General features: G+C 41.5%; 1 protein-coding gene, 1 non-coding gene and 2 pseudogenes across 3 annotated transcripts; all 4 read left to right on the forward strand.

Moving 5' to 3' along the window:
• The first annotated feature begins 2313 nt into the window (after nucleotides 1–2313).
• On the forward strand, nucleotides 2314–139017 carry LOC124119956 (tyrosine-protein kinase RYK-like). 2 transcript variants are annotated; one of them, XM_048391773.1, is made up of 14 exons: nucleotides 2314–2505; nucleotides 68291–68421; nucleotides 70695–70794; nucleotides 74308–74442; nucleotides 113194–113259; nucleotides 113510–113666; nucleotides 117451–117533; nucleotides 122387–122512; nucleotides 126775–126867; nucleotides 127124–127326; nucleotides 128408–128517; nucleotides 129131–129290; nucleotides 129913–130049; nucleotides 133041–139017. In XM_048391773.1, the coding sequence occupies exons 1-14, from the start codon at nucleotides 2394–2396 to the stop codon at nucleotides 133150–133152; spliced, it is 1725 nt and encodes a 574-aa protein (XP_048247730.1). In that variant the 5' UTR covers nucleotides 2314–2393; the 3' UTR covers nucleotides 133153–139017. The 2 variants fall into 2 exon arrangements, with proteins under 2 accessions (XP_048247730.1, XP_048247731.1); XM_048391774.1 differs by having other exon boundaries at nucleotides 113510–113642.
• Nucleotides 139018–153533: 14516 nt separating this feature from the next.
• On the forward strand, nucleotides 153534–153678 carry LOC124128286 (annotated as a pseudogene).
• Nucleotides 153679–260269: 106591 nt separating this feature from the next.
• On the forward strand, nucleotides 260270–260458 carry LOC124120773. Its single transcript, XR_006858892.1, has one exon. It is a non-coding gene; the product is annotated as a U2 spliceosomal RNA (small nuclear RNA).
• A 23941-nt stretch (nucleotides 260459–284399) lies between these two features.
• Nucleotides 284400–284605, forward strand: LOC125377738 (annotated as a pseudogene).
• Nucleotides 284606–288358: the final 3753 nt, after the last annotated feature.

The raw sequence follows: 288358 nt of genomic DNA on the forward strand, positions 1-288358 counted from the left end.
ATGACGTCACTAGCCCTGAACACTACATTTAAACAACGCTTTTTTGTTTTGTTTTTTTGCTTTGTGTGTACATATATAGGTATATTTGATAATGGGTGAGTGATATACGAGTTTGGTTATAACGCCGCATTGGGCAGTTGGTCTGGTATTAAAAAGATACATGCGTGAAGATTCCGGGTTAGAATAAGTCTTCAGCATCCCATGATTAACGTAAGTGGCGACTAACGGTAGGTCAGGCTCTCTGACTTGGTTGATCCATGTCATCGTATCCTAACTGCGTAGATCGAACCTCATGATGTCAATCACTGGCTTGTCTGGTCCAGATTCGATTATTTACAGACATCCGTCATATAGCTGGAATATTGCTGAGTGCGGCGTTAACAAACAAACATGCGTGCGTGTACTTCCAGACCCGCAGCTACCCCCCCCCCCCCCCCCCCGCGTCCGTGGAGAGACGTGTTGGACACACTGCCCACATCTAATGAAGCTGATCTGTCAGTCTAAGATTTTTTAACAACCACAATCATCCTTCATTAATCCAAGAAAACTCACCCTCGGTTATCATAAAAGAAAAGAGATGCAGTACACTGGATAATCGAGAGTGATGAAAACTGGGTCCACAATAATGATATGTGTATATACAAGATGCAATTTTATTAATTTGCAAAGCGGAAAGTGAAATTAGTGTGAATGTTGGTTTGCCTGAGCGAATATATTGTCATTACATTGTCATTACACATGTCGGTAGACAGAGTTGTCTGCCCTGGCTGTAAAAGGATGTCCTGGTTGTTGGGGCGAGACCTCGTCAGCACAATATACTCCCGATCAGAGCCTTCTCAACTTGATAACCTTTCCCACAAACTAATCATATATATGCGTCCCTCCCATAATACCACATCGCCGTGATGAATTAAGCTGACATTAAGAGCAATTAAAAAATATTTTGATCATGTTGATTCTGGTCAGCAGAGTTCTTATTATAGCAACAAGGATGTTCAGTATCCAACAATCAGTTCGTTCGTCTCTATCTTCTTCAGTCGCTTGTCGACCCAACAACGTGCGAAATAAGCGCCTGTCTAGTAGCTATGGCTACTTTCTTTTATTTTCAAAATCCAGGTAGCCGACTGGCTATTATTTTTTGGGGGGCCGCCTCCGTGGTCTAGTGGTAGAGCGTCCGCCCGGAGAGCGGAAGGTCCGGGGTTCGATCCCCGACCGCGTCATACCAAAAGACGTTAAAAGATGGTACTTGTTGTTACCCTGTCTGGCGCTCGGCAATAAGGGGCTAAAACAAGGACTGGTCGGCTCGGAATCAGTATACTGTGTCTGAGTGGGGTATTCATGTTAAACTGCGGCATGGTATCTCAGTGGGCTAGCACTATAAATCGGCATCAGTCTGGACTAGTACAAGCAGCCACACAAACACACACACGTACATGCACGTCGCTATATAAGTGCAATAATCTTGGACGCGACGTTAAACCCCATTTCACCTCACCTCACCTATTATTTTTTTCCTATCAAGAGAACTTTAATAAATAAACCTTCCTCTCTCACCCCAAATAGAAAATGTTCACTTGAAAAATAATACCAGTTTCTGAAATCAATAGTACCTCTAGTTGCTAAAGTGTCACAAGCCTGAGTGTTACTTGAAATAATTTGTCCATCTATATGCTAGAGAAGAGTTGTCCCGGTAGGGTTAAACAACTGCACACATACATCTGAATCTTTCTAGTAAAACAATGATATGGCTAGCCCGAGCGGCAAGTCCTGATAACAAATATTTAAATAGAAAAAAGTTGCACAATATGTTGTGAAGAATACTGATATGGTTAGTCATAGTCATAGTCAGTTTTTAATTTCTTTCATTTAGTTATACCATCTTGGTACACCAGCATGGTATGTTACTCGTATATCTTGCTTGAAATGAATATTTGTTGATTTATTAATACATTATAATTTATGTATACTCACGAGCGTTATATTCTGAAATTGTGAAATAAAACACTGCAACAAAGAAAACTACGCGTAGTTGCCTCATTTTTGCATCGTCATGGAAGACTACCAACCATATGTAGCTAGTCACGAGGGAAGTAGTATTTGAAGTGATTCGGCGAATTTCGCTTTACTTTGTGCAAGATAGTAATTATTTGTTTAGATAAGATAAATGCAGCTAGTAAATGAGATTACAATACCCTGGGTGTTGGTGGCTGCAGTACGCACATGTTTTTTAGCACAAACAAGGCAGATGTCGGCTATTTCCGGGTCGGTGCGCGACCTCACGGAAACTACCGAGGTTTGCCGAGAATAGCAAAAACAGTTCGGGGGTGCAATATGTCAATAGTGCCGGAATCGATGTGAGTGAGAGAGGTTGTTTTAGCGAATATTCATGGAAAATGCCGCCCTCCTTGGTGATCCTAGGGGGTTTGGTGTTCCTGGGATGTTTCAGTGTTTCCCTGTCCTATCTCAATCTGTACATGGACGCGGCGGAGACTTTACGATTGTTGGGTAAGTCAAAGCATGGATTTGTGTTACAGACTGGACCATGTTTTTCGACAGAGGCATTCTCCAAGAGAATCGAGCCGTCACGTCGGATGTGCTGTGTTTGCATTCGCCAAGTTTGTGATTATTTACATTGTTTCTGACAGTACAGCAGCCCCATAGCTCGCGATAGACGGTCGAATATTGTTCTATGAGCAAAGGGAAATGCCCAAACTTGAAATCAACCAGACCCCCTTCCTCGCTGACTTGACTTGACCCCCATAGGAACTCCGGTCCCCCCTCGCGCTGTAAATGGCTCCGATTGTGGCCCGATTTTTGTTTCAACTCAAATCACATCACAAACATGGTCATTTGAGCGTTGTCTACACAAGTTCAACACAAAAACACACGCACGTGAGCAACTGTCAACTTCATTCAGAAACTACTGATAATTTCCAGGCTTTAAAATCGATGGAGATGTTTCTCAAAATTAAATTGACGTTTAATTTTATTGCATATGTGACTCATCTTGAATTGACAGGGGGTGATAAGAAATATTCCCGACAATGCCTGCATCTAAATTACCTCATTCCATTAAACTGGGCTGGAATTACCTTAACGTGCATAGTTAAGTACCAGGGGTTACTGCGGAATTAAAGTGTCAGATAATAAACGCATGACTATAAATGTTAGATTAAGAGTCAAACCTGTAACAAAATCAAGGTTGCAATCTGCTGCCAAAATTGAAAAAGATCCTAAAGTATGAATATTAAAGATATTGAAATGAAATGAATAATTTCATGATTTGGGCTGTACAAAACAATCATTGACTGAGGTGGTTTCATTACACATGACCATATTATCTTACTATACAATATTTTAAACAAATCATGCACTGTTATCGCTATCTTGAAACTAACAGTAAATTTTCAAAGTTGTGATGAGGACACGGAGGTTGAAATAGTGTCAGTTGTTTACAGGTAACTTATCCCCTTATCAACACCGGACCAGTAGCGGAACTATTAAGATAGTACTGCAAAGTGGCAACCTATAACAGTAGTTGACAGGGGACTGTGATATACCTGATGAGTCAATCAACCTAACGAGCACTAAATTGCATGGCAAATAAACCTGCCTGAACTCCATTGATCACTCGAGGGTCTTTATTGTTCTTTTATCAGTGAGATTATAATTGCCCCATTTACTGAAGTAGTTGCCCTAGGTTTTAATCTGGCTGTACCTGAAGTTGTGTATGTCAACCGGGAATGAATATGTTGCTGGTGGACTCTCCAGCAATGATGATGAATGACGTAAATGTTATTTTGTATAGAGGTGAAATAGCTATGGAAGATTTTTAAAACCATTTCCACTGAATTAAACTTGTGTTAATAATCTATTTTGAAAATTGTGAATTTTTTTGTATCACAGCATCGGGTCAGCAGGGAAAGAAGTTTAAATCCTATTGTTGTAATGTACATGCAATTGTATCATGTGTATTGCAGTCTTGGTCTGGTGGTGAGACAGTATGATGGAGTGGACAATTGAATTATAATTTCAATATTGGCGTAAGGTGAATGTTTGAACATGAAAATAAATCACTTTGGCAAATGACAACCTGTCATATTGGAAACTGTCAGTTGTAGCAAGAGAAATGTGTTGAGGTCACGACTCAGTATGTAGATGGATAGTAGGTATTGCTGTCTGTTGTATGGTTTCATGGGTGTAATTGATTGAACTAAAGTGTTGTATGGAAGATGTTTGAACTATTCCTATTGTAAATTGGAATGTTGTAAAGGTTTGGTAAAAGATACCTGCTCTGTTAAAAAGCTGTAAGTCTCCGCCGCGTATTTGTATTGTGTTTTGAGCGAGAGGATGGATATCGACTCTTCATATCAGTTTGTTGATGTTCTTATTGTTTGAAATGGTAGATATTTATCACAACAAGTTGAAGAGAATAATGTAGTGTAATCTGTACACTGAAACAAGTTCTGGACAATGGACAGGTATTTAAATTTGTCTATTTTGATAACATTTCCATTTATGCATTCACAATAGTGGAAATGCTCTTTTAGAATGATGAGCTTCACCCAATTTGAACTGTGTGTTAGTGTTTGTGAAAGTTGTTAGTTTCAATGAAACTGCATCTAACTGCCAATAATAATGTACTCGTTTGAGATGCCCCTGTGTTCTGTGGAAATATACTGCAATTATTATTATTATTATTATAAAACTATATGATTTTAAACTTACAATGCTTAGTCTGTTAACCTGTGACGGAAACATAAGCCCACACATTTTTTATTTTTCATTTCACAGGCCCGCCATCCCTTCTTAATAACAGCCGATCTAAGAAAAAAATTAAACTTAAAAATATTTATTTTTTCCTGCTAGTCATATAGACCTTATACAATATAAAATGTTATATGTAAATTCCATGTCTACATCACTATCCGTGATTCAAGTAGCCAGCTGCAACTCCACAGCAGAATGACTTTCTTATAAATAAATAAATAAATTAATAATTGACATTTATATTTATTTTTATTTCGACCAACCTTGTGTTGCAAACTGGAATAAATCTATGAAACATAAAATTTAAAAAGTATGGCCTAAGCTCTGTGGTTCGGTATCTCTATCTCAAGGATACAAGGAAAGTATTCAAACTCGGCAGTGTCCCCGGGTTAGAGTATCATTTGATCGGGGAGGAATCGGGGAGAAATATTCCACATCCATTAACTGTTTGCCCTCATGTTTGCAGCTATATATTATATATTTTTATGAAATGTAAGAAATAAATATGCTTTAAAACATTGTCTACTTTGTGGATCATGTGATGTTATAAATTAGGATCATAATGTTTATTGTTTAGTTGTGATTTCACAGACTGTGGGGTTGTAATTGCAATGCCAGCGATGGGTGTGGAAGAATGGACGTGACTATTTGGGTAACAGTACTACTTCATGGGCCTAGACAGACTCAGGTTTATGCTTCGCTTTAACACCTTTTTCTGAGGGAAAGAAATTTTATTGTTATTGACTCGATCAACTTGGCTGTGAAAAGAAAATAGGGCATGCTATTGGATTAAATGTTGCATGGCTTTTCTCATAAGTATCATTAACTTACTTAGCATTTCGGAGTTTTTTCGCTTGTGAAGTAGAGCTACGGCGAACCAGAAAGTACTGACAGTGCTAAATGTAGATTGTGATTTTGTAACCCACCCAGCGATATAAGATAGGTGAGGGCTGTGGAGGCCTGATCCCTTTGTACTGATGAAGTAGATGCTTGGTTGGCCTCATATCGGACTCGGTGGGGAGTCGCCACTGAATCAATGGAGAAAAGTTTTTATAAAATTACTGGGATCTGCCAAGTTTGTATGTTCGGTTAAAATCCACTTACAGGAATTTTATTATTTTTTAATTTCCATTTGACCCAGTGATGAACAGGGTCCTGAGGCTTGGGACCAGTGTATTTTAATGGAATGCATAACAGGCAACTATGAGAATGATCCGACTGGTTTAAGACCTTCAGCTGTGATTTCTAACACCGAGGCCACGCGGTGAGATTGTGTCCTTGTCAATACAGGCCGACAATTTGAATATGTTATTGTTACATGGTCACAATTGTCTGAAGATATTTTGAAACAATTTATGGTTGAAAACATAAGCACTTATTTGTTTTGATTATGAAAAACTGAACAGAACAATACTTTCTTGTTTTCTAATTTGAACTTAACGTAGATCACAGATTATTTGGTCCAGTACAGGTAATAGTGATGACTTGACTTTCTAACTCACACAGATTACTCAGATATTACAAGATTGAGTGAGTATGGTTTTACACCACTTTTAGCAATATTTCAAAATATCAGGACCGGCTTCACACATTGTACCCATATGAGGAATAGAACTCGGGCCTTAGGGTGACGAGCTAACGCTTCAACCACTTGGCTACCGAACCACCCCTGATATTACAAGAGACAGTGTTGCTCCTGCCCTGTGTGTTGGCTGTCAGTACTGTATGGTTAGTGCCATGCAACCACTAATATAGAAATGTAGCAGGGATTGGATGGTGTGAATGGCTGATGGGTGTGACCTCATTGGTTGTGCAGGATGATGCAAAAATAGTGCGTCCTATACGTAAAACAGTTACGAATGGACACAAAAAATATCCACTGCAAGTCCCATTGGATGCAAAAGATTATGGCTTTTGGAGTGATTAAATTGAAATTTGATTTATCTGATATTTCTATTCTGATAAGAAATACAATCATGTGACAGGTTTTCTTAGCTCTTTCATTACGTTTCAATTCCTACAAGAAAATTCCTTTCTAAAAGAGGTATAGCGTCCACCTGGGACCCCCATTTTAATACCAGGGGCCCCAAAAAGTTATTCCCGAGTTTCCAGGACTCGCAAGTATAGACGCCTAGTTGGTCCCTTGTTGTAGTAGACCTGTGAAGATCCGGGTTAGAATGCTTGCCGTAAACACAAACTATGCTTGGAATTAGACGCAACTAACGAGATCGGGGGGGGGGTCAGGCTCCTGACCTGGTTGATGCATGTCATCGTATCCCAATTGTGTGGATTGATGCTCTAAATGTCAATCACTGGATTGTCTGGTCCAGACTGGATAATATACAGACTGCTGTCACATAGCTGTACTATTGCTGATTGCGGTGTTAAACTACAAACAAACAAACTGTGTGGTCCCCTTCGTGTGAGCACCCCATCAGCTGCAGCTGCCTCTGGTGCGTGTTCCCTATATGCAGCTAATGCTGTCATATTAGGCCACAAGTCAATTAATTATTAGAATTTCACTTACATTTTTAAAAAATGAGACTGAAAGCAATATATTTTTTTATATTTATCTGTTTTAACAAAATGTTCAAGGCATCAGTGTACACTATTGTTCGTTTTTTGTTTTACGACACACTCGGCAATATTCCAGCAATATGAAAACAGTCTGCAAATAATGGAGTCTGGACCAGGCAATCCAGTGATTAACATCATGAGTATCAAACAATGCAATAGGCACACGATGAGAGGCAGTGAGTCAACCACGACATCAAGCCTAACCACCCGAGCCATTTCGTCACATCTTATGACACGCATGGGTTGCTGGGAACCTATAGTCTGACCACCCGAGCCATTACGTCACATCTTATGACACGCATGGGTTGCTGGGGACCTATAGTCTGACCACCCGAGCCATTACGTCACATCTTATGACACGCATGGGTTGCTAGGGACCTATAGTCTGACCACCCGAGTCATTACGTCACATCTTATGACACGCATGGGTTGCTAGGGACCTATAGTCTGACCACCCGAGTCATTACGTCACATCTTATGACACGCATGGGTTGCTAGGGACCTATAGTCTGAGCTTCCCGAAGCCCAAGGGTGTCTGTGTACACTAGCTGTCAATGGTTGTGATTCACATGAAGCAAGGGGGTAGGACGGCAGACATGGGGTGTTTCATCAGGGGAAAGGAAAGAGGGAATCCACATAGCGATATTCTTCATCTCGGAATACGTGGGAACTAAACGTTGTGAGGCTGTGGTGTTCTGTAGTGAGGTGGGCAAGGATGAAGATGTAATTATTAATTCATGATCATTTATGGCCTCCCACTTACAGCTTTATGTTGTCTCCCACCAGTTCAGGTGTCTGGGACATTGATTCTAATCCAGCATGTCCTCAAGAACTGATTTCAAATGTGTTGATGATAAAAGAAGAATGTACTGTCCGAAGTTGATGGATCGTGATTTCCTCATGTACTGTCCCTCCTCCCAAAGCCATACTCTTTTTTATCTTGTCTCACAGATTAATCCCAGCTTGGCCACACAAGATCGGTGGAAATAAATGTCAATTCTTCTTTAGTTATAAGAAAATAATTCTTCTGTGGATTTGCAGGTGGCCACTTGAATCACTGATAGTGATCTACACATGGAATTCATGTAGAACATTTTATTTTAAGTACATAATAAAAATAAATATTTTAATGATTAGTTTATTTCTTAGACCGGCTGTTATTAAGTAGGGAAGGCAGACCCGAGAAACGAAAAATACAAAATGTGTGGCCTAAATGGCTGCGAGGTCCACTCCTTCCTTCAGGGTATGTATGAGTTCTGGTTCTGGATGCAAACACCGAGGCTGTGAAGCCGAATCTCTGCCACACGTCGGTTCTCACTTTGCACACAAAAACATTTAACCTTTTATTGTTTATTAGTTTGTGTACAAACATTTTGGCCTAAAATTCAATGTAGGTGTCCGAAAAAATAAAAATAAATTAATTTAAACTTTTATGAGTACTGTTACTAAGGAATAAAAACCAAATTTGTAGGAGGCACCAGCTTGGAAGTATGACTGCAAAACAATACAGAGAGATCCTTCATTGTTTTCCTGAAACTGAGACGGACAAATTTTTTTTGTCAAAAGTTATTATATTTGTTTGTAGGTCGGTCCCGTAAACCAACTTAAAAACTAATAAGGCCTTTAGGGAACAAGTAATTGATTTGTTGTGGCCTGCCGTGAATATTTGATGGTGAGTATTCAGTGACAGTTTAACCTGCCACACTATCTAACATTAATAAGTGATATATAGCTCCACGGGGACAGAGCTTGGCACTATCCTCATAGCCTGCATAATCCCGTGAAGATTCCGAGGTAGAATTGGTCTTCAGCAGCCCAAGTCAGCGAGCCTGACCACCCGATTCTGTTGGTCGCCCCTTACGACAAGCATAGGCGCCTTTTATGACAAGTATGGGTTGCTGAAGACTTATTCTGACCTGGATCTTCATTGGTTGTGAGTGAGTGAGTGAGTGGGTGGGTGGGTGGGTGGGTGGGTTGGTTGGTTGGTTGGTTGTTTTACGCCGCACTCAGCAATATTCCAGCTATATGACGGCGGTCTGTAAATAATTAAGTCTGGACCAGACAATCCAGTGATTAATGTCATGAGCATCGATCCACGCCATTGGGATCGATGACATGCATCAACCAAGTCAGCGAGCCTGACCGCCCAATCCCCAAAAGTGAGTGAGTGAATGGGTGAGTGGGTGAGTTTTCTAGTGGCACTCCTAGCCAAGTTGTCTAAAGTGCTGCAATTCACAGTGCAGAGTTGCTCCCCTTGAACATGATCATGGATTCGAATCCTAGATTTTCCCCTGATGATGTTTCTTGGTTTGTCTGTACCTGATTTACTGAGATATTTTCTGTCATGAAGTGCTGTTGAAAGTTGTGTTGAGCCCAACTCACTCACTCACTCCCTTATCACCCCCAAACTAGTGTTAGGTCCATTCATCCATTAACAGAACAAATGTAAGTCATATATTGTAATGGGACTTTCAAATCATGGGCTGGGCCCTCACTGAGAATGAGACGTTTCACACTATAGTTCTAATGTAGGGCTGGGACGAGTAACTCGGGTACCCGGGTCAGGTGGGTACTGAGTAGGACCCGAGTACCCACAGGACTACCCGGACCCGTGGTTGGTCATGTGATATATTGTTTGATGACACAAATGATCTTGAACTATATGGTTACACTACAAGTCACTAATGTTCGCATTTCTTTCTGGACCTGTGCACCCAGACTTTTATATGTTTGTATAAAGACAAAACTTCAGACAATGTCAGTGTATGCTTGACCAGATGGATTTATACGTGTATCTAAATACATCTTGTCCAGCGCTACAGTCAGACTATTCCCAATCGGACATTTTGTACCTATCTCTTGAGACCAACAGTGGGTACCCGGGTAGGGTCGGGTGATAGGTGGGTGGGTACCCAGGTAGTAAATTTGGACTCGTCCCAGCACAGCCCTATTCCATGGCAGAGATAATCCAGAGATGCTGTGCCTAAAATATGCAAGATAAGTCACCACTACCTGATTAATCATGAGTTGCTTTTGTATGAAAACATGAAAACCCCAGCAGTATAAGGCTAAAAAAATAATAGTCTTGGTTCTCAGGCACCACCAAAATCATAAAGTCTGCCGCACATTTTGTTTTTATTTCCATTTTCCAAAAAAATATAAAAATCCTAATACTTAAACACAATGCAGAAAAAAAATTGAAAATGGAAACAAAAACAAAACGTGCAATGAACTTTATGATGATGTTGGCAGTGCCTGAGAACCAAGACTATTATTTTTTTAGCCTAAGAACACTGTGTAATTTACCCAATGTATCCTTTTCAACTAGGCCTGTATTTCTTTACAGGTCTCTATGTACTGATCGATTGCACCCGGCAAGAGACCTAAATACACTCACCTGCAGTGATTAAGGCCACTCCTTTTAAATTTTATGTTTCACAGATTTACTCCAGCTTGTCCACATGAGGTCGGTCAAAATAAAAATAAAAAGCTATGTCAATCATATGTTTATTTATTTATATGAAAATAATTTTGCCTTGGAGTGAAAACTGCAGCTGGCTTCTTGAATCACTGATGTGGAATGTTGTTATTTCAGGGTAACATTTTTCATGGAGGATCAATATATCAATACTAGCGGGAAACATAATAAAAATAAACATTTTGATGTTTATTTTTCTTTTTCGGCTGAATTTTAGTAGGGTTGGTGGGCCCGTGAAATGAAAAAATATAATATGGCCTAATGAATACAAAAGGTGATCTTACTTACTTTTATTTAGACATGTATATCATTGTTGTCAGTTCATGCGACGTGTTACGTACTTGGGGCAACACACGAACAGACACAAATTAGAAGTCATCTGAAACAGAATTATGAAATGCACAATAGACCGAACCCATTGAATTTCATTGAATCAGGGCGTCCAGTGGAGCGTGTTAATACCTCACAAAAGTGTCAGTAGCATTTTATTATGCAGTTGCTGCTGTGCGGTGTTATGAATCGCGTATTTCTTTCAGTTTGCCTCCCGAAACTTAATTTAGTAATTTCATTTTAAGTTTTTTATTAGAATGTGTGTCCTGTGAAATCAGTTCAAAGGATCACATTTATTTATGGTGTGATATTGATAAACAGACAGCACACAATGAAGCTAGGGTTTCATTTTCTTCATTACGATATCATTGTACATAAGTGACTTGAGTGTGAAAGGAATTAGAAGTGGTGAAACTTGGTTGACTTTATTTGTGCTCCGGCATTCTATTCCATGCAGGATTCCGTGTGGACGCTGATCGTGTTTGTTGTGCATGGTGGAGAGAGGAGTCTATAGGAACAAGTTGCCGGAATTGCTTCAGGAGAATAATTATACATTTTAGCAGTCTTTGAATTTTAATCCTTTTATTCAAATTCCCAAGATGAGTTATCCTGGCTTCATCAAATCTCTACACAGCAAGGGAGCCTTCATTGGATAATTATTGTCTGAGAAAGTTGAGTAATTTCCGGGCCGTCTTTTCACAGCCTTTCTTTCCTGGCAAAGCTTCTTTTATGTCCAAGTCGAGATCTGTTTACAAAATAAATTAGTGAAATCTTGGAAGAAATATGAGCTGAGTTTCTGGACATTGCAAGCTTTACTTAGTGTTGATTACTCCGTGAGCAAACCGACTGGGTGCTAGTCAGCCGGAGAAATGCGCAGATTGGGTTGGAGGAGCTGGGACGAGTGGTTGGGAAACCCTGGCTTGGACAAAACTGATCACACTAGACTGGAGGCAGGAAAAGCACACCCTTCATTCATGGCCATGATTCAATGATCATTCCCCCAAACTTATTTTAATACGAGGTAATGTTGTTGGGATGACCTTGGGGAAAAAACGAACCTGTAATTTTGATGGTGTTTTAAGTTGTGTTGTAGGGGTGGAGCTGTGTCCTGAAGGACTTGTGTTCTTGATGTGGAGTCAGACACCATTATGGCTTATTGTGTCATGTTGTAGACTATGAAATAAGTTGCCGAGTTATTTTTTTATATTAATTTCAACTTGCCAGTCTTAGACATTTCTAGTCCATCTTGAACAAGACAGAAGTTTACTATGTTTGCAGGTTCTGACAGTTTTATTCATTTCTAGTTTGTAGTAAAACTGAAGTATTGAATTTGAAGTTCCGAATTATAGCCCCAAATGCTAATAGTCAATGAAGACTATCATTGATGGAGTTTTACTTGTCTTCAAATTTGAGAAGTCTGGGGCTAACAGACTAGTGTGAATTTAGAAGGCTGCTTGTTGGTTGAAGGTTGGAGTAGAGATAAAGCTAGACTGTGCGATCGTGAGATTCTTACAATATCACCCACATCCCCTCAATTTCCACCCACTCCCCCATGCTGCAGAGTTACACGCACCTGACAATGGCATTATAGTCTTCAAGTTTAAAAAAATACATAACCAAAAATGAACAAAAATTGGAGGGAATGTGAGTTATATTGTAAGAATCCCACGATCACACAGTCTAGCTTCATCTCCGCAGATTCAGCCACTACTATTATAACATGAAGACGAGTCTGGTTCAGCTTGTTTCGGTCTTGTAAGTTTAACTTAGACAGCCCTTATGATCAGTAAAAACTATATCACAACTTTATGGAAAGGTGAGGGAGAATTCATTTGGTCTAGTCGATGCAAAGTTTTTAACACGGGCTGCACAATGTGTTAATTCTGCCGTTATCATGATTATCCTAATATTTCGTGGCAGATATCAGCACAAACACATCTCATCAACCGGACGAAGTTGGACAAACATATTGTCCCTGAAATAAAGTTAGGTGTAAAATTAGCTGTAAAGAATCCTCTAATCAACCCATGAGTTCTAAGGATCCTGAAGTCGCTTAATTTCAGAACAGAAAATGGGATGAGTGTGGGTTGCTGAAACAGAGAAGGGGTGTGACACGACAGAGGGGGTGTTCAGATCTTTTAGGTTTGTGATATTTTCATGATCACCTGGCCATGGAATGCATGCTGAACATAATTAATTCAAGCACAGAGAATATTAAGAATATTTGAAGGAAGTAAATATTCCTAAGCTTGTGGATATGCTATTCAGGTTCCAGGTTTTACCTGATTATGTTCAGCAGAACACTGATATTAGCATTACATGGGATCATGGAGACTTTTCTTCACGTTTGCTTAATAAAATTTTAAAGGCTGAGCACAAAGATGTGATGTTTACTTGAAAATATTGATCTTCAAGCTAATTTGGCTTCAGAATAACCTAGGAGAGAAATGGCACAAAAGATCCTACTTATTGGTACTTTGTAGGCATTGGCTGGGAGGTATTTGAAAAAGATGAAAAAATATAATAGCCAAGAGTGGTTGGGTCTTGCTTTGTAACTCGCAGCTTTTGATTTGAATATTTGAGGAAATGAATCTATGTTTCTTGAGGCTCATAACTTTTAAAATCAAATCCTTATCACAGTCTTTTTTGTAAGCTTTGGGGGTTGAGAATATTGTGTTTGCTTTTGAGAAGATGTGGCTAGGTGATTGAAAGCCACTTTGGAAATTGCTTGTAGAAAACGTACAGCTGAAATCCTCTATGGGCATTTGGAGTGAAACAGGCAATTACTAGGGTGCTAGCCCACAGTTGATGGGGTCCTCTCTTCCTCTCTCTCTGGTACTCTGGCACCGTACACCAGAAGTTAGCGCGTGGTTACACTAGCTGTCTCCCCATCAGTCCCAAACATCCCTAGATACAGCAGTTTTAGAGTGGTAATACAATGTTACACAAGTGGTATGTCCTATTGTAACATGGTTGGTTAATCACTAGTGGCAGTGGTTGTAACAGACAGTATAGCTCACACAGGGCGGCAATATGTCATCCATTGATCTGTGTGTTGACAATGTATCACTATCATCTCAGTGTTGGTGAGAGTGTTACAGTGTTCTCAGTGAAAGAAGTTCTGATATTGACACACTTTTGTCTATTGATCAACACAGTTACACAAGGTGGAAAGACTGATGGCATGGTCTACATACTTCACTGAGTCAGTTTCGGACCATTCATTTACTCTCTCTTAGTGTCCAGTCCAGCCGCTGTGGGTACACACATATTAACTTTCTCCCTGACACTCAAGAGTAGGCCCCTGTTTAGAGGCTGTTTTTAGAGATGAAAAGGCGTGAGTGGTCAGGCTCTGTCTGACTACGTATCATTGCACCCTCAGGCCAGACTATTTAAAAAAATATTTTATGGATTTTTGCCCCAAATTCAGGTAGGTTGGTAAAAAAGTTGTTATTTTTAATCCAATTTCAAATATTTTTGTTGATTTTCTTCCAAATGTTAATAAGGTAGAATTTGTTTTATGAAAGAGTGAGTACGAGATTTTTTACGAGTTTTAATTTTATTATTTCAATTCATTTATTTATATTTATAAAGACAGTTTTTTTAACATTTTACTTATTTCTGGTCGAAGGAATAAAAAACCCACTGATTTGTCCTTCCTTTCTTTGGTACATATAAGTTTTTTAGAGTGGGCAAGTTAGCTCATTCACCCATCTGCTGTGACATTGCATCCATATGCTCACTGTGCCATTGAATAACACTCACTCACTCACTCATTCACCCATCTGCTGTGACATTGCATCCATATGCTCACTGTGGCATTGAATAACACTCACTCACTCACTCACTCACTCACTCAACTGATGGTTTAATATGAACAATAATATTATTTAGGGTAGTTTTCATATACATTCTGACAGAGATAAGCATAACTAACTCATCTGGAAATGAATATTGTTCATATTAGAAATAATACGGTGAATAAGTTCTAGTTTGAGAACCTCATTGTTTGGTGCAGAGGAGACCAGCAGCCCCCTTATCCGATGGAGGTTGAATGTTAAACAATATTTTTTTAACAAAATGAACACTGTTTGAACCACACATCCACTGACTGTTTCAAGCAGTTAAGTATAACAAGAACATAACTATATGATTTGAAAATATTGAATTATTAAGTGCATTAAGTTTGTTTTGATAATGAAATAATTTATGTAAGAGCAAGACAGGTTGAATATGATACCTTTCCTCAAGTTGAGTGAGGACTGGAAGACTTGCCTCCATTACACCACGGACATACTGACTTGAATTACTGATTTCTTGGCCATTTATGATCATTTAATCCACTGGTCTCAGTCGGTCCATTTTCTTTATTTGAATTAGATTTAGTCTTAAAATATTGTCTTATCTTATATGATTCAAAGAAATGTCAGCTGAATCACTTTAGGTGCATCTTCCTGAGGCAAGGGCGTTAACTGACTATAAAAGTCCAGTTTCCACCCTTGCCGAACTAGGCTGGATTTCAACGTGCAGATTTCAGTCGACTGCAGGGTTTGCAAAGCATGTGTACCACCAACTGGGCATAAGCAGATATTTTCCAAATCTTTTCATGTTTTTAATCAAGGTGCTAAAGTGATTTGATGCACTTCCCAGGGTAAGACCCGTTTTTTTACATTATAGATATTGATTATCGATCAGATCATCTTCTCTGGGTGCCACCATTTTGTTTGAAACAAATACAAGTGATATGAGAGGTGGAATCTGATTGGTCAATAGGGGGTACATATAAGGGGCATAACTCATAATAGCCACTGGTGGAGCTACGATCAAGCCTGGAAATTCCAGCCAAGTTCGGCAAGGGTGGAAATTGGACTTTTATAGTCAGTTAAGTCCCTTGTCTCAGGACGATGCTTAAAGTACTGTGGAATCACTTGAAGTAGATTTGACGGACCAAGCCTGTCAGCTGTTACTAGACTAAAGGAAATGTTTCTTGGTATGGGCCTTGAACTGTTGCTAAAGTCACAGACAGGATGAATGAGTGAGGTGAGGTGAAATTGGGTTTAATGTCGCGTCCAAGATTATTCCACTTATATAGCGACGTGCATGTATGTGTGTGTGTTTGTGTGGCTGCTTGTACTAGTCCGGACTGATGCCGATTTATAGTGCTAGCCCACTGAGATACCATGCCGCAGTTTAACATGAATATCCCACTCAGACACAGTATACTGACCCCGAGCCAACCAGTCCTTGTTTTAGCCCCTTAATGCCGAGTTAGACAGGGTAACAACAAGTACCATCTTTTAACGTCTTTTGGTATGACGCGGCCAGGGATCGAACCCCAGACCTTCCGCTCTCCGGGCGGACGCTCTACCACTAGACCACGGAGGCGGTCCACTGGATGAATGAACTGCACTGGTCTCAGCTCTGTATGCTGTATCGCTGTGGCAGTCCTATCAGTGCTTGGAAACCAGAGAGGATTTATGTCTGTATTTTTTTTTGCACTCAGAAACCAACACTACAACACTATGACACTAAAACATTTTATTTTATGGTAAACATTCTTTTTAGTGGCAAACATAGTTTAGTATTGATTTTGGAGCAGTTTATGCCATCAAGCAGGATTGTCATATTATTCTAGTTTAATGTGTCGTCAATTCAGCCATTATGAAATTCACACTAGCCGCAAAATGTTTTTGCATCACCTAATTGTTTTACTATTGATTCCGTATCGTGCAGGAATCCAGCTTGATAGATCATGTCATCTTGCCATGCTGAACCGGAGCACTCATAATTTTCTCATGAAAAATCGACAAAGTCAGAAAATTGATAAATTTTACCAGCAGTTAATTTTTTGAGGCAGTTATTTGAGGGTTATGTATCTGTGATGTTTTCCAGTGTTTGCTGTACCAATAAATAGCATTTTTGTGGCATTCTAATAATTTGTTCCATTATTGACAAGTTGAGTTTTGATAAAGTAATATTCCATTACAGTTTCTTTAAGATTTATGGCATTATGGTTAAAATTGAAATTTCCAAGTTTGAAACAGTCATTTATTTTCTTCATGCAGGAGTTAGCATTTAATTATTCTGTGTTCAGCTTAAAGTCTTTGTCATGGTTTGATGAAGGGAGGAAAACCTCAGATGTCCTGTGAACATGAAAAAGCACTTCCCCTGCAGGTTTTTTGAATTAGGTCAGTTTGGTTACTTGTTTGGTAAAGTGGGGAGGATTGCATTGTGAAGTGTGCTGATTAGTGTACCCACTCACCACGCTGCCCAACCTGCTGCAGTGTTCGATGTTAGGCATGAAAGTCAAGAGACTTGTCATTCACCGAAATGTAGAAAACATTTAGGGGATCCCCAAACTCAATCACTCTGGGAACAAACCTCAAGGATCCCAGGATCCCCTTTTCTAACACTGTACAATGACACATTGAGCCCTGCGGGGATTCCGGTTAAGTATAGGTTCTGAGACTTTATATTTTTCATGCCCTGTGTTAACTGGAATATTGCCGAGTGTGGTGTTCCACAAAAGGACAATGATCTGGAAAGTGGTAAATTTGGTTAAGAATATGGATCAGCTTTAACACAAGTTATGTGGTGACTGAGGGAGATAATGAAAGTTAGGGTATTGATGTAAGAATTAAAGTTGTTGGAAGATGTGGATGTGCTGGAGAGTGGTGCTCCCTTGCACATGGACAGTGCCGAGAGTGCTTGCTTTAGTAAGTCTGCATCTCTGCTGTACCATCAGCAGCGCGGTACTAGCGTAATTGGATCTCCTTGCAGTAATTCTCCCTTACCCTGATGAGTGTTCACTCTTTTGTTCACATGATAGAACATTTTATCCCCTGCCAAAATTAACTCTGCACTTTTGAATGACAACTTTTTAATTGATTTGGATTCGTTCCGGTTTCCCTGCTCTTTGGTAACACAATCAGCAAATTTAGCGAAATTTTTCAGAAATTGTTGCTTTCAAAATCAGGCTTAGGGGAGTAGATTTTTTCTAAAGTTTGGATAAAAAGTCCAACTTTCACTTCTCTTTTCACTTGTCAGAGCTGTGTTCGATCTGATGGCTACGTTTTTATCCAGCCTCATCAGTTCGCTGATGGAATACGTAACCTCGCTGCTTGCCGATCCTGGTTGCTGTTGAAAGTGACAGCTATTTTAGATGGCCAAATAGTGAGCAGGGCTCAAGGGGTCAGTCAATTTTTCCAGTAAATTTCATCTGGGGAATTATGCAGCGATACTATGACAATTGGATGATTACATTGAGCAAGAAAGTGTACCGAGTTTTCACGCAATCCAATCCAAGTTTGTCATATCGTTTGCCGTGTTAGTGGGACTCGTCAGAAACGACAGTTGAATTTTCCTGCCATCGTTCACCCAAGTCATGCTAGAGTTTGGTGTGAGGGAGCTTCAGGGGATCTCGTGCTCGTGATTGATTAAGGAAATTACAAAGAACCGGAATGTAAATATTCGGATTTGATAAGGAAATATTACTGTGTTGCCTTCACGGTGGTCGTTACTTGCCCTCGTGTGGTGAGACGCAATACAAGGAAACAGGAACAGCTGACCAGAGTATCACCAGAGTCAACGAACATAAAGTTTCCCAGACTTGTGGGAAAATGTGTCGATGTTTGGATCAGGGAAATATGTTAATAAGGCCTGTTCCCGGGGAGTCTTGAGTAGAAAGCATGAGGTCTTGCTGCAATAAAAATGCATTGGCAATAGTGGGCAGTAGCATGGCTGACCCTAACACATAAACAGAATTATTCTTAGAACAAGAAAGTCATGTGTTCTGAAGTCATTAATTATTGAGCAAGATCGGTAAGTTGCCTAAAAAATGTTATCGACTAAAATGAGAGCCTGTTGTAAGGGCAGCCTTTAGCATGCTTGTCTTGAGGATGTTAGTGGATCGTTCCGGAACAACATTTGTGTTGTTAGATTGGTTCTTGAACAACATTTGTGTTGTTGGATCACTTGTGAACAACATTTGTGTTGTTAGATTGGTTCTTGAACAACATTTGTGTTGTTGGATCACTTGTGAACAACATTTGTGTTGTTAGATCAGTTCTTGAACAACATTTGTGTTGTTAGATTGGTTCTTGAACAACATTTGTGTTGTTAGATTGGTTCCTGAACAACATTTGTGTTGTTAGATTGGTTCCTGAACAACATTTGTGTTGTTAGATTGGTTCTTGAACAACATTTGTGTTGTTAGATCGGTTCTTGAACAACATTTGTGTTGTTAGATTGGTTCTTGAACAACATTTGTGTTGTTAGATTGGATCCTGAACAACATTTGTGTTGTTAGACTGGATCCTGAACAACATTTGTGTTGTTAGATTGGTTCCTGAACAACATTTGTGTTGTTAGATTGGTTCTTGAACAACATTTGTGTTGTTAGACTGGATCCTGAACACCATTTGTGTTGTTGGATTGGTTCTTGAACAACATTTGTGTTGTTAGACTGGATCCTGAACAACATTTGTGTTGTTAGACTGGATCCTGAACAACATTTGTGTTGTTAGATTGGTTCTTGAACAACATTTATGTTGTTAGATTGGATCCTGAAAAACATTTGTGTTGTTGGACTGGATCCTGAAAAACATTTGTGTTGTTGGATTTGTTCCTGAGCAACATTTGTGTTGTTGGGTCGATATCTGAACAGCGTTCGTGTTATTGGACCAGTTCTGAACAACAATTGTGTTGTATCGGTTCCTGAAAAACATTTTTGTTGTTGGAAAGATTCCAGAACAGGAATCTTTATGTTAAAGTTATATGCATTTTTATTCAATTATGTTTCTTTCTCAAATTTATGTTCTTTAAATGAATGTTTTTGCTAAGAGTGAGTGAGTTTATGCTCTACGTCACATCGGCAATATTTCAACCATATCTTGAAGAGAAATAACACATTATTTATACATATATTTAAGCTAAATAAAAACCTGTCATCGATGGACAATAAATAACTAGAATTTCACAGATTAATATTTAAAACTAGCATACAAGCATAAAAAGATATCACTATATGTAACAGTACAATGTAAAAAAGGGCTATAGATCGCTAGCATCTGGTTTTTATTAAGAAAGGTATTGATGTAAGCATAAGTATTGTGTGTGGTATTTGTGTAAGGTAATCTTTGTAATCAAGGTGAATTAATATGGAGTTCAGAAGATTTTTTTTGTTTTGTTGATTTCCAGCAGATAAACTTGAGTCTTTATCCTGACAAATTTGCTTTTGCTTTGTTCCATGTTAAAAGAAGAACATGCACTATTAGTATTTTGAATGGTATCAATGATGTTGTATGTAAATTTGGGAATACAAGTGCTGTTTTTCTGAAAAGAAAATATAACATTACTTAAATTGGAATATGAATAAATGAAGTTAGTTAACTTAGGTTACAAGATATATTCATTTGTGTTAGGAGGCAGAACATCAGCTTTAAACAGGATATTATAAATACAGTAATGGCCTCAGTAGCACAGTATCACTTTCAGTTTTCCAAGCAACCCCATATTGTCGTCCACAATGTCCTAAGGACATCTTTCAATGTTAGTAATGGTGTAGAATAATGTCAAAATTTGCAAAAATCCTAAAATGGTCTAATGATATCCCTGCTCTGTGGCTGAGAAGTTGCCGGTGTGATGTCCGATTCTCACTCACTCACTCACTCACTCACTCACTCACTCACTCACTCACTCACTCACTCACTCACTCACTCACTCACTCACTCACTCACTCACTCACTCACTCACTCACTCACTCACTCACTCACTCACTTCACAAAAGTCTATATCAGAGGACAGATTATAACTTTTTATAACCTGTGTTGCCATTATAAACTCATACACATGCAAGTCCTGGATCAGGGATGTGATCAGTTTACTCTGTAAGGAACAGGAACTAGCTCACGGAGGAGTTTCAGCTGGATGCATTGACATTTATTGCAAGATTGAGCAGATGGAAGACAAGGAATCGAATCAGTGAATTCTGCAGTTGAACTTTTGTATCAATTGGTGTGTTTTGGGAGATATTGATGCATTCTATAAACATGTATTCATGTAGAAACCCTTTGATGTTTGTAAAATTGTTTCAGTGTGATTGGCACCTAAATAGTTGTGTGACAGTGTTTGAAGCTTTGAGGAACGAGTTAATAAGTTGCGCTACAGATGTGACTCGGTGCACACTTTAGTCACATGACTTTCAATAGCAGGAGAAAAACTATTTTCCTAACAGCATGACGAATTATTTAGTTTAATTTCCTAATGCAGGCTGAACTTTGAGATTTCATTCTGTTTGACAGGCCATTTTCATATCTGTTACACAATTATTGGCAATTTCCAAAATTCATATCCGCAATGAGTTTCCCATGGTAGCTGCTGTAGCAGGTATGAATAGCTGTTAATTGAACGATAGCCATCAGAGAACCTAGAAACACAAGAATTTCTGTGATTATTTCAATCTTTTGTTCCTTGCTCGAGCGCGTTTTGGGTTTAATGAAAAACGAATTGTGTACGTTTGACAGCAAGTTGATAAAGCTTGTCAAAATTTTCCATTTTGCGAAAGAAATTGATCACAAGTTACCGCCCCAGACTTCCAAACAAAACAAGCATGTCGGGTTGGTGCAAGGAGAGGCTTTTCCTCTCCGACGACGGTATTGTGTTCTGCTATTTGATTGGATGAATGGATCTACGAGACAATAGACATACCTTGTGCATGGTGAACACAACTTGTATGATTAAGCCTACATCCAAATAAATTACTTGTCACGTTACTAAATGAACTCCAGAGTTTTTTCTTTTCAATGAATGAAAAACAAAAATGCTGTATCTCAAAAGAAGTTTTAATCAAAATTCTCAAAGGTGGCAAATGTGCTGCTCGAGATACTTTTCATTCTAATATTTTCTGTGATAAAAGCTTAAATTGGTCTCATTTATTTTCCAGACGTGAGCGTCTCGCGTTTGATAATGTCATTTGAGTAGAATGGCTGAGTTGAGATAATATTGGCCATACAACAGATTATATTAAAAGTTTACAAACTTTCACCGAGTTTATTGGCTGATTTGTCTTCTAAAGCCGAAACACATGACAGGTATGAGCAAAAGGTTTACAGATAATTGTAGTATTTTTTTAGTGGAAATTATGTATGTTTTCGTTTTTAATCAAGTTTGTATCCTTCTGGAGTTGAAATCAGAAATTTAAGATTCAGTGCAATGCAGAGTTCAAAATTAGGATTTGAAGACAGGGGGTCCTTGTCATGACTGCAATGTTAAAATTTAGGTGATGAGTTAGACTAACACTAACTGAAAATATATATCTTTGATAGAAACAAGCAACAAGTTTTAGGTGAAAAGGTGCCCCAGTGAAATTGGCCCTGAAACTGTGGAGATCTAGACTCGCTTCATATAGGACAATAGCATCACAGTAAGGGCTTGGTGGAAGGGAACATAGTATAGTTCAGATATAGTGAGACATTTGAGGGAACGCTCAGGGTCCATAGATTCACAGAACATAGCAGCAAGACTTTAGGACCCCAGGACCCCCTTAATTCTGACCACCGCAATGAGCTATAACAAATCTTGACCAGATATCGCTGGAGAAATAAACACTTGAGTCTATGCCGGTGTTGTCGGTGCAGCGTTGTTTGAGTAAATCCTTGACTATGTCAGCCACAACTGTACATTAATGTGAAAACTGTGTACACAACATCATGACAATCAGATTAACTTTGTAGTCCGGGGCATTGCAGAGTTGTCAAGATTGGCTCCTCAGAAACCCACTGTAGCTCTGCTTTTATCAAAAGAGCTTTTTGTATAGACCTGGTAGAGCATTAACTGCCTGTACAGTGGTAGAACTAGAAGACTGAGAGGAGCTCAGGAGGTTACCTGTGTGTTCGGAGTCTTCACACAAACACCACTGCAGCAGTCAGCAGGGTCCCTAGATTCCTAGATATGGCCACACAGGAAATACACAAACCAAATCTCATGGCATATTTGAAGGCTGTGATTCTGTCACTGACAAAAAAACGTAGGTTGTCATAATTTCGTGAACTATTGATACAACATTCTGTCATTATCAAATTTGTGAAACAAATCTCTAGGATATTTTGTAGCCAACCTGTCACTGTCCTAGGTAATGTTCGGATCAGAAACCCTGTCATTAAAGTATGTTTTATGATATTAGCCACGTGTTATTAATTTAGTTATTGTCACGAGGGAGTAAATTTCTCTTCAGTTAGTAATTAATAACTACGCAAATTGGCACAGATTGCTCACCGGTTTTTACCTCCATAAAATTAAAAAATATTTGATTCAATTCCTAAATATGCTGAAGGAAAGGCTCTTCTCAGAAATTCGTAAAACAAAATTGAAACAATTGTCCGATGTGGTGCATATCTATTTAACACATGTGACTTGGGGATTACTTTCTGTCATCACGCTTGGGTTACAGTTGTGGAAGGTTGAGAGGGTCTTGTGGCCTTGTGAGCTGACAGTCACCAGATCGGGGAGCACATTAACCGTCACAGTGGTATTTATGGCATAGATTTACTCCAAAGAAGGCGGTGTATATTTCAATGACATCAATTTAGTTAAAAGTTTCAACTTTCATGGCATTTAGGTCTTTAGCACATTCTAAATTTTTGTATGTAAACATACAAGTTAAAATTGATATAACTTTGCATTTACAAATTACAATGTCTGGCATCTATTCAAACTTCTGTTCATCTCTGAAGCCCCAACAAAGGAAGAACTCCCTAACAAAACACAGTGTCCGTTTCAGGGGTGCACGACACTATTTAAGTTTGTCCTTAAAATATCCCCCACTCCCCCCTCCCGAGGAGGATAACATGAAACCAAAAGCCCCCAATTTGAATCTAATCTCAGTCTTCATCTCTCTGGTCCTAGGGTTCCACCTGACTGGGTGTTCAAGGGGCTTCAGTCCCCTCAGTGCTAGCCAGGAGACCCTCTGTGTGAGGGAGTGAGTGCCCTCAGCCTCTAGCTCAGCCGTGACATTCCTCTCCCACCTAGGAGGCCCTTGTCATTAGTGTACGTATTAGCATTCTTGTATTGATCATTTGTTGGGGAACATTTGTGAATTGTATTTGTCTTACAAAAACCGGGAAGGTTTCTGCTTCAATGGGTGGTGCTATTTGCTTAAACATTGGCACTTTTTGTATACAATGTGATGATGGTCATGTATTGATTTCTGAGGACGACTATCAGGGGTTGATGTGCAATAGGTTAAGTTACTTTTCCTGCGCAATACCGGTATGTAATGCAACTATTTTTTCCATTAACTTTTCAGGCAATTGCTTGTAAGCAATGTCAGTTGATTTTAAGACATGACTTGATATTGCTAGCAAAACTGAATATTCACTATGATTCATTCAGTACCATCTATGAAAGTATAAATGGCACTATTTGTGTTAAGAAAATTGAAAGACCTTTATAGCCCAACTGCTCTTTCAACAATTTTGGTCACAAATTGACTCTTTGTGAACCCCAATTTCTGTTCCCTTTTATATTTTTTTACTTCTATGAATTTGGAATTTGTCATTTTTGATGATGATACTCATGACCATATTTAGGTGGGAAAACAACCTTCCGCAGAAAACTGGCGGAAATATGACACTTAAATGTGTGTTTACTAATGTCCACGGGATTTGAGTTGTTACACTGACGGGGACGTTAACATACAGAAGCACCGCACCAGGTGGTCTTCATGTTTTAAAACTCTTTATTTGTAAATGTGTCGATTCAAAACAAAAAAATTAACACTGCAGCTCCACTATCATGTCACCTACTTTCAGTTTGCCAAACTTTAGGCAGCGACTATATATCACCTATCTATAGAGTGTGATCTGGTGGCAGCGACTATATATCACCTGTCTATAGAGTGGGATCTGGTGGCAGCGACTATATATCACCTATCTATAGAGTGTGATCTGGTGGCAGCGACTATATATCACCTATCTATAGAGTGTGATCTGGTGGCAGTGACTATATATCACCTATCTAAAGAGTGTGATCTGGTGGCAGTGACTATGTATCACCTGTCTATAGAGTGTGATCTGGTGGCAGCGACTATATATCACCTATCTATAGAGTGTGATCTGGTGGCAGCGACTATATATCACCTATCTATAGAGTGGGATCTGGTGCCAGCAACTATATATCACCTATCTATAGAGTGTGATCTGGTGGCAGTGACTATATATCACCTATCTAAAGAGTGTGATCTGGTGGCAGTGACTATGTATCACCTGTCTATAGAGTGTGATCTGGTGGCAGCGACTATATATCACCTATCTATAGAGTGTGATCTGGTGGCAGCGACTATATATCACCTATCTATAGAGTGGGATCTGGTGGCAGTGACTATATATCACCTGTCTATAGAGTGTGATCTGGTGGCAGTGGGAGGTTTTTGATGTTTTAGTCAGTTTTAGGGGTGACTATTGGTCTAGAAATCACTATTGCAATAACTATTGATATTGAAAGAAATTATTTTGCGATAACTATTGATATATTGCAAGCAACTATTGCGATAAATATCAATAGTTTTCAGTGTATCATTTTAGATGGATTTTAGAGTTGAATTAAAACTTGGAACTGAAGTTTCCTTTGAATGTGATAACCATAACAACAAATAGCATTGCATGTATTTTATTGATATGGTAAATACAATCGAAACGATCGATATTCCTGCCTGAAATTGATACTATTGATCGGAAACTGATTTAACAATCGATTTATGGACTTTCAGTGCTTACCAATAGCAATATGTCGATATTTCAGTATTTGTCTAAAAATCTATGACCCACTGCTACGTTGGATTATTATGTTGAAAAATATTTGAAAACTGTCCATGACTTATAAATGACATTTTTCAGGGCGTCTGTATTGTTAATGTTTTGAAGGATGTTGACAATAGACCCAGGCGTTGATCGTTCAAACTTAAGTTTTCATGACTGTCCACATCGGATAGTGATGATACCCACGGACAAACGTAACATAATAGGCTCCAGGCGATGTTTCGGAATCATTTACAGAAACTGTGATATTTGGTCTGGTGCCTGCAGGAAGTCATGTGATCTGGCCCAGAACGTAAATCTGTCGACGTCGTTAATGTTCACACCTGATCCTCTATCTTGTCTGGATCTGTCTGACATAGGCCATTGTGGCACAGATACTTTTGTTCCCCTGCAGGGGTTGCTGATGAGATTAACGGAATCGGTTCTTAACACTCCTGTTGCCGCTGTGTCAAAATTGTGGTCATCACCCAACACTAACAAGGAAACCATTTTCCAATGTCTTTAGCCAGTTCTTGTTTTCTCGACATTTGTTGGACAAGACAAACCTTTGTGCTTTATGGCCCTGATGAAGTATACCTTATTTATGTCTTTAGCCAGGAACTATATCTGCTTCCAATGGAGTGTTCCACATTGTGGCACAGTCTGTAATAACAACATGAACCGCTTGTTTTATTTTTGGAGCTTGAAAAAGTGGAAGAAAATTGTTCGTGAGGAGTTGATGAAGCAGGAACCAAATAAAGCAATATTGACTTAGATGTCTGACGTTGCCGATGTCAGGCTAAAACTTGATGTTCAGAATTGGTTTTTGATGACCAGTGTTTGAAATTCAAGTTAAGAGAGAAGGGTCCTTAAAAGTTCCAATTTAGTGGATACCTACAGGAAAATATACACAAAAAACTCACAGACACCAGACCCCCTTAAGTTTTAATACTGGAGTGAAATACAGCTTTGTTGTACCCAAGGACAAAGTGCTTGCTTGATAGTATGTGTCCATAATAGTGGAGGCCGATGTAAAGCGAAAGGTTTATGACAGTTTTATCTTTTCTCCGTCATCAGCTTCAGTTGTTATTATGAAGTAATTGTCCCCATGTAAGCTGACAACTTGTTCCATTGTCTTCATCTAATGTGGGGCGGTCGGGTAGCCTAGTGGTTAAAGCGTTAGCTCGTCACGCCGAAGACCCGGGTTCAATTCCCGACATGGGTACAATGTGTGAAGCCCATTTCTGGTGTCCCCCGCCGTGATATTGCTGGGATATTGCTAAAAGCAGCGTAAAACCATACTCAGTCAGTCAGTCAGTCAGTCAGTCTTCATCTAGTGTAAGAGCATAAGGAAATGGTGATGGTTGCATTTAAACATTTTCACAAGTTTTCATTTTAAGAGACTTCATGGACATGATCTCCCACTTATGTTTATTTCGGGAGCAAACCATTCCTTTGTTCACCTCTCTAGCTTCCATTCTGAAGCCTGTGCCAAGGAAAATGTCTTTCTGTCCAGGACACCTTGCTGATAATATCCCCAGTCTAGTAATAGTGATGTCAGAGGACAGGTTCAGGCTGATGGCCTCAAAGTGTGGGGGACAGAGTGCTGAATCGGCACTCATAATATGTTAGTCTCAGGGTGAAGTGGTGCCATTTGTTTAATATTCATTTTTCTTGATTTCAAGTTTGGCTGTTTTCATTGAATGTGAGTTACGGTATACCTGGTACTAGTTCCCTGCTCGCCATGTTGTATTTCTTCTTCCCATCCTTCACAGTGCCAAACTCCTGCCTCAAATTAATTCAATTCCTCATCACGAATAAAATCAATTCTGACGAGGATGTGCATTAATGAGCAAATGATGAAAACTTGAAATGTCGCTGAAGTTCAGTCAAATGGGAATAAAAAACGGATGATGAATTTATTGAGACTTTATTTCGTCACATTGTCCACCACATAGGGAATGTTTCAAACAAGACAGGAACCAGGCAACTCTTTTGTCGTGAAGTCTTTGCTTTTTGTGTCAGTGCTCCTGAAATAAAAATTGATAAATAAAAAAATATTTTTTCTTGTGAGATACGGGACATTGTTATTCAGTAATGTTCAAAGTATAGATAAGATATCATATTGAATATCGGGGACACAGATACAACTTTCCTTGTGTTACATGGACATTATACTGGCACTGGGTGTAAGAGCTGCTCTGAATGAAAGATGGACTGTTGGTTAGGGGAAGCTGGGGATGAATGGTCTTCACAAATGTAGGCTGGACAAACACATGAAAATTTAAATATGATTACTGGACAGTAACTTGTTTGATAGGCATTTAAAAGTTGGAGTACTAAGTAAGGATAAGAAATTTATGGATGAACAACTTCTTTATTACAATTAAGAGCGACGTTTCGGTGTAGGTTCTAACACCGTTGATAACGGACAGTAACTGGAAAGGGTATTATCAGCCTCAATGATTTTTGTTTTGTTTGTTTGTTTGTTGTTTGACGTTGCACTCAGCAATATTCCAGCTATATGACAGTGGTCTGTAAATAATCGAGTCTGGATCAGACAATCCAGTGATTGACTTCATTAGCAACAATCCACTCAATTTGGATGTGATGACATGCATTGACCAAGTCAGCGAGCCTGACCACCCGATCCCGTTAGTCGCCTCTTATGACAAACATAGTCTCCTTTTACGGCAAGCATGGGTTGCTGAAGACCTATTCTACCCCGGACCCTTCACGGGTCCTGTCTCAATGAAATCTGAGGACGGGGAGAACTAGCTCACAGTGAAAAGATGGATCTGAAGTATTGTTCTTGTTGGCACACTTATGCATCTGGAAATAAAACTACGTTTGTATTCCTGATATAGAATATAGAATCTTAATGACTAGTTTGTCAGTTATCAAATTGATACTAGTACTGCTAGCCCGGCGAGCGGAAGGTCCAGGGTCCAATCCCTGACGACGTCTTACCAAAAGAAGTTAAAAGATGGTATTTGTTGTTACCCTGCCTGGCGCTCAGCATTAAGGGGCTTAAACAAGGACTGGTCGGCTCAGAGTCAGTATACTGTGTCTGAGTGGGGTATTCTTGTTTTATACGCTGCGGCATGGTATCTCAGTTAGCTAGCACTATAAAATCGGCATTATTCTGGGAATACTACAAGCAGTCACACACAAACACCCACACACAAACACCCACACACCAACACCCACACACAAACACCCACACACAAACACCCACACACAAACACCCACACGCAAACACCCACACACAAACACCCACACACAAACACCCACACACAAACACCCACATACAAACAAACACCCACACACAAACACCCACACACAAACACCCACACACAAACACCCACACACAAACACCCACACACAAACAAACACCCACACACAAACACCCACACACAAACACCCACACACATATGTGCATGCACGTCACTATAAGTGCAATAACCCTGGACGCGTTGTTACCCCCCATTTCACCTCACCTAGTTATCCAGTTGCTCATCAGTCTGTCAAATAGTCTCTCTGTGAATCCCAGGTTGTTTTCTGCATGCTATAAAGTCCCTATGTAACACTGTTTTATTATCCTGCACTGTCACAGTCTAATCCTGTACGCCATCTCTGCATTGTCACATTATCCATTTTACAAAGAAAGAAGTTCTGGAAAAATTGAATCTCAAAGATCAAGAAAATTGAGAAAATCACTTTTCTATGTGTTTGAATTTGAGTTGTGTTATGACAAGAAATCCTCCATCCATGGCTACAGCATTAGCACTCCTCTGTGGTTATTTTCCTGTGGAAGGACCCGTGAAGATTCCGGGGTAGAATAGGTCTTCAGCAACCCATGCTTGCTGTAAAAGGCAACTATGCTTGTGGTAAAAGGCGACTAACAGGATCGGGTGGTCAGGCTCGCTGACTTGGTTGATGCATGTCATCGATCCCAATTGCGTGGATCGATGCTCATGATATTAATCACTGGATTGTCTGGTCCAGACTCGATTATTTACAGACCGCCATCATATAGCTGGAATATTGCTGAGTGCGGCGTTAAACAACAAACCAACCAACCTGTGGAAGGGTATATAACCCCAAGTGCAAGACTACTTGCTGGGAGAAAACCCACATGTTTTAATGGCTGAATGACATATCAATCTCAGTCCTAGCTGCATGTGTCTATCGGCCTTTAACATTCTCATCACAATAATTCCCATTGCTTTTTTTTGTTAACTATATTTTTCATCCTCTAAGGTTGGTAAGGGCATAGTTATCGCTTCCTCAAACGAGACAGAAAAATTGCAGGTAGATTATACATGAAGTTTACAACAAAAGATATGACACTGAATCCTGCCTGATCAGCCCTTGTCTCAACACTGGAGTGGGACGGAGGAGTGTGTACAGTGGGGTTGATTCAGTGTTAGATATGTGGACAGGCAAGAGGTGTTCCCATTCACTGCAGACTGACAGGATCTGCTATCTAAATGATCACAAAAATCCAGTTTAGGGTTGAAAAAATGGCCAGTTTTTGTTGTTCCTAGATACAGCATAGCGGTGTAAGGGGATATGGGGGCATAGCTCACGATTTCCTGTTTTCATAAGTGATGCAAATACTTTATGTAAATTTTCCACAGACGGTAATTTTTGTTTGCAGATTTTAGGGAAAGCGAGACAATTATCCCTGAATTTTGTGTTATATTATATTCAGTCTGCTGGGTTTGGGCGGAAACATCAGAACTTGTGGAAACAACTGGTAAACTCATTTATCATACGTTAATCACCCTTAATTATATACGCCACCACAGCATGCTGGGGGTCAGATCGGTGGCTTAACGAGGCCGAAAGCACCCAAACGTCACTGAAGGCTTGTATGCTGAAGTTTATGCAGGCAGTTTTTATATACAACATGGGGAAAAGTCACATTTGCCGAAGTTTAGTTTACAAGTTTGATATGTTCGGTCATGGGTAGCAACATCAGGGATGTTTTCATCTTCACCCACTCACATTGATAACAGGGTAAGCCCCTCACTGAGTTAAGTGCTGTGAATGTGCTTAATCCAATGACTGAGGCTGATCTATTGATTGTGGCTGATCTATTGACTCTGGCTGTTCTATTGATTGTGGCTGATCCAATGACTGAGGCTGATCTATTGACTGAGGCTGTTCTATTGATTGTGGCTGATCTATTGACTGTGGCTGATATATTGACTGTGGCTGATCTATTGATTGTGGCTTATCTATTGATTGTGGCTGATCTATTGACTGTGGCTGATCTATTGACTGTGGCTGATCTATTGACTGTGGCTGATCTATTGATTGTGGCTGATCTATTGATTGTGGCTGATCTATTGACTGTGACTGATCTATTGACTGTGGCTGATCTATTGATTGTGGCTGATCTATTGATTGTGGCTGATCTATTGACTGAGGCTGTTCTATTGATTGTGGCTGATCTATTGATTGTGGCTGATCTATTGATTGTGGCTGATCTATTGATTGTGGCTGATCTATTGATTGTGGCTGATCCATTGACTGAGGCTGATCTATTGACTGTGGCTGATCTATTGATTGTGGCTGATCTATTGATTGTGGCTGATCTATTGATTGTGGCTGATCCATTGACTGAGGCTGATCTATTGACTGTGGCTGATCTATTGATTGTGGCTGATCTATTGATTGTGGCTGATCTATTGACTGTGGCTGATCTATTGACTGTGGCTGATCTATTGATTGTGGTTGATCCCTGGAATGTGGTTGATCCATTGACTGTGGCTGATCTATTGATTGTTGCTGATCTATTGATTGTGGTTGATCCCTGGAATGTGGTTGATCCATTGACTGTGGCTGATCTATTGATTGTGGCTGATCCCTGGAATGTGGTTGATCCATTGATTGTGGCTGATCTATTGATTATGGCTGATCTATTGATTGTGGCTGATCTATTGACAGAGGCTGATCTATTGACTGAGGCTGATCTATTGACTGAGGCTGATCTATTGACTGAGGCTGATCTATTGACTGAGGCTGATCTATTGATTGTGGTTGATCCCTGGAATGTGGTTGATCCATTGACTAAGGCTGATCTATTGATTAGGACTGATGCCTATATTCTGTGTCTGGCTTGAGGACTGATGCCTAGATTCTGTGTCAGGTTTGAGGACTGATGCCTAGATTCTGTGTCAGGTTTGAGGACTGATGCCTAGATTCTGTATCAGGTTTGAGGACTGATGCCTAGATTCTGTGTCAGGTTTGAGGACTGATGCCTAGATTCTGTGTCTGGCTTGAGGACTGATGCCTAGATTCTGTGTCAGGTTTGAGGACTGATGCCTAGATTCTGTGTCTGGCTTGATGACTGATGCCTAGATTCTGTGTCAGGTTTGAGGACTGATGCCTAGATTCTGTATCAGGTTTGAGGACTGATGCCTAGATTCTGTATCAGGTTTGAGGACTGATGCCTAGATTCTGTGTCTGGCTTGAGGACTGATGCCTAGATTCTGTGTCAGGTCTGAGGACTGATGCCTAGATTCTGTGTCAGGTTTGAGGACTGATGCCTAGATTCTGTATCAGGTTTGAGGACTGATGCCTAGATTCTGTATCAGGTTTGAGGACTGATGCCTAGATTCTGTGTCTGGCTTGAGGACTGATGCCTAGATTCTGTGTCAGGTTTGAGGACTGATGCCTAGATTCTGTATCTGGCTTGAGGACTGATGCCTAGATTCTGTATCAGGTTTGAGGACTGATGCCTAGATTCTGTTCTGGAAGGAGACATTGCTGTTTCATGTTGGTCGATGCAGTTTTGTCTTGAAAACCTCAAAATGTTTCAAAAAGGAATAAATTGTGCACTATTCTGGGTACTAATTATGATCAACTGATAACATGCATGTGTTGTTTTGTTACTGATAGCCAATACTGTAGTACACATGATATCCTCCACAGAAATAAGTCCTTGCATCAAATGGACTGGATTGATGAGACTTGTGGCCTTGACCCTGACAGATGAACTTTACTGAACTTGTCCGGCAGACAAGTTTGAGAATACCTTATGATCACATGAATCTTGATTATATTACAGCTACAATCTGCAATGAATGACTCATATGTTAACCCAAGTGCCAGTAAAAATGTTGATATCAGAGACCATCCTTTGAATGTCATAGTAGATGTCCTCTCGGAAAGCCGCCATGTTGATATCCTGGCACTACATGCACGGAGCTACACAGTTCCTTGATGGGTTGACACACGTTACATCCCGCAGCAGGCGCCGCCCGTAATCATAACGTGATAAATGCCATTATAAGACACAAGCTATTTATCTTCTTAAAATTTCATAAAAGTGTGCATGTGGCCTCTTCAATGCCAGATATGTTGTATCATCCAACATAATCAGATGTGGGTGGCATTCATTAATCTGTCATTTGTTTTGATAAAGGATCTATAAGAACATTTGGAGATGAAACAGGTGTAGCTTGGCTGCAGGCTTCTGGTGAGGTGAATGGTTTTATGGGTGGAAGCGTAGGGGGATATGTAACTTTACACACTTCCAGTCTGGAGGGAAATACACTGCTGCGATCGGAGGAGGGGGGGGGGGGGGGGGGGAGGCTGCTTCCAAGTGATATATGGAGACAAGGTCTTTATTCCCATCCATTGTTACACGGTCTATATTCCCATCCACGTTACAAGGTCTATATTCCCATCCATTGTTTAACACAAGGTCTATATTCCCATCCAAGATACACGGTCTATATTCCCGTCCAGGTTATAAGGTCTATATTCCCATCCAGGTTACAAGGTCTATCAGCGATAAAAACTAACATTTTTAGTCCACTAGTCCTTAGAATGATAACATATAGCAAAACACTTAAAAATGGCAAATTTCTACTCGTCCTTATGATACCTTAGCTATCGGGCAATTTGGCAAGAGCTACAGGACTAGTGCCAATTTCTACCGCTGTCTATATTCCCCTCCAAGTTACTAGGTTTAAGTACCCATTCAATATACAAGGTCTATATTCCCGTCCAGGTTACAAGGTCTATATTCCCTTCATTGTTACAAGGTCTATAATTCCCATCCAAATTACAAGGTCTATATTCCCGTCCCAAGTTACAAGGTCTATATTACCATCCATTGTTACAAAGTCTATCTTCCCATCCAGGTAACAAGGTCTATAATCCCATCCTGGTTACATTCCGTTAGGTCAAAGCTTGGTGTGTATGTGAACTTATTACATTCCGTTAGGTCAAAGCTTGGTGTTATGAATAGTAACTTATTACATTCCATCAGGTCAAAGCTTGGTGTTATGTATAGTAACTTATTACATTCCATCAGGTCAAAGCTTGGTGTTATGTATAGTAACTTATTGCATTCCGTTAGGTCAAAGCTTGGTGTTATAATGTATAGTAACTTATTGCATTCCATCAGGTCAAAGCTTGGTGTTATGTATAGTAACTTATTACATTCCATCAGGTCAAAGCATGGTGTGTATGGGAACTTATTACATTCCATCAGGTCAAAGCATGGTGTGTATGGGAACTTATTACATTCCATCAGGTCAAAGCATGGTGTTATGTATAGTAACTTATTACATTCCATCAGGTCAAAGCATGGTGTGTATAGTAACTTATTACATTCCATCAGGTCAAAGCATGGTGTTATGTATAGTAACTTATTACATTCCATCAGGTCAAAGCATGGTGTGTATGGGAACTTATTACATTCTGTGAGGTCAAAGTTTCAAGGACATAAGTGTAAGAAAAGTTTTGTTCATCCATTAATATGTCTTAAAAAACAAGATATTTTCTCAAGACCTCATTTAGTTGTAACCCCAAAAGATTTGGCAGAAATAAACAAGTCTTGGCAAAAATTTGGGGTAAAATATCACCTTTTTTTGTTTTTGGTGTATCAGATGTCTTATTTTCTGAAAGAATTAGAAATTGGAGATGTTTTCAAAAGCAGAAAATATTTGACACTAAAGGTGTTGCCTATTGGAAAGTTTTTTTAGGGATTTGAGGATAAAAACAATCACTTACAGAAGAAAGATTAGGGACATTCTCAATAGAAAAAGTGAAGTGAAGGTTTTGTGAGAACCTGAGAGGCCATCTTTCTCTTAACAAGAAGTGGTTGAACATGAATATATATATTGTGCATTGATGAATGTTTGTTTAAGATCATTAGATCAGCATCATAACAAGGTTGATTTGGTTGAATAAGGATGAGATAGATCGATATCCCTTCTTTTTGAAACCACTACCTTCTCCACTACATACTGTAGTTGATGGCTACCCCACTCCCTTCTCCACTACATACTGTAGTTGATGGCTACCCCATCCCTGTCTCCACTACATACTGTAGTTGATGGCTACCCCACTCCCTTCTCCACTACATACTGTAGTTGATGGCTACCCCACTCCCTTCTCCACTACATACTGTAGTTGATCACTACCCCACCCCCTTTTCCACTACATACTGTAGTTGATCACTACCCCACTCCCTTCTCCACTACATACTGTAGTTGATCACTACCCCACCCCCTTTTCCACTACATACTGTAGTTGATGGCTACCCCACCCCCTTCTCCACTACATTCTGTTGTTGACGGCTACCCCCAATCCACCCCACCCCCTTCTCCACTACATTCTGTTGTTGACGGCAACACCACCCCCTTCTCCACTACATTCTGTTGTTGACGGCTACCCCCAATCCACCCCACCCCCTTCTCCACTACATTCTGTTGTTGACGGCTACCCCCAATCCACCCCACCCCCTTCTCCACTACATACTGTTGTTGACGGCTACCCCCAATCCACCCCATCCCCTTCTCCACTACATTCTGTTGTTGACGGCTACCCCCAATCCACCCCATCCCCTTCTCCACTACATTCTGTTGTTGACGGCAACACCCAATCCACCCCATCCCCTTCTCCACTACATTCTGTTGTTGACGGCTACCCCCAATCCACCCCACCCCCTTCTCCACTACATTCTGTTGTTGACGGCAACACCACCCCCTTTTCCACTACATACTGTTGTTGACGGCTACCCCGAATCCACCCCACCCCCTTCTCCACTACATACTGTTATTGACGGCTACCCAGAATCCACCCCACCCCCTTCTCCACTACATTCTGTTGTTGACTGCTACCCCCAATCCACCCCACCCCCTTCTCCAGTACTTATGTCATTCTGGGTGTTTGTCAACATGTGTGGAATAAATAATCATGACATTTATTGTACTTGTTGGTTTGACTGCGGGGCTATAACAGTTAAATCTGATATGGTGCGGCAATAAAATACCGAAGCCCCATCAATGTTCAGGAAGCATTCCGTGCACACTCACAGGCACCATAAAGCGAACAATATATCTGTACAAGGCAGGTCTGTCAGGAGTCTGTGTTTGTGTGCGATAGGCAACATTGTTTAATGCCAATACACAGCTGTTTGTGCTGAGACACAGTTAAAACTAACCGTGTTAGAAACATGCAATTTCAAAATGAAATGAACTACGCACTTTGGTAATGTCAGTTTGTAATCATTGATTGAAGTTGGTTGTTAAAGTAGTAAGGTGAGGTGAGGTGAGGTGAGGCGAGGTGAAATGGGGTTTAATGTCGCGTCCAAGATTATTGCACTTATATAGCGACGTGCATGCGCATGTATGTGTGTGTGGCTGCTTGTATTAGTCCGGACTGTTGCCGATTTATAGAGCTAACTCACTGAGATACCATGCCGCAGTTTAACATGAATACCCCGCTCAGACACAGTAAACTGACTCCGAGCCGACCAGTCCTTGTTTTAGCCCCTTAATGCCGGGCTAGACAGGGTAACAACAAGTACCATCTTTTAACGTCTTTTGGTATGACGCGGCTGGGGATCGAACCCCGGATCTTCCGCTCTCCGGGAAGACGCTAAACTAGTAAGGAGTTCCATTGCAAACCCTACAACAATGATATGTATCATTGGTATATAGGCTATATTGTCATGACTGGGACATGTATCATTGGTATATAGGCTATATTGTCATGATTGGGATGTGTATCATTGGTATATAGGCTATATTGTCATGACTGGGCCATGTATCATTGGTATATAGGCTATATTGTCATGATTGGGACATGTATCATTGGTATTTAGGCTATATTGTCATGGCCTGGACATGTATCATTGGTATATAGGCTATATTGTCATGACTGGGACATGTATCATTGGTATATAGGCTATATTGTCATGACTGGGACATGTATCATTGGTATATAGACTATATTGTCATGACTGGGACATGTATCATTGGTATATAGGCTATATTGTCATGATTGGGACATGTATCATTGGTATATAGGCTATATTGTCATGACTGGGACATGTATCATTAAAATATAGGCTATATTGTCATGATTGGGCCATGTATCATTGGTATATAGGCTATATTGTCATGACTGGGCCATGTATCATTGGTATATAGGCTATATTGTCATGATTGGGACATTGTTTTGAAAGACTACAAGCACAACAGTGGAGACAAATTGGAGATCTATGTCATGATGAAGGTGTGTGTCTTCACACAACATGTATTGGTCCATGTGTGGAGGTTCTGTTGTCTGTGAGATGAAGGTGTGTGTCTTCACACAGCATGTTTGGGTCCTTGCGTGGAGGTTCTGTTGTCTGTGAGATGAAGGTGTGTGTCTTCACACAGCATGTCTGGGTCCTTGTGTGGAGGTTCTGTTGTCTGTGAGATGAAGGTGTGTGTCTTCACACAACATGTCTGAGATGAAGGTGTGTGTCTTCACACAACATGTCTGGGTCCTTGTGTGGAGGTTCTGTTGTCTGTGAGATGAAGGTGTGTGTCTTCACACAGCATGTCTGGGTCCTTGTGTGTAGGTTCTGTTGTCTGTGAGATGAAGGTGTGTGTCTTCACACAACATGTCTTGGTCCTTGTGTGGAGGTTCTGTTATCTGTGAGATGAAGGTGTGTGTCTTCACACATCATGTCTGGGTCCTTGTGTGGAGGTTCTGTTGTCTGTGAGATGAAGGTGTGTGTCTTCACACAACGTCTGGGTCCTTGTGTGGAGGTTCTGTTATCTGTGAGATGAAGGTGTGTGTCTTCACACAGCATGTCTTGGTCCTTGTGTGGAGGTTCTGTTATCTGTGAGATGAAGGTGTGTGTCTTCACACAACATGTCTGGGTCCATGTGTGGAGGTTCTGTTATCTGTGGGATGAAGGTGTGTGTCTTCACACAACATGTCTTGGTCCTTGTGTGGAGGTTCTGTTGTCTGTGAGATGAAGGTGTGTGTCTTCACACAGCATGTCTGGGTCCTTGTTCGGAGTTTCTGTTGTCTGTGAGATGAAGGTGTGTGTCTTCACACAACATGTCTGGGTCTATGTGTGGAGGTTCTGTTGTCTGTGAGATGAAGGTGTGTGTCTTCACACAGCATGTCTTGGTCCTTGTGTGGAGGGTCTGTTGTCTGTGAGATGAAGGTGTGTGTCTTCACACAACATGTCTTGGTCCTTGTGTGGAGGTTCTGTTGTCTGTGAGATGAAGGTGTGTGTCTTCACACAGCATGTCTGGGTCCTTGTGTGGAGGTTCTGTTGTCTGTGAGATGAAGGTGTGTGTCTTCACACAACATGTCTGGGTCCATGTGTGGAGGTTCTGTTGTCTGTGAGATGAAGGTGTGTGTCTTCACACAGCATGTCTTGGTCCTTGTGTGGAGGTTCTGTTGTCTGTGAGATGAAGGTGTGTGTCTTCACACAACATGTCTGGGTCCTTGTGTGGAGGTTCTGTTATCTGTGAGATGAAGGTGTGTGTCTTCACACAACATGTCTGGGTCCTTACGTGGAGGTTCTGTTGTCTGTGAGATGAAGGTGTGTGTCTTCACACAACATGACTGGGTCCTTGTGTGGAGGTTCTGTTGTTTGTGAGATGAAGGTGTGTGTCTTCACACAGCATGTCTTGGTCCTTGTGTGGAGGTTCTGTTGTCTGTGAGATGAAGGTGTGTGTCTTCACACAACATGTCTGGGTCCTTGTGTGGAGGTTCTGTTATCTGTGAGATGAAGGTGTGTGTCTTCACACAACATGTCTGGGTCCTTGTGTGGAGGTTCTGTTATCTGTGAGATGAAGGTGTGTGTCTTCACACAACATGTCTTGGTCCTTGTGTGGAGGTTCTGTTGTCTGTGAGATGAAGCTGTGTGTCTTCACACAACATGTCTGGGTCCTTGTGTGGAGGTTCTGTTATCTGTGAGATGAAGGTGTGTGTCTTCACACAACGTCTGGGTCCATGTGTGGAGGTTCTGTTGTCTGTGAGATGAAGCTGTGTGTCTTCACACAACGTCTGGGTCCATGTGTGGAGGTTCTGTTGTCTGTGAGATGAAGCTGTGTGTCTTCACACAACGTCTGGGTCCATGTGTGGAGGTTCTGTTATCTGTGAGATGAAGGTGTGTGTCTTCACACAACATGTCTGGGTCCTTGTGTGGAGGTTCTGTTGTCTGTGAGATGAAGGTGTGTGTCTTCACACAGCATGTCTTGGTCCTTGTGTGGAGGTTCTGTTGTCTGTGAGATGAAGGTGTGTGTCTTCACACAACATGTCTGGGTCCTTGTGTGGAGGTTCTGTTGTCTGTTAGATGAAGGTGTGTGTCTTCACACAGCATGTCTTGGTCCTTGTGTGGAGGTTCTGTTGTCTGTGAGATGAAGGTGTGTGTCTTCACACAACATGTCTGGGTCCTTGTGTGGAGGTTCTGTTGTCTGTGAGATGAAGGTGTGTGTCTTCACACAACATGTCTGGGTCCTTGCATGGAGGTTCTGTTGTCTGTGAGATGAAGGTGTGTGTCTTCACACAGCATGTCTGGGTCCTTGTGTGGAGGTTCTGTTGTCTGTGAGATGAAGGTGTGTGTCTTCACACAACATGTCTGGGTCCTTGTGTGGAGGTTCTGTTGTCTGTGAGATGAAGGTGTGTGTCTTCACACAGCATATCTGGGTCCTTGTATGAGGTTCTGTTATCTGTGAGATGAAGGTGTGTGTCTTCACACAACATGTCTGGGTCCATGTGTGGAGGTTCTGTTGTCTGTGAGATGAAGGTGTGTGTCTTCACACAGCATGTCTGGGTCCTTGTGTGGAGGTTCTGTTGTCTGTGAGATGAAGGTGTGTGTCTTCACACAGCATGTCTGGGTCCTTGTGTGGAGGTTCTGTTGTCGGTGAGATGAAGGTGTGTGTCTTCACACAACATGTCTGGGTCCATGTGTGGAGGTTCTGTTGTCTGTGAGATGAAGGTGTGTGTCTTCACACAGCATGTCTGGGTCCTTGTGTGGAGGTTCTGTTGTCTGTGAGATGAAGGTGTGTGTCTTCACACAACATGTCTGGGTCCTTGTGTGGAGGTTCTGTTGTCTGTGAGATGAAGGTGTGTGTCTTCACACAACATGTCTGGGTCCTTGTGTGGAGGTTCTGTTGTCTGTGAGATGAAGGTGTGTGTCTTCACACAGCATGTTTGGGTCCATGTGTGGAGGTTCTGTTGTCTGTGAGATGAAGGTGTGTGTCTTCACACAACATGTCTGGATCCTTGTGTGGAGGTTCTGTTATCTGTGAGATGAAGGTGTGTGTCTTCACACAACATGACTGGGTCCTTGTGTGTAGGTTCTGTTGTCTGTGAGATGAAGGTGTGTGTCTTCACACAGCATGTCTGGGTCCTTGCGTGGAGGTTCTGTTGTCTGTGAGATGAAGGTGTGTGTCTTCACGCAGCATGTCTGGTTCCTTGTGTGGAGGTTCTGTTGTCTGTGAGATGAAGGTGTGTGTCTTCACACAGCATGTCTGGGTCCATGTGTGGAGGGTCTGTTGTCTGTGAGATGAAGGTGTGTGTCTTCACACAGCATGTCTGGGTCCATGTGTGGAGGTTCTGTTATCTGTGAGATGAAGGTGTGTGTCTTCACACAGCATGTCTGGGTCCATGTGTGGAGGGTCTGTTGTCTGTGAGATGAAGGTGTGTGTCTTCACACAACATGTCTGGGTCCTTATGTGGAGGTTCTGTTGTCTGTGAGATGATGGCAGTGTGGGAGAAGTCCCTAGACATCTATCAAGATGCACAGTGGTTGATGCTAGCTTGTCACAATGGGAAACTTGGTTTACCGTGTAATCTTTTCATAAACGATATCCCCATTTTTGCCCCCGCAATCCCTGGGTGATTTAAAATTGTAACTGGATGAGTAAACTTGCGACTGTTATTCTGTTCTGCCAGTAACTACATTCAAACTAAGTGATATTGGATCTCTTGACAAGAAAGGCTTTCAACCATGAGGGAGTTGGGATGTGATGAAGCCATCACAGTCTCCCTCTCCATGTCTCCCTCTCCGTGTCTCACTCTCCATGTCTCACGCTCCATGTCTCTCTCTCTGTGTCCCTCTCTCCATGTCTCACTCTCCATGTCTCACTCTCCATGTCTCTCTCTCCGTGTCTCACTCTCCATGTCTCACTTTCCATGTCTCCCTCTCCATGTCTCCCTCTCCATGTCTCCCTCTCCATGTCTCATGCACCGTGTCTCACTCTCCATGTCTCACTCTCCATGTCTCACTTTCCATGTCTCACTCTCCATGTCTCACTCTCTGTGTCTCACACTCCATGTCTCACTCTCCATGTCTCCCTCTCCTTGTCTCACGCTCCATGTCTCACTCTCCTTGTCTCCCTCTCCATGTCTCCCTCTCCATGTCTCCCTCTCCATGTCTCACTCTCCATGTCTCACTCTCCTTGTCTCACGCTCCATGTCTCCCTCTCCATGTCTCACTCTCCATGTCTCACTTTCCATGTCTCACTCTCCATGTCTCACTTTCCATGTCTCACTTTCCATGTCTCCCTCTCCTTGTCTCACGCTCCATGTCTCCCTCTCCATGTCTCACTCTCCGTGTCTCCCTCTCCGTGTGTCCCTCTCCATGTCTCACTCTCCATGTCTCACTCTCCATGTCTCCCTCTCCGTGTCTCCCTCTCCGTGTCTCCCTCTCCGTGTCTCCCTCTCCGTGTCTCACTCTCCGTGTCTCCCTCTCCGTGTCTCACTCTCCATGTCTCACTCTCCATGTCTCACTCTCCATGTCTCACTGCCCCTGTCTCACTCTCGTGTCTCACTCTCCATTTCTCTCTCTCTGTGTCTCCCTCTCCATGTCTCATGCTCCATGTCTCACGCTCCATGTCTTAATCTCCATGTCTCACGCTCCATGTCTCACGCTCCATGTCACTCTCTCCATGTCTCACTCTCCATGTCTCACTCTCCATGTCTCTCTCTCCATGTCTCACTCTCCATGTTGTCACTTTCTGTGTCTCACTCTCCATGTCTCATGCTACATGTCTCACGCTCCATGTCTCACGATCCATGTCTCACTCTCCATGTCTCACTATCCGTGTCTCACTGCCCCTGTCTCACTCTCCATGTCTCACTCTCCGTGTCTCACTGCCCCTGTCTCACTCTCCATGTCTCACTCTCCATGTCTCACTCTCCGTGTCTCACTCTCAATGTCTCACTCTCCGTGTCTCACTCTCCATGTCTCACTCTCCGTGTCTCACTCTCTGTGTCTTCCTCTCCATGTCTCACTTTCCATGTCTCACTCTCCGTGTCTCACTCTCTGTGTCTTCCTCTCCATGTCTCACTCTCCATGTCTCACTCTCCGTGTCTCACTCTCAATGTCTCACTCTCTGTGTCTCACTCTCCATGTCTCACTCTCCATGTCTCACTCTCAATGTCTCACTCTCCGTGTCTCACTCTCTGTGTCTTCTTCTCCATGTCTCACTCTCAATGTCTCACTCTCCGTGTCTCACTCTCTGTGTCTTCTTCTCCATGTCTCACTCTCCATGTCTCCCTCTTTATGTCTCCCTCTCCATGTCTCACGCTCCATGTCTCCCTCTCCATGTCTCACGCTCCATGTCTCCCTCTCCATGTCTCACGCTCCATGTCTCACTCTCCATGTCTCACTCTCTGTGTCTCACACTCCATGTCTCCCTATACATGTCTCACTCTCCATGTCTCCCTCTCTGTGTCTTCCTCTCCATGTCTCACTCTCCATGTCTCCCTCTCCATGTCTCCCTCTCCATGTCTCACTCTCCATGTCTCACTCTCCATGTCTCACACTCCATGTCTCCCTATACATGTCTCAATCTCCATGTCTCACTCTCTGTGTCTTCCTCTCCATGTCTCACTCTCCATGTCTCATGCTACATGTCTCACGCTCCATGTCTCACGATCCATGTCTCACTCTCCATGTCTCACTATCCGTGTCTCACTGCCCCTGTCTCACTCTCCATGTCTCACTCTCCATGTCTCACTCTCTGTGTCTCACACTCCATGTCTCCCTATACATGTCTCACTCTCCATGTCTCACTCTCGTGTCTCACTCTTCATGTCTCACTCTCAATGTCTCACTCTCCATGTCTCCCTCTCCATGTCTCACGCTCCATGTCTCACTCTCCGATCCAGGTCTTGTGGCTCAGTCGGGGCTTGAGATTGACGGAATTTAAAGGGGAAATGGTGTACTGTGATGTAGTCTGTATGTAGCCACCCATGATCACTGTCCAGTGCAGGCCCAGTCAGTCCGGTCAGTGGCTCAGGAAGAAGGTTGGAGTCAACTTTACATTATTGTTATTGTAATGTATTAACTGCTTAGGCACATACTTTTCATGATCACCTAGACTGATGTTTAGTCCCAGAAATAAAATTAACGTATTTAGAAATATATATCTTCAAAATATAAGATAAAATCGAAATGGAGACCAGAACAATACTTAATTTCATTTTGACTTGCGTCAGACTCAATTATTTCTCTAGTGTCTGGGAGACAGACACATAATAACCATTCATAAGTTAATGCATGTACTGTACGGTATGGTACGGTACGGTACGGTACGGTCGGTACGGTACGGTACGGTCAGGTATGGTATGGTTGATTGGTGTCTTGTGACACCAGTCATGTAGCAATTCAGAGCAATCATTCATTTGTTCTTGAGTTAAAAAAAAGCGTTATTGATTAATGTGTTGTAAGTTTGGAATAATACAAAATTAAGGATATCTACAGTATTTCTCTTGACAATGTGAGAAAGTAGAGACACCTGGTTTACAGCTATCATGATTGCATGTATGGGAGCCTTCCTTGTGTCAAGGTATTTGTGACAGCTGTGCACCTTTAACACTGAAGCCTCTCTTGCTGGAGGGAGTACACTGGTAGTAAGCTTTGACAGGTCACCAGACCGTGGTGCTCCAAGCTGTAATTATTGACACCCTGTGTTGCTGCCTCAGCTTTTCTCCAATAGTACCGACAGCACCACTCCCTGCTTCTAGACAGGGAGGAGAGGGGAGCAAAGTGAGGACAAAGATGACACCCTGTGTTGCTGCCTCAGCTTTTCTCCAATAGGACCGACAGCACCACTCCCTGCTCCTAGACAGGGAGGAGAGGGGAGCAAAGTGAGGACAAAGATGACACCCTGTGCTGCTGCCTCAGCTTTTCTCCAATAGGACCGACAGCACCCACTCCCTGCTTCTAGACAGGGAGGAGAGGGGAACAAAGTGAGGACAAAGATGACACCCTGTGTTGCTGCCCCTGTTACAGCTCTCAGTTGTGTCTCGTTCAGGAGTGTATTTGTGAGGTGCAGAGTTCCTGTTTTCATATCCCTGACCTGACCACTGTACTTCGACTGACGTTATTATTTTGCCATTACGTTCCATGTCTTTTGCCTATAGGGTCCGCAGGCTGCCGCATTCTTTGTGATTAATGCCTGATTTAGGAGCGACTACCACAAAGGGTCTTCTCAAAGGGAAATATTTCACTATTGAGCAACTGGAAATGTAGCTGAGTAGACATAATGGTTCCCAACAACGATTGACCTCGGGTGGACATAATTCAGTGTCTCCGATACTTAACTCACTGAATGCAGGAGTTCATGGTATTACTATACACCTACTGCGCGGTGTGGTCGCTGCCTGCAGTCTCGATGGTACACCTACTGCGTGGTGTGGTGGCTGCCTGCAGGCTCGATGGTACACCTACTGCGTGGTGTGGTGGCTGCCTGCAGTCTCGATGGTACACCTACTGCGTGGTGTGGTGGCTGCCTGCAGTCTTGATGGTACACCTACTGCGTGGTGTGGTGGCTGCCTGCAGTCTCGATGGTACACCTACTGCGTGGTGTGGTGGCTGCCTGCAGTCTCGATGGGTGTCAGTGCAACCAGCTGACAGTGTTTACTCTGTTTACTGTGGGGGCCTGGGTAATCACGTTTATGGATGAAGTGTGGATGTTGTAAATCTAGGTGTTATTACTGACATTTACTGTCACAGATGGGAAAAATATATTGACTGAAAATTTATGAGAATTTTATGATATTTGCATATTGGTTTGTAGAATATTTTATGTGGACACGTTAACCTAATCAACTGTTCACATTTTGCGTACCTTTTTTTTCAATAAATGTTGAAGGCCATAAAGTGCACCAAAACAAATAGATTTGCAGATTTCATTGAAAAGATGACATTGAAATGAACAGAATGAACAAACCATGGCACAGCCATATATTTAAAAATAAGTCTTCTTATTTCGTTTCCATAGGGTCCCTGGAGTTTAAAACCATTACATTAAATATTGCTAATGTGATGTTTGAGAAATGTTTTTTCTGAAGTTGAGAACTTTTCTCTTTCATGAAAACATGAGATCTGATCGCCCGGCTATAACTTCCATATTTCCAAGGCACATGTAGATTTGCTCATTTATTTTGAACATATAATATGACTAATATGTGGTTTGGAAGATTTGAGAGAGGCAGACGTGGGAAGAGTTCATCGACACCAGGGGCAGCAAATGGCCCGTGTTTGATCTATGGCCAACATCTTGTCAGAGGGATGCACATGATTATTATGATCTCGTTGAAGGAAGTTTCAAAATTTATCAACGTATATAAATCCTCCGTTGACATACAGACTTTGCTGGTGTGAATTAGAAGCAGGTTTTCTGTATCTAGGAAACATCAAGTTGTGTATAATTTTCATGATTATTTTGTCTCTGAAGGAACGGAATTGCTTTGAGAGTGTGTTTTTGCTCCATAAGAAAGTCAATTGCCGAGAAAGGTTTATTGCGGAATGAGTGAGGAGCCTAGGAGGGCAATCCATGTAGATATGCCCACATCGCGTTTACTTGTGTTTAATCAATAAACTGGATAAAAAAATGGTTTCGTGCAAGAAACATCTGTGTGAAATCTGCCTGTCTCATTGTCTTTCAGTGACTCGATTTTGATTAATAAGATCCAGCTTGTCCATCAGCTTAGGGTTTCCTGACAAATTCCGCCAGACTTTGATGAGTTGAGGGATGCCTGCAACATGAAACGTCTATGGCAGGTATATAAAGCTGTCAGTCGTAGACAGTGCTGGTTTACACAGAAAACATCGTAAATCCACATTCATATTCCTGTAGACTTTTTCCCCTGCTAAATGAGTTTTAGCGTCAGATGAATATGTAAGGGTTGACTGGGTTTTAGGGTATGGAGAACATGGCTTGTGAGCAATTGCAATTAATATTGCATTTGGGCGAAAGTGATGAATATGTTTTTGATATGGTGAGATGAAAAAGTTAAAAGGAAGTAATTGATTTTGATAACCATGGTTATTTAAGTGAAAAATGAATATTAAAGTGTAGTTTGTTGGGAGAATATCGAAGAAAGAAAGCTTCAACATGCCGCAAATGATGATGAAGGATTTCCTTGTCTCAGTATTTGCTTTTTTCGAAAAAAAGAAAGAGTTTGGAGGTTTGAAGAAAATAAATTTAAATTTAAATATTGTTGTTTTTGATTTGGCGGATTGATATGGAAATTTTGAACAATTGAAGCATTATTTCAATAATATGTACATACACATATACATACAAGTGGAGCGAGGGTCCTGTGAGAACCTACGGTTTGTTCTGGGAAGTGCTTCATTATACAGGGGTTTGGTCTCCAGAGGAAGTCAGTACTAAGTGGTACTATAGGGATGCGCACTACTCATTAAAACTAACAGAAAGACTTGAATATTTAACCCCTATCATGAAATAATTACCAAGGTTTAATGAAGCTATAATTGAGCTATTGATCTGCAAATTACAGGTATTTGTTTGGGATGGAGCTTCGGATGGTCGGAGAGAATACAGGCACCTGTGTCGACATTAGCCTCCGGACCTGCAGTTCCTTTGACAACACACGACCTGTTTCCTCTCCAATTTTTAAAATAATACACTGTTTTTTGACAAGCCTCTGATCAAAGGCTGTCTTTCCATGGCTATTGCCTAGGGGGAATTTGGATCAGTCTGCAGGTTTTCAAGAGGAGGAATACTTTGCACTGATTTTCAGCATGAGTGGCTGACAAGGTCACGGGTAGGTTGTGATGACAATGATATTTGTCCCTGTGTCAGTCTGGCATGACCAGGTCTCCAACTAATTTGTCCACAAGGGTGGTGAGGAGGGGAAACTATTTTCTGTGAGAGCCATTCATCACAATAGAAATAATTTGCTGAAGCAATTTGTTGTCATTTGGATTCTTGTGGTATTTCCGTAGGTGATGTGTTTCCAATGTTCAAGGTTTTATGAAATATTAGGTTACTTCATTCTCAGCAGGAACATCAGATTCCTTTTATGTCATGGCCTCTCACTGTCTTCAACTATGTGTTTAATGTCATCCAGCTCATGTGTACTGGTTGGTCCAGTTGTCCTAGCTGCGGCAATTCACTTTTCAGAGTTCCCTCCCTTGGGTGTACCAGAAAAAATGATCTTGGGTTTTATTCCAGTTTTTCATCCTCATAAAATCCTTGGTTTGTCAGCACCCTACCTGTTCTCGTGGGTTTCACCAAAGTGGTGTATGTCTTGGGTTACCTCCCACATAAAGCTGACACACTGTGATTAGACTGAATGTGACAAAGCCCAATAATCCATGCCAAACATAGACTTGCATGGGTTGTATATGATATAATTGTTTCAGGGTCTGTATGACAGACTAACAGAATACATTCGCTCCTGATAAACAGTGCCTGTTCATATGTTCCTGGCTCTGTCTGAACTGTTTGTTTGTTTGTTTGTTTGTCTGTCTGTCTGTCTGTCTGTCTGTCTGTCTGTCTGTCTGTCTGTCTGTCTGTCTGTCTGTATTTCAGGCAGTGATGTGTATAGAATAATGATGATTATGGCTTTGAACAACATTCACTCTCACTCACTTAGTCCATAGTTGGAACTTTACAGAATATTGTGAGTGCTCACTCACTCACTCACTCACTCACTCACTCACTCACTCAGTCCATAGTTGGAACTTTACAGAAAATTGTGAGTGATCACTCACTCACTCACTCACTCACCTACCCACCCAACCACTCACTCACTCACTCACTCGCTCACCTAAATCACACCAACCACCTCATTCAACCACCCACCCACCCACCAATTTACTCACCTCTACAATATGGTTTAAACATCCTCCCCCCCACAAAAAAACCCCTGTTCCTCCAACTCCTCCGTGGCTGCCCCTCCCCCGACTCCCACGTCTTCCAGCCAGTCTGTACAACAACACGGCCAGTTTGTTTTCATTGTGATAAAGGAAATTAAAGACTCCGACCCTCCATTAGTGAGAATAATTAGAAAAACAAACCAGGAGTGGAATATCTTTGAAGAAACACATTTCTGGGTGATTTGTAATGGTTGGGTTAAAGGGCTTCGTGCCGGAGACCTGAACACACACGCTTTAAACAACGCAGTAAGGAAGTCCCCAGGTGTCTGTGTATTTACTTTAAAACAAGCATGTTGAGGGCTTTGTTTAGATCTTTGAACTCATTTTAATTTTGGTGCCCTCTTTGTGTGGATGAAGTGTTTTTTCTTGAATCAGGAGATTGAAATCTGATGTAAAATGTGCTGTATTGACTTCGACCCATTTCCCATGTCACAGACCGCCTCCGTGGTCTAGTGATAGAGCGTCCGCCCGGAGAGCGGAAGGTCCGGGGTTCGATCCCCGATCGCGTCATACCAAAAGACGTTAAAATATGGTACTTATTGTTACCCTGTCTGGAGCTCGGCATTAAGGGGCTTAAACAAGGACTCGTCAGCTCGGAGTCAGTATACTGTTTCTGAGTGGGGTATTCATGTTAAACTGCGGCATTGTATCTCAGTGAGCTAGCACTATAAATCGGCATCAGTCCGGACTAGTACAAGCAAGCCACACACACACACATACACGTGCATGCACGTCGCTATATAAGTGCAATAATCTTGGACGCGACGTTAAACCCTATTTCACCTCATCTCACCTCCCAGCTCACATGACAAATTGTCAAGTAGACTTTCTGCCTCTAGTTGATCATGCTGTAGTCGGTGGCATGGATGGCCCATTCATCTAAGGTGCCACAATTAGTTGTGCAGAGTTTTGTCCCGGGGTCAGAAACCTATGATCGTGGGTTCAAATCCCGGTTTTCCTGCTCTAGGTTTGACAGCACCATACCCGTGCTCATGGGTTTCACATAAGTTGTAAACGTCTACAGCACTTTGGCCTCACCTTTCACATGAGGATGACACGCTCTGATGTACCTGGAATACTGTTCACAGCAGCATCAAACCAAACTCCCTCACTAATGCTGTAGCTATTGTTACACTGGTTCCTCCCAAGATGGGGGGCTGTTCATAGCAGCATTAAACCCAACTCCCTCACTCATGCTGTAGCTATTGTTACACTGGTTCCTCCCAAGATGGGGGGCTGTTCATAGCAGCATCAAACCCAACTCCCTCACTCATGCTGTAGATATTGTTACACTGATTCCTCCCAAGATGGGGGGCTGTTCATAGCAGCATCAAACCCAACTCCCTCACTCATGCTGTAGCTATTGTTACACTGATTCCTCCCAAGATGGGGGCAGTTCATAGCAGCATTAATCCCAACTCCCTCACTCATGCTGTAGCTATTGTTACACTGATTCCTCCCAAGATGGGGGCTGTTCATAGCCGCATCAAACCCAACTCCCTCACTCATGCTGTAGGTGAGGTGAGGTGAAATTGGGTTTAACGTCGTGTCCAAGATTATTGCACTTATATAGCACTCAGCTACATGACGGTGGCTTGTAAATAATCAAGTCTGGACCAGACAATCGAGTGATTGACATCACGAGCATTGGTCGACTCATTTGGGATATGATGGCATGCATGAACCAAGTCAGCGAACCTGACCACCCGATCCTGTTGGTCGCCTCTCATGACAAGCATGGGTTGCTGAAGACCTATTCTACTCCAGACCTTCATGAAGTGACCTAAAGATGAAAGATATATCCAATCAACTGATTCAGTGACCAACCTGGTTTTCACTTGTGCCGGCAGCCATGGTGATTGAACCACTGATGTACTTTCTAATGTACCGTTATATTGCACACAGTACTTTCTTATGTACCGTTATATTGCACACAGTACTTTCTAATGTACCGTTATATTGCACACAGTACTTTTAATGATGGCTGCTTGTGCCAGGTGTGCTTAGTTTGAAGATGCTCTGTGTTTGAGAGTTCTAAGGTAAAAGTCTCTAGGCCAACAGAAGATACTCTAGGACTGGGTGGAGTGAACTTTTGGTTGGTCTTGAGGTCAGATGTGCCCCACGTCAGGACACGTCATCAAGCAGACTAGCACCAACATCCTTCCACTGATACATGACGTGGGGACTAAGTGTCGTGGTGGTCTCAAGGTCAGATGTGCCCCACGTCAGGACACTACAAGCAGACTAGCACCAACATCCTTCCACTGATACGTGACGTGGGGACTAAGTGTCGTGGTGGTCTCAAGGTCAGATGTGCCCCACGTCAGGACACTACAAGCAGACTAGCACCAACATCCTTCCACTGATATATGACGTGTGGATTAAGTGTCATGATGGTCTTCAGGTCAGATGTGCCCACGTCAGGACACGTCATCAAGCAGACTAGCACCAACATCCTTCCACTGATACATGACGTGGGGACTAAGTGTCGTGGTGGTCTCAAGGTCAGATGTGCCCCACGTCAGGACACGTCATCAAGCAGACTAGCACCAACATCCTTCCACTGATACATGAAGACAAATAATCAAACATAACCCAATAATTAAGAGAAAGGGAAAGTTGCCTCAAATTAGCCAAATCATGGACCCAGAGTAGGCAAACAGGCACATGAAGACTTCATTAGTGTGTAGACTTCAAGGGTGTCTATACCCATGCGACCAAATTGATCCGGGTGTCCATTTATCATCCTTTAAGTAGGAGCGAAGGGAAAGCTGGGCTGGTGACTAGGACATAGTTACTGTAAAAAACTGTAGTGAGGATTATAGCAAGTTTGATATATAGAATGCATTGTTTAGGAATTCATTGTTAATTATTGTTTATTAAATACATTGTTTAAACTCTTACATTTTTAAAATGAAGTTGTTTTTTGCAACAACGGATCAGTGGCCATGAGCTAAAAGAGATTTTAAAGAATTTTATCCTTTTAGACTTACATTTGTATTTCACTTAAAATTCTTTGTAAAATCTTGGCATTTTGAAGATTGTACATTCTGTTTGAAACAAAGTTACAATTATTATTTTTTCACCCTTTTACAATATTCCTTTATCCATTTGTAGAGATAAATATTGATTTTTTTAACATTTAAACATTTATGCATCAAAAGTACAGCTGAAAAAATTCTTCGACAAAATAAACATTTACATCTTTTTTAGTTATTTTATCTACAAATGAGCAAATGTTGAATACAGAAAAATATTTCCGTGCTGGATCTTTTCGTAGGGAACTCTAAAAGCAATTTTTTTGTGCACAAAACCAAATTACATTCCAGAGTTTTTCATGGACTTCCTTTGCGTGTTGGAAATCGGAAAGTGACAGGAAGACGCCAGTCTATGAAAGATGGCGAAAGAATGACAACTTGTTTGATCTATTCTTGGATATCACTGATTGATGGAAGCTAATTAACAAGGACGCCCTCTGACTACAAGTTAATGACTTTGCTGGGCTTCACAAAAAACCTAACTTTCTTGAAGACTTATGATTTGATCTGAGCTGAACAGGCTTTTGTTCCAGTTGACTCTGACCTTGTAATACGACTACAGTGAATGAACTGATTTGACACGAGCTGTTTGGATATTTATTTCAGTTGCTTCAATCTGTTAATTGGCAGGGATTTCAGTGCAAACCTTTCAAGTGTAAAATTAAGAGGAATCTGGAATTGGTCATGTCACACAGATTAGTTGTTGAAAACCTGTCTTTGATCATAGCACCAGTTTTTTGGTAAATCCGGCCTCATTGTGATTGAAGGAATCTTGTAAAACACTCCTGTAAGTTTCTACCCTTTTGTGATCCACCTCAGGGGGGTGGGGTAGCCTAGTGGATAAAGCGTTTGCTCATCACGCGTAAGACCTGGGTTTGATTCCTGACATGGGTACAATGCATGACGCCCATTTCTGGTGTCCCCAGCCGTGATGTTACTGGAATTTTGCTAAAAGCGCATAAAACCATACTCACTCACTCACTCACTCACGGATCCATCTCAAACTGACCATACCCCTTGGGCCATGATTGTCATATAATGCTAGGCTTGTCATGTACTTTTCAGGTGGCCGTAGTGGTTCGACTCCTGCTTGAGTAGGAGACCGGGCTGGGTGAAGAACTGGTTGTAGCCACTGGTTCATCTGATCCAGGCCTGACTACTGTTTCAGAAGAGGGTGGCCCAGTAGGAGACCGGGCTGGGTGATGTACTGGTTGTAGCCACTGGTTCATCTGAACCAGGCCTGACTACTGTTTCAGAAGAGGGTGGCCCAGTAGGAGACCGGGCTGGGTGATGTACTGGTTGTAGCAAATGGTTTGTCTGATCCAGGCCTGACTACTGTTTCAGAAGAGGGTGGCCCAGTAGGAGACCGGGCTGGGTGATGTACTGGTTGTAGCCACTGGTTCATCTGAACCAGGCCTGACTACTGTTTCAGAAGAGGGTGGCCCAGTAGGAGACCGGGCTGGGTGATGTACTGGTTGTAGCAAATGGTTTGTCTGATCCAGGCCTGACTACTGTTTCAGAAGAGGGTGGCCCAGTAGGAGACTGGGCTGGGTGATGTACTGGTTGTAGCCACTGGTTCATCTGAACCAGGCCTGACTACTGTTTCAGAAGAGGGTGGCCCAGTAGGAGACCGGGCTGGGTGATGTACTGGTTGTAGCAAATGGTTTGTCTGATCCAGGCCTGACCACTGTTTCAGAAGAGGGTGGCCCAGTAGGAGATCGGGCTGGGTGATGTACTGGTTGTAGCCCCTGGTTTGTCTGATCCAGGCCTGACCACAGTTTCAGAAGAGGGTGGCCCAGTAGGAGATCGGGCTGGGTGATGTACTGGTTGTAGCCACTGGTTTGTCTGATCCAGGCCTGACCACAGTTTCAGTAGAGGGTGGCCCAGTAGGAGACTGGGCTGGGTGATGTACTGGTTGTAGCCACTGGTTTGTCTGAACCAGGCCTGACCACTGTTTCAGTAGAGGGCAGCCTCTGTACCCGAGCTCGTGGGTATTTCCAAAGTGGTAAGCGTCTTAAGACCTGCATCACTTCAGGCTTTCCTCCCACACCAAGCTGCCCCGCCGTGATGTATCAGAAATGTTGAAGTGTCATTAAACCCAAGTCACTCACTCACTCACTCACTCACTCACTCACTCACTCATGTGAGACAGGGTGGGAATACTACCCTGTCGAGTTGAAGACAAACCAGGGTTGTTTCAACTGATACTGGTGTTGTTTAATACTTTACGTTTTCGGTTTTGGTTTGTTTGTTGTTTAAGGCCGCACTCAGCAATATTCCAGCTATATGATGGCGGTCTGTAAATAATCGAGTTTGGACCAGTCAATCCAGTGATTAATATCATGAGCATCGATCCACGCAAATGGGATCGATGACAGGGTTAGAAACTAACAGTTTTTGTCCACTAGTCCTTACAATGATAACATAGAGCAAAACCTTTAAAATGGGCCAATTTCTACTAGTCCTTAGGATACCTTTACTATTGGGCAGTTTGGTAGGGGCTATAGGACTAGTGCCAGTTTCTAACACTGGATGACATGCATCAACCAAGTCAGCGAGCCTGACCACCCGATCCCGTTAGTAGCCTCTTACGACAAGCATAGTCACCTTTTACGGCAAGCATGGGTTGCTGAAGACCTATTCTACCCCGGAATCTTCACGGGTCAATATTTTATGTGTGGCTTGTATAAAACGTCAACGCTAGAGAACAACCAGCCTTGATCATACGCCCAAACCGATTCCACTGGGCGCAGTGTGAAATAGCAGTGAAAATTATATATTAGTAGTAACATATAATCCATCATTATTAGCTTTGTGTTGGAAATTGATGAATACAACTACAAAGTCAAGGCTAACATATCATGTCCCAGTTCATCACATGAAATGACCCAGATCTATTCAGTGTTGACAGGCTTTGCATGGAGGTGGTGTATGGCAACAGGCCTCCTCTCCATGAATACTTCATGTCTCCTGACTTAGTAGGCTCTGTGGCAAGAATGGTGACATTCTAACTGTCGGGTCACTGAGTGCTTCTGTAAGGAAGCCACAATACAGACTGTACTTTCCATGCTTTGATCCGACATAGAGAAATAAACTGCAGTGCGGATCCCTTGCTGCCCTCCGCCTCCAGGTGGTTTCCGTGCATCGTCTATTGAAAGCCCAGTCCCAGTATTAGCTTTAAATCACATTTAAGTATAATGGGAATATCAGAAAATAGTTTTTGCTCGCCTCTGCATAATTTCCTTTCTCTCCCAGATGTATAAATGTAGGCAAGCCGTATTGGTTTACTGGCATATACTGGCATGTACTGGCATGGTTGCTGTTCCTAGGTTCAAGACAAAGAAAGGCAGATGTATGGCTGTATGTTGGGGGAGGATGTCATATTAATGATGTGTGTTTCAAAGTGCCTGCTTCGTAATTTATCATTGTTAGTTGTGTAGCTTTACCAATAGCCAAATGTCAGAAGCTGTGAATGAAGCTAGATTTGTATTTTTGTTTGTGCGGATATTTTATGGTTATTATTATAAGATCTGTAATTGAAATTGGGCCATTTTACTATTTACCTCAAATTTGTGGGTTTTCTGTTGTGATGTTAACATGGCGAAGGTCTACGTGAAGCGTATAAGGGAAGCTATTTCAGCAAAACATTAACAACCCATGTTTCTGGCAACACATGTTCCTGCCGGGTACCCATTTATTGATGGAAACAGTTGTTGAGATGTGAAGTATGAGACTCCATTGCGCTGATTGTAACACTACAACTGCTGCAAGTCTGTGTTTAAAGTATGGGAGTTGTGCTACTCCCACTTTGTGCAAGTGGGCCCTGGACACTCGTCCTACCGGGTACCCATTTATTGATGGTAATCAACAGGTTAAATTTTTCCACTGTGGTACAGTGCTTGTTATTTCCCCGCTAGAGAGGAGATTAGACTACTAATGAGCCTGTCGTCTAGGACAGCTTCAAGGAAAGTAATATGATGACTGTTACTGTCTGACTGCATAATCTTTTCTTTGATTTTCATGAAGCCATTCTGCACACTCTACTGGGTTTAGCAACAAAATCGTAGGGTGAATACCCTGTCTCTATTACATCATTGCCATAAATCTTATATTTTGACTGTCATCACACTATAAATATCTTTAGATTTTCAACAGAAGTCATCTTCAGTGTGAACTATCGATAATAAGTTGTGCAGACAATAGAATTCTGCTGCCCAGTTCAAACACTTCCTGATAGTTTTTCAGTCAATCGCTTACAGTGTATGAAAGCTAACTTAATCCATGTCACCATCGTCTTCCATCCCAAGTCAGACTTCGGCTGCATGGGTTGTATTTTTACATGGCCTACCCAATTCCCCTCAGGGGCTGTATTCACCATTTTCTATAATTGAATTTTTTTTTTTCATTTTCCATGCATTACTTGTAAACAACATTTAGAAAATTTGAATTAAAGTTTTAATGTATATTTTTCAAAATCCAAATTCAATGCCTCATTTCTTTGGAGACGAATTGCCTGGTGGCTAATATATTGCACAGGGAGCTTAAAAAGATGAACTCTAATTTTGTGTTCCTGAATAACGGGATGAGGATGATACTCTTCAGAACAACTATTGTCCAAAGTGCATTAGCAACATTACGCAAGGCATTTTTCTTCCTCACTGAATCAAGCTACATGTTAAAAACTGAATATCGTCATAATTAGGAGAAGTATTTAATGTGATTTGCGAGCCACATAGGTTGCAAGGCTACAAAAGCCAGGCAGCTGAACACCAGGCACACAAGCTAAAAGAACCGTGCACATTTGACTGGTGGAAATTCTCAGAATCAATAAGAAAAACTATATTGCACATGATTGTACCTAATGAAATGGCTACAGGCCAGGCGAGCTGTAATTTATCGAATTACAACACAGACCAAGAATTCTAGGTAAAAACAATGTGGAAAACTTTCAATAACAGCCATGTTTTAGGGCACAGAGGATAAGCCTTGGTGATAGTGTACATGTCTGTCTTCGTAATGGATGTTAGATACATTTAGTAGCTACTGTACAGAGGTGGAACGTTAAGAACAGAAAAGGGGCTTCAGTGTCTACTGTGGAAGAGAAAGATGTCTCGATGCACACTTCTATATATTCAGTCCTCATGTTGCTCTTCATGATGTGGATTAAGTCCGTGTATCCAGTAATGTTATGTCTGAGGGTTGAGTCTGATGGTTACGTAAGATGTCTGTTGACAATGCAAACCATAGTTAAGAAGTGGTAACTTACGAGACTTTCCCTGACCTTAACTAACACACAAGCTGTCACAACAAAAAACAACATTATGTAGAGGTTGCGGAGCATGGCATGCCGTATCCCCCCAACCTCCTCCCGACGTGGACACACCTGTAACGAGGATCTATAGACATTTCTACCTGATGCTTGCTTCCGAGTTGCTGGGGCTTTTTTGCTGCTTTGTCAGGTTGAAAGTTGGCATGGTGGCCCCACACTTGCTTGATTCTCCGGCCACGTCTCTAATATTGAGTTTGTGTGTGTGATTCCAGACATTCCTCCATTGTTTGAATTGCCCGTAATTTGTTGTTGTTGTTTTAAAGAGTCTATTGACAATTGCCTAAAAGTATAAATATGCCAAAATATTTGAAATTCTTTTCTGATTTGTCACAGCGTTTGATTTTGTGCATAACTTAGATATTCTATCTGTTTCATCTTCGTTATTACTGGAATGCATCTTTGATGGTTTTATTCAGTTTCCGTGGTGATAGTGATAGATTATGTTTAATTGTTTGTATACTGAGTGAGCTAAACTCACCATTATTTCAAAGAAACCTGGGAGACACTTTATTGTGTTTTCAGCCTAAACCAAAAGACTTATTTCAAATTTATGGCACAAGTTTGAAATCTACTTCATGTCTACAAAAGGGGAGTAAGCTTAGCAACTGATGACATGTATGTAAAGACAAAACCCTTGTGACAATTATAGCGGGGGGCTTAACACAAATAACAGTGGCAAACAACACAATAAGTGGGAGGTGCTACCACTTTGACTTTGCAACTGATTGTGTGCACACATGCCAATTTGTTGAAGCTATTGGAATAAACTATAGAGTGTAAAAAATTGATATAATTATTCGACGTAATAAGCGCCCCGCTCTAATAAGCGCCCATGGCGATGTTTGCTAATATTTAGGCAAGTGAACAATCCCAATTAGTATCCCTTCCGATTGATCAATGTACACAAGACTTATTTATTCGTGTATAATACGCATTCGTGTGTTATATGCCCCCTTAATTATGGGCAATTAAATTCTGGAAAAATATATCTGTCGTATATAAACAGTTCAGACCGTCAGCATAAACCACGAAATGTATCTTTCAACTGTTTTTTCCACCAAAATAATATTCTAATAAGAGTCCCCTATTTCTAATTTTGAGAGCGCCCTGGGCGCTTATTACGTTGAATACGGTAATTATTAATTAAAATTTTATTAAAAATTGGGTGAAATATATTACTACCTTGCAAACATTGATAACACCTCATGTTTGTAGCAAGGTATATTTTGTATATGTATTATAAAACCAATGAAACTGGGAAATACAAGCTAAACAGGGAGTGACAATCTGGAAGCATTGTTTTTGTGGGGTTGAGTGCAATAGCTTTGCTCGAGTTTGTTAAAGCTGGTTTATGACATTTTAAAGTGATTAAAAGTCTAGAAGTGACATAACCTTTATGCTACAAAAAGAAGGTGCCATCTGGCCTTTGCAAATAATGATTAATAGCAACATTAACTGGTTATGGTGGGGAAATGCACACTACTGAGCCATTACCTCTATTAGAAGATCAGCGTCTGACAGCTATGGGTGACGTTAATGACATAAACACTGTGCGTGTGTGTGTGAACACTACTAGGTATTTTCTCCTAACAAGTCGTACAGAAATGCCACAGTGAGTTGGTTATTAGCAAAACCTACACGGAGATATTGTTTTGTGTAAGATGCAGTCCCTCATCAATATGGGCACTGATCATCACCATCTGTGGAAAAAGTCAGTTCCGTGTGGAGTGGAGTTTCATCTATGTTTAGGGAGCATGTATTTGATTGGGGTGGGTGGGGTGGGGTGGGGTGGGGTGGGGTGGGGTGGATGTGTGTGGGTGTGTTTAGAACAGTCTATTTATCCTCCAGCACATTTATGAATAAATATTCATTTTAAAAATCTCCTCTTCCCCCCCACGCCCGGCTATCAAGTGCTCTGACCAGTTAGATCTAACGTGAATTGCTATCAAAGTTTGTTATTTGAACATATGCTGAGGTTTTGCATCCTTTATTTGAATTTGGGAACAAACCAGTTGTTACAATTTTATGAATGATGAATGAATGAAACAATCTGTTGAACAGCATTCTGAAAAAAAGTTTCGGAAAAAATGGTTGAAAAGGTCTTAGCACAGATGTAAGTTTCCAATTTTCTCAAAAGAAGGATGAAGATGAACGGGAGAAAGAGAACACAAATCTATTCAATCAAAAGAAAATGTTGTGTTTCCAGACCAGAAACTCACTTTGAGAAGTTACATCCCGTCAAGGATGAAAATTGCACTAAGAAATTGAGTACCTAGCCTAAAGCAACCATATTAGATCTCATTAAAGGGAAGTAACTCTGTAGTAACTACCATAGTGAGGCTCTATTGCTGCCATGTGGTCTTTAATTGAGGTCTGATGGTACTCCCAAAACGTTTGATCTTTGATACTTGATACCAGAAAGGTGATTGGACAGTGAAATTTACAGCGGTAATCCTAATCATGCTAATGGTTGCTATTTAGATACTTCTCCAGCAAGATGAAGTCGCCAGCTCCATTACCTACACACACAAGGATATGATTGCCACGTGTTGGCCCTAGGGAAGTGGGACAACGGGCTGGCAAATACTGCTGCTTTAGAAAGGGCTGTAGGGCTGTGTAGGCTGTAGGGCTGTGTAGGCTGGGTCTCTCAAGATGTGATGAGCAGCCAAGGCTAACTTACTTAGATCATGGTAGAGGAATTAATTAACACATTGGATTTATTTACATTAAACAGTCTGTGATGAGTTGAGTTTATAGTAATCAGTGTTCTTGAGATTAGCTTCCATAGTATACCTATCCTGGTGCTTCCTTAATGTGGAACTTTTGATGGTGATTTTCATGCTTAAGCCAGAAGACTGGTAGCATTAAATGATGTTGTGTTAATCAAGAAATCTGGGGCCGCGATTTGGTGTGCAGAGTTGCGTCCCTTGGGCAGCCAGAAAACTATGGTTGTGGGTTCGAATCCCGGTTCGCCCTGATTATGTTTCTAGGTTTGTCAGCACCATACCCGTGCTCGTGGGTTTCACCGATGTGGTAAATGTCTGAGACCTGCATCACTTAGGGCTTTCCTCCCACATTAAGCTGACATGCCATGATATGACTGGAATAATGTTAAAAGCGGTGTTAAACCCAACTCAGTAATCAAGAAATTAACAAAATGTGCCCTTGACAATGTTTGAAAAGCATAGGTAGAAATTGTTAAATTGCAAATAAGCAATATTTTGTAACCTTTCTTTATTTTTTATTTTTTATATGTTATAACAATCCAAACATGTTGAAAGATGTTATGACGATAAAACTATTCATTTTATATATATGTCTATAGTGATGGCAAAATAACAAATGTCAGCGTCAGTGCCAGGCACATGTCGGCAGCATACATATATGACATTCTGAGGTGTAATGTTTACAATTTATGGCCATGCATCCTGAGTGATGTAAGACTAACGACGGTAGTTGTATCCCTATAGACGAAGTCTAGGCTGGGAACTTATTAATATAGCAATTAAAACAGATTTGATCAGATACTTCTACCTGGATGCCTGTCCTGTGTAAATGTCATGATAAAGATTGGCAGGAAATAAGCATCATGTCTGTTTTTGTTTTCAAACTTTTGTGTTTTTGAAATCAGCTTAATAAGAATAAAGTGATCAAATTAAAATACTATTTTGTGAAAGGTGAACTTTGCACCAAATCATGCAGACATATTTTGGGGAAATGGTACACTGATAGAGGTCGCGATCTTCCCACTGCGTTTGTAAAAGCATATGTTTTCATTTGACTTATTTTTGTAAGGAACTGTTCTGTTTGTTCTGTCAATACTTGGAACGAGATGGGGCGGGATTAATGAGACTAATAATAACTGATGCTGCTAGTACAACAACTATTCCTGACAGTTTCAAACTGTTATCCAAACGGGAGATGGACCTGACCAACTGTTTAAGGAACTCCAAACAGACTGGATTGTAAAATACTTCGCAGGTGTACCCTACCTTCCCCCCCCCCCCCCGTCGTCTGTGGTGGAGGGTAAACGCACACCAGAGGGCGCTGCCACAATATCCAGCTTCATGTAATAAGTCAGGCGGGAATCGGACGTATATCATGAATTATCTCTGATAGAGCAGATTTCCTTTTTTCATGCGTTAGTTTTGTATCTAGTTGTCTGCAAGAGCAAGAGGAAGCTGGTATAGGCTGCAGCTGTGAGTCATGTGGAAGATAGTATCAATTGAAATATTAGCTTTACAGATGCAATTGTGTCCTATCATTTGGTAGCCAAGCCAAGTGATTATCACTGAAGACATGAGGTTTATGCAGCCATAATGTGCATGTCACATTTGGCAGCATTAGAGATGACAGAGGAGAAGAACTGGGAACTGTATCAGATCGGCCAGAAGCTGTTGCATTAAAATTGTATCATTTATGTTTCACTGTTGTCAGAACTTGATAATTCTCTTAAGGTATGTTTTTGGTTTTAAAACATAATGATTCTTCTGTTCCTTGAGAATGATGTGGAGAAATAGTAAACATATTTGATGGTGGGAGATTGAAAATGACAAGTATTTGGTGATGAGTATGATCCTTGTAGTTTCGGCTGCCCCTAACAGCATCCTGAGGCGTTTGAAAGGCGGGCCTTATTAGTAAACATATTTTATTGTCTAAAAAGACGAAGGGATTGGTCACAAGGGCACCACCTACTACCACCTTCGCCCTAAATAGTTGGCCTTATGTTATTGCTATTTGGGCTACTAAAGTTTTCACGTAAACATCTACTGCTGGAAAAGTATATTCCATTTCCTCTCTTGCATATTAAACAGAAATAGATCCTTTGTCTTTGTTGAAGAACAACAGCGTGTATTATTTCAATCTAATCTAGAAATATTCCTGGATAACGAGAGAATGAATTTGGTCCATTATTATGTAATATAATTGCAATTCTGTCACAGTTTCTGTCTTCGCTATCCCCTGAGAGTGTTGAAATAACGGCAATAGTTTTATTGAGAGGAATGGGCGACCATTGGCAGTGTTTTACGGATATTACCATCACCTTGTTTGAGCCTTGAAGCACCCCAGACAACTTCAGAAAATGTAACATGTTGAATTATGTAAATTATCAAGGAAAGTTAAAACTTTTATGATTTCATAATTACATTGAAGCAAATAATAGCCGATGGTATCATGTCACGAGATGGGAAAGAAATGGAATATTTTTATTTTTAGGATGCTGTTCCACAGATCAACTCACAAAATGCATTATCGTATTAGATTTTGACCACTCAGGGAATATCTGGCAGAGATAAAAGCAGTTGTAAAAAACAGTATAAATAGCTGTCAAAGCTTGATGGATGGTCTGCCAATGTTTAGTGCTGAGTACATGCTCTGCAGGGATATCAACATTGGGACAAAAGTAACCTTTGTGTGTTGTTGTGGCCTCATCTTGTGGCAATGTTGCTGGGAGAGGCTGGGTGCTGATCTACTGACCTACCCTCATAGAGTCATGTTCAAGTTCCATGGTGCTCATGTTGCTGCCTGTTGGAAATATCGTGGAGAATTTTGTCTTTGAAAAACATTTTTTTTTCTCAACTCCTTGTTTTGACTGAACATCATGTCAAATACTTGTGTTAGGATAGTATTGCTTTCAAAAATAGAATAAATACTTGTAACAAATACCTTTTTATGTTTTATGTTTTATAATATTTGTTTAGAATATCCGAAATCTGATAATTTTATACTACCAAAGAGTTTTGATCGTTCATTTTCTGCATTTCTTATCATACAAGAACATCCAAGAACTATTGCCATTTAAACATAAAATCAGGGAGATATTTCATTTCTATTGGTGTGGAAACCATGAGTGAATGAGTTGTACTGGTATGTTTGAAATCTTTCTGAATCTCCTGTATGGACTCTGTCAGTGTGGGAATTCCGTCCAGGGTTGTTAGTACAGCATACCGGTGGTCATGCACAGAAATAGCTTCCAGCTTAATGTTTTCTTGTAATGGAGGTTCCACGCTCTGACACCTTTCCATTGTTTTCCGAGGCACCAACAGTTAGACTAGCCCTGGGAGTCGGTGCCACATGGGCAACATGTGTCTTACAATACCGCCTCCCCTCTAACATGACCACTTGAGTGCTAAAGAGCAGTATTGTTGGACTAATTTGTTCAAGATGGCCTAATGGTAGACACACGTTTGGCTTGCCGCTGACTGGGTGTGTCTGTATCAAATACTAATGATAGGACTGATTGTGGAGGAGATCGGCATTGTGACAGTTCGTTTGGAGGGAGTTGTCATGTGTTCTGACCTTATCATTACTTGTCACGTTCCATGGATTTTGACCATGAATTATTTGATATGCATTTTCTATGCAAGAGCTTTCCTCTGAAGTTGATGAAATGTAGAAAATATTAAACGACAGCGTCAGAGAATGATCAGTCTTGATGACTTCTGAAACAGGTTCCATTGGACGTAAGAGCAAAATAGTAGTGAAAAAAATGTGACTGGATCACTCAGGACCACTGACGACACCAGGTGCTCACGAAGGAAGTCAATAAACTGACTGCACAGGGTGGGAGATTACAGTAGCTTTATGTCGGACCTTGGATTTCTCTGGAAATTGGGGGCACGGGTGGCCGAGTCGTCTAAGGCGCCACGATTCGCTGTGCAGAGTTGCGTACCGTGGGCACGCCAGAAACCTATGATTGTGGGTTCGAATCCCGGTTCGCCCCGATTATGTTTCTAGGTTTGTCAGCACCATACCCGTGCTCGTGGGTTTCACCGAAGTGGTCAACGTCTGAGGCCTGCATCACTTCGGGCTTTCCTCCCACATTAAGCTGACACATGCCGCAATATAACTGGAATACTGTTAAAAATGGCGTTAAACCAAACTCACTCACTCACTCTCTGGAAATTGAGGCTGCCATCATTGCAGGCAAATGTTCCTGATTTTTACTTCACAAGACCAAACATCAAGTTACCCATGAAAACAAGAAGAATTACGCTTGGTAAAACAATGAATAATGCTATTGAAAAAGTTTTTGCATTGGTTCAAGTCGTACAGGAGACTTTGTTCGTAGAGTTGAGTGAGCAACAGAACATGTCAATTACAACCGGGGTTGGCGCTCAGCTGGAGGAGGGACGTCCATTTCAACTGGGGTTGGCGCTCGGCTGGAGGAGGGAAGGTTCTAGTTCAGAAAATGTATTATTGGAACTTAATTGTTGTTCTAAGTATAGCAAGTATTCTGTAACTTTCTTTAATCTGTGAACAATGGAGGGAGATTTCGTGGTGGCTGGTTTGGGCCCTGAGTGTGACTGGTGTGTGATAGGTTTTAGGTGTTTTCCTCTCTGTGTGATGAATGGGCGGCGCTGGTCCGCTGGCCCTGTCATGTTACTGGACACAGTGCTGGAAGAGCTGCTGGTAGATCGGCATTTGGCAATTAAGTTTGTCTACCAGACCCGAACCTGCACTTATTGATTAATTAGTCCTCTACATTAGGATTGAGAATAGAATGGTCACAGTATCACTCACAGAGGATGAAATAAGCTGCTGTTGAAATGGAGTGGTGATGTAGCTGTGCCGTCACCGCTGCCTCCATTTGTACAGCAGGCTTTGATCTGTTCGCGTCCACAAGGGTTTCCATGAAAAGTGAAGTCAAGTGCGAGGCCAAGTTGCAGGGACCAATGATATTCCTCCGAGAACATGCAAATAATCAAGGAACGACAGCTTTTATCTTCATTAAAACCATGGGTGTATTTTCATAAGCAGGCAAGTGTTAAATCATCACAGTTTGTGCGCTTTCAGGTTTGACCTTAGAGACCCTCCCTTCCTCTGCATCATCTGTGATTGGGAAGCATGTCGCATGGCAAAAATGCATGTACTTATTAACTTTTTCCTTGAAAAAAACACACATTTGCATCTGAATGGACCCCTGTGACTAATTGCATCAAGCAGGGCCTGATCACTTTCCATTCTGATGTGATGTGGTAGATCGATTTGTCAAGAGCGGGTCACTTGTGCCCCACATGTCGGTTGTCGATGGACTGCACTAGGTGCAACTCAGTCACAATTACGACTTCCAGCATGATGATGGTTTTTTATGTCTTCCAAACAGATGTGAAACACAAACAATAGAAACAGGGTTGCAGTGATGGTAGATGATGTAACTGTGGATGTCAACTGCTGGCTAGTTCTACGTGGCCACTGTTCAGGGTATACTCAGGGGGTAGCCCCACTCTTCTGTACCATGTCAGCTTGTGGTCAGAGAGACATCTATGTAGGTGGCAGCAGCAGTCAGAGAGACATCTATGTAGTCGGCAGCAGCAGTCAGAGAGACATCTATGTAGTCGGCAGCAGCAGTCAGAGAGACATCTATGTAGTCGGCAGCAGCAGTCAGAGAGACATCTATGTAGGTGGCAGCCGCAGTCAGAGAGACATCTATGTAGTCGGCAGCAGCAGTCAGAGAGACATCTATGTAGGTGGCAGCTGCAGTCAGAGAGACATCTATGTAGGCGGCAGCAGTCAGAGAGACATTTATGTAGGTGGCAGCAGCAGTCAGAGAGACATCTATGTAGTCGGCAGCAGCAGTCAGAGAGACATCTATGTAGGTGGCAGCTGCAGTCAGAGAGACATCTATGTAGGTGGCAGCAGCAGTCAGAGAGACATCTATGTAGGTGGCAGCAGCAGTCAGAGAGACATCTATGTAGGTGGCAGCAGCAGTCAGAGAGACATCTATGTAGTCGGCAGCAGCAGTCAGAGAGACATCTATGTAGGTGGCAGCTGCAGTCAGAGAGACATCTATGTAGTCGGCAGCAGCAGTCAGAGAGACATCTATGTAGGTGGCAGCAGCAGTCAGAGAGACATCTATGTAGGTGGCAGCTGCAGTCAGAGAGACATCTATGTAGTCGGCAGCAGCAGTCAGAGAGACATCTATGTAGGTGGCAGCTGCAGTCAGAGAGACATCTATGTAGGTGGCAGCAGCAGTCAGAGAGACATCTATGTAGTCGGCAGCAGCAGTGTCCCAAATAACTGCCTGCCGGTGACTTTTCTGTCGGGCTGCATGAAAATTTCCTCCACCTGACCTACTGTCTGACAGATAATTCTAAGACTATTTATGTTCTCAGTTTTATTATAACTCCTCATAGATTCTCAAGTAAATGTTTGCAATATTTCAACTGAATCAAGTCGCGATTTGTCCCTTATTTTTAAAGAATACCTGAATGTGGGCAGGTAACTTTGAAGATGGGCAGGCAACATTTATGGGTCACCTGCCCGACTGTCTTGTTGGGTCCTTAAATTATTTCACTGAGCAGTACTGTCACACCATGGATCAGAGAGATGCATGTGTCACACATCAAACTGAAGAAGGACTGCAGGTGTTCTACACTGTATCTTCATCAACTTCGGATCAACGATTGTTGCAACATATAAAACACCAGTTTGAAAATATTGAGTGAAAATTTTCAACCCAATTTGGAGATGATTGTGAATCTATTGAGTGAGATTTTGTAGAAAGGAGACCATGTAAGTTGCACCGACAGGGGACTTCAGGCTCCATTGTAGGCACTGTCAATAAAATAATCAATAAAGATAACAGTCTGTGGAATGAAAGGATGGCAGACAAATTTGATTTTATTGAATAAATTGATGAGAAAATGCATTGTTGGCGATAAAACTGAATCATATTTCATCCGAAGAGTGAGGAGACATGCATGGCAGTAGCAGGGAAGGTTTCCGTATTGCATCGCCATAACACTTTGTCGCTGGTGATTTATAGCAGGAAGTTATTGCCCTGCCATTATTTAATTCTTGTGCAAACCTATTTTCAATTCTGGGCCATCTGTATATACAAATATCTTATGGAAAGGGTCATAGCCTGGTGTTGACACTCCTGTTCTCTACAGCAGGGCGCTATACAGCGTAGACCTCATCAGGCAGTTAGTGGGGGTTTTGTCGTTTTATACGAGCTTCACATGGCGATCTGTGTGAGTACAAGGCATGATGGGAAAACCCAGACCTCTCGTTACTGAGTGTCTTGCATGATAACGCTGCACTCAGTCGCAGAATTATAAAAACATATAAAATTATATTGGCTCACACAGGCCCTCATTTGCAATAAATTTGAGCTTTAAACTGTACTTTGTTTAGAGAATTAATCAGAAAGCTGTTACTACGGTCTTCGTTTGACACGTTTAACATTCTGCATGCAGAGATATAATTCCTTTATTGCCACGGATTGGGCCATTTTCAGTCGAGTCGCTGCTTTGTGCTGTTCTCCATGCTACAGATTCACTATCTCAATAAACTTTGATTGGCTGCATTGGCTACAGGGAGATTCCTATTTTGACAGTTGCGCAGGGCACAGTAAATCACATGCCCTGTTAATAATCCCATGATGCAATGCACATCTTCTAAATAGGTTATTTTATAAAAATGGCCGTTACAGCAGTGTTCTGGAGAAGGAAGCCCAACCCGGGGTTCCCTGGCTCTCATATATCAACATTTTGACATCCAATTTTGTAGGGAATGGTTGCCCCCTCAAATCAATTCTCATCTCAGTTGCAGTGAAATGACTTTTCAATTGCTAAGAAAATAACAGGTGTTTTGCATATTTTTTAAAAGGCATTCTCAAGTTTCTGGCTAAACAAGACATGGTAAAAGCATCACGAGGAGTTATTTTGTCAACTGGTTTCCATCGGTGACATGCCAACATTCTGCCGCAATGATACACATGTTAAAACTGTCACAATGACTTTAGTCCTATTTCAGGGACAGCAACCAACTAGCCTCCTTGTTTATGACTCGGGGTTGGAGGAAAAAAATCCACTTTCAGGATTTGGGGACAAAAAGTGTTGACTGAATGTAATGGGTTGTCTGTGTTGACTGAATGTAATGGGTTGTCTGCCGTGATGTATAGTCCTCAGCAGGGTTGGACTGTTCTTGTGTTGGAGGAGGTTCCTGGCCAGCTGCTGCAACCAGCTGTGCCACAGACAAGATTGGGGATTCAACGGTCACAATGGCATGTATCATTTGTGTTGGATGTAAATTTGAGGCTGCCATGATACTAGATGGTCATGTGACAGTCATGTGACAGTCCTCCCCTGCCAGAAGTCTTTGATAGTTCCTGGCAGTTGTTTCAGGACTTCTGGTGGTCAGTATAGGTATATTCTGTAATCAATATAACCGGCTCTATGAGGTAGCCGTACAGGGCCCAGCAGGTTTATTCCTCAATAGTTTGCCGATGGGCTATTAATGAGGAATGACAGTAGTGGAAAATAAACGCATCTTGTCTGAAATGATTGATTCTATAATCAATCACGAGATAGCATACATTGTCTAGACTGGATGTTATTCTTTGTTTTTTATTCGGCTTTTTTGAATGTTATAACCATGAACATGCTCGTGTATTGTTTGTGTATAATATGCAGAACAATACAATGAATTGGTTTCAAATAATCTCCAAAAAAAAGTTTTTTATGTAATTTGACATCAGTGTTATTTATCATTGTTTAATTTCAGGTATAACTGCGGAATTGTATTACGTGAGAAATGGCATCATTAACAACTACGCCCTGACCTTCAACTTGCCGCTTCCGCCGGACATTGACGAAATCTACTTCACATGGCAGAGGCTGAGAGAACAACCGGCCGTAAGTAGACATTGTTGGGCTGACCTTCACCTTGCCCCACTTACCGCAGGACATGCATGGAATATGTTTCTTATGAATATAGGTGGTGTTTGCAAGGGAGGTTTGCAATCTTCTCACCCTTGACCAATGTCAACATGAGAACACAGGTACACGTTTTGAAATGTAACTCAATCATGACTGTCTTTCAAAACAATTATTTCCCACGTGGCTGGCCTTATGGGTCGGGTCGTAGTATGTGCAGGCTTAGTGGACACTCCCTCTCACGTAGCTCTTGGTTGAAGACCCTTTGGGGTTTCTAGCTCAGATTCCATGCTCATATAAAGAAAGTTGGAGCTGGGTGGTCAGGCTCGTTGTTTCGACTGATTGTCTGTCGTCGTATCAAGACAGCGTGGGGCTGTGATCATGCTGTCGACCACTGGTTTGTCTGACCAAGACCTACAGGTCGCTGTGACCTGGCTGGAATGTTGCTGATTATGGCATTCATTCACTTGGTTACAACTTTCCTTAGTAAAATTATGGATTTACAAGTTTCCTCAGTAAATTATGGATTTACAACTTTCCTCAGTAAATTATGGATTTACAACTTTCCTTAGTAAATAATGGATTTGAGGTTGAGTGAGGAAGAGATAGAAAAGTTTTGTTTGGGATTCTGGAAAAGAATTTGTGGGACCCACATACCGGAGATGTCACAATGTGCCTACCTTGCGTATCAATAGGTATGACGGTACTTAATTTGTGCCACTTCTACATGACCTTGCCAACAAACCCCATTGGAAAGTTACATGTGGACAGTGACTGCCTTACACTGCCGACTCCCTCACTTACCTGTCACATGGGCCGTGTCGTGCCTGTGTCACCTGTGTTCAAAGAATGCATAAATATGATACCATAATGGACGTTTTGACAATTATGTCGAAAGGAGTGATGAGGAAAGCGGCATGTTTTCATCCTAACGGAATACTGCTCCTGAGTGAATGCCTACAGCCTTGAGTGAAAAAAATCACAAACCGTGAAATTGACAAGCAAACTTCCAAACACTGGCAGACTATTGCATTTGTGAAGTTTTCCCAGATGAGCGAGTTTCATGAGCTGTCAAGTTGATTTTATTGCAGATTCAGTGATCATCTCCTCGTAAAATATTTTCAGGTCAACTGATCAGGAAAATAGTATCTTCCAACATTTTGATTGTCATCAGATGTCAGTTGTAAGGCATTGCATGGCAGACATCGGATTGACGGAGACATTGTTGTTAATAAGACATTAGCTGCTTCACGAACACGGACTGCGAGGTCACTGACAGAATATCTGGAGTAGTCTCAGAAAAACAAATTGAAATATGGCTTTACATCATCATATTTAAAACGCAGTGAACAGAGAGTTAACTTTTGTACCATTAAAAGTTGAGATATCTTGAAAGATGAATTATTTAAAGGATTTCTTGAGATATGATGAGACAGTGGCAGTGTAATATTTGAGTGAGTGAATATGATTTTAACACCGATTTTAGAAATATTCCAGCAATATCATGGTGGGGGACACCAGAAATGGGCGTTACACATTGTACCCATGTGGGGTATCGAACCCGGGCCTTCGCTTTGCCGAGTGAACGCATTGACCACCAGTCAACTCCATCGCCGCCGTAGTGTAATATGTACAATGTCCAGTGTGTTACTCCTGACTGTGTAACAAGGAAAACTCACAGTCATTCTTATACAAGGAACTTATAACATACACTTATATAGCACATCTATAAGATAGCTAGCTACCTTTGTCTCATTGTACAAGTTGTAGGTGTGCCTTTGTCTCATTGTACAAATTGTAGGTGTGCCTTTGTCTCATTGTACAAATTGTAGGTGTACCTTTGTCTCATTGTACAAATTGTAGGTGTGCCTTTGTCTCATTGTACAAGTTGTAGGTGTGCCTTTGTCTCATTGTACAAGTTGTAGGTGTGCCTTTGTCTCATTGTACAAGTTGTAGGTGTGCCTTTGTCTCATTGTACAAATTGTAGGTGTGCCTTTGTCTCATTGTACAAATTGTAGGTGTGCCTTTGTCTCATTGTACAAATTGTAGGTGTGCCTTTGTCTCATTGTACAAATTGTAGGTAGCGCCTTTGTCTCATTGTACAAATTGTAGGTGTGCCTTTGTCTCATTGTACAAATTGTAGGTGTGCCTTTGTCTCATTGTACAAATTGTAGGTGTGCCTTTGTCTCAATGTACAAATAGTTGCACTGTTGATGATATAAGATTCACTCATTCCTCTGTTGTCGTTTCAGATGTTCTACAGAATGAAGTTCACCGTGCTTCATGACCGAGCGCTGATGCTGCCGGAGGCTAATATATCTAATGAGGGACAGGTGCCTAGCACATTGTCAGGTAAACTAATTAGATTCGATTTCATATTAATTACACTGAATTCATGCGTGTAGGGCTGCCAGGTCATCAGGTGTGACTTTCTCCCTCATCTGTAGAGTGAATCATCACTGGGAGGGAGCTGGGTCAATGGTGTGCCACCTAGACTCATCTAGAACTCCCTGGGAGGGAGCTGGGTCAATGGTGTGCCACCTGGACTCGTCTAGAACTCCCTGGGAGGGGGCTGGGTCAATGGTGTGCCGCCTAGACTCGTCTAGATCTCCCTGGGAGGGGGCTGGGTCAATGGTGTGCCACCTAGACTCGTCTAGAACTCCCTTGGAGGGGGCTGGGTCAATGGTGTGGCACCTAGACTCGTCTAGAACTCCCTGGGAGGGGGCTGGGTCAATTGTGTGCCACCTAGACTCGTCTAGAACTCCCTGGGAGGGAGCTGGGTCAATGGTGTGCCACCTAGACTCGTCTAGATCTCCCTGGGAGGGGGCTGGGTCAATGGTGTGCCACCTAGACTCGTCTAGATCTCCCTGGGAGGGAGCTGGGTCAATGGTGTGCCACCAAGACTCGTCTAGATCTCCCTGGGAGGGGGCTGGGTCAATGGTGTGCCACCTAGACTCCTCTAGAACTCCCTGGGAGGGGGCTGGGTCAATGGTGTGCCACCTAGACTCGTCTAGATCTCCCTGGGAGGGGCTGGGTCAATGGTGTGCCACCTAGACTCATCTAGATCTCCCTGGGAGGGAGCTGGGTCAATGGTGTGCCACCTAGACTCGTCTAGATCTCCCTGGGAGGGGGCTGGGTCAATGGTGTGCCACCTAGACTCGTCTAGATCTCCCTGGGAGGGGCTGGGTCAATGGTGTGCCACCTAGACTTGTCTAGATCTCCCTGGGAGGGGGCTGGGTCAATGGTGTGCCACCTAGACTCGTCTAGAACTCCCTGGGAGGGAGCTGGGTCAATGGTGTGCCACCTAGACTCGTCTAGAACTCCCTGGGAGGGAGCTGGGTCAATGGTGTGCCACCTAGACTCGTCTAGAACTCCCTGGGAGGGGCTGGGTCAATGGTGTGCCACCAAGACTCGTCTAGATCTCCCTGGGAGGGGGCTGGGTCAATGGTGTGCCACCTAGACTCCTCTAGAACTCCCTGGGAGGGGGCTGGGTCAATGGTGTGCCACCTAGACTCGTCTAGATCTCCCTGGGAGGGGGCTGGGTCAATGGTGTGCCACCTAGACTCCTCTAGAACTCCCTGGGAGGGGGCTGGGTCAATGGTGTGCTACCTAGACTCGTCTAGAACTCCCTGGGAGGGGCTGGGTCAATGGTGTGCCACCAAGACTCGTCTAGATCTCCCTGGGAGGGGGCTGGGTCAATGGTGTGCCACCTAGACTCCTCTAGAACTCCCTGGGAGGGGGCTGGGTCAATGGTGTGCCACCTAGACTCGTCTAGATCTCCCTGGGAGGGGGCTGGGTCAATGGTGTGCCACCTAGACTCCTCTAGAACTCCCTGGGAGGGGGCTGGGTCAATGGTGTGCTACCTAGACTCGTCTAGAACTCCCTGGGAGGGAGCTTGGTCAATGGTGTGCCACCTAGACTCGTCCAGAACTCCCTGGGAGGGGGCTGGGTCAATGGTGTGCCACCTAGACACGTCTAGAACTCCCTGGGAGGGGGCTGGGTCAATGGTGTGCCACCTAGACTCATCTAGATCTCCCTGGGAGGGGGCTGGGTCAATGGTGTGCCACCTAGACTCGTCTAGATCTCCCTGGGAGGGGGCTGGGTCAATGGTGTGCCACCTAGACTCGTCTAGAACTCCCTGGGAGGGAGCTGGGTCAATGGTGTGCCACCTAGACACTTCTAGATCTCCCTGGGAGGGGGCTGGGTCAATGGTGTGCCACCTAGACTCGTCTAGATCTCCCTGGGAGGGGGCTGGGTCAATGGTGTGCCACCTAGACTCGTCTAGATCTCCCTGGGAGGGGGCTGGGTCAATGGTGTGCCACCTAGACTCATCTAGATCTCCCTTGGAGGGGGCTGGGTCAATGGTGTGCCACCTAGACTCGTCTAGATCTCCCTGGGAGGGGGCTGGGTCAATGGTGTGCCACCTAGACACGTCTAGAACTCCCTGGGAGGGAGCTGGGTCAATGGTGTGCCACCTAGACACTTCTAGATCTCCCTGGGAGGGGGCTGGGTCAATGGTGTGCCACCTAGACTCGTCTAGATCTCCCTGGGAGGGGGCTGGGTCAATGGTGTGCCACCTAGACACGTCTAGAACTCCCTGGGAGGGAGCTTGGTCAATGGTGTGCCACCTAGACTCGTCTAGATCTCCCTGGGAGGGAGCTTGGTCAATGGTGTGCCACCTAGACACGTCTAGTCTAGAACTCCCTGGGATGAGAGGAGTTGTCATGTAGGTGCAGCATGAGTTTGTAAGTTGATGTAAGAGATAATCTCCAGTGTTCAATGCCTGGTGCATCAGAACCAGTGTTCAATGCCTGGTACATCAGAACCAGTGTTCAATGCCTGGTACATCAGAACCAGTGTTCAATGCCTGGTACATTAGAACCAGTGTTCAATGCCTGGTACATTAGAACCAGTGTTCAATGCCTGGTACATCAGAACTAGTGTTCAATGCCTGGTACATTAGAACCAGTGTTCAATGCCTGGTACATTAGAACCAGTGTTCAATGCCTGGTACATTAGAACCAGTGTTCAATGCCTGGTACATCAGAACTAGTGTTCAATGCCTGGTACATCAGAACCAGTGTTCAATGCCTGGTGCATAAGAACCAGTGTTCAATGCCTGGTACATCAGAACCAGTGTTCAATGCCTGGTACATCAGAACTAGTGTTCAATGCCTGGTACATCAGAACCAGTGTTCAATGCCTGGTACATTAGAACCAGTGTTCAATGCCTGGTACATCAGAACTAGTGTTCAATGCCTGGTACATCAGAACCAGTGTTCAATGCCTTGTACATTAGAACCAGTGTTCAATGCCTGGTACATTAGAACCAGTGTTCAATGCCTGGTCCGTTAGAACCAGTGTTCAATGCCTGGTGCATCAGAACCAGTGTTCAATGCCTGGTGCATTAAAACCAGTGTTCAATGCCTCGTCCATTAGAACCTGGTACATTAGAACCAGTGTTCAATGCCTGGTGCAATAGAACCAGTGTTCAATGCCTGGTCCATTAGAACCAGTGTTCAATGCCTGGTCCATTAGAACCAGTGTTCAATGCCTTGTACATCAGAACTAGCATTCAATGCCTGATCCATTAGAACCAGTGTTCAATGCTTGAGTAAAATATAGAATTATGTGAGGTATCCAGGGTCCTCTCAGTTATAATTTGGGAAGTCCAAGGCATGGACATGGGGATCCTGACGACAATTGTAGCTTATTCAATGCACTTACTTTGAAAACATGATACTAGGGTGGGGGTCGCTTGACAATTTGCACAACTATTTAAATACAGTGAATGAACACTCACTCACTCACTCACTCATACCAAGGAGAATGGCCGAAAGTGTACAGGTGGGGTGTGTGTTCCAGTGTTCCAGGTGCGTCTGCCCTGCACAGGTGAGATGAGTGCCCAGGTCGATGTCATCATCCAGATGAACATCAGCATCTTCTCAGCATCCAATCTCACAGTACTCAACTTCAAGAGGCGGAAAACATGCATCAAAGGTAGGACTACCCTCTGTGTCTGTCTGTACAAGTTTCTGTGTCAGTCTGTGTCTGTCTGTACAAGTGTCTGTACAAGTTGTAGAAGGTCCAGGGTTTGAACCCTGGCTGTATCACACCAATAGACGTCAACAGATGGTACTTGTTGTTACCCTGCCTCACACTTTGCATATAATATATTAAATTTTCAAATAACTTTCTCAAATTATTTAATATAACTCCATTAGACTGATGAACTATCAAGAATAACACCAATTGATGAATAATAATTTATAGTAAGAGTGAAGGATAGATAGATCCAAGTTAATCAGGTATACAAATTTGCAAATAAATGCCCAAATAATTTTCTAATAACCCCCCCCCCCCCCCCGTGCCTCACCCTCCACCCAGTAACAGCTGAAAGGCAGTGTAAAGCCGGAGCCTAATGGGAAACTAAGCGCAGTCTCCAAGCCTGCACATGCATATAATGTAAGCCTCAAGTATGTCTAGCTGGTGTCAGTGGCCGACACATCGGGGGGGGGGGGGGGGGGGGGGGGAGGACACAGGTCGGGGGCAGCATCTGTCTGGCAGGGGGGACCTTCTGTTGTTACGTAACGTGCACTTCATTAATCACGGCATGACAAATGTTGTGTGCCTGCTCTCGCACATCACCGACTACAACTGTGTGTTTAGACTGAAATCTGCACTTGATATTCTCCGGTAAATATGATCGGGTCTCTCCGAACCCCGTAGACAGAAAAGGAAGTGGCATATATGCTGAGACAGCGGAAATCATTCACAAAACACATGTCTTATGCGATAATCTTCCTCTACCACAGACCTCTATTAATAATTTCCACGCATGTGCATCAAATGTGTATTGTTTTACATAGACAAGTATTTGTTTACATAACTTACTGCTATTTGGCCATCCTGCCAGAACAATACCGACAAGTTTACGCTGAAATTCGCTGACGTAAACTTTGCGATATCGGGTCGAAGGTTGTGTAAAATGACGTCCCTTGAGCCAACTCCCTGGAGTCGATTTATTTGGACAAATTTAAAGAATGACTTTCGGAGAGCATTGGAGTGTTGTGCCATGTGGCAGCTATTTATGAAGAAACAATAGTAGAAGTGCCATTGTCTTTCGGAAGGCGGTACACTTCCATTGCCAAATACATAAACACTTGGCCAGGCGGCAGGTGCTTGCAGTATGCCTGCCTTCGTTCTACAGTCAAATCTTCTTGTAAGATTCTCATGGGAACAAGGGGCATTTTTTATGTGAGAATGTTAATGGAAGTTTCTATAAATATTATAATCCAGTGAGTGTTCAAAGGATCATGATTTGGTGTGTGGTATGTAATAGGTGGATCTAAGTGTGGGGGGCAGGCGATGTATGAGTGTATGTGTTGTGTTGGACACGTTGTGAGTGAGTGAGTGAGTGGGTGAGTGAGTGAGTGAGTGAGTGAGTGAGTTTGGTTTTACGCCGCTTTTAGCAATATTCCAGCAATATCATGGCGGGGGACACCAGAAATGGACCTCACATATTTTCCCCATGTGGGGAATTGAACCTTGGTCTTTGGCATGAGGAGCGAATGCTTTAGCCACTGGGCTACTCCACCACCCCTCACATGTTTTGAACATCCAGTGAGTGTCTCCCAGTGTCTCCTACTGGGGACAGGTGTACCAGTAGCTGATGAAACTCGGGATAGGTGTACCAGTAGCTGATGAAACTCGGGATAGGTGTACCAGTAGCTGATGAAACTCAGGATAGGTGCACCAGTAGCTGATGAAACTCGGGATAGGTGTACCAGACTCAAACATGGGGATAGGTGTACCAGACTCAAACACTATCCAGGCTGTTGTGACACCATTGCCCACGGATTTGTCTGGTTCAGACTCAAACACTATCCAGGCTGTTGTGACACCATTGCCCACAGGGTTTGTCTGGTTCAGACTCAAACACTATCCAGGCTGTTGTGACCCCAATGCCCACGGGTTTGTCTGGTTCAGACTCAAACACTATCCAGGCTGTTGTGACACCATTGCCCACAGGGTTTGTCTGGTCCAGACTCAAACATTATCCAGGCTGTTGTGACACCATTGCCCACTGGTTTGTCTGGTCCAGACTCAAACACTATCCAGGCTGTTGTGACACCATTGCCCACTGGTTTGTCTGGTCCAGACTCAAACACTATCCAGGCTGCTTTGAGACCATTGCCCACTGGTTTGTCTGGTCCAGACTCAAACACTATCCAGGCTGCTTTGAGACCATTGCCCACTGGTTTGTCTGGTTCAGACTCAAACACTATCCAGGCTGTTGTGACACCATTGCCCACTGGTTTGTCTGGTCCAGACTCAAACACTATCCAGGCTGCTTTGAGACCATTGCCCACGGGTTTGTCTGGTCCAGACTCAAACACTATCCAGGCTGCTTTGAGACCATTGCCCATTGGTTTGTCTGGTCCAGACTCAAACACTATCCAGGCTGCTTTGAGACCATTTCCCACTGGTTTGTCTGGTTCAGACTCAAACACTATCCAGGCTGCTTTGAGACCATTGCCCACTGGTTTGTCTGGTCCAGACTCAAACACTATCCAGGCTGTTGTGACACCATTGCCCACTGGTTTGTCTGGTTCAGACTCAAACACTATCCAGGCTGTTGTAACACCATTGCCCATGGGTTTGTCTGGTCCAGACTCAAACACTATCCAGGCTGTTGTGACACCATTACCCACTGGTTTGTCTGGTCCAGACGCAAACACTATCCAGGCTGCTGTGACACCATTGCCCACTGGTTTGTCTGGTCCAGACTCAAACACTATCCAGGCTGTTGTGACACCATTGCCCACGGGTTTGTCTGGTCCAGACTCAAACACTATCCAGGCTGTTGTGACACCATTGCCCATTGGTTTGTCTGGTCCAGACTCAAACACTATCCAGGCTGTTGTGACACCATTGCCCACTGGTTTGTCTGGTTCAGACTCAAACACTATCCAGGCTGTTGTGACACCATTGCCCACTGGTTTGTCTGGTTCAGACTCAAACACTATCCAGGCTGTTGTGACACCATTGCCCACGGGTTTGTCTGGTCCAGACTCAAACACTATCCAGGCTGTTGTGACACCATTGCCCACGGGTTTGTCTGGTCCAGACTCAAACACTATCCAGGCTGTTGTGACACCATTGCCCATGGGTTTGTCTGGTCCAGACTCAAACACTATCCAGGCTGCTGTGACACCATTGCCCACAGGTTTGTCTGCTCCAGACTCAAACACTATCCAGGCTGCTGTGACACCATTGCCCACGGGTTTGTCTGGTCCAACACTAGCCTGTAAAATCTCTAAGGTATAAAACCCCCTCCACTCACTCACTCATTCAGCCAGCTACAGGGATATTGATGGCTACAACTATAACATATAACCACTACTTTTCTACCAATGTCAACTTTGCACATTTAAATCACCAACCAGTGCCACTCAGTGCAAGCATTCCTTTAAACTTGAATGTGTTTTTGTAGAGAAAAAAGCCACAAAGTGTGTTATCATGGAAGCCAAGTTGTGGTGTGTGTGACTGCAGTAATTTACAGGTGTAGGGCATGATAAGATGATAATGCAAAGACGGAGGACCTGTCTGCTTGGTGAACACAATTTACGGGCTCTATCCTCCTGACTTCAAAGTATGTGCCTGCTGAATTTGTTTATCAATTAATTAATATATTCCTTTCTGATCTAATTACCAGTTTTCTTAAGCTTTGATCAATGATTTCTTTCTTTGTTTTTGTGCTCACATTATACAAGTTTGGGTTTTACAAAAAAAACACAAAAAAGAGAGAAGAATGTGCAATTTCATGGCAACTACAGTCGAACGTCATTGTGTCGAACTTCAGAGCCCCCAAGTATCCAAATAAAGCATAAAATTCCCCTGATGTCTCGGAACCCCACAAAACCCCAACTTTCTTCCAGGTCGACGAGTTCGACACAACGAGGTTGGACTGTAATTGTATCTGACTTGATATCAATGTGATCTAGATGCAGCTACTGCGTACATCTATGTACTGCTTGTAATGTACTGGTATTCCTTTAGGGGCCGGTCTTTCGACAAATCACTTTGCTTAGGCCATGAATCTGTGAAGAAATACTTCAGTCTATATTTCCTAGGGGCATTCAGTTATCTGGTATTTACGTACAACTGACATTTATATTTGCAGACCAAGTGATAATGTTTTTGTTGATTTTTTTCAAATGAGATATTTAGATTATTCCTTCAGTGCAAGTATAAAATAAATGAGAAATACATGTCTGTAAACAGAAGTGAGCTTATAAATCTCTGAGCAAGTGGATAGAAGCTGTTATAACAGACATGATGACAACAGTTGCATAAAATAGTTCAGTAATTCCTCGACAGGATCATCGCAGGTCCGTAGGCTGCACTATTTAACAGAGGTCAGTACTTCCCAAGTCGAACCAGTACACAATGATTAACAGATTTAGTTGAAAGATATGTAGAAGAAATTGGCAGATAAAGTGAAAAAGCTATGTGAACACCAAGGGCAATATGGTATTAAGTGTCACAGTGCACTTGCAGTGTCATTCAAACCCAGAACGGTGATCTGGACAATAAAAACATCAGGCCTTGAAATAGCAACGTTGTGTAATAGAAACTGATGGTTTTGGCGGTATCAGTCTGGTTATCCCTGCAGTTATCCACAGATAGGGGTGAGATAACATCATATATCTCCCACATCCTTGTATACCCTCTAACCCATACAGTTTCCCTAGCCTCAGTGACAGGATATACTCTCAAGGCAGACAGCCTCAGTGACAGGGATATCCAGCAGACCACGACTCTGTTGCCAGCATTCCGGGATAGGATGCTTCAGGTTTCAGGAAAATTCTAATCTGCAAATCTCTTGGTAATCTGTTTGTCTGAGTTCCTTCAGCTGATGTTATGCGGCTTTTTGTTGAGATTTCTATCTGGGCATGTGATAGTTGTGCCCCTCCCTCCCGGAGTCCATTGTTGGTGATGTGGGATTGAGGATTACTGTCACTGAAGCCTTCATATCGGATCTCAGGACCGACTTCTGACACCAATTCAGGATGATTTACTGCTACAAATCATGGCCAATGAAACTTGAGTGTCTGGCGGGAAGTGTTCGGGAAGCTCCATCAATTTCTGAAAAAGTACCTGTTAAGTGAAAAATTGCAGCTGGTTGCATGTCTGAATGATGATTGGAACTAATAGAGCTCAGTGGGAAGAGTGAGAGAGCCTGTTGTCAGTAGTGTTGTGTCGGACGCCACCAAATGTCTCATAGTTTTATAATGAGGTCCACAGAAACAATTTGTTCTTTACACCCAGAATACTTGGCGTCAAATTCTGAATCATTCTCAGTTTAAACTTATTCATTAATTCACTTTCAACATGTTGTCTATGCCACAGCTTTTCTTGTTGTTCAATGTTTGGTTTCCCTCAACTCTTCCCCTACCAAGGATTACGCCAAACACTCCTTTGTGAAGGAGTCCATGCTTATGCCAGATGTTTTTAAGGGGTGGTGGGGTAGTCTAGTGGTTAGAGCATTCACTTCATTCACATTCACACCAAAGGCCGGGTTCCATTCCCCGCATGGGTACAATGTGTGAAGCCCATTTCTGGTGTGCCCTGTTGTGTTATTGCTGGAAACCTCACTCACTCACTCACTCACTCACTCACTCACTCACTCACTCACTCACTCACTCACTCACTCACTCACTCTCCTCTCTCTCTCACTCATGCACTCACTCACTCATACTTCAATTTGAAAGTTCTTCCTTTTCCCAGTTGTCTAACTTGTCTTGCTGGAGACGTACCTGTCTGTGTTTGGCCTGAGGTCTATGATTTGTTGTCTGTTGTAATGAAATATTGATAAACTGGTATCTGGGAAGGGAATCAATGTCCGGTCGTCTCACTCCTGCCTGCTTCAGATTCAAACACTGCTGGGCCTTGGCTGGGCCCACTCTTCGTCTCGGCCTTCTCACTCACTCACTCACTCACTCACTCAAGTCCAATGTTCTCACCATCCCATGCGGACCATTCCTTTACCCACCTCCCTAGAATGAAGCATGTCCTCCAAGCCATTAGAACGCCCCATCTTATCTTGACCCATTCTCTTCCCATACCTTGAATGAAGCCACTCATTTCTTTTAGCTTTTCCCTGAATGAGCCAAGAAAACAACCTTCCCATCTCATTTTTAACCATTCCCTTCGATCTTCATAGATCTGCTTAGAAGTAGAATTAATTCTATAGACCCATCCTTCTTCCAACCCATCCCACCCCTCCTTAGAAGTAGAATTAATTCTATAGACCCATCCTTCTTCCAACCCATCCCACCCCTCCTTAGAAGTAGAATCAATTCTATAGACCCATCCTTCTTCCAACCCATCCTGCCCCTCATTAGAAGTAAAATCAATTCTATAGACCCATCCTTCTTCCAACCCATCCCACCCCTGCTTTTAAGTAAATCAATTCTATAGACCCATCCTTGTCCTGTCCCATCCCTCCGCTGGTCCGTGTGGGTGATGTGAAGTGTTTTAACAGTGGTGCTGCTGCTGCAGTCTGTCTGCCTGAATCTGCCTCCTCGTCCTGAAGCTCACAGAGGCTTGTTTGTTCTTCTGTGTTTCCACATCAGTGCTTCTGTCAGCCCCCTCCGACAAAGTTGCTCTCCAACTTTTTGGACACTCTTCTTCTGTTTCTTGGCGTTTGTTGGCTGCGTGAAACTCCAGAAGCAGTGTTTGTTGGTGTACAAGCAGGCGGGATGGCTGGGTGAGACCGGGTGTTTGTTTTGTGTGTGTTTCGTTAGCAGTAGTTTATGTGATGACAGGGCCAGACTCAGCCTTACACACAAACCGGCTCTGGTTCCACAAGACTTGCCCCCTCAACCAACAGCTGTGCTCATCAGCCTCGTATAGCGCTTTCCTAAAAACTAGTCCAACAATTTAAGTTGGGGGTAAATGTCACCACGGTTCAGCACTGCTGCCCTCGTAGGAAACATGGATGTCCCAATGTTGGTGCCTTTTGCTGTTCAATTTCATAATCCATTTAATAAAAAGACTGCAGGTTCAAATTTTAAAAAATAAATAAAATGTCCCATATCTCTATTTTGCAGATAATGTCAACATTGAGTTAACTAATTCAACACAAATTTGATATTAATTTTTCAATTTGGTATTATATTTCTGATGCTTTACATTTATGGGATAATTGTTCCTTTAGCAGTTGATGTTTCTTATAATAAGTATGTTATTTTAAGGCATAAAATAATACATGTCTGCCCTTCCCCATTCAACAGCATAAAGGTGGGAAGAGGGGATTTCACTGTCAGCCAAATGTCTCATTAAAGAAGGAATCGCAGCTTTAGTTTTTAAGTCATTGACACCGCCCAGAACGATGTTTACTGCCTTGTAATTGCTGTTTACAAATGTCAGCTTAGATTTCTCCACAAATACTGGCATGATATTACATGGTTTTACTAAAACAGATAAATTGTCACAGCATGGTTTGCAAGCAGTTAAAATGCCAGCTGCCTTTTGGGGGTTGAAGAAGGTTTTATGTTCACAACAGTATTTCCTTCAACTGTGAACTGAGCCATCTTCAGACGGCATATGGTCCTGCTGAGAGTGTCTTCTCCCCAGTGTCTTCCTCCAAGTGTCTTCTTCCTAGTGTCTTCTTCCTAGTGTCTTCTTCCTAGTGTCTTCTCCCAAGTGTCTTCTTCCTAGTGTCTTCTCCCCAGTGTCTTCTCCCCAGTGTCTTCTCCCCAGTGTCTTCCTCCAAGTGTCTTCTTCCCAGTGTCTTCTTCCTAGTGTCTTCTCCCCAGTGTCTTCTTCCTAGTGTCTTCTCCCCAGTGTCTTCTTCCAAGTGTCTTCTCCCAAGTGTCTTCTCCCAAGTGTCTTCTTCCAAGTGTCTTCTCCCCAGTGTCTTCTTCCAAGTGTCTTCTCCCAAGTGTCTTCTTCCTAGTGTCTTCTCCCCAGTGTCTTCCTCCAAGTGTCTTCTCCCAAGTGTCTTCTTTCTAGTGTCTTCTCCCCAGTGTCTTCCTCCAAGTGTCTTCTTCCTAGTGTCTTCTCCCCAGTGTCTTCCTCCAAGTGTCTTCTCCCCAGTGTCTTCTCCCAAGTGTCTTCTTCCTAGTGTCTTCTCCCCAGTGTCTTCTTCCTGGTGTCTTCTCCCCAGTGTCTTCTCCCCAGTGTCTTCTCCCAAGTGTCTTCTTCCTAGTGTCTTCTCCCCAGTGTCTTCCTCCAAGTGTCTTCTTCCTAGTGTCTTCTCCCCAGTGTCTTCTTCCAAGTGTCTTCTCCCAAGTGTCTTCTCCCAAGTGTCTTCTTCCTAGTGGGGAATCAATCGCATGTCTTTGACATTGTTTTGTCATCTTGGTGGATCGTTCACACTCTGTCCATAGTACACATACATAGCCTTCTGTAAACAGTCATCTAGACGATTATGACGATTTTTCCATGGAATAACAATAGACTTAGTTGGTCCCCAGAAAACAGTTGGTCCTTCATCTTTGACCTGCCATTTGTTTGGCATGTTGGTGTGTTCTAGATTGGGGGAGCACTCACTCACTCACTCACTCACTCACTCACTCACTCACTCACTGTTTCTCTCTCTTTCTCTCTCTCTCATACCTCCTCACTCACTCACTCATGCTCGTTCACTCTCTCTCTCTCTTCTTGGGGCGGTCGGGTAGCCCAGTGGTTAAAGCGTTCGCTCATCATGCCAAAGACCCGAGTTCGATTCCCGACATGGTACAATGTGTGAAGCCCATTTCTGGTGTCCCCTGCCGTGACTTTGCTGGAATATTGCTAAAAAAGCGAAAAACCATACTCACTCACTCACTAACTCACTCTCTCTCTCTCTCTCCCTGCTATCTCTGCTCTCTCTCCTCTCCCTCTCTCTCACACATGCACTCACTCACTCACTCATACTTCAATGTGAAAGTTCTTCCTTTTCCCAGTTGTCTAACTTGTCTTGCTGGAGACGTACCTGTCTGTGTTTGGCCTGAGGTCTATGATTTGTTGTCTGTTGTAATGAAATATTGATAAACTGGTATCTGTGAAGGGAATCAATGTCCTGCCTGCTTCAGATTCAAACACTGCTGGGCCCTGGCTGGACCCACTCTTCGTCCCGGCCTTCTCTGAGTTTGTCTGGCCATGTAAGATATCTTCTCAAACACCATGGAGACGATCCCACTCCCCTGTTTCCACTGATCAAAGTGTTAGTGCCATGCAAAGTCTACTCCATGATGAAAAAAACAAATTCAGGTTCACTGACTGTCGGAAAAAAAAGCCTTTAATTTTCAAGACATTGAATTCCCAGACTATGCAATCAATCTTTAGGCACCTAATTGGAAGTGCAACCATTTTAAAGATATTGGCAAACATACAGCAGTGTCAAACATGAAATTGCAGAGTGAAATTCAATTAACCACTCATCGTAGTCACATTCTTAACCCTTCTGCTACCCTTGTCCGGGGGAAAAAAGTCCATCTCTCCTCACTTTGAAGATTTTACTGAAATTTGAATACATCAAGTAGGAGTTCAGTTTGATAGCAGATTTCAGTAGAATCGGATACACATGTTTAGATTGGAATTCAGAGAGAAAATAGTTTTTGAAATTTCTCAAATGCCTTTTAGTGCCAACAAGGCTATAGAGTTAAAATGGTGTCCATTTCCAGAGTGTAGATAGTTGGGTGAGGAAGGCAGGGATGAACATTGATGGTAGGTGATGAAACGTCCAACATCTGTTGGAAGACCTAATAAATGAAGTGTTGACAAATATGCCATGTTGGTGTTATTGCCTGGCCAAGTTTTTAGCCAATTCACACCCCATGTTGGTCTCACCTTACTAATTGTTAACGCTTGTTGTGCACCAGCAGTAATCTTAATAGGAGCAGAAACCTATATTCTTTATCTCCCAAGACAACACAGATTCTTCTGTGGAGTTGTATGCAGATGGCTATCTCCTGTCTCCCATTAGGAGCTTGTTTAGGATGAATGTTACATCATGTCAAATTGTGAGGTGATCAATATTATCTGAAGAGTTCTCATGTTTCAAATTTCAATTCTTAACTCATTTTGTCCCACAGATGTTTCAAATTTGTATTTTGGCTAAAACTCATCAGATCATTTGCATACAGAATTAGCAGCTGCCTATGATGAATGTTGAAGTGGAAACCACATTTCAGGGTCGTATGTAGCTTTCCTGAAAGAAAAGTCCATGGATGTGTAGTAATTCTATTCTCCTTATAGGCAAGACTTGATATGTGGACAGTACATCTAAGGACTCCAGTCTGTTTAAGGGACAACTTGTTCTTCTTATTAGAAATTATGATTTAACTAATAATTATTGCCTTAGAGACTTGTGCAAGTCTATGTCATATGGTACAAAGAGCCAAACTTCACAGCTGCAACCCAGGGCGGAATTCCTCTCCCTGTTTCCTTGTCAATCAAAGGTTTGACCTTTGACCTGGTGCCAGTATGTACAGCCTCACTATGGACAAGGGATGTTCTTAAAGGGCCCATTAGGCAGAAGTGCCAGTGAAGAAGTGTAAGACTAGTTAGCAGGATAGGTGCAGTTGTCCACTGGCTAGCAAGGCTGTCGTAGGACAGGTAGTAGCCACAGACATCTGGTTGTTAGCAGCATTGGAGCAGTTGTCTACTGGCTAGCAAGGCTGTCATATGACAGGTAGTAGCCACAGACATCTGGTTGTTAGCAGCATTGGAGCAAGTGTCTACTGGCTAGCAAGGCTGTAGGAGGACAGGTAGTAGCCAAGGACATCTGGTAGTTAGCGGGATAGGAGCAGTTGTCGACTGGCTAGCAAGGCTGTCGTAGGACAGGTAGTAGCCACAGACATCTGGTAGTTAGCGGGATAGGAGCAGTTGTCGACTGGCTAGCAAGGCTGTAGGAGGACAGGTAGTAGCCACGGACATCTGGTAGTTAGCGGGATAGGAGCAGTTGTCGACTGGCTAGCAAGGCTGTAGGAGGACAGGTAGTAGCCACGGACATCTGGTAGTTAGCGGGATAGGAGCAGTTGTCGACTGGCTAGCAAGGCTGTCGTAGGACAGGTAGTAGCCACAGACATCTGGTTGTTAGCGGGATAGGAGCAGTTGTCGACTGGCTAGCAAGGCTGTAGGAGGACAGGTAGTAGCCACGGACATGTGGTTGTTAGCAGCATTGGAGCAGTTGTCTACTGGCTAGCAAGGCTGTGGTAGGACAGGTAGTAGCCACAGACATCTGGTTGTTAGCAGGATAGGAGCAGTTGTTGACTGGCTAGCAAGGCTGTAGTAGGACAGGTAGTAGTCACAGATATCTGGTTGTTAGCAGCATTGGAGCAGTTGTCTACTGGCTAGCAAGGCTGTCGTAGGACATGTAGTAGCCACAGATATCTGGTTGTTAGCAGGATTGGAGCAGTTGTCTACTGGCTAGCAAGGCTGTCGTAGGACAGGTAGTAGCCACAGATATCTGGTTGTTAGCAGCATTGGAGCAGTTGTCTACTGGCTAGCAAGGCTGTGGTAGGACATGTAGTAGCCACAGACATCTGGTAGTTAGCAGGATAGGAGCAGTTGTCTACTGGCTAGCAAGGCTGTAGGAGGACAGGTAGTAGCCACGGACATCTGGTAGTTAGCGGGATAGGAGCAGTTGTCGACTGGCTAGCAAGGCTGTCGTAGGACAGGTAGTAGCCACGGACATCTGGTTGTTAGCAGCATTGGAGCAGTTGTCTACTGGCTAGCAAGGCTGTCGTAGGACAGGTAGTAGCCACAGACATCTGGTTGTTAGCAGCATTGGAGCAATTGTGCACTTGCTAGCAAGGCTGTCGTAGGACATGTAGTAGCCACAGACATCTGGTTGTTAGCAGCATTGGAGCAGTTATCCACTGGCTAGCAAGGTTGTCGTAGGACATGTAGTAGCCAAGGACATATATAATGGTGTATGCTACTGTTTTTCTGTAATAAGCTCAACTGGCCTCATGGTCTGGTAGATGATTGACAACAAGCTCAGCTGATTGACTGACTAATAGTCAACTTACCCACCAGGGCCCTGTTCCACAAAGCGATTGTAGTGCTACGATTGTCGTAAGTCTATGTTAAGGTATGGGAGCTACGATCACCTTAGTGTTATGATCGGTTTGTAGAATGGGCCCCTGGTCTCATGATCATATCTCTGTCTGTGAAGTGTTAACTGGATCTCCCTCCCTCAATAACCAGACCACCATGAATCACAGGAGGTTGCTCCTACTGTTGTGGACCCTGTCAATCCAGCCCTGGTGAAGTCTTGTCATCTGTAGGCTCTGTAGGCTGTGGACCCTGTGAATACAGCCCTGGTGAAGTCTTGTCATCTGTGGGCCATGGACCCTGTCAATCCAGCCCTGGTGAAGTCTTGTCATCTGTGGGCCGTGGACCCTGTCAATCCAGTCCTGGTGAAGTCTTGTCATCTGTGGGCCGTGGACCCTGTCAATCCAGCCCTGGTGAAGTTTTCTCATCTGTGGGCAATGGACCCTGTTAATCCAGCCCTGGTGAAGTCTTGTCGTCTGTGGGCCGTGGACCCTGTTAACTCATTCCTGGTGAAGTCTTGTCATCTGTGGGCCGTGGACCCTGTTAATCCAGCCCTGGTGAAGTCTTGTCATCTGTGGGCCGTGGACCCTGTTAATCCAGCCCTGGTGAAATCTTGTCATCTGTGGGCCGTGGACCCTGTCAATCCAGCCCTGGTGAAGTCTTGTCATCTGTGGGCCGTGGACCCTGTCAATTCAGTCCTGGTGAAGTCTTGTCATCTGTGGGCCGTGGACCCTGTTAACTCATTCCTGGTGAAGTCTTGTCATATGTGGGCCGTGGACCCTGTCAATTCAGCCCTGGTGAAGTCTTCTCATCTGTGGGCAATGGACCCTGTTAATCCAGACCTGGTGAAGTCTTGTCATCTGTGGGCCGTGGACCCTGTTAATCCAGCCCTGGTGAAGTCTTGTCATCTGTGGGCCGTGGACCCTGTTAACTCATTCCTGGTGAAGTCTTGTCATCTGTGGGCCATGGACCCTGTCAATCCAGCCCTGGTGAAGTCTTGTCATCTGTAGGCTGTGGACCCTGTTAATCCAGCCCTGGTGAAGTCTTGTCATCTGTGGGCCGTGGACCCTGTTAATCCAGCCCTGGTGAAGTCTTGTCATCTGTGGGCCGTGGACCCCGTCAATCCAGCCCTGGTGAAGTCTTGTCATCTGTGGGCCGTGGACCATGGCAGACATTCAGATGTGCAACTGTCCCTGCATGGAGGTGGTATGTGTCTGTGTGTGTTGTATTATGCATGTAGCATGGTTCAGACTTGAATGACACTGCCGATGTTAATCAGGTACGTCCATCAGCATGGGGTTGCGATACAGACCCTGATAACAGCCAGCGGTGCAAACTCATCCCTCATCCTTGACTTGCACCAACAGTATTGATATTGTCCCAGTTGTTGGTCTCTCAGCAAATCAGTTTTTACAACTTCAAGCCTTTGCCAATATCAACTTTCATGTGTAGCATTATTGTGGAAGTCTTGTTTATTTGTCTGAGGCTGCAGGCAGACTCAAGTCAGGGATTTTACAGAGTCTTCTGTGGTATAACAGCACACCGCTTCTTTCAAGGACAGACAATGTATGGCTTTTCTTCAAAATTTTAAAAAGAATGTCTGTCCTGTTTCCGAAAAAAGCGCAGGCCATGTTTGTATCGCTTTATCTTCCATGGTTTGCCTGTGCCAAAATAGAATGCAAGTCTAAAGTAGATTATTCTGAAAGGTAATGACACAAGGAGAGACAAGGTAGCCAAGTGGTTGGTGTGTTGGCTGTTTTCAAGATGACCTGGTTCAGTCCCAAAGATTGGGCTTAGCTATAATTAGACAAAGAGAGACGAGGTAGCCAAGTGGTTGGTGTGTTGGCTTGTGTTCAAGAGGACCTGGTTCAGTCCCCAAGATTGGCCATTGTTTCACTCATTCACATAAAAACTTTATGATTCATCCACTGTGAACCAAACAATACACCGGATTACCAAATCCACATGAAATGCATTTTGGGGAGTGTTTCAGCTGCATTATACATGTAGTCCGTTTGCTGCAAAATTGTACTGATGAAATGCAATATACCGTATTCGACATAATAAGCCCCCAGGGCGCACTCAAAGTTAGTAATAGGGGGCCCTTATTAGAATATTACTTTGGTGAAAAAAACAGAGTTGATTTTATGCTGACAGCCTGAAATGTTTATATACGACAGTTATATTTTTCCAGAATTTAATTGCCCATAATAAAGGGTGCATGTAACACATGAGTGCATATTTATACACGAATAAATAAATCTTATGTACATTGATCAATCGGAAGGGGTGCTAATTGGGATTGTTCACTAGCCAATATATAAGCAAATATCACTGTGGGCACTTATTAGAGCGGAACGCTTATTACGTCGAATACAGTAGGTATAAATCAGAAAACAACAATTCGTCTTAGAAGAAGTTGTTTATTTGTCCATACCAACTCGTCACCATAGTTTCTGACAATGTCATGAAGTAGAGGAAATATTGTTCCAACAAATTATCATGTAGCTGTGGAGCGGATCATGTATCCCAGGTCTTGGGGAGACTTATAGCAAGGCTTGGATTAATGAAGCAAGTCTACATCGCATTGATGTCAGACAACCTCTGAGGCTTTTGTTATTTCAAAACGTGATTCACTTCCATCTTTCTTGTGGTTTAATCAGTTTTCCCAGTAAGAGGTGCGAGGCTGATTTGTGCCATATGCAAGGATCTAACAAACAGATCCTAAAGTAAGAACTGTGACAAGGAAATCAAATTACTAGTGTATAAAAATGATCAAAGTGGCCATTTTAATTATTTCTCTGGCTTATGACAAATCAAGGTATACAAAGTAAAGTAATTAAAGCTCATCTTTGAGGTGAGGAGCCCTGGCCAATAAGCCCACATACTGGGCAAGATTGTTTTCCTGGAGATATGAAAAACATCCAAGTTGGGAGTCACTCCACCCTATCACTGATACCGCAGATCAAACACATACCTTGGAGCCACCTCTTTGTACACGGCTCAGTCTGACAGATCATGTGACCCCGCCTCACCCCCGACAACAACAGATTGGCTTGTGGTTCAGGGGCAGATAACTGCGTGTCACCGGGGTTATTTGAGACAATTCAGCAATATTTGAAGCATAGAGGATCAATTTGCCTCATGATGTGGGGGTATTAGATTTTATTGAACAATTGCGGCTCTGTGATGAGGCTAGGGTTGTGAGGTAGGGACATCGCAGGGTGTTTGTCCGGAGGTTGTCCATAGGTAGTGGGGGCCCCTGGGCCCCACGTTGATGAACTGAGAAGAGGGGCTTGTTCGCTGTTCCGCTCAACCAGCAGGACGTCGGTGTGTTGTTAAGTTGGTTTCAAACAGCATCCTGGTACTTGTTTCTTTATGTGATCCGGGTAGAACTGTTCTATGGTCTTCAGCAACCCATGCTTGCCGTAAAAAGCGACTATGATTGTCATAAGAGGCAACTAACGGAATCGAGTGGTCAGTCTTGCTCACTTGGATGATACATGTCATCGATCACAATTGCATGGATCGATATTCATGATGTCAATCACTGGATTGTCTGGTCCAGACTCGATTATTTACAGACCGCCATCATATAGCTGGAATATTGCAAACAAACAAACAAACAAACAAACAAACTTAATGTGAATTAGGTCCTTGAAGTTAGGTGAAATGGGGCTTGATCCTGTGTTCAAGATAATTCACTTATAGAGCGATGTGCATGCACATGTGTGTGTGGCTGCTTGTACTGGTCCGGACCTAGGCACCAAGACCATAGATATTCCACTCAGACACGTTTACATAATGACCTCGGGATTTCCTCCCACATTATGCTGACACGCCATGATGTAACTGAAATATAGTTAAAATTCCCAAATTATTCACTCACACACTCACTCACTCACTCACTCACTCACTCACTCACTCACTCACTCACTCACTCACTCAGATATTAGATTGAGATAGAATATATTTGTTTATATTTTCTTGGTACATCAATAATATTTTCTTTCCTTTTCAATTGTCTCCCATACGTATTTGATGGATGTATTGAGGTTCAGTGCCATGTTAGACATGTGTTGGCCGTTGTCATGGGTGGAAAACAGAAGCACCTGATACACACCTGTCTGGTGGACAAACCTAGTCTTATATCAGTTGTCTCCCCTTAATCTGGGCGCATGCTTGACTCCATTCTTTGTCCCTTAGAAGACATATATACCATTGTATGTATCAGTGTTTGAAATACGGCATAATGGTCATGCGACACTGCAGTTAAAGATTACGGGGTGATAGATTAAGATATAGAATAGCAGAAGACCTCAAGGACCCCAGGACCTCCAAACGAGGGGAATAAAAACGATAATCCCATGTGTAACTTCTTCATGTCTTGAGTGATGTTTCCAAAATGTCCTTCTCAAAATATTGACGTAACTCCAGCCTCTTTTTCTCTTGGAGGGTATCTCCCGCATCTATCGCTCCGTAACATATTGTGTGTATGACAACAGATTAAGGGCAGTTGAAACAGTAAATACACTTTGCAATGTAATACCACCAGTTTCCAGGCAAAGCCATTAGATACGATATGTTATTCCAGTTCCACTACCAACAAGAATGTTATTGCAGGATAAAAAGTATCTTTCTTTTGACATTTTTGACAGAAGTTTAGAAAGTATGGTACATCAATAGCAAATTGTTCGTTCCTCAGCAGCAGCCATAATGGAGACGGCTGCCACAAGATATGTGGTGTTGGGCAGATTAGCCCCAGGAAGATGATGGGCTTATAATTGAAAGCTTGCAGTACCTGAACATGTGTTACTTGTGGGCACTCCACAACACTGAGCCCATTCTCTTACAGTGTAAATCAGTCTGGGGGCAAACTCAGGGGAGGGGGCACTGTGTTACATTACTTTCAGTCTGTAGGTACATTAAGGGGCACCTGGGTCAGACAGTCCAGCGCCATGGCCATCATGAAGTGCCAGTACTAGTATCACAAATAGGTTAATGACAATCCCTGAAGCGTTGACATGCTCTCGGCAAGTGGACGCAGGTTGATTTGTTCACTAGGACAACACAAGTCCTTTAAGACAGATCAAGTGGCACAAGTGTTTGAAAGGGTCTGCTCAAACTTCTGGCCAGGAATAGAGACTATTTCTTTGAATATCCCTATTTTGTCCAGAACTGATATCAGTCATTCAGTGTTAGCTGTAGTTGTACATAAGGGATTATACGAGGTCAGGGGTAGGGTAGCCTTGTGGTTAAAGCGTTTGCTTGTCAAGGCGAGGGCCTGGGTTTCATTCCCCACATGGGTACAATGTGTGAAGCCCATTTCTGGTGTTCCCTGCCTTGATATTGCTGGAATATAGCTAAAAGCGGCGTAAAACAATACACACTCGCTAGGTCTGGACATTGATGGTCTAAGAAATGGTCTGTTTGCCCACTGACTAAATGACTAATGTACCGTAAAACATTACAGTCCTGTTTATCCAACTAATCATGTCCCAGTCTGGAATTATCGCTGAACATCAGCTGATGTTGTCCTTCAAAGTCACCTATCAGGTGGAGCCCTTCTCCAGACCCTCCTTCAGATCACCGCATACAGTTTCCACCAACAGGACCGCTAGCTACCTGCACCAACGAGAAAACGTACAGGTGATAAAATACTTGTAGACACAGCGGAGATGAGAGGGTAGCTTGTTGGGCCCTGTCCTGTCCTGTATCAGGAGATGTCCTCTTCAAGGGTTTGATGTATGAGTGAGATACTGAATACCCATGTTCCTTCACATCACATTCATCCAGTGAGATACTGAATACCCATGTTCCTTCACATCACATTCATCCAGTGAGATACTGAATACCCATGTCCCTTCACATCACATTCATCAAGTGAGATACTGAATACCCCAGTTCCTTCACATCACATTTATCCAGTGAGATACTGAATACCCATGTTCCCTTCACATCACATTCATCCAGTGAGATACTGAATACCCATGTTCCTTCACATCACATTCATCCAGTGAGATACTGAATACCCATGTTCCCTTCACATCACATTCATCCAGTGAGATACTGAATACCCATGTCCCTTCACATCACATTCATCCAGTGAGATATTGAATACCCATGTCCCTTCACATCACATTCATCGAGTGAGATACTGAACACCCATGTCCCTTCACATCACATTCATCCAGTGAGATACTGAATACCCCAGTTCCTTCACATCACATTCATCCAGTGAGATACTGAATACCCATGTTCCCTTCACATCACATTCATCCAGTGAGATACTGAATACCCATGTCCCTTCACATCACATTTATCCAGTTAGATACTGAATACCCTGTTCCCTTCACATCACATTCATCCAGTGAGATACTGAATACCCATGTTCCTTCACATCACATTCATCCAGTGAGATACTGAATACCCATGTTCCCTTCACATCACATTCATCCAGTGAGATACTGAATACCCATGTTCCTTCACATCACATTCATCCAGTGAGATATTGAATACCCATGTCCCTTCACATCACATTCATCCAGTGAGATACTGAATACCCATGTTCCCTTCACATCACATTCATCCAGTGAGATACTGAATACCCATGTCCCTTCACATCACATTTATCCAGTGAGATACTGAATACCCAGTTCCTTCACATCACATTCATCCAGTGAGATACTGAATACCCATGTCCCTTCACATCACATTTATCCAGTGAGATACTGAATACCCATGTTCCTTCACATCACATTTATCCAGTGAGATACTGAATACCCAGTTCCTTCACATCACATTCATCCAGTGAGATACTGAATACCCATGTCCCTTCACATCACATTTATCCAGTGAGATACTGAATACCCATGTTCCCTTCACATCACATTCATCCAGTGAGATATTGAATACCCATGTTCCTTCACATCACATTCATCCAGTGAGATACTGAATACCCATGTCCCTTCACATCACATTCATCCAGTGAGATACTGAATACCCATGTTCCCTCCAAATCACATTCATCCAGTGAGATACTGAATACCCATGTTCCTTCACATCACATTCATCCAGTGAGATATTGAATACCCCAGTTCCTTCACATCACATTCATCCAGTGAGATACTGAATACCCATGTTCCTTCACATCACATTCATCCAGTGAGATATTGAATACCCATGTCCCTTCACATCACATTCATCCTGTGAGATACTGAATACCCATGTTCCTTCACATCACATTCATCCAGTGAGATACTGAATACCCCAGTTCCTTCACATCACATTCATCGAGTGAGATACTGAATACCCATGTTCCTTCACATCACATTCATCGAGTGAGATACTGAATACCCATGTCCCTTCACATCACATTCATTGAGTGAGATACTGAATACCCATGTCCCTTCACATCACATTCATCCAGTGAGATACTGAATACCCATGTTCCTTCACATCACATTCATCCAGTGAGATACTGAATACCCATGTTCCTTCACATCACATTCATCCAGTGAGATACTGAATACCCATGTCCCTTCACATCACATTTATCCAGATAGATACTGAATACCCTGTTCCCTTCACATCACATTCATCGAGTGAGATACTGAATACCCATGTTCCCTTCACATCACATTCATCCAGTGAGATACTGAATACCCATGTTCCTTCACATCACATTCATTGAGTGAGATACTGAATACCCATGTCCCTTCACATCACATTCATCGAGTGAGATACTGAATACCCATGTCCCTTCACATCACATTCATCCAGTGAGATACTGAATACCCATGTCCCTTCACATCACATTCATCCAGTGAGATTCTGAATACCCATGTTCCCTTCACATTCATCGCGTGAGATACTGAATACCCATGTTCCTTCACATCACATTCATCCAGTGAGATACTGAATACCCATGTCCCTTCACATCACATTCATCAAGTCATTTAGGCCACAGCCAACAATGACAGAAAGGATTAAAATCATGCAGAGATATTTACCAAATTGTTTCAGAAAACAAATCCTACACAATGAAGACAGGAGAGAAGTTCTGAGTTAACTGGTAGGCATGGATCGTGTATTCATGTTGTTGTTGGGTTGTTCTGAGTTAACTGGTAGGCATGGATCGTGTAGTCATGTTGTTGTTGGGTTGTTCTGAGTTAACTGGTAGGCATGGATCATGTATTCATGTTGTTGTTGGGTTGTTCTGAGTTAACTGGTAGGCATGGATCGTGTAGTCATGTTGTTGTTGAGTTGTTCTGAGTTAACTGGTAGGCATGGATCGTGTAGTCATGTTGTTGTTGGGTTGTTCTGAGTTAACTGGTAGGCATGGATCATGTAGTCATGTTGTTGTTGGGTTGTTCTGAGTTAACTGGTAGGCATGGATCGTGTAGTCATGTTGTTGTTGGGTTGTTCTGAGTTAACTGGTAGGCATGGATCGTGTAGTCATGTTGTTGTTGGGTGCTAATGGTTGCCGGGCAGAGATCTGTCGTACAACCAAGTCAATTAGAGGTTGGAATCTACATTTGTTGAGTTCTTTTATTGGAGTGTCGAAGATATCAACTAACTGAGTGCAGAATTATGTCATATTCATGAGCGGACATTATTACATCACATTCACCAGCTGTCAATATTACATCACATTCACCAGCGGTCAATATTACATCACATTCACCAGCGGTCATTATTACATCACATTCACCAGCGGTCATTATTACATCACATTCACCAGCGGTCATTATTACATCACATTCACCAGCGGTCATTATTACATCACATTCACCAGCGGTCAATATTACATCACATTCACCAGCGGTCATTATTACATCACATTCACCAGCGGTCATTATTACATCACATTCACCAGGGGTCATTATGACATCACATTAACCAGCGGACATTATTACATCACATTCACCAGCCGTCATTATTACATCACATTCACAAGCCGTCATTATTACATCACATTAACCAGCGGACATTATTACATCACATTCACCAGCCGTCATTATTACATCACATTCACCAGGGGTCATTATTACATCACATTCACCAGCGGTCATTGTGCCACAATATAAGTGACAGGACCCAGACCTTTTCCTGTTCACAGCATGGATCTGATCCCCTGATAGTGACTGACATACAGGGATGTAGAGGTGTAGAAATATTATTGATATGACCCACTGCTATAGGCGGCCCCCTCCCCCTCCCCGATAGTGACTGACATACAGGGATGTAGAGGTGTAGAAATATTATTGATATGACCCACTGCCATAGGCGGCCCCCTCCCCCTCCCCGATAGTGACTGACATACAGGGATGTAGAGGTGTAGAAATATTATTGATATGACCCACTGCTATAGGCGGCCCCCTACCCCTCCCCGATAGTGACTGACATACAGGGATGTAGAGGTGTAGAAATATTATTGATATGACCCACTGCTATAGGCGGCCCCCTACCCCTCCCCGATAGTGACTGACATACAGGGATGTAGAGGTGTAGAAATATTATTGATATGACCCACTGCTTTAGGCGGCTGCTGGGAACATGTGGCGGGCATCTTTCTCTCTCTTGTCCAGACTCTCATTAAAGTTGTGATGGATGTCCTCTGACTTGAGTCTCAATGCCATGTCAAAGAGGGAGCAATCTGCTACACAGGCCACAGATAAGCCAATATGATAAGGTGTGTGTTAAAGGTGCCTGGACTCTTTTCGTCGTTATGGGCTCTGTTCAAAATCTTTTTTATTTTGGGTAGTAAGGTGAGAAGAGTTTACTGAGGACCTTCCATCTTTTGAAAGAAATATACTAAAAACTGTTATCTTTTTATGACAAGATATTCATTGAAGTGTGAATTTTATGAGGTGTTGGTAATCTAACATGGAGAACGCTTTGAGAAGATATCCTGCCCCTGACTGGTCTGTAGGGACGAGTGGAGGTCTTCAGGAACATCAATGAAATTACTCTTGGAGTTCTGTACTACCTCTCACCTGCAAGACATGCTATTGGTGGGTGTTGAGAAACTGTCTTACTGGATGATACAGCCCTTTATACCCCTGATGCTGTGTAAATTCTGGAAATTTATGACATGTCATATTTATCCTATCTCTCCTGGCATGAATTATCCTGGAACTTGACAACGGCATAGATCAGTTCGGCGGAAGTAGCAGTGATGGATGTTACAGCCAGACTCCAGTTAAACGATAAGATTGCACTAATTGAGATTAGCTCTGTAAGCTCATCTTTAGCATGACATAAGTTTATCTTGTTTTGACGTAGTACATTGTAATTCATCACTTCCCTCATGGTTGGCCTGGAGTTTTTATGTGAAATTTACACATGTGTATTAATTCAGTGTGAAGCCTTTACCATGTATGTTCAGTTGCTATCTTTATGTTGAGATCAAAAATACAAAATTTAAATGGTGTTCATAGCCTATGACCCTGGAAAAGTTTTGATGTAATTTGCAAAAAGACAAGTGATTAGTATCTGTATTCAACAGCACAAAAAAACTGTTAGCACAAGAAGCGTTTATGTTTGTTTTTGTCAAGATATGCCTCAACATGATGTTCAGATTTCGTACGTTCGGTAATTCACGTTGTAGTTTTCTGGACCTTGTGTTGATACTTTTGAAGTTTTTAAACCATTGGGACGTAGTTTGTGTTGTGAGCTACCTGTGTTCAGTGACCAGATGTAATGGCTTCACAATCTCTGACACATGCACGGAGCAGCCTCTGTTTGGTCTCTGATTGTCAGGGGTATAATTGCTTGTATTCACCACCTCCACATCTCCGCCCCAGGGCCTAATTCTACCCATCTTCAAACATACCTACATGGTGGTCTACAATTCAATTTCTTGGAAAAACAATTTTTTCAGACAAATTGCCTTTCATACCCTCCAGCTATTTAGTCTGGGCGCCCCATGCAGGGCGTGCTACTATGACAAGAACTTGAAACCAACATCACTCAACCAGGAACGCACCTTACTACGAAGTCGGTGCCAGGAGCTCTTTCGGAAAAACTGACTTCTTGGAATAGAAGAGCATGTAAAATTAGTTGTGGACAAATTCCGGGTGATGTTTGAAGATGAAAGAAAGATAATGCATGTGATTACACGTGTCGAGATAAAGATCTCCAACAGGTAACAAACAATAACGGGCAGCAGCGCAATGGCATTGAAACATGGAAGTGAAAAGAGGAAGTGAAAAGAATGGATCTTCGTATGGTGTTTTGTAGTTGTAGTCGATGTGTGCAGGAAGGAAACTGCTTCAGATTATGAGCATCAATGTACCATATTCGACGTAATATGCGCCCAGGGCACTCACAAAATTAGAAATAGGGGGCTCTTATAAGAATATTATTTAAAAAAACAGAGTTGAAAGATAAATTTCATGGTTTATGCTGACAGCCTCAAACGTTTATATACGAGAGAGATATTTTTCCAGAATTTAATTGCCCATAATTAAGGGTGCATATAACATTTATGTACATTGATCAATTGAAAAGGGTGCTAATTGGGATTGTTCACGAGCCAATATATTAGCAAATATCGCCGAGAGCTGGGCGCTTATTACGTCGAATACGGTAAGTTACAACACTGAAGCAGGTTGACGAAATACTATTTTATGAAGTTGTCAAACTGTAAACGTTTAGTTGTTACCAGAGTGATAAACCATGTGTGTCTATGTCAGCTTCATGAGGTTGTAGAGATTCACAACAGTTCCAGTGAAACATGTGTTGTTGCACAGTTTGAGAATCTTGGAATTTGGATTAAAGAGACATGTTGTGCATTAATGTCAAGCAGACATGACCAAGCACCCCCAGATCGGAGCTTGCTGCACTTGGCACAACAGTTAACACAAATTAAACACGACTTTTCTCATCAGAAGGGGGTTAAGTGTTGCCTGTTTAGTACATAACAGATTGGGGGACTTATTGGTGTACACACAGATTATCCTTTCTGTGAGTTTATCGATGTTTGATACCCAGGTTTAGCACAGGTCAAGTGTAATGGCCCCTTGCTCTTCAGCGGAGATAACCCTCACTACGACCTTCCCGGGGTGAGCTCAGGCTCTGTTAGGCTAAAAAAAATAATAGTCTTGGTTTTCAGGCACCGCCCACATCATCATAAAGTCTGCCGCATGTTTCGTATATATTTCCATTTTAAAGAAAACAAATATTACTAATTCCAAGTCCAACGGTAGCTAAATACAGTATTCCCGTATTTTCCTCATCAAGGAATACATTTATGTAGGGAGGCCCTTTCCCAGGTTGATTGTTCACAACTGTTTGTTTGGTTACATTCTTGCTGAACGACCAAAAGGAAAAAAGACACCTCCATCCCACACTATATTTTAAAAAAAACATTGCCCAAGAACCGATTATTTTATGTTTTTAAGCCTTAGCAAACGTTTAGGTTGTTACAATTTCTCACCAACACCAAGGAGGAGGAAGTATCCTGTTTGGGTAGTTTGTCATGGAATGGAACATCTGGGCCAAGTTGTCCGGGTGAACCACATCACGCTGCCACTGAAGAAACACTCCATCTAGACATGTCCCAGCCTGGAAGAGGCTACTCCTGAAGATCCAGGGTAGTTTGCCATGGAATGGAACATCTGGGCCAAGTTGTCCGGGTGAACCACATCATGCTGCCACTGAAGAAATACTCGCTCTAGACATGTCCCAGTCTGGAAGAGGCTCCTCCTGAAGATCCAGGGTAGAACAGGTCTTCAGCAACCCATGCTTGCTGTAAAAAGTAACTATGGTTGTTGTAAGAGGCGACTAATGGGATCGGGTAGTCAGGCTCATTGACTTGGTTGATGCATGTCATCGTATCCCAATTGTGTAGATCGATCCTCGTGATGTCAATTACTGGATTTTCTGGTCCAGACTCGATTTTCTACAGACCGCCGTCATATAGCTGGAATATTGCTGAGTGCGGCGTAAAACAACAAACCAACCAACCAGCCTGCCCCCTGTGGGTGTCTATGTACAACAAATCTTCATCAAGACCCATGGAGACACACATTCAAGGAATGGCATGGGCAATTGTGCCCGGATCCCATGTTGATGCAATTAGGACCAGTCCATGTAGCTGTATCAAAAATCTTGTACTATTCGGCATCTTTTTACGACACTGCTTATCAGCTGGGTTTACCGGGGAGATATAAATCTCCCTCATCAACCATGGGGAGGTACAAATCTCCCTCATCAACCACATCAAGTTCATGTTTAAAGGCACAGCCTACATCATATGGCCGTCGCAGATAAAATGAATGCTGTCAAGACTTGAACAGTTTGTAGTAACCGTGGTTTCTTGAACAGTTATTTAGCCCTGATAAGGAAATAATATTTGAAATAAATGTAGTCATGGTTATTTGGTATTTAATGTTTGTTATCCTTAAAGCTGAAAAGTGCAGTTTGGAATAGTTGGAAAGTTGACGAAGCTGGCTATGCTAGGGGCTGATGGGAAATGTGTGGAAGGACCTGCAACTTAATTCCAATCAGCTGCTCTGGGCCTGACCAAGAGAATATTAATGGGCCTGAGAGAAGAAACATGTATTCTAATCCCCATATCGGAAGGGATGTAAAAGACCGTGGCTGGCTTGAGGATGGTGGTTGTGCCAAACTCGTCTAATATTTCACGTGATTTATTTCAAGCTTGCCAAAGGTAGCCTTTTAATATTGCTGCTCTTGGCAGGTAAAAAATATGGCCGACAGATTCATTTGAATTTTAAACAGGTTATTTTTTACACGGCTCTGACTTGTAACCAAACTACAATTTGTAACTGTCAATCCAGCAACTTGTATAAATGCCCAAGCTTATAGCCACAGACTCAAATTACTGATTATCAGCTGATAATGCAGGGATGAGATGTGGTGGGAGATTCTATCACTGTCCTGGGGATGGTGGTCCATAACCATAGACTTGAGTAGAGGGTGTAGATGGGGCGGAGAGTGCTGGGGATGGTGGCTCCATAACCATAGACTTGAGTAGAGGGTGTAGATGGCTCCATAACCATAGACTTGAGTAGAGCGTGTAGATGGCTCCATAACCATAGACTTGAGTAGAGGGTGTAGATGGGTCCATAACCATAGACTTGAGTAGAGGGTGTAGATGGCTCCATAACCATAGACTTGAGTAGAGGGTGTAGATGGGTCCATAACCATAGACTTGAGTAGAGCGTGTAGATGGGTCCATAACCATAGACTTGAGTAGAGCGTGTAGATGGGTCCATAACCATAGACTTGAGTAGAGGGTGTAGATGGGTCCATAACCATAGACTTGAGTAGAGCGTGTAGATGGGTCCATAACCATAGACTTGAGTAGAGGGTGTAGATGGGTCCATAACCATAGACTTGAGTAGAGCGTGTAGATGGGTCCATAACCATAGACTTGAGTAGAGCGTGTAGATGGGGCGGAGAGTGCTGGGGATGGTGGCTCCATAACCATAGACTTGAGTAGAGGGTGTAGATGGGGGGAGACTGTTGTTGTGATGGCTCCATAACCATAGACTTGAGTAGAGGGTGTAGATGGCTCCATAACCATAGACTTGAGTAGAGGGTGTAGATGGCTCCATAACCATAGACTTGAGTAGAGCGTGTAGATGGCTCCATAACCATAGACTTGAGTAGAGGGTGTAGATGGGTCCATAACCATAGACTTGAGTAGAGCGTGTAGATGGGTCCATAACCAGAGACTTGAGTAGAGGGTGTAGATGGATCCATAACCATAGACTTGAGTAGAGGGTGTAGATGGGTCCATAACCATAGACTTGAGTAGAGCGTGTAGATGGGTCCATAACCATAGACTTGAGTAGAGGGTGTAGATGGGTCCATAACCATAGACTTGAGTAGAGCGTGTAGATGGGTCCATAACCATAGACTTGAGTAGAGCGTGTAGATGGGTCCATAACCATAGACTTGAGTAGAGCGTGTAGATGGGTCCATAACCATAGATTTGAGTAGAGGGTGTAGATGGGTCCATAACCATAGACTTGAGTAGAGGGTGTAGATGGGGGGAGACTGTTGTTGTGATGGCTCCATAACCATAGACTTGAGTAGAGGGTGTAGATGGCTCCATAACCATAGACTTGAGTAGAGGGTGTAGATGGCTCCATAACCATAGACTTGAGTAGAGCACGTAGATGGGTCCATAACCATAGACTTGAGTAGAGGGTGTAGATGGCTCCATAACCATAGACTTGAGTAGAGCGTGTAGATGGGTCCATAACCATAGACTTGAGTAGAGGGTGTAGATGGGTCCATAACCATAGACTTGAGTAGAGCGTGTAGATGGGTCCATAACCATAGACTTGAGTAGAGCGTGTAGATGGGTCCATAACCATAGACTTGAGTAGAGCGTGTAGATGGGTCCATAACCATAGACTTGAGTAGAGGGTGTAGATGGATCCATAACCATAGACTTGAGTAGAGGGTGTAGATGGGTCCATAACCATAGACTTGAGTAGAGCGTGTAGATGGATCCATAACCATAGACTTGAGTAGAGCGTGTAGATGGGTCCATAACCATAGACTTGAGTAGAGGGTGTAGATGGGTCCATAACCATAGACTTGAGTAGAGCGTGTAGATGGGTCCATAACCATAGACTTGAGTAGAGCGTGTAGATGGGTCCATAACCCTAGACTTGAGTAGAGCGTGTAGATGGGTCCATAACCATAGACTTGAGTAGAGCGTGTAGATGGGGCGGAGAGTGCTGGGGATGGTGGCTCCATAACCATAGACTTGAGTAGAGGGTGTAGATGGGGGGAGACTGTTGTTGTGATGGCTCCATAACCATAGACTTGAGTAGAGGGTGTAGATGGGTCCATAACCATAGACTTGAGTAGAGCGTGTAGATGGATCCATAACCATAGACTTGAGTAGAGGGTGTAGATGGGTCCATAACCATAGACTTGAGTAGAGGGTGTAGATGGATCCATAACCATAGACTTGAGTAGAGCGTGTAGATGGGTCCATAACCATAGACTTGAGTAGAGGGTGTAGATGGATCCATAACCATAGACTTGAGTAGAGGGTGTAGATGGGTCCATAACCATAGACTTGAGTAGAGCGTGTAGATGGGTCCATAACCATAGACTTGAGTAGAGGGTGTAGATGGGGCGGGGACTGTTGTGGTGATGGCTCCATAACCATAGACTTGAGTAGAGGGTGTAGATGGGGCAGAGACTCTCTCGCCCAACTCTCACTCACCGACCTACCCACTCACCTGTTCACTCACTCACTCGTTCATTCACTCCAAGCTCATTCTGTCATCCAACTCTCACTCACCGACCCTCCCACTCATTCACGCACTCACTCACCCACTCACTCACCCAACTCTCACTCACTCAATCCCTCGCTCACTCACTCACTCACTCGCTCCGTCCCTCGCTCACTCACTCAATCCATCCCTTGCTCACTCACTCACTTCATCCCTTGCTCACTCACTCACTTCATCCCTCGCTCACTTGCTCCATCCCTTGCTCACTCACTCACTCACTCACTCACTCACTTGCTCCATCCCTTGCTCACTCACTCACTTCATCCCTTGCTCACTCACTCACTTCATCCCTCACTCACTCACTCCATCCCTTGCTCACTCACTCACTTCATCCCTCGCTCACTTGCTCCATCCCTTGCTCACTCACTCACTCCATCCCTTGCTCACTCACTCACTTCATCCCTCACTCACTCACTCCATCCCTTGCTCACTCACTCACTTCATCCCTCACTCACTCACTCCATCCCTTGCTCACTCACTCACTTCATCCCTCACTCACTCACTTCATCCCTCGCTCACTTGCTCCATCCCTTGCTCACTCACTCACTTCATCCCTCACTCACTCACTCCATCCCTTGCTCACTTGCTCCATCCCTTGCTCACTCACTCACTCCATCCCTTGCTCACTCACTCACTCCATCCCTTGCTCACTCACTCACTTCATCCCTTGCTCACTCACTCACTTCATCCCTCACTCACTCACTCCATCCCTTGCTCACTCACTCACTTCATCCCTTGCTCACTCACTCACTTCATCCCTCACTCACTCACTCCATCCCTTGCTCACTTGCTCCATCCCTTGCTCACTCACTCACTCCATCCCTTGCTCACTCACTCACTCCATCCCTTGCTCACTCACTCACTTCATCCCTCACTCACTCACTCCATCCCTTGCTCACTTGCTCCATCCCTTGCTCACTCACTCACTCCATCCCTTGCTCACTCACTCACTTCATCCCTCACTCACTCACTCCATCCCTTGCTCACTTGCTCCATCCCTTGCTCACTCACTCACTCACTCCATCCCTTGCTCACTCACTCACTTCATCCCTCACTCACTCACTCCATCCCTTGCTCACTCACTCCATCCCTTGCTCACTCACTCACTTCATCCCTCACTCACTCACTCCATCCCTTGCTCACTCACTCACTTCATCCCTCACTCACTCACTCCATCCCTTGCTCACTTGCTCCATCCCTTGCTCACTCACTCACTCCATCCCTTGCTCACTCACTCACTCCATCCCTTGCTCACTTGCTCCATCCCTTGCTCACTTGCTCCATCCCTTGCTCACTCACTCCATCCCTTGCTCACTCACTCCATCCCTTGCTCACTTGCTCCATCCCTTGCTCACTCACTCCATCCCTTGCTCACTCACTCCATCCCTTGCTCACTCACTCCATCCCTTGCTCACTCACTCACTCCATCCCTTGCTCACTCACTCCATCCCTTGCTCACTCACTCCATCCCTTGCTCACTTGCTCCATCCCTTGCTCACTCACTCACTCCATCCCTTGCTCACTCACTCCATCCCTTGCTCACTCACTCACTTCATCCCTTGCTCACTCACTCACTCCATCCCTTGCTCACTCACTCACTTCATCCCTTGCTCACTCACTCACTCCATCCCTTGCTCACTTGCTCCATCCCTTGCTCACTCACTCACTTCATCCCTCACTCACTCACTTCATCCCTCACTCACTCACTCCATCCCTTGCTCACTCACTTGCTCCATCCCTTGCTCACTTGCTCCATCCCTTGCTCACTCACTCACTCCATCCCTTGCTCACTCACTCCATCCCTTGCTCACTTGCTCCATCCCTTGCTCACTCACTCACTCCATCCCTTGCTCACTCACTCCATCCCTTGCTCACTTGCTCCATCCCTTGCTCACTCACTCACTCCATCCCTTGCTCACTTGCTCCATCCCTTGCTCACTCACTCACTCCATCCCTTGCTCACTCACTCCATCCCTTGCTCACTTGCTCCATCCCTTGCTCACTCACTCACTCCATCCCTTGCTCACTCACTCACTCCATCCCTTGCTCACTCACTCACTCCATCCCTTGCTCACTCACTCCATCCCTTGCTCACTTGCTCCATCCCTTGCTCACTCACTCACTCCATCCCTTGCTCACTTGCTCCATCCCTTGCTCACTCACTCACTCCATCCCTTGCTCACTCACTCACTTCATCCCTTGCTCACTCACTCACTCCATCCCTTGCTCACTTGCTCCATCCCTTGCTCACTCACTCCATCCCTTGCTCACTCACTCCATCCCTTGCTCACTCACTCACTTCATCCCTTGCTCACTCACTCACTCCATCCCTTGCTCACTTGCTCCATCCCTTGCTCACTCACTCCATCCCTTGCTCACTCACTCAATCCATCCCTTGCTCACTTGCTCCATCCCTTGCTCACTCACTCACTCCATCCCTTGCTCACTTGCTCCATCCCTTGCTCACTCACTCACTCCATCCCTTGCTCACTCACTCCATCCCTTGCTCACTCACTCAATCCATCCCTTGCTCACTTGCTCCATCCCTTGCTCACTCACTCACTCCATCCCTTGCTCACTTGCTCCATCCCTTGCTCACTCACTCACTCCATCCCTTGCTCACTTGCTCCATCCCTTGCTCACTCACTCCATCCCTTGCTCACTCACTCCATCCCTTGCTCACTCACTCAATCCATCCCTTGCTCACTCACTCACTCCATCCCTTGCTCACTCACTCAATCCATCCCTTGCTCACTCACTCACTCCATCCCTTGCTCACTTGCTCCATCCCTTGCTCACTCACTCACTCAATCCATCCCTTGCTCACTCACTCACTCAATCCATCCCTTGCTCACTCACTCACTCCATCCCTTGCTCACTCACTCCATCCCTTGCTCACTCACTCCATCCCTTGCTCACTCACTCACTCCATCCCTTGCTCACTCACTCCATCCCTTGCTCACTCACTCCATCCCTTGCTCACTCACTCACTTCATCCCTTGCTCACTTGCTCCATCCCTTGCTCACTCACTCACTTCATCCCTCACTCACTCACTTCATCCCTTGCTCACTCACTCCATCCCTTGCTCACTCACTCACTTCATCCCTTGCTCACTTGCTCCATCCCTTGCTCACTCACTCACTCCATCCCTTGCTCACTCACTCACTTCATCCCTTGCTCACTCACTCACTTCATCCCTCACTCACTCACTCCATCCCTTGCTCACTCACTCACTCCATCCCTTGCTCACTCACTCACTCCATCCCTTGCTCACTCACTCACTTCATCCCTCACTCACTCACTCCATCCCTTGCTCACTTGCTCACTTCATCCCTCACTCACTCAATCCATCCCTTGCTCACTCACTCACTCCATCCCTTGCTCACTCACTCACTTCATCCCTCACTCACTCACTCCATCCCTTGCTCACTCACTCACTTCATCCCTCACTCACTCACTCCATCCCTTGCTCACTCACTCACTTCATCCCTCACTCACTCACTCCATCCCTTGCTCACTCACTCACTTCATCCCTCACTCACTCACTTCATCCCTCGCTCACTTGCTCCATCCCTTGCTCACTTACTCACTCACCTATCTCTCACCCATTTCTCACTCTCTCTCTCTCACTCACTCACCAAACTCTCACTCGCTCCATCCCTCACCAACTCACTTGCTCACTCACTCACTCCATCCCTTGCTCACTTGCTCCATCCCTTGCTCACTCACTCCATCCCTTGCTCACTCACTCACTCCATCCCTCACCAACTCACTTGCTCACTCACTCACCCAACACCCACTCACCCAACTCTCACTCACTCTCGCTCGCTCACTCACGCACCCAACACTCACTCACCCAACTCTCACTCACTCTCGCTCGCTCACTCACTCACCCAACTCTCACTCACTCACCCACCCAACTCTCACTCTCTCCATCCCTCACCAACTCACTTTCTCACTCACTCACCCAACACTCACTCACCCAACTCTCACTCACTCTCGCTCGCTCACTCACTCACCCAACTCTCACTCACTCACCCACCCAACTCTCACTCTCTCCATCCCTCACCAACTCACTTTCTCACTCACTCACCCAACACTCACTCACTCACCCACCCAACTCTCACTCTCTCCATCCCTCGCTCACTCACTCACTCACCCAACTCACTCGCTCCATCCCTCACTCACTCACTCACTCACTCACTCACTCACTCTCTCCATCCCTCGCTCACTCACTCACTCACCCAACTCACTCGCTCAGTCCCTCACTCACTCTCACTCACTCACTCACTCAACTCTCACTCACTCACTCACTCAACTTTCACTCACTCCATCCCTCACCAACTCACTCACTTGCTCACTCACTCAACAATCTCTCCCTCACTCACTTGCTCACCAATCTCTCACTCACTCACTTGCTCACTCACCCAACAATCTCTCACTCACTCACTCAACAATCTCACTCACTCACTTGCTCACTTGCTCAACAATCTCTCACTCACTCACTTGCTCACTCACCCAACAATCTCTCACTCACTTGCTCACTTGCTCAACAATCTCTCACTCACTCACTTGCTCACTCACTCACTCAACAATCTCTCACTCACTCACTCAACAATCTCTTACTCACTCACTTGCTCACTTGCTCAACAATCTCTCACTCACTCACTTGCTCACTTGCTCCAATACTCACTCACCCATCTCTCACTCACTCACTGACTCACCCAACACTCACTCACTCACTCTGAAGCTATGATTGAAAGCATCTCCTAAAAATACTTGACAGGAGTATCATTTGTTTTGCAAAGGGTAACAAGTACGTCCTCGTAGGTCTGTATCATTCCAACATCCGTCAGACTTTCAAATGGCTATTTTCTTCCCATCAGAAACTGTCGACATAATATGACATGAAGGAGGGAGTAAGTTTGTATATTTTTTATTTTGTTTTCAAAGTTCAAAGTCAATTCTACACATGTACTTAATAGCCCACAGTTCTGCATCAACGCTGTTTGAATAAATGGGTCTGACAACTCATCTGATAATTCTGACAACAGCTTTCTGCTGTCAGAAATGTTCTTCTGTGGGGAAAGTTGGTAGTTTTTAGCTCACCTCTCATGCCTCAGCTTGTTTGATTTTAGGGGGGACAAAGTTTGTGCTTTTTAGCTCACCCATCAAGGCCCTTGCTTGTCTGATGTGGGGGACGAATTTTGTAGTTTTTAGCCCCCTACTTGTCTGATTTTGGGAGAAAGTTTGTAGTTTTTAGCTCAACTGTCACCCCCCCTGCTTGTCTGATGTGGGGGACGAATTTTGTAGTTTTTAGCCCCCTACTTGTCTGGTTTTGGGAGAAAGTTTGTAGTTTTTAGCTCAACTGTCACACCCCCTGCTTGTCTGATTTTGGGAGAAAGTTTGTAGTTTTTAGCTTACCCATCAAGCCCCTTGCTTGTCTGATGTGGGGGAGAAAGTTTGTAGTTTTTAGCTCACCTGTCACGCCCCCTGCTGGTCTGATTTTGGGAGAAAGTTTTTAGTTTTTAGCTTACCCATCAAGCCCCTTGCTTGTCTGATGTGTTTGACAAAGTTTCAAATTTTTAGCTCACCTGTCACGCCCCCTGGTTGTCTTGATTTGGGGGAGAAAGTTTGTAGTTTTTAGCTCCCCCATCAAGCCCACTGCTTGTCTGATTTTGGGAGAAAGTTTGTAGTTTTTTAGCTCACCCATCAAGCCCCCTGCTTGTCTGATGTGGGGGAGAAAGTTTGTAGTTTTTAGCTCACCTGTCACACCCCCTGCTTGTCTGATGTGGGGGAGAAAGTTTGTAGTTTTTAGCTCACCTGTCACACCCCCTGCTTGTCTGAGGTGGGGGAGAAAGTTTGTAGTTTTTAGCTCACCTGTCACACCCCCTGCTTGTCTGATGTGGGGGAGAAAGTTTGTAGTTTTTAGCTCACCTGTCACACCCCCTGCTTGTCTGATGTGGGGGAGAAAGTTTGTAGTTTTTAGCTCACCTGTCACACCCCCTGCTTGTCTGATGTGGGGGAGAAAGTTTGTAGTTTTTAGCTCACCTGTCACACCCCCTGCTTGTCTGATGTGGGGGAGAAAGTTTGTAGTTTTTAGCTCACCTGTCACACCCCCTGCTTGTCTGATGTGGGGGAGAAAGTTTGTAGTTTTTAGCTCACCTGTCACACCCCCTGCTTGTCTGATGTGGGGGAGAAAGTTTGTAGTTTTTAGCTCACCTGTCACACCCCCTGCTTGTCTGATGTGGGGGAGAAAGTTTGTAGTTTTTAGCTCACCTGTCACACCCCCTGCTGGTCTGATGTGGGCTGAAGATAACTGCCCGTGGGAGTCCTAATTATGTTGAAATGGTTTAAATGTTGTGTTTTATGGATACAGAGCTTTAGCGATTTAGCTTACGGATCATGTTTCGTAATATTCACAGCATTGTGCATTGCATAATGTTTGTCATTCAGATGTTTTGTAATTTATTAATTTTAGGAAAATGACATGCCAGCTTTAAAATTTTGCATAAATTTAGAAGAAAAAGTGTGAAGTCCGGTTTCTTTGTCTTGAATCAGCCGATATTGAATAAAATTGAAAGTGACGAAAGGTTTCATCTGGAGTTAAAGACTGTGGGTAATGGGTGGCCATCACGACAGCTCCAGCAGGCCTCCTGCTATCAATATTGATAATATCTTAATTATCCCATCAGATGAAGTAGAATTAAAGCTTGCCTTAAATGTCTAGACAAACATGGATCCGCCATGATTCAGTGTGGAAATATGTCTCTCCCCCCCCCTAATCAAAAATCCGCTACAGATATTTTCATATTTCATTTCACAATTTTAATTACATTTTAATCTTGGCATCTCATGAATAACGTACATCAAGATTATCTGAAAGCATCTGTAAAAGTCTTAATTACGCATTAACCCGAGCATGTGGTCTCACATTTGCATACTTCAGTAATGCACAAAGGCAGAATGTTTAAGCATATTACAAGCTGAAGCAATATTGGTTTATTGTATTAGCCAGACTGGACACAATCCAAGCTTGCTCTGGTATTTATTAGTGGAAATGGTCAACGATGATATTAGATGACAATAAAGAAAAGCATACTGTTTGAGTTAGAAGGATGTCTTGTTTCCTTTGTGATTAAATAGAATAATCTGTATTTTCTTGAGTATAGTGCACACTTTTTTTTCCATAAAATACAGCTGTGTAGAAGGGTGTGTGCATTATACACGCAATAATGAGTTTTGATGGGTTTTTTTCCCCTAACAGAAAGACATTACCATGAGCATGTAACACCGGAAATATGTCAACAAATCCATACTGATGTATGCAAAATAATCATGTAATTACACTGTCTGGCTATAAAAAGTGTTTTTTGTATATCTGGACTTATGTTTGTAACTTATTTCATTAATTTTATTCAAAATTCCTTTTAATATTGCTTTAATTAATTTCGGGAAAAACAGTATTACCTGCAGTGGCTGTGGGGAAGAACTTGTTCTCAGTGCTCCATGTCTGCTGTGACAGGAGGACTAAGAACTTGAATGGATCCTTCATCTGGATGTTGCCACAGAAACAGGGTAGAAGTGAACTGTACCTGCATAATGTAGAAAGCAGCACTCTGATCTGACCTGATTTGCAGATTTGTACAGGTCCTGTAAAGCCAGCACTAGATGGTGTGACAGTGTTCGGTCCTTGTAACAGGGTACTTATAACAGTCACACTGAAGCCCTCATTGCCAACTTGATCAATGAGATGCCAGAGTTTAAGCAAGGAAATTCTTCATGGACATCGAATGGCTTAAAAGAAATGCTGCAATAATGTAACGAAACTACCCACAGCAAGCAGCACACCCTGAGGTGGTGGTCAGATGGCAATGAAGCTGCCCACAGCAAGCAGCACACCATGAGGTGGTGGTCAGCAATATCCTGTCTGTCATGAGACATGTGAATGTAGAGTAAAACTGGGAGCTCTGTTTGGAAATAACTGAAGTCATACTCTTGTTGGGATAAGCATATGCTGTGAAGAAGGAGAAGATCTCCTCGTCTGTGCACCTGGGAGTTCCACGTGGAGTATTCCCGAAACTAGGCATCAGATAGTGGGGAAGTCACTGGGGGCTTATGGAGTATACCCGACACTAGGCATCAGATAGTGGGGAAGTCACTGGGTGTTTATGGAGTATACCCGACACTAGGCATCAGATAGTGGGGAAGTCACTGGGTGTTTATGGAGTATACCCGACACTAGGCATCAGATAGTGGAGAAGTCACTTGGTGTTTATGGAGTATACCCGACACTAGGCATCAGATAGTGGGGAAGTCACTGGGTGTTTATGGAGTATACCCGACACTAGGCATCAGATAGTGGAGAAGTCACTTGGTGTTTATGGAGTATACCCGACACTAGGCATCAGATAGTGGGGAAGTCGCTGGGTGTTTATGGAGTATACCCGACACTAGGCCTCAGATAGTGGGGAAGTCACTGGGTGTTTATGGAGTATACCCGACACTAGGCATCAGATAGTGGGGAAGTCACTTGGTGTTTATGGAGTATACCCGACACTAGGCATCAGATAGTGGGGAAGTCACTGGTTGTTTATGGAGTATACCCAACACTAGGCCTCAGATAGTGGGGAAGTCACTGGGTGTTTATGGAGTATACCCGACACTAGGCATCAGATAGTGGGGAAGTCACTGGTTGTTTATGGAGTATACCCAACACTAGGCATCAGATAGTGGAGAAGTCACTTGGTGTTTATGGAGTATACCCGACACTAGGCATCAGATAGTGGGGAAGTCGCTGGGTGTTTATGGAGTATACCCGACACTAGGCCTCAGATAGTGGGGAAGTCACTGGGTGTTTATGGAGTATACCCGACACTAGGCATCAGATAGTGGGGAAGTCACTTGGTGTTTATGGAGTATACCCGACACTAGGCATCAGATAGTGGGGAAGTCACTGGTTGTTTATGGAGTATACCCAACACTAGGCATCAGATAGTGGGGAAGTCACTGGGTGTTTATGGAGTATACCCGACACTAGGCATCAGATAGTGGGGAAGTCACTGGTTGTTTATGGAGTATACCCAACACTAGGCATCAGATAGTGGGGAAGTCACTGGGTGTTTATGGAGTATACCCGACACTAGGCATCAGATAGTGGGGAAGTCACTTGGTGTTTATGGAGTATACCCAACACTAGGCATCAGATAGTGGGGAAGTCACTGGGTGTTTATGGAGTATACCCGACACTAGGCATCAGATAGTGGGGAAGTCACTTGGTGTTTAGGATTCTGAATGCTTGGTTATGTTTGTAGATTGATTTTTTTTCTACTCGACCATAAAGCTTTTAAAAAGAACCAGTAATCAATATTTCACAATTTGAAAAATCTGTTTCAGTTCAAGCAGCAGAAACACCGATTTTCCACATGCTTAAATTCAATAGGAATTTAATTGATTGATGCTGGCTTGAGGGAATTTTATATTTGAATATGGCTCCTGGTTCATTCTGTACTGAAGGACACCACGCTTACACTATATGCATAATCAGGCTGAAAGAGTTATGGACGCAGAGACCCACACTGACGTTAAAGTGGACGAAACATCCATTTTCAATTGTCAGCTTTCTCTGATGGAATTGCTCATTATGTTTGTCATCCATCCTTTGTGATGGAAATTTTATGTTAAACATGCTGATGAGTTTGATGTTCATCCTTTACAAGTGTGTTTCCCTGCTGCATGACCTGTGCCCGAACAAAACAAATATATCTATAGATGGAGACACTGTAGGTACTAGCTGGAGTTCCGTGTTTGATGGGACTTTGTTTTTGAACAAGATGTGGCCTGGAATAAAATTTACTGGTACTCTCTGAGCTATTTTTGTTGTTAATTTGAATTTAAGTATAATAGAAAGAAGAATCTATATTTTCTTAAGTTTCAGTTTCCGAAATCAAGACTTGCCAAGGCATTGTAGACCTGTTTAGGAATTTTGCAGTATTTTTGTTTCAGGGTGTGTGTGAGAGGCTAGAAATAAGCTGATTAGTCTGGATACCATCTTCTGTGTTGGCCATGTTTGAAAGTCACGAGTCTGAAAGCACACTGTGGCTGTTGTGTTGGTGTATTGTACAGTGTGGTAGCTTGGGTAGTCCTGCACCATGGCTGTGGAATATATTTATTTTATGAAAAATAAATAAATCTAGAAACGCATACAAAAGCAAGTCTAGCCAGCTCAAGCTAGCTCTATTCCACAGCATAGGGAATTTTTTTATATTTTTAGAGTCAAGAAGGATTTTGTGTAATATAAGATTTCAGAGACTAAATGTTAGTCTTTAGCTTGGGTTGATGGTCAGGCTCACCAGTTGTTTGAGTGTGTGACATGAGTATTTCAGTTCCATCTTCTACTTCCAGTGACCGATGGCGCCTATGTCCGAGACTACCCGTTTACTCAGGGTGAAGAGGACTATGTGGAAGCAGGTGAGGAGTTGTCTCCCTTTAACACCCCTGTTTTTCAAATGAAGAGAGCGACCTGAATGCATGATGTTTAGATTCCTCTCATGTAAATTCTTCACAAGATGGAGCTGATTAACTGTTCAATCCTTCAGGACAAGCACACTTGATCAAAGCAGTGGTTGTTCAGATCCCAGCAATGAGACGCGGTTCTGCAGATTTTCATAGCCATGTTCTACTTTTCCCTTCTTGACAGACGGTTTGATTGTCTTTTCAGAGGATCGAGTTGGCAGCCTGACGACATCGACACATATTTTCTACATAGCTGTGGGATGTGCGTGTGCAATTATTCTCCTGATTGCGTTAGCGGTGGCAGTTTACTACCTTAATTCACAGAAGAGCAATGACAGGTACACTAAAAGGATGAACTATTAGTAAGTAAAATTCTGATGGGTGCGTGTTTGTGTCTGTGATGTCACGTCATGATTGCGTCATTACTAACACTCCCCGTCTGGCGGAGCATCATTTGTAAGTAGTCCTGCTGCGGGGATTTCCTCTCATTAAAACCTCCAATCGAAAATTGATAGAAACACTTTTAAGAGAAAGAAAAACAAAATTGAATTTTCTTTTCAATATTCAAGTTTCATTTCAAATATAACAAATGTTTGGCTGAAAAGAAACAACAACATTATTGTTGAATCTGTTTTCCTTTGTTTGTTTTTTTAACCCCTGGCATCGTTTCAAATTCAAATCTTGAAAAAAGGAAATTTGTAATCAACATAGTTTGAGAAAAGTAAAGAAAATCCAATCAAATTTTCGAAAAATCATGTCTAATTTGCATGTCATTTCAATTCCTTCATGAACAAAAAATGAATTACATTTTTTAAAGACGTGCTATTTGTCATGCATGCCCATTACTATGGTAATGACATGTTTAAGCCTTCCAGGTTTCAATTCCAATATTAAAGTAATTGTCACATTTCTTAATGCTTCATGACAAGCATGGCAATAATTTTTGAAGAGAATGCCAGTGTTGTAATTAAACGTCATTCAGTGTTTAGAAATTCATGGAGAAAATATTCTAAAAAGGTTTAATTACAAGAAATCCCTGCAAAGCTAACATTTCATTGATGTGTTGACTTGAGTGGCATGCTACACTAACACTCTCTCATCGGAAGCATTGGTTGTCATGGTGATACGTACACAAGACTAGCTACAATATACAGGAATCAGAACTGTTATGCTATAGGATAAACAGATATACATTGTCAGGAAGGAAAGAGATGTTTGTTATTGAACTGAATAATTGGGATGGACACAAGCATGGACAGGACGTGAGAACTTATTGCTCAAAAATTGAAATATGGCAGACAGTGAAGCCATGGTTACTACTTGTATGCTAGTCTTTAACCTTTTTTTTCCCAAACACTGTTCAGTGCTTACAAACACTGCTATTGACCAATGACACTTATATGTCAGCAACTTTCTGCTGGTGTGACACAGAATCTTCTGCTGGTGTGACACAGACATGACGAGGGGGCACAGGTGGCCCAGTCGTCTAAGGCGCCGCGAGTTTCGCTGTGCAGAGTTGCGTCCCATGGGCACGCCAGAAACCTATGATTGTGGGTTCGAATCCCGGTTCGCCCTGATTATGTTTCTAGGTTTGTCAGAACCATACCCGTGCTCGTGGGTTTCACCGAAGAGGTAAACGTCTGAGACCTGCATCACTTCGGGCTTTCCTCCCACATTAAGCTGACACGCCCTGATATGACTGGAATACTGTTAAAAGCGGCGTTAAACCCAACTCACTCACTTACTCACTCTAAGACATGATGAGGAACTATGAACAATGGAGTACGGAATAGTTTGATTTGACCAAACCTTCAGCTTCTACTTTTGACATATATTTGCAAAAAACTTAAGGTTTTATCAGCTCAGTTTGTAAACATCTCCAATTGGATTTATTTCACTCAGATCTCAGAGAGTTTAATCTGAATTGTGAAATGGTCTTAAACATCCTGAAACAAAAGGAGTTGTCTGGTAGACAGTTTGATGTAGCAGGGGTTACGCTTAACCACTGCCTCAGCCAAGATGAGTTAATTGAGTTGAATTCATTGCTAGTATTGGACCATGATTCAGTTGTCTGTGTTTTAACTACACAGATGCGGATCCAGTGTTATTAAAAGGGAGGGGTCCCAAACATTCTCTCAGATAGTTTACTCCCTCCAACTTACTCCCTGGATCTGCCTGTGGTACATACATGGATCTGCCTGTGGTACATACATGGATCTGCCTGTGGTACATACATGGATCTGCCTGTTGTACATACATGGATCTGCCTGTGGTACATACATGGATCTGCCTGTTGTACATACATGGATCTGCCTGTGGTACATACATGGATCTGCTTGTGGTACATACATGGGTCTGCTTGTGGTACATACATGGATCTGCCTGTGGTACATACATGGATCTGCCTGTGGTACATACATGGATCTGCCTGTTGTACATACATGGATCTGCCTGTGGTACATACATGGATCTGCCTGTGGTACACACATGGATCTGTCTGTGGTACATACATGGATCTGCCTGTGGTACACACATGGATCTGCCTGTGGTACACCATGGATCTGCCTGTGGTACATACATGGATCTGCCTGTGGTACATACATGGATCTGCTTGTGGTACATACATGGATCTGCCTGTGGTACACACATGGATCTGTCTGTGGTACATACATGGATCTGCCTGTGGTACACACATGGATCTGCCTGTGGTACACCATGGATCTGCCTGGGGTACATACATGGATCTGCCTGTGGTACATACATGGATCTGCTTGTGGTACATACATGGATCTGCCTGTGGTAGACACATGGATCTGCCTGTTGTACATACATGGATCTGCCTGTGGTACATACATGGATCTGCCTGTGGTACACAAATGGATCTGCCTGTGGTACAGACATGGATCTGCCTGTGGTACATACATGGATCTGCCTGTGGTACATACATGGATCTGCCTGTGGTACATACATGGATCTGCCTGTGGTACATACATGGGTCTGCTTGTGGTACATACATGGATCTGCCTGTGGTACATACATGGATCTGCCTGTGGTACATACATGGATCCGCCTATGCTACATAAATTGATCATAGACAGAATCAAGTCAAACAATCTCATGTTGCAGTAAGACGAGACAGAACCCAATCAAATTTCTGGATTGATAGTGAAACAATCTCATAGGTAGAGAGTGAATTCAAATTTGTGGCAAATTAAGATTTATTAATAATGTTATGTCTTTTAACTAGGGGTGTCACGATAAATCGAAATATTGATATATTGCTATTTGTAAGCACTTAGAGTCAATAAATCGATTGTTAAATCAGCTTCCGATCAATAGTAGCGATTTCAGTTAGGAATAGTGATAGTTTCGATTGTATTTACCATATCAATAAAATGCATGCAATGCTGTACGAATTTGTTTTTCTTTTGATCATGAGTGGTAGTAATTTACACATGGTAATGTAGAAGTTTCTTTTTCTTAAATTATTAGGATAAAGATATACTACTAAAAACAAATCAGTCATATCTCAAACTTCAGTTTTTATTTGTTGTTATGGTTATCACATTCAAAGGAAACTTCAGTTTCAAGGTTTAATTCAACTCTAAAATCCATCTAAATTTATATACTGAAAACTATCGATATTTATCGCAATAGTTGCTTGCAATATCAATAGTTCTCGCCATAGTTTCGTTCAATATCAATAGTTATTGCAATAGTGATCAATAGTCACCCCTACTTTTAACCTTTGTCTCTCCCCTCCCCCTACGGTTTGATCATCCGTACTTCAAACAATTTTATAAAATTATTTGAAAAATGGTGTGATGCTATTGAAGTTTAGTTATAGATAGGGGAATTAATAAACATAGCATTTGGTAACTGGTTTGGGGAGAGGGTCTGCTCACTACTAACAACACTAACATGTGTTTTGTGTAAACTGTGATACCTGTTCTTATTTCACATGTATACGGTATATTACTTGTTTTATGCCAAATGACATATTGATAAAATGTTGTATCATTTTCATTGTGTGTCAACTCAAACTCATAATTGTGAAATTAATTCTTGAACATTGTCTTTGTGATTCATGCATATAGATTGTGTGATGAGTTTTGGTGACTAATATCTTCTGTTTTCTTCTAACAGTGACAGCAGCAGCTCTCAAGCTCTCACTGCCCAAAGTCAGACGTTTCTCCGCCCCGACACACCAAACAATGCAAGTGGGGCAGGTAAGGTCACATGACACATCACATGATGTCAACTGACATGGGGTCACGACACTCCCCAACATTGTCGTTTGTCTGGTGTTTGAGTTACCTGCCTTGCCTCAACTCCTCACAGGGGTGACAAACGAGGAAAAAGGTGTCTCGGAGTTCTGAATCAGGATATGTCACACCAGGAATTTATTTGCACTGTGCTGGATTCAGTTGGTTTGCCGCAGAACAAACAATTGACGTTTTGATAGTTTAATAGTGGCGGTGTAGGAGAGGTGTCACAGCACAAATGTCGTTTTGAGAATGCCTTTACAAATATCATTTTCCAACAAAACTAGGGCACAAATGGATTTCGTTTACAAGAACTTATGGAGAAATGATTTTGCCATATGTTTGGTCATGCCCTGAGAGAGGTGGCTCTTCTGTTTCTGAGACGGTATGGAGTTTCTGTGGGTAGCCAGCTTCATTTAGAGATATTGTTTTTAGCGTCCCAGGGCCGATGGAGTAGCCATTGACCCTGGTTCAATTCCCCACATGGGTACGATGTGTGAAGCCCATTGCTGGTGTCCCCGCTGTGATATTGCTGGAATATTGCTAAAAGTGGTGCAAAATCATACTCACTCACTCACTCACTCACTCACTTCAGTGTGCCAAGTCAAGTAACTGCTTCAATTTAAGTCCACACAAGTTCTGACCAGAGAAAAGCATTAAGCTGGGAAAGACAGTCAGGAACCTTGCAGAAACCCTTAAGATTTCATACATGGCAGTTAGATTTTTAAGTCTTTTTTGGTTTTGGTGTTGATTTAATATGATAAGATGGATAGTAATGCTGGTGTTTATTCTAATTTGTTTAAACTAATTTGTTTATTCTAATTAATTTTTCTAATTTGTTTATTCTAATTTATTTTGTCAGCCTCTTCACAGAATACTTGCAATATCTGTTGTGACAAACACTGGACTGTCGATGAGTGAGGCTGTCCCACATTCCCTCTATATCCTTCCGGGTACCCAGTACACAGGTTGATAGGCAGGAACAGTGTAGATGAGAACATACACTTGGGGAGGAACTGTGTTTGTCCCCCTTGAGACTTGATCTGTGGGGTATCACAACTGGCTTCTTTATCCTTCCGGGTACCCAGTACACAGGTTGATAGGCAGGAACAGTGTAGATGGGAACATACACTTGGGGAGGAACTGTGTCCCCCTTGAGACTTGATCTGTAGGGTATCACAACTGGCTTCTTTATCCTTCCGGGTACCCAGTACACAGGTTGATAGGCAGGAACAGTGTAGATGAGAACATACACTTGGGGAGGAACTGTGTTTGTCCCCCTTGAGACTTGATCTGTGGGGTATCACAACTGGCTTCTTTATCCTTCCGGGTACCCAGTACACAGGTTGATAGGCAGGAACAGTGTAGATGAGGACATACACTTGGGGAGGAACTGTGTCCCCCTTGAGACTTGATCTGTGGGGTATCACAACTGCCCTCTATATCCTTCCGGGTACCCAGTACACAGGTTGATAGGCAGGAACAGTGTAGATGGGAACATACACTTGGGGAGGAACTGTGTCCCCCTTGAGACTTGATCTGCGGGGTATCACAACTGGCTTCTTTATCCTTCCGGGTACCCAGTACACAGGTTGATAGGCAGGAACAGTGTAGATGGGAACATACACTTGGGGAGGAACTGTGTCCCCCTTGAGACTTGATCTGTGGGGTATCACAACTGCCCTCTATATCCTTCCGGGTACCCAGTACACAGGTTGATAGGCAGGAACAGTGTAGATGGAAACATACACTTGGGGAGGAACTGTGTCCCCCTTGAGACTTGATCTGCGGGGTATCACAACTGGCTTCTTTATCCTTCCGGGTACCCAGTACACAGGTTGATAGGCAGGAACAGTGTAGATGGGAACATAAACTTGGGGAGGAACTGTGTTTGTCCCCCTTGAGACTTGATCTGTGGGGTATCACAACTGGCTTCTTTATCCTTCCGGGTACCCAGTACACAGGTTGATAGGCAGGAACAGTGTAGATGGGAACATACACTTGGGGAGGAACTGTGTCCCCCTTGAGACTTGATCTGTAGGGTATCACAACTGACCTCTATATCCTTCCGGGTACCCAGTACACAGGTTGATAGGCAGGAACAGTGTAGATGAGAACATACACTTGGGGAGGAACTGTGTCCCCCTTGAGACTTGATCTGTGGGGTATCACAACTGACCTCTATATCCTTCCGGGTACCCATTTATTGCTCTTCAGTGGAATGGTCCCTCAGCTCTTTTGATTTCCTCAAACTTTCTGCAAATGGTATAATATTCAGACAGAATGTTACAGAAATTTTGTTTTAATAACAAATACAAAAGTCACACCTCCTTGGCAGAATCTGTGAGCTCTGAAATAAAATCTCTCTGTTTTTAATTGTATTTCAAAACTCCGATGTTTTTCTGTGACATGCGTCTCACATGCAACAATGGTACTCGATAATTCCTGACTTAATTAATCATCAAAGATTCATTTTTGTCCCACTGCAGACCAAATCTATCACAGCCAAACAGCTTCATGGAACCATAAAAATAATAAGAAGCGTCCCCATGTAACGTACTTGGATGCCAGGGATTATTGGGTTACAGCTGTTTGAAAGCCCTATATGTTGAGGTCTTCCAAGTATCATGGGAGATTTACAATTTAATTATTCTGAAAATGTTGTGCAGCGGCCAAGAAGGAATACATGTTCAGAGATATAAATAAATAATGACGTGGGATTATTTTCAGATTCCAGTTCTAGTCCTATAGACCTTTCATCATGCTTGAGTTCCACAGGGCATGGCTCGCACCTACCTTCCCACCCAACACCTCAGCGTCTGTGGGAGAAAATCAACTTTTTAACATTTGAATATAGGTTTCAGTTTTTTTCCAATGATGATATTGTCAGTGAATTTTAGATTAGGAAATGTCGACATTCGTCATGAAAGGGTTATTTCCATCCAGAAACGATAGAAGGCATGTTGAATTTTACATGGGGAAATTACAGCGTAATCTATCATTAAATCAATTTTGCTGTTACTTGCAGAAGGGATTGGCTGAAAGTTTGTCGACTGATAGATGAGACTTCTGTGAAAGTGGAATTATACTTATTGCGCTCACTGGACTTTCATTTGTTGAGAAATGTGGAAATTTGAAATGGAAATGCGTACTCAAGGGAAATATGTTCCTTAATATTTTAATGTATTGTCAGGGTCCCTGAAGACCAAAAGTCTTTTCTCTAAATTTTGCATTTTCTCGTCAATCATTTACAAATTTTCTTTCCATGTTCTTGACAATTTCTCATATTTTAGTCCCTCTCTGAAGGAACAGCTTTACATGTCAGGAACAATATGACAACTTTACATGTCAGGAACAATGTGACAACTTCACATGTCAGGAACAATATGACAACTTTACATGTCTGTAACATGACAACTTTACATGTCAGGAACAACATGACACTTTACATGTCAGGAACAATATGACAACTTTACTTGTCTGGAACAAGATGACAACTTTACATGTCAGGAACAATATGACAACTTTACTTGTCTGGAACAATATGACAACTTTACATGCCTGGAACAATGTGACAACTTTACATGTCAGGAACAATGTGACAGCTTTACATGTCAGGAACAATATGACAACTTTACTTGTCTGGAACAATATGACAACTTTACATGCCTGGAACAATGTGACAACTTGACATGTCAGGAACAATGTGACAGCTTTACATGTCAGGAACAATATGACAACTTTACATGTCAGGAACAATATGACAACTTTACATGTCAGGAACAATATGACAACTTTACATGTCAGGAACAATGTGACAACTCTACATGTCAGGAACAATATGACAACTTTACTTGTCTGGAACAATGTGACAACTCTACATGTCAGGAACAATGTGACAACTTTACATGTCAGGAACAATATGACAACTTTACATGTCAGGAACAATATGACAACTTTACATGTCTGGAACAATGTGACAACTTTACATGTCTGGAACAATGTGACAACTTTACATGTCAGGAACAATGTGACAACTTTACATGTCAGGAACAATGTGACAACTTTACTTGTCTGGAACAATATGACAACTTTACTTGTCAGGAACAATGTGACAACTTTACATGTCAGGAACAATGTGACAACTTTACTTGTCTGGAACAATATGACAACTTTACTTGTCAGGAACAATGTGACAACTTTACATGTCAGGAACAATATGACAACTTTACATGTCTGGAACATGACAACTTTACTTGTCAGGAACAATATGACAACTCTACATGTCAGGAACAATGTGACAACTTTACATGTCAGGAACAATGTGACAACTTTACATGTCTGGAACAATATGACAACTTTACATGTCAGGAACAATGTGACAACTTTACATGTCAGGAACAATATGACAACTCTACATGTCAGGAACAATATGACAACTCTACATGTCAGGAACAATGTGACAACTTTACATGTCAGGAACAATGTGACAACTTTACATGTCAGGAACAATCTGACAACATTTTGTGCCCACAATCATAACATGCTTTCTGTTTCTTTGTGAGTTATGTATTCTGATTAGTGTGTTAGAACGTTTCAATTGAAGTTAAAGAAATGTATCCGTGTTTTCATACATAGAAAAGACAAAGACATACAAAAGACAAAGTCATATTTTGACTTTTTGACGTGTTTTGAAAAGAGATGTGTTTTGTTGGTTGTCTTGAGGAGTTCACAGACACATCAGAAGAGGTTTTCGCAGGGATCTGTATACTGCCTCAACATACCCTCCTTCTTCACAGACTGTTTGTTTGTTGCAGGTCTGCCCAACTTCAGACGAGGTATATCTCCTGTGACGGAGTTGAAGCCCACAGACATCAAGTCCATGCTCAGTGAGATTGCTGTCGAGAGGAAGAGGATAGCGTTAGGAGATCTTCTCATGGAAGGTCAGTCAGAAGCGACTATTAAGACAGAAGCTGTGATGATTTGAATAGGGTGAATCTATTGTCCATGCTACTGTATTATAGCATTAGGGGCAGTGGGGTAGTGTAGTGGTTAAAGCTCGTCATGCTGAAGGCCAGGGTTTGAATACCAACATGGGCACAACCATATTCACTCACTCACTCACTTGCATTAGATAACCTGGAAGGTCCCCGTGGACTTGAAGGCTGGAAGGTCCCTGTGGACTTGAAGGCTGGAAGGTCCCTGTGGACTTGAAGGCTGGAAGGTCCTGGTGGGCTTGAAGGCTGGAAGGTCTCCTTGGACTTGAAGGCTGGAAGGTCCCTGTGGACTTGAAGGCTGGAAGGTCCTGGTGGGCTTGAAGGCTGGAAGGTCTCCTTCGACTTGAAGGCTGGAAGGTCTCCGTGGACTTGAAGGCTGGAAGGTCTCCATGGACTTGAAGGCTGGAATGTCCCCATGGACTTGAAGGCTGGAAGGTCCCCGTGGACTTGAAGGCTGGAAGGTCCTGGTGGGCTTGAAGGCTGGAAGGTCTCCGTGGACTTGAAGGCTGGAAGGTCTCCGTGGACTTGAAGGCTGGAAGGTCTCCATGGACTTGAAGGCTGGAAGGTCCCCGTGGACTTGAAGGCTGGAAGGTCTCCGTGGACTTGAAGGCTGGAAGGTCTCCGTGGACTTGAAGGCTGGAAGGTCCCCGTGGACTTGAAGGCTTGAAGGTCCCCGTGGACTTGAAGGCTTGAAGGTCCCCGTGGACTTGAAGGCTGGAAGGTCCTGGTGGACTTGAAGGCTGGAAGGTCCCCGTGGACTTGAAGGCTTGAAGGTCCCCGTGGACTTGAAGGCTGGAAGGTCCCCGTGGACTTGAAGGCTTGAAGGTCCCCGTGGACTTGAAGACTGGAAGGTCCCCGTGGACTTGAAGGCTGGAAGGTCCCCGTGGACTTGAAGGCTGGAAGGTCCTGGTGGGCTTGAAGGCTGGAAGGTCTCCGTGGACTTGAAGGCTGAAAGGTCTCCGTGGACTTGAAGGCTTGAAGGTCCCCGTGGACTTGAAGGCTGGATAGTCTCCCAGCAACCCATTGTTGGTCGTAAGATGCGACTCAGTTTGGACAGGCTCTGTGACTTGTGGATTTCTTGTCATTGCACCCGATTGGTGTGGATCTTTTCTCCTGTTTTCAGTCACTGTTTTTCCTGGTCCAGACTCGATTATATGTAGGCTGCACATTCGTTCCCACGATCACTCTCTAGGCCATGCTGTTGAGAGGGGGTACCAGGGTACGATGTGACATCAGTCCAGGTGTATGCCTTGTGATGCAGGGTTCACCTTCAAGCATATATTGCTTGACTGTTTGGAATTTGCAATTGCAAGGGATTCACATTATCAAAGAGTAAATCTGAAAGATCTCTTTTCCCTTGTCAGTGGCCATCTCATCATAAATTACTTGAAAGAAATTGGTCTGTATAATAAATTTTGTGAATCATTAAATGCTTGTTTTTCATAATCGATGTAACTATCATCAACCAGTGTTTTTAAGCCAACTCATTGCTGAGTTTTTTTTAATATTGGCTAGCTTAGTGCACAACCACCAGTGGCTAAAGTGATGATGTAAATCCTGATGGGGTATCATGCAGGAAGCCGAGGTACTGTAAGTCCCAATGATCCCCAGCGAGGTGGCCTAGCTTTGGTTACTGGTGGCCTAAAGCCCCGTGTTTTATAACCGTATACATCATATTGTTATGCTCAAATATGGTTCTTGAATTGTTTTTAAATATAACTTTACATAAATGACTCAATTGTAAACATATTAACTTGGTCTCATCGCTATATGGCTGAAATAATGCCGATGCGATGTTAATTTTTCACTCACTCACTTAACTCACTCAGTCCTCCATGGGGTCGATAGATGTGACCTCAGTCTCCCACAGGGTGGATAGATGTGACTTCTGTCCTCCACAGGGTGGATAGATGTGACCTCAGTCTCCCACAGGGTGGATAGATGTGACCTCTGTCCTCCAGGGGGTAAATAGATGTGACCACAGTCCTACAGGAAGTGGTTAGATGTGACTTTTGTCCTCCATGGCTGGATAGATGTGACCTCTGTCCTCCATGGCTGGATAGATGTGACCTCTGTCCTCCATGGGGTGGATAGATTTGACTTAGTCCTCCATGGTGTGGATAGATGTGACCTTTGTCCCTCCTTGCTGGATAGATGTGTCCTCCATCCTCCAGGGGGTGGATAGATGTGACTTTGAAGTTATTATTGTGAAAGAGAATTTGTCAAAGCTTGTATATGATATATCTGCATATGATTTATGATATATGGCCATGAGCTCTATCAGCAATACACCAGCAATATGACATCCGTTGATTTCCGACCCGCAGTTTTCAAACTGTTGTGTATCGTTGACATTGAAAGTTTGATTCGTGTGGCAGCCCTGAAGTTGTCCCCACAGTTCATGTGTTCCTCCATGTAATGGTGCATGATCCTGCCTGGAATTAGTCTTTCTAGGCCTTCTTCTTGCGGCCCTAATCTTACCTCTGCCCTGTGTCACTATAGTTCAATGAGATGGGAAACCATACTTTTAGCTTTACTAAAATGTCTGGCAGCTTCAATCATGCCTGCTGTACGAAATTTTCCATTTTCTGTCTGTACACTTTTGGAGGCATTTTCCGTCATTGTACCTGATCAATGAACCACAAGGTTGTGACGTTTGTTGGCAGATGCCAGTAACCTGGATGTGAAACAATCAACGGATGGTTTACGTGTACAATGTGCAAAGTTTGAGAGTGTTTGCTATCTGCATTCAGTAACTGTATCTTGTGCAACAAAGCTGGTTATTTCATTCTTATGGGTTCCCTTAAATAATGTTCCTCATATATTTTCAAAGGATATGTGTTATGTTCACATATGATGTATGATATATGATGTATTTACATGTGATGTATGATATAAGATGTATTTACATGTGACGTGTGATGTATGGTGTATTTACATGTGACGTGTGATGTATGATATATTTACATGTGCTGTGTGATATATGATATATTTACATGTGATGTGTGATATATGATGTATTTACATGTGATGTGTGATATATGATATATTTACATGTGATGTGTGATATATGATGTATTTACATGTGATGTGTGATATATGATATATTTACATGTGATGTGTGATATATGATGTATTTACATGTGTTGTGTGATATATGATATATTTACATGTGATGTGTGATATATGATGTATTTACATGTGATGTGTGATATATGATATATTTACATGTGATGTGTGATATATGATGTATTTACATGTGCTGTGTGATATATGATATATTTACATGTGATGTGTGATATATGATGTATTTACATGTGATGTGTGATATATGATATATTTACATGTGATGTGTGATATATGATGTATTTACATGTGCTGTGTGATATATGATATATTTACATGTGATGTGTGATATATGATGTATTTACATGTGATGTGTGATATATGATATATTTACATGTGATGTGTGATATATGATGTATTTACATGTGCTGTGTGATATATGATATATTTACATGTGATGTGTGATATATGATGTATTTACATGTGCTGTGTGATATATGATGTATTTACATGTGATGTGTGATATATGATATATTTACATGTGATGTGTGATATATGATGTATTTACATGTGATGTGTGATATATGATATATTTACATGTGATGTGTGATATATGATGTATTTACATGTGCTGTGTGATATATGATATATTTACATGTGATGTGTGATATATGATGTATTTACATGTGATGTGTGATATATGATATATTTACATGTGATGTGTGATATATGATGTATTTACATGTGATGTGTGATATATGATATATTTACATGTCATGTGTGATATATGATGTATTTACATGTGCTGTGTGATATATGATATATTTACATGTGATGTGTGATATATGATGTATTTACATGTGATGTGTGATATATGATATATTTACATGTGATGTGTGATATATGATGTATTTACATGTGCTGTGTGATATATGATATATTTACATGTGATGTGTGATATATGATATATTTACATGTGATGTGTGATATATGATATATTTACATGTGATGTGTGATATATGATATATTTACATGTGATGTGTGATATATGATGTATTTACATATGATGTGTGATATTGATGTATTTACATATGACTTGTGATATATGATGTATTTACATGTGACGTGTGATATGGTTCTAGGTACTTTCGGACGTATCTACTTGGGGACATTAATCGGCGAAGATGAGAATGAGGTCAGCATGGAACAAGAGGTTTATATAAAAACATTAACAGGTACGTGCCCTCACTTTAAGATGCAGCGTGTTTATATAAAAACATTAACAGGTACGTGTCAACATTTTGAGATGCAGCATGTTTATATAGAAACATAAACAGGTATGTGCCAATGCTTTGAGATGCAGTGTGTTTATATAAACACATTAACAGGTACGTGTCAACATTTTGAGATGCAGCGTGTTAATATAAAAGCATTAACAGGTATGTGCCCTCACTTTGAGATGCTCACTGTTGCACATTGTATGTTGTTCAGATCAGGCGCGAGGTGACCAGTTGCAGGTGTTCCTCACTGAGAGCTGTATGCTGAAGGGCTTGATCCACCAGAACATCAACCCTGTCGTCGGGGCGTGTGTGGATGGGGAGATTCAGCCCTTTATGATTTACCCCTACTCTAACGAGGGCAATCTGAAAAAGTTCCTCCTCAAGTGTCGGATGTCGGAGTGTGGGTCACGCTATGTGAGTACAACTTGTTGGTTCTCTGTCCTATGACGTATATTATGATAAGTTGTAGCAGCATCACTCGGGTATAAGTGCTTTAATGTATTTCGTGTTAGTCAATATATAGCGAGTCAGACATGAGTGGTATACAACATAGTGAGCGACACATAAAACCACTTATCATACCTCCATGGCAGAATGATAAGATCTGATTGGTCCACATCTACTTGACAAAATACTATGTATCCCGTCTTGGAGGGAAATAAATTTCTCAGTAGGAGAATAAATCCCTTATACCCCATCATGAACAAGACAGGCTGCATGTGGATTTCTGAGAGTAAAATAAATCCCCTGTACCCTGCTTCGAAGCAAATACCTGCACGCTTTACCCCCGAGTTAATGTAAGTCACGTGACTTAGCACAAGTTACCCTCAGCTCAATCGAACAGCTGTTTTCTATCAACTTGGAATTTGTTTTAATTCTTTAACAATGTCATATTATTACATGTCGGTAAGATTAATTGGTTGTAGCAGCATCACTCGGGGTACAAGTGGTTTTATGGTTATAAAACCACATATACCCCAAGTGATACTGCCACAATGAATTCATCATATTTCAATCCGCCATTGTAAAAGAATTATGATAAATTGAAATTGATAGAAAACACCTGTTTGATTTAGCTATGGTTTATTGACTCATAAATAACATGCAGGATTTTGCTTCATAGAAGGGGGCAAGAGGTTAAATCCAAAAACAGCCTATTTTCTTTGTGGCGGGGTATAAGGGATTTATTCTCCTGCTTAGAAATTTATTTCCCTCCCAGTCGGGGTATGTTCCTTTTCGTAACATATGAACCAATCAGATCTCACCATTCTTACATGGAGGTACGATATCAATCTGTGTCAAACACTGCTGGCATGGTATTGTCTCCTGGTGTATACCAGACCAAACAATAGTTTGCTTGACTCGGGCTTCGGACTGGGGGCTGAATTGTAAAATAAATCACTGGTAGCCTCAATCATGGGCAACACAAAACAGCATTCACTTCCTGGTTTTAGGAGATAGTTTGCAGATTTCAACTCATCTTTCTCTGTTTCAGACACTTTCAACACAGCAGCTTGTATATATGGCCATACAAATCATACGCGGCATACAGTACTTACATCGGAAAAAAATAATTCACAAAGATATAGCCACAAGGAATTGTGTGTAAGTATCTGGGAGAACTCCTTACCTCCTCAGTTAGAACATCTGTGTCAGTCCCAAGATGTGTTTCTTCCCTGATAGAGAAGATGAAGGAGCATCGTCTGGGCAGATCACCATCGTATTTATGTTGTCACTTGATTGTGTGATGTTATAACACATCTTTGTTGATGTTATGATGTGGTGTATGATGTTATAGTGCCTTTGTATTGATAATGTGCCTTTTTGATGATGTTATAATGTGATTGTGTTGATGATGGTATTGACTTTTAAATGATGGTGTATATGATATATAACACTATTGACATTGTAACATGAGGGTATGAATGTTATATCATGATGGTATTGACTTTATGAATGATGGTATATATGTTATATGACAGTATTGGCATCATGAGATGATGGTTTGAATGTTATATCATGATGGTATTGACAAGATTATTGTAGTGACATTATGATATGAGGGTATGAATGTTATATCATGATGGTATAGACGGTTATGTTCATGCTTCAATCTATCAGGTTGGTTACATAGACAAACTGTTGTTGCTATAAAATATATTTGAGATATTTCTGTTAGTAAACAATCGTGACATGTGTAGAATCTGTTGTTTTCCAGTGTGGACAATGACTTTGTTGTGAAGCTGACGGACAACTCCCTGTCACGGGATGTGTTCCCCAGTGACTACACATGTCTGGGAGACAACGAGAACCGCCCCGTCAAGTGGCTGGCCGTGGAGGCGCTGTTGGAGAGGAGGTTCTCGCCAGCCAGCGATGTGGTAGGTTACCGTGGTGATGTGGTAGGTTACCGTGTTGATGTGTCATTTTACTATCGAGATGTAGGTTACCATGGAGATGTAGGTTACCATGGAGATGTAGGTTACCATGGAGATGTGACTATGTAGCAGGACCAGCCTCCAAAATAACTCACCTGTCAACAAGACCATCAGAACAAATGAAATATCTGTTGTTAATTCCAGCAATTATTGTTGGCACATTACTCGACTACTGTTGATGTATGTGTCTGAGTACAGGATATTCACAGGCCCACCAGGTGACTGACTATGCATAATTGTAAGCCCGTTGCTATTTCTGCTGGACACAGGCCAAAGGAACAGCAGCAATTTTTTTATACAAAATCTACTTTCTTGAACGATGAAAGGGAGATAACTGCGAATTCTGCTTTGTCAATACACCAATGTGCCATTCTGAGGCACTCATTTCAGACACCAACATCATGATGTGGACCTGATGTTTCACTGATATTAAGATCAGATGTTCCACACCTAATTTGTCAAATTGACATCATCAACTGTTTCAAATATTTGTGTCATTGAAATGTCCATGGATCTGTTTCAAATGTCCATGACCCTGTTTCAAATGTCCATGGCTTTGTTTCAGTGGGCATTCGGGGTGACCTTGTGGGAGATGATGACCTTGGGACAGCAGCCCTACGCAGACATTGATCCATTTGAGATGGCTGCCTATCTACAGGAAGGCTACCGGATAGCACAGCCCCACAACTGTCCTGATGAACTGTAAGTATCTCAATGTACCTCTTAGAAATGGCCACATATCTGAAGGGTGGCTACTTGACAGCCGGCCTCACAACTGTCAAGTCGGTAAGTTTGTCTGGATAGAAATCGAGAGGTCATCATGGTTTGACTTACATCAAACAGAAATAATAACTTAGATATAAGTTTGACAATTTATATATTTTTATATATTTTTTTTATTACTTTGTGTAATTTATTTATGGATTTGCTTTCCTTTAACGTCTGTATTTTGCTCTTTGACATAATCTATATGGACCTGTTGTCGAAGCATGTGTCCGAGAAGTGCTTTTTTCAATGACAAGCAGGTTAATAAAATTCTATACTATTTGGATGTGACTACGGCCTGGCCAGTGTACCGGCTTGCAGTGTCTGGGGACACATGACGTCTTGGTTGGTGTACCAGCCTGCGGTGTCTGGGGACTCATGTCTTGGCTGATGTACCGGCTTGCGGTGTCTGGGGACTCATGACGTCTTGGTTGGTGTACCGGCTTGCGGTGTCTGGGGACTCATGACGTCTTGGTTGGTGTACGGGCCTGTGGTGTCTGGGGACTCATGGCGTCTTGGTTGGTGTACCGGCCTGTGGTGTCTGGGGACTCACGGCGTCTTGGTTGGTGTACCAGCCTGTGGTGTCTGGGGACTCATGACGTCTTGGTTGGTGTACCAGCCTGTGGTGTCTGGGGACTCATGGCGTCTTGGTTGGTGTACCGGCCTGTGGTGTCTGGGGACACATGACGTCTTGGTTGGTGTACCAGCCTGTGGTGTCTGGGGACTCAGGACGTCTTGGTTGGTGTACCTGCTTGCGGTGTCTGGGGACACATGCAGCTTGGTTGGTGTACCGGCCTGGGGTGTCTGGGGACTCATGGCGTCTTGGTTGGTGTACCGGCCTGTGGTGTCTGGGGACTCACGGCGTCTTGGTTGGTGTACCTGCCTGTGGTGTCTGGGGACTCATGGCGTCTTGGTTGGTGTACCGGCCTGTGGTATCTAGGCACTCATGACGTCTTGGTTGGTGTACTGGCCTGTGGTGTCTGGGGACACATGATGTCTTGGTTGGTGTACCGGCCTGTGGTGTCTGGGGACTCACGGCGTCTTGGTTGGTGTACCAGCCTGTGGTGTCTGGGGACTCATGACGTCTTGGTTGGTGTACCAGCCTGTGGTGTCTGGGGACTCATGTCTTGGCTGATGTACCGGCTTGCGGTGTCTGGGGACTCATGACGTCTTGGTTGGTGTACCGGCTTGCGGTGTCTGGGGACTCATGACGTCTTGGTTGGTGTACGGGCCTGTGGTGTCTGGGGACTCATGGCGTCTTGGTTGGTGTACCGGCCTGTGGTGTCTGGGGACTCACGGCGTCTTGGTTGGTGTACCAGCCTGTGGTGTCTGGGGACTCATGACGTCTTGGTTGGTGTACCAGCCTGTGGTGTCTGGGGACTCATGGCGTCTTGGTTGGTGTACCGGCCTGTGGTGTCTGGGGACACATGACGTCTTGGTTGGTGTACCGGCTTGCGGTGTCTGGGGACTCATGACGTCTTGGTTGGTGTACGGGCCTGTGGTGTCTGGGGACTCATGGCGTCTTGGTTGGTGTACCGGCCTGTGGTGTCTGGGGACTCACGGCGTCTTGGTTGGTGTACCAGCCTGTGGTGTCTGGGGACTCATGACGTCTTGGTTGGTGTACCAGCCTGTGGTGTCTGGGGACTCATGGCGTCTTGGTTGGTGTACCGGCCTGTGGTGTCTGGGGACACATGACGTCTTGGTTGGTGTACCAGCCTGTGGTGTCTGGGGACTCAGGACGTCTTGGTTGGTGTACCGGCCTGTGGTGTCTTGGGACTCATGGCGTCTTGGTTGGTGTACCTGCTTGCGGTGTCTGGGGACTCAGGACGTCTTGGTTGGTGTACCTGCTTGCGGTGTCTGGGGACACATGCAGCTTGGTTGGTGTACCGGCCTGGGGTGTCTGGGGACTCATGGCGTCTTGGTTGGTGTACCGGCCTGTGGTGTCTGGGGACTCACGGCGTCTTGGTTGGTGTACCTGCCTGTGGTGTCTGGGGACTCATGGCGTCTTGGTTGGTGTACCGGCCTGTGGTGTCTGGGGACTCACGGCGTCTTGGTTGGTGTACCAGCCTGTGGTGTCTGGGGACTCATGACGTCTTGGTTGGTGTACCAGCCTGTGGTGTCTGGGGACTCATGGCGTCTTGGTTGGTGTACCGGCCTGTGGTGTCTGGGGACACATGACGTCTTGGTTGGTGTACCAGCCTGTGGTGTCTGGGGACTCATGGCGTCTTGGTTGGTGTACCGGCCTGTGGTACCTAGGCACTCATGACGTCTTGGTTGGTGTACTGGCCTGTGGTGTCTGGGGACACATGACGTCTTGGTTGGTGTACTGGCCTGTGGTGTCTGGGGACTCATGGCGTCTTGGTTGGTGTACCGGCCTGTTGTGTCTGGGGACTCATGACGTCTTGGTTGGTGTACCGGCCTGTGGTGTCTGGGGACTCATGGCGTCTTGGTTGGTGTACTGGCCTGTGGTGTCTGGGGACACATGACGTCTTGGTTGGTGTACCTGCCTGTGGTATCTAGGCACTCATGGCGTCTTGGTTGGTGTACCTGCCTGTGGTATCTAGGCACTCATGGCGTCTTGGTTGGTGTACCGGCCTGTGGTGTCTGGGGACTCATGGCGTCTTGGTTGGTGTACCGGCCTGTGGTATCTTGGGACTCATGGCGTCTGGGGGGGTGTACCAGCCTGTCGTGTCTTGGGACTCATGGCGTCTTGGTTGGTGTACCAGCCTGTCGTGTCTGGGGACTCATGGCGTCTTGGTTGGTGTACCAGCCTGTCGTGTCTGGGGACTCATGGCGTCTGGGCGGGTGTACCAGCCTGTTGTGTCTGGGGACTCATGACGTCTTGGTTGGTGTACCAGCCTGTGGTGTTGGAATAGTTAACATTACTTCTGTTCTATAATCACTCACTCACTCTCTCTCTCTCTGCAGGTTTGCTGTCATGGCTTGTTGCTGGGCGATGTCACCTGACGAGAGGCCAAAGTTCACCCAGCTCCTTGTGTGTTTACAAGATTTCTACACAGCACTCGGCAGATTCATATGATGAAGGTCAAGGTCACCACATTGATGTTACCATAGTGATAGGCAGATTTAGACTCAAGCTCTCACCAGTTTTCTTACTAACAGAGATTGGACTATGCCGAAACCTGGTAGGAATATTTTGTGGTCTGTTTCATGACAACGGAATGAAGACTTGCAGATTTAAGTGGCTATTGTGATGGGATACCACCTCGAGTGGACTACATCTGAGTACAGATTGAAATGGGATGACATGGTCAGCTTGATCTGACTTGGTGAAGGTTGAGTGCCATTAATAGGATATTGGCATATTTGTTGGAGTCACCTCACCATACAGCAGTGTGGAGCAGATGCTAGAGATGTACCAGTCAGATTGGTGGCAGCCCTCACCACGCAGAGGGACAGCACGTGCAGGACTTTACTCCCCATCCTCACAAGAGTCACTGACCGTCTTCAGAGTTCCAGAAGTCAATGAATGAGCAGAGCGATCAAGGTGTGCTAAGACTGGCCATCTACATTATGTATGTGTTAAGTGCTTTAACGGACAGATGCAAGCATAGCTATAGTAGAGTGGGCAGAGAGAGTCATCACACAGACCAAGTCTGTGGGCAAAGCACTGATTCAACTTGAAACTTAACCAGTATGGCCAGGAGTCGTAGGTGGAAATTGATGTTTCACCGAGTAGTGAGTACTTACATGTTTGTCTGCAATAGAACTTGATGTGTTGTCAGATGCACCAGCGGAGTTGGTTCTGAGTCATGGTGTGGGAGTGAGGATTGTTAAGAAAGTCAACTCGGAGATGGCACCTCCAGACGACCTGGAAGTGTTTCTTCACGGAATATAGGACGACTGACGCTTGTGCTTTCCTGGAGAAATGGAATTACTGAAAGCTTAGGTCTTTGTAAACAACGTGGGGCATTTCATGTCCAGATTGTGTGTTGGACCTGATGTGCTCATTTCAAGAGATAATAGACTCTCATGGAACCTTTGAAGACATTGAACAAGTACGTTGTTCATGAGTTTGAATGGCAATTGTTCTGCGTGCAACATTGACTCATGATCCAGGAACACTGAGAACAATTCCCAGGATGCATGTCACCCTGACCCTGAGGATTTGTGTCCAGTAAGGGACAAAGAGCACAGTGTTTTCATCCCGTAATTTCTCAACATAATACCATTTGGGGAAGACTCCATACACAGATTGTATCATTAGTTACAATGTTTTAATTTTACCGTTGAGGTAATGCAGGAAATAAACACACATGTTTTGGGTAACATGCTGTTGGACATGGTATGGTTTCAACAATGGGGAAACAAGAAAGTCCCATGTGGACATTTGCCAGGAGATATGTGTGTTATACCCCTGTATGATAGCCTCCTGTTTGGTCACAGCAATCTGTGTATTATACCATAGAGTGTACATAATAGACAAAAGTAGTTGTGAGGACCTGTTAGGGTGTTGCAACAAAACCCCTACAGGGCCCCAGCTTCTGGGTGTTGCTGTGTTTAGCTGACAATCAAATATAGCTGCTTGAACATACTCACACCCCTTACACACTGGTAGGGGTCGGGAAAGTAGGCAGGGGAGATAACTCAGTATATTGATCAACTTTCCTAATGCACTGTTAGGCCACACGTTTTTAATCTTATGTTTCTCGGATTTATTCCAGCTTTGCCACCCAAGGTTGGACAAAATAAAAATAAATAGCTATTTCAATTATTTATTTACTTTAAGAAAATCATTCTGCTGTGGATTTCCAGGTGGCCTCATGAATCACTGATAGTGATGTATACATGGGATTTATGGAGTACATTATATATTATATAAGAGGGTCTATATTACTAGTGGGAGACATAATAAAAATAAATATTTTTATGTTTAATTTATTTCTTGGACCGGCTGTTTTTTAGTTAGGATAGACGGGGCCAGTGAAACGAAAAATAAAAAAAATGTGTGGCCTTAGGTACCGTCATGTTCAGTTCTTCAGTCTCTGAACTCTAAAAACATGTTTATGAAATCTTTTTTAAATGAACAAATCATGTAGTTTCATATCTTGTTAGTTCTCTGTTATTTTTGTATGAAAAACAGAGAATTTAACTCTTTGTTAACATCTGGGCTGTATGTTTGTCCTTGGAGGCAAGATAATCCATTTTAATTATTTTGTTCGAAACCTATGTTTTGTGAAGAATTTACCATAGAATCTCGTTATAACTTTTGTTAATAAGTACTTACAAAGGTACATGTGCACATATTGCACAGATAGCAAAAGTGGTTGTGCCCAAGTTATGATTTTCGCTGAACTGTGAGAGGTGTAAATCTCGCAAGACACGCTGATCATTGAACAGAAAACTGATGCACATTTTCAAAGTGCACATTCCCTGTACAGGAACCACCATGTGAATGTCTTCTGACAGTAGACACGTTTATATACTGTGACGTCTTCTCTCATCATGGGCAACTGGACTAGTGAATGTCTTCTTACGGTAGACAGTTTTATACACCGTGACTTCTCTCATCATGGGCAACTGACTAGTGAATATCTTCTGACGGTAGACACTTTTATATACTGTGACCTCTTCTCTCATCATTGGCCACTGACTAGTGAATTATGCAACACAAGATAACCCAGGTCTGCTATGCAAATCTTTCTCACTGCTGAAAGTGCTGTGTTACTATTTCTGTTGTGAAATCTGGTAGTGATTGCTTTACCATGGATCCAACCTTCTGAGGGAAGCACAAAGGACACATGTTTGTTTTTCCATCTGTGTTCGGTGTCACACATTCTGTATTCTCCACAATCCCAGTGTTGTTATTCACTTATTGCAGTGTTACACTTTTGTTCCCCGAGTTCTTCATTTTAAAGGTGCTTGTTTATTAGGTTATTAGGTTTAACAAACCTATACTCACCGCAAAAAGAAACGCGAACCATAGAAACACATGATGAGACCCACTTTGGACTTAAACTGTAACAGGACATATTTATTCTTGAAGTCGCCTTTGGTAGACATTGTTATGGAAGTCACCAGTTGTTGTTCATTTGTTTGTTGGAGGCTGTCTTAAGATTCTGTTCGACTGATCAAATCAGGAATGAGCAGGTTATTCGGGGCTTATTGTAAGCCAATCTAATCAAATATATTTTCATGCAAGTCTGATATTGTTTAAGTCCAGAGTAAAGCAGCTCCTGTGTCTTATTCCTGCCTGTGTCACTGTCAGTCCAGTGTCCGGGGTTTTGTCAAAATATACATACACAACAAAATGGGCTTGCCCGAACCAGAAGATGAGAATCATCACACGTTTTATTTCTTTCAGGCTAAGATTGAATTTAAGAAATGGTTCTGCTGTAGAGTTGATCAGACTTGGGAACATGTGCCGATACTCATTTGATGCTAAATCTGTTATTTTGCAAGGCTTGATATTTTTAATTGTGTTCACAAAGTTCACCATGTTTCAGCTCACATACTGTGAGAATCTGCTCACTTCGTCATGTTATCTCATATCCATGCATTGAGAAAGAAAAACCTGGGCATTGTGATTTTTAAAATATGTCAAATTGTTTTTGTTGGATTTAATAATGCAAGATGACTGTACTTAAGTTTGCTACTATGATACTGAAGTGTTAACATGATGAGATACTGCAAAGAATGTACTGATATAGTTGATGTGTTGACATGAGTATACTTAATTAAGACATTATTGGGCTGCGAGATGCCCCTGCATCAGTAACATGGATGATGGTACATTGATGAAGAGAAGACCCCTTTGCCTTATAGCACAGCTGTGTGGCGGTGAAGTGACTGCAGACTCCATCAGCCACAAGAACCACCAGGAGGAACAGCGGACATGTTGTTTTGTCTGTATCTGCATCATTCTGTGTAACCATTTTAGTCCTCTCCTCATCAGTCCCTAATTAATTGTGTGTGCCAAATTAGTCACTAGCATGATGCATTATATCAACTCCATCTTGAATTTGTTTAACCCTGTGGGTCAGGTTGGTCGTAGGACACAACTGTATCAAGAAGAAATTCAAGATCAATCTGGTTAAGCCACATATTTCTTATACCTTGGTTTGCAGCTTTTCATGAGGGATGGACAGAGTGTCGGAAAGAAATAAGAAGTCTCTTTACAATCTGGTTCAAAAGAACTGTATATTCAGGTGTCTGTGTGAATTTGAATGATTATGATTTCATCAAATGTAAACCAAGAGGTGTGGCCTCATGCATCGTGCATGCATTAAACAGTGTAACTGTGGATGTGACAGGGGATAGGGCAGCAGAGATCATCCACCCTGTCTAAACTGTATTTCAGGGAGGGTTGTCCTTGTGTTAATAATATATAATGTTAACATTTCTAGGAGTTCACAGAGGTACCGGACATCATGCAGCTGTTCTGAGAGGGATCTCTGGATCAGGTGCACTCAGTGTTTTATTTTTAGGGGGTATGTCAAAAGTTCTCATGGCATTGTAGTTTGACTTTTCATCACAGCTTCATTTTCCCTTTTAGTAAGCATGCGCGACCCTGACAGTCTTCAAACCTGGCCTTTGTGTATTGCCAGTGTCTACAAAAGTAAGAGAAGGGCCTGCAAGTTGTTGAAAGGCCAGGTTTGTGCTGACTCCTGATGATAGGAGTTATTGCCAAGATGGAGTTTGTTCCTTTGTGAAAAAGAACATTTTGTCTTGAGGATTCCGAAATTGTGTGCCAACTTTGGACAAAGCCCCTATGACCAGCTATGTCCATATATGGTAGTTTAGTCTTGGGGAACACTCCTTGTTGGGTTAAAAAGATTTTGGTTCCTTTGATAACAACTTACAAGCGTAAGACAAATTTTGTTTTCTGATCATGAATCAAAATTGAAATCGTTAGGATTCTTTTCATGTTTGTCATTGATCAATGACTCTTTTTACTTTCATGATCATTCGGACAAAGGAGTTATCATAAATGTCACAGGAATCCAGTCCTAGGTTCCCCTATGGGTATTGCTTGACTTCAGGTTGTCAAACAATGAATTCATCATATCTCGACACAGGGTACTGTACATACATATACATATATAGCTATCTGTCAGTGTTCAGCCCCCTCCATCCTGCTGTACAGCATTGTGTATGATAGCCTCCCTTGCTTCTGTACAGCCAATCACATCCATGCTTTATGTTAGGGGAGGAGAGAGTTCAGTGTCCCATGAAGATTTATGTTGAGACTTTCACTGACTGAAATACGATACTGTACTTATATTTACGTTAATGGTCACAATTTTCTTGAAAATTATTTAGTTAACGATATTTCAATTGTCAGTTTTATTAATTTGATTGTGGATCTGAACTTCATGTGTTTAAAAAGGATTCCAGTCAAACTCTGGGACGACAATCAAGAGATGAGAAGGATGAAGTGTATTTTATTTGCATGAAGTGTATATGTCTACTGCCAGCTTCTCGGCTTGCTGTCAGTTTCCTGCATACAGCAGAGGTAGAGATTTACTGCACAAACTTGGCAACTCCTGCTGATATCTACTTGTCAATAACAGTTGATGTTGTCGTGACTTTGTTTCCGAAGCCAAACAACAACTTCATCATGTCAGGAAGGAATTATATACTTGCTTGTTAGAGATGTGTCTTCTATTAAGTCGAAGGCGAATTTGGAAAGTCACATCTGGGGACATTCATTATAAGGAAGGTGGGACCAAGAGTTGTGTGAGTGATTGGAGTTAACTCCCCTTACCTTCATTCAGAGTTGTTTCCCCTTGGTGTATGTAATGGCCACCCTCTGCTGTATGTAGCTACCTAGAACGCTGCCTCTAAAGAGAGACGCTTCCATCCAGTGCTAAAGTGCTCACACATCCATGTACAGTGGCAGGTTATTTATACTGTTGTGTAAATTAAAAATATACAAACATGAGTCTGTTGTTCTTGTTTTTACCTTACCAAAACCATGTGCTCTGTTGGACAGATAATGGTGATTATGTGCCTTAAGTTTTTTACTTTTCTTGAGCCTTGGTGAGACAAACCAATGGTCAAAGGTGAGCACCAATCAGTTATTTACTGTGTTGTTATCAGCGCAAAGAGCTGATCATATGTGGTGTTCCACCAAGGAGATACTGTTTGTAGTCATGGAGCAAGATGCCTGTCTCATGACGGCTTAAAACATCACGCAGAGAAGGAGCTTGTGACTTCGTCTACCAAGGAGATACTGTCTGTAGTCATGGAGCAAGATGCCTGTCTCATGACGGCTTAAAAACATCACGCAGAGAAGGAGCTTGTGACTTCGTCCACCAAGGAGATACTGTCTGTAGTCATGGAGCAAGATGCCTGTCTCATGACGGCTTAAAAACATCACGCAGAGAAGGAGCTTGTGACTTAGTCCGCCAAGGAGATACTGTTTGTAGTCATGGAGCAAGATGCCTGTCTCATGACGGCTTAATACATGGCTCAGAGAAGGAGTGAGTGAGTAAGTATGGTTTTACGCCGCTTTTAGCAATATTCCAGCAAAATCACGGCGGGGGACACCAGAATTGGGCTTCACGCATTGTACCCATGTCGGGATTCGAACCCGGGTCTTCAGCGTGACGAGAGAACGCTTTAACCACTAGGCTACCCGACCACCCCCGCAGAGAAGGAGCTTTTGACTTACTCCGCCAAGGCGATACTGTTTGTAGTCATGGAGCAAGATGCCTGTCTCATGACCCCTTAAAACATGAGTGAGTGAGTTAATATTTAAAGTCACATCGGTAATATTTCAGCCATATAGTGACTACATCAAATTATACAATACATCAATTTAGAATACAAACCTGTCGACAAAGGACAGTAAAAGAACTAGATTATCACAGATGTAGGTTTAAAACTAGTAAATCACAATAAAACTTGACTGTTCATACAATACCATGCAAGGTAAAACTGGGCTATATATCACCAGCAACCTAAAGGTAGACCACCATGCTGAGGACCATGGGGACTTATAGTACCTTTGCTACCTGCATAGACCCTGGCAGGATTAACACCATCCCTTCAGTTGCTGGTGATTATGGAGAAGTTTAGCCAAAATTAAAACAAACAGATATTCTATGTTTAAAAACCTGGTATATATTAAATACTTTGACTACGCACCCTCTCTGGGGGACAATAATTTTTACGCTGCTTCAACCCCCATCAAGGGTACAACCACTAACAGTCTCAGTTCATAATCATATACTACAAATTTATAAAATAATTCACTAAATACATCAAAATTTATGAATAAGTTCAATTTCTTTTAAAAAACATATTAAATGAGAACTATCATCATTAAAAAGGTCCTTAATTGTTTTAACACTGAAATATTTATCCCTTGTGATGGGAAAAAGCAACTGCGCCACCATCCTTGGATCCATCTGTAAATAAAGATTTATAAGTGTCGTATGTGTTTCGCAATTGATTGTATTCTTGTTTATAAATTAGTGGATTAGTATCAGATATCTTAAGTCTCATTAATGTGAGGTCTACATTTGGCCTTACCATTTGCCAAGAAGGCCATGAAAACAGTTGTATGGCAGCTTTATCATGAAACTTAATCTTAGCAGCAGAAACAGAAATGACAGATTTAATTCTTATTCCAACTGTTGGAACAAGAGATGATTTCTTATTGTAAATATCTTCATAAAGAGGATTAAACACACAATTAAAGGTGGATTTGACTGATTAGAATATAATTTAGTGATGTATTGTAAAGATAATTCCAGATGGCATTGTATAAGAGAAAGCTCATCCGCTTCAACAGAGAGACTTGGAATAGGAGAAGTACGAAAGGCTCTCAGGCCTTGGTGATGGACAGTATCCAGTTTTTGTAAGTTACTTTTACATGCTCCACCATAAACGATGGAGCAGTAATCAAGTTAAAGAACAGGTTAATGACCTGTATAAGTGTAAGAGTGTTGTCTGATCTCCTCCCCACTTTGATTTAGATACAACTTTCAACAATTCGAGTGCCTTCAGACATCTTGCTTTAAGTGCCTTAATATGTGGTAGGAACGTTAAATGGCTATCAAAGATGAGTCCCAAGAATTTGGCCTCCTTTAAACTTCAAAAATAATTCAGGGTCTTTATGCGGCTTATATTTTCTGCCGAAGTGTATACAGTTACTTTCTGATGTAGAAAATTTAAACCCGTTTTGAAGAGACCACTTGTGAATTTTTAGACAGATTTGTAACTGTCTCTCATTGCACGCATATTTTTACCACGAGATTTATTAAAATCATCCACGAAAAGTGATCCATCCACTGACTGAATCACTTATAACCTTCGAAAGACTATTTATTTTTATACTAAATAAAGTGACAGACAAAATACTGCCTTGCGGGACACCCTGATCCTGATTTTAATGATCAGACTTGAAATTGCCTGTCAGATAAAAATTGTGATATGAAATGAGGTAAACGACCTCGCAAGCCCAAATCATTTAAGTCCTTTATAATGCCATGCTTCCAGGTAGCATCATATGCTTTCTCAAGATCAAAGAAAATGGATACTACGTGTTGTTTATTAACTATGGCATTTTTAACAAAGGATTCCAATCGTACTAAATGATCAGTAGTACTTCGATTTTTGCGGAAACCACATTGAATATTGGTAAGATCATTACTTTCCAGATACCAAACTAATCTATTGTTCACCAGTCGTTCCATAGTTCTGCAAACGCAACTGGATAAAGAGATAGGGCGGTTATTTGAAGGATCCGCGTGATTCCGGCCAGGTGTTCGTATGGGGACTACAATGGCAACATACCACAAAGGTGGAAAATTCCCCGACGTCCATATTTGGTAAAGAATATCTAGAAGTGTCTCAAGACATGATTCAGGCAAATGCTTTAATAACTGATAGTGAATATTATTATCCCCTGCTGCAGTATCATGAGCTTGCTCAAGAGCAATATGCAGCTCATGCAATGAAAATACTTCATTGTAATCTTCACCATCACTGGAATCAAAATTAACCTTTTATTTTCCTGTTGTTTCTGATGTCTCTGAAACTCAGGGACATGATCTGTTGATGAAGAATGTTTGGCAAGAGTTTCGCCAAGTTTATTTGCAATGGCAGATTGATCAGTTATTAATGTGTCACCATCTTTGAGGTGGTTAACAGACGATTTGGAACCTTTGCCTTTTATTTTTTTAACCATGTTCCACATCTTTGACATGGGTGTGCGTGAGTTAATTTTTGAGACAAAATTCCTCCATGATTGACGCTTATTTTGTTTATAAGCCCGTCGTGCTTTGGCACAAGTAAATTGAACATTATTTAGGTTGTGAACTGTAGGATGTTTGCGGAATTCTGTTTCTGCTTTCTTCCTACTCTTCCTTGTTGTTTGCATTCATTGGTAAACCATGGTTTACGAACATGAGGTGAGTGAGTGAATATTGCTTAACGCCGCATCAGCAATTTTGCAGCTATTCGCGGCGAGAAATGTCTTTTTTGTAATCAGATATCAACCAATAGAATAAAAGTGATGTTGAAAATCACTAAAATCTCAGTCATATATCACATTCAGAGGTAAAAGACTGACTGTTCAGGTAAAAAATCTATATTTTATCATAGAGCTTGATTTCCTTTAAATACGCTAAAATCAAGTGATTAGAAACTGTGGTAAAAAGTTCAGATAAGGTACGAACATTATCATAAAAACGTTGCCTGACAAGTGCAAAATCAACACATTCCAGCAGAATGTGCTTCATAGTAAGAGGGCTATGGCAAGGTATACAAAAAGGTGGATCTTCACCCTTCAATAAAAATGAATGTGTACAATAACTGTGGCCAATGCGGCACCGCTGCAAAACAACTTCATCATGACGATATAAACCAGAATGGGCGTGACCACCAATCAGTGGTTTGATAGCATGAAGTTTGTTCATAGTCTTGGTATTCCAACTTTTTTGCCAATGGTCATTCACATATTGTCTGATGGAAGGTTTTAGATCAGAATATGGGAAGTTTGTGTTGGAAATTGGTTTATTAAGAGCAGCTTTTGCCGAAGAATCTGCTTTACAGTTACCACTGATGCCAACATGACTGGGCAGCCAACAAAAAATTATATCTTTTCCAGCTACGGATAAATTGAGATGACACCTTAAAATTTCAGCTAAAAATGGATGATCCACTTTTCGATTTTTGATGGCCTGTAAACAGGACAAACTATCAGATAATATGAGAAAACTGCTTTTAGAAGACTGTTCAATATATTGCAAAGCTAATAATATAGCCTGAGCTTCTGCCGTAAATATCGAACTTCCGTCAGTTATACGCATAGACACTGTATAATTGTTAGCAACAGCTGCAGCAGACACCTTTTCATCATCTTTTGAACCATCAGTGTAAATACTTGTATAAGAGGAATATCGGTTCTTCAGTTCATGAAATTCTTGTTGATAAAATAATTGATTAGTGTCAGACTTCTTCAGGTTCGCTAATTCTAAATTAACAGCAGGTTGTATCGATTGCCAAGGAGGCATTTCTGAGATTTTGTATTCAGCAATGGCAGAGAGATTTAAATGAGCATCCTTGATATGGGATTGCATGCGAATTCCAAGTGGTGGGATTGTGTTTGGATTTCTTATATATAAATGCTGGTATGGAGCATTGAAGATATTGTTAAATGCTGGATTAGAAGGATGAGAGCAGAGTTTAGTGATATATTGTAATGCCAGTTTTATTCGTCTTAAGCAAAGACTGGGTTCATTGGCTTCCACATATAGACTTTCAATTGGCGATGTCCTAAATGCTCCAAGACACAACCGAAGACCCTGATTGTGAATAGTGTCAAGGACTTGAATGTATGATTTACGAGCTGAGCCATAAATGAAGCAGCCGTAATCAAGTTTAGACCTTATCAAAGTTCTATAGAGATGTAATAGTGTTTCTCTATCACCACCCCACCTAGTATTTGACACTACCTTTAAAATGTCAAGCGCCTTCAAACATCTAGCTTTAAGATTTTTAATGTGGGGTATAAATGATAACTTTTGATCAAAGGTAATACCTAAAAACTTGGTTTCTTTGACCACTTTTATTGGAGTATTATTTAAAGTCAATTCAGGATCTTTATGCAGTTTCCGTTTATTGCAAAAATGAACACAGCAGGTTTTAGTTTTGGAAAACTTAAAACCATTTTCTAAGGCCCATTTCTGTATTTTATTGAGACAAAGCTGTAACTGTCTCTCAATGCTATTCATATTTGCACCACAGCATGAAACATTAAAATCGTCAACAAACAACGAACCATCAATATTTTCATTTAAAACTTGAGCAAGACTGTTGATTTTAATGCTAAAAAGTGTCACTGATAAAATACTGCCCTGAGGGACCCCCATTTCCTGATCATATATCTCGGACAATGTGGATCCAACTCTAACTTTAAATTTTCTATCTTCTAAAAAGCGAGTGATGAAATCAGGCATACGGCCACGTATACCCATGTCGTGGAGATCTTTTAATATACCATACTTCCACGTGGTATCGTAAGCCTTCTCAAGATCAAAAAAGATCGACACAACATGTTGCTTGTTTACAAAGCCATTCCGTACAAATGATTCCAATCGGACAAGATGATCGATGGTGCTCCTGTTGTGTCTAAAACCACACTGAATGTCTGTGATCAGATTATTTGATTCAAGAAACCAAACGAGACGCCGGTTAATCATCCGTTCCATGGTTTTACAGAGACAACTTGTCAGAGCAATAGGTCTGTAATTAGAAGAATCTGTGTGATCTTTACCAGGTTTAGGCACAGGTATTACAGTAGCCTCATGCCAGGAAGGAGGGAAGTTACCATTTTCCCATATACTATTAAATATGGATAAAAGGGTTAAAAGAGAAGTCTCAGGAAGATGTTTCAAAAATTGATAATGTACGTCATTTGGACCAGAAGCTGTATCATGAGCCTTGTTCAAAGCCTCTTGTAACTCAGTCAACGAAAAGGATTCATTATAATCCTCTGCATTATCAGACCGAAAATTCAGAGTTTTCCTTTCCTGCTGATTTTGAAATTTTTGAAATTTTGGGTCATAGTTGCTAGAGGAGGAATTTTGGCTGAACGTTTCTGCCAACTTATTAGCAATATCCTGTTTTGATGTCAATACATCATGATTAGATTGTAGATGCTGAATATTGCTCTGTGACCCCTTTCCTTTTATCTTTCTTATCATATTCCATACTTTATTAAGGGGTGTACGAGAATTTATTTTTGAAACAAACTTTTTCCAGCTTGAACGTCTATTTTGTTTAATTGTTCTACGAGCCTTTGCTCTTGACATTCTTAAGCAGTTTAAATTATTGGCAGTTGGGTGTTTATTAAACACTCTTTCAGACTTTTTCCTATTTTTCCGAGCTTTTCTACAATCGTCATTATACCATGGTGTTTTTACATGTGGATTTGTCGAGGTCTTAGGAATAGTTTCTGTGGCAATGTTGATTAATTTATCCGAAAATGATCTGATCTGATCAGGATCATCAATAAAATTTTCAAAGGTTAATTTATCACTGCACATTGTACTAAAGGTTTGCCAATCTGCCTTGTTGAGTTTCCATTTAGTAATGGGTGGGTCCTGACAAGGAACGATAGTTTTGAGTAAGGTTGGGAAATGATCACTCCCACAAAGGTCATCATGTACTGACCATGAGAACTCATCTAAAAGAGACGGATCAGCAAAGGCTAAATCAAGAGCTGAGTAAGTACCAGTCGCTGGATGTAAATACGTGTTGCTACCATCATTAAATAGACAGAGATCATGCTTCTGGAGCAACTCTTCGAGTATTTTCCCTTTATGATTTTGATCACCCGAACCCCATAATGGGTTGTGACCATTTAGATCGCCCATAAGCAAAAATGGCTTAGGAAGTTGGGTGATAAGAGTATCTAAATCTTTTATCTGAAGTGCAGTGGATGGAGGTAAATACAGAGAACATAAAGTAATAGCAATATGCAGAGTTAATCGTACTGCAACTGCCTGTAGGTTGGTATTTAGCGGTATAGCACTGTGTAATGTTCCTTGTCGAACGAGTACACTGGCACCACCCGTTCTTTTACTATTGGTAACCCTTGCATATGAATGAAACATATGATATTGACGGAAGTCAATATTATCGCAATCTCTTAAATATGTTTCTTGAAGACTAAAAGCCACAGGATTAAATTCCTTAGATAGAAGTTTAACCTCATCAAAATTCGCCCTAAGCCCTCGACAGTTCCATTGTATAATAGTGTTATTATGCATTATGGTGCACTGACAGGAGACCTTTCACGGCCTTTTTTCCTAGGGGAATGGCTTCTTGATCGTGTGTTTTGTGGAGAAGACACATCCATGTCCTCGAACACACCAAACCTATTAAACATAGTAACAGGATCTCTTTGACCCTTAGGGAGACGATCTGATTTGCCTTTGTTTTTTGAGTAATCAACATTTGGATTTGATTTCTTAGCTGGTTTTTGGGTAGGTGTTTGAGAACTGGCAGTTTCTAAGACAATTGCTGAATTAGCAGAAAGTGAAAGTATTTCAGGTGATTCCGTTGAGGTCCATGTGTAATCTGTCTGACATCCGACAGTTGTGTGTGAAACAGGCTGGGGAACAGGCCGTGTACTTGGTCGTGAAACAGCTGCAGAGTAAGAATTTCGAACACACTGTTCTTCATCTAAAACAATTTTCTTAGCATCTTGAAAAGAGATGTTCCGCTCATGTTTGACTTTGACAACCTTTGACTCGCGTTTCCATACTGGACATTCTTTTGAGGAGGAAACATGGTTACCGCCACAATTCACACATGAGGGATCTTTATCACACTCAGAACCATCTGCACAATTGCCACCACAGCGATGACAAGCAGCCTGTTTGTCGCATGCTCTGGAACCATGTCCATAGTGTTGACATTTGTAGCATCTCAATGGATTTGGTATGTACATATCAACCTTGATACTACAATATCCTGCTCGAATTGAAGTTGGAAGAGTCGGAGTACCAAAAGTAAACAGGTACGTATTGGTCTTGGTGACCTCACCATTTCTCTTTGAAGTAAACCGTTTCACAGAGAGAACATGTTGGCTTTTGAGTTCTTCAAGGATATCTTCTTCACTCATATCAGCCAGGAATCTACCTCTGTCTCGTACTATTCCCTTGCTGCTATTTAGTGACCTATGCGGAGAAACCACAACGGGAACATTTGCCAGTGACTTTATGGACAGAAGGCTAACTGCTTGTTTGTGTCTCTTACATTTTATCAGCAAACACCCACTACGTAGTCTTTTGGCATCTTCGACATCTCCAGCTATGCCTTGTATAGCCTTCTCAACGGCAAATGGGTTAAGCTTAAGAGGTGAACCATCCAAAGCAGAAATGACTAGAAATCTGGGCCAGTTTTCAAAAGTGACAGTAGCCTGCGGACGAACGTCCTCAGTACCAAACGAATCATCTGAATCATGGGAACGTTTTTTCATAGGGGGTTCCATGGTGGTAGTGATTATGTTTCACCCTCTTGGCTCCCCACCCACCATGGAGTATCAACAAGGACGATGCCATACACCTGTGGGCCTCCGACAGGTGACACCAAGGATACCAAGAGGGTATACTCAAGCAGAAGCATCAAAAAATGTTCCACCGGATTGGCCCATGAGCCACCGCCTTCTGGGCATTATGACTCTAGGCAAACATAGCAATGTTCAAGTAATTCTTGATTTTATAATTTCAAACAATAGATGTCTACACGAAAATGAGTGTAACAGGAGATGGTTCTATTAGTTAAAGAACATCTGAAGTCAAATTGATCAGTACAATAAATTGAAATATAGCTCATGACCACCGAAATTGTGCAAATGAAATTAAACGCACAGGGCATGGCATGACCAGCCGATTGATAGGACCGGGCCCATCCTACCACCCGTCTAGGCGAAGTAAGGGTCGAAGTGGTGTATTGGGCAAAGGAACGCTATTCCTGGAACCATTGCCCTCAACCACCAGACTCCCGTCCTCCGCCGACACAGGGACGCAACCCACGGCAAACAGGTTGCCCATTTTAGTCGCCTCATACGACCAGCAATGGGAGGCTGTGGAAATATTCTGCCCCGGTTCCACACGGGGGAAGAGCGATTAGCGTTACCCAGCACTCACCACGAGGAGGTTGCTCTTCACGAGTGCCTACGAACATGAGGATTTGCAGAGGACTTTGGAATTGTTTTGTCAGCAATACTATTTAGTTGACCCGAAAACAACTGTATTGGATCTGAAATGTCCGTCGGAAACAAAACTTTAACAAGGCTGATTTACTGGCTGTGTTTTGTTCACAACACCCTGATTTCAACGTCAGAAACATCAGAGATATTTTGGAAAACTGACTGACATGGTGTGTGGTTTGCCACATATAAGGACAATACCTTTGTTAAAATGTTAAAAATATGCAAATGGGCTACAAGTCCACCAGCTTTAATTCTTATGACAGACAAGTCATAACCTGAAGCATTCCTTGGTTGCATGCAACTGTGAAAAACCAGTATGTGTCCCGCTTCTTTTCCAATTATGGGAAAGTGCTAAGCGTGGAGTTTGTAATTGAAGACATGGATGGAGTTGCCATGTTCACAGGAGTAAGAAACGTGACAATGGAGAAAGACGAGAGCGCCAAGAAGATTAAGCCATACATAAAATTTGGAGGGAATTCTTATCACGCTTCTTTCCTGATTATGGGAAAGTTCTGAGTGTTGAATATGAACTGAAGACGTGGAGGGAGTTCCCATGGTCACTGGAGTGCGAAATGTAACCATGGAAATTGATGAAAACTCAAAAGAAATCATGCCCTACTTTGTCAAATTGGGAGGGAAGGCAATGAGTGAGTGAGTATGCTCCATAGGGAGTCACTTTGCCTTAAATGTTATCGGAAAGGTCACACAAGGGCACAATAGAATAGAATGAGAGAACTGCAAATGGCTGAGGAAAGGTTGATGGAATTGTGTTTGAAATGTTATAGGAAAGGTCACACAAGGGCACAATGTGCAGGGGTTTGGAATAGGAATAAAGTCAGAAATGGCTGAGGAAAGGTTAAAGGAAATGAGGGTGAGGGAGGAAAGGGAGAAAAAAGAAAGGGAACAGAAGGAGATGGAGAGCGTGGAGAGAGAAACTTTGGACGAGAGTGACGATTCATTAGATATTAATTACAGTGAAAATGCTAAGGGGGAGATGGATTATACGGGTGGTGAAAAGGAGGGGAGGGAGTGTGTGGCACCAGCAGTCCCAGGAGTTCTTTGCTGACATCAGTCAGACTGATTTTCCAAATCTAGAAAGGGGCAGGTCTCAACAAAAAAAAGGAAAGAAGGGGAGGAAAAATAGTGGGTCACCGGTGAATGGGAAAAGACCAAGGCAATCCAGTCATGTTTCCCAGAGCGTGTCTGAGGCTGCCCGAGCAGCCATCTTGCCAGCCTCCCAGTCAAGGTCAAGGGAATCCAGCACGGCACGGCTCAATGACACCTGAGTTGGGTCAATCAACAGAGCCAAACGATAACGAACTATGCTACGCCCCCGGACTATGAGACTGAATTGCAAATCAAATTTTGCTACTTATTTATAAGGAGTGCTTTTGTGTATACATTGTTTTACATTAGCTGTATTTCTTTTAAAAAAACCAAGCAACAACAACAAACATGTTTAATTTTGTAACAATTAATTGTAATGGGCTTATTGAACAGCAAACTAAAAGTAATATATTGTCTAAAAAATTTAATTCAGGCATTGATTTTCTATTTCTGCAGGAGACTGACATATATAATTTGAATTTAGCAAAATTTTATGAACTAAATTTCAGGGAAATGGGTTTTGGGCCTTTGGTACCAATGTCAGTAGAGGAGTTGGTATCATTATTAATTCAAGAATTGATTTTAAGGTAGAGTATTTAATTTCGATAAAGAAGGAAGATATGTTGTAATAGATGGAAAGATAAATGAAACAAAAATAAGATTAATAAATATTTATGCACCTAATTTCAAGACATATCTTAATATTTAGTAACTAACAAATTAATGGTTTTAGGGGCTGATTTTAACTGTATTTGTAATTTGAAATTTGATAAAATAGGAGGTAATTAAAAAAAAGCAATCAACAAGGGGCTAATATTATTGACAAGTGGGTCTCCGTTGCCTGGCGTAGTTCTACTAGTGGTGGGTCCCGGCTTGACTGGTTCTATCTCTCCTCCAACCTCCTATCTGCTGTCGACTCTATGACAATTACCCCATGCTGTTTTTCTGATCACGATTACGTAGTGGTAAGTCTTAGAGATTTTGAAGGCATAAATTTTGGGCCATCATATTGGAAGTGTAATAACTCTATTTTGGATATAGCTTTTAAAAAATTATTTGCGTCATTTTGTACCAGTAACGTCCCTGCTTTAAAAGAAATAACTCTAGACTGGTGGGACGATTTTAAAATTAAAATTCAGAATTTTATTAAACTTATACTCAAAATGCGTAATGAATCTCGGTCAGCCCACCGCAAAAAAATAGAATTCCAATATAAAAATTTATGTCATGCTGAAATCTTGCCGTCCTGGGTTGTATATTGATCAAACTGTAGAAATCAAAAAACAAATTTAAGATTTGGAATTGAACAAATGTATCCGATCTCAGGATAAGGAGTTAGAATTAGGAGAAAAACCTTCTAGTTATTTTTTCCGTAAGGAAGTAAAGAGAGGACAATTAAAATCAATTAATGCAATTTCGGACTCTTCTTGAAAAATAGTCAAAACCTCTCAAGATATCATTGTGGTTTTCGTTAAATACTATTCAGAACTTTTGGCAGCCGATCCCATTGATGAAGAAATTAGCAATTTCTTGATGATTTACCTGTTTCGGACTCACAAGAAGGTGACATTACAAAAGACGAAATTTTAGGCGCCCTTAAGGCAATGGGGACTGATAAGTGACCAGGTCCAGACGGTCTTACCAAGAAGTTTTATGTGTTTACTTTTGATGTTGTCGGTGCTGTCTTACTTCGTCTTGTCAATCTGTTTTTCGGAAGGCTCTTTGCCTAATTCGTCAAACAAATCTTATATTACTCTTCTATGTAAGGATGTCAAAAATGCCACTAATGTACGTAATTGGCACCCAATATCTTTACTAAACGTCGATGTAAAAATGATTTCCAAATTATTATGCACTCGTTTGGGCAATGTCATAGGTGAAGTGGTCCATCAAGATCAGACTTGTGCTGTTCCCGGAAGGTCTATTCATGATAATTGCCATTTACATCGTAATGTGCTTGATTACGTGGAGGAAAAAAATCTCCCGTGTGCCCTAATTAGTTTAGACCAAGAGAAAGCCTTTGATCGAGTTTCTCACCAGTTTTTGTTTAAACTTTTACACACTTTTGGCTTCGGTCCAAATTTAAAAAAATGGGTCAAAATTTTATATACGGACATATCCAGCTCAGTCATAGTTAATCAGCACATTTCTCTTCCTCTTCCAGAGGGAAACTTTTCGATTTTGGCAGTCCACTGCTGAGCTTATTAGGCGCTCCGTTTTATACAAATCTGTTTTGAAGGGTGGCCTTGGTGAGATACATATCAAGTCGAAATGACAGTCTTTTCAGTTAAAACATATACAAAAACTTGTTAATGGTTGCTCAGAAACGTGGACGTTTTTAGCAAAATATTGGTTAGGATTATCCTTTCCCCGTGGGGACCTGGGGAAGATGAACAAGAATGTGTCCTCAGCACCCAATTGCTGTCGTAAAAGGCGACCGATTTGGGCAGCCTGTTTGCTGTGGGCTGCGACCCTGTGTCGGCAGAGGAAGGGATTCTTGTGGTTGAGGGCGACGGAGCCGGCAATAGTGCTCCTTAGTCCAACACACCACTTCGACCCTAACTTTGCCTAGACGGGTGGTAGGGTGGGCCCGGTCCTATCAATCGGCTGGTCATGTCATGCCCTGTGCATACACTTTATTTGCACAAACATTTGGTATTAATGAAATATATTATATTCTAAATGTTTCTACTGTATCTATCAATGTATAAAACCTGCTTAGAGCCCTATGCCCAGAAGGCGGTGGCTCATGGGCCAATCTGGTGATGCTTAGCTCCGAATTCTGTACGTCTCCAATTGATGGTCATGGGCAGAACCAGCCTGTCCTGTAATTTGGTAGATAGTTCCAGCTTTTCGTGTCTAATTTGCTGGAGTATACCACCCCTTTATCCCCGGTCTTTGCACCCGGGGGATCCGCTGCAGCATAATTTACTGTACTTGTTGACACTCCATGGTGGGTGGGGAAAAGGGGTACCGAATCTTTTTCCTTTTGACATGGCTTCCCAACACCCTAGTTCAAAACGAAGATACAAAGAATCTGACAATTCACCTGAAGAAAATACCCCCAACTGATCTGACCATGTTTTTCGAAGCTTGTGACAAAGAACCCATCAAACTGAATCCGTTTGCAATCTCAAAAGGTATCGCTGGTATCTGAAGAGAGGTTACACATGTCACCAAGCTTTGATCCGGTTCTCTCCTTGTGGAATGTGCACAGAGACAGCAATCCATCAACCTTCTGAAATTGAAAGAGTTTGTTATTATCAAATCATTGATGTGTGCAGAGACACAATGACCCTCCCAGATAAAATGATAATCCGTACGGGAGTACGCACTGTTCCTATCAGTCTAAATAAAGGGTTATTGATGAGGTGCCACACATTGTAAGGCTAGGGGATGGCATGACCATGCTGCTGCCCCTATGTGCTTGCGCTGTGGGTTCAAAGGTCACATGAGGAATTCATGCATGGCACACCCAAGTGAATTCTTTAATAAAATACTTCAGTAATACGGGATGCAAAACAAAGCAGGTGTTGACAAGAGGTCAGAACAGGAGAATAGGGAGGAGTGATTGAATGTGTGAGTTGGGTTTAACGCCGCTTTTAACAGTATTACAGTTATATCGCGGTGTGTCAGCTTAATGTGGGAGGAAAGCCCGAAGTGATGCAGGTCTAAGACGTTTACCACTTCGGTGAAACCCACGAGCACGGGTATGGTGCTGACAAACCTAGAAACGTAATCGGTGTGAACCGGGATTCGAACCCACAATCATAGGTTTCTGGCGTGCCCAAGGAACGCAACTCTGCACAGCGAATCGCGGCGCCGTAGACGACTGGGCCACACGTTCCCCAGAGAAGAGGGATGACATGTGGCATGATGACAATGAGCCAACAGTGAATGAGGAGGTGATGAATGAGGATGAGGGGGACAAAGAAAATAAGGTTACTAATGTAAGCGTTCCTGGGGATGTATTTAATCCTGTTCCTAGCACTTCAAGTTTACCTGATTCTCCGGATATTAACAAAGTGGTTTCAGGGATGAGTAAGGAAGATTCCCAAAATGTGCTTGTAATCCATACTATTGTGGACACCAGCGATGACTCCAGTATCAGAACCATCATCGCTTCTTGGCCTTTTGGCTAAGATCAAAGTGTAGTATCTTGACCGAATTCTCAGGGGATGACGGTGGACTTTTGTGTTGACTCTTGGATTCGTGGATTTGCGGAGGTGATTTTATTGTGTGCTCACTTTTTGCAGGTCTTCCAGCTGGTACTGTCACTTTTTAAGTCAGATTAGATTTGACGACAAAACCCCACTGGGACAGGGCTGGCAGTGATGCGGAGAGTGTGGCGAGTGAGAAGAAACATTTGGAGATTGAAAAAGAGTACCAGAGACAGGAGGGGAGAGAGAACGACATGAGAGAGAGAAAGAGGTTACCCTCGGGGTAAGGGGATGTCCGGTTACCCTCGGGGTAAGGGGACGTCACGGAAAAGTAGGGGCCTGGTCCAGGGACTCTGGAGATAGGAAGAAACGGCGTTCATATTCCTCGCAGACAGTGTCCCCGGAGTCGGAAAGGTGTCCACCAGTGTGAGAGGTGTTGCCCCCATTGATCCCGGCATTGATCACCATCACTCTTTTTATGTATAATTTCGTTTCATCACAACCAGGATATGAGCTTTTCCTGGAAGGTGACTATTTATTGTGTGTTTTTCCCCCTCAGGTCTACGGGTGGGTACAGGTACCTTGAGTACCCGAGGACCTCTAGTGGTCACCCGGCCCTCACATTTCCAGTATGGCAGGGGGGCACGGGTGGCCCAGTCGTCTAAGGCGCCGCGATTCGCTGTGCAGAGTTGCGCCCCTTTGGTACGCTAGAAACCTATGATTGTGGTGGGTTCGAATCCCGGTTCGCCCAAATTATGTTTCTAGGTTTTTCAGCACCATACCCGTGCTCGTGGGTTTCACCGAAGTGGTAAGACCTGCATCACATCGGGCTTTCCTCTCACATTAAGCTGACACGCCGTGATATAACTGGAATACTGTTGAAAGCGGCGTTAAACCCAACTCACTCACTCACTCACTCACTCACTCACTCACGTATGGCAGAGACAGCAGCTACTTCAACTGGCGCTGTCCCAGAAGAATTTTTTGACAATGAGGTCATTGAGAAGACATTGAAGATCACAACACGGTTGAGAGGACTGACTAAAGACCAAGTGTTTTAGGTTCTTTTAACCCCAATCAGCTAAAGACAGCATCTGGAAGTAAAAAAATGGGAATGAATACTTTGTAACCTTCAAAGAAAGGAAATATCCGCATTTGTTTTGCAGTGAAAAGAGTGTGAGGTGTAATGGTGAACTGTATTCTTTCTCGCCTTATGACAGGCAGATAGTAGAACTAAAAATACATTGGCTGCATGGCACCATTGCCGACCAGTACCTCGTTCATTTCTTTTCCAAATATGGAAAGGTGCTGGGAGTCAGAAGACACCACGAATTCCTAGAAACGGAAAAAATTGAAACAGGTGTTCGATATGTTGATCTTCAACTCCACAGTTATGATATGGAAGTCCCCTACATCGTTAAAACGTGGAACAGAACGCTTATTTCAACGGCTGGCAGGCTCTCAATCTGCTTCAGCTGCAATCGTATTGGACATTTGAGGAGTAGCTGTCCTGATAGGCAACCACAATCTAGGTTTGTAGACCTGGCACCATCTTATGCGAATGCCACTAGAAACACTTGCAACATCATGATAAGCCATCAATTTCAAGCATTAGTTATGGTGAAGGGCATTTCATTGGTTCCCTTTAGAAAGATGCATATGATGATGATGATGATGATGATGATGATGATGATGACGATGATGAAATTGGGTCAGGAGTTGAAAGGAAGGGTGAAGATGATGTGGAAGGGGGAACGGAGGAGGGTGACGTAGAAAAGGTGGTGTCTCCTGACAAAGAGGTGTCCCGTGACATTGGTGGGTGCAGACGTTCAGTTTTCATAGGATGGTGATGATGCTCTTGCAGGCATGAGTGAATCCGAGTTACCTCCCCATAACCTTTTAGTAGAGCACTACGCAAAGCCAGAGGTAAATCAAAGGGTAAGGACTCTTCATTGGGGAGCGAGAGTGAGTGAGTGAGTGAGTTAAAGCTTTACATCACATCGGCAATATTTCAGCCATATCGTGACGAGAACATTTATAATACTGACATAGAATAAAACACCTGTCATCGACGGACAGTAGAACAACTAGCATATCACAGTTTATAAATAAAACTAGTCTAGAACAATTAAAAGAATAACCTATTATTCAACAATACATTATAAAAAACGGGCTAGAGATCGCCAGCAACCAAAGTTAGGCCACCTAACTGGGGCCTGTGGGGACTTACAATACTTCTGCTACCTGCATGGCTCCCCAGCAGGATTTACACCATCCCTTCAGCAGCTGGCGATGGTACGCAATTAAGCCATAATTAAAACAAAACAAATATACTACGTTTAAAAACAGTGGTATGAATAAACGTACTTTCAGGACGTGGTCTTACATATCCTCTCAGGGGGACAATAATTTTACACTACTTCAACCCCCTTTGAGGATACAGCCACTAACCATCTATGTTACTCATTAAACACTACCAATATTATAAAAATCAACTATGTACACAATCAAAATTTATCAATAAGTTCTATTTCTTTTAAAAATCCAACAATTAAATGACAACTGATACTATTAAAAAGATCCTTTAGAGATGAAGATTTGAAATAGTTATCCCTTGTGATCGCAAAATCAACACAGTCAAGCAGGACATGCTGGACTGTGATTCTTTCATCACAAGGGATGCAAAACGGTGGATCCTCACCTTTCAATAGATACTCATGTGTATATCTTGAATGGCCAATACGACATCGTCGGACAATGACCTCTTCAAACCTGGACTGACAACCCAAGTAGGTATAACCGATATTTGGTTTTATTGCATGTAATTTATTTATACCCACTTGGGTGTCCCACTTCTTCTGCATTAGATTTCTGATGTAAGAACGGATAACAGGTTTATAGTCACTGTAGGGAAGAAGAAGTGGTGTCACAGATTTGTTGAGTGCTGCTTTAGCTGCAGCATCAGCCATTGTGTTGCCTTTTATGCCCACATGACTGGGCAACCAACAAAAGACGATGTCGTATTGGCCAGTTGAAAGATCATTATAAAGTTCTAAAATGTTTAAAATAATTGGATGTTTAGAGGAGACTTTTTTCAGTGCCTGAAGGCAAGACAAAGAATCCGAAAAGATGATAAATTGTTTATATGCAGACTGTCGTTGAATGTATTTTAAGGCTGTAAGAAGAGCATTGGCCTCAGCAGTGAAAATAGAGCTAGTGTCTGGTATTCTAGATGAGATATGTTTTGATCCAACAACAGTGGCACATGCCACCTTGCCACCATCCTTGGATCCATCAGTAAAGATTGAACGGTGGGTGTCATATTTATTTCTTAGTTCTACATATTCCTGTTGATATATAAGTTGATTGGTGTCAGATTTAATAAAACGGGTTAGAGAAACATCTACTTCTGGCCTCACCAGCTGCCAGGGAGGAGAAGACAAGAGACGATATGGTGAGATAATATCAAGATCTATATTTGCAGCAATAATATGTGATTTCATCCGAATTCCAAGTGGTGGAATCAGCTTTGTTTTTTTCTGAAACAGCTCTTCATATAGGGGTTGAAAAACGGAGTCATAAGCAGGATTAGAGTGTAATTTAGTGATATATTGAAGAGACAATTTAACACGGCGTTGTTTCAAAGGGAGTTCATCAGCCTCGACATAGAGGCTGTCAACAGGAGAAGTTCTAAAAGCACCAAGACACAGTCTGAGTCCTTGGTGGTGGATTGAATCTAGCTTTTTTAAATTGCTCTCGCAAGCTCCAGCATATACAATGGAGCCATAATCTAATTTAGAACGAATCAATGATCTATAAAGGTGAAGGAGGGTTGTCTGATCCCCTCCCCACTTAGAATGCGAGACGACTTTTAACAGATCTAGGGCCTTCAGGCATTTAGTCTTTAAATATTTGATATGTGGCAAAAACGTCAAATGGTGGTCGAAAATTAATCCCAAAAATTTGGCTTCTTTAACAACCTTAATTGGAGTGCCATCTAAAGAGAGTTCTGGATCGTTATGGAGTTTATATTTCCGACAGAAATGAATACAATTTGTTTTGGTCTGTGAAAACTTAAATCCATTCTCAAGACACCATTTAGTAATTTTATTAAGACACAACTGTAACTGTCTTTCAATGGTATGCATATTTTGACCACGACATGAAATATTAAAATCATCCACAAACAATGACCCATCTATTGAGTCATTTAATACTTTAGATAAACTATTTATTTTGATGCTAAACAAAGTGACAGACAAAATACTGCCCTGTGGAACCCCCTGATCCTGATTATAATGATCAGACAGGGTTGATCCAAAACGAACTTGAAATTGTCTGTCAGTTAAAAACTGTGATACAAATTGAGGCAAGCGGCCTCTTAAACCAAAGTCATGTAAATCTTTTAAAATACCATGCTTCCAAGTGGTATCATAAGCTTTTTCAAGATCGAAAAAGATAGATACAGCATGCTGTTTATTTACAAAAGCACTTTTAACAAATGATTCTAAACGAACCAAATGGTCAATTGTACTTCGGTTTTTACGGAAACCACATTGGATGTTACTAATCAGATTATTGGTTTCTAAAAACCAAACTAATCGATTATTTACCATGTGTTCCATGGTTTTACAAACACAGCTAGTTAATGAAATAGGTCGATAATTTGATGGATCGGTATGATCCCTGCCAGGTTTTGGTATGGGTACAACTATCGCATTTCTCCATGAAGGAGGAAAATGTCCAGTTGTCCATATATGATCAAAAATATTCAGTAGCGTTGTAAGACAAGAATCAGGCAAGTGTTTTAAGAGCTGATAATGAATATCATCAGCACCAGTCGCAGTATCATGAGCTTGTGCTAAAGCAGTGTGTAGTTCATTTAGTGAAAAAACTTCATTATAATCTTCGCCGTTGTCAGAATTAAAATTAACGTTTTTCTTCTCTTGTTGTTGTTGATACTTCTGAAACTTTGGATTATAATTTGACGAAGAAGAATGTTTAGCTAAAGTTTCGCCCAATTTATTAGCAATATCTGATTTTTCCGTCAATAAATTATTGTCATCTTTAAGATGACGAATGCAAGATTTAGAACCCTTGCCTTTGATTCTTTGGATCATGTTCCATACCTTTGACATAGGCGTGCGTGAATTTATTTTAGAAACATATTTCTTCCAAGACTGACGTTTATTGTGTTTAAATGTTCGTCGAGCCTTGGCAGAGTTAATTTTCACAGTGTTTAAATTATGTACAGTAGGATGGCGTCGAAAGTATTTCTCTGCCTTCTTCCTACGCTTCCTAGCTTGTTTGCATTCGTCATTAAACCATGGTTTCCGAATATGTGAGTTCATAGAGGACTTAGGAATAGATTCATCAGCTATGTTCTTCAGTATGTCAGAGAATGATTGAATTGGATCAGTGACATCCATGAAAAGGTTTGGTTTCAATTTGTCAATACACATAGTCTGAAATAATGGCCAATTAGGGGGAGCGAGAGAGGGCAAGAGGTCGAGTCCCCTTTTCGTAGACACCCATTTTCTCAATCGGGACTAGGGCAAGCCACAGTTATTTCTGAAAGACACAGAATTTCTCCCAGGGGTGCCCTTAATAAGTTGAGGCCCGAATTACTTAATTCAAAGGTGCCGTCAACCCACCCCAAAATGACGACGCTATGCCCCCGACTATGAGCAAAGATCAATGGATTCAAACACTCCCTCTTAGGGAGTATTATTTGTGTTTTTTGTTGTTTAAAATGTGTTTTATCTCAATTGTTTTCTATTACTTTTAGTCACAAACAAACCTCAAATGTTTAATTTTACTTCTATAAATTGTAATGGTTTACTAGATTCTGCAGCCAAAATCAATAATTTATCATATAAATTGAAATGCTGGTATTGACTTTCTCTTCCTTCAAGAAACGACCGCCTCCGTGGTCTAGTGGTAGAGCGTCCGCCCGGAGAGCGGTTCGATCCCCGGACGCGTCATACTAAAAGACGTTAAAAGATGGTACTTGTTGTTACCCTGTCTGGCGCTCCGCATGAAGGGGCTAAAGCAAGGACTGGTCGGCTAGGAGTCAGTATACTGTGTCTGAGTGGGGTATTCATGTTAAACTGTGGCATGGTATCTCAGTGGGCTAGTACTATAAATCGGCATCAGTCCGGACTAGTACAAGCAACCACACACACACACACACGTGCATACACGTCGCTTTATAAGTGCAATAATCTTGGACGCGACGTTAAACCCAATTTCACCTCACCTCACCTCCTTCAAGAAACCCATGAAATTTGTAAAGACTTCCTTGTTGATAGACCTAAATTACATTCGGAACGTTCGCCTTTACGAGAAGGTGAAATCACAAAAGTGGAAATTCTCAATGCCCTTAAGGCCATGTGTGATAATAAGTCTCCAGGTTCGGACGGGCTTACCGAGGCGTTTTATTTGTATTCTTTTGATGTTCTTGGTGATGTTCTCTTTGTCTAGGTGCACTTGAAACCACAGACCATCGTTGTGTTTCTTGTCCTTGTGTTATTGTACTGTGGAATATCATTTTTCCTTGGTTACACCAACTTTATGAAGTTTGGTCTCAAAAGTGTTATTCTGCAGTAAAGTTGTTTGAGTCTATTGTTACAGACCCTTCAGGTTATCTATCGAAATTTAGTTCTAAACAATTTTATAACGCACTTCTTCAAACAGTTGTTGAAAATAAAGTGGAGAGACTATATCCACAATTGAATTTTGGACTTGTTTTGCCTAACCTTCAACACTCCGTGTGTTAATGTACTGTGGGATACCTTTTTTCCATGGTTGCATCAACTTTCTTCAGGGCTAATAAAAAAATCACATGAAATTATAAAGTTTGGTCTCGCACCAAACATCCCAAATTCATATAAAATTTGCTGTTTGTGTATATTTGGTGTCTTTGGCAAAATACAGTATTTGGTAGATTCGGAACATTAATAAATATGAACACAAACAGTTAAAAGGGAATGATATTGTGTTGCGTTTTTTGTCACTTCTAAAAGTACGTATTCGGGTCGACTTCTTTCGTCTATCCAGTTCTACATTTGCCAACTACTGGCTTTCCTCTTCAATTTTCTGTAAAGTCAATGCGGGTGTTTTAACCTTCTTGTTCTAATAACACTGTATTATTATCAATTATTGATTTATCAATTATTGTATTATCATGTTACCATTAATAATTATTAAAATAATTAAAGCATATTATGTCCATGTTTAGTTTATGACCCAATGATTGACCCACATTATTATAATTTTAGTTCTCAGTTTAGGCATATACATTACATAATATACAAATTCTCTGTTCATCCAAATTAGACCCCCATCTGATGACCCCATTTGCCCTATATTTAAATGCTTGTATATATGAATATGTAATGTTGTGTATATATATGTTAACATATAATAGTTTTATTTTAGAATTATATATATATATATATATATATATATATATATACATATATATTAATATAAAGTGTACATAAAATCAACATTATTGTACATTTTTACCAGTATATATATATGTCCCCTACTTTGTCTCCCCATTCCCACTTTATTAAATTTGTGTATATATATAATTGTGGTTCTACGTTTTACGTTTGTGACATTTCCTCTTTACTTTGAATTGTTATGGCCACTACTCCGACCACTGTGAGACTTTATTTTATTTAGGAGTAGTGGCCCTACTGCTGTCCAAATGTGTAGTTTCTTTTCCATGTGAATAAATTTATTACAAAAAAAAGAGTATCTGTTCCTGGAGCTACATTGGAGGACAACTCTGGATTGATCTTGTGTTTCTGTTCCCTGGATTCTTGGAGGAAGTGGTAACTATATTGTGTGACTGACTAACTTTCTTCTCTTTACAGATCGACGGGTGGGCCTACCACAGTTGTAAAACTGTGGTAGTAGACCTTCAGTGGTCACCCCCCATTTATTCCTGTCTTTTCGCCGCCATGGCACTCGCTGTGGACCAGTGCGACAGGGACCCAGGCATCGCCCCACGTACCATATCAGAGCGCAATCAAAGGTGAGAGGATTCTCAAGAGAGGCCTTATTTTATGCCATTCAGAAAGCTTATCGCTGGCATTTCCGTTAAAAACATTTTTTCAATCTGGAATACTGAACAGAACGGAACATGGTTTATAACGTTTCATGATCAAAGGAGAGTCAAAGCTTTGTTAGATGCAGGATCAGTTCCTTTTATAGATGGTTTCATTCAATTCAGCCATTACACAAAAAAGGTAACATTGTTACGAGTTCATTGGCTACATGAAGACGTCAGAGACAGTTTCGTTGCAAAACATTTCAGCAGGTATTTTTGTCACGTTGTCATTAATATCTATTATAATAATTAAAGCATCATATGTCCTTTTTTAGTGTACCGACCCAATGATTGACCCCAATTGCCCCACATTATTATCTATTAATTCACAGTTTTGATATAGTACGTAAAACAATCTTTGTACATCAAAATTAGGCCCCCTCTGATGACCCCATTTGCCCTGTATTTAAATGCTTGTATATATGGATATGTAATGTTGTATATATATATATATATTGACATATAATGGTTATTTTAGAATTGTATATATATCAAGATAAAGTGTAAATAAAATCAACATTTGTACATGATTACAAGTATGTCCCTAACTTTGTCTCCCCATCCCCACTTTATTTAACTAGTATTTACGTTTTACTTGTTTGTGACGTTTCCTCTTCATTTTGAACTGACATGGCCACTACTCCGACCACTGTGATACTTTATTTTATTTAGGAGTAGTGGTCTTATTGCTGTCCAAATCTGTATTATATTTTCCATTTTCATGTGAATAAATTTATTATATATATACAAAAAGTATCGACTTCAAGAAAGCAGTTGGATTACAGTGGATATACATGTGTATGTGCTTTTTCTTGGACCCAGGGTGACGAGTCATTGTGTGATTTTACTCTTTTCCCTTCAGGTATACGAGTGGGTGCAGGTACCTTGTGTACCTGAAGACCTTCAGTGGTCGCCCCTCACCTTCCGAGCATGGCAGAGGCAGGAGCGATGTGTACTGGCGCTGTACCGCAGCACTTCTTTGACAAGGAGGCTATCCACAACACCCTGAGGATCTCTTCCCGTATGCGAGGACTAACGAATGAACAAGTGTTTCAGGTACTTTTGACATCCATTGAAACGGTTACTGCCAAAGATATTAGTTCAATCTGGAAATCTAAAAATGGGAATGACTATTTCGTCACCTTCAAGGAACATAAATATGTTCATCTGTTCAGCTGTATGAATAGTGTAAACTTTTATGGGCAGTGGTATACTTTCTCCCCCCCTATGACAGTCAAATCATTGAACTTAAAATCCATTGGTTGCATGGCACCATTGGTAACCAGTACTTGGTGCACTTCTTCTCAAAATATGGGAAAGTGTTAGGAGTGCGTAGGCACAAAGAATTCCTAGACAATGAACCAATTGAAACTGGTATTCGATACGTTGATCTACAACTCCAAAGCTATGACACTGACCTCCCATACATTGTCAAGATGGGTAAGCGCATGTCAATGCTCATTTCTACTTCTGGCAGATTGCCAATATGTTTCAACTGCAATCGTATTGGACACTTGCGGAGTGCCTGTCCTGACAGACAGCCACCTTCCAGGTTCACAGTCGTGTCAGACACATATGCAAAAGCTGCAAACATTGGGTTGCGAGACCAGGACGCAGCATCCATTACAAGCATGAGTGAGGTAGAGGGCGTGGCGCCTTTTATTGGCCCGCTTCCTAAAGAAGCATTTGATGACAATGAAATGGAGGTCAAAGGTGAAGGGAAGGGTGAAGGTGTTTTCGAAGGGAGAGGAGAGAATCCTTCTGTGGAAAAGGAGGTTTCAACAAACAATGAGGTACCCTGTGACATTGGAGATGGAGAGGTTCAATTCTCACAAGATGGCGATGATGCTATAAGTGTAATTAGTGATCATGATTTTTCTCCCCCTTACCCTTTACCACAGTCCAAAGGAAATCCAGAGGCAAGTCTAACGGTAAAGACACTTCAAGGGGTAGTAAAAGAGGCTCCGAGGTGGAATCCCCTTCTAGGAGGCACCCCTTTTCCCAGTGTGGTCCAGGACAAGCTGCAGTTATTTCAGAAAGTCAGAGAACGTCTCCCAGGGGTGCACTTAAAAAGTTGAGAGCTGGTGAAGAGGCCCCAATGACCTAATTTAAAGGTGCCTTTCAAATTACTCCCAAAATGACGACGCTACGCCCCAGACTATGAATATAGAACAACAGAATCAAACACTCTCCCTGGCAGTAATAATCAAGGATCGTGTACATTTTATTTTAGATCAATTTAGGTTTGATGTAGATGTGAGGTATTTATTATTAGATTGTAGTATAAATGAGACTAGGATTCGATTAATATTTATGCTCCTAACAATTCGGTAGATAGGGTGATATTTTTCCAAAATATTTCAAAACATTTTGTGACTAATGGACTTTTAATTATGGGAGGGGATTTTAATTGTGTTTGTGATATCCAACTTGATAAAGTAAGTGGGAACGTGAGAGGTAATCAACAAGGCGCGGTTCTTATTGGACAATGGGTTTCTGACAATTCTCTTACTGACATATTTCGTTCTTTATTTCCAGACTTGGTGATGGTGTCTCGGCGTAATGCTGCTTTGACAAGTGAGCAACTTCTGGTGTGTCAGTAATTGGCTCAGCCTGAACCTGGTTTTAACAGGCTGATCTGAGTTTACCCATGTTAAGTTAGTCTGACACGTTTGTCTGTTTGTTCGTTTGTTGATTAACGCCGCACTCCAGCTATATGACGGCGGTCTGTAAATGACCGAGTCTGGACCAGACAATCCAGTGATTGACATCCTGAGCATCGATCCACGCAATTGAGTGAGTGAGTTAAGCTTTAACGTCACATCGGCAATATTTTAGCCATATTGTGACGAGAAGTACATTAATAATACTTATACTGAGTCAAATTAAAAACTTCACATTTTTAAAAGTAATCCCATATATGATATACAATGGACAAATGTATCAGAGAAGGTAATTTTAAACATTAATGTCCAAAGAAGGATTTTAATTAACGGTGGTAACCATTGTTTGTTCCAAGCACCTATGGTATTCGCTAATAACATCAACAGTTTAAATCATAAGTCCCAAGCACGAGAATCTGATGGCACACAAGTTCAGTAGCGTGTATGGCCACCATGTGCGTTGACAACTGCCTCCGCATGGACCTTGTGATGCTTGTGAACACATGATTGGGAAGACGACGCCATTGTTGCTGCTAAATGGTGCCAAGATCTTGCAAATTCTGTGGTTGGTTCTGGAGAGTGCGCAGGGAGACCTTGACAGCCAGTCCAGTCCATGGAAGATCAAACCAGGTCCATGTGCTGCCATAAAAGCAGAAGTTCTGGTGCCAGTACCTGGTTGCGGTAAGCAGTAGCGTTGAGGTTGCCACGGATGACAAGAAGCCTGGAACGTGCATTGCCACAGAATGCACCCCGCACCATGACACTTCCGCCTCGAAATCTGTCAACTTCCTGTACACTGGGAGTAACGTTCATGACGGCGCCTCCACAACCTCGCCCTTCCATCAGCAAATTGAAGATTAAATCGGGATTCATCACTGAAGACGACTTGATTCCAATTCCTCTGAGTCCATCGTAAGTGTCGCTGTGCCCACAATTGACGTTGACGTTGACGTTGAATTAGAATCGGCCCGCAGTACGGCCGTCGTGCTTGAAGGTGAGCAGTTCTCAGACGGTTTCGAACAGTTTGCGCACTCAGTCTACCCCTTAACAGTTCATTTCTGATTGACGTAGCCGCCAAAAATCGGTTACGGAGGTGACATAAGACAATCTGCCGATCCTCTACATGTGACGTCACACGTGGTCGACCTGCCGAGCGGTGGTACCCGTTTGCCGTAGACGCGTCTGTAAATCATAAACAGTCCGTTGACTACAACCCATCGTCCTTGCGATTTCAGCTACGGATGGTCCCGTCAGCAACATGCCGATGGCACGTTCACGTTGGACATTTGACAGGCGTGGCATGACAAATGGCCGTAAAGACTTTTGTTTTCTTGTGTTTTTCTTTTTTTGTTGAGGAAGATCTCCACGCAATTGGGATCAATGACATGCATCAACCAAGTCAGCGAGCCTGACCACCCAATCCCGTTAGTAGCCTTTCACGACAAGCATAGTCACCTTAACGCAAGCATGGGTTGCTGAAGACCTATTCTACCCCGGATCTTCACGGGTCAAGTCTGACACGTGATAGATTTAATTGTGACAGGTCGACTGACCACAGCTGAGCAAGTTAGAGTTGAGGGAGCTTTTGTCTGGTTGAGATAGTGTTTCTTTGCTTCTGAAAATGAAACATTATTTTGAACTTTATTTTAACAATTTCTGATTGGCGATGCCATTCAGGACAAGACTTTGATGAGGCACCATTTTAACATTCTATTATGATTGTCACCACATCGATGACACACCACAGAGCTGCGACACGATTAAGAACCCTGGCCAAACTGTTGACATACACCTCCACCCTGATGTTAAAATATCCACCGTGGAATTGATGTGCAGGCAAAAGTTAGCAAGTAAGTACTTGTTTGGCTGATAACACCTTCCACTTTTTTGGTGAAATGCTTAACAGCTGTTACACCCTGATCCTCTAGTTCAGGTTGAATCTCTTGTTCGGACATATCAGAAAGGCAACATGCTCGGTCTCGAACAATGCCCCGACATGAGTTTAGTGTCCTGTGAGCAGACACAACAACCTCAACTGTGTTACTGACAAAAGATTTAGAGATTGCTGTCTGTGGTCACACTCCACAAGAAGAGAGCTAGTCCGAAGACGAGTTACATTTCTCACCTCTCCACAAATTCTTGATACAGCAAAAGTATTTTATTTAATTGGTTCATGATCAGAAGCCTCAATCACCAAGAACTGAGACCAGGAATCTATATTTTGTGATTTTGTGTTAGTGTTTTCATTTGAACTGTCGCGTTCAAGATGTCTCTTTTTTCGTTTCGAATTGAACCAGAGTGCGTGAGTGACATGGTGAAATATATAGGTTCAACACCCCTGGTCCTCACCCGCCATCGAGTGTCAACAAGGACAGTGTTACATTGCACCGGATATCTAAGATGCAAACACCAGGGATACAGGGATGTTATACTCTAGCAAATATGACACAAATAGCAATATTTGTATACCAAATTAAATGCCAGGCCGGTTCGGCCGATGACAAGTAATTGGATACATACTGAATTTGGAGGTCAACATTACCAGATTGGCCCATGAGCCACCGCCTTCTGGCATAAGACCCAAGGGAAACTTTTACATAATAATTTGGGAAGTCTAACAAGTAACACATGACCAAGACCAAACAATACATTCATATAAATCACGTTTGTGCATACACAATATTATGCACAGGGCTTGGCATGACCAGCCGATTGATAAGAGCGGGCCCATCCTACCACCCACATACAACTTTTGATCCTTTCCATAATCATTTTGTGGAATATAAGTACATATATATTCAAAATCAAAGTTGACCAGCCGATTGATAGAACTGGGCCCATTCTACCAGCCGTCTAGGTGAAGTCGGGGTCAAAGTGGTTTGTTGGGCAAAAGGAACACCACCAGAATCCCTTCCTCCATCGACACGCAACCCACGGCAAACAGGTTGCCCAATTTAGTCGCCTCATACAACCAGGGGTGCTGTGGACACATTCACCCCGGGTCCACACAGGGGAAGAGCTATTAGCATTACCCAGCACTCACCACGTGGAGGTTGCTCTTTACGGGTGCCCCATGATGATACAGGACTTAGGGAGCTGGTCAAATAAATCCTGAAGATCAGACTGCTGAAGATGTGACGATGGAGAAATATATAATGAACAAAGTGTGAAAGTTATGTGTAAGGTGAGATGGACAGCAATAGCTTAAAGATTGCAGTTAAGAGGTACAGGGCTGTGCATAATGCCCTGCCTCACCACAACTGAAGCACCACCAGTGGCTTTATCATCTGGTGGTGTAAAAGAATGAAGTGAGTGAGTGAGTTAAAGCTTTACGTCACATCGGCAATATTTCAGCCATATCGTGACGTAAAAGAATGAAGAGTTGTACTGACGCATTTCAAATTTATCAGTATGCTTGAGATAGGTTTCTTGCAAACTAAACGCTGATGGTTTGTAATCTTGTGCTAATAACTGTACTTCATTAAAATTATTCCTAAGTCCTCTGCAATTCCACTGAACTAAATAAGGAAATTGGCTCATGGAGGTTCTATGGGGGATCTCTCGCGTGCACGTGAGGAAGATGGACTCCTGTGTCTGTGTTCTGAGTGAGTGAGTGAATATTGCTTAACGCCGCATCAGCAATTTTGCAGCTATTCGCGGCGAGAAATGTCTTTTTTGTAAACAGATATCAACCAATAGAATAAAAGTGATGTTGAAAATCACTAAAATCTCAGTCATATATCACATTCAGAGGTAAAAGACTGACTGTTCAGGTAAAAAATCTATATTTTATCATAGAGCTTGATTTCCTTTAAATACGCTAAAATCAAGTGATTAGAAACTGTGGTAAAAAGTTCAGATAAGGTACGAACATTATCATAAAAACGTTGCCTGACAAGTGCAAAATCAACACATTCCAGCAGAATGTGCTTCATAGTAAGAGGGCTATGGCAAGGTATACAAAAAGGTGGATCTTCACCCTTCAATAAAAATGAATGTGTACAATAACTGTGGCCAATGCGGCACCGCTGCAAAACAACTTCATCATGACGATATAAACCAGAATGGGCGTGACCACCAATCAGTGGTTTGATAGCATGAAGTTTGTTCATAGTCTTGGTATTCCAACTTTTTTGCCAATGGTCATTCACATATTGTCTGATGGAAGGTTTTAGATCAGAATATGGGAAGTTTGTGTTGGAAATTGGTTTATTAAGAGCAGCTTTTGCCGAAGAATCTGCTTTACAGTTACCACTGATGCCAACATGACTGGGCAGCCAACAAAAAATTATATCTTTTCCAGCTACGGATAAATTGAGATGACACCTTAAAATTTCAGCTAAAAATGGATGATCCACTTTTCGATTTTTGATGGCCTGTAAACAGGACAAACTATCAGATAATATGAGAAAACTGCTTTTAGAAGACTGTTCAATATATTGCAAAGCTAATAATATAGCCTGAGCTTCTGCCGTAAATATCGAACTTCCGTCAGTTATACGCATAGACACTGTATAATTGTTAGCAACAGCTGCAGCAGACACCTTTTCATCATCTTTTGAACCATCAGTGTAAATACTTGTATAAGAGGAATATCGGTTCTTCAGTTCATGAAATTCTTGTTGATAAAATAATTGATTAGTGTCAGACTTCTTCAGGTTCGCTAATTCTAAATTAACAGCAGGTTGTATCGATTGCCAAGGAGGCATTTCTGAGATTTTGTATTCAGCAATGGCAGAGAGATTTAAATGAGCATCCTTGATATGGGATTGCATGCGAATTCCAAGTGGTGGGATTGTGTTTGGATTTCTTATATATAAATGCTGGTATGGAGCATTGAAGATATTGTTAAATGCTGGATTAGAAGGATGAGAGCAGAGTTTAGTGATATATTGTAATGCCAGTTTTATTCGTCTTAAGCAAAGACTGGGTTCATTGGCTTCCACATATAGACTTTCAATTGGCGATGTCCTAAATGCTCCAAGACACAACCGAAGACCCTGATTGTGAATAGTGTCAAGGACTTGAATGTATGATTTACGAGCTGAGCCATAAATGAAGCAGCCGTAATCAAGTTTAGACCTTATCAAAGTTCTATAGAGATGTAATAGTGTTTCTCTATCACCACCCCACCTAGTATTTGACACTACCTTTAAAATGTCAAGCGCTTTCAAACATCTAGCTTTAAGATTTTTAATGTGGGGTATAAATGATAACTTTTGATCAAAGGTAATACCTAAAAACTTGGTTTCTTTGACCACTTTTATTGGAGTATTATTTAAAGTCAATTCAGGATCTTTATGCAGTTTCCGTTTATTGCAAAAATGAACACAGCAGGTTTTAGTTTTGGAAAACTTAAAACCATTTTCTAAGGCCCATTTCTGTATTTTATTGAGACAAAGCTGTAACTGTCTCTCAATGCTATTCATATTTGCACCACAGCATGAAACATTAAAATCGTCAACAAACAAGGAACCATCAATATTTTCATTTAAAACTTGAGCAAGACTGTTGATTTTAATGCTAAAAAGTGTCACTGATAAAATACTGCCCTGAGGGACCCCCATTTCCTGATCATATATCTCGGACAATGTGGATCCAACTCTAACTTTAAATTTTCTATCTTCTAAAAAGCGAGTGATGAAATCAGGCATACGGCCACGTATACCCATGTCGTGGAGATCTTTTAATATACCATACTTCCACGTGGTATCGTAAGCCTTCTCAAGATCAAAAAAGATCGACACAACATGTTGCTTGTTTACAAAGCCATTCCGTACAAATGATTCCAATCGGACAAGATGATCGATGGTGCTCCTGTTGTGTCTAAAACCACACTGAATGTCTGTGATCAGATTATTTGATTCAAGAAACCAAACGAGACGCCGGTTAATCATCCGTTCCATGGTTTTACAGAGACAACTTGTCAGAGCAATAGGTCTGTAATTAGAAGAATCTGTGTGATCTTTACCAGGTTTAGGCACAGGTATTACAGTAGCCTCATGCCAGGAAGGAGGGAAGTTACCATTTTCCCATATACTATTAAATATGGATAAAAGGGTTAAAAGAGAAGTCTCAGGAAGATGTTTCAAAAATTGATAATGTACGTCATCTGGACCAGAAGCTGTATCATGAGCCTTGTTCAAAGCCTCTTGTAACTCAGTCAAGGAAAAGGATTCATTATAATCCTCTGCATTATCAGACCGAAAATTCAGAGTTTTCCTTTCCTGCTGATTTTGAAATTTTTGAAATTTTGGGTCATAGTTGCTAGAGGAGGAATTTTGGCTGAACGTTTCTGCCAACTTATTAGCAATATCCTGTTTTGATGTCAATACATCATGATTAGATTGTAGATGCTGAATATTGCTCTGTGACCCCTTTCCTTTTATCTTTCTTATCATATTCCATACTTTATTAAGGGGTGTACGAGAATTTATTTTTGAAACAAACTTTTTCCAGCTTGAACGTCTATTTTGTTTAATTGTTCTACGAGCCTTTGCTCTTGACATTCTTAAGCAGTTTAAATTATTGGCAGTTGGGTGTTTATTAAACACTCTTTCAGACTTTTTCCTATTTTTCCGAGCTTTTCTACAATCGTCATTATACCATGGTGTTTTTACATGTGGATTTGTCGAGGTCTTAGGAATAGTTTCTGTGGCAATGTTGATTAATTTATCCGAAAATGATCTGATCTGATCAGGATCATCAATAAAATTTTCAAAGGTTAATTTATCACTGCACATTGTACTAAAGGTTTGCCAATCTGCCTTGTTGAGTTTCCATTTAGTAATGGGTGGGTCCTGACAAGGAACGATAGTTTTGAGTAAGGTTGGGAAATGATCACTCCCACAAAGGTCATCATGTACTGACCATGAGAACTCATCTAAAAGAGACGGATCAGCAAAGGCTAAATCAAGAGCTGAGTAAGTACCAGTCGCTGGATGTAAATACGTGTTGCTACCATCATTAAATAGACAGAGATCATGCTTCTGGAGCAACTCTTCAAGTATTTTCCCTTTATGATTTTGATCACCCGAACCCCATAATGGGTTGTGACCATTTAGATCGCCCATAAGCAAAAATGGCTTAGGAAGTTGGGTGATAAGAGTATCTAAATCTTTTATCTGAAGTGCAGTGGATGGAGGTAAATACAGAGAACATAAAGTAATAGCAATATGCAGAGTTAATCGTACTGCAACTGCCTGTAGGTTGGTATTTAGCGGTATAGCACTGTGTAATGTTCCTTGTCGAACGAGTACACTGGCACCACCCGTTCTTTTACTATTGGTAACCCTTGCATATGAATGAAACATATGATATTGACGGAAGTCAATATTATCGCAATCTCTTAAATATGTTTCTTGAAGACTAAAAGCCACAGGATTAAATTCCTTAGATAGAAGTTTAACCTCATCAAAATTCGCCCTAAGCCCTCGACAGTTCCATTGTATAATAGTGTTATTATGCATTATGGTGCACTGACAGGAGACCTTTCACGGCCTTTTTTCCTAGGGGAATGGCTTCTTGATCGTGTGTTTTGTGGAGAAGACACATCCATGTCCTCGAACACACCAAACCTATTAAACATAGTAACAGGATCTCTTTGACCCTTAGGGAGACGATCTGATTAACATTTGGATTTGATTTCTTAGCTGGTTTTTGGGTAGGTGTTTGAGAACTGGCAGTTTCTAAGACAATTGCTGAATTAGCAGAAAGTGAAAGTATTTCAGGTGATTCCGTTGAGGTCCATGTGTAATCTGTCTGACATCCGACAGTTGTGTGTGAAACAGGCTGGGGAACAGGCCGTGTACTTGGTCGTGAAACAGCTGCAGAGTAAGAATTTCGAACACACTGTTCTTCATCTAAAACAATTTTCTTAGCATCTTGAAAAGAGATGTTCCGCTCATGTTTGACTTTGACAACCTTTGACTCGCGTTTCCATACTGGACATTCTTTTGAGGAGGAAACATGGTTACCGCCACAATTCACACATGAGGGATCTTTATCACACTCAGAACCATCTGCACAATTGCCACCACAGCGATGACAAGCAGCCTGTTTGTCGCATGCTCTGGAACCATGTCCATAGTGTTGACATTTGTAGCATCTCAATGGATTTGGTATGTACATATCAACCTTGATACTACAATATCCTGCTCGAATTGAAGTTGGAAGAGTCGGAGTACCAAAAGTAAACAGGTACGTATTGGTCTTGGTGACCTCACCATTTCTCTTTGAAGTAAACCGTTTCACAGAGAGAACATGTTGGCTTTTGAGTTCTTCAAGGATATCTTCTTCACTCATATCAGCCAGGAATCTACCTCTGTCTCGTACTATTCCCTTGCTGCTATTTAGTGACCTATGCGGAGAAACCACAACGGGAACATTTGCCAGTGACTTTATGGACAGAAGGCTAACTGCTCGTTTGTGTCTCTTACATTTTATCAGCAAACACCCACTACGTAGTCTTTTGGCATCATCGACGTCTCCAGCTATGCCTTGTATAGCCTTCTCAACGGCAAATGGGTTAAGCTTAAGAGGTGAACCATCCAAAGCAGAAATGACTAGAAATCTGGGCCAGTTTTCAAAAGTGACAGTAGCCTGCGGACGAACGTCCTCAGTACCAAACGAATCATCTGAATCATGGGAACGTTTTTTCATAGGGGGTTCCATGGTGGTAGTGATTATGTTTCACCCTCTTGGCTCCCCACCCACCATGGAGTATGAACAAGGACGATGCCATACATCTACTGCCGCGTGTAGTTGGAAGAAACGTGTACTGTAACTGCGCGTTTGCCATATCGAGAATGATGACAGACCACCATGTTTCGGAGATATATAATAGAGTAACTGTTGAGTCAATCAGTTGAGTAAATGGTACTCACTAGATTATCGAAATCAGAGTTCACCAATGCAGTGAACAAATTTCATTTTTCCTGTACATATTTCATAGTCTAAGTATATCTAATTTGAATATAGTACTTTGTTCATGCATGTCATTGATCCCAATTGCGTGGATCAATTCTCATGATATTAATCACTGGATTGTCTGGTCCAGACTTGATTATTTACAGACCGCCGTCTTATAGCTGGGTGCGGCGTTAAACAACAAACAAACCAAATAATCGAGTCCGGACCAGACAATCCAGTGATTGATTTCTTGAGCATCGAACCACGCAATTGAGATCGATGGCATGCATCAACGAAGTCAGCTAGCCTAACCACCCAATCCCGTTAGTCACCTCTTATGACAAGCATGGGTTGTCTATGATGTTTTAGATCCTGCAGGAAGCTAAGGTACTGTACGTCCCAATGATCCCCAGCGAGGTGGCCTAGCTGGGGTATTCGCAGGACGACGACCTGCCGGTACGCCTTTGATGTGTGGTGTTGTTTTTGGAGGGGATTAACTCCTTGGTAAGTGTCAAAAACTGAAATATGTACAGGAAAAATGAAATTTGTTCACTGCATTGGTGAACTCTGATTTCGATAATCTAGTGAGTACCATTTACTCAACTGATTGACTCAACAGTTACTCTATTATATATCTCCGAAACATGGTGGTCTGTCATCATTCTCGATATGGCAAACGCGCAGTTACAGTACACGTTTCTTCCAACTACACGCGGCAGTAGATTACCTTTGTATTGGTGGCTACACCTACCGAGTTGTAAAAAGGAAGAGGAATGACTGGATCTCTTGGAAGTGCACCAACAAAGACTGTCGTTCCACAGTATCGACAGTCAATGACATCATGACGAAAGAGTCAAGTCCTCATAACCATAACCATAACAATACAGGTAGTCCAAATGTGTACAATTTATTGTTTTTCGTCACCACAACCTGGATTGAGACAGAGAAGGAGCCTTGGAACCATTTTAACGACGGCCCTCGCACCAATAACCACCTGGAGGGATGGCATGGACGCTTAAAGAAAGTAATCGGCAAAGACCATCCCAACATCTTTGAGCTGATAAGATTTCTAGGAGCTTAACAGCAGAAGACAGAGTGTAATCTGCTACAGTACCAGGCCGGCCAGCGTCCAAAAAAGAAGAACGCAGAATCGATCAACTGAAGACCAGACAGATCCAGAATGAAGTCAGCGTAATTTTCTTTGCTGACTCAGTGTCTCATCTTCTCAAACTGCCTTAATTGCCCATGACTTTTGTGAATCTTATATGTACGTCATCTTGTACATATACGTTCAAATTTTTTGTAAAAAAATCAATATTCCACCCTTATTGTCTTTCTTTCGTTCGTTTCAAACCCAGTTCCACTTTTTTACTTGCTCGAGTTGTTAAAATAACACTCGATACCCATTGTTTAACTAGATTGGCGGATTAAAATATTCGCAGGACGACGACCTCACTTTTTGCTAGTTTGTTTTCATACGACACTGGGGGTCGTCGTCCTGCGAATGAACCGCCTAGCTTTGGTTACTAGTGGCCTATAGCCCGTGTTTTAAAAACTGTATTATATGGTTATGCTCAAATATGTTTCATAAATTGTTTTTAAAAACAGCATGCATGAATTGAATTGATTATAAATATTTCTTTGCATAGATGACTCAATTGTTAACATATTAAACTTGGTCTCGTCGCTATATGGCTGGAATAATGCCGATGCGATGTTAAATTTTTAACTCACTCACTAACTATGATGTTTTAGAATTTTTTTCGCAGGAAGGGAACGAGGCACTTGCTGTGTTGCCACCTTTGCAGCAGATTCATGTGTAATCCGATGCCCTCTACACAAAGGCTTAACTTTCTTATTTGCGCGGTGTATAAAAAAAGAGAACCGCGTTCCGGACATCGTAAATAACAGCTTAATATGAAATAGGTTCTGAATATGGTTATGCATGAACAACGACATCTTAAATTATATGTAATTCCACATTATACATACCACACTTTTGATTGTTTAGATGCTCGTGTTCACTGGAAATATTTGGAATAGTCATATTCAGTATTTTGAATTAACCCAGTTCCCGGTGTTTTTTTTAACAGTACTAGTGCACCGCACACAGCCACATGTGAAACGTTGGTAGCAAAGTCATAGCAAAATGCTGAGTAGTGTGTCAGCTGTACCGAGTTCCACTGACCTTAATAATCTGTGGCATGAAAACCCGTAAAAAGATCGCTTGCATGTATCAACCAAGTCAGCGAGCCTGACCACCCGATCCCGTTAGTCGCCTTTAACGGCAAGTATGGGTTGCTGAACCTGAAGACCTATTCTACCCCGGAATTTACAACGATGTATTAGCCATAGTAGATACACACATGAATATTTGTTGAGAGGTGAGGATACTACGTTTTGTATCCCTTGTGATGAGAGAACCACGGCCAAGCATGTTCTTCTTGCCTGTATTGATTTTGCCATTACAAGGGAATCAATATTTCAAATCATCATCTCTCAAGGATTTTTTTTATAATAGTAAATTCTCCATTAGTTATTGGGTTTTTAAAATAAATAGAATTGTACAATCAATTTTGATAATGTCTTACATAAATTATGTCTGGCTTTGTTACTGGCTGTATCCTAAAAGGGGGTTGACGTTGTGTAAAATTATTGTCCGCCTGGGAGGATATCGTAAGTCCATGTCATTCAGAGAATATTTCTTATTACTACTCTTTTAAACGTAGAATATTTGTATTTTTACTTGTGGCTAACTTTGCATACAATCGCCAGTTGGGGAAGGGATGATGTAAATCCTGCTGGGGTCCATGCTGGTAGCAAAGGTACTTTAAGTTACGGAAGCGTAGTAGGGCCACGGTGAATTTTGTTTGTCTAAATATCTCCGACGATAGTAATTCTAGGAATTTAATTTAACTCACTCACTCATTCAAAGTTTCATCAGTCAAGGATCTTTTAAACATAAACTCGCAATTCATGCTCGGATTTGTAAAATAAATTGATCATTTTTTATGTAGATCGGAGTATGTGATTATGAACTGAGGTTGTTAGTGGCTGTACCCTTGATCGCGGATGAAGTAGCGTAATGAGTGAGTGAGTGAATATGGTTTTACGCCGCTTTTAGCAATATTCCAGCCATATCACGGCGGGGGACACCAGAAATGGGCTTCACACATTGTACCCATGTCGGGAATCGAACCGAGGTCTTCGGCGTGACGAGCAAACGCTTTAACCACTAAGCTACCCGACCGCCCCTGAAGTAGCGTAAAATTATTGTCGCCCTGAGAGGGTGCGTCAGCCCACTTCATACAAAGTATTTAATGTATACCAGTGTTGTAATCGTAGAATATGTGCATGTTTTAATCTTTGGGTAACCTTCTTATAAACTTACTGGCTGTTTGTGTAACTCGATATGGAGTTTTTGAAATTGTGGTAACATCTCGCAGGAAGGCTTACAATCATTGTAAACATACGAAAGCCTATTTGGGCCAAATTCATTGATAACATTTTTTATTTATGAGTTGTAATAACAAGTTGTAATTACAAGTTGTAAAGGTGTATTTACAAGTTTTAAAGGTGTAATTACGACTTATAAAAAGTTGTAGTTACATGTTTATAAGGTGTTAGTCAAGTTTAAAAGATGAAAATACAAGTTTAGAAATGGAAATAACAAGTTTTGAAAGGTGTAATTATGAGTTAGAAATGTGAAATTTCACTGAATGATCGAAACATTTGAAGTTCTGTATTGCCTGGAAGGACAGACGTACAAGTATGGACGAGGACAATCAATTTTGGATGTTTGTAGATGAATTGGGCATTAAAAAGTCTGTAACTGACAAAATGAAAGAAGAGAAGGTAAGTAATATATGTTTAAGAAGAATTGACATTATGAATTCAAATTTATCTTTAATAAGGAACTAAAATTTCGTAAATGAGATGGCATAGAATTATTTTGAAAATAATTAATGAAAATACTATTTTCTGTGTTTCTGAAAAATATTCCACCAAGGAGAAGGTTTTCAAATAAATTGCGGTAATTCTCAATGAAGTTTTGCTCTTTTTTGACAAAGAACAAGCTACTTGCCATTCTGAGAGACAAGATTGAAAACAAGAGACGAAGATCCAAAAGACAGTCAGGTTCTAAATCTACTTCAACTGTGTCAAAAGAAGTATCCTCAGAAGACAACATGCGAACCCCCAAAAAACACTTCGGAAACAGGCACACGGAAAGAATTACTAGGAAAGTAAAGTTAGGATGGATACACCGTTCGGATAAGAAAAGCATTCAGGTCAGAGAGAAAAAAGGTGGAGGTACACGTGAAATCGACGAAAGTAAAGACGCAAAACGCTCAGATATCAATGAGGTGGCAAAGAAACTGTTTTTTCATGAAGATTCACCGCAGTTCAAACAACTGAAGAAGTATGAATGCTCTCTGTGTGACTTCAGCGAGAGAGAGCTCAGAGGCGACAAAACAATAGAGGAGATGAACCAGGAAACAAAACTTCCTAGACCCAGATTTTACCTATTGACCACAGATCTTTCAGACTCTGCCCCTGAAACACAAGAGGACTCTGATGACACGCTTCCTTCAATACTTCCTCCTCGAAATCCCAGCGAAATTCATCAACCACCTTTGCAATGTCATATGCTCCCCCTGAAACGTCCATGGCAACATTATTTGGTTCTCAATCTGACACATATTTACCACCAGATAGGCATCATTCTGACCTCATCACCGCAACCCTGGAACAAAATGAAGCAGGTTATACCTCTATGACAACCCCTTTTGTCACAAGAGACTGTGTTAAATTTTCAGACGACACATTCACCATGCAGCCAGTCCCCTTACTTCATTTGGAAGATGACAGTGACTTCAACCAGCATCAACTCCAGCATCAGGACTTTGGAAATGACCTAATGCAAGCTGCCACGAGCATCACTGGAATTTATGAAAATAGGATGGGTGCATCTGCATGGAGTCAACCCAACGTTATTCAAGAAAAAATCGTTGTCTAAATGTTCTAAAGATTCAAGTTATAGATCCACATGGCAAAGAGGAAGCTGCAGAGGATGGTGGTCGGGTTACAAGGGACATTTTAAGCGAGTTTTGGCCGTCATTTTACCATGAATGTACTGAAGGAAAACAGTTCCATGCCTGCGACATGCCTTTGGAGAAGATCAGTGGCAGGCAGTTGCCAGAATTATTGTTTTTGGATGGCGAGAAGTTTGTTATTTTCCAGCTCAAATGTGTCAAGTCTTTCTTGACCAGTGTTTCCTTTTGAAAGATTAACGCAGACTTCCAGGATAACTTTATGATGTATATTCCTCCTACAGACCGTGACACATTGAAAGAAGCCCTTTCTGGCATTGAATCGGTTGACAGATCAGAACTTCTGGATCTCCTGAGCAGATATGATGGTAAAGTGATGCCAACGCAACAAAATATTCACCAAGTTGTGACAGAAATTGCTCATAAGGAACTCGTCCAAAAGCCCATGTTTGTTGTGAAGTGTTGGGAGACCAATCCTTGCCAGTCTGAAAATGGATAAGAAACGCCTGGAAACCTTGTACAGGGACTTTTACCCGACAAAACAAAAGGTTATTAAATTATGGAAGTTTCCTGAAACTATGACTATGGAAGAGATGGAAGTATCCAATCATCTTCGACTGTTTGTGAGAGAATTAGATGAAGCAAATCTGAAGAATTTCCTACGATTCTCAACAGGCTCTGATCTATTAGTGTGTGATCACATTGATGTGGCATTTGTTGTACAGTCAGATTTTGCAAGGCGTCCAGTGACCCGCACTTGCTCTTGCTTACTGGAGCTGTCCAAAAAATATGATAACTTTCCACAGTTCAGAAAAGAATTCAAAAGTGTTCTTGAATCATCAGTCTGGGTTATGGACTTTATTTAGGCGCCTGTTCCAGAGTGAATCAAAACGATGTGATGGTTTTATTGATAATTTTTCTTCAGAAACGAGGAATAAGACAAACTTGTTTTAACTTTTTGTTTTTGTTACTTCCGTCCTTTTGTTACTTTCGGGAGATTTGTTACATCAAGCCCTGGTGTGTAATGATACAGTAACGTCAAGGTAACTTCATTGTTACCCTGTGTGTGTTATATTCTTATCGTTGATACAATGCATATATAAAATCCAGTAGTATAAATGTATGCCAATTGTAATTTTCTGCAATTTGGGAAATTTGAGGTCATCGAGTTAAAATTCCATCAGTTTACATTTATAACCCACTTTCATTATTACTGCATGTATTATCCATTACCCGACAGTAAAAGTTTGAAAGAGTAAGTTTGTTTGCTGAAGGTACTTTTTTGTTATTTGTATTTATAGAGTTCCCTCCAATTAAAATATTTTCATTGTCTTCTTTTGTTTAAAATGCTGTTTGTAAAGCAATCCAGAAAGAAGGTTGTAGCGGAACCCGTCATCGCGTTCAGCACGTTTAGGTGATGACAACCACGTGGACGTGTTCATGTCAATTATGTAAAGCACTTGAGATGTAAACAAAAGACAAATTTTTTTTTGGCATAGTGACGGTAATATTTTGAATAAAGGATTTGTTGTATATTACAGTTCACCGATATTGAAAAATTGTTCATAAGGCCAGGACAAAATATTTCTTGTTCTGCAGAATCGCCTCCTCCTTTTTCCCCAAAATAAAATATTTATAAATGCATAAAAAATTCAGCAAACAATCATTTACATTAAGTATTTACAATGTGAACGTTATTGTCTTTATACCATAATAATAAAATAACGTTTATTTGGAAATCTACACATCTTATTCAAAATATTTAGTAAATATAAATGTGTCCATTCGCGAAGTTTTGGTATTCCGTCTGTCCGTCCGTCGCACGTAATAATTTCGTTCCCGAGTCAGAGTGAGTGAGCTAATATTTAACGTCACTTCGTCAGTATTTCAGCCATATCGTGACGAGAACTGACATAAAATACATATATTTGAATGGACCCGAGTCAGAACTCAACAAATTTTGGTCTATGTGTTAATCGGCTGCTGAAGTGGTGCATTTGGCTATTTACAAAATTTAGATTAGGTTTCCATGGTAACAAATTGGAGTATGAATTTTTGGTGCTTGATTTTTGTAATATGTAATATTTTTAACTTAACCTGGTATATGTGGTTATCAGATGCTAATGGATTGCATTTTGCTAATTAGAGGTTTTTTTAACTATTAATTTGATGTGGTGGAAATCGTTTTATAGACAAATGGATGTCGGGGGATATGCCATCTTTCTGATGGCTCTTGTTTTAGAATGCTTTACATAATTGACGTGTTCACGCAAGTTCGGACATGATCACGTTAGGTCATAATGAACAACATAACATCCAGCATATTGGGGACATGATCACGTTAGGTCATAATGAACAACATAACATCCAGCATATAGCGGACATGATCACGTTAGGTCATAATGAACAACATAACATCCAGCATATAGCGGACATGATCACGTTAGGTCATAATGAACAACATAACATCCAGCATATTGGGGACATGATCACGTTAGGTCATAATGAACAACATAACATCCAGCATATAGCGGACATGATCACGTTAGGTCATAATGAACAACATAACATCCAGCATATAGCGGACATGATCACGTTAGGTCATAATGAACAACATAACATCCAGCATATAGCGGACATGATCACGTTAGGTCATAATGAACAACATAACATCCAGCATATAGCGGACATGATCACGTTAGGTCATAATGAACAACATAACATCCAGCATATTGGGGACATGATCACGTTAGGTCATAATGAACAACATAACATCCAGCATATTGGGGACATGATCACGTTAGGTCATAATGAACAACATAACATCCAGCATATAGCGGACATGATCACGTTCGGTCATAATGAACAACATAACATCCAGCATATAGCGGACATGATCACGTTCGGTCATAATGAACAACATAACATCCAGCATATAGGGGACATGATCACGTTCGGTCATAATGAACAACATAACATCCAGCATATAGGGGACATGATCACGTTAGGTCATAATGAACAACATAACATCCAGCATATTGGGGACATGATCACGTTAGGTCATAATGAACAACATAACATCCAGCATATAGGGGACATGATCACGTTAGGTCATAATGAACAACATAACATCCAGCATATAGGGGACATGATCACGTTAGGTCATAATGAACAACATAACATCCAGCATATAGGGGACATGATCACGTTAGGTCATAATGAACAACATAACATCCAGCATATAGGGGACATGATCACGTTAGGTCATAATGAACAACATAACATCCAGCATATAGCGGACATGATCACGTTAGGTCATAATGAACAACATAACATCCAGCATATAGGGGACATGATCACGTTAGGTCATAATGAACAACATAACATCCAGCATATAGGGGACATGATCACGTTAGGTCATAATGAACAACATAACATCCAGCATATAGCGGACATGATCACGTTAGGTCATAATGAACAACATAACATCCAGCATATTGGGGACATGATCACGTTAGGTCATAATGAACAACATAACATCCAGCATATAGGGGACATGATCACGTTAGGTCATAATGAACAACATAACATCCAGCATATAGGGGACATGATCACGTTAGGTCATAATGAACAACATAACATCCAGCATATAGGGGACATGATCACGTTAGGTCATAATGAACAACATAACATCCAGCATATAGGGGACATGATCACGTTAGGTCATAATGAACAACATAACATCCAGCATATTGGGGACATGATCACGTTAGGTCATAATGAACAACATAACATCCAGCATATAGGGGACATGATCACGTTAGGTCATAATGAACAACATAACATCCAGCATATAGGGGACATGATCACGTTAGGTCATAATGAACAACATAACATCCAGCATATAGGGGACATGATCACGTTAGGTCATAATGAACAACATAACATCCAGCATATTGGGGACATGATCACGTTAGGTCATAATGAACAACATAACATCCAGCATATAGGGGACATGATCACGTTAGGTCATAATGAACAACATAACATCCAGCATATAGGGGACATGATCACGTTAGGTCATAATGAACAACATAACATCCAGCATATAGGGGACATGATCACGTTCGGTCATAATGAACAACATAACATCCAGCATATAGGGGACATGATCACGTTAGGTCATAATGAACAACATAACATCCAGCATATAGGGGACATGATCACGTTAGGTCATAATGAACAACATAACATCCAGCATATAGGGGACATGATCACGTTAGGTCATAATGAACAACATAACATCCAGCATATAGGGGACATGATCACGTTCGGTCATAATGAACAACATAACATCCAGCATATAGCGGACATGATCACGTTAGGTCATAATGAACAACATAACATCCAGCATATAGGGGACATGATCACGTTAGGTCATAATGAACAACATAACATCCAGCATATAGGGGACATGATCACGTTCGGTCATAATGAACAACATAACATCCAGCATATAGCGGACATGATCACGTTAGGTCATAATGAACAACATAACATCCAGCATATAGCGGACATGATCACGTTAGGTCATAATGAACAACATAACATCCAGCATATAGGGGACATGATCACGTTAGGTCATAATGAACAACATAACATCCAGCATATAGGGGACATGATCACGTTAGGTCATAATGAACAACATAACATCCAGCATATAGGGGACATGATCACGTTAGGTCATAATGAACAACATAACATCCAGCATATTGGGGACATGATCACGTTAGGTCATAATGAACAACATAACATCCAGCATATAGGGGACATGATCACGTTAGGTCATAATGAACAACATAACATCCAGCATATAGGGGACATGATCACGTTAGGTCATAATGAACAACATAACATCCAGCATATAGGGGACATGATCACGTTCGGTCATAATGAACAACATAACATCCAGCATATAGGGGACATGATCACGTTAGGTCATAATGAACAACATAACATCCAGCATATAGGGGACATGATCACGTTAGGTCATAATGAACAACATAACATCCAGCATATAGGGGACATGATCACGTTAGGTCATAATGAACAACATAACATCCAGCATATAGCGGACATGATCACGTTAGGTCATAATGAACAACATAACATCCAGCATATAGGGGACATGATCACGTTAGGTCATAATGAACAACATAACATCCAGCATATAGGGGACATGATCACGTTAGGTCATAATGAACAACATAACATCCAGCATATTGGGGACATGATCACGTTAGGTCATAATGAACAACATAACATCCAGCATATAGGGGACATGATCACGTTCGGTCATAATGAACAACATAACATCCAGCATATAGCGGACATGATCACGTTAGGTCATAATGAACAACATAACATCCAGCATATAGCGGACATGATCACGTTAGGTCATAATGAACAACATAACATCCAGCATATTGGGGACATGATCACGTTCGGTCATAATGAACAACATAACATCCAGCATATAGGGGACATGATCACGTTAGGTCATAATGAACAACATAACATCCAGCATATTGGGGACATGATCACGTTAGGTCATAATGAACAACATAACATCCAGCATATAGGGGACATGATCACGTTAGGTCATAATGAACAACATAACATCCAGCATATAGGGGACATGATCACGTTAGGTCATAATGAACAACATAACATCCAGCATATAGGGGACATGATCACGTTCGGTCATAATGAACAACATAACATCCAGCATATAGGGGACATGATCACGTTAGGTCATAATGAACAACATAACATCCAGCATATAGGGGACATGATCACGTTAGGTCATAATGAACAACATAACATCCAGCATATAGGGGACATGATCACGTTAGGTCATAATGAACAACATAACATCCAGCATATAGGGGACATGATCTTATCCGTGTTATAGTGTTCAATATCACGTCCATGAACTGTAACAAATCATTATCTGTTGGTCAACTACCATTATGGCATGTGAAAAAGACATTATACTTAAGTAAATCAAAATAGATGTTTAAATGTGTCAAAGACAAATTATATTCTTTGAATTTGATACAGAGTAAATATCTATTTATTTGATATTTCAACTGTGATAAGTGACAAGTTACACAAACTTGTAGGGATGATCATCACGTCCAGGTAATAGTGGACATGATCATGGGTTTAGCTTCAGCTGGTCATCGCAATTACAGGGAACTATATTGAGTTATACAAATCATTGAAACTTATTACATTCTCTCACACTGAGATTTATTAATTTCTCGCCACTACTTAAAAAGAATTATCCGTATTCGTTCCAATAAATGACCCTCCGTCAGTAAACGCCCCCATTTTCAATTTCATTTTTATCTAACGCCCCAAGCGAACCCAAATATCCATCAATTTATACATTAATCATCTGCTTTGCAAGTTTTGACTGCTCAAATATTATAAGAGACATGAGATAAATATATATATATATATATCAAGTTTCCATGAAAGATATACTTCTATTCATATTTTCTGTAAAATATTACATTAAACCAACTAAAACAAACAGAAAATATTGCCTCTAGTCAACAATTTTAATAAACGCCCAGGGCGTATTTAGAACGAATACGGTATATTGATAATAAGCAAAAGGTAATCCTCATGGAGAAACGACACCATACACATTTTTTTGGAATCCAACTAACGCTTGTCATTAAAACAAATATCCAGATACTTTATTGTATTCTATATCCTCAACACCAACACATATTTCAGTTTAATAATTAGCAGAGTGAACGTACGAGAGTTTGCTATAACTAGGGTCGCTATTGAACTTGTCAATGGTTATTCCCAGAAAGCACAATGTCAACTAATTGGTAGGCTCCAAGTGATCACCATAACATGACAAAATATGTTATTCATTTGATTAAGTGTCCTTTGGATAGGCAGTCTATATGCTAAGTTTGATCTTATTAACACAACATATTTGAATTATTTTGTGTTAAGTTGCTACGGTAGAAATCAGATATGACGTTAGCTCACTTCAACTGTTCAAACAGTTTTCAATACTTCAACTGCTACATCAACTGAGACACTTCGACTTCACTCTGCTGAACTAAACAACATTGCTTCTTTGAAGGTATATTTGCTTCAAAGTGTAAATATCTTCAATTTCAGTAGGCTACACATAGTACTTTTGCAATAAAATTCTAATTTCCCGTCTCAGTATTTTATACAGTTCTAAACCTTCTGATGCGTCGCTTGGCATATCAAGTCCACTTTCCTGCATCATCAAACAGCAAAGTTCTCTTATGGTAGAATCACAGGGGATCTGCTCTTTGGGGAGTGTCTCCTCCTCACAGAATGACACATCTTCAGGGTCAACAACACGGAGGCGGTTTTCCATGTTATACAACTCTGGCAAGCAGTACATCATAACAGGTCGGTTGCCTTGGTTAAAGGTATTACAGCATGGTGAGATGTGGTGTGTATTCCAATACGTGACCAGTTCGTTGAGGTCATTCTGAAATGTGCATTTCCTTAATTTATTTCTGAATGTAATTTCAGTAAAGGTTCACACTATTGAAATGAAACGTTTCACAACGCCTCAACAAATGTCATTAATATCACAAAAGTTATTTAAATACACTTAGAATATTGAACACATTTAAACTTATTTGAATAAGCTGTAAGAAGCAAAACTGCACAAGGCTTCTATCTAAAAAGTCTCCAACATACAATGCTACTTCATCATCAGTTAAGTCATGGAAAAGGTCCATCCAAAATTGACCAACTTGCTTGCGTAATATGCCCCAAAACCATTCTAAACGTTGATTATGAGTACTTTTGCCGTAAAGAAAGCTCTTCTCTGCAGAAAATTCATCGTCATGGTTTCTTCTGAAGAGCTGTTGCATCTGATCAATATGAGAGTTTTCTGTTCCACATCTGCTCGTGTACGTTGTGGACATCGTCCCTTCTCTTTCACTACCTTTATGTAATACCCTGCCCTTCTCTTTCACTACCTTTATGTAATACCCTGCCCTTCTCTTTCACTACCTTTATGTAATACCCTGCCCTTCTCTTTCACTACCTTTATGTAATACCCTGCCCTTCTCTTTCACTACCTTTATGTAATACCCTGCCCTTCTCTTTCACTACCTTTATGTAATACCCTGCCCTTCTCTTTCACTACCTTTATGTAATACCCTGCCCTTCTCTTTCACTACCTTTATGTAATACCCTGCCCTTCTCTTTCACTACCTTTATGTAATACCCTGCCCTTCTCTTTCACGACCTTTATGTAATACCCTGCCCTTCTCTTTCACTACCTTTATGTAATACCCTGCCCTTCTCTTTCACTACCTTTATGTAATACCCTGCCCTTCTCTTTCACTACCTTTATGTAATACCCTGCCCTTCTCTTTCACTAACTTTATGTAATACCCTGCCCTTCTCTTTCACTACCTTTATGTAATACCCTGCCCTTCTCTTTCACTAACTTTATGTAATACCCTGCCCTTCTCTTTCACTACCTTTATGTAATACCCTGCCCTTCTCTTTCACTACCTTTATGTAATACCCTGCCCTTCTCTTTCACTACCTTTATGTAATACCCTGCCCTTCTCTTTCACTACCTTTATGTAATACCCTGCCCTTCTCTTTCACTACCTTTATGTAATACCCTGCCCTTCTCTTTCACTACCTTTATGTAATACCCTGCAATAACCTTTGGGTCACTGCTTGTGGTGTTTGCTTCAAGCCACATTATGTTTCTGGAATATCCGTCAATACACCCATTTATGGCGATGCCATATGGTTTCAATTTGTCATGTGAGTCAACATGTCAAACATAGTTGGGCCCCTTACTGACATACTGTCGTCGTTTAAGTCTCGAACGCTCACGTGCAACAACTCCATCAGGATCCAAAATATTAAGCAAACTAAAAAGGGTATCTCGTGGAATATTTAATCCAGCCTGTTTGCATTTGTGATGCATCCATCTGTATCCATGCAGTCTTCCACAATTCTGAAGTTGTTAAATAATGAATAAAGAAGCATCTAATAAGTCTGTGTGTTCTTTTCTTCTTCGAAGATTGTCCACAGAGAACCCGTTTCGGAGTTCGTTTACTGATAACAACATTGTCTGCTAATGCCAGAAAGCACATTTCTGTTGGTGCCAGCCCCAAATCCTAATACAACTTCACTTTTCTATATATATTTCATGGTGCCATTTGGGACAGATGTCCTCCCTCCAAGATATGTTCATTTGCCCCTTATTCTGAATTTATAAGCAGTTCAATGGTTAAACTTGTAATTGCAACTTTTTAAACTTGTAAATACACCTTTACAAGATGTAATTACACCTTTAGAAACTTGTAAATAGATCTTTACAACTTGTAATTACAACTTGTAACTACAACTTTTAAATAAAAAATGTTATCAATGAAATTGGCCCTAATAGGCTTTTGCATAAAACCCTTGATAGAACAAAAACTACGAACAGCCCACGAGACGCACGTGCAGATTTCGTGCATTGCGAGACGCACGTGCAGATGTCGCATCGTTGCGAAACCCACGTGCTGAGGTCACCGGTTTCATTGAACTGAGTTCACGACTGCAGGCGATATTTCATCTCGTTAGGAAATCGGTCTTGACTCCCGTCCAGTTCGGACGTCTTTTGCTTCCCAGCAACTTGTTTAGTGTTTTACAACACTCTTGACTGTGTATGGTACTTCCTCTTTGGTTCTTTTGGCTTTTGATTTCTCTTGTGTTGGAATGCATTCAAACTTTTCATTTTTATTTGGTGTTTGCTGTTTGCGTCAAGGCGCTGCTGAATCTAGCCTGCTGTGACAATATTTCGTACGACGGGACACAAACTTATCACAATGCGTACATAGAACCGTATCTCGGTGCATTACTGCAAAGTGAATGTAATAACCAAGAAAAACAACAATCTGTAACTATAAGGAAACAAGCTTGCTCCAAATACAGCCGACCGTGCAAAGTGTTTTTAGTTTTTTTTACGGATACTTTAAAAAGGATGTATTCTATACGGACAGTACACTAAACGCATTTGTATTAACCTAATACATTTGATTATATTTACACATCGTACGGACCCGTGAAGAACCGGCATAGAAAAGGTCTTCAGCAACACATACATGCCGTAAAAGGCGTCCGTGCTAACGGGATCTGGTGGTCAGGCTCGCTGACTTGGTTGTCATCGTTACCCATATTGCGTGGATCGAGGACTCATGATCACTGGATTGTCTGGTCAAGACTCTATTACCTTGTGGAATGAGCACGGAGACCGCAAACACCTTCTGGAGATTCCAGGGAAGACTGGGTCTTCAGCAACCCATGCTTGCCGTAATAGGCGACTAACGGGATCAGTTGATGCATGTCCTCGATCCCAACTGCGTGGATCGATGCTCACGATATTAATCACTGGATTGTCTGGTCCAGACTCGATTTATATACGTACCGCCGTCTTATACCTGGAATATTGCTGAGTCCGGCGTTAAACAACAACCAATCAACCAACCAATCAAAGTAACAGTTCCCATCGTTAGACCTAGTAACATAAAGAGTTAACACAAAGTACACAGAACAGAACATAAATACCAATCACAATGCAGCTGTAATGAAAATCACGAACCCTCGGGTACCTTGAACGTAGACGGATCTTTGCCGAAAACCTATGCTGGCTGCAGGCTTGCGCCGGCAAAATACATCTGCAAACACGACCTATCATTGAGGTGATGTTTATTTACCTGAAGCGCTTAAAATCCTTGACCAGCAGTATTGCATGCACGGATGTGTAAAAATGTGGACACCACAGGACTGTGCTACCCGATTGCGAAGAATTTCAGCGTTTTTGATAAACCTATAAATGGAGTAGAAACACAAATTTCCCTATGTGTAAGAGTGCGCCGATAATTCATCGCCAGACGTGGGTGTGGTGTCTTCTAGATTTATGCAATTTGTAAATAGCACCATCACTAGTGAGTGAGTGAGTTAAAATTTAACGTCGCATCGGCATTATGTCAGCCATATAGCGACGAGACCAAGTTTAATATGTTAACAAGCAAGTCATTTAAGCAAAGGAATATTTAAAATGAATTCATGAAACATATTTGAGCATAACAATATAATACAGTTATAAAAACACGGGCTATAGGCCACCAGCAACCAAAGCAAGGCCACCTCACTGGGGATCATGAGGACTTACAGTACCTCTGCTTCCTGCATGATACCCTAGCAGGATTTACGTCATCACCCTAGCCACTGGTGGTTGTGAACAATACTAGCCAATTTTAAAAATTGTCGGCAATGAGTTGGCTTAAAAACACCGGTTGATGATAGTAACATCGTTTATGATAGGATTACATGTCACACAGGGGGACAACATCTTTATGCTACGTTAACCTCCTGGACAGAGCCTTCAATAATGTCAGTTGATTATAGCATCACAACAAATTTAAGAACAAGCATTTAATTATTCACATACATATTTAAAATTTATTATACAGACCGATTTCTTTCAAATGGCTGATAATGAGATGGCCGCTGACACAGGAAAAGAGATCTTTCAGATTTATGCTTTAATAATGTGAATCCCTTGCGGTTGCAAAGTCCTCACAGACAAGCAATATATGCTTGACGGTGAACCTTTCATCACAAAGGATACACTTAGGAGGTTCGTCCTCATCTTTCTTAAGCAGATATGCTACACAGACAAGTTAAGTATATATTTGTGCATATAAATATTAAATCAACATTTATGCTTGTAATCATATCAAAGAATTGTCCTTAACAATACCTCTCATGAATATTTTAGTAGTTTCTATTTATGTTTACACAAATCAGACGAAAACGACAGTTAACTTCAAGGTTAGGTTATAATATAAGCTCACTGAAATTAATAAAAGTTCTTAAAATTACTCAGATGAGTAGCAAGAAATCTCTTTAGCCACGTGAATGTCCACAAAGGGAGTTTCTTGTCTTGGTGTTTGGCTAAAAGCAACGGTCTTCATTACAATCGAAACTCAAGGGCTGCATGATAATGCAATATAGCCTCTGCAGAATCAGTGTGCATACCATTATTGAATTATTATTATGATCATGTTACATGAAATATCCGTAAATTGAAATATCCCCCTAAAAAACTGCAATAATCGCAAATTGACACATTTTAAAGCACATTTGATTTTGTTTACCGCCGCACTCATATCTGCTGTATGACGGCGGTTTAAAAAAAACAAGCCTGGACCAGGCATTCCATTGACCCGTGAAGATTCCGGGGTAGGATAGGTCTTCAGCAACCCATGCTTGCCGTAAAAGGTGATTATGCTTGTCGTTAAAGGCGACTAACGTGATCGGGTGGTCGGGCTCGCTGAATTGGTTGATGCATGCCATCGATGCTCAATATATTAATCACTGGATTGTCTTGTCTAGACTCGATTATTGCTGAGTGCGGCGTTAAACAACCAACCAACCAACTGACACGAAAAACTATCACCGCGATTTGGATACAATGACATTCGTCAAGTCAGCGAGCCTGACCACCCCATCCCTTTCGTCGCTTCTTACGACAAGCATAGTGGCATTTTACGGCAACCATGGGTTGCTGAAAACCTATTCTAACCCAGATTCCACGATTTATGAACTGTGGAATTGAAGGTGATCATGATTCCTAATGAAACCTGTCTTGACCAAAAGTACCATGGTTTGTGGCTTGAATCAGAGGTTATAGACATTTGTAGCATGGCCATGTCCGTTTTCGCAAGCATTTAGAAACGGACTTCTTTTCTCAGGAGCAAAAATGCCATTTCTATAAGTGTCATGGGCCTGTTGTACTTCAATGTTGAAGAATTAAACACGACTGTTTCGTTTTGAAACCTTAATTAGAGAAACAGAGTGAACATAACCTTATATGTTAAATTCTTCTTCATAGTCCGGCATTACGTTTACTCGTTTAGATGAGGAGGCAATTGTGTAGCTTTTCTGAAAATCCGTGGTAACGTTCAATTTATAGCGAATTGTGTGCATGTTAAGCACAAACTTTACGAGTTTTGGTGCACTTTCGTGACTTGACCAAACAGCTGGTCGCGAACTCCAGTCTTCAGAACATGTTTTGGGGGACAATAGCTTGACTGCTGTCGAGTTCGGACGTCTTTTGCTTCTCAGCAACTTGTTTAGTGTTATGTATATACAACACACTTGACTTTTTATGGTACTTCCTCTTTGGTTCTTTTGGCTTTTGATTTCTCTTGTGTTGGACTGCATTCAAACTTTTAATTTCTGTTTGGTGTTTGCTGATTGTTACAGTCAGTTGTTGGGGATTGTCCTCGGCAATGGCTGACAACAGAATGGAATGTGAGGAAGGATTTAAAGTGGTGGCTTCAGGGAGGAAGCGAATCGGCCGTATTCCAGATGGTACTTCTAAAAAAGCCTGTGTTACCAAGCAACCAAATACTGTCCCTCCTATTGCATGGTCTGATCTTACTTTTGTTTTAGATGAATCAGCACGGGTGAAATCAACCACTGTTATCTTCAAAGCCGATGTAGATGAATATGATGATGGTTCAACGACCCTCTGTGAACTTATGTCACAGCGTGCTTTGGCTAGAGCCTTGGCTAAGATAACTACAGAAATAGTCAGTGTTAAGCGGATGGCCAGGGGAGATGTTAGTGTCAAAGCAAAAGCCGTTGAGGCTGCCAAATCACTTTGGTTAGTGGGGAGCTACGAGGGAGAATCATTTAATACTACCATGGCATCCCCACTTAAAAAACACTCACATGAATCGCGCTCTTCTTGATGGCGGTCTGCACGAGACAATCCAGTGATTAAAACCATGAACATCGATCCGCGCAATAGGGATCGATGACATGCTTCAACCAAGTCTCGCTAGCGAGCCTGACCACCCGATCCCGTTAGTCGCCTTTTACGACAAGCATAGTCACCTTTTACGGCAAGCATGGGTTGCTGAAGACCTATTCTACCCCGGAATCTTCACGGGTCCCGTGATATCGGAATATGCCCTGCAGACATGACTGAAATTATCATTGTGACAGACTAGCACTCCTAAGGTGTTATTGCTGTCAAACGTTTTGTTTTGTTGTTTTACGCCGCACTCGATAATATTCAGCTATATATGAAGGCGGTCTGGAACAGACAATCCAGTGATTGATATCATGAACATCGATGACATGCATCAACCAATACGAGCGACGGGTAGTAAAGTCCCCCCTCCTCCCCACCCTGCTTGTCGTAAGAGGCGACTAACGGGATCGAGTGGTCAGGCTCACTGACTTGGTTGTCATCGTTTCCCATATTGCGTGGATCGAGGACTCATGATATCAATCACTTGATTGTTTGGTCCAGACTCGATTATTTACAGACCGCCGTCATATAACTGGAAAATTGCTGAGTGCGGCATTAAACAACCAACCAACCAATCAAAGTAACAGGTCTCAGCGTTAGACCTGTTAACACAAAGTACACAGAACAGCACAAAATATAATTACCAATCACAATGCAGCTCTAATGAAAATCACGAACTCTCGGGTGCCTTAAACGTAGACGGATCTTTGCCAAAATGCCGAATACCTATGCTGGCTGCAGCCTTGCGCCGGCAAAATACATCTGCAAACACGACATATCATTGAGGTGATGTTTATTTACCTGAAGCGCTTAAAATCCTTGACCAGCAGTATTGCATGCACGGATGTGTAAAAATGTGGACACCACATGACTGCGACACCCGATTGCTGTGAAGAATTTCAGCGTTTTTGATAAACCCATAAATGGAGTAGAAATACCAATTTTCCTATGTTTAAAGAGTGCGCCGATAATTCATCGCCAGACGTGGGTGTGTGGGTGTGGTGTCTTCTAGATTTATGCAATTTGTAAATGGCACCATCACTAGTGAGTGAGTTAAAATTTAACGTCGCATCGGCATTATTTCAGCCATATAGCGACAAGACCAAGTTTAATATGTTAACAAACAAGTTATTTAAGCAAAGGAATATTTAAAATCTATTCATGAAACATATTTGAGCATAACAATATAATACAGTTTTAAAACACACTACGTTAACCTCCTGGACAGAGCCTTCAATAATGTCAGTTGATAATAGCATCACACCAAACTTAAGAACAAGCATTTACTTATACACATACACATTTAAAATTTATTACACTGACCAATTTCTTTCAAATAGCTGATAATGAGAATGCCCGCTGACACGGGAAAAGAGATCTTTCAGATTTACGGTTTTGCGGTTGCAAAGTCCTCACAGACAAGCAATATATGCTTGACGGTGAACCTTTCATCACAAGGGATACACTTAGGAGGTTCGTCCTCATCTGTCTTAGGCCGATATGCTACACAGACAAGTTCAGTATATATTTGTGCATATAAATATTAAATCAACATTTACGCTTGTAATCATATCAAAGAATTGTCCTTAACATTACCTCTCATGAATATTTTAGTAGTTTCTTTTTATTTTTACACAAATCAGACAAAAACACGACAGTTAACCTCAAGGTAAGGTTATCAGCTCACTAAAAGTAATAAAAGTTATTAAAATTACTCAGATGAATAGCAAGGCATCTCTTTAACCACGTGAATGTCCACAAAGGGAGTTTCTTGTCTTGGTGTTTGGCTAAGAGCAACAGTCTTCATTACAATCGATGTATTCCTGCCACCCTTCACATCCCATTGCTGTGGATCACTCCATTCTGCAAATTGAGCACATTTACCCATAAACAATGTAAAAGAATAAGTTGCAATAAAAAAAGTCACCCTGTGTGAAACTCTCAAGGGCTGCAAGGATAATGCAATATAGCCTCTGCAGAATCAGTGTGCATGCCATTATTGAATTATGATTATGATAGTGTTACATGAAATATCCGTAAATTGAAATATCCTCCTAAAAAAACTGCAATAAACGCAAATTGACACATTTTAAAGCACATTTGATTTTGTTTAACGCCGCACTCACAGCAATATATCTGCTGTATGACGGCGTTTTAAAAAAACAAGTCTGGACCAGGCAATCCATTGACTGACATCATGAGACCCGTGAAGATTCCGGGGTAGAATTGGTTGTTCAGCAACCCATGCTTGCCGTAAAAGGTGACTATGCTTGTCGTAAAAAGGCGACTAACGGGATCGGGTGGTCAGGCTCGCCGACTTGGTTGATGCATGCCATCGATCCAAATTGCATGGATCGATGCTCATGATATTAATCACTGGATTGTCTTGTCCAGATTCGATTATATTTACAGACCGCCGTCATATAGCTGTAATATTGCTGAGTGCGGCGATAAACAACAAACCAACCAACCGACATCATGAAAATCGATCAACGCAATTTGGATACAATGACATTCGTCAATCAAGTCAGCGAGCCTGACCACCCCATCCCGTTCGTCGCTCCTTACGACAAGCATAGTGGCATTTTAACGGCAACCATGGGTTTCTGAAAACCTATTCTAACCCAGATTCCACGATTTCTGAACTGTGGAATTGACGGTGATCATGATTCCTAATGAAACATGTCTTGACCAAAAGTACCATGGTTTGTGGCTTGAATCAGAGGTTATAGACATTTGTAGCATGACCATGTCCGTTTTCGCAAGCATTTAGAAACGGACTTCTTTTCTCAGGAGCAAAAATGCCATTTCTAAAAGTGTCATGGGCCTGTTGTACTTCTATGTTGAAGAATTTAAATCGGCTGTTTCGTTTTGAAACCTTAATTAGAGAAACAGAGTGAACATAACCTTATATGTTAAATTCTTCTTCATAGTCCGGCATTACGTTTACTCGTTTAGATGAGGAGGCAATTGTGTAGCTTTTCTGAAAATCAGTGGTAACGTTCAATTTATAGCGAATTGTGTGCATGTTAAGCACACACTTTACGAATTACGTGTTTTGGTGCACTTTCGTGACTTGACCAAACAGAGCTGGTCGCTTCTCAGCAACTTGTTTAGTGTTATACAACACACTTGACTGTTTATGGTACTTCCTCTTTGGTTCTTTTGGCTTTTGATTTCTCTTGTGTTGGAGGCACTCGTGAAGAGCAACCTCCTCGTGGTGAGTGCTGGGTAGCGCTAATAGCTCTTCCCCCGTGTGGAACCGGGGTAGAATATTTCCACAGCACCCCATTGCTGGTCGTAAAAGGCGACCAAAGTGGGCAGCCTGTTTGCCGTGGGTTGCGCCCCTGTGTCGGTGGAGGACGGGATTCTGGTGGTTGAGGGCACTGGAGCCAGGAACAGGTGTTCCTTTTGCCCAACACACCACTTTGACCCTTACTTCACCTAGATGGGTGGTAGAATGGGCCCGGTTCTATCAATCGGCTGGTCATGTCATGCCCTGGCATGGTTAATACATTCTATTGTATTACTTTCACAAAGTACTTTTGAATATTACTCATTATAAATGTATGGCTGTAACATTGCCTAGAGTCCAATGCCTGTAGGCGGTGGCTCATGGGCCAATCTGGCATTATTGACCTCCGGGTTCTATTTGTCTTGAGATAATTGTCAAGGGCCGAACCAGCCTGACTTTTTTCTGTTTGACATCTGTAGCTACCTGTGTCCTTCTTGCTGGAGTATAGCATCCCCGTAACCCTGGTGTTTGTAGCCGGCTTCCACTACAACATCGTCCTTGTTGACACTCCATGGTGGGTGGGGAGCCGGGATGTTGAATCACTTTTCCCTATCATGGCTACTCAACAATACACTGGTTCTCGTACGAAAAATAAGAGACGACATTTAGACACAGACACAATTTTGTCCTCAGATGATGAGAGTACAAGACAAACTAATGTTGACTCCTGGCCCCGGTTTCTGGTGGTCGATGGTGTTGATGGAGCTCCTCTTAAGATCAACCCTTTCATTGTATCAAAAGCTCTCGAAGGAATTTGTGGAGATGTAAAGAACGTGACTCGCCTCAGGAACGGGTCATTGCTTGTTGAATGTTCTAAACGACAACAGTCCATAAATCTGCTCAATGCGCTCAATGCACACCAATTCGGAAATGTTGAAATTGCTGTCTCTACTCATAGATATTTGAATTCTTGTAGAGGTATCATCTGTGACCGTGCCAGATGTCTTTCTGACATGTCAGAAGAGGAAATTACGTTCGAACTTCAATCACAAGGCGTCACATCTGTGAAAAGATTCACCAGGAAAGATAATGATAAAATTGTACAAACAACTACATATCTTCTTACATTTGCTTGTCCAAAAGTACCAACCTCAATTAAAGCTGGATATTTCAACATCGGGGTGGATGTGTACATTCCAAATCCACTCCGATGTTTCAAGTGTCAGAAATTTGGACATGGAGCCAAATCCTGTGTCAAGTCCCCAGTTTGCTCCCTGTGCAGTAAAAGTCACGATAGTGCTGACTGCACAAATGATATCCAATGTGCAAACTGCAGCGGTGATCACTTCTCTTCATCAAAATCTTGTCCATACTATCAGAGGCAATCTCAGCTTCTAAAAATAAAACACACTAACAACATTTCCTTTTCAGAAGCTATGAAACTCTTGGCTAAACAAACTCCGACTACACCTTCCTCCTTGTCGTATTCTGCGGTCGTTTCCACTTCAACTCGCAAAGTCGACTGTGCATGCCAGACAGACATCGGCTGGGTCTCTGACAAGCAGTCAATCTTACCTCCAGTTTCTCGAGATTCTTCTTCGTCTACATCTCAGACTGAGCTTCAGTCTGAGTCTGTGCCTGTGCCTGTGCCTGAGCCTGTGCCTGAGCCTGTGCCTGAGCCTGTGCCTGAGCCTGAGCCTGTGCCTGTACCTTTGGCAGTACCTGTGTCTGTACCTAAACCCGAGTCAGTGAGAGAAGTACCTAACACTAAACATCTCACGAACAAGGAAAAGAAACAATTAAAAAAGAAAGAATTGAGGGCCCTCAAACAAGTAGAGGTGCCATCTCCTTTGATAATCCCTGTAGAGGTTCATAACACTTTTGAACCTCTAGCTATGGAGGTCACTCCATCGCTGACATTGCAGCATAGAGGACCTTCCCCCAGATCGCGATCTCCAATTGAACCCCCATGAGCTGCTCTGCTCCCTTAATACAATGGAATTGTCGAGGACTTCGGAACAATTTCAATGACCTTCAGCTATTAATTCAAGATTTAAAACCTTCTGCTTTTTGTTTACAAGAAACTTTCCTTAAAACTACGGACAAATTTGATTTAAGACAGTATGATTCATACCATTGCTTTTCCCCTCCAGGGGATAAAGCAACTGGAGGATCTTCTGTTATAGTGAGGCAGGGCGTCATTCACAGTCCTGTACCTCTCAATACCCCTCTTCAGGCTGTTGCGGTACGTGTAACATTAAATATTGTTTTTACTTTATGTTCTTTGTATGTACCTCCATCGTGCTCTCTTCGACAGTCTGACCTTCAGTCACTATATGACCAGCTCCCTAAGCCCTGTGTTATCATGGGAGATTTGAATGGCCATAACCCGCTTTGGGGTAGTTGTGACACTAATAATAAAGGAAAATTACTTGAGGATTTTTTCATAAATAACGATTTGTGCATTTTTAATGATGATACTCACACATATCTACATCCTGCAACTGGCACTTACTCTTGTCTAGACTTGTCAATTGTAGATTCTAATTTACTTCAGGAATTTGAATGGTCAGTCCACGATGACCTTTGTGGAAGTGACCATTTTCCTACCATTTTAAAATCTGTAACACCATCTGATGTTCCTCCATCATCAAGATGGAATTTTACTAAGGCAAACTGGGCTTTATATGAAGTCCTCTGCACTAATCAACTAAAACCTGATGGTTTTCTTGATGTTACTGATCCTATTAAACTTTTTTCCGATGAACTTAATAAAATAGCTGATGAATGTATTCCGAAGTCCTCCTCAAATCCTCACATACGTAAACCATGGTTCAGCAATGATTGCAAGCTAGCTAGGAAGGCAAGGAAAAAAGCTGAACACTATTTCCGTCGCCATCCTATGGTCCACAATTTAAATAAGTTTAAAATATTAAACGCCAAAGCACGGCGTACATTTAAACAAAACAAGCGTCAATCTTGGCACCATTATGTCTCCAAGATTAATTCACGTACGCCAATATCTAAGGTATGGAACATGATCCGGAAGATTAAAGGAAAGGGTTCAACATCTAGTATCCATCACCTTAAAAATGGGAATGAATTACTAACCGATACTTCTGATATTGCTAATACAATTGGTGAAACTCTGGCTCAACACTCTTCATCCTCAAACTATGTCCCTAAATTCCAAAAATTTCAAAAGCAGCAAGAAAAGAAACCTGTAAATTTTAGTTCTGATAATGGAGAAGATTACAATGAAACCTTTTCCATTCATGAGCTCAATACTGCCCTTGGGCAAGCTCATGATACTGCTACAGGGTATGATAATATACATTATCAACTCTTAAAACATTTACCGCAATCATGTTTAGAAACCCTCTTGATGATATTTGATACAATCTGGACGTCAGGAGAATTTCCTTCTTCATGGCGTGATGCTATAATTGTTCCCATACCCAAACCTGGACGTGATCATACTGATCCTTCAAATTATCGACCAATTTCATTAACAAGCTGCGTTTGCAAAACCATGGAACGCATGGTCAATAACAGATTAACATGGTACTTGGAATCAAATGACTTAATCACAAATATCCAATGTGGTTTCTGTAAAAATCGCAGTACCATTGACCATTTAGTTCGACTGGAATCATTCGTTAAGAATGCCATTGTAAATAAGCAACATGCAGTGTCTATCTTTTTCGATCTAGAAAAAGCATATGACACTACATGGAAGCACGGTATTTTAAAAGACTTACATGACTTTGGATTGCGAGGCCGTTTGCCTCAATTTATATCCAAGTTTTTATCTGACAGACAATTTCAAGTCCGCGTGGGTACTACCCTGTCTGATCATTATAATCAGGATCAGGGTGTCCCACAAGGCAGTATTTTGTCTGTCACATTGTTCAGTATTAAAATAAATAGCCTTTCTAAGGTTTTAAATGACTCCATTGATGGATCTTTATTCGTTGATGATTTTAACATATCATGTCGTGGTAAAAACATGCATACTATCGAAAGACAATTACAATTATGTCTAAATAAGATAAATAAATGGTGTTTAGAAAATGGTTTTAAATTTTCAAAATCCAAAACAAATTGTATACACTTTTGTAGGAAATACAAACCCCATAAAGACCCTGATTTAATTTTAGATAACACTCCGATTAAAGTTGTAAAAGAGGCTAAGTTCTTGGGTCTTATTTTTGACCACCATTTAACGTTTTTACCTCACATAAAATATTTGAAAAATAAATGCCTGAAGGCCCTTGATCTCCTAAAAGTTGTTTCCAATTCCAAGTGGGGAGGGGATCAGAAAACCCTCCTGCAACTGTACAGAGCACTTATTCGCTCTAAACTTGATTATGGCTCCATCATCTATGGTGGAGCCTGCAAAAGTAATCTTAAACTTTTGGACTCTATTCACCATCAAGGTCTGAGACTCTGTCTTGGATCTTTCCGAACTTCTCCTATTGACAGTTTATACGTTGAGGCTGATGAACCTTCCCTCAAACAACGCCGAATTAAACTATCCTTACAATATGTCACTAAATTACGCTCTAATACCTCGAATCCTGCATATGACTGTGTTTTTCACCCCCTTTATGAAAATCTCTATAATAAAAAATCATCGGTTCTCCCCCCACTTGGTATAAGACTTCAATCTGATATTTCTGCCGCTAAAATTAATCTTGCAGCTATCGCCCCCACGCAGCTTTTGTCTTCTCCACCTTGGCAGTTGGTAAAGCCAGAGGTGGATCTGACATTAACTAAATTAAAGAAATCGGAAACAAATCAACTTATTTATCAACAAAAATATAATGAATTAAGAAACACATATAATACTTACAAATCTATATTTACTGATGGATCGTCTTTTGTTGGTTGCCCAGTCATGTGGGCATCAAAGGCAACTCAATGGCTGATGCTGCTGCAAAAGCAGCACTCAACAAATCTGTGACACCACTTCTTATCCCATATACTGATTATAAACCTTTAATCAGATCTTATATTTGTGATCTGATGCAAAAGAAGTGGGACTCCCAAGTCGGTATCAATAAATTACATGAAATTAAACCAAATATTGGTTACACCTACTTGGGCTGTCAGTCCAGATTTGAAGAGGTCATTATGCGACGATGTCGTATTGGCCATAGCAGGTATACACACGAATATCTTTTAAAAGGTGAGGATCCTCCATTTTGTATCCCTTGTGATGAAGGAATCACCGTCAAGCATGTCCTGCTTGATTGTGTTGATTTTTCCATCACAAGGGATAAATATTTCAAAGTTTCATCCTTAAAGGATCTTTTTAATATCAGTGTTCATTTAATTATTGACTTTTTAAAAGAAATTGAATTGTTGCTAAAATTTTGATTGATATGTTTTGTATATAGTATAGTTTTTATAATTGGTAAAATAAATTTGTTAACTGTGATTGTTAGTGGCTGTATTCTCGAAGGGGGTTGAAGTAGTGTAAAATTATTGTCCCCCTGAGAGGGTATGTAAGACCACGTCTTTCAAAGTGTATTTATTTCTACCACGTTCTTAATCGTAGTATATATGTTCATTTAACGTTGGCTAAATTTGTCATAATCGCCAACAGCTGAAGGGATGATGTAAATCCAGCTGGGGTCCATGCAGGTAGCAAAAGTACTGTAAGTCCCAATGGACCCTAGCATGGTGATCTACCTTCAGCTGCTGGCGATCTATAGCCTGTTTTTATCTTGTATCGTTATGTATAGTGATATTCTCTTTTAAAATTCCGTACTAGTTTTATATCTTTTTCTGTGATGAATCTAGTAATTTTACTGTCCTTCGTTGACAGGTTTTTATACAAATTTCAATGTATGTATTATATTTAACTATTGATAGTCACGATATGGCTGAAATATTGCCGATGTGACTTAAAATTTAACTCACTCACTCACTCACTCCTGTGTTGGACTGCATTCAAACTTTTAATTTATGTTTGGTGTTTGCTGATTGTTACAGATAGTTGTTGGGGATTGTCCTCGGCAATGGCTGACAACAGAATGGAATGTGAGGAAGGATTTAAAGTGGTGGCTTCAGGGAGGAAGCGAATCGGCCGTATTCCAGATGGTACTTCTAAAAAAGCCTGTGTTGCCAAGCAACCAAATACTGTCCCTCCTATTGCATGGTCTGATCCTACTTTTGTTTTTGATGAGCCAGCGCGGGTCAAATCAACCACTGTTATCTTCAAAGCCGATGTAGATGAATATGATGATGGTTCAACGACCCTCTGTGAACTTATGTCACAGCGTGCTTTGGCTAGAGCCTTGGCTAAGATAACTACAGAAATAGTCAGTGTTAAGCGGATGGCCAGGGGAGATGTTAGTGTCAAAGCAAAAGCCGTTGAGGCTGCCAAATCACTTTGGTTAGTGGGGAGCTACGAGGGAGAATCGGCACTCGTGAAGAGCAACCTCCTCGTGGTGAGTGCTGGGTAGCGCTAATAGCTCTTCCCCCGTGTGGAACCGGGGTAGAATATTTCCACAGCACCCCATTGCTGGTCGTAAAAGGCGACCAAATTGGGCAACCTGTTTGCCGTGGGTTGCGTCCCTGTGTCGGTGGAGGAAGGGATTCTGGTGGTTGAGGGCACTGGGGGCCAGGAACAGTGTTCCTTTTGCCCAACACACCACTTTGACCCTAACTTCACCCAGACGGGTGGTAGAATGGGCCCGGTTTTATCAATCGGCTGGTCACGCCATGCCCTGTGCATGGTCCGATTTGATGTTGACTGTATATTTACTGATATTCCACACAATTATTTTGGAAAACATCAAAAACTGTATGTTCTAAATCTGCCTAGAGTCCCATGCCTGAAGGCGGTGGCTCATGGGCCAATCTGGCATTATTGACCTCCGGGTTCTATTTGTCTTCAGAAAATTGTCAAGGGCCGAACCAGCCTGACGTTATTCTGTTTGACTCTCTTAGCTTCCCGTGTCTGTATTGCTCGAGTATAGCATGCCTGTAACCCTGGTGCTTGTAGTCGGTTTCCACTGCAGCACCGTCCTTGTAGACACTCCACGGTGGGTGGGGAGCAGGGGTGTCGAACATCCTCTTTCCATTATGGCTACCCAACAGATCACTGGTTCTCGACAAAAAAACAAAAGAAGGCATATTGATACAGATCCTGCAATATCTTCTGATGAGGATTCTGTACAAAATATTGACTCTTGGCCTCGATTTCTGGTTGTGGAAGGGATTGATGGTGAGCCTCTCAAACTCAATCCCTTTGTAGTTTCGAAATCTATCGAAGGTATTTGTGGTACTGTGAAAAATGTCACTCGTCTTCGTTCCGGTTCACTGCTCGTGGAGTGTGCAAGGAGACAGCAGTCTCTGAATCTACTCAATGCTGATCATTTTGCACATACAGAGATTGTTGTCTCTGTGCATAAAACACTCAATTCATGTAGAGGCATTGTTCGTGACCGTGCGAAGTGCCTCTCAGATATGTCAGAAGATGAAATTGTAGCAGAATTGAAACCTCAAGGTGTATCTTCAGTTAAACGGTTCAGCAGGAAAGATGGTAACAACATCATCCAAACTAGTACGTACCTTTTTACGTTCAATCTTGCAAAGCTTCCATCCTCAATAAAAGCAGGATATTTCCACATCGGAGTGGATGTGTATATACCAAATCCGCTCCGTTGTTTTAAATGTCAACAATTTGGACATGGAGCGAGATCCTGTCATCACACCCAAGTTTGCTCCCGCTGTAGTGAGTCTCATGATAGCACTGACTGCACAAATACCATCAAATGTGCAAACTGCAGTGGTGTTCACATGTCCACTTCCAAATCATGTCCATCTTTTATAACACAAACCAAAATTCTGAAAATAAAGTACACCAATGATATTTCCTTTAGAGACGCAAAGAAACTGGTAACCAGTGAACCTACCACTTCTGCCTCTTCATTGACTTATTCTGCTGCAATCTCATCTTCTCCTATCAAAGCTGATATTGGTTGTCAAACAGCTCTAAGCTGGGTGTCGAATGTTCAAAAAATACTGTACCAAATTGATACTAATGACACCAGCACTTCCTCTTCATCAGCTTCCCAAACTGAACCGCTGCCGGAAACTGTAACCTTGCCCGAACCTACCATTCAACCAGACACTGAACCAGACACTGTACCCGACTTGAGAAAAAATAGACCGCTTTCGAAAAGTGAAAAGAAACAACGTAAAAAAGAAGCAAGGGCCCTTAAACATGTTGAGGTGCCTTTGCCCTTGATTGTTCCTCTGGAGGTTCATAACCCTTTTGAACCTCTGGATATGGAGGTTGCTCCATCGCTGCCATTACAGTGTAGAGGACCTTCCCCCCGCTCACGATCTCCAATTGAGCCCCCATGATTTGTTCTCCAACTTTAATCCAATGGAATTGTAGAGGACTTCGGACAAATTTTAACGACCTTCAGCTATTAATTCAGGATTTAAAACCATCAGCATTTTGTCTTCAAGAAACTTTCCTCAAATCAACAGATAATTTTAATTTACGACAGTATGATTCCTACCATTGCTTTTCTCCTCCGGGTGATAAAGCTACTGGAGGATCTTCTGTTATGGTGAGGCAGGGCGTCATTCATAGTCCTGTTCCTCTGAATACTCCTCTTCAGGCCGTTGCAGTCCGTGTCACATTGAATGTTGTATTTACATTGTGTTCTTTATACATTCCACCTTCTTATTCTCTGCGACAGTCCGATCTTCAGGCACTTTATGACCAACTCCCTAAACCCTGTGTTCTCATGGGAGATTTGAATGGCCATAACCCACTTTGGGGTAGTACTGACAGCAATACAAAAGGTAAATTACTTGAGGAATTTTTCTTAAATAATGATTTATGCATTTTTAATGACGGTTCAACCACTTATCTACATCCAGCAACTGGTACTTACTCTTGTCTGGATTTATCAGTTGTAGATTCTAACTTACTAAGTGAATTTGAATGGTCAGTCCACGATGACCTCTGTGGAAGTGACCATTTTCCAACCATTTTAGAATCTGTGACTCCATCTGATGTTCCCCCATCTTCACGTTGGAATTTTACTAAAGCCAACTGGGCATTATATGAAGTCCTTTGTTCCAACAAACTAAATCCTGACGTATTTCTTGATGTTCCCGACTCTATACAACTGTTCTCCGATGAACTCACTAAAATAGCTGATGAATGTATTCCGAAGTCCTCCTCAAATCCTCACATACGTAAACCATGGTTCAACATTGATTGCAAACAAGCTAGGAAGGCACGGAAAAAGGCTGAAAAATATTTCCGACGCCATCCAATGGTCCATAATCTCAATAAATTTAAAATTGTAAATGCTAAAACCCGGCGCACTTTCAAACAAAACAAACGTCAATCTTGGCAAAATTATGTATCCAAGATAAATTCACGGACGCCAATGTCCAAGGTATGGAACATGATTCAGAAAATAAAAGGTAAGGGTTCTAAATCAAGCATCCACCATCTCAAAGATGGGGATCTATTATTAACTGATACATCAGATATTGCAAATAAACTTGGTGAAACTCTGGCTCAACATTCTTCCTCGTCTAATTATGTCCCTCAATTTCAAAAATTCAAAAAGCTGCAGGAAAAGAAACCTTTACATTTTAATTCAGATAATGGGGAAGATTACAATGAAGTCTTTTCCATTCATGAGCTCAATACAGCACTTGGTCAGGCTCATGACACTGCTGCGGGGTCTGATACTATCCATTATCAACTGTTAAAACATTTACCGCAATCCTGTTTAGAAACCCTTTTGATATTATTTGATAAAATCTGGACGTCAGGAGAATTTCCTTCTTCGTGGCGTGAAGCTATCATTGTTCCAATACCTAAACCTGGACGTGACCATACAGTTCCTTCCAATTATCGACCCATTTCATTGACTAGCTGCGTTTGCAAAACCATGGAACGCATGGTCAATAATCGATTAACATGGTACTTGGAATCCAATAACTTAATCACAAATATTCAATGTGGCTTCCGTAAAAATCGCAGTACCATTGACCATTTAGTTCGATTGGAGTCATTCGTTAAGAATGCCCTTATAAACAAACAACATGCAGTGTCTATCTTTTTCGATCTAGAAAAAGCATATGACACTACATGGAAGTACGGTATTTTAAAAGATTTACATGATTTTGGATTGCGAGGCCGTTTGCCTCAATTTATATCCAAGTTTTTAACTGACAGGCAATTTCAAGTCCGCGTGGGTTCCACCCTGTCTGATCATTATAATCAGGATCAGGGTGTCCCACAAGGCAGTATTTTGTCTGTCACTTTGTTTAGTATTAAAATCAACAGTTTAGCAAAGGTTTTAAACGATTCAATTGATGGATCGTTGTTTGTGGATGACTTTAATGTTTCATGCCGTGGTAGGAACATGCATACGATTGAGAGGCAAATGCAACTGTGTTTAAATAAAATCCATAAATGGTGTTTAGAAAATGGCTTTAAATTTTCCAAATCTAAAACTAACTGTATTCACTTTTGCAGAAAATATAAACCTCACAAAGACCCTGAACTAATATTAGATAACACCCCCATTAAAGTTGTAAAAGAAGCGAAGTTTTTGGGTATAATTTTTGATCATCATTTAACCTTTTTACCTCATATCAAATACTTAAAGAACAAATGTCTGAAAGCCCTAGATTTGTTAAAAGTTGTCTCTAATTCCAAGTGGGGAGGGGATCAGAAAACCCTCCTCCAGCTATACCGAGCTCTCATACGCTCTAAACTTGATTATGGCTCCATCATTTATGGTGGGGCTTGTAAGAGCAATTTAAAATTATTGGACACCATTCATCACCAAGGCCTGAGGCTTTGTCTTGGAGCCTTCCGAACTTCACCTATTCACAGTTTGTATGTGGAGGCTGATGAGCCATCCCTTCAACAACGACGCATTAAATTATGTTTACAGTATATCTCTAAATTATGTTCCACTAAATCAAATCCAGCATATGGCTGTGTTTTTAATCCTCTGTACAAAAATCTCTATAATAAAAAGACATCTCTTATTCCACCCCTTGGAATAAGAATACAATCTGATGTTTCTGCTGCCCAAATCGATCTTGACACCATAGCCCCCACTCGGCTATTCACTTCGCCGCCTTGGCAGTTAGTTAAGCCTGAGGTGGACCTGACATTAAGTAAACTAAAAAAATCGGACACAAATCAACTAATTTATCAACAGCAATATAATGAATTACGTAACACGTATGATACTCACAGATCTATATTTACAGATGGATCCAAGGATGGTGACGCTGTTGCCAGCGCAACCGTCATTGGATCCAGGACTATCTCAACCAGCTTACCAGCTAAATGTTCTATTTTCACAGCAGAGGCAAATGCTATTTTAACAGCTCTAAAATACATCCACAGCCAAACTAAATATAAACAGTTCATTATTTTTTCAGACTCTCTTTCTTGCATTCAAGCTATTAAAAACATGTCTTCCACGCATCCACTTTTAATGGAAATTGTTGAATTGTTTACTGATCTTGCTACTGGCCAATACGACATCGTTTTCTGTTGGTTACCTAGCCATGTTGGAATCACTGGTAACACGATGGCTGATGCTGCTGCAAAAGCAGCTCTCAACAAATCTGTGACACCACTTCTTCTTCCCTACAGTGATTATAAACCCGTGATTAGATCTTACATCCGTGATCTAATGCAAAAGAAGTGGGAGACTCAAGTAGGTATCAATAAATTACATGAAATTAAACCAACAATCGGTTACACCTACTTGGGCTGTCAGTCCAGATTTGAGGAGGTCATAATGCGACGATGTCGTATTGGCCACAGTAGATATACACATGAGTTTATATTAAAAGGTGAGGATCCTCCGTTTTGTGTCCCTTGTGATGAAAGAATCACGGTCAAGCATGTCCTGCTTGACTGCATTGATTTTTCCATCACAAGGGATAAATATTTCCAGGTCAAAACTATAAAGGATCTTTTTAATACTATAAGTACTCATTTAGTTATTGGTTTTTTAAAAGAAATTGAACTGTATCATAAATTCTGTTAATATGTTTTGTGTATAATAACTTTTTAAAAATTAGTAGAATGAATTTATATCTGAGATTGTTAGTGGCAGTATCCTTGAAGGGGGTTAAAGTACTGTAAAATTATTGTCCCCCTGAGAGGGTATCGTAAGTCCCTGTCATTCACAGAATATTTCCATTTACTACGCTTTTAAACGTAGAATTTCTGTCATTTTAATTGTGGCTATAATTATGTACAATCGCCAGCGACTGAAGGGATGATGTAAATCCTGCTAGGGTCCATGCAGGTAGCAAAGGCACTGTAAGTCCCCATGGTCCCTAGTATGGTGATCTACGTTCAGTTGCTGGTCATCTTTAGCCTGTTTTTAAATTGTAATGTATATGTATAGTGCTATTGATTTTATTATTACATACTAGTTTTAAATTTTATTGCTGTGATACGTCTAGTTGTTTTACTGTCCCTCGTTGGCAGGTTTTTACATCCGTTTCAATATATGTATTATATTTAACTTTTGATAGTCATGATATGGCTGAAATATTGCCGATGTGACTTAAAATTTTAACTCACACATACGAGGGAGAATCATTTAATACTACCATGGCATCCCCACTTAAAAAACGCTCACATGAATCGCGTTCTTCTTGACGGCGGTCTGTAAATAATCGAGTCTGCACGAGACAATCCAGTGATTAAAATCATGAACATCGATCCGAGCAATTGGGATCGATGACATGCTTCAACCAAGTCTCGGCACTCGTGAAGAGCAACCTCCTCGTGGTGAGTGCTGGGTAGCGCTAATAGCTCTTCCCCCGTGTGGAACCGGGGTAGAATATTTCCACAGCACCCCATTGCTGGTCGTAAGAGGCGACCAAAGTGGGCAGCCCGTTTGCCGTGGGTTGCGTCCCTGTGTCGGCGGAGGACGGGAGTCTGGTAGTTGAGGGCACTGGTTCCTGGAACTGTGTTCCTTTGCCCAACACACTACTTCGACCCTTACTTCGCCTAGACGGGTGGTAAGATGGGCCCGGTCTTATCAATCGGCTGGTCATGCCAGGCCCTGTGCGTAATATTGTATATACACTCCTGTGTTGTATTATAATGTATATTTTGGACTTGGCCAAGCATACTTTGTATGAATTACCAATTTTTGATGGAATAAATTGCCTAGAGTCTTACGCCAGAAGGCGGTGGCTCATGGGCCAATCTGGTGATGTTGACCTCTGTATTCTGTATGTCTCCAGTTTCTTGTCATGGACTGAACCTTCCTGGCACTACATCTGGTAGATAAATATAGCTATTCAAGTCATATTTGCTGGAGTATAGCATCCCTGTATCCCTGGTGTTTGCATCCTGGGTATCCGGTGCAATATAACACTGTCCTTGTTGACACTCGATGGCGGGTGGGGAACAGGGGTGCTGAATCATATTCTTTCATCATGGCTCAACAACAATCTGGTTCATCTCGCAATGAAAAAAAGAGACGATTAGAAGACATTGATATTTCGTCTGGAAGTATTTCTCAAAATATTGATACCTGGGCTAGGTTCCTGGTTATTGAGGCTGCTGATAACCTGCCTATCAAATTAAATCCTTTTGCCATTTCTAAGGCTGTGTCCGGTATTTGTGGTGAGGTCAAGAACGTCACCCGTCTCCGTAGTGGTTCGCTTCTGGTGGAGTGTGCACGGAGACAGCAATCTCTCAATCTGTTGTCTATATCTACATTTGCCAATATTGAGGTTGCTGTGTCTGTGCACAGAACTTTAAACTCTTGTCGAGGCATTGTTCGTGACAGGGCTCGTTGTCTGTCCGACATGTCTGAGGATGAAATTGCTACTGAATTGGAAGACCAAGCTGTAACCGCTGTAAAACGTTTCACGATTAAGAAAGACGGTGTCATCACGAACACCAATACCTATCTCATGACGTTTGCCCAAACTTCCCTTCCACAGTCAATAAAAGCAGGTTATATGAACATCGGAGTGGATGTGTATGTCCCCAATCCGCTCCGATGCTACAAGTGCCAACATTTCGGTCATGGTTCAAAATCCTGTCATAACTCTGTGGTATGTCATCGTTGTGGTGACAGCCATGAGAGCATTGACTGTAATCATGATCTGAAGTGTGCAAATTGTTCAGGCCCACATGTTGCTTCATCAAAATCTTGCCCTGTGTGGCAAATGGAATCCAAAATAATGAAAATCAAATGTGAAAAAAACATATCCTATCTGGATGCCAAAAAACTATTCAAAATTCAGACCACTACCCCCTCAACTATGTCCTACTCCGCTGCAGTCTCCCGCTCTGTTACAACATCTACTATTTCGTGTCAGACTGACTTGACATGGGTCACGTCAGATCAACCAGTTGATACTATTCCAATCACTCAGCCTATTCCTACCATCAGTGTATCCAGTTCAGGATCTCAGACTGAGATTCAGTCTGAGAAACCTTCACACACGTCAGTCAAACAACCAGTCGTTGTTCATTTGTCGACTAAAGAAAAAAAGAAATTGAAGAAAAAACAACTGCCAATCGTCCCTTCACCTTCAGAGGTTCCTTTACAGAACTCCTTTGGGCCTCTGGACATGGAGGTTACTCTGTCCTCACAGGACAGTCGGGGGAGTAGTTCCTCCTCACATTCACGCGAGCGATCTCCAATTGAGCCACCATGACTCAATTGTCTAATATAATGCAATGGAATTGCAGAGGACTTAGGCATAATTTTCATGAACTACAGTTATTAACAAGTGATTTAAATCCATCAGCAATTTGTTTACAAGAGACGTACCTTAAAAATACAGATAAGTTTGATTTAAAGCAATATAGTTCATATCATTCCTTCTCTCCTCCAGGAGATAAAGCTACTGGAGGTGCTTCTATTTTAGTGCGGCGGGGCGTTGTTCACAGTCCTGTTCCGCTTGACTCGACTCTGCAAGCAGTTGCAGTTAGACTAACACTGCATATTGCCTTCACACTTTGCTCCTTATACATTCCTCCTTCTTCAAATCTTCAGCGAAATGATCTACAAAAACTATACGACCAACTCCCAAAGCCCTGTGTCATCATGGGTGATCTAAATGGGCATAATCCTCTATGGGGAAGTTCAACCATTAATCAAAAGGGAAAAGTAATCGAGGATTTTGTTTCCGATAACGATCTTTGCATTTTTAATGATGACTCTGACACTTACTTGCACCCTGCTACTGGTACCTATTCATCTTTAGATCTGTCTTTGACGGATTCAGTTTTGTTGAATGAATTCTCATGGTCTGTCCATGATGACCTATGTGGGAGTGACCATTTCCCCACGGTGCTTAAACCAATTAATCCCGCTGATGATCCACCTTCACCTCGATGGAATTTTGTGAAGGCTGATTGGCTTTTATTTCAATCTTTATGCAAAGATAAATTACTACCTACGTCTTTTCAAAATGTTACTATTGTTCGTATCAAATTTTGTTTCGTCACGATATGGCTGGAATACTGCCGATGTGACGTTAAACTTAAACTCACTCACTCACTCACTCAAAATGTTACTGACCCGATTCAGTTGTTCTCAGATCTACTGAATGAAATTGCTGATGAATCAATACCTAAGTCCTCTATCAACCCACGTGTTCGTAAACCGTGGTTTGATGACACTTGCAAACAAGCTAGGAAATGTCGTAAGAAGGCGGAGAAGTACTTCCGTAAACATCCCACTGTCCATAATTTAAATATTGTAAAAATTTCAAATGCCAAGGCAAGACGTCTATTTAAGCAAAATAAACGTCAATCCTGGCGGACCTATGTCTCCAAAATTAACTCTCGTACCCCTATGTCCAAGGTATGGAATATGATTAAAAAGATCAAAGGCAAGGGATCAAATTCTACAGTTAACCATCTGAAGGATGGCGATACTTTGTTAACTGATAAATCTGCCATTGCCAATAGCATTGGTGAAACTTTATCTCATCATTCTTCTTCATCTAATTACGCTCCTGAATTTCAAAAATATCAGCTTCAACAGGAAAAGAAAAAAGTAAATTTTACATCTGATAATGGTGAAGATTACAATGAGGTATTCATATCAAATACTTAAAGAACAAATGTCTGAAAGCCCTAGATTTGTTAAAAGTTGTCTCTAATTCCAAGTGGGGAGGGGATCAGAAAACCCTCCTCCTGCTATACCGAGCTCTCATACGCTCTAAACTTGATTATGGCTCCATCATTTATGGTGGGGCTTGTAAGAGCAATTTAAAATTATTGGACACCATTCATCACCAAGGCCTGAGGCTTTGTCTTGGAGCCTTCCGAACTTCACCTATTCACAGTTTGTATGTGGAGGCTGATGAGCCATCCCTTCAACAACGACGCATTAAATTATGTTTACAGTATATCTCTAAATTATGTTCCACTAAATCAAATCCAGCATATGGCTGTGTTTTTAATCCTCTGTACAAAAATCTCTATAATAAAAAGACATCTCTTATTCCACCCCTTGGAATAAGAATACAATCTGATGTTTCTGCTGCCCAAATCGATCTTGACACCATAGCCCCCACTCGGCTATTCACTTCGCCGCCTTGGCAGTTAGTTAAGCCTGAGGTGGACCTGACATTAAGTAAACTAAAAAAATCGGACACAAATCAACTAATTTATCAACAGCAATATAATGAATTACGTAACACGTATGATACTCACAGATCTATATTTACAGATGGATCCAAGGATGGTGACGCTGTTGCCAGCGCAACCGTCATTGGATCCAGGACTATCTCAACCAGCTTACCAGCTAAATGTTCTATTTTCACAGCAGAGGCAAATGCTATTTTAACAGCTCTAAAATACATCCACAGCCAAACTAAATATAAACAGTTCATTATTTTTTCAGACTCTCTTTCTTGCATTCAAGCTATTAAAAACATGTCTTCCACGCATCCACTTTTAATGGAAATTGTTGAATTGTTTACTGATCTTGCTACTGGCCAATACGACATCGTTTTCTGTTGGTTACCTAGCCATGTTGGAATCACTGGTAACACGATGGCTGATGCTGCTGCAAAAGCAGCTCTCAACAAATCTGTGACACCACTTCTTCTTCCCTACAGTGATTATAAACCCGTGATTAGATCTTACATCCGTGATCTAATGCAAAAGAAGTGGGAGACTCAAGTAGGTATCAATAAATTACATGAAATTAAACCAACAATCGGTTACACCTACTTGGGCTGTCAGTCCAGATTTGAGGAGGTCATAATGCGACGATGTCGTATTGGCCACAGTAGATATACACATGAGTTTATATTAAAAGGTGAGGATCCTCCGTTTTGTGTCCCTTGTGATGAAAGAATCACGGTCAAGCATGTCCTGCTTGACTGCATTGATTTTTCCATCACAAGGGATAAATATTTCCAGGTCAAAACTATAAAGGATCTTTTTAATACTATAAGTACTCATTTAGTTATTGGTTTTTTAAAAGAAATTGAACTGTATCATAAATTCTGTTAATATGTTTTGTGTATAATAACTTTTTAAAAATTAGTAGAATGAATTTATATCTGAGATTGTTAGTGGCAGTATCCTTGAAGGGGGTTAAAGTACTGTAAAATTATTGTCCCCCTGAGAGGGTATCGTAAGTCCCTGTCATTCACAGAATATTTCCATTTACTACGCTTTTAAACGTAGAAGTTCTGTCATTTTAATTGTGGCTATAATTATGTACAATCGCCAGCGACTGAAGGGATGATGTAAATCCTGCTAGGGTCCATGCAGGTAGCAAAGGCACTGTAAGTCCCCATGGTCCCTAGTATGGTGATCTACGTTCAGTTGCTGGTCATCTTTAGCCTGTTTTTAAATTGTAATGTATATGTGTAGTGCTATTGATTTTATTATTACATACTAGTTTTAAATTTTATTGCTGTGATACGTCTAGTTGTTTTACTGTCCCTCGTTGGCAGGTTTTTACATCCGTTTCAATATATGTATTATATTTAACTTTTGATAGTCACGATATGGCTGAATTATTGCCGATGTGACTTAAAAATTTTAACTCACTCACTACAATGAGGTATTTTCACTACATGAGCTATATACTGCCTTAGGGCAAGCTCATGATACAGCAGCAGGCGCTGATAATATTCATTATCAGCTGCTGAAACACTTGCCCGAATCATGCCTTGAAACTATGTTAAATATATTCGATGATATTTGGACATCTGGGATGTTTCCAGCTTCATGGCATAAAGCCATTGTTATCCCCATTCCCAAACCTGGGTGGGATCATTCTGATCCATCAAATTACCGACCTATCTCTTTAACTAGCTGTGTTTGTAAAACGATGGAACGCATGGTAAATAATCGATTAGTGTGGTACTTGGAAACAAATAATCTTCTTTCCAATATACAACGTGGTTTCCGGAAAAATAGAAGTACTATCGATCATTTAGTGCGTTTAGAATCGTTCATTAAAAATTCCATTGTAAATAGACAACATGCTGTATCGATCTTTTTCGATTTAGAAAAAGCTTACGATACAACATGGAAACATGGTATTTTAAAAGATCTTCATGATTTTGGATTAAGAGGCCGTCTGCCTCATTTTATATCCCAGTTTTTAACAGACAGGCAATTTCAAGTCCGAGTGGGTACAACCCTGTCTGATCATTATAATCAGGATCAGGGTGTCCCACAAGGCAGTATTTTGTCTGTCACTTTATTCAGTATAAAAATTAACAGTTTGTCAAAAGTTTTAAATGATTCAGTTGATGGATCACTTTTTGTGGATGATTTTAATCTATCTTGTCGGGGTAAAAATATGCACACAATTGAAAGGCAATTACAATTATGTCTTAATAAAATTAACAAGTGGTGTCTAGAAAACGGGTTTAAATTTTCCAAATCAAAAACTAATTGCATACATTTCTGCCGAAAATATAAACCGCATAAGGACCCTGAACTATTTCTGAATGGCACTCCTATCAAAGTTGTTAAGGAAGCCAAGTTCTTGGGACTTATTTTTGATCATCACTTAACTTTTCTCCCGCATATTAAATACCTCAAAGCTAAATGCCTGAAGGCACTCGATCTATTAAAAGTTGTTTCTAATTCAAAGTGGGGAGGGGATCAAACAACCCTCTTACACTTGTACAGGTCACTAATTCGTTCCAAACTTGATTATGGCTCCATCATCTATGGTGGAGCCTGCAAAAGTAATTTACAAAAACTAGATACGATACATCATCAGGGTCTGAGGCTTTGTCTTGGAGCCTTCAGAACGTCTCCCATTCACAGTCTCTATATAGAAGCAGATGAGCCTTCTCTTAAACAACGCTGACTAAAATTATCTCTACAATACATCACTAAAGTATATTCTAATCCGTCAAATCCAGCTTTTGAATGTATATTCCATCCTCTCTACGAAGATCTTTACAATAAGAAATCGGCACTCCATCCACCACTCGGAATTAGAATAAAATCTGCAATATCAGCTTCAAATATTAAACTCCAAGATATAGCTCCTACTCAACTTTTCTCCTCTCCTCCTTGGCAAATGGTAAAGCCAGAGGTAGACCTGACATTAACAAAACTTAAGAAATCAGATACTAACCAATTAATATACCAACAAGAATACCACCAACTTAGAAACAATTATGACACTTATAAATCTATATTTACCGATGGATCCAAGGATGGTGGCACAGTTGCTAGTGCCACTGTCATTGGATCCAGAACAATCTCTTCCCGTTTACCTGATAACAGTTCAATATTTACTGCAGAAGCAAACGCCATTTTTACAGCACTTAAATATATCAGTAATCAATCTAAACATAAACAATTCATACTGTTTTCAGATTCTCTTTCATGTCTTCAGGCAATTAAAAATATGTCTTCAAAACATCCACTTTTAATCCAAATTCTTGAGTTATTTAATGATCTTGCTACTGGCCAATATGACATCGTCTTTTGTTGGTTACCAAGCCATGTTGGTATCAAAGGTAACACAATGGCCGATGCTGCTGCAAAAGCAGCCCTCAACAAATCTGTGACACCACTTCTGATCCCATACACTGATTTTAAACCTCTCATTAGATCTTACATCAGAGATCTTATGCAACAGAAGTGGGACGCCCAAGTAGGTATCAATAAATTACATGAAATTAAACCAAATATCGGTTACACCTACTTGGGCTGTCAGTCCAGATTTGAAGAGGTCATTATGCGACGATGTCGTATTGGCCACAGCAGCTATACGCACGAAATTATTACAAGGTGAGGATCCTCCGTTTTGTATCCCTTGTGATGAAAGAATCACGGTCAAGCATGTCCTGCTTGACTGTGTTGATTTTTCCATCGCAAGGGATAAATATTTCAATGTAAAAACAATTAAGGACCTTTTTAATGATGTTAATTCTCGTTTAATATTATGTTTTTTAAAGGAAATAGAGCTTTTTCATAAATTTTGATGTGTTCAATGTATTGTTTTACAAATTGGTAGTGCGAAATTCATAACTTAGATTGTTAGTGGCTGTACCCTTGAGGGGGGTTGAAGTAGCGTAAAATTATTGTCCCCCTAAGAGGGTATGTAAGTCCCAAATCATTCGAAGTATTTTTCTGCACACTAGGCTTTTAAACGTAGTATCTTCGTTATTTTAATCTAAGGCTTAACTGGTACACTGTCGCCAGTGACTGAAGGGATGATATAAATCCTGCCGGGGTCCATGCAGGAAGCAAAAGTACTGTAAGTCCCCATGGTCCCCAGTATGGTGATCTCCCTTCAGTTGCTGACGATTTCTAGCCCATTTTTAAATTGTGATGTTCATTAATGCTTCCTGCCTTTTAATATTCTCAACTAGTTTTAAATCAAGTCTGTGATATTCTAGTTATTCTACTGTCCTTCGTTGACAGCTTTTTATTCAGTTTAAATATATGTATCATAAATGTATCAAATGTAATTTCTCGTCACGATATGGCTGAAATATTGCCCATGTGACGTTAAATAATAACTCACTCACTCAACCAAGTCTCGCTAGCGTGCCTGACCACCTGATCCCGTTAGTCACCTTTTACGGCAAGCATGGGTTGCTGAAGACCTATTCTACCCCGGAATCTTCACGGGTCCCGTGATATCGGAAGATGCCCTGCAGACATGACTGAAATTGTCATTGTGACAGACTAGCACTCCTAAGGTGTTACTGCTGTCAAACGTTTTGTTTCGTTGTTAAACGCCGCACTCGATAATATTCAGCTATATGTGAAGGCGGTCTGGATCAGACAATCCAGTGATTGATATCATGAACATCGATGACATTCATCAACCAATACCAGCTAGGGGTAGTAAAGTCCACCCTCCTCCCCACCCTGCTTGTTGTAAGAGGCGACTAACGGGATCGGGTGGTCAGGCTCACTGACTTGGTTTGATGTCATCGTTTCCCAATTGCGTGGATCGATGCGCATGATATCAATCACATGGTTGTCTGGTCCAAACTCGGATTATTTACAGGTATTGTTTTTTTGTTTCTGTTTAACGCCGCACTGAGCAATATTCCCGCTATATGACGGCGGTCTGGACCAGACAATCCACTGATTGAGATACGATGACATGTATCAACCAAGTCAGTGAGCCTGACCACCCGATCACGTTAGACGCCTTTTACGACATGTATGGGTTGCTGGAGACCTATTCTGTCCCAGAATCTTCACGGGTCCGATTATTTACAGACCGCCGTCATATATATTACAGCTAGAATATTGAATATCGACCACAGAACCCTCCTCAGTCGCCCTTTCCATATTCATAGAGCCAAGTCTCCTGTCTCGCTGAAGATGTCCTGCAGGCTGGAAAGCATCACGAGTGTTCCCATCCCCCACCCCACTGGTACCAGGGATTGGTAACTGTGAGACTTCCTTAAGAAGGACAGCCTCCTGCGCCTGTCTGTTCTAAAACTACCAGGGCAGTTCCTCTTGTTATGGCCCAGGCAGTAACATCGAAGACAAATGGGTATGCCAAATGTGTAGAGTGGCTATATTTGACGGCAAAAGATAATACCTTGTTTGTCTCATGTTCTTGTTCGACGTGGTCATAATCCTTCCTTTTCTTGCTGCTGAATCTAGCCTGCTGTGAGAATATTTCGTATGACGGGACTCAAATTTATAATGCGTACATAGAACCATATCTCTGTGCATTACTGCAAAGTGAATGTAATAACCAAGAAACACAACAAGCCTGCTCCCAATACAGCCGACTGTGCAAAGAGTGTTTAATTTCTTTTTCCGGAAAAACTATGATACTTAAAAAAGGATGTATTCTATACGGACAGTACACTAAACACATGTGTATTAACCTAATACATTTGATAATATTTACACATCGTACGGAACCGGGATAGAAAAGGTCTTCAGTAACCCGTGCTTGTCGTAATAGAGTGAGTGAGTGAGTGAGTTATGATTTAACGTCACATCGGCAGTATTTCAGCCATATCGTGACGAGAAGTACATTAATAATACATAAATGTATACAACATAAAAAGCTGTCAACGATGGACAGTAAAATTACTAGAATATCACAGATTAATATTTAAAACTAGCATACAACTATAAAAGATATCACTATATATAACGGTACAATATAAAAAAGGGCTATAGATCGCCAGCAGCTGAAGGTAGATCACCATGCTAGGGTCCATGGGGACTTACAGTACTTTTGCTACCTGCATGGACCCCAGCCGGATTTACATCATCCCTTCCGCTGTTGGCGATTAATGACAAATCTAGCCAGAATAAATGAACATATATACTACGTCTAAAAACGAGCAGAAATAAACATACTTTGAAAGACGTGGTCTTACATACCCTCTCAGGGGGACAATAATTTTACACTACTTTAACCCCCTTCGAGGATATAGCCACTAACAATCCCAGTTACTGAATAATTCTACCAATTATAAAAGTTATTTCTTCTTGATATATTGTAGTGCTGTTAAAATTGCGTGCGCTTCTGCAGTGAATATGGAACTATTATCGGGTAAACGTGAAGATACTGTTCTGGATCCAATGACGGTGGCACTAGCAACTGCGCCACCATCCTTGGATCCATCTGTAAATATAGATTTATATGTGTCATAAGTGTTTCGTAATTGATTGTATTCTTGTTTATAAATAAGTGGATTTGTATCAGATTTCTTAAGTTTTGTTAATGTGAGGTCTACAGTTGGTCTTACCATCTGCCAAGGAGGCGATGAAAAAAGTTTTGTCGGAGCTATATCCTGAAAGTTAATGTTCGCAGCAGAAATGACTGATTTAATTCTTATTCCTAGGGGTGGAACAAGAGATGTTTTCTTATTGTAAATATCTTCGTACAAAGGATTAAATACGCAATTAAAGGCTGGATTTGACTGATTGGAATATAATTTAGTGATGTATTGTAAAGATAGTTTCAGACGGCGTTGTTTAAGAGAAGGCTCATCCGCCTCAACAGACAGACTCGGAATAGGAGAAGTGCGAAAGGCTCCAAGGCAAAGCCTCAGTCCCTGGTGATGGATAGTATCAAGTTTTTTTAAATTACTTTTACAGGCTCCACCGTAGACGATGGAGCCATAATCAAGTTTGGAACGGATCAGTGACCTGTATAAGTGTAGGAGGGTAGTCTGATCCCCTCCCCACTTGGAATTAGAAACAACTTTCAACAAATCGAGTGCTTTCAGGCATTTAGCTTTAAGAGATTTAATGTGTGGTAAGAAAGTTAAATGGCTATCAAAGATGAGTCCCAAGAATTTGGCCTCTTTAACAACTTTGATAGGGGTGCCATTCAAAAATAATTCAGGGTCTTTATGCGGCTTATATTTTCTGCAGAAGTGTATACAGTTAGTTTTAGACATAGAAAATTTGAACCCGTTTTCGAGAGACCATTTATGAATTTTATTGAGACAGATTTGTAACTGCCTCTCTATGGTATGCATATTTTTACCACAACAAGATGCATTAAAATCATCCACGAACAGTGATCCATCCACTGAATTACTTAAAACCTTGGACAGACTATTAATTTTAATACTAAACAAGGTGACAGACAATATACTGCCTTGTGGGACACCCTGATCCTGATTATAATGGTCAGACAGGGTGGAACCCACACGGACTTGAAATTGTCTGTCTGTTAAAAATTGTGATATAAAATGAGGCAAACGGCCTCTCAAACCAAAATCATGTAAATCCTTTAAAATGCCATGCTTCCAAGTAGTATCGTAGGCTTTCTCAAGATCAAAGAAAATTGATACTACGTGTTGTTTGTTTACAATAGCATTTTTCACAAAGGATTCTAATCGTACTAAATGGTCGATAGTACTTCTATTTTTTCGGAAACCACATTGGATATTTGTAATTAGATTATTGGTTTCCAGATACCAAATTAATCTATTATTAACCATTCGTTCCATGGTTTTACATACGCAGCTTGTTAAGGATATAGGTCGATAGTTAGAGGGATCTGTATGATCCCGGCCAGGCTTCGGTATTGGGACTACAATGGCATTATGCCATGAAGTAGGAAAATTCCCTGATGTCCATATTTGATCAAATATGTCTAAAAGTGTCTCCAGACAAGAATCTGGTAAATGTTTTAAAAGCTGGTAATGAATGTTATCAGCTCCCGTTGCTGTGTCATGAGCTTGCCCAAGGGCGGTATGTAGCTCATGTAATGAGAAGACTTCATTATAGTCTTCACCATTATCAGAAGTGAAATTAACTTTGATCTTCTCCTGTTGTTTCTTAAATTTTTGAAACTCCGGGACATAATTAGAAGTTGAAGAATGTTTCGCTAACGTTTCTCCAAGTTTATTGGCAATATCTGTTTTATCCGTTAATAACGTGTCACCTTCCTTAAGATGGTGAACAGACGATCTTGAACCTTTGCCTTTTATTTTCTGCACCATATTCCACACCTTGGATATGGGCGTGCGGGAATTTATTTTGGAGACATAGTTCCTCCAAGACATACGCTTATTTTGTTTAAAAGCACGTCTTGCTTTGGCATTTGTAATTTTAACCTTATTCAAATTATGGACTGTAGGATGTTGGCGAAAATATTTTTCTGCTTTCTTCCTACACTTTCTGGCCTGTTTGCAGTCATTTGTGAACCATGGTTTACGAATATGGGAATTCACAGAGGACTTAGGAATGGTTTGGTCAGCAATGTCATTCAGTAAATCCGAAAACAACTGTATCGGATCTGGAATATTCTGGAAAATGTGATGTTTTATTGTGTCAGTACACAGTACCTCATATAAGGACCAATTAGCCTTGGTAAAGTTCCATCTGCATGATGGTGGCTCATCAGTAGGATTAACAGTTTTAAGTACTGTGGGAAAATGATCACTCCCGCACAGGTCATCATGGACTGACCATGCAAATTCGTTATACAAGTTTGAGTCTGTGAGTGACAGATCGAGGGCAGAATAAGTTCCAGTGGCTGGATGTAAATATGTTGCAGAATCATCATTAAAAATACACAGGTTGTTGTCAGAAATAAATTCCTCAATGATTTTTCCTTTAGAACTGGTATTTGCACTTCCCCAAAGCGGGTTGTGTCCGTTCAGATCACCCATGATGATGCAGGGCTTTGGGAGCTGGTCATACAGATTTTGAAGATCAGACTGTCGAAGATCAGAAGAAGGAGGGATATACAAAGAGCACAGCGTAAAAGCAATGTGCAGAGTCAGACGAACAGCAACAGTTTGAAGATTGGTATTTAGGGGGACAGGACTATGTATTATCCCCTGTCGCACCAAGATAGAAGAGCCTCCCGTTGCTTTATCTCCTGGAGGAGAAAATGAATGATAGTCATTGTACTGTCGTAAGGTGAACTGATCTGTAGTTTTCAGGTATGTTTCCTGAAGACACAATGCTGACGGTTGAAAATCCTGTATTAATAATTGTATCTCATTAAAATCATGCCTAAGTCCTCTGCAATTCCACTGTATTATGTTGGACAATTGAGTCATGGTGGCTCAATTGGAGATCGCTCGCGTGAATGTGAGGAGGAACTACTCCTCCGCCTGTCCGGTGAGGACAGAGTAACCTCCATATCCAGAGGCCCAAATGAGTTCTGTAAAGGAACGTCTGAAGGTGAAGGGACGATCGGTGCTTGTTTTCTATGCAATTTCTTTTTCCCTTTTTTTGACTGATTAACAGGTTCTTTCATAGACGTTTGAGAATGTTTCTCAGGCTGAATCTCAGTTTGAGATCCTGAACTAGAGTGAGTGGCAGTAATATGTTCAGTGAGTTGAATAATAGCAACAGGTTTTTCTGACTTGACCCATGTCAAGTCAGTCTGGCACGAAATAGAGGATGTTGCTACAGAGCGAGAGACTGCAGCAGAGTAGGAAATGGTAGATGGAGTCGTGGTCTGATCTTTAAATAGTTTTTTGGCATCCAGGTAGGATATGTTTCTTTCACGTTTGAGTTTCATTATTTTAGATTCCATTTGCCACACAGGGCAAGATTTTGACGAAGCAACATGTGGGCCAGAACAGTTTGCACACTTCAAATCATGATCGCAGTCAGAGCTCTCATGGCTGTCACCACAGCGATGACATACCACAGAGTTGCGACAGGATTTGGAACCGTGACCGAAATGTTGGCACTTGTAGCATCGGAGCGGATTGGGGACATACACATCCACTCCGATGTTCATATAACCTGCTTTAATTGCCTGTGGAAGGGATGTACGGGCAAACGTTATGAGATAAGTATTAGTGTTTGTGATGACACCATCTTTCTTCATTGTGAAACGTTTAACTTCAGTAACGGCTTGGTCTCCCAACTCTGAAACGATTTCTTCTTCAGACATGTCGGACAGACGAGCTCTGTCACGAACAATGCCTCGACAAGAATTTAATGTTCTGTGCACAGACACAGCAACCTCAATATTGGCAAAGGTAGAGATAGATAAAAGATTGAGAGATTGCTGTCTCCGTGCACACTCCACCAGAAGCGAACCACTACGGAGACGGGTGACGTTCTTGACCTCACCGCAAATCCCAGACACAGCCTTAGATATGGCAAAAGGATTCAATTTGATGGGTAGTTTGTCAGCAGCCTCAATTACCAGGAATCGAGCCCAGGAATCAATATTTTGAGAAACATTTCCAGTTGTAAATTCAATTTCCTCTAGACGTCTCTTTTTTTCATTTCGAGAAGAACCAGATTGTTGTTGAGCCATGATGAAAAGAATATAATTCAGCACCCCTGTTCCCCACCCGCCATCGAGTGTCAACAAGGACAGTGTTATATTGCACCGGATATCCAGGATGCAAACACCAGGGATACAGGGATGTTATACTCCAGCAAATATGACTTGAATAGCTATATTTATCTACCAGATATGGTGCCAGGCAGGTTCAGTCCATGACAAGAAACTGGAGACATACAGAATACAGAGGTCAACATCACCAGATTGGCCCATGAGCCACCGCCTTCTGGCGTAAGACTCTAGGCAATTTATTACATCCAAAATTGAGTAATCACACAAGTTATGCACGGCCAAGACCAAAATATACAGTAAAATACAACACAGGTGTGCATATACAATATTACGCACAGGGCCTGGCATGACCAGCCGATTGATAAGACCGGGCCCATCTTACCACCCGTCTAGGCGAAGTAAGGGTCGAAGTAGTGTGTTGGGCAAAGGAACACAGTTCCAGGAACCAGTGCCCTCAACTACCAGACTCCCGTCCTCCGCCGACACAGGGACGCAACCCACGGCAAACGGGCTGCCCACTTTGGTCGCCTCTTACGACCAGCAATGGGGTGCTGTGGAAATATTCTACCCCGGTTCCACACGGGGGAAGAGCTATTAGCGATACCCAGCACTCACCACGAGGAGGTTGCTCTTCACGAGTGCCTGTCCTAATAGAAGACTAAGGGGATCTGGTGGTCAGGCTCGCTGACTTGGTTGTCATCGTTTCCCATATTGCGTGGATCGAGGACTCATGATATCAATCGGCACTCGTGAAGAGCAACCTCCTCGTGGTGAGTGCTGGGTAACGCTAATAGCTCTTCCCCCGTGTGGAACCGGGGTAGAATATTTCCACAGCACCCCATTAATGGTCGTAAGAGGCGACCAAAGTGGGCAGCCCGTTTGTCGTGGGTTGCGTCCCTGTGTCGGCGGAGGACGGGAGTCTGGTAGTTGAGGGCACTGGTTCCTGGAACTGTGTTCCTTTGCCCAACACACTACTTCGACCCTTACTTCGCCTAGACGGGTGGTAAGATGGGCCCGGTCTTATCAATCGGCTGGTCATGCCAGGCCCTGTGCGTAATATTGTGTATGCACATCTGTGTTGTATTTTAATGTATATTTTGGCCTTGGCCGTCCATAACTTCTGTGTATTTTCAATTTTGGATTGAATAATTTGCCTAGAGTCTTACGCCAGAAGGCGGTGGCTCATGGGCCAATCTGGTACTTTCGACCTCTGAGTTCTGTATGGCACTCGTGAAGAGCAACCTCCTCGTGGTAAGTGCTGGGTAACGCTAATCGCTCTTCCCCCGTGTGGAACCGGGGCAGAATATTTCCACAGCCTCCCATTGCTGGTCGTATGAGGCGACTAAAATGGGCAACCTGTTTGCCGTGGGTTGCGTCCCTGTGTCGGCGGAGGACGGGAGTCTGGTAGTTGAGGGCACTGGTTCCTGGAACTGTGTTCCTTTGCCCAACACACTACTTCGACCCTTACTTCGCCTAGACGGGTGGTAAGATGGGCCCGGTCTTATCAATCGGCTGGTCATGCCAGGCCCTGTGCGTAATATTGTATGAGCACTCCTGTGTTGTATTATAATGTATATTTTGGACTTGGCCATGCATACTTTGTATGAACTACCAATTTTTGATGGAATAAATTGCCTAGAGTCTTACGCCAGAAGGCGGTGGCTCATGGGCCAATCTGGTGATGCTGACCTCTGTATTCTGTATGTCTCCAGTTTCTTGTCATGGACTGAACCTGCCTGGCACTACATCTGGTAGATAAATATAGCTATTCACGTCATATTTGCTGGAGTATAACATCCCTGTATCCCTGGTGTTTGCATGCTGGAAATCCGATGCGCTACAACACTGTCCTTGTTGACACTCCATGGGGGGTGGGGAGCAGGTATGCTGAAACACTTTTCTTTCGCCATGTCTACCAAACAACCTGGTTCAATTCGTAACGATAAAAAAAGACGTCTTGAAGATGATGATTCTGGGAACATTCCCACCAACTCCGATTCATGGGCCCGATTCCTTGTGATCGAGGCTGCTGACAAACTACCTTTAAAACTGAATCCGTTTGCTATTTCTAAAGCTATAAACGGACACTGTGGAGAAGTGAAAAATGTCACTCGTCTCCGTAGTGGTTCTATTCTTGTGGAGTGTCTGAAGAAACAGCAATCTCTAAATCTCTTGTCGATCAGTCAATTTGCAAATGTTGAGGTTGCTGTTTCAGCACATAAAACTTTAAACTCCAGTAGAGGCATTGTTCGAGACAGAGCTCGATGTCTTTCGGACATGTCTGAACAAGAAATTGTTACAGAGTTAAAGGATCAGGCAGTGACAGCTGTTAAACGTTTCACCAAAAAGGTCAATGGTGTTATCACTCCCCTGAATACCTATCTCTTCACATTTGATAGACCAAGTATCCCTCGTTCAATTAAAGCTGGTTATGTTAATATCGGGGTGGAGGTGTATGTCCCCAATCCACTCCGGTGTTATACTTGCCAAAAGTTTGGTCATGGTTCCAAATCTTGTGATCGACCTCCTGTTTGCCAGCGTTGTGGTGGTAAACATGACAGCACTGAATGTAGGGAGGACGTCAAATGTGCCAACTGTAATGGCCAACATGAAGCCTGGTCCAAATCCTGTCCACTCTGGAAGACTGAATCCCAGATATTGAAACTCAAACATCATAACAACATATCATATCTGGATGCCTAAAAACAAGTAGCAAATCAGCTGCCATCAACATTAACGTATTCTGCTGCAGTGTCTCGTTCTGTTGCCACTTCATCCATAGAGTGTCAGACTGAGTTGACATGGGTTCACTCCGTTCAACCAGTTGAAACAACGTCGGTCATTCAGCCAAACAAATCAGATTGTCAGCCCACTACATCATCTTCAGAATCACAGACTGATCCACAACCTTTACCTGTTATTGAAAAACCAGGACATGTTCGCATGTCAAAGACAGAAAGAAAAAAACTAAACAGACAACATCTTAGGACACCCTCTCCTTCAGAGGTGCCTGTCCACAACTCCTTTGGACCTTTGGATATGGAGGTAACTCCGTCTTCTCAGGCCAGTGCTAGGAGTTCTTCACACTCGCGTGTGAGATTACCTATTGAGCCGCCATGACTCACACGCCTCATTTGATTCAGTGGAATTGCAGAGGACTCAGGAAAAATTTTAATGAGATACAATTGCTAATTCAGGACTTTACACCATCAGCACTGTGTCTCCAAGAGACTTATCTTAAGCACAGCGATGTATTTGATTTACGGAAATACAATTGCTATCATTCATTTTCACCTCCAGGTGAGAAAGCTACTGGAGGTTCTACTATATTGATCAGGCAAGGCATCATCCACAGTACTGTTCCCCTCAATACCAATCTTCAAGCTGTAGCTGTCCGACTTACCTTGCACATTGCACTTACTTTGTGCTCCTTATATATTCCTCCTTCGACTACTCTTCAGCAGGCTGATCTTCAGCATCTTTATGATCAGTTACCAAAGCCCTGTATCATCATGGGCGATTTAAATGGGCATAACCCTCTATGGGGAAGTCCAAATACAAACAGAAAGGGAAAAGTGCTCGAAGACTTTATTTCGGACAACAATCTCTGCCTTTTTAATGACGATTCAAACACTTATTCACATCCTGCTACAGGAACATATTCAGCACTGGATCTCTCCATCACAGATTCAGATCTTTACAACGAATTTGAATGGTCAGTTCATGATGACCTTTGTGGGAGTGACCATTTCCCTACCATCCTTAAAACTGTTAACCCTACTGATCGTCCACCAACAACACGGTGGAATTTTAATAAGGCTGATTGGTCTTTATATGAATTCCTATCCACTGAAAAATTAACACCTGACATTTTTCAACATGTTCAAGATCCGATACAGTTGTTTTCGGACTTGCTGAATGAAATTGCTGATGCAGCAATTCCAAAGTCCTCTGTAATTCCACATATTCGTAAACCATGGTTTAACATCGAATGCAAACAGGCACGAAAATATAGGAAGAAAGCGGAAAAGTATTTCCGTCGCCATCCTACAGTCCATAATCTAGATCGAGTCAAAATTACAAATGCCAAGGCACGACGTGCTTTTAAACAAAATAAGCGTATGTCTTGGAGGAACTATGTCTCCAAAAAAAATTCCCGCACGCCAATATCCAAGGTGTGGAATATGGTGCAGAAAATAAAAGGCAAAGGTTCAAGATCGTCTGTTCACCATCTTAAGGAAGGTGACACGTTATTAACGGATAAAACAGATATTGCCAATAAACTTGGAGAAACGTTAGCAAAACATTCTTCAACATATAACTATGTCCCTGAGTTTCAAAAATTTAAGAAACAACAGGAAAAGATAAAAGTTAATTTCACTTCTGATAATGGTGAAGACTATAATGAAGTCTTCTCATTACATGAGCTACATACCGCCCTTGGGCAAGCTCATGACACAGCAACAGGAGCTGATAACATTCATTACCAGCTTTTAAAACATTTACCAGAATCTTGTCTGGAGACACTTTTAGATATATTTGACCAAATATGGACATCAGGGAATTTTCCTACTTCATGGCATAATGCCATTGTAGTCCCAATACCAAAGCCTGGCCGGGATCATACAGATCCCTCGAACTATCGACCTATATCCTTAACAAGCTGCGTATGTAAAACCATGGAACGAATGGTTAATAATAGATTAATTTGGTATCTGGAAACCAATAATCTATTAACAAATATCCAATGTGGTTTCCGAAAAAATAGAAGTACTATCGACCATTTAGTACGATTAGAATCCTTTGTGAAAAATGCTATTGTCAACAAACAACACGTAGTATCAATTTTCTTTGATCTTGAGAAAGCCTACGATACTACTTGGAAGCATGGCATTCTAAAGGATTTACATGATTTTGGTTTGAGAGGCCGTTTGCCTCATTTTATATCACAATTTTTAACAGACAGACAATTTCAAGTCCGAGTGGGTTCCACCCTGTCTGACCATTATAATCAGGATCAGGGTGTCCCACAAGGCAGTATTTTGTCTGTCACCTTGTTTAGTATTAAAATTAGTAGTCTGTCCAAGGTTTTAAGTAATTCAGTTGATGGATCACTGTTCGTGGATGATTTTAATGCATCTTGTTGTGGTAAAAATATGCATACCATAGAGAGGCAGTTACAAATCTGTCTCAATAAAATTCATAAGTGGTCTCTAGAAAACGGGTTCAAATTTTCTATGTCTAAAACTAACTGTATACACTTCTGCAGAAATTATAAGCCGCATAAAGACCCTGAATTATTTTTGAATGGCACCCCTATCAAAGTTGTAAAGTAGGCCAAATTCTTGGGACTCATCTTTGATAGCCATTTAACTTTCTTACCACACATTCAATCACTTAAAGCTAAATGCCTGAAGGCGCTTGATTTATTGAAAGTTGTATCCAATTCCAAGTGGGGAGGGGATCAGACAACCCTCCTACACTTATACAGGTCACTGATCCGTTCAAAACTTGATTACGGCTCCATCGTCTATGGTGGAGCCTGTAAAAGTAATTTAAAAAAACTTGATACTATCCATCACCAAGGACTGAGGCTTTGCCTTGGAGCCTTTCGCACTTCTCCTATTCCAAGTCTGTCTGTTGAGGCGGATGAGCCTTCTCTTAAACAACGCCGTCTGAAACTATCATTACAATACATCACTAAATTATATTCTAATCAGTCAAATCCAGCCTTTAATTGCGTATTTAATCCTTTGTACGAAGATATTTACAATAAGAAAACATCTCTTGTTCCACCACTAGGAATAAGAATTAAATCAGTCGTTTCTGCTGCGAACATTACCTTTCAGGATATAGCTCCCACAAAACTTTTTTCATCACCACCTTGGCAGATGGTAAGACCAACTGTAGACCTCACATTAACAAAACTTAAGAAATCTGATACAAATCCACTTATTTATAAACAAGAATACAATCAATTACGACACACTTATGACACATATAAATCTATATTTACAGATGGATCCAAGGATGGTGGCGCAGTTGCTAGTGCCACCGTCATTGGATCCAAAACAGTATCTTCACGTTTACCCGATAATAGTTCCATATTCACAGCAGAAGCGCACGCAATTTTAACAGCACTACAATATATCAAGAAGAAATCAAAATATAAAGACTTCATTATTTTTTCAGATTCACTTTCGTGCCTTCAGGCTATTAAAAATATGTCATGTAAACATCCATTTTTAATTGAAATTCTTGAGTTATTTAATGATCTTGCGACTGGCCAATATGACATCGTTTTTTGTTGGTTACCAAGCCATGTTGGGATTGTTGGTAACACACTGGCTGATGTTGCCGCAAAAGCAGCACTCGACAAATCTGTGACACCACTTCTTTTACCATACAGTGATTATAAACCTGTCATTAGATCTTACATCAGAGATCTAATGCAGAAGAAGTGGGACACCCAAGTTGGTATAAATAAATTACATGCATTAAAAGCGAATATCGGTTTTACCTACTTGGGTTGTCAGTCCAGATTTGAAGAGGTCATTTTAAGACGATGTCGTATTGGCCATTCACGTTATACTCATGAATATATTTTAAAAGGTGAAGATCCTCCATTCTGCGTCCCTTGTGATGAACGAATCACGGTCAAGCATGTCCTGCTTGACTGCATTGATTTTTCCATCACAAGGGATAAATATTTCAAGGTATCATGTATCAAGGATCTTTTTTATCAGGTAAGTAGTCATTTAATTATTGGATTTTTAAAGGAAATCGAATTACTGCATAAATTTTGAATGTTATAGTTTGTAATTAAATAAATAACTTTTATAATTGGTAGAATTATTCAGTAACTGAGATCGTTAGTGGCTATATCCTCGAAGGGGGTTAAAGTAGTGTAAAATTATTGTCCCCCTGAGAGGGTATGTAAGACCACGTCTTTCAAAGTATGTTTATTTCTGCTCGTTTTTAGACGTAGTATATATGTTCATTTATTCTGGCTAGATTTGTCATTAATCGCCAACAGCGGAAGGGATGATGTAAATCCGGCTGGGGTCCATGCAGGTAGCAAAAGTACTGTAAGTCCCCATGGACCCTAGCATGGTGATCTACCTTCAGCTGCTGGCGATTTATAGCCCTTTTTTATATTGTACCGTTATATATAGTGATATCTTTTATAGTTGTATGCTAGTTTTAAATATTAATCTGTGATATTCTAGTAATTTTACTGTCCATCGTTGACAGCTTTTTATGTTGTATACATTTATGTATTATTAATGTACTTCTCGTCACGATATGGCTGAAATACTGCCGATGTGACGTTAAATCTTAACTCACTCACTCACTCACTGAGTTCTGTATGTCTTCAATTTCTTGTCATGGGCCGGACCAGCCTGGCATTTTATTTGTTAGACAAATGCAGCTATTCATGTTGTTTTTACTGGAGTATACCACCTCTGTATCCCTGATGTTTGCATGTTGGAGATCCGGTGCAATTAAACATCGCTCTTTGTAGCACTCCATGGTGGGTGGGGAGCAGGGGTGCTGAATAAATTACTTTCATCATGGCTCACAATCATTCTGGTTCCAACCGCAATGAAAAGAAGAGACGACTCGAAGCTGAGATTTTATCATCTGATGATGATGTGTCGATTTCACAAAATTCTAATTCTTGGGCACGTTTTATAGTTGTTGAATCACGAAATCAACTACCCTTGAAAATTAATCCGTTTGCTATCTCTAAAGCCATTGCAGGTATTTGTGGTGACGTCAAGAATGTTTCACGCCTCCGGAGCGGTTCTCTTTTGGTAGAGTGTGCACGGAGACAGCAAGCTATCAATCTTTTGAAATGTACTACATTCGCAAACACTGAAGTTGCTGTCTCTGCGCACAGAACGTTAAACTCAAGTCGAGGCATCATCCGCGACAGAGCCCGTTGTCTGGCAGAAATGACAGAAGAGGAAATTCTTGATGAACTCAATGATCAACATGTCACGTCTGTGAAACGTTTCACAAGAAAGGATGGAGATAACATTGTCCCAACAAATACTTATTTGTTCACCTTTTCACTGTCGACCATACCACAATCTATAAAGGCAGGATATTTCAACATCGGAGTGGAGGTGTATGTCCCCAATCCACTCCGATGTTACAAGTGTCAGAAGTTTGGACACGGTTCCAAATCATGCGATCGGCCGATTGTTTGTCACCGTTGTGGTGCAAATCATGACGCCTCAGATTGTACAGCTGACCCCAAATGTGTGAATTGTAAGGGTAAACATGTTGCATCTTCAAAATCATGTCCTCTTTGGCAACATGAGAAAGATATCTTGACAGTCAAATGTCAAAACAACATTTCTTTTCAGGAAGCAAAAAAAAGTCATTGCCAGCCGGTCACCTCCATCAGTACACACTTATGCTGCTGCTGTCTCTCGACCTTCTACCACAAGATCAATAGAATGTCAAACTGACTTGACATGGGCACACTCTGAACACCCTGTGCCTGTGGTTACAACATCAGAGAGTCAGACAGATGATTCAGATACTCAATCATGTGGCATCTCAGGTTGTGACTCAGACTATGGCCCAACCTAAACCGACTCCTGAATTACCAGCAACTAACAAACCATCGACTGAAATGCCAAAAAAACAAAAGAAGAAACAAAACAAGAAAATTACTACTAAGATCCCTACTGTCACTGAAACATCTGTTGATGTTCAGAATTTCTTTGATCCTCTCGAGATGGATGTTACTCCATCTACTATGAGTGGTGACTCTTCTTCACGTTCACGTGAGCGTTCTCCTATAGAACCGCCATGAACCATTCAAATATTTTTCAATGGAATTGCAGAGGACTTAGGCACAATTTTAACGAGCTGCAATTATTAACAACAGATTTACGTCCATCAGCAATTTCTTTACAAGAGACGTACTTAAAAAATACAGATAAATTTGAATTAAGGCAGTATAGTTCCTATCATTCTTTTTCTCCTCCGGGAGATAAAGCTACTGGAGGTGCTTCTATGTTGGTGCGGCGGGGCGTTGTTCACAGTCCTGTTCCGCTTGACACGAATTTGCAAGCAGTTGCAGTTAGACTTACACTGCATATTGCCTTCACACTTTGCTCCTTATACATTCCTCCATCTTCAAATCTTCAGCGTAATGATCTACAAAAACTGTACGACCAGCTCCCAAAGCCCTGTCTCATCATGGGTGATCTAAATGGTCATAATCCTTTATGGGGAGGTTCTATCATTAATCAAAAGGGTAAAGTCATTGAGGATTTTGTTTCTGATAATGACCTCTGCATCTTTAACGATGACTCGGACACCTACTTACACCCTGCAACTGGTACGTATTCATCATTAGATCTGTCTTTGACGGATTCAGTTTTGTTGAATGAATTCTCATGGTCCGTCCATGATGACCTATGTGGGAGTGACCATTTCCCCACGGTGCTTAAACCAATTAATACCGCTGATGATCCACCTTCACCTCGATGGAATTTTGTGAAGGCTGATTGGCTTTTATTTCAATCTTTATGCAAAGATAAATTACTACCTACGTCTTTTCAGAATGTTACTGACCCGATTCAGTTGTTCTCAGATCTACTGAATGAAATTGCTGATGAATCAATACCTAAGTCCTCGATCAACCCACGTGTTCGTAAACCGTGGTTTGATGACACTTGCAAACACGCTAGGAAATGTCGTAAGAAGGCGGAGAAATACTTCCGTAAACATCCCACTGTCCATAACTTGAACATCGTCAAAATTTCAAATGCTAAGGCGAGACGTCTATTCAAACAAAATAAACGTCAATCCTGGCAGACTTATGTCTCCAAAATTAACTCCCGTACCTCTATATCCAAGGTATGGAACATGATCAAAAAGATCAAAGGCAAGGGATCAAATTCTACAGTTAACCATCTGAAGGATGGCGATACTTTGTTAACTGATAAATCTGCCATTGCCAATAGCATTGGTGAAACTTTATCTCATCATTCTTCTTCAACTAATTACGCTCCTGAATTTCAAAAATATCAGCTCCAACAGGAGAAGAAAAAAGTAAATTTTACATCTGATAATGGTGAAGATTACAATGAGGTATTTTCACTACATGAGCTATATACTGCCTTAGGGCAAGCTCATGATACAGCAGCAGGCGCTGATAATATTCATTATCAGCTGCTGAAACACTTGCCCGAATCATGCCTTGAAACTATGTTAAATATATTCGATGATATTTGGACATCTGGGACGTTTCCACCTTCATGGCATAATGCCATTGTTATACCAATACCCAAACCTGGGCGGGATCATTCTGATCCATCAAATTACCGACCTATATCTCTCACTAGCTGCGTTTGTAAAACTATGGAACGCATGGTAAATAATCGATTAGTGTGGTACTTGGAAACAAATAATCTTCTTACCAATATACAATGCGGTTTCCGGAAGAACAGAAGTACTATCGATCACTTAGTGCGTTTAGAATCATTCATTAAAAATTCCATTGTAAATAGACAACATGCTGTATCGATCTTTTTCGATTTAGAAAAAGCATACGATACAACATGGAAACATGGTATTTTAAAAGATCTTCATGATTTTGGATTACGAGGCCGTCTGCCTCATTTTATATCCCAGTTTTTAACAGACAGGCAATTTCAAGTCCGAGTGGGTACAACCCTGTCTGATCATTATAATCAGGATCAGGGTGTCCCACAAGGCAGTATTTTGTCTGTCACTTTATTCAGTATAAAAATTAACAGTTTATCAAAAGTTTTAAATGATTCAGTTGATGGATCACTTTTTGTGGATGATTTTAATCTATCTTGCCGGGGTAAAAATATGCACACAATTGAAAGGCAATTACAATTATGTCTTAATAAAATTAACAAGTGGTGTCTAGAAAACGGGTTTAAATTTTCCAAATCAAAAACTAATTGCATACATTTCTGCCGAAAATATAAACCGCATAAGGACCCTGAACTATTTCTGAATGGCACTCCTATCAAAGTTGTTAAGGAAGCCAAGTTCTTGGGACTTATTTTTGATCATCACTTAACTTTCCTCCCGCATATTAAATACCTAAAAGCTAAATGCCTGAAGGCACTCGATCTATTGAAAGTTGTTTCTAATTCAAAGTGGGGAGGGGATCAAACAACCCTCTTACACTTATACAGGTCACTCATCCGTTCAAAACTTGATTATGGCTCCATCGTCTATGGTGGAGCCTGTAAAAGTAATTTAAAAAAACTTGATACGATACATCATCAGGGCCTTAGGCTTTGCCTTGGTGCCTTCAGGACGTCTCCAATTCACAGTCTATATGTAGAAGCGGATGAACCTTCTCTTAAACAACGCCGTCTAAAATTATCTTTACAATATGTCACTAAATTATATTCTAATCAGTCCAATCCAGCTTTTAATTGCGTCTTCAATCCTCTTTACCAAGATATTTACAATAAAAAGTCATCTCTTGTTCCACCACTCGGAAACAGAATTCAGTCTGCCTTGTTTGCTTCCAATATTAAACTGCAAGATATAGCTCCAACTCAACTGTTTTCAACACCTCCTTGGCAAATGGTACGGCCAGAGGTTGACCTTACATTAACAAAACTAAAGAAATCAGACACTAACGAATTAATTTATCAACAAGAATACAGTCAATTAAGAAACAATTATGACACTTATAAATCTATCTTTACAGATGGTTCCAAGGATGGTGGCGCAGTTGCTAGTGCCACCGTCATTGGATCCAGAACAATATCTTCACGTTTACCTGATAACAGTTCCATCTTCACTGCAGAAGCAAACGCCATTTTTACAGCACTTAAATATATCAGTAATAAAGCTAAACATAAACAATTCATACTGTTTTCAGATTCTCTTTCATGCCTTCAGGCGATTAAAAATATGTCATCAAAACATCCACTTTTAATCGAAATTCTCGAATTATTTAATGATCTTGCTACTGGCCAATATGACATCGTCTTTTGTTGGTTACCAAGCCATGTTGGTATCATTGGTAACACAATGGCCGATGCTGCTGCAAAAGCAGCCCTCAACAAATCTGTGACACCACTTCTGATCCCATATACTGATTTTAAACCCGATCTTACATCCGAGATCTTATGCAACAGAAGTGGGACGCCCAAGTAGGTATCAATAAATTACATAAAATTAAACCAAATATCGGTTACACCTACTTGGGCTGTCAGTCCAGATTTGAAGAGGTCATTATGCGACGATGTCGTATTGGCCATTCAAGATATACACATGAGTATCTTTTAAATGGTGAGGATCCTCCGTTTTGCATCCCTTGTGATGAAAGAATCACGGTCAAGCATGTCCTGCTTGACTGTATTGATTTTTCCATCACAAGGGATAAATATTTCAGTGTCAAAACAGTTGAGGACCTTTTAAATGATGTTAATTCTCATTTAATCTTAAGTTTTTTAAAAGAAATAGAACTTGTCCATAAATTTTGATGTGCTTAATGTATTATTTTATAAATTGGTAGTGCTAATAAATAACTTAGATTGTGAGTGGCTGTACCCTCGAGGGGGGTTGAAGTAGCGTAAAATTATTGTCCCCCTAAGAGGGTATGTAAGTCCCAAACCATTCGTAGTATTTTTATGCATACCAGACTTTTAAATCGTAGTATATTTGTTAGTTTTATTCAATGGCTAAACTTGCATATAATCGCCAGCGACTGAAGGGATGGTGTAAATCCTGCCGGGGTCCATGCAGGAAGCAAAGGTACTGTAAGTCCCCATGGTCCCTGGTGTGGTGATCTCCCTTTATTTACTGACGATCTCTAGCCCATTTTTATATTGTTTTGTTCCTTAATACTTAATTCTTTTAAATGTTCCGCAACTAGTTTTAAAATCTTATCTGTGATATTCTAGTTCTCATACTGTCCTTCGATGACAGATTTTTATAAAGTTTAAATATATGTATATTTCATGTCTAATTTCTCGTCACGATATGGCTGAAATATTGCCGATGTGACGTAAAGCATTACCTCACTCACACATGATATCAATCACTGGATTGTCTGGTCCAGACTCGATTATTTACAGACCGCCGTCATATAACTGGAAAATTGCTGAGTGCGGCGTTAAACAACAAACCAACCAATCAAAGTAACAGATCTCACCGTTAGACCAAGTAACATAAGAGTTAACACAAAGTACACAGAACAACACAAAATATAATTACCAATCACAACGCAGCTCTAATGAAAATCACTCACTCTCGCGTACCTTGAACGTAGACGGATCTTTGCCGAATACCTATGCTGGCTGCAGGCTTGCGCCGGCAAAATACATCAGCAAACACGACCTATCATTGAGGTGATGTTTATTTACCTGAAGCGCTTAAAATCCTTGACCAGCAGTATTGCATGCACGGATAGGTAAAAAAATGGACACCACACGTCTGCGACACCCGATTGCTGTGAAGAATTTCAGCGTTTTGATAAACCTATAAATGGAGTAGAAACACCAATTTTCCTATGTTTAAAGAGTGCGCCGATAATTCATCGCCAGACGTGGGTGTGTGGGTGTGGTGTCTTCTAGATTTATGCAATTTGTAAATAGCACCATCACTAGTGAATGAGTGAGTTAAAATTTAACGTCGCATCGGCATTATTTCAGCCATATAGCGACGAGACCAAGTTTAATATGTTAACAAACAAGTTATTTAAGCAAAGGAATATTTAAAATCTATTCATGAAACATATTTGAGCAATATAATACAGTTTTAAAACACGGGCTATAGGCCACCAGCAACCAAAACTAGGCCATCTCGCTGGGGATCATGAGGACTTACAGTACCTCTGCTTCCTGCATGATACCCCAGCACGATTTACGTCATCACCTTAGCCACTGGTGGTTGTGAACAATACTAGCCAATTTAAAAAAAATTGTCAGCAATGAGTTGGCTTAAAAACAGTGGTTGATGATAGTAACATCGTTTATGATAGGATTACATGTCAAACAGGGGGACAATAATGTTTCGCTTCGTTAACCTCCTGGACAGAGCCTTCAAGAATGTCAGTTGATAATAGCATCACACCAAACTTAAGAACAAGCATTTAATTATACACATACATATTTAAAATTTATTACACAGACCAATTTCTTTCAAATAGCTGATAATGAGAATGCCCGCTGACACGGGAAAAGAGATCTTTCAGATTTACGCTTTAATAATGTGAATCCCTTGCGGTTGCAAATCCTCACAGACAAGCAATATATGCTTTGACGGTGAACCTTTCATCACAAGGGATACACTTAGGAGGTTCGTCCTCATCTGTCTTAAGCAGATATGCTACACAGACAAGTTCAGTATATATATGTGCATATAAATATTAAATCAACATTTACGCTTGTAATCATATCAAAGAATATTGTCCTTAACATTACCTCTCATGAATATTTTAGTAGTTTATTTTTATTTTTACACAAATCAGACGAAAACGACAGTTAACTTCAAGGTAAGGTTATCAGCTCACTGAAAGTAATAAAAGTTATTAAAATTACTCAGATGAGTAGCAAGGCATCTCTTTAGCCACGTGAATGTCCACAAAGGGAGTTTCTTGTCTTGGTGTTTGGCTAAAAGCCACGGTCTTCATTACAATCGATGTATTCCTGCCACCCTTCACATCCCATTGCTGTGGATCACTCCAACCTGCAAATTGAGCACATTTACCCATAAACAATGTTGCAATAAAAAAAGTCATCCTGTGAGAAACTCTCAAGGGCTGCATGATAATGCAATATAGCCTCTGCAGAATCAGTGTGCATACCATTATTGAATTATGATTATGATCATGTTACATGAAATATCCGTAAATTGAAATATCCCCCTAAAAAACTGCAATAATCGCAAATTGACACATTTTCAAGCGCATTCGATTTTGTTTAACGCCGCACTCAGCAATATTTCTGCTGTATGACTGCGTTTTAAAAAAACAAGTCTAGACCAGTCATTCCATTGAGGCACTCGTGAAGAGCAACCTCCTCGTGGTGAGTGCTGGGTAACGCTAATCGCTCTTCCCCCGTGTGGAACCGGGGCAGAATATTTCCACAGCCTCCCATTGCTGGTCGTATGAGGCGACTAAAATGGGCAACCTGTTTGCCGTGGGTTGCGTCCCTGTGTCGGCGGAGGACGGGAGTCTGGTAGTTGAGGGCACGGGTTCCTGGAACTGTGTTCCTTTGCCCAACACACTACTTCGACCCTTACTTCGCCTAGACGGGTGGTAAGATGGGCCCGGTCTTATCAATCGGCTGGTCATGCCAGGCCCTGTGCGTAATATTGTATATGCACACCTGTGTTGTATTTTACTGTATATTTTGGTCTTGGCCGTGCATAACTTGTGTGATTACTCAATTTTGGATGTAATAAATTGCCTAGAGTCTTACGCCAGAAGGCGGTGGCTCATGGGCCAATCTGGTGATGTTGACCTCTGTATTCTGTATGTCTCCAGTTTCTTGTCATGGACTGAACCTGCCTGGCACTACATCTGGTAGATAAATATAGCTATTCAAGTCATATTTGCTGGAGTATAACATCCCTGTATCCCTGGTGTTTGCATCCTGGATATCCGGTGCAATATAACACTGTCCTTGTTGACACTCGATGGCGGGTGGGGAGCAGGGGTGCTGAATTATATTCTTTTCATCATGGCTCAACAACAATCTGGTTCTTCTCGAAATGAAAAAAAGAGACGTCTAGAGGAAATTGAATTTACAACTGGAAATGTTTCTCAAAATATTGATTCCTGGGCTCGATTCCTGGTAATTGAGGCTGCTGACAAACTACCCATCAAATTGAATCCTTTTGCCATATCTAAGGCTGTGTCTGGGATTTGCGGTGAGGTCAAGAACGTCACCCGTCTCCGTAGTGGTTCGCTTCTGGTGGAGTGTGCACGGAGACAGCAATCTCTCAATCTTTTATCTATCTCTACCTTTGCCAATATTGAGGTTGCTGTGTCTGTGCACAGAACATTAAATTCTTGTCGAGGCATTGTTCGTGACAGAGCTCGTTGTCTGTCCGACATGTCTGAAGAAGAAATCGTTTCAGAGTTGGGAGACCAAGCCGTTACTGAAGTTAAACGTTTCACAATGAAGAAAGATGGTGTCATCACAAACACCAATACCAATTTCTTTCAAATAGCTGATAATGAGAATGCCCGCTGACACGGGAAAAGAGATCTTTCAGATTTACGCTTTAATAATGTGAATCCCTTGCGGTTGCAAATCCTCACAGACAAGCAATATATGCTTTGACGGTGAACCTTTCATCACAAGGGATACACTTAGGAGGTTCGTCCTCATCTGTCTTAAGCAGATATGCTACACAGACAAGTTCAGTATATATATGTGCATATAAATATTAAATCAACATTTACGCTTGTAATCATATCAAAGAATATTGTCCTTAACATTACCTCTCATGAATATTTTAGTAGTTTATTTTTATTTTTACACAAATCAGACGAAAACGACAGTTAACTTCAAGGTAAGGTTATCAGCTCACTGAAAGTAATAAAAGTTATTAAAATTACTCAGATGAGTAGCAAGGCATCTCTTTAGCCACGTGAATGTCCACAAAGGGAGTTTCTTGTCTTGGTGTTTGGCTAAAAGCCACGGTCTTCATTACAATCGATGTATTCCTGCCACCCTTCACATCCCATTGCTGTGGATCACTCCAACCTGCAAATTGAGCACATTTACCCATAAACAATGTTGCAATAAAAAAAGTCATCCTGTGAGAAACTCTCAAGGGCTGCATGATAATGCAATATAGCCTCTGCAGAATCAGTGTGCATACCATTATTGAATTATGATTATGATCATGTTACATGAAATATCCGTAAATTGAAATATCCCCCTAAAAAACTGCAATAATCGCAAATTGACACATTTTCAAGCGCATTCGATTTTGTTTAACGCCGCACTCAGCAATATTTCTGCTGTATGACTGCGTTTTAAAAAAACAAGTCTAGACCAGTCATTCCATTGAGGCACTCGTGAAGAGCAACCTCCTCGTGGTGAGTGCTGGGTAACGCTAATCGCTCTTCCCCCGTGTGGAACCGGGGCAGAATATTTCCACAGCCTCCCATTGCTGGTCGTATGAGGCGACTAAAATGGGCAACCTGTTTGCCGTGGGTTGCGTCCCTGTGTCGGCGGAGGACGGGAGTCTGGTAGTTGAGGGCACGGGTTCCTGGAACTGTGTTCCTTTGCCCAACACACTACTTCGACCCTTACTTCGCCTAGACGGGTGGTAAGATGGGCCCGGTCTTATCAATCGGCTGGTCATGCCAGGCCCTGTGCGTAATATTGTATATGCACACCTGTGTTGTATTTTACTGTATATTTTGGTCTTGGCCGTGCATAACTTGTGTGATTACTCAATTTTGGATGTAATAAATTGCCTAGAGTCTTACGCCAGAAGGCGGTGGCTCATGGGCCAATCTGGTGATGTTGACCTCTGTATTCTGTATGTCTCCAGTTTCTTGTCATGGACTGAACCTGCCTGGCACTACATCTGGTAGATAAATATAGCTATTCAAGTCATATTTGCTGGAGTATAACATCCCTGTATCCCTGGTGTTTGCATCCTGGATATCCGGTGCAATATAACACTGTCCTTGTTGACACTCGATGGCGGGTGGGGAGCAGGGGTGCTGAATTATATTCTTTTCATCATGGCTCAACAACAATCTGGTTCTTCTCGAAATGAAAAAAAGAGACGTCTAGAGGAAATTGAATTTACAACTGGAAATGTTTCTCAAAATATTGATTCCTGGGCTCGATTCCTGGTAATTGAGGCTGCTGACAAACTACCCATCAAATTGAATCCTTTTGCCATATCTAAGGCTGTGTCTGGGATTTGCGGTGAGGTCAAGAACGTCACCCGTCTCCGTAGTGGTTCGCTTCTGGTGGAGTGTGCACGGAGACAGCAATCTCTCAATCTTTTATCTATCTCTACCTTTGCCAATATTGAGGTTGCTGTGTCTGTGCACAGAACATTAAATTCTTGTCGAGGCATTGTTCGTGACAGAGCTCGTTGTCTGTCCGACATGTCTGAAGAAGAAATCGTTTCAGAGTTGGGAGACCAAGCCGTTACTGAAGTTAAACGTTTCACAATGAAGAAAGATGGTGTCATCACAAACACTAATACTTATCTCATAACGTTTGCCCGTACATCCCTTCCACAGGCAATTAAAGCATGTTATATGAACATCGGAGTGGATGTGTATGTCCCCAATCCGCTCCGATGCTACAAGTGCCAACATTTCGGTCACGGTTCCAAATCCTGTCGCAACTCTGTGGTATGTCATCGCTGTGGTGACAGCCATGAGAGCTCTGACTGCGATCATGATTTGAAGTGTGCAAACTGTTCTGGCCCACATGTTGCTTCGTCAAAATCTTGCCCTGTGTGGCAAATGGAATCTAAAATAATGAAACTCAAATGTGAAAGAAACATATCCTACCTGGATGCCAAAAAACTATTTAAAGATCAGACCATGACTTCATCTACCATTTCCTACTCTGCTGCAGTCTCTCGCTCTGTAGCAACATCCTCTATTTCGTGCCAGACTGACTTGACATGGGTCAAGTCAGAAAAACCTGTTACTACTATTCAACTCACTGAACATATTACTGCCACTCACTCTAGTTCAGGATCTCAAACTGAGATTCAGCCTGAGAAACATTCTCAAACGTCTATGAAAGAACCTGTTAATCAGTCAAAAAAAGGGAAAAAGAAATTGCATAGAAAACAAGCACCGATCGTCCCTTCACCTTCAGACGTTCCTTTACAGAACTCATTTGGGCCTCTGGATATGGAGGTTACTCTGTCCTCACCGGACAGGTGGAGGAGTAGTTCCTCCTCACATTCACGCGAGCGATCTCCAATTGAGCCACCATGACTCAATTGTCCAACATAATACAGTGGAATTGCAGAGGACTTAGGCATAATTTTAATGAGATACAATTATTAATACAGGATTTTCAACCGTCAGCATTGTGTCTTCAGGAAACATACCTGAAAACTACAGATCAGTTCACCTTACGACAGTACAATGACTATCATTCATTTTCTCCTCCAGGATATAAAGCAACGGGAGGCTCTTCTATCTTGGTGCGACAGGGGATAATACATAGTCCTGTCCCTCTTAATACCAATCTTCAAACTGTTGCTGTTCGTCTGACTCTGCACATTGCTTTTACGCTGTGCTCTTTGTATATCCCTCCTTCTTCTGATCTTCGACAGTCTGATCTTCAAAATCTGTATGACCAGCTCCCAAAGCCCTGCATCATCATGGGTGATCTGAACGGACACAACCCGCTTTGGGGAAGTGCAAATACCAGTTCTAAAGGAAAAATCATTGAGGAATTTATTTCTGACAACAACCTGTGTATTTTTAATGATGATTCTGCAACATATTTACATCCAGCCACTGGAACTTATTCTGCCCTCGATCTGTCACTCACAGACTCAAACTTGTATAATGAATTTGCATGGTCAGTCCATGATGACCTGTGCGGGAGTGATCATTTTCCCACAGTACTTAAAACTGTTAATCCTACTGATGAGCCACCATCATGCAGATGGAACTTTACCAAGGCTAATTGGTCCTTATATGAGGTACTGTGTACTGACACAATAAAACATCACATTTTCCAGAATATTCCAGATCCGATACAGTTGTTTTCGGATTTACTGAATGACATTGCTGACCAAACCATTCCTAAGTCCTCTGCGAATTCCCATATTCGTAAACCATGGTTCACAAATGACTGCAAACAGGCCAGAAAGTGTAGGAAGAAAGCAGAAAAATATTTTCGCCGACATCCTACAGTCCATAATTTGAATAAGGTTAAAATTACAAATGCCAAAGCACGACGTGCTTTTAAACAAAATAAGCGTATGTCTTGGAGAAACTATGTCTCTAAAATAAATTCCCGCACGCCCATATCCAAGGTGTGGAATATGGTGCAGAAAATAAAAGGCAAAGGTTCAAGATCGTCTGTTCACCATCTTAAGGAAGGTGACACGTTATTAATGGATAAAACAGATATTGCCAATAAACTTGGAGAAACGTTAGCGAAACATTCTTCAACTTCTAATTATGTCCCGGAGTTTCAAAAATTTAAGAAACAACAGGAGAAGATCAAAGTTAATTTCACTTCTGATAATGGTGAAGACTATAATGAAGTCTTCTCATTACATGAGCTACATACCGCCCTTGGACAAGCTCATGACACAGCAACGGGAGCTGATAACATTCATTACCAGCTTTTAAAACATTTACCAGATTCTTGTCTGGAGACACTTTTAGACATATTTGATCAAATATGGACATCAGGGAATTTTCCTACTTCATGGCATAATGCCATTGTAGTCCCAATACCGAAGCCTGGCCGGGATCATACAGATCCCTCTAACTATCGACCTATATCCTTAACAAGCTGCGTATGTAAAACCATGGAACGAATGGTTAATAATAGATTAATTTGGTATCTGGAAACCAATAATCTAATTACAAATATCCAATGTGGTTTCCGAAAAAATAGAAGTACTATCGACCATTTAGTACGATTAGAATCATTTGTGAAAAATGCTATTGTAAACAAACAACACGTAGTATCAATTTTCTTTGATCTTGAGAAAGCCTACGATACTACTTGGAAGCATGGCATTTTAAAGGATTTACATGATTTTGGTTTGAGAGGCCGTTTGCCTCATTTTATATCACAATTTTTAACAGACAGACAATTTCAAGTCCGTGTGGGTTCCACCCTGTCTGACCATTATAATCAGGATCAGGGTGTCCCACAAGGCAGTATATTGTCTGTCACCTTGTTTAGTATTAAAATTAATAGTCTGTCCAAGGTTTTAAGTAATTCAGTGGATGGATCACTGTTCGTGGATGATTTTAATGCATCTTGTTGTGGTAAAAATATGCATACCATAGAGAGGCAGTTACAAATCTGTCTCAATAAAATTCATAAATGGTCTCTCGAAAACGGGTTCAAATTTTCTATGTCTAAAACTAACTGTATACACTTCTGCAGAAAATATAAGCCGCATAAAGACCCTGAATTATTTTTGAATGGCACCCCTATCAAAGTTGTTAAAGAGGCCAAATTCTTGGGACTCATCTTTGATAGCCATTTAACTTTCTTACCACACATTAAATCTCTTAAAGCTAAATGCCTGAAAGCACTCGATTTGTTGAAAGTTGTTTCAAATTCCAAGTGGGGAGGGGATCAGACTACCCTCCTACACTTATACAGGTCACTGATCCGTTCCAAACTTGATTATGGCTCCATCGTCTACGGTGGAGCCTGTAAAAGTAATTTAAAAAAAACTTGATACTATCCATCACAAGGGACTGAGGCTTTGCCTTGGAGCCTTTCGCACTTCTCCTATTCCAAGTCTGTCTGTTGAGGCGGATGAGCCTTCTCTTAAACAACGCCGTCTGAAACTATCTTTACAATACATCACTAAATTATATTCCAATCAGTCAAATCCAGCCTTTAATTGCGTATTTAATCCTTTGTACGAAGATATTTACAATAAGAAAACATCTCTTGTTCCACCCCTAGGAATAAGAATTAAATCAGTCATTTCTGCTGCGAACATTAACTTTCAGGATATAGCTCCGACAAAACTTTTTTCATCGCCTCCTTGGCAGATGGTAAGACCAACTGTAGACCTCACATTAACAAAACTTAAGAAATCTGATACAAATCCACTTATTTATAAACAAGAATACAATCAATTACGAAACACTTATGACACATATAAATCTATATTTACAGATGGATCCAAGGATGGTGGCGCAGTTGCTAGTGCCACCGTCATTGGATCCAGAACAGTATCTTCACGTTTACCCGATAATATTTCCATATTCACAGCAGAAGCGCACGCAATTTTAACAGCACTACAATATATCAAGAAGAAATCAAAATATAAAGACTTCATTATATTTTCAGATTCACTTTCGTGCCTTCAGGCTATTAAAAATATGTCATCTAAACATCCATTTTTAATTGAAATTCTTGAGTTATTTAATGATCTTGCGACTGGCCAATATGACATCGTTTTTTGTTGGTTACCAAGCCATGTTGGGATTGTTGGTAACACACTGGCTGATGCTGCCGCAAAAGCAGCACTCAACAAATCTGTGACACCACTTCTTTTACCATACAGTGATTATAAACCTGTCATTAGATCTTACATCAGAGATCTAATGCAGAAGAAGTGGGACACCCAAGTGGGTATAAATAAATTACATGCAATAAAAGCGAATATCGGTTATACCTACTTGGGTTGTCAGTCCAGATTTGAAGAGGTCATTTTAAGACGATGTCGTATTGGCCATTCACGTTATACTCATGAATATATTTTAAAAGGTGAAGATCCTCCATTCTGCGTCCCTTGTGATGAAAGAATCACGGTCAAGCATGTCCTGCTTGACTGCATTGATTTTTCCATCACAAGGGATAAATATTTTAAGGTATCAGGTATCAAGGATCTTTTTTATCAGGTAAGTAGTCATTTAATTATTGGTTTTTTAAAGGAAATCGAATTACTGCATAAATTTTGATTGTTATAGTTTGTAATTAAATAAATAACTTTTATAATTGGTAGAATTATTCAGTAACTGGGATTGTTAGTGGCTATATCCTCGAAGGGGGGTTAAAGTAGTGTAAAATTTTTGTCCCCCTGAGAGGGTATGTAAGACCACGTCTTTCAAAGTATGTTTATTTCTGCTCGTTTTTAGACGTAGTATATATGTTCATTTATTCTTGCTAGATTTGTCATTAATCGCCAACAGCGGAAGGGATGATGTAAATCCGGCTGGGGTCCATGCAGGTAGCAAAAGTACTGTAAGTCCCCATGGACCCTAGCATGGTGATCTACCTTCAGCTGCTGGCGATCTATAGCCCTTTTTTATATTGTACCGTTATATATAGTGATATCTTTTATAGTTGTATGCTAGTTTTAAATATTAATCTGTGATATTCTAGTAATTTTACTGTCCATCGTTGACAGCTTTTTATGTTGTATACATTTATGTATTATTAATGTACTTCTCGTCACGATATGGCTGAAATACTGCCGATGTGACGTTAAATCATAACTCACTCACTCACTCACTCATTCCATTGACCCGTGAATATTCCGGGGTAAAATTGGTCTTCAGCAAGCCATGCTTGCCGTAAAAGGTGACTATGCTTGTTGTAAAAGGCGACTATGCTTGTCGTAAAAGGCGACTATGCTTGTCGTAAAAAGGCGACTAACGGGATCGGGTGGTCAGGCTCGCTGACTTGATTGATGCATGCCATCGATGCTCATGTTGATCACTGGATTGTCTTGTCCAGACTCGATTATATTTACAGACCGCTGTAATATTGCTGAGTGCGGCGTTAAACTGTTAACAAACCAACCAGCCAACTGACATCATGAAAATCGATCAACGCAATTTGGATACAATGACATTCGTCAATCAAGTCAGCGAGCCTGACCACCCCATCCCGTTCGTCGCTCCTTACGACAAGCGTAGTGGCATTTAACGGCAACCATGGGTTGCTGAAAACCTATTCTAACCCAGATTCCACGATTTATGAACTGTGGAATTGAAGGTGATCATGATTCCCAATGAAAACTGTCTGGACTAAAAGTACCATGGTTTGTGGCTTGAATCAGAGGTTATAGACATTTGTAGCATGACCATGTCCGTTTTCGCAAGCATTTAGAAACGGACTTCTTTTCTCAGGAGCAAAAATTACGCCTTTTCTAAAATTGTCATGGGCCTGTTGTACTTCAATGTTGAAGAATTAAACACGGCTGTTTCGTTTTGAAACCTTAATTAGAGAAACAGTGAGTTTGGTTTAAAGCCGCCTTTTACAGTATTCCAGTTATATCACGGCATGTCAGCTTAATGAGGGAGGAAAGCCCGAAGTGATGCAGGTCTCAGACGTTTACGAATTCGGTGAAACCCACGAGCATGGGTATGGTGCTGACAAACCTAGAAACATAATCGGGGTGAACAGAGATTCGAACCCACAATCATAGGTTTCTAGCATGCCCAAGGAACGCAACTCTGCACAGTGAATCTCGGCGCCTGTCTAGACTGAGCCACCCGTGCCCCCTAGAGAAACAGTGAACATAACCTTGTATGTTAAATTCTTCTTCATAGTTCGGCATTACGTTTACTTGTTTAGATGAGGAGGCAATTGTGTAGCTTTTCTGAAAATCAGTTGTAACGTTCAATTTATAGCCATCTGTGTGCATGCTTTGCACAAATTTTACGAATTTCGTGACTTGACCAAATGGAGCTGGGCCCCGTTCCTCAAAGCGATCTTAGCGCTAAGTTGATCGTTAGTCCCATACTTTAACATAGGCTTACGGTGATTGTAGCGCTAAGATCGCTTTGAGGAACGGGGCCCTGGTCGCGAACTCCAGTCTTCAGAACATGTTTTGATAGCTGCGACCTTATAGTCTAAGCCACTCAAAATTAAAATCATCTATATTATCTATTAACGAAAATGGCTACATGTGTGTGTTACGTGTGGTATGAACGGCAGGGGTTCCCGCTAAAACCACATAGAACAATTACAAAAATCACACAACAATCTCTGATGTTTAAAGCTGGATATAATAATTAAAACAAAGATAAGTATATAACAATTCTCAGTTACTGGGCAAGGCACTCATACACATCTATTTAGGCAAAGCAATATGGCAAATGTGCAATATAGACAATAGTCAACTCAGATTTCTTGACAGGATAACTGGGTAACAACAGTTTCCTCCTTCGAAGCGTCGACATGACCTTCTAACTTTGTCTCCGGACATAACGCTGGGCTGAAATGCCCTCGTTCAGTTAAACCATATTTCTCCCTCTCCAATTCTTTTTCCATTCACCTTTCTGTTCGATAACTTGCGGCACTCGTGAAGAGCAACCTCCTCGTGGTGAGTGCTGGGTAACGCTAATCGCTCTTCCCCCGTGTGGAACCGGGGTAGAATATTTCCACAGCACCCCATTGCTGGTCGTAAGAGGCGACCAAAGTGGGCAGCCCGTTTGCCGTGGGTTGCGTCCCTGTGTCGGCGGAGGACGGGAGTCTGGTAGTTCAGGGCACTGGTTCCAGGAACAGTGTTCCTTTGCCCAACACACTACTTTGACCTTTACTTCGCCTAGACGGGTGGTAGGATGGGCCCGGTCCTATCAATCGGCTGGTCATGCCAAGCCCTGAGCACTATTCTTTCATTGCTCTATAAATATTTGGCTTGGCTTTTTGATATGTTATTGCCGTATCTGATTATGAATGTATATATATGCAAACTGTACAATGTTAAATATGGATTTTCAATTTTTCAATGTTCAAAACGTGTAAAAATTTGCCTAGATGCTGGTGCCAGAAGGCGGTGGCTCATGGGCCAAACTGGTGGATCTTACTACTGGTGTATATCATCCCTATATCTCTAGTATCTGTCTGTTGGATATCCGCAGGCGTTATGATACTGCCCTCGTTGGCACTCGATGGCGGGTGGGGAGTAGGGATGCTGAACCTTTACTCTTACAAACATGGCTTTCCAAACCCCCCTTAAAAAATCCAAACGTACACTTGAAAATGATCTTGAGACTGATGATATGAATTAGAGTACTGGCCAAGATTCTTGGTAGTTGACACACCTGACAAGACTCCACTTAAATTGAACCCTTTTGCACTCGCTAAGGGCATCTATGGAATAGCGGGTGACGTTAAAAATATTAAAAGATTGAGAACAGGATCAATACTCATTGAATGTGCTAAAAGACAACAAGCAACAAACCTGATGTCAATCAATGAACTTGTTGGGGTCTCAGTAACTGTATCTCCCCACAGAACTCTCAACACTAGCAGAGGCATCATCAGAGATCGAGATCGTCTCTTTGAAGATATGTCAGAGATGGATATTGCTTATGAAATGAAAGAGCAAGGTGTTATATCAGTAAAAAGATTCACAAGACGTCTAGGTACCGAAACAATCCCCACAAATACTTACCTGTTTTCTTTTTCTTCACCTACAGCACCCAAATCAGTAAAAGCAGGCTATTGTAAAATAGATGTAGATGTGTATATCCCAAACCCATTGAGATGCTTTAAATGTCAGCAGTTTGGCCATGGGATAAATTCCTGCAAAAATCAAATCACGTGTGCACATTGTAGTGAAACATCTCATGTCACTGAGGACTGTAACAGTGATTTCAAAAAGTGCAAAAACTGTTCGGGAGCTCACTCTTCATACAGTAAAAAATGTCCAGTTTGGAAAAAGGAATTTGAAATCCGCACAATAAAATGTACCAGAAACATCACTTACATTGAAGCAAGGAAACTCGTGCCAAATACTGAACGGAATGAAACATATGCATCAGTTACCAAAACTTCGACCGTAACAACAGTATCAATCCAATGCCAAACCGATTTGACATGGGTCAATTCTATTAATCCTCAGCCTATCTTACCTTCTGATACTTCTACACAGACTGTAGAACATATTCCAACTTCTCGGACTACTGGAACTTTCCCTTCTTCTTCTGTGACACCATCTACACCAACTTCACAATCTAGATCACAACATGATTCGGTACCTGGAGCAGAATCTGAAAAAGAAAGAAGTGTCAAAAGCAACAACACAGACTCTACTTCAAGGCGAAAAAGCCACAATCGTAGACCACCGAAAGGATCAGATGATCCTATCAAAATGTTTAATAAATTTGGATCGCTAGAAGAGATGGATGTTTCAGAAAACATCCATCGAAGAACTACAAGTTTGTCGCCTACAAGGAATGGGCGAGGTAGGTCTCCAATCAATCCCCCCAAGAGATGAATAATTCCCAAACACTGATTCAGTGGAATTGTAGAGGATTTAAAACGAATTTTAATGAATTACAATTATTGGTTCAGGAATTCAAACCATCCGCATTCTGTCTGCAAGAAACGTATTTAAAGCATACCGATAAAATTAACTTACGTCAGTACAGCTCTTACCATTGTTTTTCTCCTCCAGGTGATAGGGCCACTGGAGGCTCTTCTATCTTGGTGAGACAGGGAGTGATCCACAGCCCTGTCTCACTAAACGTCAACCTTCAAGCTGTTGCTGTACGACTTACATTACACGTGGCTCTCACACTGTGCTCTTTTTATGTCCCCCCTTCTTCAAATCTGCAACAATCGGATCTTCAGGCGTTATATGATCAACTACCTAAACCATGTATCATCATGGGCGACTTAAATGGGCACAACCCGCTCTGGGGTGGTAGACATACAAACTCTAAGGGGGAAAATCCTTGAAGAGTTTATTTCAAATAATGATTTCTGTATCTTGAACGATGATTCACACACCTATTTACACCCGGGTACTGGTACATACTCTTCACTTGATTTGACACTCACAGATTCCAGCTTATATAATGAATTTGAATGGTCCGTCTATGATGACCTTTGTGGAAGTGATCACTTTCCAACAATACTATCACCTGTTCATCCTGCTGATGTTCCGCCTTCGTCACGATTTAATTTTACGAAGGCCAACTGGCCTTTATTTGCAACGTTATGCAAAAGCACTCTAAAAGCCGATTTGTTTGTTGATGCTACTGACCCTATTCATTTGTTTTCTGACGAATTAACGAAAATTGCTGATCACTGTATTCCGAAATCCTCTACAAATCCACATATACGGAAGCCATGGTACACTGATGACTGTAAACAAGCTAGAAAAGCAAGGAAGAAGGCAGAAAAATATTTCCGCAAACACCCTACTGTCCATAATTTAAACATATTTAAGATATCAAATGCTAAAGCCCGTCGCATCTTCAGGCAAACTAAACGCCAGTCTTGGCAAACCTATGTATCTAAGATTAATTCCAGAACTCCTATGTCCAAAGTTTGGAATATGGTACAAAAAATTAAAGGAAAAGGTTCAAGATCTAGTGTTCACCATCTCAAGGAAGGTGATAAATTGCTTACGAGTACATCTGATATTGCCAATAAACTTGGAGAATCTTTAGCTAAACATTCGTCCTCATCAAATTATACATTGAAATTTCAGAAACTTAAAGAACATGAAGAAAAAAAGAAAATTAATTTTCATTCTGATAATGGTGAGGACTACAATGAACTTTTCTCCCTCCATGAATTACACACTGCGTTAGGGCAAGCTCATGATACAGCTACAGGGGCTGATAATATCCATTATCAACTACTACAGCATTTACCTGAAACCTGTCTTGAAGTAATGTTAAGTCTTTTTGACAATATATGGACATCTGGAAATTTCCCTTCATCTTGGCGGAATGCTGTTGTCATTCCAATACCTAAACCTGGTCGGGATCATACTGATCCGTCAAATTACAGGCCAGTCTCGCTTACTAGCTGCGTTTGTAAGACCATGGAAAGAATGGTCAACAATAGATTAATATGGTACTTAGAAACCAATAATCTTATAACAAATATTCAATGTGGTTTTAGGAAAAATAGAAGTACTGTTGACCATTTGGTTAGATTGGAGACATTTGTGAAAAATGCTATAATTAATAAACAACACGCTGTGTCGATATTTTTCGACTTAGAAAAGGCATATGATACCACCTGGAATCATGGGATTTTGAAAGATCTTCATGACATGGGATTGAGAGGACATATGCCTAATTTCATATTACAGTTTTTAACAAATAGGCATTACCAGGTTCGTGTGGGTTCAACCTTGTCAGATATTTATGATCAAGACCAAGGTGTCCCACAAGGTAGCATACTATCAGTGACGTTGTTCAGTATAAAAATTAATAGTCTAGCTAAGGTTTTAACTGACTCTGTAGATGGGTCATTATTTGTTGATGATTTTAATGTTTCATGTCGAGGTAGAAATATGCACACGATTGAAAGACAACTGCAACTTTGTCTTAATAAAATTAATGATTGGTCAGAACGTAATGGCTTTAAGTTTTCCAAATCAAAAACCAATTGCATTCATTTCTGTCGAAAATATAAACCACACAGTGATCCTGACTTACATCTAGCAGGCACACCAATTAAAGTTGTCAAGGAAGCTAAATTTTTTAGGAATAATTTTCGACCACCATCTCACCTTTTTACCACATATTAAATATCTTAAATCAAAATGCCTGAAGGCCCTAGATCTTTTAAAAGTTGTTTCAAATTCCAAGTGGGGAGGGGACCAGTCAACCCTTCTTCACTTGTACAGATCACTCATACGTTCTAAACTCGACTATGGCTCCATCATCTATGGTGGAGCCTGCAACAGCAACCTTAAACTTTTAGATTCCATTCACCATCAAGGTCTCAGACTTTGCTTAGGTTCTTTTCGAACTTCACCTATTGACAGTCTGTACGTTGAGGCCGATGAGCCATCTCTTGAACACCGCCGTATTAAACTATCTCTACAATATATCACAAAACTCTTTTCTAATGAGTCCAACCCTGCATACAACTGTGTATTTAATCCCTGTTATGAAGATTTGTATAAAAGAAATCATCTCTTATTCCGCCTCTTGGAATAAGACTAAAACCTTTCATTTGTGCTGCCAATATTGAACTTGAATCTATATCTCCTTTCCGGCTTCTTTCCTCTCCTCCTTGGCAATTGGTAATGCCACACGTAGACCTCTCATTGACCAATCTAAAGAAATCAGAAACAAACCAATTGCAGTATCAACAGGAATATAATCAGTTACGAACTACATACAATACTTACAAATCAATATTTACAGATGGATCCAAGGATGGTGACGCTGTTGCCAGTGCCACTATCGTTGGATCACGAACTTTCTCAACCAGATTACCTGATCACTCTTCCATATTCACAGCCGAATCAAAGGCAATTTTAACTGCTCTGGAATATATAAAACAGTCTAAACATCAGAAGTTCATTATTTTTTCAGACTCTCTGTCCTGTCTTCAGGCTATTCAAAATAATTCGTGTCAACATCCAATTTTACTCGACATCATTGAATTACATACTGAACTTGCCACTGGCCAATATGACATCGTCTTCTGTTGGTTGCCCAGCCATGTTGGAATCACTGGCAACTCATTGGCTGATGCTGCTGCAAAAGCAGCACTCAACAAATCTGTGACACCACTTCTGGTCCCCTACAGTGATTTTAAACCAGTTATTAAATGCTACATCCGCCATCTAATGCAAAAGAAGTGGGACACCCAAGTGGGTATAAATAAGTTACATAAGATTAAACCAACTATCGGCTATACCTACTTGGGTTGTCAGTCCAGATTTGATGAGGTCATTTTGCGACGATGTCGTATTGGCCATTCCAGATATACTCACGAGTATTTATTGAAGGGTGAGGATCCTCCATTTTGTATCCCTTGTGATGAAAGAATAACCATCAAGCATATTCTGCTTGATTGTGTTGATTTTTCCATCACAAGGGATAAGTATTTCAAAGTTACTTCGACAAAGGATCTTTTTAATAGCGTTAGTTCTCATTTAATTTTGGGTTTTTTAAAAGAAATTGAATTGTATAACAAATTATGTTGATCTGTCTTGTACAAAAATTGAATTTAAATTTAGGTGGAATATATTTATATCCTAGATTGATATTGGCTGTATCCTCGAAGGGGGTTAAAGTAGTGTAAAATTATAGTCCCCCTGAGAGGATATTGTAAGTCCCTTTTCATTTGATGAATATTTATTTCTCCTAGTCTTTTAAACGTAGCATATCTGTCCTTTTAATTTTGGCTAAAAATGCGCACAATCGCCAGCGACTGAGGATATGGTATAAATCCTGCTGGGGTCCATGCAGGTAGCAAAGGTACTGTAAGTCCCCATGGTCCCCAGTATGGTGATCTATCTTCAGTGGTTGACGATCAATAGCCCGGTTTTTGTCATATCTTGTGTATTGTTACATCTTTTTACAGTTCCATGCTAGTTTTATGTTCATATCTGTGATAGTCTAGTTTGTTTTACTGTCCTTTGTCGACAGGTTTTTATATTGTCAAAATGTATTAGTATAAATCTATCTCGTCACTATATGGCTGAAATATTGCCGATGTGACGTAAAACATAAACTCACTCACTCACTCACTAGATTTATCCCTTACTGATTCCAACTTACTAAATGAATTTGAATGATCGGTCCATGATGACCTCTGTGGCAGTGCCAACTTTCCCACTATTCTTTCAACTGTCAATCCATCAGATGTTCCACCTTCATCTAGATGGAATTTCACGAAGGCAAACTGGTCTATCTTTGAATCATTATGTAAAGATAAACTTAAGCCTGAATTATTGAACTGTGACACTGATCCTATTCATGTGTTTTCAGAACAATTAATCGAAATTGCTGATGGTTGATTCAAGGAGGTGTCCATTCGTGGATCAGGTGACTATTCGTGAAAACTGTTGTTTTCTTGCATTTACAGGTGTACGGGTGGTAGTTAGACCTTAAGTGGTCACCCCCCACTTTATCCTCCAGTCATGGCTCTGGCAGCGGCACCGGTGATGACACCAGTCAGCCCAATGTACAGAGTCGAGACAAGCCTGTACCATCAAGACAGAATGCAAGGGAAGTGTTGTATGCTTCGTTAATTGACAATTTTGACAGTATCACTGGTATAGACGTTAGTTCCATCTGGAATACCAATCAAGGAGGGGGATCGTATGTCACTTTTAGGGACAAAAGATGTGCCCGAATGTTAATAGACGCTGGTAGAATGGTTTATAAAGGTGTAGACATCCATGTAACCTCATATGAGAAAAAAAATCCATGAAATTAAGATACACTGGCTTCATTGTTATGTGAAAGAATCCTTCATCAGGAATTTCCTCAAGAATGTTGGCCAGATTATCGATGTTAGCAGAGACACCATGACCCTCCCAGACAAAATGATTATCCGTACGGGAGTACGCACTGTGCGTATCATTCTCAATGAAGGGGACATTGATGAGGTTCAACATATTGTGAGGCTAGGGGATGGCATGACAATGCTACTGGCCATCATTGGTAGGTCCCCAATGTGCCTACGCTGAGGATTTAAAGGCCGCATGAGAAACGCGTGCATGGCACACCCCAGTGACGTTATTAACAAGGTCATTCAGAGAAGGTCCAGGAATGTGGGGACACAAAATAAAGTGAGTGAGGATAAGAGGGGAGGAAAGGCAAGAAGGAGGAAACATAGAGGACATGTGGAACGATGCCAATGAACCAGCATATGGTGGTGTCGAGTGAAGAGGTGAGGATGAGGTTGAAAAAGCAATGGAAGATACTCAGGTAACTGTCCCCAGCACATCTGGTGCACCTGATTCGTCAGACATTGAAAAAGTCGTTTCAGGAATGAGTAGGGAAGATACACAAAAAGTCCTTGAGCTCCAGCTCCGATTCCAACATTTCATCCTTTGCAACGCCCACAGAAACTATTAAAAGATTAATTCGTGAAACAAAAAAACAGCTCAATGATATGGAAATATTGGAATTCCAAGGTCATGTTATCCGCTCTAAAGCTAAAAACCTTGAAAATGGAGGAAAGCTTTCTAGTTACTTTTTACGCAAGGAGACCAAGAGAGGTAAAAGTAAATCCATATCATCAATTTTAGACCCTTCTGGCGCTTCAGTAAAATCCTCTCATGACATCATGGGTGTTTTTGTTGACTTTTATTCTAATCTTTTGGCTGAAGAACCCATTGATGATGAAATATGTAACGAATTTCTTACTGGTCTTCCACAAGTAGATTTGACTAATTTGGACACTTACACCCAACTCACGCACTCACATTCTAGTAACGCCCCTTTTAACAGTATATCCCAGCGTGTCAGCGTAATGTGGCTGGAAAGCCAGAAGTGATGCAGGTTTCAGACGTTTACCACTTCGGAGAAACCCACGAGCACGAGCACGAGCACTGTTATGGTGCTGACAAACCTAGACACATAATCGGGGCGAACCGGGATTTGAACCCACAATCATAGGTTTCTGGCGTGCCCAAGTGACGCAACTCTGCACAGCGAATCGCTGCACCTTGGACGACTTGGCCACCCGTGCTCCCTGTACTAACTAGAAGGAGAGATATATTAAAAAGTGGAATTCTAAAAGCCCTTGAGGATATGGAGAATAATAAATCTCCAGGTCCCGATGGTCTTACCAAGGAGTTTTATCTGTTTACCTACGTCTTGTCCATTTGTGTTTTTCTGAGGGTTCATTACCTGAATCTTCTAAAACTTCCTATATTACTCTTCTGTGTAAGGATGCCAATAATTCGGAAAATGTTTGGAATTGGCGTCCTATTTGATTGCTAAATGTTGATGCAAAATTAATAAAAAAAAAAAAATACACTCGTTTGGGTCAAGTTATCGGTGATGTTGTTCATCTGGACTATTCAGGATTATTGCCATTTAATTCGTAATGTGCATGATTTTGTGGAACAAAAAGATATCCCATGTGCTTTTATTAGTTTAGATCAAGAAAAGGCCTTTGATAGGGTCTCCCATACGTTTTTATTTCACCTAGACAGACACACGTACACGATACAGTTAATGTCACAGGGGTACAGAAAATGTCAGTATCGCTTGTGCCCACCACGTGCCTCAATCACCGCTTGACATCGACGACCCATAGATGCAATCATGCTGAAGTGCATCAAGAAGCGCCGGGAGTGTTTGGGGCGGTGGATTCTTTCTGCGAACGCTTCGATCCACAGATGCTCAATCAGGGACAAATATGGTGACTGGGCTGGCCAAGGTAATGTCTGGATGTTGTTGTGCTGTAAGAAGTCCTGACAAACACGTGCAATATGCGGTCGAGCATGGTCTTGCTGGAACTGTCCGCCATGAACGTTGACGTGAGGAAGAACGTACGGCTGAAGGATCAAGTCTCTGTAACGCACACCTGTCAATGTGCCTGCCACCTGCACGAGAGGCGTTCTACCACCGTGATGAATTCTGGCCCATACCATGACACTCCCGCCGCCAAATGGGACAACCTGCTGCACACCGATGGGGGCGAAACGTTCACTCCGACGTCTGTAGACACGTGCGCGCCCATAAGCACGTGTGAGTAGAAAACGGGACTCTTCAGTAAACAGTACATTTCTCCATCTAACCCTCTGCTGGCACCAAAGCAGATGGTCCGCCGTCCGTCAATACCTGACGTCGAACAGGTCTTCGTGCAGAAAGTTCAGCCTCCCTCAGTCTGTTGCGTACCGTTTGATCTGATATTCTGCGTACCCCAGGGATCTGTGTGGTTGTAGACGTGGCTGTGGTAGTGCAGTCTCGGAGGTCTCGCAGCCGGATGTATCGATCTTGTGCTTGGGTTGTCACCCTTGGTCTTCCTGACCTTGGTCTGTAGTCAACTCAGACTTAATTGTTCATATTTTTCTGTTTGCTGCTAGTCTTCTCCCAATAGTGGTAAATTTATTTTTGTTTGGCTGTTCATCTTGCTTTTTTCTTATTTTTTGTCATTTCCTTTTGTCTTTACTATTTATTGGTATATGTTGTTTTATTGTATATGTTTTCATTGTTGTTACTTCCTGTTACTTGATGTGTTCTGTTCGTTCAAACTATTGTTGTGTATTTTAGTTAGTGACCAAACAACCTTATTATGTATAAAAAAAATCCATTAATTGCAATGGGCTGTTAGATGACTCTTCGAAGTCAAATGTTTTATCTCATTTCTTACATGCTAATTATGTTGATTTTCTCTTTGACCAAGAGACCCATGTTTATTGTTTAAATATGCTAAATCTTTTTAATCAAAAATTAGGGAAAAAGCTTTTTGGAGTTTTGGGAGTAATTTTAGTCGTGGCATGGGATTTATTGTTTCGTCTCAGGTTAATTTTGTTGTGAATTACTTTTATTTTGATATGGAGGGGAGGCTATTGGTTTTAGATTTAACCATCGATGGGCATAGTGTGAGATTCCTATATGTCTATGCCCCTAATGTCCCTGCTGATAGAATTGATTTTTTAAATTAAATTCAAAGTAGGTGGTAGGGATTTTACTCACCCTGGGTCCAAGATTGTTAAGAAATTGGTCTCTGACTTTTTGATGTATATCATACTTTATTTCCTGGTTCTCAAACGATGTCATTGCCATTACAGCCGGTGTCGGGTCACGTGTGGACCGATTCTATATATCTTATCCCTTCGTTGTACTCTTGTCTCTTCGGATATCTCTCCATGTAGTTTTCCTGATCATGATTACGTGTCTTTTAAGCTAAAGGATTTTGCTGGCATTAGTTTTGGTCCTGGCTACTTTAATTGTAAAAACTCCTTCTAGTCCTTTCAATTTTTGTTTAAGGGGTTTTGTTTGGCCCACGTTCCTCCTTTGGCTTCAATTACTTTAGATTGGTTGGATGCTTTTGAATTTAAAGTCAAAATAATTCTTCAATTACTTGCGAAAGATCGTAAATCTGATAGGGCATCCCTTCGCACAGATTTGGTGTCTGAATACAGAAGTCTATGCCGAGCTGAATCTTTACATCCTGAACTTTATTATGACCAAATTGCACCTGTCAAAAAACAACTTAATGATTTGGAGTGAGTTGGGTTAAACGCCGCTTTTAACAGTATTCCAGTTATATTGCAGCGTGTCAGCATAATGTGGGAGGAAAGCTCGAAGTGATGCAGGTCTGAGACGAATACCACTTCGGTGAAACCCACGAGCACGGTATGGTGCTGACAAACCTAGAAACATATTCGGGATTCGAACCCACAATCATAGGTTTCTGGCGTGCCCAAGTGACGCATCTCTGCACAGCAAATTGCGGCGCCTTAGACGACTGGGCCACCCGTGCCCCCTAATGATTTGGACATTTTGGAATTCAGGGCTACTTAAGTTCGTTCTAAGGCTAAGGAGCACTTGTGAAGAGCAACCTCCTCGTAGTGAGTGCTGGGTAACGCTAATAGCTCTTCCCCTGTGTGGACTCGGGGTAGAATTTGTCCACACCACCCCATTGCTGGTCGTAAAAGGCGACCGAATTGGGCAACCCGTTTGGCGTGGGTTGCGTCCCTGTGTCGGTGGAGGAAGGGATTCTAGTGGTTGAGGGCATTGGAACCAGGAACAGTGTTCCTTTTGCCCAACACACCACTTTGACCCGAAACTTCACCTAGACGGGTGATAGAATTGGCCCGATTCTATCAATCGGCTGGTCACGCCATGCCCTGTGCATGGAATACTTGATAATTTAGATGTATCTTATCACACAGGTTTTGATCAAAATATATGATGACCTTGATTGTGTATAATAATGCCTATGCCAGAAGACGGTGGCTCATGGGCCAATCTGGTGATACGGACCGCTGAATTCTGTGTTTTTATAGGAAAATGCCATGGGCCGAACCAGCCTGACATTCTTCCTTTTATTAACGACAGCTATTCATGTCTTTATTTCTGGATGTATTCAGGGAATTCGAGGATGTAGATGGTGCGGATATATTTTCAGGAGTGCGAGTCGTAAAAAAGGAACTTACTGAAACGGAAAAGGCAGATATTCCACATATTGTGAAGGTTGGAGAGAAGCAAAACATGTTAATTACTGCCCCAGGGAGGTTGCCGATATGTTTCAAATGACACACCCATGGCCACGTTCGCGCCAAGTGTCCCAACAGTGCACTAGATTCCAGACCAAGGAGAACGGAGGTTACCAGTAGTGATTCGGAGGATTCATATGTGATGGACACCATTGATTCAGACTCGGACATACCTACAGCCAAGCCCCAGGAAAAGAAGAGAAAACAGGATTCATATGTTACCCAAGCTAGAGAGACTGATCAGGATACAAGGAAAAAGAAGAAACCTCAACCAGACAAGGAAACAGAAATATGAACCTCGGACATTAATGCACCAACTTCGCCCTTGAGATGGGTAGAGAGAGCATCCCAGTCAGATGCAGTGTTAGCAGCTTTACCGGAGATTAGTGATTCACAGGCCACCAGGACACCTGCGAAAGATACTGCTACACCCACGAAACCACGATTGGTCTAAAAAGGACTATCAAAGTTGCAGAATTGTTTAAGAGATCTTGGTTGAAGGACAATAATGACTTTATAAAATGCACTCGATCAGAATGGTAAACATGAGACTTTCAGGGTGAAGCTATTTCGGGATATCAAGAAAGAAGTCTTCAAGGTGACAGAATCTAACTATGACGTCAAAAACTGTGTTAATGCTTTCCCAGAGGATTCCCGCAAGAGAGTGAAAAGGGTGATACACATTCTATTGGAACAAAAAGTGAATATGAACAAGGACAAAATGGAAGAAGATGAAGTTTTCATTAATGTGAATGAAGGAGAAATAAAATCATTCCTGTAGGACTCTTATTCTGAATGCTTAAATGCATTTTCTTTTCCTCTTGAGAATCTTTTTTGTTGAGCTGCCACTCCAACCCCAGTTGTGATAATTCTTTTAATGGAGTGGCATGCTACTGAGCACTGTCTGCGCATGTAACATCTTGCCTGTTTAAATTGTATTATAAAAAAAAAGGTATCTGTTCTTATCCGCTTAATATCTGATACGTCTCCTAATGGAGGCATCGATATTAAACTGATTTTTAGAATGGGATGAGGTGCCACGGGGCTTGCTACGCCCTCATCACGGGTTGACCTAGTATTGCAGTACCTCCGGGAATTTCCCACCACTCATATTTTAATCAAAACTTAGAACTGTCAGCTTTGCCTACATCTTCACATCCGTGTTATTTTGCACTGCCGCTCCGTTTTGCGCCCTTAGTTCTCAATGGATACTCTTTTTTATTACTTCTAAAACTTAGAAATATACCTATTTACACATACAGCCCGTCCACACAAACCAGTACAAGTTTGTAAAAGTAGCATTTTTCAACTTTCAGCTGCATACAGTCCCCCGCAACCAAGGCCGTCTCAATGACGCCGTACGCCGGAAATGTCGTCCAGACAATCAGTCCGTCACAACAACAGTCTGCTTCGTCACTCACAAAACATTTTCAATGTCGCATCCCCCCTAAATAGACGTTTAAATAATTAATCACACGCCTGATGCGTCATTACACTTTGTGCAAGTGAATTCATTTTTCAATATTCATCACAGTTCAGTCGTTTTTTTCGTCTTCAATGCAATTGTTCATAGAATTCATTCATTTTTCGCTTTGCTGGACACCTTAAGTATCTTTACCTTTAGTTCATTTAATTCATTTAATATATTGGGGCAATTTGGATGGGATTGTCACTCTTACCCACGCGCGACTCTGTCAAAGTCGGGCCCAAGCTAATTCAAGCTGGCCTGTCTCCCCTTGCCTCCCCGACTCCACTCATTAAGTCCTAATATCGCGGCCGGTATTCACGTTGGACTGGGTCGCTGCAAGACGTTTACCCAACGTCTGGCCATGTTTTATCGGCGCACTCGTTATACATAGGAAAATGGGTCTATTTACTCCATTTTTACATTCATCAAAGACGCTGAATATCTTCACAAACGTGTTGCAGTCGGGTGTCGCACTCGTGTGCTGTCAACATTTTTACTCATTTGTGCATGTAATATTGCTGGCCAAGGATTTTAAGCGCTTCATGCAAATAAACAGCAGCTAAATGGTATAGTAGATGTACTTTGCCAGCGCAAGCCGGCAACCGGCATCGCTTATCGGCCTTTTGGCCAAGATCAGGTGTTTGGTTAATTCACTTGCTTTTTGATGCGATTGTTTACTCTTTCAGAGTGTTGCTATTGTCATGTTTATTTGATTTGTTCATACTGTTTATTAACCCTTGTGCTTTTTACTCAGGTCTACGGTGGGGCAACAGTTGCTTTGCAACTGTGTGGCTTTTGGGTCTCCCCCCATTTTTCCTATTGTCAGGTCAACGGTGGGGCATCAGTTGCTTAGCAACTGTGTGACCTTCGGGTATCCCCCCTCTCCTTGAGTCACCATGGCGTTCCGTGGAGCCGTCATCGCCCCTCCTATCGCCAGTGGGTATTACGATGCTGCTGCCTCTAGGAGAACTGTTCGTATTGAAACGGAGGGAGGACGTGTCGACAGAGAGGACTTGGTGAGAATTCTAAAATTAGCTTTGAAAGGGCTCCGGACAAATGAACTTGAATCTGTATGGAAGACAGAGAAAATGGGTGTGTGGTTTGTTACCTTTGTGAGAGACAATCGTGCTAGACTGTTACTTCAATCAAAGATTTTGCGTCTTGATCATTTAACGCTTCACTTTACTAACTATGAAGTTGAAATTATGGATCTTAGGATTCACTGGATCAATGGAGTTGTAAAAGATCAATTCTTGAGGTCGTTTTTTGGCAAATATGGGGACATTTTGAATATTGACTGTGAAACTGTGCTTATTGATGGGGTTCCCCTCAAGACAGGTGTGCGCATACTAGGCATAAAACTGAACCAAGAGGGGAAAGAGCACATCCCGTATATACTACGCCTTGGGGACAGGGTTTCTATGCTCATAACCGCCCCGGCAGAATGCCCATATGCCTCAGATGTTATAAACTCGGTCATAGTAGGGCCGACTGTCCAGACAGTTTCAGGAATCGAAAAGCACGGGAGGCCTCTTTGTTAGAGGAAGTGAATATGTTGCCAGGCCCCGGTGCGAGTGATGTTGTGACTTCTCAGGAGGTGGTCCCAGAGGTAGTTGCGACTGGTGCTATGTCTGCCAGTGCGTCGCCTACTCTTGACTTTAGCCAAGAGGGTGACTTGGCCCTTTTAGACATGCCTTCTCAATCTGTGCCTGAGGAGATGACTTGTGATCATCCTTTTGGGGAGGGTCAAGGTGCCACGGCACCAGTCAAGACATTTGCCGAAGTGACTGCTGTGGCCCCATTAGACATAAACAGCGAAGTTGATGATGAACCCTCGCTAGATTTTCAGGCTCCTCATCCTGGCCGACCTAGATCTCGCAAGAAGCAGAGGGTGGGGTCGTCTATGCCCCAGGGTGTGGCGGATGCTGCAACCATCTCTGTCTCCATCAACAAAGCGCCATATCACGCAAGTAACTGTACATGAACCTCTATAAATGTAACCCGTATTCAGATGCTCACTGTTATTGACCCCCGCTTGTCCCTGGACTCCGTATCTGCCAAATGGACTTTGTTTTGACCGCCAGGTCCTCCCCACAGAGGGAGTGCATATTTATGAGTTCTATCTTTTGCTTACTTTGGCTCTTTGGGTTGGGTGTAGAAATGTATTGGTGTTTTGTTTTTTGTTTTCGGGTTCGGGTTTGTGTTAGGGGGAATGGGGGGAATGGGGTGGGGTGGGGGGTGGGGTTTCTTGCTTTGGTGTTGTGTTGCCTGTTTTGGGGAGGGTGGTTGTTTTTGTGGGTGGGGTGTTTGATTGATTGATTGTTAGAAAGTTTTATAGGTGTTCGGGCAACTAGGCCCATGTACACCTTGCCCATAATAAAGGTTTGCTAAGTACCTAGATAGTTCATAGACTAGTGAAACTGCCACACGCTTTAAAAGCACCACACACTACTTTAAGATTGGCTGACATATTCAACAGAGACCCATGGTCATCAGAGATAGCAATAGCGTTATTAGAGACATTAAAAATGGAGACTGATTTTTTATCCTTCAAATGAAGAATGACTTCATTCCCTTGTAAATGGGATGGTTGAACCTTATTTCACGAAACGACAGTGAGTGAGTGAGTTTAGCACTACCACCTGTAAAACCAAACTGACGATCTTTACGTAGGCAGACATAACCTTCCCAACATAATCGCTGGTTAGGAGTTAAGAATGTCTCCTGAAGACAAAACATCTGGGTCAAAACTTAATACAAACTTTAAATCCTGGACCGTTAGCACTGAGTGATCTAGCATCAAGAGATCCATAAGAAGGATGGATTAAGACTTCCATTGTTGACCCTTAACCATGCTCGTCAGATCATCAGGGGACAATCTTAACCCCAAGAGGGACTGGGCAGCTGACGCTATCGTCTGAAGACCATCAGACTTGAATGCACGAGTAGTGCCAAGATTAGCAACTATACAAATAACAAAGTTGAGAAAGTCAACAGGAGAGACATTGTTAAATAGAGGTTTGCAAGATGATTCAGGCATGATGTCAACAACAGGATCAGTCTGACATTCAACTTCAAGAGTCTCAGTCTGAGTACTAGCAGTCACCATGACAGGAGAAGACACAACATCAGAAATTGTAACAACCTGAGACAGTGGTTTAGCTGCAGGAGGTGGCTTAGGGACTGCTGGAACCTGAGCGACATCAAAATCTCCACGCACCTGACGAACAGCCTGAGAATAAGACAACTTACCCTCCACTCGGACTTTCTGAATCTGGACAGCTTCCTGGTATTTAATACAACCTTTATATGCCGCAGAGTGTGCACCACCACAGTTCTTACATTTAAGGGAACTTTCATTGCACTCCTCGTATTTGTGCTTCCCTCCACATTTAGCGCACACATGATGAGTGCTTCTACACTTAGCAGAGACATGCCCAAAGGACTGACACTTGAAGCATCGAAGAGCAGGAGGAACATATATCCGGATTGGAAATCTCTGGAAGAAAATGACAACATGATCCGGTAAAGACTGGCCAGTAAATGTAAGAAGAACAGATTTGGTGGGAACTTTATCAGGCCCACGAGTCAGACGCACAGCAGAGCACATTAGAGGTAACACAGGTTTCAACTCGTCCTCAATGTCATTCATCTCAATATCCAGATCAATACCATAGATGACTCCACGTGTTCTCATTAAGGATTCAGGCTCATGAGGGGTGACAAAATGTTCATCAAGTTCTGTGACTTGCAAAAGTGTTTTGGCAGCCTCAACGTTTTTTGCAGTGACACTAACATCTCCCCTGGCCATCCGCTTAACACTGACTATTTCTGTAGTGATCTTAGCCAAGGCTCTAGCCAAAGCACGCTGTGTCATAAGTTGACAGAGGGTCGGTGAACCATCAGCATATTCATCTACATCGGCTTTGAAGATAACAGTGGTTGATTTGACCCGAGGTGGCTCATCAAAGACAAAAGTAAGATCAGACCTTGGAGTAGGAGGAACAGTATTTGGTTGCTTGGCAACACAGGCTTTTTTAGAAGTACCATCTGGAATACGGCCGATTCGCTTCCTCCCTGAAGCCACCACTTTAAATCCTTCCTCACATTCCATTCTGTTGTCAGCCATTGTCGAGGACAATCCCCAACAACTGACTGTAACAATCAGCAAACACCAAATAGAAATTAAAAGTTTGAATGCACTCCAACACAAGAGAAATCAAAAGCCAAAGAACAAAAGAGGAAGTATCATAAACAGTCAAGTGCGCTGTATAACACTAGACAAGTTGCTGAGAAGCAAAAGACGTCCGAACTCGACGGCAGTCAAGACCGAACTCCGGGTGGGGTGTTCATTTTGTTTTGTTTTTCTTATTTTTTGTCATTTCCTCCTGTCTTTATTATTTTTTGGTATATGTTGTTTTATTGTATATGTTTTCATTGTTGTTACTTCCTGTTTACTTGCTGTGTTTTGCTCGTTCATCCTTTTGTTGTGTATTTTAGTTAATGACCAAACAACCTTATAATGTATAATTTTGTTTCCATTAATTGTAATGGACTGTTAGATGACTCTTCGAAGTCAAATGTTTTATCTCATTTTTTTCATAATAATGATGTTGATTTTCTCTTTCCCCAAGAGACCCATGTTTATTGTTTAAATATTGCTAAATATTTTGAGTCAAAATTTAGGGGAAAGGCTTTTTGGAGTTTTAGGAGTAATTTTAGTCGTGGTGTGGGATTTATTGTTTCGTCTCGGGTTAATTTTGTTGTGGATTACTTTAATTTTGATATGGAGGGGAGGCTATTGGTAATAGATTTAACCATCGATGGGCTTAGTGTGAGATTCCTAAATGTCTATGCCCCTAATGTTCCTGCTGATAGAATTGATTTTTTTCATAAAGTTACAAAGTTTTTTGTTACTAATAGGCTTATTATTTTAGGGGGGGATTTTAATTGTGTACTTAATGTAAATTTGGATAAGTTAGGGTGTAGGGATTTTACTCAACCTGGGTCAAAGATTGTTAAGGAATGGGTCTCTGACTTTTCTCTTTTTGATGTATATCGTACTTTATTTCCTGGTTCTCAGACAATGTCATGGCGCAATACAGCCTGTGTCGGGTCTCGTCTGGACCGATTCTATATTTCTTCTTCCCTTCGTTGTACTCTTGTGTCTTCTGATATCTCTCCATGTAGTTTTTCTGATCATGATTACCTGTCTTTTAAGCTAAAGGATTTTGCTGGCATTAGTTTTGGTCCTGGCTATTTTAAATGTAATAACTCCTTATTTGATGAATCTTTTCAATTTTTGTTTAGGGGATTTTGTTTGTCCCACGTTCCTCCTTTGGCTTCTATTACTTTAGATTGGTGGGATTCTTTTAAATTAAAAGTCAAAACATTTCTTCAATTACTTGCGAAAGTTCGTAAATGTGATAGGGCATACCTTCGCACAGATTTGGTGTCCGAATATAGAACTCTATGCCGAGCTGAATCTCTACATCCTGGACTTTATTCTGACCAAATTGCGGCTGTCAAAAAACAGTTTGGAAATTTTGGAATTCAGGGGTACTTTAGTTCGTTCTAAGGCTAAGGACCTCGAAATTGGGGAAAGGCCTTCCAGTTATTTTTTATGCAAGGAAGGGCAGAGAGGTAAAAGGAAATCTATTTCTTCTATTTTAGACCCTCATGGCAATAAATTATCTACCTCTAGCGAGATCATGGGTGTTTTTGTTAATTTTTATAGCGATTTATTTGGCTATGAACCCATTGATGATGAACTTTGTACCGAATTCCTTGCTGATTTACCTACTCTTGATTCGGTTGATTCGGCCTCACTGGAACAGGATATAACTCGTGATGAAATTCTAACCACCCTTAAGGCTATGGAGAATGCTAAATCTACAGGTCCGGATGGGCTTTCTAAGGAATTTTATGTGTCTACTTTTGAATTTCTTGGTGATGTTCTTCTCCGTGTTGTCCAGTTGTCTTTTCATCAAACTAGTCTTCCTTCTTCTTCTAAAACGTCTTATATTTCTCTTTTGTGTAAGGATGTGAATAATGCGGATAATGTTCGCAATTGGCGCCCTATCTCATTGTTCAATGTTGACGTGAAAATTATTTCCAAATTATTGTGCACACGTTTAGGCAAGGTTATAGGCAATATCGTGCATGTGGATCAAACTTGTGCTGTTCCAGGCAGATCTATTCATGACAATTGTCATCTAATTCGTAATGTGCTGGACTATGTAGATCAAAAAGATTTACCTTGTGCTTTTATAGTTTAGATCAGGAGAAGGCTTTCGATAGAGTCTCTCATCAGTTTTTGTTTAAAGTATTGGACGCTTTTGGCTTTGGTCCTAATTTCAAAAAATGGGTCAAAATTCTTTATACGGACATTTCTAGTGCGGTTATAATTAATCAGCATATTTCACAGCCATTTCCAGTAACGAGGTCTGTCCGGCAGGGGTGTGGTTTATCTCCATCCTTGTATTTACTAGCCCTAGAACCTCTCTTAATGTATATACGGAATCACCCTCAAATTCATGGTGTTAAATTACCTGGTACAGGTGACTCAGCAAAAATATCTGCCTTTGCTGATGATGGACTGGGATTTTGCACTTCAGACGCTTCTATTGGTCAATTGTTGAGAACTTATTCATTCTATGGTAAAGCGTCTGGCTCCAAATTGAATCTTACAAAAACTCATGGCATTTTCGTTGGTAAGTGGCTGAGTCGGTCGGATCACCCTTTCGGTATCTCTTGGATTGAGCATTCTAAAATTGTTGGAATTATGACAGGCAGGAATGTCAATGCTGACGATCAATTTCATCCTATACTATCTAAATTCCGGTCAGTCTTAAATGTTAATAAAGGGCGTGTCATCTCTGTTTTTGGTAAAACTATTGTGTGGATGTCGTGGCTCTATCTAAATTGTGGTACCGAGGGGCGGTAACACCTTATTCTAAACATTATGTTGAACTCTTTCAGAGGGAGACTTTTCGGTTTATTTGGCAGTCCACTGCTGAACCTATTCGGCGTGCTGTATGTTATAAGCCTGTTTTAGATGGGGGTTTGGGTGTTGTCCACATCCATTCAAAATTACAATCATTTTACTTACGGCATATTCAAAATCTCTTGTCTAATTCCTCGGCTAAGTGGACCTTTTTTGCAAAGTATTGGTTAGGCATGTCTCTACGTAAATACTGTTCTACCTTTCCTTCTCTTCTTTTCCCTCATTCTGAGACGATGACTATTTTCTATTAAAATTGTTTTTGGGCAGTTAAACGGTTTGAAGCCGTTAATTCTAATTCGCTGATTGATATGTCTCAATTTACATCTAAACAATTTTATTATTGTCTTTTGAAACCAATTCTGGAAAATAAAGTTGAGTTGCTGTATCCACGTATTCCTTTTCGGCAAGTTTGGCTTAATCTACATCATCACTTCGTGGATCCACTTTCGAAATCTGTCAATTATCGTCTCATCTATGATTCTCTTCCTTTAGGGTATGCTCTTTATGCCCGTGGTATGTCTGTCACTCCTGACTGTCCTCTCTGTCGTATGGCAATAGAGAACTCTGATCATCTTTTCATCTATTGCCCGTGTGTTGCTGTTTTGTGGGATATCGTTTTCATCTTTTTGGGTCATCTCTCTTTTGGGCTATTGAAAAAAAAGTCATGAGGTAATTCGGTTCACTCTAGTGCCTAAAATTCCAAATTCATATCGAAAATCTGTGTGTCCATACCTTCTCTGTTTGGCAAAGTATTCTACTTGGCTTGTTCGAAATTTAAATCAATTTGAACACAAAAAATTAAATGGGAATGATATCATGTTGCGTTTTTTGTCATTTCTTAGGACACGTATCAGGGTTGACTTTTCTCGTTTTTCATTTCCTACCTTTTCTGCTTACTGGCTATCTACTTCTTTATTTTGTTCAGTTGATGCTAATCATAAACTGGTGTTTCACGTATAATGTGTCTCTCTATGGTTGTCATGTCAGTGGTTAGTGTAATTTCATGTTCCACGATGTCCATTTGTACTTTCTATGTCCCTGTTAATTGTCCCCCTGTCCGTTTATGCCTTCGTTGATGTATCAGTAGTCGGTACAAGGCAGCCGGCGTTTGTATTAGTCTTGTTCCTGTTAATTAGTGTTAGTTGTATGTCCCACTGTCTCTGTCCCAAGTCCATATTGATGTTGTTACTTTCTTGCGTGTACACTGTGTTCTTATGTGCCTGCTTTAATTATGGTTGTTTCATTTAATTGGTCTCTTCTTTTACTGACTCTCTGTTAGTGCTGCAGGGCCCACAACTGTGATAATTTTAGGCGGCCCTGCAGCAACAGCGCTGTACGCGACTGTACAAAATTCAATTTAGGAAATAAATTTTATAAAAATGAAAATAAAAAAAGTAGGATTATTGTGCTTTTCGTGGACCAGAGGAAGGTGACTATATTTGTGTGTTTTTGTGCATAACTTCACTCTTTTTTTCTAGGTCTACGAGTTGGTGCTGGCACTTCAGTGCCTGAAGACCTTAAGTGGTCACCACTCCTCTATGGCGGAAGCAGCAGCCACCACAGTTGGACCAGTTCCTGACAGGTTTTTTGATAAGGATGCCATCGAAAGGACCTTGAAAATTTCTACACGATTTCGAGGCCTGACAAGTGATCAAGTATTTCAGGTACTGTTGTCATCAATTGATTCCATTACTGCAAATGACATTGTGTCCATATGGAAGGCTAAGATTGGGAACGAATATTTAGTGACATTCAGTACCCCTCGATATGTGAATTTACTTAATTCAAATGGAGGTGTTCGCCTGGCCGGAGAATATTACACCTTTTCTGCATACGATCGCCAGATAGTTGATCTGAAAATTCACTGGCTCCATGGAACGGAACAATTACCAACCAATATTTAGTCCATTTTTTTCCGACTATGGAAAGGTCTTGGATGTGCGTAGGCACACTGACTACCTTGACACTTGTAAAATAGAATCTGGTGTCAGATACGTAAAACTGCAGCTTCAGACCTTCAACACAGACTTGCCCTATATTGTGAAAAGGCACTCGTGAAGAGCAACCTCCTCGTGGTGAGTGCTGGGTAGCGCTAATAGCTCTTCCCCCGTGTGGAACCGGGGTAGAATATTTCCACAGCACCCCATTGCTGGTCGTAAGAGGCGACCAAAGTGGGCAGCCCGTTTGCCGTGGGTTGCGTCCCTGTGTCGGCGGAGGACGGGAGTCTGGTAGTTGAGGGCACTGGTTCCTGGAACTGTGTTCCTTTGCCCAACACACTACTTCGACCCTTACTTCGCCTAGACGGGTGGTAAGATGGGCCGGTCTTATCAATCGGCTGGTCATGCCAGGCCCTGTGCGTAATATTGTATATGCACACCTGTGTTGTATTTTACTGTATATTTTGGTCTTGGCCGTGCATAACTTGTGTGATTACTCAATTTTGGATGTAATAAATTGCCTAGAGTCTTACGCCAGAAGGCGGTGGCTCATGGGCCAATCTGGTGATGTTGACCTCTGTATTCTGTATGTCTCCAGTTTCTTGTCATGGACTGAACCTGCCTGGCACTACATCTGGTAGATAAATATAGCTATTCAAGTCATATTTGCTGGAGTATAACATCCCTGTATCCCTGGTGTTTGCATCCTGGATATCCGGTGCAATATAACACTGTCCTTGTTGACACTCGATGGCGGGTGGGGAACAGGGGTGCTGAATTATATTCTTTTCATCATGGCTCAACAACAATCTGGTTCTTCTCGAAATGAAAAAAAGAGACGTCTAGAGGAAATTGAATTTACAACTGGAAATGTTTCTCAAAATATTGATTCCTGGGCTCGATTCCTGGTAATTGAGGCTGCTGACAAACTACCCATCAAATTGAATCCTTTTGCCATATCTAAGGCTGTATCTGGGATTTGCGGTGAGGTCAAGAACGTCACCCGTCTCCGTAGTGGTTCGCTTCTGGTGGATTGTGCACGGAGACAGCAATCTCTCAATCTTTTATCTATCTCTACCTTTGCCAATATTGAGGTTGCTGTGTCTGTGCACAGAACATTAAATTCTTGTCGAGGCATTGTTCGTGACAGAGCTCGTTGTCTGTCCGACATGTCTGAAGAAGAAATCGTTTCAGAGTTGGGAGACCAAGCCGTTACTGAAGTTAAACGTTTCACAATGAAGAAAGACGGTGTCATCACAAACACTAATACTTATCTCATAACGTTTGCCCGTACATCCCTTCCACAGGCAATTAAAGCAGGTTATATGAACATCGGAGTGGATGTGTATGTCCCCAATCCGCTCCGATGCTACAAGTGCCAACATTTCGGTCACGGTTCCAAATCCTGTCGCAACTCTGTGGTATGTCATCGCTGTGGTGACAGCCATGAGAGCTCTGACTGCGATCATGATTTGAAGTGTGCAAACTGTTCTGGCCCACATGTTGCTTCGTCAAACTCTTGCCCTGTGTGGCAAATGGAATCTAAAATAATGAAACTCAAATGTGAAAGAAACATATCCTACCTGGATGCCAAAAAACTATTTAAAGATCAGACCACGACTCCATCTACCATTTCCTACTCTGCTGCAGTCTCTCGCTCTGTAGCAACATCCTCTATTTCGTGCCAGACTGACTTGACATGGGTCAAGTCAGAAAAACCTGTTGCTACTATTCAACTCACTGAACATATTACTGCCACTCACTCTAGTTCAGGATCTCAAACTGAGATTCAGCCTGAGAAACATTCTCAAACGTCTATGAAAGAACCTGTTAATCAGTCAAAAAAAGGGAAAAAGAAATTGCATAGAAAACAAGCACCGATCGTCCCTTCACCTTCAGACGTTCCTTTACAGAACTCATTTGGGCCTCTGGATATGGAGGTTACTCTGTCCTCACCGGACAGGCGGAGGAGTAGTTCCTCCTCACATTCACGCGAGCGATCTCCAATTGAGCCACCATGACTCAATTGTCCAACATAATACAGTGGAATTGCAGAGGACTTAGGCATAATTTTAATGAGATACAATTATTAATACAGGATTTTCAACCGTCAGCATTGTGTCTTCAGGAAACATACCTGAAAACTACAGATCAGTTCACCTTACGACAGTACAATGACTATCATTCATTTTCTCCTCCAGGAGATAAAGCAACGGGAGGCTCTTCTATCTTGGTGCGACAGGGGATAATACATAGTCCTGTCCCCCTAAATACCAATCTTCAAACTGTTGCTGTTCGTCTGACTCTGCACATTGCTTTTACGCTGTGCTCTTTGTATATCCCTCCTTCTTCTGATCTTCGACAGTCTGATCTTCAAAATCTGTATGACCAGCTCCCAAAGCCCTGCATCATCATGGGTGATCTGAACGGACACAACCCGCTTTGGGGAAGTGCAAATACCAGTTCTAAAGGAAAAATCATTGAGGAATTTATTTCTGACAACAACCTGTGTATTTTTAATGATGCTTCTGCAGCATATTTACATCCAGCCACTGGAACTTATTCTGCCCTCGATCTGTCACTCACAGACTCAAACTTGTATAACGAATTTGCATGGTCAGTCCATGATGACCTGTGCGGGAGTGATCATTTTCCCACAGTACTTAAAACTGTTAATCCTACTGATGAGCCACCATCATGCAGATGGAACTTTACCAAGGCTAATTGGTCCTTATATGAGGTACTGTGTACTGACACAATAAAACATCACATTTTCCAGAATATTCCAGATCCGATACAGTTGTTTTCGGATTTACTGAATGACATTGCTGACCAAACCATTCCTAAGTCCTCTGCGAATTCCCATATTCGTAAACCATGGTTCACAAATGACTGCAAACAGGCCAGAAAGTGTAGGAAGAAAGCAGAAAAATATTTTCGCCGACATCCTACAGTCCATAATTTGAATAAGGTTAAAATTACAAATGCCAAAGCAAGACGTGCTTTTAAACAAAATAAGCGTATGTCTTGGAGGAACTATGTCTCCAAAATAAATTCCCGCACGCCCATATCCAAGGTGTGGAATATGGTGCAGAAAATAAAAGGCAAAGGTTCAAGATCGTCTGTTCACCATCTTAAGGAAGGTGACACGTTATTAACGGATAAAACAGATATTGCCAATAAACTTGGAGAAACGTTAGCGAAACATTCTTCAACTTCTAATTATGTCCCGGAGTTTCAAAAATTTAAGAAACAACAGGAGAAGATCAAAGTTAATTTCACTTCTGATAATGGTGAAGACTATAATGAAGTCTTCTCATTACATGAGCTACATACCGCCCTTGGACAAGCTCATGACACAGCAACGGGAGCTGATAACATTCATTACCAGCTTTTAAAACATTTACCAGATTCTTGTCTGGAGACACTTTTAGACATATTTGATCAAATATGGACATCAGGGAATTTTCCTACTTCATGGCATAATGCCATTGTAGTCCCAATACCGAAGCCTGGCCGGGATCATACAGATCCCTCTAACTATCGACCTATATCCTTAACAAGCTGCGTATGTAAAACCATGGAACGAATGGTTAAAAATAGATTAATTTGGTATCTGGAAACCAATAATCTAATTACAAATATCCAATGTGGTTTCCGAAAAAATAGAAGTACTATCGACCATTTAGTACGATTAGAATCCTTTGTGAAAAATGCTATTGTAAACAAACAACACGTAGTATCAATTTTCTTTGATCTTGAGAAAGCCTACGATACTACTTGGAAGCATGGCATTTTAAAGGATTTACATGATTTTGGTTTGAGAGGCCGTTTGCCTCATTTTATATCACAATTTTTAACAGACAGACAATTTCAAGTCCGAGTGGGTTCCACCCTGTCTGACCATTATAATCAGGATCAGGGTGTCCCACAAGGCAGTATATTGTCTGTCACCTTGTTTAGTATTAAAATTAATAGTCTGTCCAAGGTTTTAAGTAATTCAGTGGATGGATCACTGTTCGTGGATGATTTTAATGCATCTTGTTGTGGTAAAAATATGCATACCATAGAGAGGCAGTTACAAATCTGTCTCAATAAAATTCATAAATGGTCTCTCGAAAACGGGTTCAAATTTTCTATGTCTAAAACTAACTGTATACACTTCTGCAGAAAATATAAGCCGCATAAAGACCCTGAATTATTTTTGAATGGCACCCCTATCAAAGTTGTTAAAGAGGCCAAATTCTTGGGACTCATCTTTGATAGCCATTTAACTTTCTTACCACACATTAAATCTCTTAAAGCTAAATGCCTGAAAGCACTCGATTTGTTGAAAGTTGTTTCTAATTCCAAGTGGGGAGGGGATCAGACTACCCTCCTACACTTATACAGGTCACTGATCCGTTCCAAACTTGATTATGGCTCCATCGTCTACGGTGGAGCCTGTAAAAGTAATTTAAAAAAACTTGATACTATCCATCACCAGGGACTGAGGCTTTGCCTTGGAGCCTTTCGCACTTCTCCTATTCCGAGTCTGTCTGTTGAGGCGGATGAGCCTTCTCTTAAACAACGCCGTCTGAAACTATCTTTACAATACATCACTAAATTATATTCCAATCAGTCAAATCCAGCCTTTAATTGCGTATTTAATCCTTTGTACGAAGATATTTACAATAAGAAAACATCTCTTGTTCCACCCCTAGGAATAAGAATTAAATCAGTCATTTCTGCTGCGAACATTAACTTTCAGGATATAGCTCCGACAAAACTTTTTTCATCGCCTCCTTGGCAGATGGTAAGACCAACTGTAGACCTCACATTAACAAAACTTAAGAAATCTGATACAAATCCACTTATTTATAAACAAGAATACAATCAATTACGAAACACTTATGACACATATAAATCTATATTTACAGATGGATCCAAGGATGGTGGCGCAGTTGCTAGTGCCACCGTCATTGGATCCAGAACAGTATCTTCACGTTTACCCGATAATAGTTCCATATTCACTGCAGAAGCGCACGCAATTTTAACAGCACTACAATATATCAAGAAGAAATCAAAATATAAAGACTTCATTATATTTTCAGATTCACTTTCGTGCCTTCAGGCTATTAAAAATATGTCATCTAAACATCCATTTTTAATTGAAATTCTTGAGTTATTTAATGATCTTGCGACTGGCCAATATGACATCGTTTTTTGTTGGTTACCAAGCCATGTTGGGATTGTTGGCAATACAATGGCTGATGCTGCCGCAAAAGCAGCACTCAACAAATCTGTGACACCACTTCTTTTACCATACAGTGATTATAAACCTGTCATTAGATCTTACATCAGAGATCTAATGCAGAAGAAGTGGGACACCCAAGTGGGTATAAATAAATTACATGCAATAAAAGCGAATATCGGTTATACCTACTTGGGTTGTCAGTCCAGATTTGAAGAGGTCATTTTAAGACGATGTCGTATTGGCCATTCACGTTATACTCATGAATATATTTTAAAAGGTGAAGATCCTCCATTCTGCGTCCCTTGTGATGAAAGAATCACGGTCAAGCATGTCCTGCTTGACTGCATTGATTTTTCCATCACAAGGGATAAATATTTCAAGGTATCAGGTATCAAGGATCTTTTTTATCAGGTAAGTAGTCATTTAATTATTGGTTTTTTAAAGGAAATCGAATTACTGCATAAATTTTGATTGTTATAGTTTGTAATTAAATAAATAACTTTTATAATTGGTAGAATTATTCAGTAACTGGGATTGTTAGTGGCTATATCCTCGAAGGGGGGTTAAAGTAGTGTAAAATTATTGTCCCCCTGAGAGGGTATGTAGACCACGTCTTTCAAAGTATGTTTATTTCTGCTCGTTTTTAGACGTAGTATATATGTTCATTTATTCTGGCTAGATTTGTCATTAATCGCCAACAGCGGAAGGGATGATGTAAATCCGGCTGGGGTCCATGCAGGTAGCAAAAGTACTGTAAGTCCCCATGGACCCTAGCATGGTGATCTACCTTCAGCTGCTGGCGATCTATAGCCCTTTTTATATTGTACCGTTATATATAGTGATATCTTTTATAGTTGTATGCTAGTTTTAAATATTAATCTGTGATATTCTAGTAATTTTACTGTCCATCGTTGACAGCTTTTTATGTTGTATACATTTATGTATTATTAATGTACTTCTCGTCACGATATGGCTGAAATACTGCCGATGTGACGTTAAATCATAACTCACTCACTCACTATATTGTGAAAATGGGAAAGAAAATGTCAATGCTTATCTCAACAGCAGGCAGATTACCCATATGCTTCCACTGCAATAAGATTGGTCATCTCAGAAGTGAATGCCCTAACAGGCGACCAACTACAAAGGGCGATAACCCCTCAGGTACATATGCCCAAGCAGTCAGGTCTGTGAAAGACCAGGACCATGACAACATTGACTCTAGCTCAACTGACGATGAGATGGAATCAACAAAGTCTGTCGTTACTCAGGACAACAGTAAGGCAGAAGGCATGAATGTGAGGGAAGGTGGAGATCCTGATGAAGACAGCCATCAGGAGATAGGTGAGGATTTTACTGTAAATCTAGAACCGATGTCTTCCACCTCTGGGTGGGCTGGGGAAGTTGAAAAAGAAAGCATGGACGTGTTCTCACAAGAGGGGGACCACACTGTAGGGGGCGTAGATGAGCCTTTATTACCACCTCCCAATGCCAAAGCCCCACGTACTAGTACTAAAAGTACGACGTCAGCTACGGGGAGTAAAAGGAGCTCCCAGCCAGAGTCCCCATCCAACAAGAATTCTTTCCCGTGTGCCCAAGCAGAACATCAGAACATCAGAGAACTTCTCCAAGAAGTTCCTTTAAAAAGCCTCGACCTGATGAGACCCCTCCCACTGGTGCTGCACACGCCCACTCCCTAACGACTAGGTTATGTCCATGGACTCTGATTCTAAGACCAATGCCAACAACACAACCATCCCTCTTTAGGGAGTATTATTTGAGTAATGCTTCTCATGTAGATTGCTTTTAATTTTCCATACCTAATAATTACCAATAAAACCACCAATGTACAATTTTACCACTATAAATAGTAATGGCCTATTAGATAATGTCGATAAAATCAATACCTTATCACATAGATTTAATACTAGTATTGACTTTCTAGATCTCTTCCTTCAAGAGACCCCTGTGTTTAATATTGTTATTGCTAAGCCCCTAGGGTTTAAATTTAATGGGAAGTGTTTCTGGTCCTTTGGAAGTAATAATAGTAGAGGGGTTGGATTAATTATTTAATGGTAAAATCAATTTTGTTCTAGACCAATTTAAGCTTGATATAGACGGGAGGTATCTAATAATAGTGGGATTGTCAATGGAGTTAGAATCCGATTATTAAATGTATATCCACCAAATCACTCTGCGGATAGGGTGGTGTTTTTACAAAATATTTCGACATTTCTAGTTACCAATAGATTATTAATAATGGGAGGGGATTTTAATTGTGTATGTAACACAAAATTAGATAAAGTGGATGGGAATACAAATAGTAATCAACAAGGCGCTAACGTCGTTAGACAATGGGTTTCTGACTTTTCTCTTACTGATATATTCCATTCTTTATTTCCAGATTCGGTGATGGTGTCTTGGCGTAATGCTGCTGGTGTTGGGTCAAGACTTGATCGCTTTTACTTTTCATCCTCCCTGCTGTCCGCTGTTGACACTTTGACCATCACTCCCTGCTCCTTTTCTGACCATGATTACGTCCAGGTAATGCTCAAGGATTTTGGAGGTATAGACTTTGGACCTTCCTACTGGAAATGTAATAGTTCGGGTTTTGATCTAGAATTTAAACAACATTTTTCTAACTTTTGCAAAATCAATATTCCTGCTATAGAGGAAATAACTTTAAAATGGTGGGATAATTTCAAAAAATTAATAAAAGATTTTATTAAGCATTTTACTAAAACTCGTTGAAAAGTTAGAACATCCCACTTTAAGAGTTTAGAACAACAGTACCAAACTCTATGCCATGCAGAATCTGCTAACCCCGGTCTATATACAGATCCAATTAAGGAGACCAAAAAACAATTAAATGATTTCCAAATTATGGAATTCAAAGGGAATTTAATTCGTTCTAAAGCTAAAGAACTAGAAATTGGAGAAAAGCCTTCTAGCTACTTTTTACGCAAGGAAGCTAAGAGAGGACAAAATAAATCAATCTCTTCAGTTTTGGATTCTTCTGGCAATTTAGTTAAAACCTCTCAAGACATCATGGGTGTTTTTGTAGACTTTTATTCTGACCTATTTTCGGCCGAGCCAATTGATGAAGAAATATGTAAAGACTTCCTTGTTGATCTACCTAAATTACATTCGGAACGTTCGACTTAGAAGGTGACATCACAAAAGAAGAAATTATCAGTGCCCTTAAGGCCATGGGTGACAATAAGTCTCCAGGTTCGGACGGGCTTACCAAGGAGTTTTATTCGTTCTCTTTTGATGTTCTTGGTGATGTGCTTCTATGTCTTGTGCATCTGTGTTTTTCAGAAGGGCGTTTGCCTACTTCTTCTAAAACCTCCTATATTACTTTGATATGCAAGGATGTTAATAATTCGAATAGTATTCGTAATTGGCGCCCAAATTCATTACTAAATACAGACGTCAACATCATATCCAAAATATTATGCACAAGATTAGGTAATGTTATCGAAGATATTGTACATCAGGACCAAACATGTGCCATTCCTGGCCGATCTACTCAAGATAATTGCCATTTACAACGTAATGTGTTGGACTATGTGGAGCAAAAAAACCTCCCTTGTGCTTTTATAAGTTTAGATCAAGAAAAGGCTTTTGATAGAGTCTCCCATCAGTTTCTATTTAAAGTATTGGACACTTTTGGCTTTGGTCCGAATTTAAAAAAATGGGTCAAAATTCTATATACTGACATATCCAGTGCTGTAATTGTAAACCAACACATATCCAGACCCTTTCCGGTTACGAGGTCAGTCAGGCAAGGTTGTGGACTATCCCTCCTTGTACGTACTTTCACTGGAACCTCTACTCAATAAAATAAGACAAAACCAATTAATTAAAGGCCTCCAGCTTCAAAGTATTGATGATTCAGCTAAAATATCTGCTTATGCTGATGATGGTCTTGGTTTCTGTACAACAGATGCTTCAATTCAGAACCTTTTGAAAGTATACGATACGTTTGGCAAAGCATCTGGGTCCAAATTGAATATGACTAAAACAAAAGGAATTTTTGTTGGTAAATGAAAGTCACGGTCGGACCACCCTTTCGGTATTTCTTGGATTGACCAGTCGAAAATAGTTGGAATTATAGTTGGTAATGGGATCAATGATGATGATCAGTTTCATCCGGTAATTACGAAATTCCGTACTGTTCTAAAAATGTGTAAAGGGCGATCAGTTTCTATTTTTGGCAAAACAGTACTGTGCAACATTTTAGGTCTTGCTAAACTGTGGTACCGTGGAGCAGTGGCCCCAGTTTCAAATCACTATGTCGATCTTTTCAGAGAGAGACATTTCGGTTCATTTGGCAGTCTACAGCTGAACCAATTAGGCGCTCCATTTTATATAAACACATTTTAGATGGTGGTCTTGGTGTTATACACATAAAATCGAAATTACAATCAATTCGCTTGAAACACATTCAAAATTTGTTAAAAGGAAGTTCAGCTAAGTGGACGTTTTTTGCAAAATACTGGTTCCTTGCGCCGCTACAATCCTAGTTTCTTATATCTGTTTGAGTCTATTGTTGCAGACCCTTTAGGTGATCTATCAAAATTTAATTCTAAACAGTTTTATAATGAACTTCTAAAAAAGATTGTTGAAAATAAAGTGGAGAAATTATATCCTCAAATTAATTTTGATCTTGTTTGGCGTAACCTTCATCACTCATTCATGGATAACTTGCCAAAATCAGTTAACTACCGTCTCATCTTCAACGCTCTTCCTCTCAACTATATTCTTCATACTCGTGGAATGTCTGCTTCCCCAAACTGTTCTCTTTGTCTAGGTGCACTTGAAACCTCAGACCATCTTTTTGTGTCTTGTCCTTGTGTAATGTACTGTGGAATATCATTTTTCCTTGGTTACATCAACTTTCTTCAGGGCTAATAAAAAAATCACATGAAATTATAAAGTTTGGTCTTGCACCAAAGATCCCCAATTCATATAAATTTGCTGTTTGTGTATATTTGGTGTCTTTGGCAAAATACAGTATTTGGTAGATTCGGAACATTAATAAATATGAACACAAACAGTTAAAAGGGAATGATATTGTGTTGCGAGTAGTATAGTCTAAGTCCGCAGGAACCCCTTTTGGTTGAGGGAGATTGAGGGAAAATAGGGAAGGTGATTGGCTGATCCAAGTCACGTGATCGGATAGGATGACTCATGCATCAACAGCGCGTCACAGGTGAGGGGGAATGAAAGGTGTGTGTTTATAAGGCAGAAAAGAATTCGTAAGTAAACAAAAGTAAAGGGTTATGAATAGAGCTAAATGTATAGCGTGCTGTCCTGAATAGACAGACCGTACCCGTCAGCCCAGTTTGAATTGAGCGCGCTTGACAACTGACGTGGCCTCGTCGTTTAACCCGCGCTCGCTAGAGCGTGCGACCTGGTTTTGATGAATGCAGGGTGTGTGTTGAAAGTACAAGTACCACAATGGAGACGGGTTAAGTCAACACGATATACGTCGGGTAATGTAGGAAAAAAAACTGTACGTCTAGCTGGATCAGATCCATCTTATACGGTCTACACGTTGTACACCACGAACGTTAGACGACCTGTATGGAAAAAAAACATAGAGACAAAATAGATAAGACTACACAATCAGCAAGCTAGCAGTGTCGTTTAATTACGTTTAGCGCGCAAGAACGAGGTCGTGACGTCACCCTGCATTGACTATAACGCTGAAGGCAGCCGGATTTCGAATCACCCCGCGCTGCGTACTATTATGAACCATTTGTATAGAGGGCGTTCACTTATTCAACCCTATCCCGACTTGCATAGTTGATGTTTCAACGCTAGCGTTTCCATTTAACGCGATGACAAATAAACCGTACGGTTTGAGTTTTAACCGTGTAACATGATGTGCACAGTTTTACTTCAGAACGTGCTATTTTGACAATAGATAGTTAGAACCATGTCTATGTTCAATAGAAAACTGATGAGTATACGTACCCGTGTGACGGCACGAAGCTAGGTTTGTTGGGAAAGTGATGGAAGCAATCTATAGGACATTTTCATGTTTACAATACTCACCCTTAATTCGAAGAGAGAACAGAGTTTATCATGGAAAATTGTTTGACGAGGAAAATGTTTTATTGGAAATATATGTCGAAGCAGGTTTATTCATAGCTAATGTATAGCAGAGAGACTAAGCGACCGACCGCCCATAACAATGTCAACATACCCCGGCCTTACAATTAATGTCAACATACCAGCCTCGCCTGAAGCTTCCCATTCATAAATGGTGTGATCAGTGTCCCGTATTTATGATATGTTAGGAACATGTGTTGTACATTTGTTATTTTAAAAGGGAGTTATTTCAGAGAGGATATATATGGGTATTCCCCCCGTCATTAAACCTTTCTTTCGTTGGTGTCTATTAAACGTATCCGGTATTTAATACATTTGAATGATGTAGGAAAGTATGTGCGTGTAGATGTTGTACCTATATCCGAACACGAATGTATGACACCTTTCAATTAGATCAATTACGGTTCTAACCACGACACGCAACATGACTATGAGCGTGGTTAGCAGTTCATATTTATAAACACATCGTAAATGACAGATGAATGATGAATGAACTCGCCCGCACACATGTCTATAGGGTTATGTTCGCCCGAACTGTAAACAGTGACACATTGGATAACAGGAAGGGTGTGTGGAATGCACTCGTCCTTGTAAGGGTAAAATACGCGTTTAAACTCACCATTTAAATGATGAAGACATTACCCCATAGCCCATCCGCTACCGCCGCCGCCGCCGCCGCCGCCGCCGCAAAGCCAACCCGCCGTTACAAGCCCACCCGCTACCGCCGCCGCCGCAAATCCACCCGCCATTACAAGCCCACCCGCTAACGCCGCCGCCGCCAATCCACCCGCCATTACAAGCCCATCCGCTACCGCCGCCGCCGCAAAGCCAACCCGCCGTTACAAGCCCACCCGCCGCCGCAAGTCCACTGGCCAGCGGCGGCGGCTGATGGGCTTGTAACGGCGGGTTGGCTTTGCGGCGGCGGCGGCGGCGGCGGTAGCGGGTGGGCTATGGGGTAATGTCTTCATCATTTAAATGGTGAGTTTAAACGCGTATTTTACCCTTACAAGGACGAGTGCATTCCACACACCCTTCCTGTTATCCAATGTGTCACTGTTTACAGTTCGGGCGAACATAACCCTATAGACATGTGTGCGGGCGAGTTCATTCATCATTCATCTGTCATTTACGATGTGTTTATAAATATGAACTGCTAACCACGCTCATAGTCATGTTGCGTGTCGTGGTTAGAACCGTAATTGATCTAATTGAAAGGTGTCATACATTCGTGTTCGGATATAGGTACAACATCTACACGCACATACTTTCCTACATCATTCAAATGTATTAAATACCGGATACGTTTAATAGACACCAACGAAAGAAAGGTTTAATGACGGGGGGAATACCCATATATATCCTCTCTGAAATAACTCCCTTTTAAAATAACAAATGTACAACACATGTTCCTAACATATCATAAATACGGGACACTGATCACACCATTTATGAATGGGAAGCTTCAGGCGAGGCTGGTATGTTGACATTAATTGTAAGGCCGGGGTATGTTGACATTGTTATGGGCGGTCGGTCGCTTAGTCTCTCTGCTATACATTAGCTATGAATAAACCTGCTTCGACATATATTTCCAATAAAACATTTTCCTCGTCAAACAATTTTCCATGATAAACTCTGTTCTCTCTTCGAATTAAGGGTGAGTATTGTAAACATGAAAATGTCCTATAGATTGCTTCCATCACTTTCCCAACAAACCTAGCTTCGTGCCGTCACACGGGTACGTATACTCATCAGTTTTCTATTGAACATAGACATGGTTCTAACTATCTATTGTCAAAATAGCACGTTCTGAAGTAAAACTGTGCACATCATGTTACACGGTTAAAACTCAAACCGTACGGTTTATTTGTCATCGCGTTAAATGGAAACGCTAGCGTTGAAACATCAACTATGCAAGTCGGGATAGGGTTGAATAAGTGAACGCCCTCTATACAAATGGTTCATAATAGTACGCAGCGCGGGGTGATTCGAAATCCGGCTGCCTTCAGCGTTATAGTCAATGCAGGGTGACGTCACGACCTCGTTCTTGCGCGCTAAACGTAATTAAACGACACTGCTAGCTTGCTGATTGTGTAGTCTTATCTATTTTGTCTCTATGTTTTTTTTCCATACAGGTCGTCTAACGTTCGTGGTGTACAACGTGTAGACCGTATAAGATGGATCTGATCCAGCTAGACGTACAGTTTTTTTTCCTACATTACCCGACGTATATCGTGTTGACTTAACCCGTCTCCATTGTGGTACTTGTACTTTCAACACACACCCTGCATTCATCAAAACCAGGTCGCACGCTCTAGCGAGCGCGGGTTAAACGACGAGGCCACGTCAGTTGTCAAGCGCGCTCAATTCAAACTGGGCTGACGGGTACGGTCTGTCTATTCAGGACAGCACGCTATACATTTAGCTCTATTCATAACCCTTTACTTTTGTTTACTTACGAATTCTTTTCTGCCTTATAAACACACACCTTTCATTCCCCCTCACCTGTGACGCGCTGTTGATGCATGAGTCATCCTATCCGATCACGTGACTTGGATCAGCCAATCACCTTCCCTATTTTCCCTCAACCTCCCTCAACCAAAAGGGGTTCCTGCGGACTTAGACTATACTACTGTTGCGTTTTTTGTCACTCCTAAAAGTGCGTATTCGGGTCGACTTCTTTCGTCTATCCAGTCCTACATTTGCTAACTATTGGCTTTCCTCTTCAATTTTCTGCTAAGTCAATGTGGGTGTGTTAAATTTCATGTTTTAACAATATAAATGTATACTCTACTGTTAATAATTGAATTATCATGTTATCATTACTAATTACTATAATAATTAAAGAGCATTACGTGTCCTTTATTAATGTAGGTCCCAATGATTGACCCCAACTGCCCCGTGTTAACAATTAATATCATTGTTTAAACGTATCTGCTATAAAATACTATTCTTTGTCCATCCAGAATTAGGTCCCCCTCTGATGACCCCATTTGCCCTGTATTTTAACCATGTATATATGTAAAAATATCTGTATATAATTAAGAATATATTGATAGTTACAATAGAATTGGTAACAATGTAAAATATCTAAAACAGTTGTATGTCCCTTATTTTGTATCCTCATCCCAATTATATTTAATTATTGTACATATTGGTGGTTATATGTTTAAGTTTGATGTTTCCTCTTTTACTTTGAATTGTTATGGCCACTACTCCGACCCCTGTGATATTTTATTTTATTTAGGAGTAGTGGCCTTACTGCTGTCCAAATATGTACTCAATTCCGTTTCTCATGTGAATAAATTGATTATTAAAAAAAAGAAAAAAAAAGTATCTGTTCTTATCAGCTTAATATCTGATCGTCTCCTAATGGAGGCATCGATATTAAACTGATTTTTAGAATGGGATGTGGTGCCACGGGGCTTGCTCCGCCCTCATCACGGGTTGACCCGGTATTGCAGTACCTCCGGGAATGGCCCACCACTCACATTTCAATCAAAAATTAGAACTGTCAGCTTTGCCTACATTTTCACATTCGTCTTATTTTGCACTGCCGCTCCGTTTTTCGCCCTTAGTTCTCAATGGATACTCTATTTTATTACTTCGAAACCTTAGAAATATACCTGTTCATACGTGCAGCCCGTCCTTTAACCACACCAACCCCTACAAGTTTGTAAAAGTTGCATTTTTCAACTTTCAGCTACATACAGTTCCCCTGCAACCAAGGCCGTCGCAATGACGCCACACGCCGGATATGACGTCTAGACAATCACTCCGTCACAACAACAGTCTGCTTCGTCACTACAAGACGTTTGCAACGTTGCATCCCCCCTAAATAGATGTTTAAAGAACTTAACACACGCCTGATGCGTCATTACACTTTGTGCAAGTGAGTTCATTTTCCAATATTCATTACAGTTCAGTCGTTTTTTTCGTCTTCAATGACATTCTTCATAGAATTCATTCATTTTTCGCTTTGCTGGACACCTTAAGTATCTTTACCTTTACTTTATTTAATACATTGGGGCAATTTGGATGGGATTGTCACTCTTACCCACGCGCTACTCTGTCAAAGTCGGGCCCAAGCTAATTCAAGCTGGCCTGTCTCCCCGACTCCACTCATTAAGTCCTAATGTCGCGGCCGGTATTCACGTTGGACTTGGTCGCTGCAGGACGTTTACCCAACGTCTGGCCATGTTTTATCGGCGCACACTTTATACATAGGAAAATGGGTCTATTTACTCCATTTTTACATTCATCAAAGACGCTGAATATCTTCACAAACGTCTTGCAGTCGGGTGTCGCACTCGTGTGCTGTCAACATTTTCACTCATTTGTGCATGTAATATTGTTGGCCAAGGATTTTAAGCGCTTCATGTAAATAAACAGCAGCTAAATGGTATGTTGTGTCAGTAGATGTACTTTGCCGGCAGCCGGCATCGCTTATCGGCCTTTTGGCAAAGATTTGACTTCATTCCAAGGACATTGAAGTGTTTGTGCTATTCATTGGAGCTGCAGCAGGATTGGTGTTTTTTCTTCATTCTTTGTGATTTTGTGTTAACTCTTGTTTCTAGGTCAACGGGTGGGACCTGTTACTTTGTAACAGATAGACCTTCAGTGGTCACCCCCCAGTTCCTGTTTCATCATGGCCCTTTACAACGCCATGAGGAGGGATCCTATTCCTGCTGCTGCGTAACGACCAGGAGATGAGCCGACGCACGGTAAGGTTGTTTTGCCAGAATCGGCCTTTAACACAAGATGCGATATTGGACATTCTTTCTTCAAATGCTCCTGGCCTTAAAAAGAAGGACATAGATGGAATTTGGAAAACTGATAAGTATGGGGAATATTTTGTGACCTTTGCCAGGGATAATCTGGCTTACCTCTTTGAACAATCAAGTCCTTTCTCCTTTGGTGACTCCTCACTTGAAATCTACAATTATCACAAGCAGATCATTACAGTTCGTGTTCATTGGCTTCATGCAACTGTTAAAGATTCGTTTCTCCAATCTTTCTTTACTGATTTCGGTAAGGTGTTGCGCATTGACCATGAGACTATAGCGGCTGATAATGGGGATCGATGGATGACGGGGATACGTCTTGTCACTCTTGAACTAGACGAAGTGATGCGGGAAGTTCTCCAATATATTGTGAAATTTGGTTCCCGATCTACCATGCTTATAACTGTTCCTAATCGTGAGGCCTTGTGTCTCAAATGCTATAGGTTTGGGAACACCTGTAAAACCTGTGCACAGGCGTGGCAACATGTTAAGGCCCAGGAAACTGCTAAAGCGGCCGAGAGGCTGAAGGAGATTCAGGTTCGTGAGGAGAGGCGGGAGAAAGAGGCTAGGGAGTCAGAGGATGGTCAATTGCTAGTCAATGAGGACGTGGATCTGGTGGACAAAGATTTTGTGGACAGTGTATCTGACAGTCAGTCCGATGATGGTATGGAGGGTGTGCTTGATTCGGGGCTGAGGAGGCTGGGGTGGAAGTGGTGAAGGGTGCGGGGGAGTGTGTTGTGGTTCATGATGATGTGGCTCTTCCTGATGATTCTGAGGATGTCCTGTCTCTTGAGGGGCCGGGTGGTCAACCTTCCTGGGGGGAACAAATGATGTCACAGGACTCGGACGCCTTACTTGCAGACATGTCTTTGCCCCCTCCGTGGTCTGGTGGGAAATCCCATGCTAAGGGTAGGGGGGGGGGCAAGGGTCACCGGAGACTCAGTAGTCCACCTGCTGACAGTGACAAACGGAGGAAGTCCTCCATTCCTCCTGGTGTGACTGAGGCAGCCAGGATTTCCTCCTCCCCTCGTGGTTCACGTAGGGGTGGCCGGTCTGAGGTTGACAAGACTTAGTATGATCCTCAATGGCAGGCCGTGATAACGATCTCTTGTCTTTTGCCCCTGGACTATGAGACTTGGCTTGTGATTTTGACCCTCTCCTCTTATGAGGAGTTTCAGCGTTGTTATTTTCGCTTCATCTCATCTCCTTTATGTTAGTTGCATTGTTGTATTTTTTCGTCGCCTCATGTATCATTTTACATCCATCAATTGTAATGGTCTTTTAGACTCTCGTTATAAAATTCAATTATTGTCCACTAAATTCAATTCTTGTATCGATTTTCTTTTTTTACAGGAGACCCATGTTCATACTTTATCTGTTGCTCAACTTTATGAGGCAATGTTTTTGGGGAAGGCTTTTTGGTCCTTTGGTAGTAATTTTAGTAGAGGGGTGGGCATTATAATAAGGTCAATTTTGTGATTGATCAGTTTTGGTTTGATGTTGAAGGGCGTTATCTTGTCTTAGATTTGACATCAGGGTATTCGAATTCGTTTGATTAATTTATATGCCCCAAACAGTGGTCCTGATAGGTCTGTCTTTTTTCAAGATATTTCTAGGATTTTAGTTACTAGTCAGCTTCTCATTGTGGGTGGGGATTTTAATTGTGTATGTATAGGATAAAGCACGACTCCGAGGTTATGCTTGGGGATGTAAAACCCGAGGCGACAGGGGAGAGGAAATGTAAGACCGAGGGCGATGCATAACCGAGGAGCACTGTTTTATCCTATACATACACAATTAAAATCCCCACCCACAATGAGAAGCTGACTAGTAACTAAAATCCTAGAAATATCTTGAAAAAAGACAGACCTATCAGGTTAGAAACCGTGGGGAAACTTCTTTTTTTTGGCAATAAAATGCCAAAATTTGCTTTATATCGTCCTGAAAAATTCGAGTGTATGAGAACTACGTTTTGATTCGCTGTAATGACGTCAGATCATGCATGTCCCGATTATCACGTACTGCACGTGCAGATTGCTGGTACTTGGGAGAGGTTTTACAATTGTCATGTCACGTGACTAGGACGTAACCAAACATATCCTAGCTGACCGGATCATGACGCACTGCACGTACAGATTGCCGATACTTGTGAGAGGTTTTACAATTGTCACGTCACGTGACCAGCTTTTTTTTAAACGTGCGCATTCCCACAGTAACCACTCACTTTTACCGTGAACACGATGAGCGACGAGGATATCTTTCTAACCCATGCTCAGAAAATGGACGCTTTCTACTACTCACCATTAGTGAAACCCAAGGCAGACAGATGGTTCAGCAATTTCCCGATAGGACACAACACGCTTCAAGGCATAATCAAGCGACCGTGTCGGAATGCAGGAATCGAGGGAAAGCGAACAAATCACTCTCTCAGGGCAACATCCGCCACCAGACTACACAG

The sequence above is a fragment of the Haliotis rufescens genome, unplaced genomic scaffold (genome assembly GCF_023055435.1).
Source record: "Haliotis rufescens isolate VD_foot unplaced genomic scaffold, xgHalRufe1.0.p SCAF_98, whole genome shotgun sequence".
Lineage (NCBI taxonomy): Eukaryota > Metazoa > Mollusca > Gastropoda > Lepetellida > Haliotidae > Haliotis > Haliotis rufescens.

Bases quoted from the DNA above. Each gene is read 5' to 3' on its own strand.
- LOC124119956 (XM_048391773.1), top strand. From the start codon at position 2,394: ATGCCGCCCTCCTTGGTGATCCTAGGGGGTTTGGTGTTCCTGGGATGT. The intron at 122,513-126,774 runs GTCAGTCAGAAG...ATATGGTTCTAG, and splicing joins AGGAGATCTTCTCATGGAAG to GTACTTTCGGACGTATCTAC. The intron at 126,868-127,123 runs GTACGTGCCCTC...TATGTTGTTCAG, and splicing joins TTATATAAAAACATTAACAG to ATCAGGCGCGAGGTGACCAG.